This window comes from Jaculus jaculus, chromosome 8 (genome assembly GCF_020740685.1).
Source record: "Jaculus jaculus isolate mJacJac1 chromosome 8, mJacJac1.mat.Y.cur, whole genome shotgun sequence".
NCBI classification, from domain to species: domain Eukaryota; kingdom Metazoa; phylum Chordata; class Mammalia; order Rodentia; family Dipodidae; genus Jaculus; species Jaculus jaculus.
Window position 1 is genome coordinate 126,186,522 of NC_059109.1, and position 243,590 is coordinate 126,430,111.

Sequence of the window (243,590 nt, forward strand, 5' to 3'; positions counted from 1 at the left end):
GGACTGGCCCTCCCGCAGCCAAAGGAGGCGTAGACTGTGCCTCAACCTCTACAGTCACCTGTTCTGTCCCTGTGCCACCATGGCCACCTGCGCCCATGCACTTGTGCAACGTCTGTGGAGCTGTGGACGTGTTCCTTGCCTGCTTTTGCTTACCGTCATAGATACTATTGATTTTGTGACCTTTCAAAAAGTATTTTAATAATTTTATTTTTTAGAGAGAGAGAGAGAGAGAGAGAGAGAGAGAGAGAGAATGGGCGTGTCTGGGCCTTCAGCCACCACAAGTGAACTCCAGATGCATGTGTCCCCTTCTGCAGCTAGCTGGCTAACGTGGATCCTGGAGAATCCAACCGGGCTCCTTTGGCTTTGCTGGCAAACGCCTTAACCGCTAAGCCATCTCTCCAGCCCGGTTTTGTGACCTTCTTGAAGTCTCCTTTCTTGGGATGATGTGACACCCCTTCTGTCTCTCCTCGGTTTTCCACCTTCTTCCTGCTTCTTCGTGGCTCTTCGGAGGCTTGGCATTGGTTTCTCTCTCTAATCACGTTGCCTGCCTTCCCTGGGTCGTCTGATACATACGCTTGGCCCCATCTCTCCTGGATCCCAAGATGGTCATGTCCAACTGCTGAGTGGTCATTTCTGTGTGGTCACTCACTGACAACTCCAGCTCTCTGTGCAGCATGCAGAATGGACCTACCTGGCCACTTCCCTCACCCAGAGCGAAAGAGGGGGGTGGCTGTGGGGCTGAACGTGCACACTGAGCGTTTGTACCCCTCCCTGGCCTGCACCTCTGACCCCACCACCTGCTCTGAGTGTCTTGCGAGCGCACCTCCTTGCTGGCTCCAGAGCGGTCACCTTAGTCTAGGCTTGGTCGCTTTGTCTCCTCATTGGCTCCCTGCCTCTAGTGTCCCGCCTCCCCCACCTCCGCTGGCTCTGCATCCTCTTTTGCCAGCCTGAGTTTCCATGGCTCCTTTTTTAAATATTAATTTTTAATTAACTAATTAATTAATTTTTTCCGAGGTAGGGTCTCACTCTAGCCCAGGCTGACCTGGATGTCACTATGTAGTCTCAGGGTGGCCTTGAACTCACAGCGATCGTCCTACCTCTGCCTTCCGAGTGCTGGGATTAAAGGTGTGTGCCACCAAGCCCGGCTTAATTTTTATTTTATATTACTTAAAACAGGTTATTCTCTTTTATCCCCTTGCCCCAGCTCCCATGACCCTGGAGACTCTTCTCAGTGGGGTTATGGTATTCTCTGTAGAGTCATGAAGACTTCAGTCAGTCCCTGTGGGGTAGCGGGGAACCGTGCCTCAGCATATTCCTACCCACTCTGTGGCTCTTACAATCTTTCCGCCCCCTCTTCTGCAATGTTCTCTGAGCCACAGCAGGTCTCTTGGCAGTCTAATTTAGTGTTGAGTTTTCTCTAGCCTGTGGGTTTCTGTTTTTTTTTTTTTAATTTATTTATTTTTTATTTATTTATTTGAGAGCGACAGACACAGAGAGAAAGACAGGTAGAGGGAGAGAGAGAGAATGGGTGCGCCAGGGCCTCCAGCCTCTGCAAACGAACTCCAGATGCGTGCGCCCCCTTGTGCATCTGGCTAATGTGGGACCTGGGGAACCGAGCCTCGAACCAGGGTCCTTAGGCTTCACAGGCAAGCGCTTAACCGCTAAGCCATCTCTCCAGCCCGGGTTTCTGTTTTTGATTGATCACCGTGTTTGTCGCCATCATCTGGGGCTGGTTGTCAGGCTAGCAGTAAGAGCAGTGTTCATGTCGTCACGTCCCCTGCAGGTTTTCCTGGGCCTCTGTGGTTCCTTTCTGACCATGTCACTTTGTGGTTCTCTGTGGCCTCCAGGAGAAAATGCAGATTCCTTGGCATGGTGTTTGGCCTCCCAGCTGCACCTCCCCATGTTTTCCCCTGCATCCTGTCTTTGCAGCCCTCAGAACACTTCATTTTCTCATTTCAAATTCTACCTGGAACCCTTCAACACCTGGCTCTTTAAGTTTTTTGTTGCTGTTTTTTTTTGAGGTAGGGTCTGTAGCCCAGGCTGACCTGGAATTCACTATGTAATCTCAGGGTAGCCGCAAACTCACAGTGATCCCCCTACCTCTGCCTCCTGAGTGCTGGGATTAAAGGCATGAGCCACCACGCTTGGCAATTTGTTTTTTGATTTTTTTTGTGGTTTATTTATTTTTTAAAATTTATTTGAGAGTGACAGATAGACAGAGAAAGAGGGAGAGAGAGAGCGAGAGCGAGAGAGAATGGGTGCACCAGGGCCTTTAGTCACTGCAAATGAACTCCAGATGCATGCACCACCTTGTACATCTGGCTTACATGGGTCGTGGGGAATTGACCCTCAAACCAGAGTCCTTAGGCTTCACAGGCAAGCACTTAACCACTAAGCCATCTTTCCAGCCCCCTGGCTATTTTTTTTTACACTTAATTTAAAACAAATGGGCAAACCTCCTGGGCCTCAGTCTCCCAGTTTCCTCACTGTTTCTTGCCTTCCTTTCCAGAGGTTTTTTTGGGGTGTGTGTGGGAGGTTGGGGGTGTGCTGGTGTGGAGGCCAGAGGAGGGCCTCAGGTGTTCTCTGCTGCTCTTCTATTCCCTTGAGACAGGGCCTATCCCTGACCCTGGAGCTCACCATTTTTCAGTTAGACTGGCTAACCAGTGAGCCTCAGAGATCCTCCTGTTTGCACCCCACATGGTGCTGGGGTTACAGGTGTGTACAATCATCCTTCGCTTTTGAAAATTATTTATTTTTTAGAGAAAGAGAGAGAGACAGAGACAGACGGAGAGTGAGAGAATTGGCATGACAGGGTCCCAGCCACTGCAATCAAACTCCAGACCTAGTGGGCACGTGTGATCTTGCACTTTGCCTCACCTTTGTGTGTCTGGCTAACGTGGGACCTGGAGAGTGAAACATGGGTTCTTAGGTTTTGTTGGCAAGCCCCTTAACCACTGAGCCATCTCTCCAGCCCACTGGCTTTTTTTTTGAAAAAAGATTTTGTTTATTAAAGATAGAGGGAGTGAGAGAGTGAGAATGGGCACACCAGGGCCTCTAGCCATTGCAAACGAACTCCACATGCATGTGCCACCATGTGCATCTGGCTTACATGGGACCTAGAGAATTGAACTGGGGTCCTTAGGCTTTGCAGGCATGTGCCTTAACCGCTATAGCTTTTTTTTTTTTTAATGTGGGTGCTGGGAATTGAACTTGGGTCCTCATGCTTGCATGGCAAACACACCCGCTGAGCCATCTCCCCAACCTGCTTCCAGAGATCTTATGTTTAAACAAATAAGCACCACTAACATCCATATTCTTAATTGTGTGTGTTTCGAGGCAGGGTCTCACTCTAGCCTAGGCTAACCTGGAATTAACTATGCAGTCTCAGGGTGGCCTCGATCTCATGGCGATCCTTCTACCTCTGCCTCCTGAGTGCTGGGGTTAAAGGTGGCGTGTGCAGAACACCCACTGGTACCAAGGTTGAGAAGCCCCCTCCTTGAGCTGAACGCGTCACCTGCCCTCTTCCGTCCTGCGGGTCCTGTCTCTAACAGTGCCTGCTTCATTTTCACCTGTATTTCAAGGCTTGATGGGCGGTCTCCATCCTCCTATGTGTTACTCCTTCAAGATGGGCAGTAACCTTTTTTTTCACTGGCTAGTTCCTGTCTTTTCCATAATAACCAGTGTGGGATGCCTCCCTGTAAGTAACAAATACCCTGGTGAACTTGGACTGGCTGGCTTGTTGCCTGTTGTGTGTGTGTGTGTGTGTGTGCGCGCACACACACACACACACACACACACATATGTGTTTTCGCACAGCTGTGAGGCCAAAGACCTGGTGGTACTGCAAGAAGGAACCAACCGGACTGATGTTGTGTGTGGTGAGTCCGGGAGAATGGGTCCTGGCAGGCGTCTACTACGGTGGGAATGGGAGAGGGAAGACTGAGGCACCCATAAACACCTGCGGTGGAGAAGAGGAAGCTGGGAGGTAGAAGAAGTTAAGGGTGTGGTTTCCCCAGTTCTGCCACTTGTCTTAGGAGCCTAGGCACGTCACTTCTTTCTCGGCCTCAGTTTGTTCGACTGTAAAATGGGATGGTAGAAGTACCTCCCTGAGGAGTGCAAATGACTGGCATAGGTCCTTGCAGTGACCCATGCAGTCTGTCAGTCCTCCACAAACACTATTCTCCTACTCCATATTTCAGGTACTGGTGCACTTGGTTTTGATGTTAGCATGAGAAAGTTGGTCTACAGCACAGATTACAAACTCAGAAAGCTACAGGGACTTGGTGGGTCATTTAATGAGTAAAAAATGTCAGGCACACACACACAAAAAAGTCTATAATCCTGGCTGGAGAGATGGCTCAGCAGTTAAGGCACTTGCCTGTGAAGCCTGAGGACCCAGGTTTGATTCCCCAGTACCCAACGTAAGCCAGATGCACAAAGTGGCACATGCTGGCATGCCCATTCTCTTCCTCTCTCTTTGTCTCCAGCCCAGTATCCAGGTTTTAAATGTAACACCTACAATTTAGGAAAGTTAGCAAATATCTCAAGGCATTAAAGAAAAGTGCTAGTCCCCTTACGTACGTTTGCCAGCCACCTGCTTGAAAGCTGTGCTGCCAGGGAGCTGAGCCACTGGAGTATGGAGCGGCTTTGGGCATGGGCTTCGAGTACCCGTGGGTGGGACTTGCTCGAGTCTCCATTTCTCCAGGCTTACAGCATCGGATGCGAGACCTGGTGGCAATCCCCATCGTGATGGGGCTCTTGATCGCCATCGCCGTCTTGTTGTCTGTCTACATCAGTGAGTGCTCAGATGGGGAGGGGGGAGAAGGAGGGAGAAGGAGGAAGAGGAAGAGGAGGAGGGCCTGCAGAACCAGCCATTCTGATGACCTTCTTGTGCCCCTCTAGGAAAAGTGAGCAAGAAGTCAAAGGACAAGGTATGTCACCTGTGACGTCCGACACTTTCGGCAAGCTGGAAGAGTTCAGCTGTCTCTAGGCCAGGCAGTAGAGCAGGCTGTTCTCCCCCTCTCCCAGTCCTTGCTCCTTCTGCCCACTCGACCTCTTTCAGGGCTGTCCTTGGCACCACTGCAGAGTGACACTGGCTGTGCGTCCCTCCTTCCTTGGCAACCAGTGTGGGGGGAAACCTCAACTTTGGGCCTCCCATGCTGGGGCCAGTGTGTGGAGCCCAGAGGAGCAGCTCCTCCATTCTCTGGATTCCCACTCCGGAAGTTTCCTGTCACCTCCTGTGTGGCCAGCAGGGGGCAGGAGGCACCCAAGAAATCGAAGCCTTTTGGGGAAAAAGGGAAGGGGGCTTGTGGATGGTGGGGGAAGGAGATCTGCTCCCTAGGGACAGGCTGCTGGAGGCACAGTGGGCCCTGCAGTGGAGGGCTGACCTCGTACCCTGGCTCCCCAGGTCCTCCAGCTTGAGGTTATGCGGCACCACCCCGTGGAGGTGGATTTTCCCGGCCACAACCCTGCTGCTCCCGTGCAGGAGACCCTGCAAGGCTGCCAACCCGTCACCCAGGAGGATGGCAAAGAGAGCCGCATCTCAGTGCAGGAGAGACTGTGAGACGGGGCTGGCCTGGGACAAGGTGGTCCAAGAGGCTGGAGCTGCTCTGGTGGAGACAGCAAAGGGGTTGGGGGGGGCTGTACTGACACGGATGGGGTGCAACCCCGCTGAGTGTCGAGGAGCAAAGACACCAAACACAGTTCACCGTTGAGAACTCTCATGCCTCAAGCAGCCACCCAGTCTCTCCGCTTGCTTTTCAAGATGGAGGAGAATCCTTGATAACCCAAGCCCGACAATTCAGGACTCAGAGATGAACATAGTGGCTTCCATGTGCCCGGGGACACACGGACATGGGTGTCCATTGCTGCTTTGCTTGTGATGCTGGAAGGCACATTATTGCGTGCCAGCAGGGTACTGGCTAAATAAAACTGTAATATATTTATACAACAGGATCTCAGGAACACTGGCAAATCGGGGTGCAGGGGGTGGGAGAGGCAGGTGGTAGAAGGACAGAATGGTAGAAATAGCACACACCCTGAACTGGGTGTGGTGGCTTACCTCTGTCTGCACTGGGGAGGTGATGGCAGGAGGGTCACGAGTTCAAGACTAGCCTAGGCTACATGGGATTCTGTCACAACCTCCCTCACCAAGTACACCCCAAATAATCACACACACACACACACACACACACACATATACACTACACACACTATTACAGTATGTGTGTAGTGTATGTTATTGTACATAATACATTGTATGTACATACCCACTATATATTATGTAGATATAGGAGGATATCTATAGATGGCTATAAATAAAATATACATTACATGTGTAGGTAAAGCAAGGATTCTGGAGGCATGCACTGAAAACTCAGATTTGAAGAGTGGTGATGTCAGGGTGGGGAAGACTTGGCTTTCCCATAATGCTTCATGATCTTTTTTTCTTTTTTCCAAAAGGAGAGTGGATTTACAAAATGCTTATGTAATTAAAAAATCATCAAGCATGCACAAAGAAAACCGGGGGTGGACATGCTGGTTGACAAGAGCTGCTTCATTTGCTGTCAGGCTCACAGAATTAGGGCATTTTGTGAGGATAAGTAAGAGCGTCCCCAGGCTGCTGTCCCTCCAGGGCACCTTCCCTGCGTCCTCGCGTCCGGCAGCAGGTTTGTAAAGAGTCTACTCTATTTGCTTCATGCTTCACACCATCAGCCTTCCAGGGCGCGCGAGGTCTTCGTCCCTCCCTCGTTACACAGAGGCTCAGAGAGGCCAAGTGACTTGCCAGTGGCCACACAGCAGTGTGCAGTGAAGCTGTGCTTAGCGCTCCCACTCTTTTTGTAAAAATAATTTTATTGAGCCGGGCATGATGGCACATGCCTTTAATTCCAGCACTTGAGAGGCGGAGGTAGGAGGATCGCTGTGAGTTCGAGGCCCCCTGAGACGACATAGTGAATTCCAGGTCAGCCCGGGCCAGAGTGAGACCCTACCTCAAAAAAACAAAACAAAACAAGATTATTTATTTGAAGCAGACAGAGAGAATGGTGGGGGGAGGGAGGGGGGAGTGGAATGGGCACATCAGGGCCTCTGCAAACGAACTCCAGATGCTGTGCCACTTTGTGCATGTGGCTTTACATGGGTCCTGGGCAATTGAACCTGGGGCTGTCAGGCTTTGCAAGCAAGCGCCTTTAACCACTGAACCACCTCCTCAGTCCAGAGCTCCCACTCTTAATTCCAAACTGCTCCAAGCTCTGTTTTCCAGCTCACCAGCATCTATGTCTGTGGCTCCTTCTAGGGAGGTTCTCGGTGCCCCCTCACCCTGCTTTCTGACTTCACTGTTCCCCGGGGCTGGTCCTTCTTGGTCAGATGGTGCCCCCTCCAACTCTCCCCCCACAGCATCTAAGGATAAAAATAGACCGTCCTGTTCTTTTCCTGCTGTGCCAACCGAGGGGGAGCCTAGCCAGGAGGAGTGGCAGATGGATCCGGAGTAGAGGGGAGGGAGGAAGGCTGGAGCACAAGGAGGAGAAGCAGAAGCGAGGGGCTTGCTGGGGTTTAACCCCCAGGGGGGGTCTCCACCTGCTCCAGAGTCCCCTGGGGGTCCTGTTGTCTGGAGAGTGGGAGTGGAGGGGGCTGCTGGTGATGGAGGTTGGGAGGGCATCTGGAAGCCAAGAGAGGGGCACCTGGCTTTGGCAGACTTCCCAGAAGAGCTTCAAGAGCCATTTGGAGGCACCAGGTGGAGTCTTTTGCTTAGAAAGCGGAGCAAAGTGGCAGAGGGAGGGGCGGGGAACCCCGGGACCTAGTCCTCAGTCCCTGCCGAAGTGCTTGATTACTTGCGGGGACTCACTTCCACGAGGGGGCCACAGTGGAAAGAGGCAAGACTCACTTCTGCCACCCATCATCCATGTGACCTTGGGCAAGCGACTGTCACCTTTTTGCCTCTCAGTGTCATTACCTGGTCAATGGCAGCAGTCCTTGTCGCAGAGGCTACAGTGTTACTCCTGTGTTCTCTCCTAGAGGAAGGCTGAGACTTGACCATGCACCAGAACCACCTATGAGGCTTGCTAAGGGACAGATTGCTGGCCCTACCTCCAAGGTTTCTGGCTCAGGCCTAGGACAAAGATTAAGAATTTGCATTTCTAGGGCTGGAGAGATGGCTTAGCGGTTAAGCGCTTGCCTGTGAAGCCTAAGGACCCCGGTTCGAGGCTTGGTTCCCCAGGTCCCACGTTAGCCAGATGCACAAGGGGGCGCACGTGTCTGGAGTTCGTTTGCAGAGGCTGGAGGCCCTGGCGCGCCCATTCTCTCTCTCTCCCTCTATCTGTCTTTCTCTCTGTGTCTGTCGCTCTCAAATAAATAAAAAAAAAAAAAAAGAATTTGCATTTCTAGGGCTGGAGAGATGGCTTAGTGGTTAAGGCGCTTGCCTGCACAACCTGAGGACTTATGTTCGGCTTTCCAGGTCCCGTGTAAGCCAGACACACAGTGACACAAGCACACAAGGTCACACATGTGCACGGGGTGGGGGCACGCACATCTGGAGGTCAATTGCAGTGGCTGGAGGTCCTGGCATGCCAGTTCTCTCGATCTCTCACTCTCTCTTTCTCTCTCACTCTTGCATAAAAAAAAAAGGCAGTCTGGGATTGGAGAGATGGCTTAGTGGTTAAGGCATTTGCCTGCAAATCCAAAGGATCCTGGTTCGATTCTCCAGGTAAGCCAGATGCACAAGGGGGCTCATGCGTCTGGAGTTTGTTTGCGGTGGCTAGAGGCCCTGGCGTGCCCATTCTCTCTTCCTCTCTCTCCTTCTTTCCCTGTCTCTCAAATAAATAAATAAAATATATTTTTAGAAAAGGCAGTCTGTTGGGCTTGCCTCAAAAAAAAAAAAAAACAACAACAACAAAAAAAGAATTTGTATTTCTAGCAAGTTCTCAAGGTGGTACCAATGCTGACAGTCCAAGGATCACACCTTGAGAAGCCCTTGGTTTTCCCACTGCTGAATTAGCAGTGGGCCTTCTTATTGCTGGCCTCTGGTGTGGCTGAAGGCCAGGCCCAGTACAGCTGACAGCTAGCACACGTACTCCCAACCAGCCAGAGTGCAAAGGTGGAGATAAAAAACTTTAACATCCTTGCCCTTGTGAGAAACAATTCTGAGTGTGTTCTAAAGGGTTTCTTTTTTTTTTTAAGTTTTATAAAAAATATTTTGTTTATTCAGTTATTTTTAGAGAGAGAGAATGAATGGGTGCTCCAGGGCTCTAGCTACTGTAAACAGACTCCAGACACATGCGCCACCTTGTGCATCATCTGGCTTTCAGGGGTACTGGGGAATGGAACCTGTGTCTTTAGGCTTTGCAGACAAGCACCTTAACCGCTGAGGCATCTCTCCAGTCCCTACACTGTTTCCTGGTCTCTCTGTTTTGTTTTGTTTTTTTTTTTCTTTTGTGGTAGGGTCCCACACTAGCCCAGGCTGACCTGGAATTCACTGTGTAGTCTCAGGGTGGCCTCGAACTCATGGTGATCCTCCTACATCTAGCTCTCAAGTGCTGGGATTAAAGGCAGGCGCCACCAGCCCCGGCTCTGTTTCCTGGTTTCTAGAGTGACGAGGCCCCATGTGCCCAAAGCTAGTGTTCTGTCCTGTTTTCTCTCCGTTCCTAACATTGCTTCCTGGGTCACACACACTGCTTGCCTCCATTTCTGTCTCAGTTCTGCTTCTGGAAGTTTCCCCTGAATCAGCAGAGCCACAAGAAGGTGAAAATTTCTCTTTAGCATCCCTGCCAGAGGGAAGGGTGGGTATTCCTGGCATCCTCAAACGAGCTTTCTGTGGCTTCTAGCAAGTTATCCTCTGGCTTGGACTTCTGTCTTAGTAGATACCACATGAAGGGTTGTTGGTTCCTTAAAGGTCCTGTCAGGGTCTGAAACTAGAGAGGACCAGCGTCTTCGCTGAGTAGTGGGGTCCACCCTGGTGGCAGATGGACTGGTGGCTGTGAGGCACACAGCAGCCAGGAGGTGGCACCAAAGTGACATGTGTCTGGCGGCGGCTTTGGCAACCTTGAGCCAGGTTGGTTTTGCTGAGCTGGCTCTGCGCAGGGCCCACTCTGGGGCTGAGGCCCGTCTGCCCTTGGAGGAACCTCCTGCAGGCTGTCCTCTGAGGCTCAACCATTCTCCAGATCTTGTGCCACCCATGAATCGCTTTCCCTAACAAACGTGGGCTGTGTCCCCAAGGTGCCCTTCACCTAGGCTGTGCGGTGACAGGACAAAGAGCTCGCGCCGGTAAAGCACTCACTATGTGCTAGGCACAGCGCCGAGAACTTTCCACGTGGTCTAGTCCTCGTCTTCCTCAGCAGGACAACTCCACCACTGGCGCGGTCGCATGCAGCGGTCAAATGACCCCTGAAGACAGCAGTCGGACCCGAGGTCTGGACTGAACAAGTTCACCCAGAGGTCCGTGCGGAGGGAACCAGGTTCCAGCCGACTGGTCTATAAGGCCGTGGTTGCCCGGGGTGGAGGGGACGCCTAAGCCGAGCAGCCAGCCTGCCGCTGGCAGGGGCTGGAGATGGGCAGACCACGGCTCTCCCTGGGCAGCATCTGTCGCCTCCTTCCCACGCTGCCCAGAGGGCACGATGGTTGTATGTTGCTCGGAGCTCAGTCTCACATGAACTCGCCCAACATTTCAAGGCTACTAATTCCACAATTAAAAGATGCGCCGTACTTCCAGAGCTCATGGTCGGATTAACCTTTACATGAGCTCTCTGTGCCACATTGAGATGGTCCTCGCTGAAAAGGCACAGATTGTTCCAGAAGAGGAGGTTACACAGAAGAAAAAGATATCCCGGTGGGGGTGGGGGGGGAGAACCAGAAGGAACAAAAACTTATGCCACAGGAGTAAATTCAGCATAAAAATAAATGGAAATAAAAGTTGTTAAAGAAAAAAAAGCTCTTGGTGAGTGTTCAAGAAAGCATGATACAGGGCTGGAGAGATGGCTTAGCGGTTAAGCGCTTGCCTGTGAAGCCTAAGGACCCCGGTTCAAGGCTCGATTCTCCAGGACCCACGTTAGCCAGATGCACAAGGGGGCGCATGCGTCTGGAGTTCGTTTGCAGTGGCTGGAAGCCCTGGAACACCCATATTCTCTCTCTCTATCTATCTGCCTCTTTCTGTCTCTGTCACTCTCAAATAAATAAAAATGAACAACAACAAAAAAATTAAAAAAAAAAAGAAAGCATGATACAGAGAGTTGGGAGAGATGGCTCAGAGGTTAAAGGCACTTGCTTGTAAAGACCTGATGGCCTAGGTTTGATTCCCCAGTACTCATGTAAAATCACTTGTGTTTGGAGTTTATTTGCACTGGCAGAAAGCCCCGGTGTACCCATACTCTCATAAATAAATATAAATCGATATTATTATTATTACTTTGTCTTAAAAAATCTATTTTATTTATTTATTTGAGACACACAGAGAGAGATAGAGACAGAGAGAGAATGGGTGCTCCAGTGTCTCCAGCCACTGCAAACGAACTCCAGACACATGTGCCACCATGTGCATCTGGCTTACGTGGGATCTGGGAATCGAACCTGGGTCCTTAGGCTTTGCAGGCATATGCCTTAACCTCTATGCTATCTCTCTCTCCAGCCCCCTCTTTTTTTGTTTGTGTTTTCGAGATAGGGTCTCACTCTAGCTCAGGCTGGCCTGGAATTAACTCTGTATTTTCAGGGTGGCCTCAAACACACAGCAATCCTCCTACCTCTACCTCTGCCTCCCAAGTGTTGGGATTAAAGGCATGAGCCAGCCCTTGTTTTTTTTTTTTTGAGGTAGGATCTCACTGTAGCCCAGGCTGACCCTCTAAGTAATCTCAGGATGGCCTTGAACTCATGGTGATTCTCCTACCTCTGCATCCCCAGTGCTGGGATTAAAGGTGTGAGCCACCACACCTGGCTGGCTATAAATAAACAATTTTTAAAGTCTTGGAGTCTCACTGAGTCCACTGAGGTCCTGAGAGGACCCTGAGCCAGATCAAGCCACCTTCTGTCGCGATCCAGGAGTCTGGATGGAGCCCATGGCGGCTTAGGTTGTGCCATGTGGGGTGACCAGGACCCAGGGACATTGAAGCTCAGGGCGGAAGGACTCACTCTGGAAGGAGCTAAGTTGGGCACACGTGTACCTCGAGGCGGACGTGGCCCAGGTGAGCATGGGCATACATTTTCTTGCAACCTTGGGGCCCTGCGGTGGATTCTTTGGGCAGCAGAAGTTATTGAAGACTCTGCCCCCAAGGATTCCTCTTCCTCAGGATGAATCTGGCATAGAAAATTACAAACCTACCTGCAGGGATGAGGAGATGCAGTTTTAATTTTAAAGCAAGAAAGAGAAAAAAAAAATTAGGCTGTGATTGGGATCGTGAGACGGCTTCGGGCCCTAGGGGCAGGGTGTGGGGTACGCTCTCTCTTCCTATGCCTTCCTCCCTGCCCCCCCCCCACCTCCCTCTCCGTGGACTGGCACATCCTGCTGGCTCTTGGCACTCAGCTACTTCCCAGCCTCCTCCTCACCCCAGGCCTTCCTCCCACCCTACCTATCTGCTGCCTGGTCCTCCACTCCCTTCCTCCCACCTCCTGCCTTGCTCTCTGCCCACCGCCTTTCTGTCTGCAGCTCCTCCACTCCACCCTGGTTCTCTTCCGAACAAGTGTTATTGTTTTGGCTAATTATAAAAAGTCCTACTCCTGTGTTAACCCTGACCCAAGCAATAAGCAAGGACAGGAAAATAAGACCACTTGTAAGCCTCCCCCCACCGCTGCCGCCAATCATAAGGTACGGTCCTCTTGGACTTGATTCCTTTGCCAAAAGCATTTTTTTTTAAAAAAAACTTGGGATATTATGAAATGTACTGTTTTGTAAGCAGCCTTCTTTGCTTAGCAGCGTAGAGCAGACATCTCTTCATACCAATAACTAGAGATCAACAACATGGTTTTTAATCGCTGCTCCTAATTCATGGAAGCAGTCTTATGCTGATGAGCTTCCAGCAGTTTCCTTCGCTCCGAGTCTCCTTCTGGAGTCTCTCGGGCACGTCCTCTCTCCTCCTCTCTCATCTTTTGTTTTCTCTTCATCTCTTTTACCCTGTTCTCTCTACTCCTCGCTCTTGCCCCCATCACCATTGTGCCCTTCCCTGTTTCTCCTCTTCCTGCCAATCTCTCTGGAGGATAGGGCATCTCTGGCCCTCCCCCTTGTTCTACAAGTTCTCCCTGCCCATCCTGCCAAGGGGTTGTGGTCGGCAGTGTTTAACACTGGCTACCCTGTGTCAGACATGCGCTGTCTCATTAGCTAGGCTGTCCCCCCAAGTGAGGCAGGCAAGAGCCGCTGTAGCAGCGAGAGGCCTAATTGAATGTAACTAATTATTCACTCCCTTAAATGGGCCTGGGAGGGACAGAATTACTCACTCTGAACTGGGGAGACAGGGAACTGGCCGGCTGGCAAACAAAATCCCGGGGCCTGTGGAGAGGGCTCTCCTCGGAATACTAATTAGGACAGAAGTGATGGGCTCCAGACAGGCAGGGGCGCCTTTTCCCTGGCTCTGCCTTATGTAGGATTTGGGGTGTGTGGAGGAGAAGCAATACTACTGTTGAGGACCTCGGGGAAGGGTGAGGGGCAAGGGGAGGTGAAATGGGGGGGCTGAGGAGGGAATGAGTAAACTGGAGGTGCTGGCTCCTAGAGTAGGAGACCCAGCTGACTCCGAGAAGGACTTCCCTCTAGTACCCACTGGGCTGGGGAACCCCTTTATTCCAGGCAGGGAAGATGAGGCACAGAGGGACAAACACCTCATTTGTCCAGGATCAGCAGTTCTGATTACCTGACAAGCTTCAGCTCATGGCCCAGTCTCTATGGATTATGACTCCTTCACACTATCCGAGTCTTTGCTCTAAAGTCACCTGGTTTATGGGGTCCATTCTTCTCATCCACCTCACTCCAAAGGACCTCAGATTCAGGCCTGACCTGGAACTGTGAGGAGCAGCCTGAGGGAGGAGAACTGGGGGAAGATTCAGACAGGAAGATGGGGCCTCACTCGGGGTGGGGCTAAGTGACTCTGGGCTGCATGCCTTGGGCAGCTCCTGGAGGTCAGAGTTGTGGGTTATTGGGGACTGTAGAAATATGGAAGAGGGCTGGAGAGATGGCTTAGTGGTTAAGGTGCTTGCCTGCAACGCCTAAGGACCCATGTTCAACTCTCTAGGTCCCATGTAAGCTAGACACACAAGTGCATAAGGGACACATGTGCACAAAGGTGGCACACACATCTGGAGTTGGTTGCAGAGGTTGCAGGCCCTGGCACGCCAATTCTCTCTCTCTCATAAGAAAGAAGACAAGGGGGCTGGAGAGATGGCTTAGTGGTTAACACACTTGTCTGCAAAGCCAAAGGACCAAAGTCCGATTCCCCAGGACCCACATAAGCCAGATGCACAAGGGGGCGCACACATCTGGAGTTCATTTGCAGTGGCTGGAAGCCCTGGGGCACCCATTCTCTCTCTCTATCACTCTGTCTGCCTCTTTCTCTCTCTCAAATAAATAAATATATATATATAGAAGACATGGAAGAGAGATAAATCAGATTGGAGGGACCCCGAGAGTGGAGAGATCGGTGGTGGTGGGGGTTTGGCAGGTATAGTAACTATGATTCTAGATGGGCATTTCTGTGCCAGGAGCTTCTCCCACATCATCTCATTCAATCTTAACAGAGATCCTTTGAGGGCGTCCTGGCCTGGCCTCTGGGTAAAGTCAGCTCAGAAATGTTGAGGAAGCGGCCCACAGCCATACCGCACAGCTTGAGTCCCCTCGAAGCTGGGACCTGTGCCGCCTCCTGCCCCCCACCCGTGGCCGCCTTGCGCCTGTGATCGCGCCTGTGTTCTCTTCGCTGGCAAGCGATGATGTGGGCATGCTGGTCAGATGAGTGCCTGCTTGTGGCGTGCGTGCCCGTGTGCTTTCTTGAAAGGAGAAAGCTGTCTACCAGTTCCCCTACTCTGGCCCAGAGCTATGCTTCCTGCTGACCAACCAGAGTATTGGGGTGGGGCTGCCTCTGCCCCCCCCAAGTCAGTTCCAGTGACCACTCAGCTGGTGGCTCCCTGTTCCGGTGTGGTTGGGAGCCTGAGAGGCAGAAAGGTGTGTCCTTCTGTCAGCTAAGTGACAAGCAGCCTCAATCAATAACAACTAGGTGATAACCCTCTGAGGTCCAGCGCAGAGCACAGAAACCCCCTTCCAGGGTTTCCAGCTGCCTCCTGTCCCTAGTGAAGGTGGCAGGGACAGATGGATTGTTACCCCCCCCCCCCGCCCCGTCACCCCACTCACTAAATGCAGGGGCATCGCGGGAGTTTCGTGGAGGGGTAGCAAATTTATGAGCCCAACACTGATTCCCAATCATTTCGCCGGCCAATCCATCTTTCTGGAGCCAGGGATGAAATGAAATTATTGCAAAATAAATCCGTGCGGATGATGGAGGGGCTGACAGGTCGGGCAGCAGGGGTTGGAGCAGCCGAGGAAGCTAGAGTTCAGGCGGGAACCCACTGCCTCTCCCCTGGGTTAATGTCTAGAGAAGGGACTTGGCACCCTCTAGGTCTAGGGTAGGACATAGCTCTGTCCGGGCTCTCAGCTCTCTCAATATGACCCAACAGGATTGTCGTCTCAAAAGCTGGATGCAGGATCCTTGGGCTTTTAAAAATAAATTTATTGGGCTGGAGAGATGGCTTAGCGGTTAAGCGATTGCCTGAGAAGCCTAATGACTCCCGTTCGAGGCTCGATTCCCCAGGACCCACGTTAGCCAGATGCACAAGGGGGTGCACGCATCTGGAGTTTGTTTGCAGTGGCTGGAGGCCCTGGCACGCCCGTTCTCTCTCTCTCTCTCTCTCCCTCTTTCTCTCTCTGTCTGTCGCTCTCAAATAAATAAAAATATAAAAATAAATTTATTTATTTATTTGGAGAGAGAGAGAGAGAGAATGGGCATGCCAGGGCCCCCACCCACTGCATACAAATTCCAGATGCCTGTGCCACCATGTGCATCTGGCTTATGTGGGTTCTGGGGAATTGAACCTGGGTCCTTGGGCTTCGCAGACAAGTGCCTTAACCACTAAGTCATCTCTCCAGCCTGATATTTCACTATTTTTTTTTTTGTTTGTTTTTTTAAGGTAGGGTCTTGCCCTAGCCCAGGCTGACCTGGAATTCACTACGTAGTCTCAGGGTCCACCTGCATTCATGGCCCACAGCCGAGGCCCAGTGTTAACTCTTCAATTTCAGGGAAGAGCGAGGAGAAGGACTTAGCATGTGGCCGCTCAGAGAGCATAGGAACCACATCTGTGTTTGAAGAGATTCCAGAAGGACAGGTATACCGTGGCTGAGTGCCAGTCTTGGAGCAGCAGACCCCAACAGCCTTAGTCCCTGAAGATTTAGTTTTAGGCTGCTGAGTCAAGGACTGGGTTCAGAGCCCAGAGTGCCCTCAGTCCCCAGGCCCAGAGCGCCCAGCTCACTCGCCATCGCCTCCCGCCCCGGCAGCTCCCAGGGGACTCCCCCCTCTGCCAGGGCACTGAGTTGGAAGAGGATGCAGCCAGCCGGCTAGGATGTGATCATTCAGCCTTCTGAGCAAGGCCAGTCCTAGCCACAGGACAGCAACGAGGCTATGCAGAGGTCACTGGACAGGACCAGCCCTCCGTAGCCCTCGCTGGTCCAAGTTGCTTCCTCCCTATAAAGGACACCATGGCTTTGGGGACTGATGACAATGAGCTAGATCATTAGCTCCTACTGCCATTGCAGACTGGGTGGGGAGGTGTCCGAGTTCGGCCCCGGGCTCGCTGGGTGAGTGGGGCTGGGAGCCAGGCATGATTCTCGGGAAATGAGATCTGTCTTGTTATCTGTGCTCGCCCGGGCTGAGGGCCTTTAGGCATTAACCAAGCCATCCACGGAGTCGAGACTGGCAGAAGATGGTGGGGGAGGGCTCTGTGCTGAAGCCCAGGCTGGTGTGATGTGGCACCTGCTGAAGTGTGCGTGCGTGCACGTGTGTGTGTCCCTGGGTGGTGTGTGCAGTTTTGTCTCCAATAGTGCCTGTGTGAATTCCTGGTGAGTGTGCCTATCCTTTATAAGCACGGGTGTGGAAGTGACTCTCTTTAATGTGTGCGTGCGTGTGTGTGTTGTTGGAATTGTTTGAGCATTTTAATCTTTGTGTGTATCCATTCTGTGTGTGTGTGTTCCTGTGTATGAGTGCGGATGTGTGTGCCACAGTACGTGTGTGGAGGTCAGAGGACAACCTGTGGGCGTATGTCCTTCTACCTTGTTTGAGGCGCACACAAGGCCTGCTGGGGACCTCCGGGATTCTCCTACCTCCACCTCCCATCTTGCCAGTAGACATGCATGCTAGGATTACAGACATGTGCTACCACGTCCAGTTTTACGTGAGCTCTGGGGATTGGAACTCAGGCTGTCACATTTGTGCAACAAGTGATTTTGCCTTCTGAGCCATCTCCCCAGCCATGTGTGTGTTTCTTTGATGCACATGTGTGTGCACGCCCCTAAGTTCCTTACGGTTTTGAATATACATGTCCGGCTAGTGCCCCATTTACCTAGAGGCCCGTGGGCTCAGCCATGCCTGCTGGACAGAGTCAGGAAGGGAGGATAGGCAGGCTTGGCAGCTTCCAGCGTCATTGGACTGGCAGGGAACAAAGGGGTAATTAGTTGAGAGGCCATGAGAGCTGTTGATTGAGGAAGAGGAATTAGTGGGTGCCTGTAGGGGACTGGGCCATGGGGGGGGGGGCTGGCATTTTGATTAGGAAACATCAGGTGCAGAAAGGCTTACCTGAGCTGCAGGAGGTTGGGGGGGGGGGCACAGGCAGCTCTTAGCTGTAGGGGGCAGAGTGGGAAGCCCCAGGAGGGACCAGGGACAAATTGGATCAAAGCCAGAGGGAGAGGAAAGGGGCTCCCTGGGAAAGGGGGTGGCGGTACACAGAGGTTCTCTCAAGCTGTCCTCAGTGAGTGCTCCCGCCCACTGCCGGGAGCCTGCCACATAGTCCTTCCCGTAGCATGGAGGCTGGCCCTGTCACAGGCCAGTCTCCCAAGTGAGGAAACGATGCCCAGACAGAGGTGGCAATTTATTCAAGGTCACACAGCTGTAGGTCTAGGTTTGCTTGACTTAGCATCTTTGCTTTACCCTTCATGCCACCCTGCCACTCCCCAGGTCTCTGGCATCACCAGTGGGGAGAAGCTAGAAGGCATTCCTGGCAGAGAAAAACAGAAATTGGCGCCGGGGGGCTGGGGAGACAGCTGAGTAGATAAAGCACTTGCCATGCAACCCTGAGTACCCAAGTTCAAGATCACCATATGAAATGTGGAAGCCTTGGCAGGATTCTGTAATCCCAGTGCACCTACTGTGAGCAGAGACAGGAGAATATTCTGGAAGCTCAGGAATGGAGTGGTAAATAAGAAACCCTGCCTCAAATAAGGTGGAACGTAAGGATCCGCCAGAAAGCTGTCCTCTGACCTCCATGTGTGTGCTGTGACATTTTGGTGCCTGGATTCATCATACACAGGAACACACAAACATACACACACACAAGTAAACTTCAAGAATTAAGAAGAAAGGGTTGTAGAGATGGCTTAGTGGCTAAGCGCTTGCCTGTGAAGCCTAAGGACCCCGGTTCGAGGCCCAATTCCCCAGGACCCACGTAAGCCAGATGCAGAAGGTGGCGTTGCATTTGGAGTTCATTTGCAGTGGCTGGAGGCCCTGGTAGGCCCATTCTCTCTGTCTTTCTGTCTGTCTCTCTCAAATAAATAAATAAAAATAAAATTAAAAAATCTTTAAAAAAATTAAGAAGAAAGAGAAACAAGAATTTGCAAACCCACAAACTTGACCAACAAATCTGAGGAGTCAAGTGTCACTGCAGATGGGTTAAGAAGCAACTCAGAATGAAGGTGTTCCTTGCCCGCTACGTGGTTGGAGTCTATTCTCTCCATCCTTGGGATGTGGACTTGGGTCAGAGTCCCTGGGTTTGAATTCCAGCTCTACTATTTATCTGCTGGGTGATCTTGAGCCACCTGCTGGACCTTTCTTGCTTCTGGTTTGTCATGTGTGAGATGGAGAGGGTAAGAGGATCACGTGGGTAGTGCATGGGAGGAGTCAGGATGGTGCCCTGGCACGTAGTTAAGTCCTTCAGCCCTTGGCTTGAATGTTGAGGGAGCAGCGCGGGCCTGGCTGGGGCTGCGGAGGGTCAGAGAGCTGTGGGACTCGGGCTGAAGAAGAAGCGGTAGTTGGTCTCTGGCATCAGGGTCGAAGGGATGGAGTGGGGCTTTGGACATGCCCAGACTTCCCATCTCTCATGAGAACCACCACTCCAGTCTCCTTCTTTCTAAAAAATATTTTATTTATTTTATTAATTAATTTTTTTATTAACAACTTCCATGATTGTAAACAATATCTCATGGTAATGCCCTCCCTCCCTCCTCCCACTTTCCCCTTTGAAACGCCATCATATCCCCTCCCCATCTCAATCAGTCTCTTTTTTATTTTGATGTCATGATCTTTTCCTCCTATCATGATGGTCTTGTATAGGTAATGTCAGGCACTGTGAGGTCATGGATATCCAGGCCATTTTGTGTCTGGAGGAGCACATTGTAAGGAGTCCTACCCTTCCTTTGGCTCTTACATTCTTTCCGCCACCTCTTCCACAATGGGCCCTGAGCCTTGGAAGGTGTGACAGAGATATTGCAGTGCTGAGCGCTCCTCTGTCACTTCTTCCCAGCATCCAGCCTCCTTCTTGCTCCTCCTGCTCTCCAGCCCATTCTCTTCCCATTTATTTATTTGGTTCTGGAGAATTGAACTTGTGAGCCCTTTGGCGTGGCAGGCAAGCACCTTAACTGCTAAGCTATCTTTCCAGCCATATATATATATATATATATATATATATATATATATATATATATATTATGTAGAGTTGGCCTTGAATTCACTGCCATCCTCTTTTAGCCTTCTGAGTGCCAGGAATAAAGGTGTGAGACACCATGCCTGACTTGTTGCTTTCATTGAACCACTCCTCATGCGTAGCCTTTAATGGCTCCCCTTGGCCTGTGGAGATGGTCCTCAGTGCATGTCCAGAGAACTCGCTGGAGGCCAAGGGAACCTCAATTGGCACATCTGGGTCCAGTGGGGACTTGAGGACATCCCAGGTGGAGCTGGTTAGTCTTTTACATCTCTTGTGAAGGGAGTCAGGCCAGGCTCAGTGACATTGGGCAAACAACCGTGGACTCCACACTTTAAAAAAAAATATATCTCCCACAGTGTCCTCCTGCTGCCCACCTCTTGGTGCCATGTGGGGCGACTCCTCAGTCTCCTGTCAGTGTTCTCCTCCCCAGACAGGTGTGGGATTGGGCTCTGCTTCCAGTCCTATCCCTGGGGCTCCACCTTGTCCCCAGCCTTGAATATATGACCTTCAAAACCATCTCTCCAGACTGACAGCATTCTGTTTGATACAGGGTCTGGCTATGCAGCCTTGGCTGGCCTCGAACTCCTTATCCTCCTGCCTCGTTGACCTTCCAAGTGCCGGTTTCTACCGCACCCAGCTCCAGCATCTTTCTGGACATTTCCATGCAGACATCCAGCAGGAATCTAAGAGTTAAACCTTCTGATGGAGTCCTGTGTTTCCCCAGCCCTGCACTTTCTCGTCACCCTGGTTCTCTTCCTTGCTTGCCCTCCCCATAGATTGATCCATCAGCCTCTGGTCCAGCTTCTGTTCTCTAAAATGGCCTCTTCCTTTTTTTTTTTTTTTTGTCCTTTCCTTTAAAAAAATATTTCATTTGGGCTGGAGAGATGGCTTAGCGGTTAAGCGCTTGCCTGTGAAGCCTAAGGACCCCGGTTCGAGGCTCGGTTCCCCAGGTCCCACGTTAGCCAGATGCACAAGGGGGCGCACGCGTCTGGAGTTCGTTTGCAGAGGCTGGAAGCCCTGGCGCGCCCATTCTCTCTCTCTCCCTCTATCTGTCTTTCTCTTTGTGTCTGTCACTCTCAAATAAATAAATAAAAATTAAAAAAACATATTTCATTTAAGCAGGGTGTGGTGGTGCACACTTTTAATCTCAGTACTTGGGAGGCAGAGGTAGGACTGCTGTGAGTTCGAGGCTACCCTGAAACTACACAGTGAATTCCAGGTTAGCCAGGGATAGAGTGAGACCCTACCTTGAAAAACCAAAAAAATAAAAAAAATTAAAAAAAATAAAATAAATCCCATTTATTTATTTGCGAGAGAGAGAGAAGGTGGGGGGACAGGGAGAATGGGCATGTCAAGGCCTCTAGCCCCTGCAAATGAACTCCAGAAGCATGCTTCAACTTGTGCATCTAGCTTAGGTGGGTCCTGGGGAAATCAAACCTGGGTCCTTAGGCTTTGTAGGCAAGCGCCTTCAATGCTGAGCCATCTTACAGCCCCCTCTATTTCCTCATGACAAGTTCAGTATAGCTTTCCTACACCTGAGCATAGCTTCTGGCTCCTGCCTCCTTCTTGCTCTCTCTAGCCACCGCGGGGACTTTTAAAACCATTAATCAGATTATGTCACTCCACCGCTTAAGACTCTCAAAGGGCATTCCCCAGCGCTTACAAGTCTGAGCCCTTTGCTCTGAAGCTCAAGGCCCTGGGTGACTGGTGTTTGCCTCTAACCCTCCTGAGGCTCTTCCCATTGTTCACTGTGCTCCAGTCACAGCCCCTTGTCTCTGAGCAGACAGAGCTCAGCTCCATTTTGCTCCTCCTGCCCAGAACTCCTTACTGTCCATCTTAGTGCTAACGGCACCTTCTCTTCTTCCAGCTGTCTGCTTGACATTCATCACCCCGGAGAAGTCCTTCTCAACCCCCGAACAATGTGGTCTCCCTGTAGAGTGAGTCCTTTTCATTCTTTGTTTTTCCCATGATTATACATGCCATGTAGTAGGAGTGTCACCTGTCCTGACTCCCCAGTGCCAAAGATGGTGCCTGGGTCAGAGGGGATCCTTCTCAAGGACTTGTGGATCGAGTGGACTGGTTGCGTTTATGTTGACATTCCTCTCGCATGACTGGTGTCAGCTTCGAAGAAGAGGGTGGGCTGGGGGTGGTGGAGAAGCCTGTAGTCCTAGCACTTGGGAGGGGGAGGCAGGAGGTTTGGGGGTTTTAGGTCAGCCTGAGCTACATAGCAAGACTCAGTCACTCCTCTCTGCCTAGAAGAAATAAAGAAAGAGGGCTGGAGAGGTGGTTCAGCAGTTAAGGCACTTGCCTGCAAAGCCTAATGACCTGGGTTCAATTCCCCAGTACCCACGTTAAGCAAGATGCATGAAGTGGTGAATGCATCTGGAGTTTGTTTGCAGTGGCTGGAAGTTCTGGTGTGCCCATTATCTCTCTCTCTCTCTCTGCTTGCAAATAAGCAAAGAAAATATTTTTTAAAAGAAGTAAAAAAAAAAAAAAAAGAGTAAGAAAATAAAGAAGGAAGGGAGGGAGGGATGAAGGAAGGAAGGAAAAAGGATCCAATAAGTGACTTGTATCCAGAATTTATATATATGGATTTTCAAGGTAGGGTCTCACTCTAGCCCAGACTGACCTGGAATTCACTCTCTAGTCTCAGGGTGGCCTTGAACTCACAGAGATCCTCCTACCTCTGCCTCCCGAGTGCTGGGATTAAAAATGTGCAGCACCACACCTGGCTGTATCCAGAATATAAAAGTAGCTCTTATAACAATAATTAAGAAAATAGGCAAAGGATTCGAATAGATATCTCTCTCTCTCTGTCTCTTTTTGAGGTGAGATTTATCCAGGCTGACCTGGAATTCACTATGTTGTTTCAGGGTGACCTTGAATTCATGGTGATCCTCCTACCTCTGCCTTCCACATCGTGGGATTAAAGGTGAGCGTCGCCATGCCTGGTGAATAGAAGACAGACAAGATAGTTCAATTGTTAAAGATTCTAGGTGAAGCTTGCCAGTGGGCTGCAGAGATGGCTTGGTGGTTAAGGTGCTTGCCTGCGAAGTCTAAGGACTCATGTTCAACTCTCCAGGTCACACGTTAGCCAGCTGCAATGACGCAAGCGTGCAAGGTTGCACATCCACACAAGGGGGCGCCAGCGTCTGGAGTTTGAGTGCAGTGGTTGGGATGCCCTGGCCCGCCAATTCTTTCTTTGTCTCTATCTCTCTCGCATAAAAAAACGGCCAGTCTGTTGGGTTTGCCAAAAAAAAAATTAAATAAATAAAAATAAAAAAAATTGCCAGCGAGGGCTCAAGTCTGCAGCACCCACATAAAGCTGAATCCAAGCTCATGGGCCAGCTAGTCTGATTTGTTTGTAGTCTAGCAGTTTGTGTGCAGTGGCAAGATACCCTGTCTCAAAGAAGGTAGAAGTGGGGTCTCACTCTGGTCCATTCTGACCTGGAATTCACTATGTAGTCTCAGGCTGGCCTCAAACTTACTGTGATCCTACCTACCTCTGCCTCCTGAGTGTTGGAATTAAAGACATGTGCCACCACACCGGGCAGTAAATAACTTTTTTTTTTTTTTTTGAAAGAAGTCATGAGGTATCCAATAAGCACATGAAGAGATGGGCAAATCATTAGTCTCCAGGGAAATGCAAATCAAACCCAGGAGGCACCACTTCAAACCACAGATGCATTATCACTTTACTCAAGTGGCTAAAAAAATAAAAACCAGACAATAACAAGTGTTGACCTTTATGGGGAGACACTGAAATACTCCTGTATTGCTGGTTGCTGGTGGGATTATAAAATAATGCAGCCATTTTGGAAGTGGTTTGGCAGGTCCTCAGGTAAACATGGGGTTACCATGTGATCCCACAATTCTCTCCTAGGTGTGTCCCCAAGAGAAATGAAAACCACACAAGAATGTTATTTGAAAAAAGTGTAAGATGTTGACTTTTTTCTTTATCCACGGTACAGGGACATGTGGGTCTCCGGTGGGGTCCTGGACGAGGTCAGGATGACTGAAACCAGATTCCTGGCACTTGCCCTCTTCGATGATCCAGGTTTTACACTTGAACCCCAACTTCCTGTCCTGCCCTTTTGAACACCAGCCAGTCATGGCCGCTGCTCCCTCTCTCCTTACCACCCTTGGGATCTCCCCCGCTGCCTGGGCTCTGCAGTTTGAGCCTTTGCCGGGGCCTCCCTTTCCCAGTGGACGCAGGTGGGCTCCACAGGGGAGGCGGCCGAGGTCAGGCACTGTGCTTGGTGTTGGTGATTGACAGCCTTGGCGGGCTTGCAGGCAGGCAGAGCGAGGGTGGCTGGAAGGAACGGTGAAGCTCCAAGCTGGGAGATGTGCTCTGGGCTGAGAGAATGCAGCAGGAGACCAGGCAGGAAAGTATCCTCAGGACGGGGAGTCAGGCAAAGAGCAGAAGGAGAGCCCAGCCTGATGGCCGGGGTTCAATCCCCCAGCACCCTCATAAAACCACATGTACAAAGTGACGCATGTGTCTGGAGTTCGTTTGCAGCGACAAAGAGACCCTGGTGTGCCCATTCTCTCACTAGCTTGCTTGCTCTCTTGCTGTCTCTCTCTCTCCCCACTTGCAAATAAATAAAGTATTTATTCATGTATTTTTACTTAATTTCATTTTTTGTTTTTTCAAGGTAGGGTTTCACTCTAGCCCAGGTTGACCTGGAATCCACTATGCAGTATCAGGGTGGCCTCAAACTCATAGTGATCCACCTACCTCTGCCTCTCGAGTGCTGGGATTAAACGTGTGCACCACAATGCCTGGCTTAAAGTATTTTTTTTTTATATTTATTTATTTGTCTTTTTTTTTTTTGGTTTTTCCAGGTAGGGTCTCATTCTAGTCCAGGCTGACCTGGAGCTCACTATTTAGTTTCAGAGTGGCCTCGAGCTCACAGTGATCAACCTACCTCTGCCTCCCACGTGCTGGAATTAAAGGTGTGTGCCACCACGCCCGGCTCAAAATTTTTATTAACAACTTCCATGCTTATAAACAATATCCCATGGTAATACCCTCCTGCCTCCCACTTTCCCCTTTGAAACTCCATTCTCCATCATATCCCCTCCCTCTCTCAATCAGTCTCTCTTTTATTTTGATGTCATGATCTTTTCCTCCTATTATGATGGTCTTGTGTAGGTAGTGTCAGGCACTGTGAGGCCATGGATACCCAGGACGTTTTGTGTCGGGGGGAGCATATATATATAATTAAAAAGAAGGAAGAGGAGTAAGAAGAGAGCCCGGTCTTGGCACAGGGTGGAGGAGTCATTAGCCTTGATCGTGGCCCAGGAAATGGAGAGCAGAGGGATGATCGTGGAACCCCTGAGCCTGGATCTCGGGGCTCTGGAAGGTTATGCTGAAGAACCAGGTGTTTCCAGCGGTGTGAGTTTCTGTACTATGCCACGGTGCCCTGTTCCTACAGTCTCTGGTTGTGCTTGCTTCACACATCCAGCTGCTTCTGTCCCCCCGCCGCCACCAGAAAAGATGTGGCCTTTGTGTGATTCACAACCATGTCCCCGACAGCCAGAACAGTGCCCGGCTTGAGCAGACGCTCGATAAATACTCATTGAACGCATGGATTTACCTGCCTGTCTCTTCCACTTAACTGAGTTATTTAAAGTCAGAGGTCTGGTGGCTTCATCCCTTTGTCCCTTAGGCCTAGTACAAGCCGCTCATGCATGTGCTGCTTAGTAAATATTTAAAGAATGAGGTAGCCAGGCGCGGAGGCCCATGCCTTCAATCTAGCACTAGGGAGGCCGAGGGAGGAGGATGGCTGTGAGTTTGAGGCCAGCCTGAGGCTACATAGTGAATTTCAGCCTAGGCTAGAGCAAGACCTTGCCTCAAATAAAGGGTAGGGGGACTGGAAAGATGGCTCAGCAGTTAAGGCTCTTGCCTGCAAAGCCTAATGACCTGGGTTCAATTCCCCAGTACTCACATAAAGCCAGATGCACAAACTGGTGCATGCACCTGGAGTTTGTTTGCAGCAGCTGGAGGCCCTGGCATGCCCGTTCTCTCTTCTATCTCTCTTTGCTTGCAAATAAATAAATAAACACTAAAAGGGAATGAGGGAATCAAGGAATGAGCATCTCTCCCAATCTGTTAAGAATACCCAAAGGGCAAGAACATCTCCACTCAGGATTCACATCCCTGGTGGCTAACGAGTTGCTTGGCAGGGACCTAACACTCCCACGGTCTGCTGAAGCTAAGGAGAGTCAACAGGGTGGCCTTGCATGTCCGCAGTGTGAACTAAGGCAGGCTCTACCCACCGTTCCTCGGCCAGCAGGAAGAGGATATGCCTGGCTGGCAAAGGTCCTAGGGACCCTGGAGTCACAGGCGGGGTTGTGTGGATTGGGACAGTCTGGATGGGAAATGGGCAGGGAGTCCAGGAGATCCTTTTTGGGAGCCAAGGACCTGTTCCTGGTCTTCAGCCTCCTGACCCCGCCTTCCCCTAGCAACTGGCAGGCAGTTCCACCAATGAGGTGTGGGTACAGCTTGGGGGGTGGTGGTGGGATGGCACAGATGGTGGGAGACAGGGAAACCCCCATGTTCTCCTCCATCTGTTACATTTAATTGACTTCCTGCAGAAAGAAAAAAAAAATAAACCAGTTGCAAGGATGAAATTGCTAATTAAAAGGCCCTCTGATTAGATAGACAAATATTTACCAATTATGCCTGACCCTGTCTGTCCCTCTTATGTCTTAAAATTCTTCCATCAGCAACATGGCCGCATCATATCCAGCTGGTGGCTCTTCTACCAATCGCTCTCCTGGGGCCCAGACTGGCTGTGGGTGAAACAGAGCAGGAGAGAGGCAGACACTGGCAAGTACGCATTCAACAAGTCCTCAGGGTGCCTGCTCTCCCTTGGTGCTCATTGCTGGGCCCCGAGACACCTGAGTGGCATCTCCATGGACAGAGGCGCACCTTCTGAGGAGTGGGAGTCCTAGTTGGCAATCTGGGATTGCTGGTGCCAATGGAGGCACTTTTTCTTTTCTTTGCACGGTGAGGCATTAGCTAGGCAAGCCATATCCATTGGTTTCACATACTCAAGAGGGCGTGCCTTTTTAAATTTCTTTTTCTTTTTGGGCAAGCCCGGCAGACTGGCTTTTCTTTTTTTGGGGGAGGGGGTGTTTTGAGGTAGGGTCTCACTCTGGCCCAGGCTGACCTGGAATTCACTCTGTCGTCTCAGGGTGGCCTCGAACTCACAGCGATCCTCCTACCTCTGCCTCCTGAGTGCTGGGATTAAAGGTGTGCGCCACCACGCCTGGCAGCTTTTTTTTTTTTTTAATGTGAGAAAGTGAGGATGTGTGTGTGTGTGTGTGTGAGAGAGAGAGAGAGAGAGAAAGAGAGAGAGAGAGAGAGAGAGAGAGAGAGAGAGTGTTGGTGCACCAGGGCTTCCAGCCACTGCAATTGAACTCCAGACGTGTGCACCACCTTGTACACATGTGCAACCTTGCACGCTTGCATCATGTTGTGCATCTGGCTTATGTGGGACCTGGAGAGTCGAACATGAGTCCTTAGGTTTCACAGGCAAGTGCCTTAACTGCTAAGTCATCTCTCCAGCCCAACGGGTGCCCTTTTTAAAAGTCATGCCCAAATATGCACCATGGTAGCTCCGTGGAGGGGGGGGAACTGTAGTTCAGTGCCTTATTCTCAAGGGCTCTTGGGATGGCAGGGGAGAAAAAGCATGAAGAAACACTTATTTAACAGCATTTACCGAGCACCCAGTGTCTGTCAAGCACTGTGGTAGGGGCTGGGGGAGAGGGATGAGTATCACGCATGTTCTGCTCCCCAGGATCCTGGTCTAGCTGGAGGAGATGGCTAGGCAGCCTGGTTCAACCCTTCATTTTGTGCCTTCCTTCCTTTACTCCAAATAGTCTTTGGAACTATGGGAGAGAAAGGGTCACAGCTCTGAGCACATGCCACCTACATTCAAGTCCTGATTGTTACCCAGACTATCCGTGTGTCCTTGGGCCGGTTACCTCGCCTCTGTGTGTGTCAGGTTCCCTATCTAATTTCTAACTAATAATGGTAACAGCAAGGCTGGGGAGATGGCTCGGCGGTTAAAGGCACTTGTTCCACAAGCCTGCCAGCCACAGTCCCGATCCCCAGCACCCATGTAAAATTGGACCTAGAAGTGACACACACATGTCCAAAATCGCCATATGCCTATGGCAATGGGGGGAGGGAGGCAGAGTCAGGAGAATACCAAGGCTTGAGGGATCAGCTAGTATGGTCTCCCCAGCAGCAAAAACAAGGGAGACCGTGTCACACACAAGGTGGAAGGAGAGGACGGACATCCTAACCTCCACACACACACCGCGGCATACACACATCCACGATACACATCACTATGCACACACATACACACGCACAATTTTTTATAACTGGCAACAGCATCCCAGGGTTATTCTAATGACTAAATGAGGTAATGCATGGGACTCATGTCTGACCACAGTAAGAGCTTCATGAAGACTAGCAAGTATGTTTCAGTACTATTGCATGCCAGGCCCTGTGGTGGTTGAATCGGGTGTCTCCCAGATGTCATGTGTTTTGAATGCTTGCTACCTACACGGTGGTGATTTGGAAAGCGGAGCCTTGCTGGAGGAGGTGTGTTGTTGGAGGGTGGGCTTTGGGGCTGTGATAAACAGCTCCCCCGCTGCCGGGGAGATCAGCTTACTCTCTCCTTGTTGTTTTCTACCTGCCGTGCCAGAGTGATGTCCAGCCTCTGCTCTCCCATTGTTTCCCTGGAGGTTTGGGGCTAAGTCCAGGCTAGGGAAATGGAATGGGTTCCTGGTGAGGAAGGGAGCGCTCCAGCTCTGGAGGTGTGCAAGCTGAGGTGTGGGTGGCTGCAGGGAGGATCTTGGTTGGGGCAGAAAGGTGGTCACGTATACGAGCCAGACGCTACTTTTTAGAGCTGTCCTGCCCATGAAGAGAATGGACCTGATCCCATCGGTGTCCAGCTCCTGTGACCTCTGTTCCACCTCCATGTGACAGGTGACATGTGGAGTCCTCACAGCACACCAAGCTCAGGTCTGAGCCCAAGGTCGTGGCATTTCAGTTAAGCCTCCCAATAGTGTGGGGTTTCAGGCACGGTTATGTCATGCTGCCTTTACAGGAGGGGAAACTGAGGCCGTCAGAAGTGAAGTATGCACAGAAATGACAGCGCTTGGGCTCTAGCCTGGGCCTGGATGGCCTTGACCCCTAGAGACCAGTCACCTCGCCACCGTGCCAGCCAGAGGGACACTCTGGGATGCCCCTCCACCCCTGCCACATGTCCATGAACACTCTGCCACTCCCTGTCCCCTCCTGGGCTCATACCTCAGTAGCCCCACACAGAGCTTTCTACTTTAGAGGGATATATATTATCTAAATTTGATAAGACAACTTAATTTCACTCCGTGTCTGTTACCGGCGATAAAACCAGGAGACTTTTATGACCCAGCGTCCTCAGCAAGATTGTCAGGAACTTATTATCCGAGGTCTAACTGGATTTCTCTGTGCAGATGGCGGGGAGCCGCGGGCTGGAACGGGATGTGGCTGCACATGGGGGAAGAAATGCAAACCGCTTGTTCCTCGGGCTGAGATAAGGCACAGACCCGGGGCTCCCCAGAATCTAGAGTTGGACCTCGCTTTCCTGGTCCCTACAGGGTGATCTGGGGAGTATCTACCCTGTTGGGGGAAGAAAGGGAGGCAGACTCACGGCTGGATCACCTGTGCTCCAAGGAAGGAATGTGGAAGTGCCTGAGACTTGGGGTTCAGTAAAGCAGCTTCTAGAGTTAGTAATGCAGAGAAGCGGTGGCGGGGAGGGGAGCTGGGCATGTGAGGAGGTGTGCCGGGAGAGTTGCAGGTAAGAATGAGAGGACAGAGGAATGGGGGTGTTCACCGCTGCCCAAAGTCCCCTGAGATTCATTTCTTGTTTCCCCAGGAGCCCAGATCCATCTCAACACCCTGTCCCCAGGGTAGTGAGGACCTCAGAGCAGGGCTCCCACATGTACCCCATTCCTGGTGGTGGGGTTCATATCCAGACTGAGATGTCTAGGATCACAGATATCTCAATATTAGAGTTTCTCTCAAATTCTGATATTTCCCAGTTTTGGGGCTCCCCAACAGGCTTGGGGGGGGGCTCATTTTTTTTGTTTTTTTGAAGTAGGATCTTGCTCTAGCCTAGGCTGACCTGGAATTCACTATGTCATCTCAGGCTGGCCTCAAACTCATGGTGATCCTCCTACCTCTGCCTCCCGAGTGCTGGGATTAAAAGCATGTGTCACCATGCCCGGCTAGATTTTTTTTTTTTTTTTTGAGGTAGGGTTTCACTTTAGTCCAAGCTGACCTGGAATTCACTATACAGTCTCAGGCTGGCCTCTAACTCATGACAATCCTTGTACCTTGGCCTCCTGAGTGCTGGGATTAAAGACGGGTGCCACCACGTCCGGCTGACTTTTTTTAAATTTTTTTTTTTTCCCATGGGTGCCGGGGATTGAAGTTAGTCTCTCATGCTTGTGCCACAGTGCTCTCACCTGATGAACCACTTGCTGGCCTCAGGGATATTTTTGAGACAAGGTCTTACAGCCCAGGCTCACAGGGAACTCGTCATCCTCCTGCTTCAGCCTCCCGGATGCTGGGATTCCAGGCAGCGGTGGGATGTGGGGTATAGAGGACCCGTAGCCGGCTTCAGGGTCTAGCTTGGACAGGCGTGCCCCAGTGTGGGCGTCAACGGGCCTCGGTACAACCCTGGATTCAGATGTCTCCCCAAAGCAAGCCTTTGCCTGGCTTGGTCCCCTCAGCACTGGCTGCCACCTAGTTGGAACCAGAGGCCCCATTCCAGCGCAGCGCACAAATAGGGCTTTGGCTTCCTTGTCTCTGTCACTGGCTAGGAGGTCAGGCCTCCCAGCTTGCCCATAGACCCATGGCTCTGGTCTCTTCACTGGGCCAGAGAGGCAGTGGAGACACAGCCAGGTGCCATTCAGCCGTGGTGACATGTTCTGAGAATGTCTTTAGGAGACTTTGGGGCTGTGTGAACCCCATACAGTGAGTGCACTTACACAAACCAACATGCCACATGGCCAGACCATATCATTTTATGGTCACCATGGAAAGTCCGCCTGTCATCTGCCAGAATGTCACTATGCAGTGTATGACTGTATTGTCTCTGTTGGTCACCTGGAGCCCTAATGCTCCTGCAAGCTGCTTTCGCTGGACTCTGCTCTCTCAGGCTTCTCTTCCCTCATTTGGATCCATCTAGGCCCCTCCCATAGCATCTGGAGAGAAGATGGCACACACTGGATACCCTCTCAATGCCAGGGCCTGGCGTATCCGTGGTCTCATCAAACCCTCTCCTAAACCTTTCAAGCTAGAATTCCGTTATTAGACCCATTCTTCAGATGACACAGTGGAGGTGCAGAGGCTAAGCCACTCATCCAAAGACAAGCAGGCCAGAAGGGGAGCTCTTCTCTTGCCCTGTTGGGAGCCGGGGCTGGAGAGAGCCGCCTGCATCTGGGAGAGGAGATGTGGGCATTGTTGCTGAGTGGAAAGTCTGCAGTTTCTACACGGGCAAAGCAGGTCTCCAGTAGACTGGAGGACAGGGGCGGGGCCCAGACGCAGACGCTTCGGTGAGATCAAGGGCACCGGCTGCCAAGGCCAGTCACTGGGGGCTGGAGACAGGAGCTGGCCTTTACCAAGAGACAGTGATGGATGGGCCAGGCCCCAGCTTTGGGCAGTGAAGGGCAAACTGATTCGAGGCTCCTGTGTTACTCTGGGTGAGTTGTGTGTGTGTAGGTGGGTGTGGGGGGGTGTCAGAAGTTCCCCCCCCCCCCTGCAGGGAAGCCAGGGCGGAATTCCCACCTTGGGCGATGCTGGGAAGTCTGCAGGGATCCGACTACTAATGACCTATATTGGTTTCCCTGTTCTGCAGGACACACACAGCCTCTGCCCCCTGGTCACCTACTCTTCAGGTCCCTGAAGGGCTCTCATGAAGGTCATGGAGTGCAGATGGGGCCTAGACCAAGGCCAGGGCATGAATCTTCAGACCTTGTGATGCGGTGGGAGAGCCCACAAATGTCGGACCCAGACTTTACTCTCTCTTAGCCATGTGACCTTTGCTAAACCACTTTGCCTCTTTAGGCCTCCGCAATGTATGTAATCCCGCTGATCTGTCAGGCTGTGGGGACTGCGGTAAATGCTGACCCAGGAAATGATGTGTCCCGTCATACAGGACCATACCTGCTCCCCAACTGGAAGGTCCTGAGTATCACTTCTAAGAGAAGAGACCAAAAGCCTCCCAAGTCCCCAGCTGAGAGTGATTTTATTTTATTTGTTGTTTTGAGATATGGTCTTATTCTAGCCCAGGCTGACTTGGAATTCACTGTGTAGGCTCAGGGTGGCCTCAAACTCACAGCCATCCTCCTACCTCTGCTTCCTGAATGCTGGGATTAAAGGTGTGTGCCACCACTCCCGGCTCCTATTATTTGTTTTTTTGAGGTAGGGTCTCACTCTAGTATAGGCTGGCCTGGAATTCACTGTGGAATTCAGGATGGCCTTGAATTCATGGTGATCCCCCTACCTCTGCCTTCTGAGTGCTGAGATTAAAGGCATGCACCACTACACCCGACTGTTTTCTTTTTAATTAAAAAAGCTTTATTTGTTTATCTGCAAGTGTGTGTATGGATGTGCCAGGGCCTCTTGTCGCTGTAAATGAGTGCCAGACATTTGTGACCCTTTTTTGTTTGCATCTGGTTTATGTGGGTGGCTTTGGAATTGAACTCAGGCTGGCAGGCTTTGCAAGCAAGCACCTTTACCCGCTGACCAACCCTCCCAGCCCCTTGAATCTATTTTTTAAAGAGAAACAAGTCATATAACCCTCAAAGGATTTTCCCTCTTGGCTCTTTAAAAAAAAAAAAAAAAACTAACATCTTCATTTCCATCCCCCCCCTTTAAGCTAATTTGTGGGAAATTAAAATGGGGAACTCGCTGCGGCTGGCATTTTAATTGGCTCATGTCTGGCTTCTCTCTCTGATCCCCTGATTAGCTGTAGCTGTTTCCATTTAAACCCTCCATGCTCCCTTTAGCTTAGCTTCTTTGCCCTCCACGGGCCTGGGACTGCAGAGCCGCACAGGGCCAGGTGACTCTACTCGGCCCCAGAGCTCCCCGAGGTGTATGGTCCCGGGGTCCCAAGATAGCTTCTGACCCGTGGCTGCGGAGGGCACCTCCTTCCCATCTGGACACAGGGTTCGCTTACACTCGGGACATGATCAATGTCCTGTTTCCTCCTCCATCCACCTCCTTGCCTGGGACACCCCACAGGGTGTGATGAAGGGTACCCCCAACTTTGTTGGGCTGAGGTTCTTTCTGTCTTCACCAGCCATCCAGTCTCTGCTTAGAAAGCCAGTTGGCAGGGAGAGGGTGGTGGAGAGCTATCTTAGTGGCTAAAGGCACTTGCTTGCAAAGCCTGGTGGCCCAGGTTTGATTCCCCAGTACCCACGTAAAGCCAGATGCAGAAAGTGGCACATGCATCTGGAATTTGTTTGCAGTGTCTGGAGGTCCTGGTGCGCCCATACTCACTCTGTCTGTCTGCCTCTCCCTTTGCCTCTTTCTCTCTCTTAAATAGATAAATAAAAACAAAGTAAAAAGCCAGTTAGGGGCTTTCCTCATGTTCAGGGAGCTGTATAGCCATAGCAGAACTTCCTGTATGCCTACTTCCTGTCAGATGTTACCTGTGTTCTGATTTTGTTCTCCTTAAAACCCAGGGAAAAAAGACGATTGTCTTCCCATTTTATGGATGAAGAAACAGACGCACAGAAGCTAAGTGACCAGCTGAAGGCCACATAACTTGTTTTTCTTCTAGAGTCTGAATTAGAATTCAGGTTGCCTGGTCTCCAAACTCCCCTCAGTTTAGCCTGTTTTCTTGGTTTTAGATTAAAGCATGTTTCCTCTGATCCTAGATTCCTGTTGTGTTTCCCCTGGGGGCTCAGACAAGGCACCCCTATCCCTCTATCTCTGGCATCCCCCCTCATCCCAGTCCTGCAGGTGAGTGTGGAAGTGGGTGAGAGAGACCAATCACCCAGCCTCAGCCCCCAGAGGCAGGGTTCCCTCTCTCCCCCGCAGGTGGGGGGGCTCAATCAGAACTAATCAGCCACTGCTAATTATCCTACCCGTGGGGAGGTGAGCGCTGTGCAAGGAGGGAGCAGCGGTGGAGGGGCCACCCCGTGGGGACCATGTTTCTTCCTGTTCCAGCCCTGGCTGGGCGCTGCGGGATGCTGGTGTGACATTCTCCCTTTCTTTGCCTCTGTTCTCCCAGACACAGGCATCTGTGAGAACAGATGAGGCTTCTACCTGTGACATGCGTGGGACAGAGCCGTGCGAGCCCTCCAAAAGCCAGGATGTTTGCGTGGCTTCTGAGTGGAGATGCGGGCTTAGCTGGGCCTCCTTTCCTATCTGGTTGCTGGGGTAACTAATGCAGTTGGTCACCTCTCACTTTTCTCAACTCTCTCTCTCTCTGTTCTGTGTGTATGTGTTTGTGTGTGTGCGTAGGTTTGGAGGCCAGAGGGTGATATTGGTTATCTGCCTCAATCAGTCCCTACATCATTATTTTTTTTTTTAAATTTTTATTTTTTTATTTATTTGAGAGCAACAGACACAGAGAGAAAGACAGATAGAGGGAGAGAGAGAATGGGCGTGCCAGGGCTTCCAGCCTCTGCAAACGAACTCCAGACGCATGCGCCCCCTTGTGCATCTGGCTAACGTGGGACCTGGGGAACCGAGCCTCGAACCGGGGTCCTTAGGCTTCACAGGCGAGCGCTTAACCACTAAGCCATCTCTTCAGCCCCTACATTATTTTTTGGGACAGTCTTTCCCTGAACTTGGAGCTAACCGATTCACTTAGAGCAGCCGGCCAGCTCCAGTCTCCCGTCTCTGTCTCACCAGCACTGGGAGTTCAGGTGTGTAGTACCGCACCTGCTTTTATGTGGGTTTTAGGGACCTGAACTCAGGAGGGAGTAGTGGCATCTACTAAAAAATAGTCATGAAGAGCTGGGCATGGCAGCACACGCCTTTAATCCCAGCACTTGGGAGGCAGAGGTAGGAGGATCGCCGTGAGTTCGAGGCCACCCTGAGACTACATAGTGAATTCCAAGTCAGCCTGAGCTAGAGTGAAACCCTACCTCGAAAAACCAAAATAAAATAAAATAAAATAAATAACAAGTCATGGAGAGTTTGAATATGTTGATAGGGCAAGTCCAGGGTTATAGGACGTAACTGCTCAATAAATGGCGGGCTATGGATGGGGAGGAGCACTGGGTTCACACCATCTTATTTAATTGACAATTGGTTTCATCACTTTTTTTCTTTTTGGTTTTTCGAGGTAGGCTCTCACTCTGGTCCAGGCTGACCTGGAATTAACTCTGTAGTCTCAGGGTGGCCTTGAACTCATGACGATCCTCCTACCTCCTCCTACCTCTGCCTCCCAGGTGCTGGGATTAAAGGCGTGCGCCACCATGCCCGGCTACTTTTTTTTTGAGGTAGGGCTTCACTTTAGCTCAGGCTGACCTGGAATTCACTATGTAGTATCAGGGTAACCTTGAACTCAAGGCCATCCTCCTGCCTCTGCCTCTTGAGTGCTGGGATTAAAGGTGTGCACCACCGCACCTGCTTGTTAGTTGACAGTTGGCTCAGGGAGGCACTGTGACAAGTGAGGACACTGAGGCTGAGAGGAGCTAGCCTCGTTCATCCCCAGACTCATCTCGTCTCTCCTGATCATTTTCTGACGCTTAGCTTTCTCCAGGTCATTGCCGAACACAGACTCCATGTTCTCTTGGGGTTCAAGCACAGGTGATTAAAATTCCCACCCTCAGGGCTCCTTTTGGGGAACTGGGGAGGGTAAACTGATCCTTCCACTCATGGAAATTCTTGGGGTTTGGTGCCTAATGACCCCCTTCTCATAACCAATGAATGTTAATTTCTTCCATAATTACATCGAAAGCTATCAAACTATCTAATTTAATTTCCTTGTGAAAATAAATGGCTAAAGTGGCCCTAGGTACCGACGTAAATTCCTCAGGCAGAACGGGCCAAGAGTGTGGCATGGGCAGGCCCGACTGGCTACCATCCACACTTAATAAGTACATATTTATTGGGTCCTCCCCCTCCCCCAAGAGGCAGAGTTCTGCTGACTCAACCAGAAGGGAGGAGAGGAAAGTGATTGAGGCCACTGTGCTAATGTGCGGAGGAGGGACGGGGCCTAGGGAGATGTGCTGGCAGTTAATTAACCAGCTTTGCACACCCATAACGTTTTATTCAACACGTATGCAAATACCGCCCCGTGACTCTGCTGGCCCGCTCCCTCGGCCTCCTGGATGACTGTTACCCTGAGGCTCAGCAGGCCTTGGCTGTGCAGCACTGGCCCAGCTTCTGTCTTTCTCGTTGCTGCGGCTCTTCTCCGCTTCCTTCGGCCAGCAGCATTACTCTTGTTATGCCCAGTTCTCGGCACCTCCAGTGACCACCAAGGAGAACCAAAGACGTATGCAAACGCAAAAAGCTTTATTTCGGGCTTAAGCTCGGTCTCTTGACTTCACCACCGCAGTGGATCCATACAAGAACCCTGAGTAGCGGGAGGGTAGGGTTTTTATAGGGATTTGAACATAGAAGAAAGGGATGGGTACCTGATTGGTTGATTTAAACACTGTACTCTTCTGGTTGGCTTAGGATTTTGGCGGCCAAAGTTGGCGGGCTGGGGCTAGGGGAATTGAACTTATCTATGACTACAGGAATGTATGGCGTAATCAGTTTCCAGTAACTGTTAAACCCACCCTTACCAGAAAAATAAAAACTTAGAGCTTGCCGGGAAACAGAAACTTAGGCCTACTGAAGACTCTGAAGCCTGTCATGGCGTCCATCTGGTTCCTGAGTCCTTCACTCTGACCTGCTTGCCCAGGGCCGGGGTGTCACCTTCTCAACCCTGGACCGCAGCATCCCCGTTGCTCCTCTTCCCTGCTGCCAGGACTTGGCGTCAGGCTCTCCAAACTTGCTGTGGGTCTAGCTGCGCCTCTTGTTTCTTGTCCCTTTCTCCTCTGCCTTGTATGTTTCAGCCACAGTGGCCTCCAACCAAGCTCCCTGTACCTCAGGACCTTTGAACCAGTACCGGGGGACAGGAATGCAAGCCATACAGCCCCTTAAGAACCTACCAGACTTGTCTGGTCTGGACTAGAGATGCAGTCAGTGCTCTGAGCTGGTGTGGAGTCAGGCTGACATCAAACAAGAGATGGAAGAGATGGTGTGGAGCTCTGTGATGCCATCCAATAAGCTGCCCAGACTCCTTGTGGCATCACTCTCTGTTTGATTTTTTTTTCTTTCTCAAAGCAGGGTCTCACTCTAGTCCAGGCCGACCTGGAATTCACTATGTAGTCTCAGGGTGGCCTCGAACTCACGGCAATTCTACCTCTGCCTCACATGTTCTGGGATTAAAGGCATGCGCCACCATACCTGGCTTCTGTTTGATTTTTTTTTTTAAATAGTCTTGTTTACTTGCAAGCAGGGAGAGACAGAGAGAGACAGACATAGAGAATAGGTACATTAGGGCTTCCAGCCATTACAAATGAACTCCAGATGTGGGTACCATTTTGGGCATCTGGCTTTACATGGACACTGGAGAATCGAACCTGACTCATTAGGATTTGCAGGCAAGTGCCTTCACTGCTATGCCATCTCTCCAGCCCTCTTTTTGACTTTGTTTTTTTGAGACATGTTCTCTCACTCTGTAGCCTGTGGTGGCCTAGAACTCACTATGTAACCACACTGGCTTCAAACTCAAGGCCACTCCGCTGTCTTAGCCTCCCAAGCGCTGGGGTTGCAAATGTGAGCCACCATGGCCAGCCTTTTCCTTGTCTGCAAGTTTAAGGTCAATGTCATTGCCACCACCATGCTGGAAGTGCCCCTTCTGCTTTTACAGCTACCTTGCCTTGCTATTTTCTTTGCACCACATACGTTACTCTGCTCATCTTTTTATTCATTGGTTTGCAGGTTTATTTTCTCTCCCTCTAGAATGTAGCTTCACAGGGAGAACAGTCTTATGCTATTTACTGTGGCCTCTCCAGGTCCAGGAGAAGTACCCAGGGCAGGTAAATGCTAGTTCGTCTGACTGGAGGGAAAATCTTGTCGCCCTCATTCATGCCCTGCACCCCCTCTTCTTCAGGATAGCCTTTCTTGTCTTTATTTTTATTTATTTATTTTTTTGACAGAGAAAAAGGGAGGGAGGGAGAGAGAGAGAGAATGGATGCACCAGGGCCTCCAGCCACTGCAAACAAACTTTAGACAACATGCGCTCCCTTGTTCATCTGACTGAACGTGGGTCCTGGGGAACCCAACCAGGGTCCTTCGGCACTGCAGGCAAATGCCTTCACCGTTAAGCCATCTCTCCAGCCCCAGGATAGTCTTCCAAGATACAGCTCCTACTGTGCACACACCCCCATGGCTCTCTGGTTCTTCGGAATAATAACACCTAAGTCCCCTCACCTGGGCTTTTGCCACCCAGACTGTTGACTTCCATGGCCATTCTCTGTCATCCTTGCTCCTTTGTGCTCCACGTACGTTGGCCTCCACATAAGTATCATGTGAGTCTTGCATAGATTGTTCTAGTTGCCATGTTCAGTTTGCTTGGCCAGCTTCATGTTTACCTTGCCTTCTGCACCTCCATCAGGCCTCACCCACTCCTGGAACCCTTCCTACATAACCTACGCCCTCCTCTGCCATGGTTCTCTTGGGCTTGCTCCTTGACTTCCTAGGTACGGAGGTCGTCATGGGCCCGGGGTTAGGTCATATGCTGGACCAATAGTGTGGATGCTGGGGTCATCTCCCTGCACCCCTGCCCCAGCTCAGCTGCTCCCGGGCTGCAGATGTCTGCAGAGGTGGTCTCAGCTGGGTGGTGGCATATTGGACTCACCTGTGTGAAGACTGCTTCTGAACGCCATAAGATGCCTGGTAACCTGTAATGAATAAAGACAACACACCAAGAGCACCTGAGAGTCGGTGGTAAACAGGTTTTGGCCTTGGTGCTAGAGAGATGGCTCGGTGGTTCAAGGCGCTGGCTTGCAAAGCCTGAAGGCTCAGGTTCGATTCCCCAGTATGCATATAAAGCCCAATTGCACAAAGTGGTGCATGTGTCTGGAGTTTGTTTGCAATGGCAGGAGGCCCCTGGAGTGCCCATTCTCTTTCTCTCTCAAATAAATTTTAGAATGCTGTGGCTTTTACAGGGCACCTGTTACTCCTTCTCTGTGAAGACAGCGGTGACCTGTGGTGACCTCCCACATAGAGAGAACCGCAGGAGAGTGAGGAACAGACGGAGAGTGACCCAGGCACCCAGAGCTACTTGCCTTTGTGACCTACAGAAACTGCAGGGTACTATGCTTATTGTTTGAGTTGCTAAATTTGGGATTTCATTTATTATGCTGGGTGACCATGGGCAGGTTACTTGTCCTTTGTGCCTGGGTCTCTGTGACTGTGAAGGCCCCTCGGGGCTACTGCAAGGTCTCAGTGGGTCACTGTGGGCACAGCCCTGAGTGCAGTCAGCTCTGATAAGTGGCTGCCATTACACTGTCAGCACTGAGGAGGTGGAGAGCCAAAGCTGGCCTGCCAAGGATAACAGTGGCTGTTCATTGCTGTCTTGGTTTGAGGGCCCAGCCTCTTTATGATCCCATAACTCCTCCAGCTTTGTGGCTGCCCACTATGTTCAGCTCATCCCTACAACCTCCCTTCAAGGTAGGAGCTGTTTCATTACGAATATATATATTTTTTAATTTATTTGAGAGTGACAGACACAGAGAGAAGGACAGATAGAGGGGGAGAGAGAGAATGGGCGCGCCAGGGCTTCCAGCCTCTGCAAACGAACTCCAGACGCATGCGCCCCCTTGTGCATCTGGCTAACGTGGGACCTGGGGAACCGAGCCTCGAACCGGGGTCCTTAGGCTTCACAGGCAAGCGCTTAACCGCTAAGCCATCTCTCCAGCCCTCATTACGAATATTTTATTTATTTATTTATTTGTTATTTTCCTTGGTTTTTCAAGGTAGAGCCTCACTCTAGCCCAGGCTGACCTGGAATTCACTATGTAGTCTCAGGGTGACCTTGAACTCATGGTGATCCTCCTACCTCTGCCCCCGAGTGCTGGGATTAAAGGCATGCACCATCACGCCTGGCTATTTTATTTATTTGAGACTGAGAGAGAGGCAGATAGAGAGAGAAGGGGGCACACCAGGGCAAATGAATACCAGATGCATGCACCACTTTGTGTATCTGGCTTTACATGGGTACTGGGGAATTGAACCTGGGTCCTTAGGCTTTGCCGGCAAGTGCCTTAACTGCTAAGCCATCTCTCGGGCCCTGGGAGTTCGTTCAATAAATGACGAGATTTACATTCAGAGAGGTTAAGGTACTTTCCCAAAGTCCCGCAGGCAGAAGCTGAATCCAGGAACAGCTGGCTTTGGTTTCAATTGTTCTGCACTCCCTCAGCACCTCCCACAGGCCGGGGGCACAGTGTAGAAAGCAGTACTGGTCCTGGCCACTGCTTGTCTGCCTACCTGGTGAACACTTCCCCAGGTGAGAAAGCAAATGACAGTCACCCCACCAAGAGACTCTGGAGGCCACTGTTTCATCCTGAAGGCTTAGACGGTGCTGCTGGTGGGGGCCGGAGATGGCCGTCCACTGACCCTCTCTCCTCTCTGCGGCCTGCCTTAATGGAGGGGGCGGGAACAGCAGCTGGAGCCAGCAGGGAGCGCTGCCCATTAGCCCTAATTAGCAGCCCGTCTGGAAAAGCGCTTGGGCTGAAATCAAGCTGTTGTCGGTGGGTCCCAGCTGGGTCGTAGCTGAGTGGCAGCTGCAGCTTTTCCAAGGTCTGAGCCCAACGCGCAGGCTGGGGAGGCCTCACTGCTCAGTCCACCTGCACCTAGCCGTACAGAGGGGCGGCTGGGCTCACGGCGATCACCAAGGCCTCCCCCACCCCGCGGCTACCTCCCATGCATGCAGAGCTCTGGCAAAGCTCTGAGCCTCCATCGTCCTGGAAGCTCCTCTTGCTATCCTGGAAGATGGGACTTACTGAACCAAAGACACTGGCCCGAAGAATTTTAAGGGTGTGCCTGAGACCTCCAATTAGGAAGTGGCAGAACTGGGGGACCCCATGAGCCACTGCTCTGAGCCCAAGGCTGGGGTGGAAAATAGGAGGAGACAGATCTGAACTACGGCTGGGGACTGGGGATGCGTCTCAGGAAGATAGAGGACAGGACCCTAGGACAATATCAGTTACTCCAGTCCTCTCTCCCATGCTGGGCAGGGCTCCCTTCCCTTGGCTTGGGGGAATAGACAAATTATGTGGCAGAGGAGGGGCTGGGCAGGAAGCGGGTGCAAGCTGGAGAGGAGAGGCAGGTGCCAGGAAGGACCCAGCCTGCCTTCCAAGCGCACTTCCTCTCTCAAAGCGCTAAGAATAAACTGGGATTTAAAATCGAAGTAAAAAAAAGTCACCAACCTCCTAAAGCTGCCTTCTGAGAAATCGATGGCAGTGATTTGTACAGCAGACATGCACATCGGGGAAGCCCCGCCAGTCTCGGCAGGCTGTGGGGCAGGAGGAGGGTAGGAGGGCCATCAGACCCCTGGCCGTCGATATTGTTGTCCGTAATGATAACGGGCGAGGCACAGAGAGCTTGAGCGGCGCTAGACTCTCGCTGCGTGCTTTGGAGAGATTAGCTCGTTAATCCTTGCAATTAACCTCGCTGGGGAGGGCGCGGATCCGTCCTTGTTCGGCAAGTGCAGAAGTGGATCCCGCCGTGAAGAGGCTGGTGGGGGGTGGGGTGAGATTTCAAGTCTCAACCTGTCAGTCTCCAGAGCCTGTGGGCCTTGTCACACCAGATGGAAATGAGGGATGCTGTCCGCTCGGAGTTCACCTGAAAGAATGACTCAGGTCTCATCCGGGAAGCTTTCAGAGCATGGGGGAGAGAGATGGGTGGATAATGGCTGTCTGGAAAGCTGTGGGGGAGGAAAGCCTCCTGGAAGGAGGCTGGGTAGTCATAGGGGGCCAATGCCACCCGTGACAGACCTGGAACTACAGGGAAGTTCCTCACCTGGGGCCTCCTCATCCTTCTCGACCCAAACCAGTTATGGGCAAAGTATCTCCCATGGGATGACCCTCACCTGTTCTACCAATAAAGCTTTATTGGAACACAGCCACACCCACTCATTTGTATGTCATCTGTGGCTGGTCCCACACAATGACACAGATGGTGGATACAGATACCTGACCCTCAAAGCCCAAATGTTTACTACCTGTCCCTGGGCAGAAAGGATATACTAGTCCCTATTCAAGACAGCTAAACAACATAATCATCTTCCTTTAGATCTCAGAACTGTAGAATACCAATGCTCAGTGCATCCATGGAGAAGATTCTAACCGAGACAGAGAAGGGAGGGACACATCCAAGCGACAGACTCAAGAGCAGAATACTGGCCAGGCGTGGTGGTGCACACCTTTAATCCCAGCACTTGGGAGGCAGAGGTAGGAAGATAGCTGTGAGTTTGAGGCTACCCTGAGACTACATAGTGAATTCCAGGTCAGCCTGGGCTAGAGCAAGACCCTATCTGGGTGGGGGTGGGGGAAGAAAGGCCTGGAGATATGTCTTAGTGGTTAAGGCATTTGGAGGCAAAGCCAAAGGACCAAGTTTCAATTCCCTAGTACCCACATAAGCCAGATGTACAAGGTAGAGCATGCATCTAGAGTTTGTTTGCAGGGGCTAGAAGCTCTGATGGGCCTATTCTCTCTATCTGCCTCTTTTTTTCTCTCTCTCTCTAATAAATAAGAAATATCAAAGCCAGATGTGGTGGTGTGTGCCTTTAATCCCAGCACACAAAAAGCTGAGGTAGGAGGATCACTGTGAGTTTGAGGCCACCCTGAGACTACAGAGTGAATTCCAGGTCAGCCTGAACTAGAGTGAGACTCTACCTCAAAAAATTAAATTAAAAAAAAATCAAAAACAAACAACCAAAAACAGCAGAATATTGCTCTCTTGTGTGGCTGGAGTGTGCTGGCCAGGTAAGTTCCCCCTGAGAAGCCTGGAATGCTGTCCTTGGTGCCAAGGCCTTCAGCGATGTGGCCTGCATGCTGGGACCATTCAGACAAAAGCCTTCAGTGGGCTGTGTTGTCAGGCCAGGCATCGACGCTATGGCTTTGCTTGAGAGTGCTGACTTTGATTGCACCACTGACATCTTATGTTACTAATTCCCCACTTATGTACTGCTGTAAGTTTTGCTTTCAAAATAAAATTAGATGTAAAAGGGGACTGTTGGAAGAAGAAAAACATTCAGTAAATAATAGCCCAAATGCGACTTGGAAATGGCAGAAATCGTAAATATGGTATTCAAATGGCTGAACCAGGGCAGATGTAGGTCGATTCTGCCATATTTCCAGCGCTGAAGTTTGGTATTGCTGGAATTTAGGGCCAGACAGGATGAGCATTCCCTAGGCTAAGAATGACCCTCTGGGGAGGGGCATAGTCAGGCAGCTCATCCGTGTGTGGGTAGGGGGTCCTTCCTGGGCCTGCACAGAGTCAAAGGGGCTGGGCAGATGTCCCAGACACTGCCAGGCTGTGTAGATGGCAGGAGCTGGCTCCCCCAGTTCTAGGCAATGGGCACATTGCATGTAATGAACTTCACTCCAAGATCTGGGGCCATTCTAGAACATTTTATTCAGGCTGAAGAGAAGGAGGAGAGGAAAGAGCATGGCTTTTTCTGCCTCTGCAACCTCCACTGGTCTCCGCCACAAAGGAGAGAAGAGAATGACTGAAACCATCAAGCTCACGTGGAGCCCAGAGTGCCAGGGAGGGTTGGCAGCAGGCGCCTCTCCCCTCTCAGAGTGACTTTATGTGGTCTGTGACTTTGGGGTTGAATCTTGGACATCACAGACATGGAGGACCTATACTGCTTTCTGTTGTTAATTCACCCTCTTTTTTTTTTTTTTTTTTGGTATGTGGGGTGTGCATATGTGTGTGTAAGCCAGAGATCAACATCAAGTATCTTCCTCAGTCGCTGTCCATCTTATTCTTTGAGATCAAGTCTCCGGCTGGGCTAGAGCTAGCTCACTGACTGGCCAGTGATCCCCCAAGGATTCCCTGTCTCCACCTCCCTAGAGCTGGGATTAAGGAAATGTGCCACCATGCCTGGCATTTTACGTGGATGTTGGAGACTCTGAATTTGGGTTTTTATCACTGTAGGCCCTAGGTGATGCTTTCTTCCCTGCATGAGTGAAAAGATCTGGCATCCATCTGCCACCCATGCACCCGGTCACACCCACCCACTGTCCATCTTCCACCCACACATTTGGTCACTCCCACACCCAACCATGCATCTTCCACCCACACACCCAGACACACACACACACACACACACACACACACACACACACACACACACACATGCTGTCCATCTCACACCCACACACCCGGCCACACACACATCCACTGTCCAGTGTTTATGGAAACTCCAAGGCCCCGAGGACCAGGCAGTGGACAGGGCACTGAAGAACTTCCTGTCCTTCCAAGGACACCTCTTTGCCCCTTGGTCCCCTCCACACATGCTCACTGAGCCTCACGGTGTGCGGTCACAGTGACGTTGGAGGCACGGTCATGGTCAAGGACAGCATCCATGTGTATGTGTGTGGTGGGTGGGGGAGGTTTGGAGGCCAACACGATGGCACTCTCAAGAACAAAGGGGGGTTGCTGGAGAGATGGCTTAGCAGTTAAGACACTTGCCTGCAAAGCCTGAGGACCCAGGTTTGATTCCCTAGGGCCCATGTAAGCCAGATAAACAAGGTGGCACATCTTTCTTTGTTTATAGTGATTAGAGGCCCTGGTGAGCCCATTCTCTCTCTCTCTCAAATAAATAAATAAAATATTTTTAAAAAGAGAGGAGGCCCTGGTACATCCATTCTTTCTCTCTCTCTCCCTCCCTTTCTCTCTTGCTCTGTCAAATGAATGAATGAATGAATGAATGAATTAATAAATAAATAAATAAATAAATAAACAAAATTTAAAAAACTCAGAAAATCCAAAGGGCTGGAGAGATGGCTTAGTGGTTAAGGCATTTGCCTGCAAAGCCAAAGGATCCTGGTTTGACTCTCTAGGACCCAGGTAAGCCAGATGCACAAGGGAGCACATGCATCTGGAGTTTGTTTACAATGGCTGGTGGCCCTGGCATGCCCAATCTCTCCCTCTCTCTCTGCCTCTTTCTCTCAAATAAGTAAACAAATCAAATATATACTTAAAAAAAAAAAGCCAGAGGCTGGGCGTGGTGGCGCACGCCCTTAATACCAGCACTCAGGAGGCAGAAGTAGGAGGATTGCCGTCAGTTCGAGGCCACCCTGAGACTCCGTAGTGAATTCCAGGTCAGCCTGAGCTAGAATGAGACCCTACCTAGAAAAACAAACAAACAAAAACAAAACAAAACAGAACAAAAATAAAGCCAGGCGTGGTGGCTCATGCTTTTAATCCCAGCACTTGGGAGGCAAGAGGTAGGATCACTGTGAGTTCGAGGCCACCCTGAGACTGCATAGTGAATTCCAGGTCAGCCTGAGCTAGACTGAGACCCTACCTTGAAAAACAAACAAACAAACAAAGAACACGGGATGGAGCACGGTGATTATCACTGATAGCGTCCTGGAAGTCATTCCTGGTGGTTTGCACTGGGACAGGGGTGATGGGTGTGATGGGAATAGGCACTGCCATGCTCCTGTGTGTTGGTGGTGCTCTGGTCACATCCATGGTGGGCACTGGGAGATTGGCCTCCCTTCTTCCTTCCTTCCTTCCTTTCATAAATTTTTGTCCATTTTTATTTATTTGAGAGCAACAGTCAGAGGAAGAAAGAGGCAGATAGAAAGAATGAGTGCACCAGGGCCTCCAGCCACTGCAAACCAACTCCAGATGCGTGCACCCCCTTGTGCATCTGATTAAAGTGGGTCCTGGGGAATTGAGCCTTGAACCAGGGTCCTTAGGCTTCATAGGCAAGTGCTTAACCGCTAAACCATCTCTCCACCCTCCTTTATTTCTGTAGCTTAAGCTCTTGTAGGCAGGCAGGCTTTGGGTGAGCCCATGGCCCACATGACATGAAGGCAGTAGCCCTGTGGCCTTTGTGCTGGCAGGGCTGGCTTCCCCATTGGGGACCGATTGATCCCCGTCCCTAGGGGTTTCACTCTGAAAGTGGAATGTCATTTTGCACCACAAAACCCTCTTTCTTGTAATTACCAAGGATTACTTATGAGGATCGTGCTCGTGTGCTGGTATTGATTGCCACCCTGAGAAGCTCAGGAATCATTTCAAGTAGATTAACCTAACTTTCTTTCGCCTTTTGGGAAGTTGGACTTGGAGTTATTTAAGGAGATTAATCAGCTCTTAAGAGATTCAGACAACCCGTCCTACCTCTTGAACTAGCTGGGGACACATCATCTTCCCCTGCCTTCAAATATCTCTTCCTGGAACCCTCCCACCCTGTCTGCGTTCCCACCACTGTCTCCTTGTCTTAAAGTCCACTTTTGCTGCTGTCTATTTTCCTGAGCAACCTGGATCCCATGCTGAGTACCCCTCAGAAAGGGCTGGGCCACCGTAAGCTACTTCCCTCCAAGCCCCAGTCCACTACAGCCGTCATATAGGAGGGCCTGGCCACCCATTCGCTCAGAGGCTGTGGTTTGCCTTCAGTGGGTTTGAACACATGGATTCTGTAGACGGCGACACCATTTCACCACCTTTCTGTGCTCCCTGATAGATGCAGGGCACCCCTCTGCCTGGGTCCTAGGAAGCCTTGGACTGCTCTGTCCTTCTGGGAGTGTTGGTCCTGCCTAGAGGCGGAGAGGAGAGGCAGAGGGAGGAGGTTGAAGCCAGAGAGAGGAAGCAAAGAGGAGGAAAGATAGAGAGAGCTCTCAGGAACACTTAGCATCCATCTGATCCCCGATCCTCCTCCAACCCATCTTAGAATGTTAAGAGGTCAGGTACTGGAACCAGAAAGACTTGAGTTCAAATCCTAGTTCTAGCCCTTCCTGGCTTGGTGTGTGTGTGTGTGTGGTGGTGGGGGGTTGGGCAAGTCGCTTCACCTTCCTGAGTTCTGAGGCCTTCATTATTTAAATGGGGGAAGCGCAGTCTGCCTCACAAGACTGCGGCCACTACCGGAGGATGCCACGTGTGTGACCTGCCTGGTTCTTAGCAGATGTGCCCCCCCCTCCACCGAGTCGGTAGAGATGGCCAGCCCCCTGATGGTGGGAACCCTGGCCCTCAGCAGATCCTGTGCAAGGAACGGCCATTGCCTTGTCTGATTTAGGTCTCTTGCTTCTCCCAGGTGAGGGCAGGAGGGGCAGCCAGGGCTCCTGGGGTTCTGGGATTCTCTATTCTTGGGGTCTGGAGATCCTGCAGAACATTATATGTCACTATTATTCCCGTTCTGCCATTTCTCTCCCCTTCCAAGAAAAAAAAAAGTTGGAAGTTGAATATGGGTCCCGAGGTGGAATATTTTCCAAATGTCAGTGCAATCTGGGCCACATTACTGCTAAACGCGATCATCTCCGCGCCCGCTCTGAATGTCAGTGTGGCGCCTGGACAGAGTGACAAACGGCAGCTGACAGGTGGGCCTCAGCCTCTCCCTCCTGGGAAAGCAGCATGGCAGGGCAGGAAACCAGGCCACCTCCGGGCCAGCAGGCAGGAACTATGGCCCAGGTGGGACCCACTGCAGGCCTCGGGTCCCCATGCATGCAGGTGGCACGTGTTCCGGCATCTCTGAGAACCTCTTCCTCATTCCCTCCTGCTCCCTGCTGTGTTCCAGGGCACACGTGGCTTAGACACTTCTGGAGGGGTTGCTCAGTTGATGTGTGGGTGTGTCTCCCATGTCAAGGTGCCACTGTGTACCTGGGAATTTACACACACTAGTGCACATTCTCACTAAGTCCTCTGGAAGGTCGAGGGGGTTCCTGGCATAGTTCTTTTGTGTGCACTGGTTTTCTTGTTGCCTATGAACATAGTCGTGTGTGGTTGCCTGTGTGTGTGACTGTGTGTGTACACACTCTCAAGATGTGTGTGTATGTGTGTATGTGTGTGTGTGTGTGTGTATACATTTCTTGGTTTGTAAATATCATCTCAGCAATCCAGGTAGAAGAGACTAGAGAGTGGAGGGAGCTCTGGCACACTGCCCTGGCCCCAAGGCGGATGGCTACTTGCTCTGTAGAGCTGGTGATTGGATGGGAGGGATGGAGATTAAATTGCCCCTGGCTGCAAGAGGCGACTGTGGGGAGGGGGAGCTGGGGATGTAGTTCAGTTGGTAGAGAGCTTGTTTAGCGTGCACAAGGCCCTGGGTTCAATCCCCAGCATTGCATAAACTGAACTTGGTAATGCACACCTGTAATCCCACCACTCAGGGCTGGAGAATCAGAAGTTCAAGGTCATTGTCAGTTACTTAGCAAGTTCCAGACTAGGCTGAGCTACACAAGACAGAGAAATGGGTGGGGGGGGGGAGGGAGGAAGAGAGGAAGGAAAGAGAATGATCTAATCTTTGGGGTTATAGGGATGGGGCTATGAATGACTGGAAGCCCTACTAAGGTACATTCCTGGCCCTGTGTGTACAAAGGGTTCACGTGTCTGTGTGGATGAGAGTGCCAAGGACCATATGTGTTGTCTCTCTGTGGGTTGATGTGACCATGAGAACATATGTGAGCCCAGACAGATTGTGTGTGTGATCCTGAGAACATAGATGTGCCCCCATGTCTGTTTCCACACCTGTCACTGTGCCCACTAGCAGCATGTGCCTGGTGATGTACATGAGTCGTGGTCTATACCAGTGAGTGTCCACGTTGGCAAGTGTGTCTCTGTGTTCACACTTCTGCATGTATGTAGCGTGAGAGTCTGAATAGCTATCTATGTTCATTTGTTGTTGTTTTTTCTTCCTGAGACAGGGTCTTAATATGTAGGCCAAGCTGGTCTTCAACTCAGGCTCTTCCTGTGTCAGCCTCCTGAGTGTTGACATGGCAGGCACGGATCATCCTACCTGGCCTGTATAGGTTATGTTATATGTGGCTGCATGTAACCACGGGTTTCTGTGGTTTGTGGTTTGTGCTAAGCAGTTTCTGCGGTGTGAGTGTGTGTGTGTGTTTAATGTGAATATGTGAATCGGTGACTGTGAGGGAAGAGGAGGGGATCATACTTCCTGACCCCACCCCAGCTGACACCACAAGCCCTGCAGCCTCCTCCCTCTGACTGTCTGTGAGCACAGGCTCTATCCTGCTTGTAAAAGGAGCTGAGCCTGGGACAGATGCTGGATGTCATGGGTTGAATGTGTCCCTTCCAAGACCCTGGTGTTGAAGTCCTAAACCAACCTGGCCTAGAACCTTCCCTTCTTTGGAAATAGGGTTGTTGCAGTCCGGTTCGCATTGCTGGTAGAAATCACCCAACCAAGAGCAGCTTCTGGGAAAAAGAGATTTATTTTGGCTTACAGGCTCGAGGGGAAGCTCCACGATGGCAGGGAAAAACGATGGCATGAGCAGAGGGTGGACATCACCCCCTGGCCAACATAAGATGGACCATAGCAACAGGAGGGTGTGCCAAACACTGGCATGGGGAAACTGGCTATAAAGCCCATAAGCCCACCCCCAACAATACACTCCCTCCAGGAGGCATTAATTCCCAAATCTCCATCAGCTGGGAACCTAGCATTCAGAACACCTAAGTTTATGGGGGACACCTGAATCAAACCACCACAAGGGTCGTTTCAGATGTTACTGGTGAAGATGCGGTCATACTCTCATGGATGGTCAGTCACCTAGTGAGACTATGTCCTTTATAGACATGGGAAGATGTGTGCCCACAGGCATGTATCCAGGGAAAAACAGGGACAAGGCCCATGGGGAAGGCCGGCTGCAAAGCAGGGAGAAGCCCTGGAATGGCCGCCGTCACTGCTCTCAGAGGAGCCAGCCCTGCGGTTCCTGGACTCCAGGACCCTAAGCCCCTGGGACTGTGAGACAAGATAAGGCATGTCTCTTGCTTCAGCCATCAGCTCATGGCGCTCAGTCACCACAGCCTAGCAAAAGCATCCAAGGGATGCAAAGAGCAGGCAAGCACCTCACTCCGGCTCCTTCTGCTCCCCAAAGACCCATTCTGCAGGTGCACTTGCTGCTGCACGTCTGGCAGCCTCCTCTAGCTCCGAGCTCCCCACCCCAGAGGCCTTTTGTGGTCTCCTCTGGGAGACTTTCAGGTAGCCCTGGCCCATCTAACCTCCAGGCTATGTCCCCATCTTACCTTCTGCCCAATGCAACTGGCGAGGCTGGGCTTCATCATTTCTTCCTAAGTAAGCGTGTCTTCCCTCCCCATCTTCCTCCTCTCCCTGTATGTCTAGGTACTGCAGGGACTGAGGGTCTCACCTAGGGTGAGGGGGTCTCAGCTTCTTTCTCTTTTGTTTCTTTTTCTTTTTTTTTTTTGATTAGGGTCTCACACTAGTCCAGGCAGACCTGGAACTCACTATGTAGTCTCAGGATGGCCTCGAACTCACAGCAATCATCCTACCTCTGCCTCTTGAGTGCTGGGATTAAATCAGCTTCTTTCTGAAAGAGGAGGACTAAACTCACCCACCCTTCCTCTCGTGCCAAGAGCCCTCACCTGCATCTTAACATCTGCTGTTCATTTTGCCCACACCCTATGCCAGGTCTGGTCTAGTGTGGATGTTCCTGTTCTAAACAAAAAGTGACAGGTCAACACTTTATTTGTCAAAGAGGAATGCATCTGACCTGAAGATTCTAGAATGCCAAGGCCAGAAGGAGCAGAAGGGATCAGTTTGGTTGCCTCTGTGAGCTCCCTCACTTTGCATCTGGAGAAACTGAGGTCTGAGCAGGCTCCTCTCACTCCACCTGACCTTGATGGTCCTCAGAGTTCAGCCTGGATCCTTCGACCCCAGCATCTTCCACTTTGCTATTTCATGTAGACACAGGGGCCAGCTCTTTTACTCTTTAGGACCTTCTTCTGAGCTTTCAAGTTTTGTGTCTGTGGCCAGTAGTCTCCCAAACTCAACAAGTCCAAACTAAAGACTGACTTTTCCTGACCCACATCTGGGCCCTATTCTGGGTTTTCTGGTTCATTGCCATGCACTCAAGCCGACCACTACCAGACATTCCTCACATCCAGTCACTGGCCAACATCTCCAGGTCTTCCAAATATTTCTCTAATGTACTCTTGCTGACTCAAGCTAAGCCTCAATATCTTGCTCCAAGATCACTGTACCAGCCTCCTGCGTCAGAGTTTTTCTTGGCTGCTTGGGACAAAAGACGAAAATAAGTGTCTTTAACAAGTTGGAAGTCGATTTCTTCTTTCATGTTAAACAGATCTGGAGATGGGAAGGTTTGACTTGAGGGTGAAACAACCCAGTCTTCCAGTTCACTGGCTGGGTAGCTATAGGATATAATCTTGGTCCTGATGGGTCAAGGTGGCTGCTTGAACGCCAGCAATCTCAACCGTTCAGGCTGGAAAAAGGAGGGAGGAGCCAGAAAAAGAGGCAAAAGGCACAGGTTCTTGGTCTTTTGTACAATGACTCAGAAATTGCTGCATGCTGGTGCTCAGTCCACGCAAAATATATCTGTGATGGAGGCTGGGAAATAATGATCATTGTCATAGGCGACCATGTGCTCAGTTAAAAATTTGGAGTTTTCTGATCAAAGAAGAAGGCAAGACTTAGCTCTTCCCAGTGTAATAAATGAGTTCCCATTCATCTTAAATTCAGATCTAACGAGGTGTACTATATTTATCTGTCAACCTCACACATACTTTTTATGGCTCCCCGTGGTTACAGGGAAAGGGCCAAGCTCTTTGGAGGGGCAAACTGATCTCTGCTGTCATGCGTGGCTCTTTACCACTTAAGCAAGTGCTTCCTGCTCCTAAGTCTCTGAGTCCCCCACCCAGGTCTTTGCCTCAGTACTTACAGCACCTGGAATGACCTCTGCCATCTGAGAAGCTCAGGTCGCTAGTGGGCCCATGGCACCTGAACTCCCATATTCCTGGGGATATGGTCGCTGAGTAACATGACCAGTCCAGGGCTGCACAGCAAATGAGGACACAGTGGAAGTGGCATCTGGGGCATGGGGACCCCCTCCATAGTGCTTTGTGCAGCCCGGACCTAGAATGTCTGTCTTTGCCATCCCACATTTGGACATGGCATCCCCAGCACTCAACGGGTTAAGCCAGCCGTGGAGTTGGGAGCTGGCGCCTGCGGAGTCCTTTCTGACAATAAAGCTAATGACTCTCTCCTTGCCGCTTTCTCTCGCACAATAACATTTAATCATCATTTGCACAGCAGATGAGGAGTTTGTGGCAGATGTGATTCTGCGTGAGTGGCGATTTCTGTGTGTGGGTACCATCCCCGCTGTCCCTGGCACACCTGACAGTCTGGGGTTGGGGTAGGCTGCACGCGGAAGGGGGCCTGCGGGCATCCACGTGTCGGGGATCTGTCTCCGTCCACGTGCGGGAGGCTGGCCTTGGAGGCACGTGCCCTGTCTGTAGCCATGTTTGCCTGGGGTGCTGAACATGTGGGGCGTGGCTGTGGGTGGAGCATGGTGAGTCTCCAAAGGTACACATGAGCAGGAGGGCGTGGGTGCCTGAGGACAAGGTGTGTAGGACTGCATGTGTGCATGCATGGTGTAGATCGTATAAGTAAGCGCCTATAGGCGGTCACATTCATAACAACCCTATACAGACACCTATGTGCTCACATGTGCCTACAGAGCTATGGGTACTGTGCACTCAAAGTTAAAGTTTGTGGGCTGGAAGAATGGCTTAGTGGTTAAGGCATTTGCCTGCAAAGACAAAAGGCCCAGGTTCGATTCCCCAGGACCCACATTAGCCAGATGCACAAGGAGGTGCACACGTCTGGAGTTCCTTTGCAGTGGCTGGAGGCCCTGGCACACTCATTCTCTCTCTCTCTTTCTCTGTCAAATGAATAAAAATAAATAAATAGTTTAAAAAGGTACAGTTTATAGCTACTTTATTTTTTGAAAATTATTTACTTATTTGAGAGAGAGAGAGGGAGAGGGAGAGAGAGACGCATGCACCACCTTGTGCATCTGGCTTTACATGGGGAATTGAACCTGGGTCATTTGGCTCTGCAGGCAAGTGTCTTAACCACTAAGCCATCTCCCCAGCCTGTAGCTGACCCCTTGAATCCTCACATGCTTTCTCGTGCACGTGTACAAATGTGCATATAGAGCTTATTCATGTGCCAAGTACATCTGAAATTATACACATATGTGTGCCATGCTTTGGAGTAGGAGCTTACACACAGCATGCATGTATGTGTGAGTGCATATCTGCATGAAAACATGTTTACAGTGACAAGAACCAGCAGACACACATGCACATGTGTGCGAGAGAATGCACACAAGGAAGGCATTACATGCTTTGTGTGCAAACGTGGTTACGCACGTGAGTTCTCGTCTCCAGTATATGCCTGGTGTGCAGGCATGTGAACACCTTTGTACACCTGCAGGGGGTTTGCCACGTCCATGTGGTGTGTATGCACACGCCTGCATTGCACACACAGGTGGGAGCATGTCTTTGGGGGGTGGAACGTGCATGCAGCCTGCTCTGCAGCCGTGGGCACGCAGTGGAGCGCGAGCTCTCGCTCCAGACCCGGGGCTGACAGGACTACATTTTCAAAACGCTTGGCGGCCAGTGACATAGCTGGCCTGAGCACGCTCGCTGGCAGGAGGTAAGTGGAGCTGCTGATTCGTGACCCGGGGGTGGGCGGTGATGACGGCTGGCTGACGGATGCGGGCGCTTAGCCTCCCCGCGTGACAGCAGCCGGCGGCCGGCTCTCTGAGCCGCCTGAGTCAGAAGGTGGGGGTCGGACCTTGACCTGTGGCGATGGAGCTGGCTTCCTGCCTCCCTGGTGCATGTCCACAGCCATGTGAAAACACAGGCTTGGGTCACACCAGGGGTGCAGAAGTGGGCTTAAACAGTGGCTAGCCACCTGGCCCCTCCTCCACTGTGCTCCCCAGCCCTGTCATCCATCAAGAGTGTCTCCACCCTCCCCAACTGCTCCGGTCTCCTACCTGTGCCCCAGGGCCTCTCCAGTGCAGGCCATGGCAGGGAGTTGGTGGGATGCATGTCACATGGTTCCAGGACCTTACAGGATTCGTGTTCTATTATTGTTATTTTTTTTTTTTTTCAGACAGGATCTTATGTATCTCAGGGCCTGAACTGTTATCTTGTTGAGGGTGACCTTGAACTCCTGATCCTTCTGAGCGCTGGGCTTACCTAGCACCTGGTTTATGTGGTGCTGGGGGTGGAAGCCAGGGTTCTGTGCATGCTAGGCAAGCGCTCTGCTCACTGAGCCACATCCACAGCCTGCGTTTAGTCCTCTTGTGCAACGAACTCCTCTTCTGTGAACTTGGGGTGCCTGTTCTCAGTCTCCTAAAATAGGACTCAAAAGGTACCCACTGAAAATGAAAGGGCATGCGCTCCAGGTAAAGGTCTGGATGCAGCGAGCAGAGCGTGTGCGCCTCATCCCCGGGTGATTGTGCATGGTGTTTAGTGCAGTGATGCCTGGTGTGTAGCAAGGGCCACCATGGTCGTGACCACTGTCATGGTCACTCACTTCCTTGCTCCAAAATTTGTGGCCGGGGGCTGGGAAGATGGCTCAATGGTTCAAGGCACTTGCTTGCAAAGCCTGCTGACCTGGGATCCAATCCCCCAGCCACCCATGTAAAGCTGGAGGTAAAATGTGATGTTAGGTGTCTGCCATTTGTTTGAAGCAGGAAGAGACCCTAGCATATCCGTACACAGACAAACAAACAAGTGCAAATAAATAAATGGCAATGAAATTCATGGCCAATTACACGTAAGTTCTTGTTCAAGCCGTCTTATCCCACGATAATGACTGTGACCTCGGTGACAGCAAGAAAAGGTAGATTTTGGTTTTCTTTTAATTTCCAAGTGGCCGTATGCAGAGATAGACACAGTGAACAGAAGGCCTTGTCCTCTGAGCTCGCTGGCCGAACTGAGCATGCCTGTTTGATACCTGAAGCTATAGTCCCTTAGTCTCTGTCTAACACGGGCAGAGGGTTTGGGAGACCTGGGGACCTGGTGGCCCTCAACAAGGCAGAGGGCCAAAGGCTGTGCATCCCACCAGACCTTTCCTAGTCATCTCAAATCCTTAGAGATGCTTGCATGTTCCTTGTGGGACCTGGGGAGCAGCTGGGGGAATAAGGGACCCAGGATGTTACCTTCCCTTCCATCTCTGACCTCAGAACCAGCAGAAACCACTGGAGCCTAGAAGACTTATACAGGCCATAGAAAGTGGTGTTAAGTACAGGAATGAATGTGCCCAGAGCAGAGAAGCGCTTTCCACATACTATGCCAAGGTGTGTTCAGAGCTGTGTGCCCTACCTCGTGGGCTGCTGACAGGGAGTGCTGGCAATGGTGCACCCCGCTTTAACTCTGAGCACCTCAACCACTTGTTTGATTTGGGCCAGGCTATGGCATCTTGTTGTGCCTCAGTTTCCTCCTATATAAACCAGGGTTACCCCATTGGGTTGTGATAGGGTTAATGATGAAGTATTTGGTGACCTCTACCTAGATTGCCTTGTAACCTCACCACCACCCTGTGGAATTGCTGTTGAGAGCCTGTGCAGCTTATGGATAGGAAAACAGGTACGGAGAGGGTTAAAAAAAAAAAAAGGTGTTCAAAGCCACACAGCAAGTAAACAGCACAGCCTATGGCTCAGAAGAACTCTGGATGAATAAGGTTCTTTATGTCTGATTCCATGTGATTTTGGTAAAACATTCCCCATGGGTGCCCCACTGAACGGGTAACCTGTCTGTAACCCCCCTTTTTTTTTTGGCAGGATCAGGATCTGTTAAGGCAACTGGTGTGTATGGAAGGAACAGCCTTGGAGTCAGGGACTTATTCTGCCCCAGTTCTGCCACCAGCCAGGTGATGACTGGGAGCCAGTCACCTGCTCCTCCAAGTCACAGCTTCCCCCTCCGCAATGGACGTGGCAGCCACCGGCCTCAGGTCTGCTGCGGGCTCTGCCCACAAGTCCATGAGAGCTACGCAGAGGTGAGACATGACTGCACATCACCCCTGGTCCCCAAGTCACCACATTCATTTTTCATTGGGAACCACAGAAGCCAGTTCCCCGCTGGGGCCTCCACACTTACCCACATCTGTTGCCAGCCACCACGGTGGACATCGGTATACAGGTTCATTAATCACACATGAGCCTGGTCTTCAAGGTTTCTCCTGATCTGACCTTCAACCAGCTTTTCCCGTCTCAGCCCCACGCCTCCACCCTGCAACCCAACCCCTGGGACCATTTGCCCTTCACCCTGGGTCCTTGACCTGGCTTTCAAGGTTTTTTTCCACGGCTCATCTTCAACCAGCCTTCCCTGTCTCAGCCTCACTCCTCTACTCCACACTATACCCCCTGGGTCCCTACGCCCTCCACCCTCCCAAAGGCTGCTGCACGCTCATGCCCACTTCACCTTGGCCTTTGCAGATGGTCATCTTCTGGCTTGGAATGTTTCTGCTTTCCTGACACATCTACATCTCATGCTTCAAGACCCACCTGTAGTCCTCTCTTCTGGAAAGCCCTCGAGTCATTACTGTCTTTGTTTAGTATTCCCAGGACTGCATTCTGTTCATTTTGCTGCATCTAAGGCCATTTTCTGTCTTTCCCTGCTAGGTCTTGAGTTACTGGAAGGCAAGAATTACTTACTGTCCTTGTAACTGGGTCAGCTGGCCACCGTCAGCCTCAGTTTCCTAGTCTGTGGACTGAGGCTGGCAGGACGTAACTGGTGGTACTCAGATTGTGCCACAGTCTCTGGATCTACCATTGTGGACCTCTGCAAACACGGAGGGAAGGAGTGAAAGCTTCCCGGGAGGATCACAAGATAAGATGAAACTGTTTACTAAACACCAGCCACGTGTCAGCAAGACCTGAGATGGGAACCTACCACTCAGTACCTCCTGACTGTCTTCCTGGAGAGGGACTGTCACCCCTACTTTGCAGGAAAAGGGACCTAGAGTCTGGCGGTGGAGGACGTTGATGCAGGATCCAGCTGGTACTCACATGGGGTCCATGTGCAATCACTAAGTCGGGGGAGAGGGTGGCTGGAAAAGACAGGCAACCCACCTCATCAGCCTGACCCCTATAGTCACAGCATCAGAGCTGGGAAGTTCTAGACAGCCGAGGATCCTTTTTGTTGTTTTCTTGAGTAACAAGGTTTGCTATGTAGCCCTGGCTCTCGTGGAGTTCACTATGTAACCCAGGCTGGCTCCCAACTCATGGCACTCCTGCAGCCTTTCAAGTGCTGAGATTACAGGCATGTGCTATCACACCTGACCAAGGAGTTCTTAAGTTAAGGTCCACTGAGGGAGAGGTTTAGGTTCCCACAGCTGACAGACAAGGTCCCCACTATGCCCAACCTTTCTTCCTCACCCAGCCTGGAGGCCCCATCTTGTCTATTATCCCTCTCCCTTCTCTCTCTCTCCCTCTTCTTCTTCTTCTTTTTTTTTTTTTTGGTTTTTCAAGGTAGAGGCATTCACTGTGTCCTCTCAGGCTGACCTCAACCTTGAATTCAGTGATCCTCCCACCTCTGCCTCCCAAGTGCTGGGATTAAAGGCGTGTGCCACCATGCCTGGCTCCATCTTGTCTCTCTTGACACCCTTGCCAAGGGCCTTATTTTGACATAACCAGAGGCTCAGCTGGGGACATCCTTGTCTCCCTTTAGGGCACGGTCAGAAGCTGACAGTTGGGATAGGTTCAGTCCCTCCTTCCTGGGAGATGATGACATGAGGCAGAAAGGCCATTGAGGGTCAGGGAGAGAGCTCAGGCCTGAGGTGGGGAAGGGTGCAGGAGGGGGAGGGGCAGACATTCTGGGCCTCTAATAATGACAAGAGATGAGACTAGTAACAAAGGCTAGCATTTATTGAACACCTACTCTGTGCCAGGCACTGCCCCAACCCCTTGACACACGAACCCTTTTTATCCTCACAACTCTTTCGAGGTAGGTTCTGTTATTAACCTCATTTGACAGATGAGGAAACTGAGGCCCAGAGAAATGAGATGACTTGCCCGAGGCCAGGCAACTAGTCAGCGCCACCCCTCATTCTCTTAAGTGTCCCTAGACAGGTCACAACACTTCTCTGGGGTGGGGGTGGGGGGCTTTCCCATCTGTCCCCTGAAGGACCCCCTCCCCTCCTTTCCCTCCATCTCATGGTCTTTCTGGACACCTCAACCTGCTCTCAGCGTCCCAGCACACAGTAGCCGCTTCGTAAATGAACTGCCCTTCTTTTCCTCTTTAACTTTGATGCGGGGTGTGCGTGTGTGTACGTGGCGGGGGCAGCACCTTCCTCCACCCAGGTTCTCCTCGGGGTGGGGGTGGGGCTCCATGCCCATGCCTGGAGGGGCTGCGGGGGCGGGGCAGGGGCGCGGTGCCACCTCCATCTCCCCCGATCGGCCCCGAGGGGGGTGGGGTGGGGTGGCGTGGGGGGGGTGTGTGTGTGCCGCAGTGCCGGGCCTTCCTCGCTCTCAGCGTCGCTGGTCCCGATCCCGCAGCCCTCGAGGGTGCTGGAGATGACGTCGGAGCGCGAACCCCCTCCGAGTCCCCTGCCGTCGTCGTCGTCGTCGTCGACGTCGAGCCGCGCGCTTGGGAGGATGGCGAGACTGGGGATGGGGGCGAAGGGGCGGGCGCGCGCACGCACGCACGCACGCGCACGCACGCGCGCGCGCGCACGCACGCACGCGGGGCTAGGAGGCGGGCGGCTCGTCGTCGCCGCGGTGGCCGGCGTAGAGCGCGGCCAGGGGTCGGAAGCGAGGTCCCCAGCTGCTGAGATAAGCGAAGTCCTGCTCGGAGCCCGACGAGGCGCTGTGCAGCGAGCTGAGCGAGGCGGCGGGCGAGGCGGCGCCCTCGAAGGCGTACGTCTGGAAGGCGTCGTAGGGCGGCACCGACAGGTCCCCGTCCGCCAGCGCCACCTTGCGGCCGATGAAGTCCCTGAACATGGAGAAGTCCGGCTCGGGGCTGGGGGGCCCCTGCGGCAGCGAGTGGCGCTCCGAGGAGGGCAGGTGGCCGCGCGGGGGGCTGCCCGCGTCCCCGCCCGGAGCCCCGCCGCCAACGCCGCCCGTGTCGCCGCCGCCCTTGAGCTCGCCGAAGTCGTAGAGACTCCGCAGCGCCGACATGTCGTAGGCCTCCGTGTCCTGCTCGCCGCCGCCCTCGTCGTTGTACTTGATGACGTTGTCCCGCATGTCCTCGTCCTCGTCCGAGCTCAGCTGGCTCTTGTGATGGCGTCGGAGGGTCAGGATCAGCAGGACGAGCACTGCCCGGGGTGGGGTGGCGGACACAGCGAGAGGGGACAGTGAGAGCTCAGCCTGGGGCCTAGCAACCCCTCACCTCTACATTTTACAGTCCTGCTAGTTTCGTAGGTATGGTTCTGTGCAAATAAGTCATTCATCTATCTATCTATCTATATCTATCTATCTATCTATCTATCATCTAATCTATTATCTATCCATCATCTATCAACCGTCCACCATCTATCTATCTATCTATATCTATCTATCTATCTATCTATCTATCTATCTATCAATCAATCATCTAATCTATTATCTATCCATCATCTATCAACCATCCACCATCTATCTATCAATCATCAGTCATCTAATCTATTATCTATCCAACATCTATCAACCGTCCATCATCTATCTATCATCTATCAATCATCTAATCTATTATCTATCCATCATCTATCAATCATCCATCATCTATCTATCTATCATCTATCAATCATCTAATCTATTGTCTCTCCATCATCTATCAACCGTCCATCATTTATCTATCTATCTATCTATCTATCTATCTATCTTTCATCTATCAATCATCTAATCTATTATCTATCCATCATCTATCAATCATCCATCATCTATCTATCTATCATCCATCTATCTATCTAATCTTTCTGGGCTGGAGAGATGGCTTAGTGGTCAGCATGCTTTCCTGTGAACCGTAAGACCCAGGCTAGATTCTCCAGGACCCACATAAACCAGATACATCTGGGGGCGCATGCATCTGGGGTTCATTTTCAGTGGCTAAGGCCCTGGCACACCAATTTTCTCCCTTTCTCTCTCAAATAAATAATAAAATATCTAAATATATATACATATATGTATGTATGTATGTATATGTGTGTGTGTATATATATATATATATTTCCACCAGGCATGGTGGCACACACCTATAATCCCAGCACTTGTGAGGTAGAGGTAGGAGAACTGCCTTGAGTTCGAGGCCACCCTGAGACTACATAGTGAATTCCAGGTCAGCCTGGACTACAGTGAGACCCTACCTTGAAAAACCAATATATATATTTTTCTTACAGTCACAAGAACTGAACTGACTGGTGTGGTGTTGAGCTGCCATCTCTGGAGGTGTGCAAGGCCAGTGGGTTTGGGGGTGGTAAGTGCTAAATGTTTTCATTTGAGAGCTGGAGACAACCTCTGTGGTCTCCATCTTCAACCCTTAAGAGATCCACTCGCCCAGGACTCTGCAGGGTTGAAGGTGGCAGCTGAAAGAACACTGGCCCCTCTGTCCCCTCTGGAAGTTTCCCACCCCAGCTTCGTGTTTCAGGTCGGGTCCTGAGAGTGCCAGCCAGGTCTGGCAACCTAACTCCAGGCTCCCTGGGCTCCTCTCTGTCTCACCAGCTCTCAAGGAATGGCCCTTTCACACATTGTTGCTCCTGGGGTGGGCCCTAATGGGCTACAGTGGTGGGGGTGGGGCACACAGGAGTCTGATTTCCCAAGGCCTCTGGGTAATGAAGAATTATCTTAGCCTGGCGTGGTGGAACATGCCTTTAATTCTAGCACCTGGGAGGCTGAGATAGGAGGGTCACTGTGAGTTGGAGGATAGCCTGAGACTAATTCTAAGTCAACTTGAGCTAGAGCAAGACCTTACCTAGAAAAACCAAAACCAAACCAAATCAAAACAAAAAAAAAAAAAAAAAGAGAGAGAGAGAGAGAGAGAGATGGGGCTGGAGAGATGGCTTAGCAGTTAAGCACTTGCCTGTGAAGCCTAAGGACCCCGGTTCGAGGCTCGGTTCCCCAGGTCCCACGTTAGCCAGATGCACAAGGGGGCGCATGCGTCTGGAGTTTGTTTGCAGTGGCTGGAAGCCCTGGCACGCCCATTCTCTATCTCTCTCTCTCTAACTGGCTCTTTCTCTCTGTCTCTTGCTCTCAAATAAATAAATAAACATTAAAAAAAAAAAAAAAGGAGAGAGCATTAGCTTAACTTGAGAGTCAAAGCTCTACCTCTGGCCAGATCCTGGCAAGTTAACCCCAGAATACAGGCCCTAAGCCACCCTCCAGGATCTTGGTCATGTTTTCCTAGCTTGGTGTCTGATGTAGAGTGAACATCTGATGAGTGCCTGTGAATGAATAAATGATGAATGAGGAGCTGGCTCAAGACCTGAATGAAAGGGCAAGTGAATAAATGAATGACCTGTCCCTCTTGTCTTTGTTCATCTGGCTTCTTGGAAAACACATTTGTCACCTCCTCAGCTTCCTTCTCTCCACCAGCTAATTTCTAGTCTTCTAAGCAGACGTTCCTCTAACTCCTTAGCAACTGCCCAGGATGTCACACCCACGCCTTCACCCACAGTCACTCTCTTGGGATGCTCCTCCAGGCCAGTGGTTTTAACTTCCATTTGAAGCTGGAGACTCTGACATTTAGATTTATATCAAAGAGGACTCAACATGTCCTCTTTGTTGACCAAGAGAACCCCCCCTTTTTTTTAGTTGTTTGAGGTAGGGTCTCACTCTATCTCAGGCTGACCTGGAACTTAGGTTGTCTCAGAGTGGTCTTGAACTCACGGCAATCCTCCTACCTCTGCCTCCCGAGTGCTGGGACTGAAGGTGTGCGCCACCATGCCTGGCTTCCAAGAGAATCTTATACTCCTTATATCCAAAGTAAAAATATTCATTTTTCCTACCATCTCACTTTTAGTCTCCCCTAGAGCTTCAGTTGGTTTTCCCACATCACTTTTGCTCATCAGTGAACCACAATGCCTGGAATATTCTAGCTATGCAGATGGGTCCAACTTTTTGGCATTGTAACACAAGGTTGTCATCTACAAGGTTTATACTAAGAACCATCCTACTGAGTTTCACAAAACAAATCACAACAAATCTTAGAATGTTTTAAAGTGAGTTTGTGATTCTCTGTTGGGTTCCCCATTCTTAGCTCCCCTGGGCAGCATATGGCCTGCAGGCTGTGGGGTGAGCATGCCTGGATACCTAGGAGGGACTCAGTGGATGGACAGATGGACAGACTGGGACAGGACTTCCGGGTACTGTGCCAGGAATGAGACTTGTTGCTCAAAACAGTTCCAGCCATGCCAGTAGCCAGAGCCGGCACAGGTTACAAGCTCACCACCTAACAAGGTAGCTTACAACAGGGCTTTGAATGCTCGGGCTAGGCCTAGAGGGAGGGCCGGGGGAAGGAAGGTGTCAAGAGAGAAGTAGGAAAGATGGATGGACTGCTTTCAGAGCTGGAGGCCCGGAGCTGTGGAGGGGGATGCCCGCGAGAGCAGATGGTGGGGATTGCGGGCGGCGGGCGACAGATGTGCCAGGCCTGATCAGTGATTCTGCCCGTCACCTTTAGAGCACTGATGTGCACTTTCTTCGTTTGTGGGCAATTAGGCAGAAATTTGTTTGCACTGCCTCGGAAAATGAAACCGCTGTAAAGTGCACCCTCTGGAAAAAGGGCTCTGAGCTGTGGACTGGAGTGGGGAGAGAGGGGGCTGCCTAGGTAGGGCCTTCCCAGGGCCTCTGTAGGGGCCTGGCTGCATGCTCTGGGTTCTTGGAGGGTGCATGGTGCAGCGAGGAGGCAGCTGCCATCTCCCCAAGGACTGAACAAAGCTGGTGTCTGTGGTCTGAGCAGCTCGGCTCTGGCCACACTATCACTCTAGTGGCAGAACTGGGGTCAGCGCCCAGAACCTGTTTGAACTTGGGTGGTGTGTGAGTTAATCTTTAGTTGTCAGTTTAGCATCACCATGGAAACAAATTTGTCTCTCTGTGAGATTCTTTTTTTTGTGGTTTTTCGAGGTTGGGTCTCACTGTAGCCCAGGCAGACCTGGAATTCACTATGGAGTCTCAAGGTGGCTCCAAACTCACGGCGATCCTCCTACTTCTGCCTCCCGAGTGCTGGGATTAAAGGTGTGCGCCACTACGCCCGGCTTTGTGAGATTCTTCTAAATTAGGTTACTTGAGGTAGGTGGACCCACCTTAAATGTGGGTGACACCAATCCCATGGGGCTGGGGTCCTGGGACTGTGTGTAAAGAAGTTGCCTTGTGGCTGGAGAGACAGGTCAGTCAGTGTTTAGGGCACTTGCTGGCAAAGCCTAAGGACCCGAGTTTGATTCTCCAGTACGTATGTAACATCTGATAAACCAGGTGGTGCATGTGCCTGGAGTTCATTCGCATTGTCTGAAGACCCTGGTGCACCTCTTCTCTCTCTTCCTATCTGCCTGTTTCTGTCTTTCAAATAAATAAATAAAATATTAAAAAGGGGAGAGCTGCCTGAGCACCAGCATCCGTCACTTTCTGCTTCTTCAGTGTGGACTGAATGTGAGCAGCTGTTTCAAGCTGCTGCCGCCAGGCCTTCCGTGATGGACGGTGACCTCAGACAGTAAGCCTTTCCTCCCTTGAGTTGCTTCTGACCAAGAACGTGGTTACAGTGATGAGAAAGTAACTCACACGGGGGTTGTGGCTATGACAGGAGCCAAGGCCACTTATATCCTCTTTAGCTCCGGAAACTTGTTCACTGGGGACAATGTAGGTGCCCCCCCCCATACCTTAAGATATTGTCCCAGGTACCCTAAGGTTTTGCCCCCAGTTTTAATTCACAGCCACTGGCATTGTTAGAGGAATGGGGGACACAGTGGGAGGAGACTAAGTTCAAGTCAGAAGGACTACCTGTGTTTCCTTATAGGAGCCACTTGACCTTTCTGAGCTTAGGTTTCCTCATCTGAAAAATGGGTTGATATATCTGGCCATGCAGTCATGCATTCATTCTCTTTTTAAAATATTTTTATTTATTTATTTGTAAGGAGAGAGAGTGATAGATAGAGAGAAACAATATGGGCACACCAGGGCCTCCAGCCACTGCAAATGAATTCTACATGCATGTGGTCTGGGAAATCGATCCTGGGTCCTTTGGCTTTGCTGACAAGTGTCTTAACCACTAAGCCATCTCTCCAGCCTGCATTCTCTCTAAGAAGAATTAAAAGGACAACAGCTAAATGGCACATCTCCATCACACCCTCCAAGGCGTAGGGGACATTGTAGGCCAGGGGGTGGGCAGGAGTATTTTGATGTACTGTCCTCCAGACATGAACTTTCTGGTGCATTCATGACCTCACGGTGGTGGTTGCTGCCCCACCCCCACCAAGGGCTGCACAGTTCTGAGTTCATCAACATTTTGACATGGAGGACAGAGGAAGACAAAAGGAATGAGATACCAAAACAGAGGAAGGGGGCTGGAGAGATGGCTTAGCAGTTAAGGTGTTTGCCTGCAAAACTAAGGACCCAGGTTCAATTCCCGAGCACCCACGTAAGCCAGATGCACAAGGTTGCACATATGTCTGGAGTTCATTTGCAGTGGATGGAGGCCCTGGCATGCCCATTCTCTCTCTCTCTCTGTCCCTCTTTTCCTCTCTTTCTCTAATAAATCAATAAAATAAAATATTTTTAAAAACAGAGGAAGGACTACTTGGAAATGGGAATGGATGCAGGGGAGGAGGAAGACAAGAGGATAATGGGATGGGAATATGATCAAATAACAGTATGTTTATGTATTAAAGTTCTCAATAAATGTTAATATTTAATTATCTCAATAAATCTCAATATCTGTTTGAAAAGGACAATAAATATAAGAAAATTTCAAACACATGCTTGGGATTTGTTTGTTTGTTTTGAGGCAGGGTCTCACTCTATAGTCCAGCCTGGCCTAGAACTCACAATGTAACCCAAACTGCCCTCTAACCTGTAGCAATTCTCCTGCCTCATCCTTCCAAGTTCTGGGTTTACAGGCGTGAACCACCAGACTGAGCAATGTGTTTGGTTTTACATACTGGCTTGAGCTGCCTGGACGAACTCTGTCCAAGTAGGGCCACCGTCTATAGCTGATGTTTCTCGAAGATGGTTTGGGCCGGCCCACACTTCCATGGGGGAAACTGAGGCACAAGGGGTGTCTATCTTGGGGGGAAGGAAATTCAGGTTCTAGAATGGAGCCACTCAGGCCAGGTGAGTAGCCCTTGGACTCACCGACCAGGATGAGGACACAGACCAGGAGAGCGATGAGCGCACCGGGGCTGAGGGAGGCGGCCATGACAAAGGCGGTGGTATTGCAGGACTGGATGGCGCCGGAGCTGTCGCAGCCGCAGACCCGGATGGTGAGGGTGCCCGTGCTGCTCAGGGTGGGCGGTCCACTGTCCACCACCAGAATGGGCAGAAGGAACACGTCCTGCTCCTGCCGGTTGAAGCCCACGTGCTGTGTGTGCACCGCAGCCGTGTTGTCTGCACAGAAGAAATGGGTCGCATGTGACTCAGGGCCTGCGTCCACCTGCTGTCCCAGCTCCTCTTCATTGTGCGGGAGACTTGCCTGTCCATGAGCCAAACTGCTATCTCCCCACGGAGCCGCGGGTCTGTCCCTCCCATCTCCCCCATTCGGTCTTGGCTGTGAAGATAACGTCCTACCCACACAGACCATAATGGTCCTTGGCTGTGCCGGGATTCTGTCTCAAGAGCGTTTTCAGCACTTCTGAGATGTTGCCACCAGTTGTGCCAAGGTACTGTCCCCAGCTATTCCAAGATTCTGTCCCCAGCCGGGCTGAGGTCCTGGCCTTGACTATGTCAATTTTTTCCATCGGTCTCGGTGCTTCTCCCCCGCCCCCAAGACTGTACTGTGGTTGCTCAGTGTATTTTAGCACCAAGAATCCTGTGGTCTTTGGGTTGAGGTTTACTGGAGCCTGACAAGTCCAGGGTCGTAAGAGAGGGATGACAGTACTGTCTGACATATGTCTGTGGCTGAAGGACTTTTCTGTCCTTGCTGCCAATCCCAAATCCTAGATCTGGCTCAGGAGTTCCTTATCAAGAGGCTGATTGTTCAGGGTGGGGGCACACTTAATGTAGGCTGATGAAGGGACCTTGGAGCATCAAGGTCTCCTTATTTGTGGCTTTTCCTTTTATACAGGTAGCCAGGAGGGTGTTAAGCTACGCCAGCTGCTGTGGACAAGGTGGGACTCAGGAAGGAGGAGCTGGTCTTGGAGCTCAGGCTGGGTGACACATGGCACCCACTACCTCTGTCCTTCTTACTTCCTCTACATCTGTCCCACATGAGTTGGACCAGCTGGAACCTTTATCACTGATAGAGCCTCTTGGTTCTACACAGTGGTGGTGGTGGGGGGGGTAGAGAGGTGCTGAAGAGCCCAAAACCCCACTGGCTGCTGCCTGCCTGACCCCTGCAGCTGATTCAACTCCTTGCCTGGTGGTCCCCTTCATCTTCAGCGTGGGCTCTGAGCTGAGACTTCGGCAGGTCAGATTCCTTGCCCACCTTTGGGGGTCCCAAGTAGTTCAGGGCAACCTACATTTGTGTGTGAGGGAAGCTGAGGCCTACAGGGGCTGTTTGGGAAGGAAAGACGGGGCCCAGAATGGAGTAGGCCCCAGTAGCCCTTTCCTCAGCAGCTTCCTTGCCCCAATTCAGTGTCTCGGACCTGGCCTTCCTCATCTTGAAAACAAGGTGGGAAGCAGAGCCATTGGAAAGGACACATGTAGGAGGTAGGATGGAGGTCCACATGAGACAAAATGGCCCAAGAGGTGATGGGCACATGAGGTTCAGCATACTATTTTTCCTAGATTTTTTAAAAAAATATTTTTACTTATTTATTTGCAGAGAGAGAGAGAGAGAGAAAGAGAGAAGAAACACAGAGAGAATGGGTGCACCAGGGCTTCCAGTTACTGCAAAGAAACTTCAGATGCTTGTACCACTGTGCATCTGGCTTAGATGGGTGCTGAGGAGTTGAACCCAGGTTGTTAGGCTTTACAGACAAGCACCCATACCATTGAGCCATCTCTCCAGCCCTTGTTCATACCTTTTCATACATTTGAACATTTCCACACGAATGTCAATAATACTGAGAATGTGGCTAGAGAGACGGCTTGGTGGGTGAAGTGCTTACCATATAAGCACGAGGACCTGAGTTCTGATCCCCAGCACTCACATAAAATGCCAGCGTGGTGGTACACATCTAGAGCTCCAGCCCTGGGCACGTGGAGCCAGGGGATCCTCGGGCATTGCTGGCCAGGGAGTCTAGCTGAATCGGTGAGCTCCAGGTTCAGTGGGGGATCCTGTCTCCAAGAATAAGGCAGAGAGCAATTGAGGATAATATCTGATGTAGAACTCTGGCCTCCACACACATGTGTACACATACCTACACACACATGAACATGCATACACACACATACACATGTAAAAGAATAAAATAGGGCTGGAGGGATGGCTTAGTGGTTAAGGCATTTGCCTGCAAAGCCAAAGGACCCAGGTTTGATTCCCCAGGACCCACGTAAGCCTGATGCACAAGGTGGTGCATGCATCTGGAGTTCGTTTGCCAGTGGCTGGAGGCCCTGGCGCACCCATTCTCTCTGTCTGTCTGTCTGTCTTTCTCCTCTCTCTGTCTCTGACTCTCCTTTTTCTTTTTTCTCTCTTTCTTTCTTTTTGAGATAAGGTTTCACTCTAGCCCAGGCTGACCTGGATTTCACTATGTAGTCTCAGAGTGGCCTTGAACTCATGGAGATCCACCTATCCCTGCCTCCTAAGTGCTGGGATTAAAGGCCTGCACCACCATGCCTGGCTTCTCTCTGACTCTCAAATAAATAAATAAACTTAAAAAAATAGTACGGGTAGCTCAATTTACTTCTTTGGATCTCAGTTTCCTCATTAGCAAACAGAAACAGGGTCTCGCCTAGGGGTGAGGATGAAACAAAACAGTCCCCAAAACATGGAAATTCTCCATAAATTCTGCTTAATATATAGATTTTTTTCTATGCGCTGCATCCTCTACTTGCTCCTTGTCTGAGTGTCCCTGCTATCTGGGACACCCTCTCTGCCTTCTTACCCAGGCAAATTCCTCATCTGTCATGCTCCAACTAAATGTCACCTCCTTTCTGAATCTTCCTTCCTCTGCTTTCCCGGGAAGGAGGGACTTATAGCCCCTCTCCCTTCTCTGACGACGAAGGCGTCACACGCAGTTCAGTGGCACATTGTCACCTTGTGTAGAGCCAGTGCGTGCCCGTCTCTGCACAGCTGGGTCCCGGCTGTGTGCCAGGCTCAAGCAGTGCTAGAAGAGCCACGACTTTTGGGCTACGTGGTGACTACGTGGTGGCTTAGCGCCTCCAGCTCTTCTTGGCTGGGCCTGTGGCTCTCCCATCAACAGGCAAGGCAGCCCAGCGCAGAAAGCATTCCCTTCTGCCAGGGGAGAAAGGAGCCCGAGGGCAGAGGAGAGAGGAGGCAGTGGGTGGGTCATGGCAGGCTTCCTAGGTGTCAGATGGCGCGGGCACTTGATGTACACGGCTACATTTAATCCCACGATCACGAGCTCAGCAGGAGCTCCCTGGATGTATGTGGAAACTGAGGCTTAGTGAGAGGGGACTAGTTAGTTCATCATCCATTTGTCCTTTCAGCTATCACAGACCCATCCAACCTCCCTCCATCCATTCTTCTATCATCCATTCATAGCCTATGCTTCTGTCCATCCATCCTCCATCCATCCATCTACTCATCCATCCATCCATTTTCTTTCTTCCTTCTTTCCTTTTTTTTTTTGAGGTAGTGTCTTGCTCCAGCCCAGGCTGAACCTGGAATTCACTATGTAGTCTCCGGGTGGCCTTGAACTCGTGGCAATCCTCCTACCTCAGCCTGCTGAGTGCTGGGATTAAAGGCGTGCGTCACACATCCATTTTGTATCCATAAATTTACCCTGCGTCATCCATCCATCCATCTTCCACCAAACATCTATCCATTCATCCTCCTTACCTGCCCATTTATTTACCCATCTTCTTTCCTTCCCTTCCTCCTTTCCTTCCAACAGCTCTATTAACCGCCGCGTGCTAGGCATCGCGAAAACAATGGAAGGAGGCTAAATCAACTCTTTTTGGATGCGATCTCAAATTCCAACGTGAGAGACAAATCCTCACCGAACAAACCCACAGTTTCATCAATGATGACAAACCGTGGGCAGTGCTTGGGAGAACAAGTACAGGAAAAACGTGACGCTGCCTGGGAGGCCAGGGCGGTCTCCACATTTACCCTGGTGGGTGTGTTTTGGGAAGAGCAGCTGATGCGAAGCTCCTCCGAGGTGGAGGACAGCTCTGTGGCTGAGGGAGGAGGATGTAGCTAGAATACGTCCAGTGCAGACTGGAGGGTGGTGAGAGCCTGTCATGGAATGTTCAGCAGTCTGACTTTAGTGAGGAACTTGGATTATTATTATTATTATTATTGTTTTTTCGAGGTAGGGTCTCTAGCTCAGGCTGATCTAGAATTCACTATTTAGTCTCAGGGTAGCCTCGAACTCATGGTGATCGTCCTGCCTCTGCCTCCCAAGTGCTGGGATTAAATGTGTGCGCCACAAGCAACAGGAGGTCATGGGTTCATGGGTTTTAAGTCAAGGAAGTGACCTACTGACACACCATTCATCCATTCCACGGAAGTCTGAAGTGAGCACTCTGCCTATATGTCAGAATTATCCTAGCCCCTGGGGACATGGCTCTGAATACGGCAGACAGGGCTCCTCGCCTGGCCGAGCCTTCTAACCAAGGAAGCTTGTAACCGAAAATGTTATGAATTGCCATGGAAGACAGGTAGGAGGTGTCTGTGTGTGTTGTGTGAAACAATAGCAGTAGTGGCAGCAGAGAGAAGCAGGCAGATTTGAGGAATGAGTGCCTGGCCCTGGCCCAGCCTCCAATTGCCAGGCAAGATGGAGATGCTGTCTCAGGGTTGCCGTCTTTGACTGTGTGACCAGATGTTCCCGGCACTTCTTCACCTGTGGAAGGGGATTTCCTGGACATCATCCCTGAACCCATCTAGCTGCCTTCCACTGGGACATGGCTGGTCACCCCGGACTACCCACCCTCACCCGCCACCCCAAACCCTTCTAACATGGGACCTGCGCCCAGTGCTGCATCCATCCATCTGGCCTGACATCCATCAGCGTCAATCCCTGGCTGCAAAAGCAATATTTATAAATTACGTTTCCAAACTGGCTACACATTTGTACAAAGAAACAGATGGGTTAGGGTAGCCGTTTGTCACCTAGGATATTTATACAGTGAGGAGGTGGGGGCTTGGCACACTGTGTGAAGGGGCTGGGGGACTGGAGGAGACCCTCCATGGCTGCTGCGACTTCAGCAGGCTGAGGCTACCCTGTCCCCAGACTGCTGGGAATACAATTGGGTCAGGCATCAGAGGGCCTCAGGGTTCTCCCTTTGGGGGTGCGGGGTATAAAAAGCTTTGAGGGTGATCCAGATCTATGCCAAGCCCTCAGTGCCTCTTGGCTCGATCTCCTTCCCAGTCCTGTATCCCGCCTGGTGTAAGCACGAAGCTCTGTTCTTTCAGCTCTGTTCCTACCTCAGGGCCTTTGCACTTGCAGTTCCCTCCACCACACGGCTCTTGGTCCATTGATTTGCATAGCGTCCCCCCACGTGACTGTCTTTAGATTCCTCCTCATTGTGGGTCGCCTCAGAGAGGCCGTCTTGACCACCTGCTGTACTTTCCACTTTCATGCAACATCTTTGTGTGTGTATGTGTGTGCATATTTGTATGCATGTTTGTGCCTATTGCGTGTCCTCATGTGTGTGTGTGTGTGTGTGTGTGTGTGTGCAGGCCAGAGGTCAACATCAGGTATCTTCCTCAATTACTCTCCATCTCATTATTTTTTTTTTATTTTCGAGGTAGGATCTCACTCTGGCCCAGGCTGACCTGGAATTCACTATGTAGTCTCAGACTGGCCTCAAACTCACTGCAGTCTTCCTACCTCTGCCTCCTGAGTGCTTGGATTAAAGGCATGCACACCTGGCTCAACCTTATTATTTATTTATTTTTGTTTTTCGAGATAGGGTCTTGCTCTAGTCCAGGCTGATATGGAATTCACTATGTAGTCTCAGGGTGGCCTCAAACTCATGGAGATCCTCCTACCTCTGCTTCCTGAGTCCTGGGATTAAAGGTGTGCACTGCCACACCTGTCTCTTATTTTTTTTTAAGATTTATTTTTATTTATTTATGTGTTAGAGACAGAAGGAAATTGGGAGAATGGGCGCACCAGGGCCTCTAGTCGCTACAAATGAACTCCACACACATGCCACCATGTGCATCTGGCTTATGTGGGACCTGGGAAATTGAACCTGGGTCCTTAGGCTTCGCAGGCATGCCATTTCTCCAGCCCTTATTTTTATTTATTTATGAGAGGAGAGAGAGAGAGAGAGAGAGAGAGAGAGAGAGAGAGAGAGAGAGAGAAAGAAAGACAGACAGAAAGACAGACAGAAAGAAAGAAAGAATGAAAGGAAGGAAGGAGGGGTAGGGCATACCAGGACCTCCAGCTACTGCAAACAAGCTCCAAATGCATGCACCACCTTGTGTATCTGACTTATGTGGGTCCTGGAGAATTGAACCTAGATTCTTTGGCTTTGCAGGAAATTTCCTTCTGCTAAGCCATCTCTCCAGCCCTCTGCCTTATTTTTTGAGGCAGGGTCTGTCACTGAACCCGGAGCTCACTGATTTGGCTAGACTAGCTGGCCATCAAGTCCTCAGGATCCTCCTGTATCCACCTCCTCAGCCAGCTCTGGGATTGCCAGTGTGTGCCCGTGGTCCTGGCTTTTCCACATGGGTTCTGGGGAACTCAAAGTTAGGTCCTCATGCTTGTGCGACAAGAGCTTTCCTGACTGAGCCATCTCTCAGCACCCCTCCCCCCGCCCCATACAGCACATTTAATTGCACACCTACAATGTGTCAAGATTGTTCTTAGGTACCCAGGGCTCTGCAACAAAGCAAGGTTCTGACTCTCCTGGAGATGACATTACTCCTGGTCACTCTTCCCCAACACAGTATCGATTTGCTTAGTTTCTGTCTTGAATGTAAACTCCAGGAAGCTGGGGATTCTGTTCTACCTGTCATTGCATGTCCAGGGCCCGGTGCAGAGTTTGTCACATAGAACCATGTCTCAGGGATGCTCAATGAACCACTGCTGCATGTAGGAAGTGACGCGTTCAAGGTTTGTTCACGTGTCCTGGTAGCCCCCATCTGCCCCATTTACAGGTGAGGCTTGGAGAGGGACAGACACTTGCCAGGGCTGCATGGCGAATCCCCAGCCGAGCCTGGGCTGGCACTCCTACCCCCTTGTGCCTTGACACCTGCCTTCCCTAGGTCTAATCCTTAACTGTTCCAATGTCAGTTTCACAAGGAATGGGGCGGGTGTGCATCTCACAAAGGACTCAGCTCAGGTCAGGAGGCAGTTTGCTTCCATAGTGGGGAGCTGAGGCCAGGAGCCACTGTACCAGGGACAGATGTGGGTGTGATCCCCCCACCGCAAGTGTGGGCGTGAACCCCTGCAGGTGTGGACATGAAGCCTGGTCATCTCTGAGTCCCTGCAGGACTCTGAGAAGAGCCCTTTCCTCCTAGTAGAGTCTGTTTTCCCACCTGAAGGGGGTGGTTGGGAAAAACCACCTTCCATCATGGGGATGACTTGAGCAATGTGATGGGGTTGTGGGGGAGGAGACATGTGAACCGCAGGTGGAAATGAGCAGTCACACTTCCTTCCTCTTTCACTTGGCATAGAGGCTCTTCTCCGACACTCACCCAAACACTCCTTGGGACACTGTCTCGGAATCTTTCCATCTGCCACTTCCTACCCTTAGTGTGCCTCCCACTCTTCTAACCTACACCTTGGTCATCTTGGTTCTTCAGAGTTGACCAGTTGCTGGCAAATAGTCCCCCAGCCTGGCTCAGGATCTCTGACCTTAGAGCCAGTCCTGGTCCTGTGGAGAACCCAGTTCCTCCACAAAGAATGAGGGAGGAGGACAAGGAGACAGGTCCCTACCTCACATGCCACGGGATTTGGTGGCTCACAGGTAGCTTACCCTGGATGTCCAGCAGAGAGAAATGAGGGTTGCTAGGTGCTTCGGGCACCAGGCGGAAGTAGAAGCGGTGGCCTCCTTGGGGTTCATCTCTGTCCACAACACTGATGGTCTGGATAAGCTTTAGGGCAGGGAGGGGCAAGAGTACAGTGAGGCAGGGAAGAAGGAGCCTTAGCCAGGCCTGGCAGCAGCTGGGTCCCCAGCCCTCAGGGTACCTGGCCAGGCTTGGCATCTTCACATATAGCTGCTTCATTGGGTGTGGCCAGCTCTGGAGGATTGTCATTCACATCCAGGATTCGGATCCTTAGGGAGGCCCGCGATAGCTGAGCATGATTGTCTGTAACAGGAACATATGAGGAACTGCATATGGTGGTGCGTGCCTTTAATCCCATCCCTCAGGAGGCTGAAGTAGGAGGACTGCTATGAGTTTGAGGCCAACCTGAGGCTACAGAGTGAGTTCAAGGTCAGCCTGGGCTAGAGCGACATCCTGAGTAAAAACAAAACAAAGCAAAACAAAACATAGAAGGAAGATGAGAAGCATCAGGGTGGCAGTTCCACCAGTAGACGCTCACCTTCTTCACCACTGATTTCCCATCTCCTCTATCAGCATCCCTCAAATACCATCTCCACCATTATCACCCTCAGCTCCATCCTTGCCATCTCCATCTCCACCATGACTCCATCTCTGACATCCCCAGATCCACCATCATCACCCCTGACATCATCATCCCCAGCTCCACCATCATCACTCCAAGCTCCATCATTACTGTTGTGGTCAGCTTTGTGTTGCTGGCAGAAATCACCCAACCAAGAACAGCTTGTGGGGAAAAAAAAGGTTTATTTTGGGTTGCAGACAAGAGGAGAAGCTCCACAATGACAGGGAAGATGACAACATGAGCAGAGAGTTGACATCACCCCTGGCCAACACCGGGTGGACAACAGCAATAGGGGAGTGTGGCAAACACTGGCAAGGGAAAACTGGCTATAATACCCATAAGCCTGCCCCCAGCAATACACTACCTCCAGGAGGCGTTAATTCCTAAATCTCCATCAGCGGGGAACCTAGCATTTGGAATACTTAAGTTTATGGGGGACACCTGAATCAAGCCACCACAATTGCCATCTCCATCTCCACCATGATCTCCATCCTTGCCATCCCCACCTCTACCATCACCATCTCCATAATAAACTCCATCATCACTACCCAAATTCCACCATCACCATCATCATCTCCACCATCATCAATCCTAATTGCACCATCCCATCCATAACTTCACCATCAACACCCCAGCTCTACCATAACCATCCTCATCTCCACCATCACCATCCCTAACCCCACCATCACCATCCTCATCTCCACCATCACCACCCCTAACTCCATCATCACTATCATCATCTCCACCATCACCATCCCTAACTCCACCATCACCATCCTCATTTCCACCAACCATCATCACCCCTAACTCCACCATCACCATCCTCATCTCCACCATCATCACCCCTAACTCTATCATCACTATCATCATCTCCACCATCATCACCCCCTAACTCCATCATCACCATCCTCATTTCCACCATCATCAGCCCTAACTCCACCATCACCATCAACATCATCTCCACCATCATCACCCCTAACTACACCATCACCATCAACATCATCTCCACCATCATCACCCCTAACTCCACCATCACCATCAACATCATCTCCACCATCATCACCCCTAACTACACCATCACCATCCTCATCTCCATCATCACCACCCCTAACTCCACCATCACCATCATCATCATCTCCACCATCATCACCCCTAACTACACCATCACCATCCTCATCTCCATCATCACCACCCCTAACTCCACCATCACCATCATCATCATCTCTATCATCATCACCCCAAAGTCCATCATTACTATCATGATCTCCACCATTGTCACCCCTAACTCCACCATCACCATCCTCATCTCCACCATCATCACCCCAACTCTACCATCACCATCATCATCTCCACCATCATCATCCCAAACTCCATCATTACCATTATCATCTCCACTATCACCATCCCTAACTCCACCATCACCATCCTCATCTCCACCATCATCACCTCTAAGTCCACCATCACCACCATCATCTCCACCATCATCACCTCTAAGTCCACCATCACCACCATCATCTCCACCATCATCACCTCTAAGTCCACCATCACCACCATCATCTCCACCATCATCACCTCTAAGTCCACCATCACCACCATCATCTCCACCATCATCACCTCTAAGTCCACCATCACCACCATCATCTCCACCATCATCACCTCTAAGTCCACCATCACCACCATCATCTCCACCATCATCAGCCCTAACTCCACCATCACCATACTCATCACCATCACCACCCCTCACTCCACCATCACCATCACCATCTCCACCATCATCACCCCTAACTCTGTCATCACCGTCATCATCTCCACCATCATCACCCCTAACTCCACCATCACCATCAACATCATCTCTACCATCATCACCATCATCATCTTCATCATCACCCCTAACTACACCATCACCATCATCATCTCCACTATCACCATCCCTAGCTCCATCATCTCCACCATCATCACCCCAAACTCCATCATCACCATCTCCACCTCCTCCACCATCATCATGTCATCACCATCCCTAACTCCACCATCACCATCCCCACCTCCACATTACCATCACCAGCTCTACCATTGTCAATTCATCGCCAACATCTCCATCTCCATCCTCATCCTTTCCTTTGCCATCTCTAACCCCATCTCCATCATTACTGTATCATCAGCACCACCTCTATGGCCATGGACAGCAGCACCACCCACCACGATGTCCAACACCATCAGCTCTGCCATCATCTCCCTGATTACTGCCTCTACCACCTCCACCATTACTACAGCATCACTGCCATTAAGCTGTTACCAGGACAGCTACCATCAACTGTCGCCACTGCCTCTAGCAGGTAACTCAGTGCCCTCACCACTGTTGCCATCACCCTGGTAAATCACCATTGCCACAACTAAACTCAACACTGTCACTATATCCATTAGCTCCACGCTTACCATCCCTCCACCATCCCAAGTACTAAGACCATCACTATGACGGCCTGCATGACCTCTGTTACCACCACCAATGTCCCATACACCATCATCCGTCACAACCATGACCAGCCCCGTTACTGCTGCTGTCATCCCCTCCATCATCACTAATAACACCACTGCACTGGCCCCCAGGCCACCACTACTGCCCTTGCCATCTCTACCTCGACACCAGGAGAGCACTGGATGAAGCCAGAGCATCTGCACCTGTTATTTGGGTATCCTTGCAGAAATCCTGTGGTCTGGTATAATTTGTGGCCCCACTTTCCAGAGGAGAAACTGAAACATGGGAACGTTTAGAGAATGAGTCAGTTGACAACTGACTCCCCAAACTGCTGCTCAGAGCACACTTGACCCTGAAAGCGCCACATGAGTCCAAGGAACAAATCCTGAAAGGATGGAGACGAAGAGGCTGGATCCAGCATTTGAGTTTGGGGAAGACCCCGCCCTCCGTGACATGAGGTTCTCATCTGGAAAGTGGACAAGGCATGGTGATTAAGAGCAGGACTTGAGGGGCTGGAGAGATGGCTTAGCAGTAAAGGTGCTTGACTGCAAAGCCTAAGGACTTGGATTTGACTCCCTGGAGCCCACATAAGCCAGATGCACATGGTGGCACATACATTTGGAGTTCAGTTGCAGTGATTAGAGATCCTGATGTGCCCATTCTCTCTCTTATAAATAAATAAAATATTAGAAAAGAAAAAGAGCAGGACTCGAGCTATGATCCTGAGCCCATCTTTGCTATTCAGTAGCTGTGTGACCTGAACCAGGTCATTTGACTTCTCTGTGCCTCAGTTTCCTCTACCTGCAGAACAGGTTGGTTAAGAGACACATTGAATTAATACCTCTGAAGTACTTACAACAAACACAATACTTACCGTATGTGCGTGTATGCAGTGCGGAACAATGGTAGACAGGTGTTTGTTAAATAAACAGACATGAGAAAACAAGCAGCCCAGCCTGGCCTCTCTGAGAAGCGCCCTGAATGTTGGCTCCCTGGCTCAGGCCTCTCAGGCCTCGGTACCCTCTGGGAGAGGAAATTAGACCCTGTTTCCAGGTAGGGTCTTAGGTGACAGGGATCTGCTGCTGGGCTGGCAAGAAGCCATCTGGGGGCCAGCTAGGAACCCTGTGAGCTTTGGGGGTGCATTCTAGTATCCTGCCTCCTCTGAACTCAGGGGCCCTTTGGGTGTTGACTGTAGGAGCTTGCTTATTGATAGAATTGGACATGGAAGCCAGGTGGGATACCTCTTGGGGGGCTGGGAAAGGAAAGAGAGCCTTTCATTAGCTCAGACCCAGCTTCTCTGTGGAGTCCCCCATAGCCGGGGGCACCTTATCTCCTCAGCTCACCCAGATCTGCCGCCTCAGCGATTAGAGGGGCTCTTTGAGGGCGAGAGATGGGAGTCGTGACTGGGAATACCGGGTGAGGCGTTATTTTTAAGAGCGTGCTGCCAGAGAACCTCCACAGACAGATGGGGGTGCCTTCAGGAGGCTGGGTGGGGGTAGGAGGTGGCCCACAGCCAGGATCTGACGGGGTGTGTGTCTTCCAGCAGAGGCGGGGTAGGGCTGGCTGGGACTCTGATGTCCTTCCTGGCTGCCAGGCTCTACAGTGTGGGTGCTGGGCTACAAGAAGAGATGGAATGGGAGACCTTGGGAGGGGTAGCTTGCTCAGTGGACAGTCACCCTCTGAGAGTATGGCTCCCATCGCTGGGAGCTAGGCCCTTGTTATCCCACCACTGCAGAAGCCTGGGCCTCCTGGACTTCTTCTTTCAGCATGTCATACACAGGTCACCTCTTGGGAGAGCCCTGAGTCCTTTACCCTGAGTGAGGGCCTCAGATCTAAGGCGGGCAGCTAAGGGCACTTACTGAGGTGTGCCTCCACGTTGCCCAGGCTGTCAGCTGTTGGGCTTGTCCTGAGGAATGGAGGTGGCACCAGTGCCCTGGACACTGGTCAGTAGTTCTCTTCCCCAGCCTTTAAAAAATGCTGGAGAGATTGCCGAGTGGTTAAAGCGCTTGTCTGCAAAACCTAACAACCCGAGTTCAATTCCCCAGTACACAAAGTTGTGCCCCAGATGCACAAAATGACACATGTACCTGGAGTTCATTTGTAGAAGCTGGAGGCCTTGGTACACCCATTCTCTCTCTGCTTGCAAACAAATAAAATTTAGTTTTATTTTATTTATTTGAGGGGGGGGAGGGAGAGAGAGAGAGAGAGAGAGGGAATGGGTGTACCAGGGCGTTTAGCCACTGCAAATGAACTACAGATGCGTGAATCACCTTGTGTATCTGGCTTATGTGGGTCCCGGGGAATCGAACCTGAGTCCTTTGGCTTAGCAGGCAAGCACCTTAACAACTAAGCCATCACTCCAGCCTTAAAATTTTTTTTTAAGCCAATGCTTCCGGGAATGGTGGTGCATGCCTTTAATCCCAGCACTTGGGAGGCCAAGGTAGAAAGATCACTATGACTTCAAGGCCAGCCTGAGACTACATAGTGAATTCCAGGTCAGCCTGGGTTAGAGGGAGACCCTACCTCAAAAACAACAACAATAACAACAAAAAAGCAAGCAAACAAAAATTGCCAATGCTGATTTTTTTTTTGTACCCAGGCTTGCACAACCTGTCCTTGAGTGAGTGGCAGGTGAGGGAGTCGTCCAACCTGCTTCTCGCTTCTGATTGGTTCCCAACATCACAGTTGGCATTATTCATTATCACGGATAATAGCAAATTCTGTATTAGTACTTTACACATTTCTGTCACCAAACAAAGAATCCATTCATGTTTAACCTTGACCTCTGTTCAGGATTTCCCAATTTACAACACTTTTTCTTATCTAGATCCCCTGCTATGGGGGACTCCACAGAGTGAGCCCCCAAACATTCCAGAAGGAGGTGTTGTTAAACCGGTTCTATAACCAGGAAAACTGAGGCCCACCAGGTGAAGAACTGGACCATTGTCAAAGCCAGGGTTTGGGTTTTCTTTTCTTTATAAAATATTTTTATTATTTATTTATTTATTTTTATGTGTGTGTGTGTAAGAGAGACAGAGAGAAGGAGGGAGGCAGGGAAGGAAAGAATGGGCACATGAGGGCCTTCAGCCACTGTAAATGAACTCTAGATGCATGTGCCACCATGTACATTTGGCTTACGTGGGTTCTGGGGAATTGAACCTGGGTCCTTAGGTTTCACAGGCAAGTGTCTTAACTGCTAAGCCATTTCTCCAGCCCAGGGCTATGGTTTTCTTGAACCTCCTGATCTAAATGTGTGGTCCAGATAGTGTGAAGGGAGTAATCCCGATTCTTAGGTCTTTTTCTGGCCAGTGGCAGCTGCTCAGGCCTTGGCACATAGGCCTCATCCAGTGCCCAGTGGTAGGTGTCCCCTTCAGAGGCCAGGTCCGCCTGCGGCCCCCCCCCCCACCCACTTGGCATCTCAGTTCATCTGACTGACATGCAAATTAGTTTAATTATTTCTTCTTCTAAAATAAATTATATTTTGCAGTAGCTGCAATATGTTGTGTCAGGCAAAATTACATTCAATATTTTTAAACTAATTGATGCAGCCTTGAGGAAGGTTGATTGACAGCCCAGAGCTGAGCAGGCCTATAGCCTTAACCGATTTCTAAATTAAAATTAAACGTGCTTCGGCCCGCTGCTTCCTTCGTGAGCTGGCTCTCTAGGCTTCTAGGGAAGTGGCAGGTGGAGCCCTGAAGGCCTCAGGGGTCTGAGGAGGTTGGGCTGGAAGGGCCGGGATCTCAGGAAGAGACCAGGATTGGGACAGGAGGGCCACTGGGCTGCCGCACACTCGTTTCTTACATTCTCAGAGCCTCGAGGTTCCCTGTGCGGAACGGATGGGGGTTGGATTGGACACTTTGGAACTGAGACGTGTGGTTTTTGCTGACAACGACAGAACGGGGAGCCTCCTTTGTACCAAGGGCACAGTAAGAGCAAGAACAACACGGTCTTTTGGGTCTGGAGGCAGAGACAGAGTGTACTGACTGTGGCAAGAGTCTAAAGAAAACCAGCTCGGGGGCCGGGAGCACGTAGCCGCGTGACTTGTCCCAGTTGGGTGCACGGGGATGTTTTCTCCAGGAGCAAGTGAATTTTCTGCTCAGATCTGGCTAGAAAGTAACCCGGGGAAAAGAGGATGAGAGCGCAAAGATTGCCCCCGGGGAGTGGGATCAGTATGTGCAAAGGCCCTGGGGTGGGATGAGAGGCCATAGACACAACAAGGAAGACCCCAGTCTCTGGCAGAGTCACTTGCCTGGCATCTGGACCAAATGGAGCAGAAACGGGGGATGGCTGGGGCCAGTGGCAAGGGACAAGGACACAGGGCCTGGCTCAGTGACTGAAAGGAATGCGCTTCTTCCTCAAGGGAGGGCAGCAGGCACACGTTGAGTCCCTGCCATGGAACAGGATCTGTCCTATTCTGTCAACCTTGGTGACAGTCCAGTGGCTCTCCTGCCCCAACCCTCTCACCAAGAGGGAGGGCCAGGTGTCACTGTTTTATGATGAGGAAATGGGCTCAGAGAAGTGAGGCTGCTTCCTTAGTGTCTCCCTGAAAATGGGACTTGGACACTGGCCTGGTTCCAAATGGGGAGTTTCTAGCCAACAGAGGGTCTCTTAACACCTTCAGTTGCTAGAATCCTGTAAGGACCCAAAGGCCTTGCTTTCTCCACACAGCTCTCCTTGACTGCTCTCAGCCTTGGGCAGATGACAAGCCCAAGTCTGCACTCCCAGAAAGTCCTGTGTGTCAACTGGATGGCCAACACCTCTGTGACCTTGACCCTCCTCCTGCCCCTCCCCCCTCCTCTCTGTTCGAATCTGCCCTTCTCCTTCCCACATCTTACTCCTCATCTGAGCCTTCCTCTTTCCATTCCACACACACTGCTGACCCTGTCTTCAGTATCCTGTGTTTTATTAATTTTTAATATTTTGTTCTTATTTATTGAAAGAGAGAGAGAGAGAGAGAGAGAGAGGAGAGAATGGGTGCACCAGGGCCTCCAGCCACTGCCAACGAATTCCAGATGCATGCACCACCATGTGCATCTGGTTTACGTGGGTTCTGGGGAATCGAACCTAGGTCCTTAGGCTTTGCAGACAGGTGCCTTAACCACTGAGCCATCTGTTCAGCCCCCATTCCTGTGTTTTTGTTGGGCTCATGCACCCCCTCAGTAAGTAGAAGTTTTGTCTGTTTTGTTTGCCAAAATAATAGGTGCTCAATAAAGTTCTGCTCGACGAATGTCTGTGGCATCCCTGATTGTAGCCTGTACTTTCAGGAGGGATGCTGGAGGGGACAAAGAGACCATGAGGCTGCACCCTCCAGGACCCATCTAAGGAGCAGGGGAGTGCCGTGACAGCGACAGCTTCCTGTCTCTTGGGGACTGACGGAGGTTGACTCCGTAGTTCTTCTCAGCCGTCACAGAGACATAGGAGCCTCGAGAAGAGAAGTGAGGCTTAGGGAGTGGATGGTAGGGAGAGGGTTAGAGCTGCTGAGAGGATCCTGTTTCCTGTGTGGCTGAGGGACTTCTCCTCCATGATCTCCAGCCCCGCCCCTTCTCCCCGGAGGGAATTAGATTGTATCGGAACCCCAGACTCTGATGAGAGCTGACCAGCTGGGCTGGAAGATTGATCATCCCAATTACCCACAGTCAGGGAGGCAGGCAGTGGGAGAAGGAGGAGGGGCTGGGAACAGGTGGGTGCTCCAGTAAAGGGGGTGTGGGGACAGCCGGGATTGGCCTCCTGGCACGGGCATGCTCTGCCCTGTCCCCACCTCCCTCCTTGGAAGCAGGACTCTGGCCATCTCCTTGTCTCCCAAGAGCAAGGGGCAGGCTTTGACCTTGTTGAGGAAGAGACTCTTTCAAGGCTGGCGGGACTGTGGGTGAAGTAGGGGCTCAGAAAACATAGTACCTCTGGCATTGGGGGTGGTATTGGGAGATGTTTCCTTCCCCTGGGGCTGAGTGGGCTCCTGATGTTTTGGTTGTCCCACAGAGACTCCGTGGACATCACGGAATCTCTATTCCCGTTAGTGTCTACTGGATGCTCAGGTGGCAGAGGATCCCAGGTATGGTCCGGTCCAAGGGGGGCCCAGGTCTAATTTACACTCGCCTGGCGACAGGAAGTTCAGTGCCTCTCAAAGCAGCTGTTCCCATGCAGGACTGCCTCCCTGAAACTCTTTCCTGGGCCTGCTTTGGCTTCGCTGGACTCCCTGCCACCGTCACCACCCTGTCTTGGCACCCTGCGTGGGGATAAGCTCGAGTCCTCCCGCCTGTTCTGTTCCTTCTAGCCCAACCTTATCCAGGGCCCCAGGGAACCATGACGACCTCACATCTGATCGTGGCGCTCTTCTTCTCAAAGACCTGTGTTGGTTCCCCTATCATCTCCACAGGCCTGACTCCTCAGAGGACATCTAGACCCTTTCTAGACAGGCCAGTGAGCCCCTGTCCCTTTTCCCCAGCCCCCCTGCTCCAGCCACACCTGTCCCTCTGCTCACAGTGAGGCCGACAAGCTGCCCAGCTTTGGCCCACAGAATTCTGCAGGAAGACATAAGTCCCAGCTGTGGGGGAAAAAAAAAAAAAGCTGTCCTTGGCTTCTGAGACCCAGTGTGGAGTCCCTGCTTCTCAGGTCTCCCCTGAACCCCTGGGAACCCAACAAAGCCATAAGTTCATTCAACACCACATCCCTGCACCAGCCCAGGCTGCCTGGGGCTATGACAAAAGAGGCCTTGGAAAACACAGGTTTGGGTGGACACGGGGGAGCATTCTGCTGTCAGACCCCCCGTGGAGACTCCCACTCCCCAGCCTGCTCCAAGTAGACAGCGCCGAGCCTCAGAAAACCCCACCAGTTGTTCCTTCCTCGGCCTCAGCTGTGAAATGGCTGGACCTTCTGTGACCTCTCCCTGCCTCACGTTTCTCATCTTACTGTCCTTCACATCTGCTAGGTCCCGGACACCTTGCTGGCCCCGGGCGGCTGTGGCTCCTAGACCCAAGGGGGTTTGTGTTTGCACAGAGTTGTGCACACGGTGCTCTGCAGTCAGTAGAAGTGGCTGCTGACCGCACTTACTATCCCAGTTTACAGCCTATGGAGGAGGAAGCCAATCTGTGACCTGCCAGCGGCCCTCACAGCAGGGGTACCCTGCCAGTGGAACCTTTTCTCCATTCTGAAGCCCCACTCGCCTAATCGCTTGTGGAAACCCATTCTTTCTGCTCCTCAGTTAAGCATATACCCACGGAGTATCAGGCCGTAGGATGCAGGCCAGAGGCTGCCCTCCATGAGGGGACAGTCTGCTGGGCAGAGGGAGACACTAGATCTGCACACAAATGCATCTGTATTGAGGAAAACGCATGGCGTGGCTTGGTCCTGAGTAGCCCCCATGGAGAAGCTTCCAGAGACTCAAGTCTAGTCAGCTCTTTCTTTGCTGTCCTGGTCAGCCACTGCCCAGCAGCTGGCCTGGAGGAGGCGTCTGGGTGTGGACCCTTCCTACCTCCAACACCTCCCCCCCCGCCGAGATTTGACTTTTCAAGTCCCCCACACTCTGTCTTTTTGAAGACTGTCCCTTTACAACTGCCCTTTCCACCGAAGGATTCCGACACAAATTGTACTTTAAATTCAATATCGGTCATTAATATTTCATGATTACAAAACGTTAAAGATAATGTCAGTGGAAGGCGCGTCTGCATGGGCAGAATGGATGACTCAGAGGTTCGGAGAGAGGGGAGCCAGCATACTAAGTGGGCCTGGTGCCTTTGAGGTAATCCAGTGTGACAGGCGGCTGCTCCCGGCTGAGGGCAACATCCTCCGAGGGGCTCACGGAGCACTGCCGTGGTGTATAAATATTTCCCCTCTGATTCTTGTCACCTCTTGTTTGTTACGCCTGGGAGCAGGCGGGGGCCACCGTGACCCCCTGCGTGTCCCTTCTGTTTCCGAGGAGGCCGCGTGAGGAGGAGGACATGAGGCTAGGCAGGCAAACTGGGTGACATCACACCAGGGACTCAGGATCGCTGCTGGCGGTTGGGGGTGGGGGAGGTCTAGTGTACTGTGGGCACTACGTGGCCTTGCTCTGTGATCTTAGGCTTCTGTCGCCTCATTTGTTAAAAAAATATATATATATGGGGATAATAACCGTGCCTGTCTTTCCTAGAGATGGCAGGAAGGTGGAGTGAGTGGTCATTTGCTACAAATCCAGACTTTGTGCTGGGCTGAGGGACCATGACTGGGGGAGGGGGGGGGCAAGGTGCAGGAGACTGGAACTGGAGTGGGGCACAAGTCTGTTTCCTCATCTCCGCACTGGGACGGGCACAGTGGGACTGATACATCTTAGGTCCGAATATCTGTGATCTTGTTGCCGTCAAGGGCCTGGCCCCGAATGGAAGCTTAAGCCGAGCTGAGGGTTGGCGTGACATCGGAGAAGCATTAAATGAAGACTTGCTGAGTCCCAACCACAGAGTGAGCTCTTCCCATACATTTTCCTATCTGCCCCACCCCTTGCTTGTGAGGACATGAAAGTGTCTCCTCTCCTATGGGTTAACATCAGAGTGAGGCTCAGAGGGGCATCTGGAGCCCAGCATGGAAGCCTCCATTCTCCTGCCAGAGACTCATTTTCTTCACAGCCAGTTACTAGGAACTTGGGGGTGAGATGCTATGGACTGCCTAGTGCAGAGTGTCAGGAATAAGGAGTGAAAGGGAACTCAGCCAGCTACTGCATGCCTCCAAATCTCTAACTCCCTGAGCCTCAATGGTCCCATCTGTAAAGTGGGTATCATGTCATTGATGAGGATTTTGCCAAAGTGCATGCTGGGAAGGATGGAGCCAGAGGTGTTCAGTGCAGATTGTCAAGTACTTAAGGCTGCCTCTATCGTTCCTCCCTTGAAAGAGGCTAGCACACGGGCTTTCACGACAGGAAGGGGAACCATGGCGTGGGAGCTCTATGCTTAATCCAAGAAGGCGCTTACTAGTGATGGGATGCCAGGCAGGGAGACCGTCTAGGTGGGTTGAGGCAGGAAGTGCCTATGCAGGGCAGGTAGCCCGTCATCCCCAGGGCTCTGTCTGCAGCCTGGAGCCTCAATCACTATCCTAGCTGGCTTGAGAGGTGGGGGAGCTCTCCTCCCCAAGTCCAGCACCACTTCCTCTCCAGCCACCTTTGTTCTGTCTTCGAGTGGATTCAAAGGCTCTCAGAAGCTGCTGAGGCCCGAGCCGCCTTTGCGTTTTCCTTTAAACCACAGTTGAAAGAGACAAAGGGAACTTCAGCCTAGGGACTTCCTCGGCCCTGCCACAGGCCAGTGGGGCCTGGGAGGTGGAAGGAGGAGGAGGTGGTGGGTACAGAGAGGAGGCGGGCCGGGGGGGAGGGGAGGTGGCAGGGAGGCCAGCAGGGGGCCTTCTGGGCCTGGGGCCCTGGGTTTGAGCTGCCCGTAGCCTGCGGCTCAGAGATCAACTGGGTTTCTCCAGTCACAATTGCTTCCTGGCAGCTTGCTGACTCCCAAGGTGGTGGAAGTGACTTGTGGGTGCCCATGGAGAGCAGATGGAGGTAGAGGGGGACTGATGGGCACTTAGCTCTGTCCTTTCCTGGTGCCCCCCGAATCCCCGTGTCCTCCGCTCCTCATCTCCTGATTTTGCTTATCTGGATCTATGTCTTAAGACACTCCCTTTTCTCTCCCAGCTGACACTAGAGATGCCAAACACACAGGCACCCCCCCCAATCCAGAAACTTCTCCCCATTTGAGCCAAGTGCCTGTGGCCATTCAAAACCATATGCTGGCAAGTCCCTGACCCTGGTTCCTCTCATGTGGGGTCTCCAACGCTGCATTTCCAACGCCAGCCTCTTTCCCCGATGCTGGTGCCCCAGCCCTATTGCTTCTGGCCAAGCCCCAGAGGAAAGCAGTCTCAGTTCAGCAGCCAGAGGCACTTGCCAGACGGCATCCCTCCTCTACTTAAACCTCTCCTGAGGGGTAAAAGTCCAAAGACCCTCCGAAATGGTTGGCCACTCTGTCCCTCCCAGCCACATTGGTCTTTTGCAGTTCCTCCGCTGTGCTGGGCAGCGACCATCCCAGGACCTTTGCAGAGCCTCTTCCCTCTGCCTGGACTGCTGTCCCCCACATGTGCCATGACACCTTGATCTTCAGGATGTCTCACTGAAGTCTAGTACATTCTTCACCTTCGAGAAAAGACGCCCTCCTTCCTTCCAATGTCCTTTCCCTGCTTTCGCCCCCCGCATGCTTTGGAAGCACTCACATCTAACCACACCTTCTCTCTCAGTTTGCAGCTGGCCTAGGTCGCTCCTGCGAGGTTAGACATTTTTCTGTCTAGGTCGATAAATGACGGGAGAAAGCTGGCATTCGAACTGGCCTTATTTTGTTGGCTTGGGGGTCTTTTGTACAAGTTTACTCCTTGGGATCAGTTTCTACCTTCACCTCCACCCTGTGGGATCAGCTCAGGTTAAAAATTTTTTTTTTTTTTTTTTTTGTTATGGTTTTTCAAGGTAGGGTCTCACTCTAACCCAGGCTGACCTGGTATTCACTATGGAGTCTCAGGGTGGCCTCGAACTCACGGCGATCCTCCTACCTCTGCCTCCCGAGTGCTGGGATTAAAGGCGTGCGCCACCACGCCCGGCTCTAATAAAATTTTTTTATTGACAACTTCCATAATTATAGACAATAAACCATGATAATTTCCCTCTCACTTTCCCCTTTGCAACTCCACTCTCCATCATAGCCCCTCCCCCTCTCAATTAGTCTCTCTCTTTTATTTTGATGCCATCATCTTTTCCTCCTATTATGAGGGTCTTATAGGTAGTACCAGGCACTGTGAGGTCATGGGTATCCAGGTCATTTTGTGTCTAGAAGACTTCATTGTAAGCAGTCCTACCCTCCTTTGGCTCTTACATTCTTTCGCCACCTCTTCCACAATGGATTCTGTCTGTCCAGTTTTTTATTCCTTGTCCTGCCTCAACCATTGGCTCCTCCCCCACGGACCTTGATTGACAGCTCAGCCTTCACGCTGCCCCAGCCGTTGGCACTTGGCCCTCCACTTTTGCTCTTCTGCCCATGTCACCCGACTCACCTGCTTCCATGGCCAGTACTGTGATGTTGTGCCAGCCTGCCGTCTCGCGGTCCAGCCCCTTGCCAGTCACGATGGCACCTGTGTCTGCGTCGATATCGAAGATCTGCTCCAAATCTGAGTCGCGGTCAATGGCGTACCTGAAAGGGAGAAAGTGGGGCTGATGGAAGGTGTCCTGTGCCCGTGACCCTCACCCCACCCGGAAAGGGTCCACCTGCCTGGGATGCACAAGACGGGCTGAGCTTGGTGCTCCCTGGTGCCTTTGGGCTGTCAGGGGCTGAGACAACCTTCCTGAGCCTTAGTTCCCTCAGCATGACAGTGTGGCTAAGAACTTGCACCACGTGGTTGTGGAGAGGGTCCCGAGCCTGGCTCAGAGTCACAGATGTCTCCACCTTAGCTTTTCAAAATAGGATATCCTAGGATTGGGCTTGACCCCAAGGAAGGAATGGGGACAGCACTGTGGGCAGAAGGACAGAAGAGAGCTATTCAGGAACCAGGGATGCAGGAAGCGTTAAGCTGGAGGCTGGAGAGTTAAAAGCAAGAGCTGGGGGAGTCCTGGGAGGCACAGGGGGCATTAGGAGTGAGGGGCAGTGGGGTGGCGGGGGGGGGGGGCGGTTCTTAGGTCAGATAGAAGTCCCCATGCAGGGATCCGGCCCAGGGGACCTGGCCACGGCCCGGCTTCCAGCTCCCCCTGCCTGGGCAGCACGTTGCCTCTCTCTCGCACACGCGAGGGCTAATCTGCCGCTTTTCAGTTGCCGCGTGAAAAAGCCCTTTGTTCCGGCTTCTTCCCCGGCCTTTGTGCGATGTCTCCAGGCCTGAAAGGCCCGTGTCCAACACATGTCTCGGGTGGCGGCGGCCCAGAGAGGCCCCCGCCAGCACCAGCCCCGCTTTCCGTGCTGATAACGGAGGCGGCGGCGGCGCGCTGACTGCCCAACACAAAGGCCTGAACGTGCAGCAAAGGCGCATTGTGCAGCTGGTGCAAAGCGGCCTGGTGGGGCGGGCTGCCTGCACCGGGAAGGGCCCCTTCCCCCCAGGCTGAGAAAGGGAAACTGAGGGACAATGCCTGCCAGGGCCCAGAGCCTGGAGGTGGCCGCTGGGTGAAACCTTGGCTGCATGGCTCTATCTCTCGGCCTCAGTTTCCCCATCTCTTCCACGGGGATCATAACTCTGTGACTCTGAGCAGTCAAAGCTGGATCTGAATTTCCTGCCACTTGTTCTTTCTATGACCTTGACCCCCTGCCGCCCCCTGTTCCTGACCTATCTATGTGCATATCTGGTTCATAGCTACCAGACACCCTGGTGCAGGCTTGGGGTCAGGCAGCTGCATGCAGATGTTTTCCTATATACATTGTGATGTGGAGTCAAGTGCGCCAGAAAACTCCCAAGGGCTGTGCAAAAAAAATTTGCAATTCCCTGGATTCCCAGGTATCGTTCCTTCCTACCCTGAACTGCTGGACACATGCTGCTCCTGACCAGCTGGGACCACTGATGAGGACATTCAGACCCAAGCTGATGAGCCACCCTAACACAGACATCCCCCCCCCCCCACTTTACAGTTTGTAGACTGAATCTCCCCAGCCCTCCCCTGCTCTGCCCCTCTTGGCCCGAACCTCAAGCAAGCCGCTCCTCTGTGCCCTGCCGCTCTGTGGAGACCTTGGGGAGGATTCAGTGATGCCCTGCTTGGTATCCTATGTAGACGAAGACCCAAGGTGCTCAGAGGAAACTTAGGGGCGCAGGCAAGCCGATGGTTGTGCACAAGGCACCAGGCGGAAGGGGGCGCTGGGCTGCGGTTCTGCTTGCCAGGCGCATACCTTCTCAAGGAGGGGGTTGGGGCTGCCTTTCTTTGACTTACAGAGGTGTCCTATAGACTAGCCACGGCATCTCCCTGCCAGGAACGAGTTCACTACCTTACCCCAGCACTGGAATCTGCACCTACTTTGACACTCTGTGACCGGAATTCTTGCTAGCTTGTTTGAACTAGCCGGAAGCCTCTGCACATTGAACCTCTCTGCTCCCTTTTTGCCTCAGCCTGCCCTGCTAGAGATGGAAAGAAGTGTCCCTTGGCAAGAAGGAGCCTTAGAGAGCCCTGCTCGTTCTATAGGTGGTGGGGGGGGGGCAAAGATGGGGCTGGGGGGAGGTCAGCTATCTTCTCACCTCCTCTCCTCTTCTCTTCCCCATCCTCCCCTTCTCCTCTCCCCCCTGCTCTATCCAGTCCTCCTCATGTTCCCTCTCCTCTTCCCGTTCTCCCCCTCTTCCTCCTACTGTTTCTCTCCCCTCTTCTCCCAGTATCCCTCCTGTTGCTCCTCTTCTTCCCCCTCCTCCTAGTTTTAAAAAAATTTATTTATTCATTTGTAAGCAGAGGGGGTGGGGGAGACAGACACAGAGAGCATGGGCACGCCAGGGCCTCTCTCCACTGCTAACAAACTCCAGATGCATGCAGCCCCTTATGCATCTGGCTTACGTGGGTACTGGGGAATTGAACCTTAGTCCTTTGGCTTTGCAGGCAAGCACCTTAACCACTAAGCCATCTCTCCAGCCCTCCTCCTAGTTGTTTTTTTCTTTTGTTCCCTCTTAGAGGGAGTAGCAGGGCCAGGGCCAGGGCCTAAGTAGAAATAGCTGTTCCCAAGGCCATGGGGTGTGGGCTGCAGCTTAGACTTGGACTACAGGGTTATGGGGCCAGCTGGCTGAACCCAGGTGCTTCGTTCCACCTCTGGGAGGCAGCCAGTGAATGGAGGGATGGGATGAGGGCTCCTTGTAAGAGGAGGCCATGTCCTGGCACGTACAGGGCAGGGAAGCTTGACCACGTCACATGCACACACATACAAGGGGTCATGCGTCTGGTCTGTGCTGTGTGTGTGTGTGTGGGGGTGATGACTGTGAGTGGGGTGTTTGGGGGTGACAGCATGCTGCAAGTGGAACAGTGAAGACTCAAGTACCCAGGGCTCCACAGCCTCCACACAGGTCCCTTTAGCCTCTGAACCACCAAGCAGTGAGGCATATTAGAATACTGTCATTCTAATTGCAGCTCAGAGATGTCTGGCTGGGAGGACGCAGGAGCCCTCCACACAGCATAGCCTTCGGGCTACCATGTGTGGGCATGGGAGAATTGTCAGTGGTCTGAGCTGGCTGGAGGTACCATGGGTCTAGAAGGTTCTATTTGGATTTTGCCCTCCTAGTTCTCATTGGATCAGGCAGACCTGCAGGAGAGCAGAGGGAACAAGAGTGGGCGTGGGTGGAAGGGACAGTGAGTGAAGGTGGGTAGTAGTCACTGTGTGTGTGTGCAAGCGTACACAAGTACGGTAGGGGCGGAAGTGTTCCCACTTGTAATGTTCTAATGGGGTTCAGGCTGGGCTCAGGGGTAGCCTGTCTTGGAGACTGTCTGGTCCAGAGTTTGGAGCCCTCTCCTTCCTCCCTCTGGAGCCTTCCAAGGCTTCCTGTAGCCTGTAGGATAAAGTCCCACTGCTTCAGCTGACCTTTGAAGTCCCTCACAGCCTGTCCCCAAGGACTCCTGTGCCCTCCTCTCCCTCTAGTTGATTCGCAGAGCTCTCTGTCCCTGAGCTTAACTCCTGGCTCCATGTTCACCACACTACCTGCCCCTCACCATTACTCCAGCGTGGAACACGACCCATTTCAAACCCTATCCCCTCTGGCTTCCCTTAGGGCTCTCCTGGGGGAAACCTGGGCTCCCTGCTCACTCTGGTGCAGATTCCTCACCCCTCCTTGGAGCTTAAGCTCCAGCTCCAGCCCCAGCCTACTGAGACCAGGGCTGTTTCTGGATTCATTCACTGGAGGTGCAGCCTTCCCTTAGGCCATGTCTGGTGCACACCTGTGATCTGTGCCCAGGAGCGCCCACTGCACAAACACAGGAACAGGGGTAACCACAGAGAGTTACAGAGAGCAGCGAGAGAGGCAGAAGGCTGGCTCCAGGAAGCAGTCTGTCATGGCTTAGATCCCCTCTCTCCCCTGCAGAACTGGTGGCCCCGGCAAGCCCCTTTCCATCTCTGACCCTCCGTGCAAGGAATATGCTTCCCAAAGGGTGAAGGCACCTTCTGTCCTTCCAGTGCAAGGGCTCAGGAAAGTCACTGCGGTCGGCCAGTCCCATTTTGGAAGTCCTTGGGCGCCTACTGCTCCCTGCGCATGCCCAGTTCATTGCAGGAACACGTTGACTCCCTGCCTGCGTGCCTCAGGACCGACCATTGCATTCACGGTTCCTGCTGCTTTCCCCCCATCTTTGTGTGCCTATTCATGCCATTCTGCCCTCCGCTTATTTCTCACGCTTGACCACTCCATGCAAATTGTGCCCCCCCTCCGCCTGTGACCCCAATCCCCATACCCTCTTCCTCTAGATTCTTCATAGCCCTTATCAGCATTGAACCATCTGTCGATGTGGATGTGGGCAGATCTTCCCATATCTGTTTTCCATGGCATACAACAGTGATCCTTAGAACTCGGAGCCGAGATGTGGGCCGTGGACTGGGCAGCACAGGGGGCCTGGGGACCCTTCTCTGTCACACACAAGCCCCGCTCTAGTCTCTGTTCCCCAAGTCTCTGCCTCCCAGACCGGGAGCTCCACCCTACTCTGCCCTTGGCTGAGTCATCTTGTGTCCCCGGGCCTGGCTCTGGGCCTCGTGCAGGGGAAGCTGGGCGAATGTTTGCAGTGCTAAATTGGACCTGTCTCAAGCTCACCGGCGGGCAGGCGGGCAGGCGCCTCCACATCTAAAGAGCCCCAGGGAAGGGGCTGGCGAAGGGAGATGAAGGAGGGGGAACCGCTTCTTTCAAAGTTAGTCCCTTTTGCACAGATGAAAGTGGGAAGGGAGGCAGGGGAGGGGCGGAGAGCAAGACAGAGAGAAGGAAGCTGCCCAGCCTGACTGCCCACCCCCCACCAACCTGCCTCCCTGTGACACCTGGACAAGACACTCTGCTCTGGGCTCCAGCTTCCTGACCAACAGGGGTGACAGAGCCCCTCCTTGCAGAGGTCCGGTGGGTATTGCAAGGCTGTGCCTTGCGGGAGGGAGGCAGGGTTGTTCTGTCTCCCTGGATTTCTGGATGAAGGATGAACTCCTAGCTTGCCCCTCAAAGCCCTCTTCAGGGGAACCACAGCACCTCACCTCTTTCCATCCACTGTGGCCCCTGTCTGCTCTCAGGTGGGCACCTGTGTCCTGACATCTGTACACGTTCCTCCACCTGGAACGACCTTCTCCCGACCAGACTCAGAGGCCCCAGTCTTCCCAGGTCCCTGAGCCCCTCTCAGTCTGATAGCCTATGAGCAACAGTTAAGCAAGGTGGCATCCGGGTGTCTCATCACCATGGGCACTGCCTCCTCTCTGCTTCCTGGGTCCCCTCCACCCCTCTGCCCACACTCGGTTAGGATGATGGTACATGGTGGGAGAGCAGGCAGCAGGCGTGGCCCCGGGCGGGGGTCTCACCGGACGGGCCGGTTGGCGGCGTCGGGGTCCCGCGCCGTCACCACGCCGACCAGGGAGCCCACCTGCGCGTCCTCCTGTACCTCCAGGAGGCCGGAGGGCGGCCGGAACTCGGGGGGCTCGTCCACGTCGGTCACGGCCACGCGCACAATCGCCTGGTCGCGGAACGTGCCCAGGTCGGCGAAGCGGGGATCCACGAATTTGTTTAGGGCCTCCAGCACCACCGTGTGCACCTGTTGGGACTCGAAGTCCAGGCGCTGGGGGAGGAGAGAGGGCTGGTTAGTGGCCAGGGGCTGGTGGACAATGCCACTGCTGAAGTCCCAGGATGGCTCAGCCCACCACAGAGTGGAGAAATTGTTGCTCTCAGTTGGCAGCTGTTGCCCAGGAACACACCGTGGTGGCTCTACAGGTGTCAAATACTCAGACATTTTGCTGCTTGCTCAGGATATGGGACATCAGGGCTTCCGTTGAACACAAAATGCTCACTGTGTGCCTGTACTTCCAACACAGTCCCTCCATTTAACAGCTACCTCTGAGGCTAGCACGATCGCAATCTCGCATGACACACCAGGAAATTGGGGTCCGAAAGGGCTCAGCGACTTGCTCAGCACAGCTGGTCTCTAAGCACAGCCCAGATTTAAAGCCAGGCCAGAGTGACTCCCAAGCCTGAGAGAGACAAGAGAGAGCCGGAGATCTGTGGCCTCCCAGCCCTGGCTGTCTGAGGCTGGCCAGCTGTGATGATTTGCCCGTGGCCTCTCTGGCCTCAGGAGAGGGAGAGGCACCTGGCTGAGCTTAGCTCAGTCTTCTAGAGATGGTGCCTGAGAGCAAAGATAGGCCACGGAAGAGCCGAGGCCACCTTGGAAATGTGGCGAGGGAACTTCAGATTGGCTGGTGGGCCTTCCTTCCTGGCAGACCCATGGGACGGCGGGGGGCTTCCCCTGTGTACGGGATCACTACTTTTTCAGGGGCACAGATGACTGATCCATTTTAGTGCCTAGGAAACGAAGACACGTAGGGGCAGGTGCTGGCCTGGTCTGGCCTGGGAGTGAGTGGTGGCTCCTAGAGTGGGGTACCGGTCAAGCCTGGGGTTCTGCAGCCAGTGCCAACTCCATACACACTGCAGGTGCCTGCTGGGGCTGGTGGAGCTGGCAGAGAGTGGGGATGGGGCTGCCCTGAGGATGGCAGCAAACTGGCCCTGCTGGAGAACCAAGGCCAGACTGAGGCTGGTTCTGTGGCTCTGGGTGCTGAGCTGCTCTGGGCCTCCAGCTGTCCATCAATGACATGGGTTCATCTCCCAGTCAGGACTCACGGGGACCAAAACACTGAAAGCTACACAGTGCTGAGAAAGGTAGATTCTAGAACTAGATCTTCGGGCCGTGCATCACCTACTGCGCTGTCCCAACCGTGGGACCTTGGGCAAGGAACTGGACTTCTTAGCACACACAAAGGCCTGTAACAACATGTGCAAGGTGGGCGGGGATCCAGGCCTCCCGCACTGGGGTGGGTGTGAATGTCTACCTAGTTTTCAGGCTCTGTGAGCTGCCCCCATGGGCAAGTCCTGGAAGAGGAGTTCTTGCCTTGTTAGGGTCCCTCCACCCCCTTCCTCTACAGGGAGCTGAGCTGCCACTGGGCTGCCAGGAGCCAAGGAAGGCTGTCAGATACAGGAAGGAAAGAGTCTTGCAGACACCAGGCCTGGGTTCAAATCTCAACTCTTTCCCAGATGTGATTTGAGCAAGCCCTTTTACCTTTCTTGCTTGCCAAGATGGGGGTCACCAGGACCTCTCCTTTACAGGGAAACATGGGATTAATTACCTGTGAGGGTCAGGGGAGCACTGAAGGAGCCCACATAGTGTTCTAAAAGCATGGATTGACAGTGGCTGTGCAAGCTTGAGTTAGTCACTTAACCTGTCCGGGCCTCATTTTCTCATTTGTGAAACGGGAATGCTATCGTCCAGGGTTTTCCTCTAGAGAGAACCCTCAATCTGGAGTGGAGGGAGGTGGGAGCCAGTGACGGCTCAGAGACCTCACTGATGCCCCCGGGTCTGCCTCCTGCCCCTCCCAAGACAGCTGCACCTTCTGCAGTACGATGATGGCCTCCTGAGTGTCGCCGTCCGTGGTGACCTTGAACGCGTCTCCGCCACTGCCGCTCTCTTGCTTCAGGTGGTAAGTCATGTCAGTGTTCTCGCCCACGTCCGAGTCCTCGGCCTTCACTCGGCCCACGGCGGTGCCCACAGGTGCCGACTCCTGGATACTGAACTGGTACATCTCTGTGGGGAACACACCATGAGCCCCCATGAGCCTGACCCGGTCTCTACCAGCACTGGGGGAACAGCTTAAGGGGTTGAGGTGTGCCTGGGGGGCAGAAATCAGCAAAGGCTTTTTTTTGGTTAATATTTTTTCTCAAAAATTTTTAAACTTTATTTTTATTTATTTATGAGAGAGAGAGAGAGAGATTGGGAATGGCATGCCAGGGCCTCCAGCCACAGCAAACTAACTCCAGACGCATGCGCCCCATTGTGCATCTGGCTTACGTGGGTCCTGGGGAATTGAACCTGGGTCCTTTGGCTTTGTAGGCAAACACGTTAACTGCTAAGTCATCTCTCCAGCCCCAGCAAGGGCTCTCTAGCCAGGCAGTGGCTGGGACAAGCCTGTCTTCCAGTGAGGGTGTTACAACCAGGAGGCTCTCCCTGTACCCCTGGTCTTCCTTGCTGAGGGTATAAAGAAATGCCTGCTAGACTTAGAGCCTCAGTTTCTCCACCTGCCCAGTGAGGGGAGCAAAGGAACACAAGGACAAAGGCTGAGACTCTGGGGGAGCCAGTCCTGGCCTGCAGCCCTGAGCCTCAGGTTCCTTATCTGTGGAATGGGAAGAAGGGCACCTTCTTAACAGCAATGTTGCTATGACAACCAAGAAGCTGCTGCCTGTGACATGCGCAGTTCAGCACTGTGCCATCGAGGGCCAGACTGCACAAAAGTGACTGGCTTGCACTGTTCTCATGTCGATGGCATGCTATTTCATTTTAATATCTGTGTGGAGCACCTCTGATGCCCCAGACAACATAAATGAAATGAAACTAAGAACTGTCACGGGGACGGTGACATTTTCACGTTGGGAGGAGAGAGGGAATAGGCGAAGAGAAGCAGATAATTTTGGAAAGAGCCTTCTAGACCCAGGAGACAGCAGGTGCAAAGGCCTTGAGATGGGTGCACTGCCTGGCACGTCTGCAGACTGGCAGGTTGGCCCTTGTGATTGGAGGGGAGGAGCTAAGGGGAAACAGGAGTGAGGTCACTCATCTTTGTGACCAGAGCCAAGGTCAAGGTGAGAGTGGTTTCTTGGGTGATGGGCCGGCTTGGCGGAAGCAGGGTTTGTGGGCGGTGGGTATGTGCCTCCTGGAGCTGTCACATTTCTGGGAACCCTTGCCTTCCTCTGATTTACGTTTCCCCAGTAACCATGAGGGCTCTTTCTAAAACTCAAGTGGAACGTTCTAGTCCCTCACTCTAATACCCCACAGCTCCCCACTGCCCTTGGAATGGATTGGGAAGCCCCTTAGTTGCTCACAACACCCAGGAGGCTGGCCCATGGTCCACTCCCCTTCTGGCTGTAGCCTGTCGCATGGTCCCATCATTCCACAGCAAGACTCACATGCTCAGCTGTGGGCAGACCCTCCCTCCAACTGCTTTCCCTCCCTATGTCCTTCTCCAGAGACCCTCCTTACATCCCCAGCTGCTCCTGTGCTCCAGGGGCCCCAAGTTCTTCCCACCAGGCCTCACTGCCCTGGGCTCTCACTTTTTTCCTCCATCCTCCCTGCTGGGCTGTGCCCCCCCCCCCAGTTCCTACTTGCCAGGCATCCTCAGAGCTGAGCCTGGGGGTCTGTGTGAAGGACGGTGAGTGCCTCAAAAAAAAAAAAAAAAAGCCAGCAGTAATTACAAGTAGGCACTGACTAGAAAAGCACAAACGAGAGGCTCTGCCAACACCCAGTCCTTCTGGGGACGTGATATCCTTTCTTCATGGGGGGAACACTCTGGTTTCACTTAATAAGGCAAGCCAGGTATATCCCATGACTAAGCAATCTCACTCTTCCATAGAGGCACAAGGGAGACGTGTGCAATCATGTTGAAAGTTCATGAGGGCCTCATCCAGAGGTCTAGCAGAGCGGCAGGGCAGATAAATGATGGAATACTATACCACAAGGAACACGAACACAGCTGCAAGCAACAGCCTGAGTGCGTGAACATAATTTTGAAAGACGGAAAGCAAGGCACCAGAGAGTTTGTGTGGTATGACTCCACTGATGTCAGGTTCACACATGGATAGAATTAGACTCCAATGCTTGGCCGTGCATGGAGAGGCCAGCAGGCCCTAAAGCAAAGCAGGGAAGGGGCTGGAGAGATGGCTTAGCTGTTAAGGCGCTTGCCTGAGAAGCCAAAGGACCCAGGTTGGATTCCCCGGGACCCATGTAAGCCAGATGCACAAGAGGGCGCATGTGTCTGGAGTTTGTTCTCAGTGGCTGGAGGCCCTGGTGCATATATTCTTCCTCTGTCTGTCTTCTCTCTCTCTCTCTGCTTGCAAATAAATAAAATGAAATAAATTAGAAAAGAAAGAAAGAAAAGCGGGGAAATCTTGCTGAGGGTGAAGTGAGTGGTGTGGCCATTGTGCTGCAGGAAGCGGGGGAGGGGCGATGCCGTGGCTGGGAAAGGCATGCCGGGACTTCCAGGTGCTAGTGGTACGTACTGAGCTGGTTCTGGACTTTTCTTCTGTGTTATGCTCTTCTGCTTTGGTGCTCTATTCACAAAGGAAATGAGGGAGGGAAGGCACGGAGCAGCCTTCCTGGGCCAGGCCGCTTCCTCTCTGCAGTGCCCACCTATCTCCTCTCAAAGCCAGCCCAGCCGGGCATAGTGGCCAGCCTGAGACCACATAATGGATTCCAGGGCAGCCTGGGCTAGAGTGAGACAGGCCATCAGAGCCGTCGGGCCGAGGCTGCGCAGTGCTGGATGCCTCCCCGCTAAGGGCAGGAGCACCGGTGCTTGGGGCCTCTGTGCTGGGTCCCCCGTGCTATGGGGCCGCCTGGATGAGGTGCCAGGCTGCAGTCACGCTGCTCCCTCGGCTCAGGGATTGCTTTCGCTTATCTCGTGGGGGTCAGTCCCCTGCGGCGGGGCCTAATGTGAGAGCAGCAGACCTCGAGTAATGACTCGCCCGATAGGAATCAGCCGGTTCACAGTGGCATTTAGTCTCTGCCGGTTGCGGCGCCTTCCTAGGCGACAAAGGCTGGGCCTGAGCCTGGGCCGGAGAGGCCAGCAGGGCTGACAGATGGGAGGGGTACTGGGCTACAGAAGCCTTAACTGTCCGCCGTGCTGGGAGAGGCATAACTCCCAATTCAGCAGCACAGACCCCGCCCCCTGCCCTTCCAGGCTCCAGGAGAAGGGGGACCCCATCTTCAGACTCAGCATCTCCAGGCTCAACTGTGGGCATTTCTCTGCCTGGGTACAGTGACTGTCACTTCTGTGCATATCCCAAAGGCCCTCAACACCTTACATTTTTAAGTTTGGGACAGGGGTCATCAAGGCTGGGAGCCTTTCAAGGGCCACCAAGGGGATGGGTATATGGACAGAGGACTCCTCTGCAGAAAGCAAAGTGAGGGGCTATGGGAAGCAGGGTTGGGGGTTGGAGTGTGTGAGACCCCTGGACAGACTAGGGTATGGTGGCTTGAATGAAATGCCCCCCCCATAGCCTCTTGTTGTTGTTTTTTTTTAATATTTTATTGTATTTATTTGCAAGCAGAGACAGACAGTAGACAGAGACAATAGGCACGCCAGAGCCTCCAGCCATTGCAACGGACCCCAGATCAGATGCACGCGCCACCTTGTGCATCTGGCTTTCATGGGTCCTGGGGAATTGAACGTGGGTCATTAGGCTGTGCAGGTAAGCGACTTAACAAGTGAGTCATCTCTCCAGCCTGCCTCTTGTGTTTTGAGCACTTGGTCTCCAGCTGGTGGCAACTTGGGAGGCGGAGTCTTGCTGGAGGAAGCGTGTTGCTGGTAGTGGGCCTTGGAGTTTTGCAGCCCGCTCTCCAGCCTCTGCTCTGCCATCCTTTCCTGCTGTCATGAAGCTTCCCCTTGAGACTGGCAGCCAAAATAAACCCTTGCCTCCCATGACTTGGTTGTTTGTTTTGCCTGAGAAGTGAGAAGCTAAGGACAACAGAAGGGAAGCTTCAATGGAAGGGGGCCAGGAGGGTCTCAGGTGGGCAAACAGACAGACACACAGGTGCGGTCTTGTCACTTACTCTGTGGGAAACGAGGCGGGTTGTCATTGACATCGGTGACCACGATGGTGACGGTGGTGGAGCCGGAGAGGCCGCCCAGCTGGCCCGCCATGTCTGTGGCCTGGATCACTACTTCGTAGCGCTCCTGACTTTCACGGTCCAGGTCAGGCACAGCAGTCCGGATCACGCCTGCGGGTGAGCGAGGGGGAGACGGGGCGGTAGACTCTGGCGGGCTGAGGCGGGACTCACTCAGCCCTTGGGAAGAGCGGTTGATATAGAAGACACTGATGTGGCCACAGGGTCCTTCAGGGCTCACCAGCCAATGCACACTTGCACACACACTCACTTGCACACACACATTGGTGCATACTCACAGACACTTATACACTGCACACCCTAGTACACACACTTGTTCACACAAACAACCCCACATCTTCTCTCACAGTACACATTCACACTGCTGACTATCACATACAGATACACATGTATTTGAGTGCACTTTCTCCTACACACAAATACTTTACACACCAATGAATTAACACCCACTATCACACGCACATGCATGTTCATCCACTCTCATGCAGACACATGCTTCTCTCACACACAGCATGAAGGTAGACAATGGACTGGCTTACAAAAGGCAGGCTTGTGAAACAGTGTGCCCCAGGACAGCCAATCCCACTCCAGGCCTCAGTTTCCCTCCTGGATATGCTGTGTGAGCCAGGCCTGGCCCTGACTCGTCTCTGTCGGTGACCCACAGAGCTGGGCACTGAGCAGCTCCAGGGTGTGAAACGTGGAGACTGGATTCATGTCCATTCTCACACCCACTCCCTGTGCTGCCACACTCCCCGTGAACGAACACGTGTCCGAGCACACACACTTATAGACCAAAATACACACTCCTGTTCACGTGCGTCCCTCCCCATCCCTCCTCACACCAAGGCCCGTGTTGTCTGTCCAGGTAGCTGCTAACTGCTGAGCAGATCATCCTCTGGACTGTCCCCGGGGTGCAAGCAGAAGCAGGGCTTCCTCAGAGGTTAATTCAGCAGAGGAGAAGGTCAGGCTTCATTTCTCTGCCAATGGAGGGGGAGCGGACGACACATTCGGAGCCTCTCCTGATGCCCCTCCAACCTGCCGAGCACAGGTGGTGACAGGTGGCGCCCCAGGGCCCTGAGCACCAGGTGGAGTCATGCACCATCAGCCCCAAGATGTGTCCCATAAAATCTGTGCTCCAACTCCTGATGTCCCCAAGTCTCCAGATTCCGGTAAAGGCAATGGGGCAGGAGGAGAGGCTGTGGTGTGTGTGTGTGTGTGTGTGTGTGTGTGCGTGCGCGTGCCTGTTTGTGATCTGGGCAGGGTGTGCGGTCGGGAGAGGGTACCTGGACTGTCCTGCTTCTGTGGGGTCACAGGAGAGTTGGAGAGCACACTCGGTCTAACCAAGGGTCATGCAGACCCCTCCCCCCAACTGGTGGCCTTTGTGGCTCCAAAAGCACGTACTTCTGGGATAAATACAAGCTCTGTCTTTTGGGGCCAATCCCTTCAGCTTTCTGAATCCATTTTCTTCCCTGTAAGCAACTACAACTTCCACCTAAAGAGCCAGACTTTCTCACATTTGACAGTGACATCTGGAGAAGGTTCATGCTTTGTCGTGTGCACGTGTGTGGGCGAGCGCGTAAGTGTACTGGCGTTGTACGAGGGCCTCACGCCGCAGTACTTTTGGAAGCCTCCCTGGCCTTGATTTACTGCGTCCAAGTTGCATCAGCGGTTTCACTCTAGCTCCCCAAAGCCTCCAGACATTAGCAGCTAGACCCGGGCAAAGCCAGGTGACAGCCACAGGGGAGAATTGTGTTTAATGGCCACAATAAAGAACACTTTATGTGCATTTTCTGTGTGTGTGGCATTGCTGGAAGTGAGTCTCTCAGCGTCCATACGAGGACGCACTGATTCTACTTGTCTTACAGGTGAGGAGTCGGAGGCACAGAGAAGCTCGGCGCTTTGCCCAAGGTCACACCGCAGAAAGCATCCATGCAGGGTTCAAAGGCACTCTGGGACACAAGTCCATGTGCTTGGAAGGGCTAGCCTGCCTCATATACCCCCGCCCAGGGGCCAGGGCAGAGGCCATGCAGCTGATAGAGGGTGTCTTTCTGGTATCTCATCAGTGACTATCACTGTTCTTCCTGGTGCTGGCCAGGCAAGCTTGAAGGAAGCCTCCCTCAGCTTGCCCCGGGGGCTCTGCCAGAGCTGCAGGCTGGGGCTGCCCTCTGAGCCTCCGTAGGTCTCTGGCCCGGGGTTTGCTGCTTTGGACAACAGGGCCACGGGGGAAGGTGGGACCCGCTGCCTTGGGGTGGGAGGAGATGAAGAAAAGAAGGAAAGAGCATAAGGAGGAGATAGGGGAAAGGAGGAAGAGAGAAAGAAGTGAGAGAGCAAGAGCGTGTGCGCGCAAGAGAGAGAGAGAAATATAAAGGACATAGGGAGAGAGAGACCAAGTGAGAGACAAGGTGGATAAGACATCAAGGGAGGAGAGCAGAGAGACAGCTTCAGGGAAGAGGAAAGGAGACAGAAAGGTGAAAGAGAGGGAAGAGAACGGGGACACTTCTAGTGGAGATTTGGGCACCCACCATAGCCTCGTACAAGCCTGATTGAGCCTCATACTTAACCCCCAGCTGGTGGAGCCTTGCTGGAGGAGGTGTGTCACCAGGGAGTGGGCCTTGGGATGTCACCACCCAGCCCTGCTTGTTGCACTTAACTCACTAACCATACTTTCTCCCTACTGCCGTGGAGGCGTGACTCTTACAGCGCTGTCTCTGCCGTGAGGAGGCCTTCCCCTTGAAACTGTAAGCTAAAAATCAGCCCCTTCCTTCCATCAACTGGTTCTGGTCAAGTGTTTGAGAAGGTAACTGCTACACCTCTCGAGACAAAAAGAAAGAGAGAAGGGAAGGGGTGGGGCAGGGGTAGACTCAGAGAAGTGTAAGAAAGAAAGCAAGAATGAAAGAAGAGAAGAAACATGGGCGAGCTCATCAGAGGCATGACGAGTGACTTACATGAACACAGGGAGGGAAAGAGGGAGAAGACAGCAGGTGACAGACTGGTTTGGTGGCCATCAGGCCAGAGATTAAGTTCCCAGGTGGGAAGGCAGGAAAGAGAGCTGACTTCAAGTGTTTTTATTTTTCTGGATGTGGTAGAGCGTGTCTTTGATCCCAGCATTTGGGAGGCTGAGGTAGGAGGATCGCTGTGAGTTCTAGGCCAGCCTGAGATGAATTCCAGATCAGCCTGGGCTAGAGCAATACCTACCTTTAAAAATAAAACAAAACAAAACCCCAAACCAAACAAACAAAATAACCCTTTATTTTACTTTAGTTTATTTCTATCTTGGGCAGGGTCTCATGTAACTTAGGTTGGCCTCAAACTTGATGTGTAGTCAAGGATGACCTTGAACTCCTGGTCCTGCTTCTAACCTCCTACATGCTGGGATTACAGATGTATACCAGTATGCCTGAATGTGGTGATCTTGGGTCAGGATTTGGGGCCACTGTGAATGGAAAAGTTCAACATCCACAATACTGAGGAAAGATTGGAGGAGAGGTCTGGCTCCCTCCTGGCAAGGAGAACAGCCCCATGGTGGCTGGCCTGTCTGCTGTTCTGGTCACTTTCTGATCTAGAGAGACTCTAGATCAGAAAGTGGAAACTCTCCTCTCTTGGAAACTGGCCACGGTGTCTTATGCAGTGTGGGGGTCAGAGCTCTCTGGGCGTATCTGGAGTGGGCACCAGGGCTGCCTCTGGATCCTGTCCTGAGTCACACAGCATGCAAGGTTGCTATGGTGATAGCTTTCAGCGCTCACAACCTTGGATCAGCCCCTCCCACCCTGAGCCTTGCCTTGGGCATGTGACCTGCTCTGGCTTAGAGGACATCAGCAGGTGTGACAAAGCTGAGGCCTGATGAGCCCTGGTGTGTCAGGATGTGTTCTCTTGGAGTTCTGAGGCCTCGTGCTTTGAAGATGCTCAGGGTGGAAGGTCATAAAGGCGGAAGCCCAGTGTGCCACATGTCCCCAGCCGAGTCAGCTTCCAGGGACATCACAGCTGCGAGTGACCTCCATGAAAGGACGGTCCAACCACAGAGCTATGACACAGAACGTATCTTCTGGATTAAGCTACTAAGTTTGGGGCAGAAATCTGGTGAGCAGGGCCGTTCTGGGCTGTCTTGGTCTGGGCTCACTCATACAGTTTTTTTTTTTCGGGGGGGGGGAGGTGGGTTCTGAGGTAGGGTCTTGTTCTAGCTCAGAGCTGACTTGGAATTCACTATGTAGTCTTAGGGTGGCCTCGAACTCATGGCGATCCTCCCACTTCTGCCTCCCAAGTGCTGGGACTAACGTTGTGCGCCACCACGCCCGGCTTCATACAGTTTTTGTTTAGCTAGGCTCAGTGGTCTCGCTCACACCTCCAAGCTGTCAGCTGGGACAGGTGGACTCTGTCGTGCTCGAGCTGGCTGGCTTCCTGACATGAGGTCTCAGGATTACGTTCTAGGAGAGCACAAGTGAAAATTGCAAGGTCCCTTAAGGTCTAATCTCAGAATTTGCATAACATCCTTCTGTCACATCCTATTGGCCAAAGCAAACCACGGGTCAGCTCAGATTCAAAGGACGGGAATGGCAAAACCAGGGCTCTCTGCAGCTGCGGGTTTTGTATGTGCAGTTCAAGCCAAATGCAGATCAGAAATGTTCAGGGGGAAAAAAAAAATTATGTCTGTACCAACACGTATAGACATTTTTGTGTGTCATTATTCCCTGAACAATAGAGTTTGACAACTATTTCCCAACATTTGCTTTGTATGGGTATTGTCGGTAGGTGAGATGACGTAAGTAAGGAGGATGTGTGCGGGTTCCAGGCAAGTAGCAGGCCGGGGCACGCAAGGCACCGCAGCATCCTTTCTGTGCCTGCAGGGGTCTCGGGATCAATCCCCCTCAGAGACCAAGGGACAGTTACACCAAGCGGCAGTGCACAGGGCTAGGAGCCATTGGTGCTGTCTTGTCCAAACTATCCTGTGCTTTCTCTACCTCCAGATGCGGGGAGAAGTGTATGAGAGACTGTTAAACTGCTGGAGGGCGGGGGGTTGGCAGGGGGAGATCCAGGGATACAGACATCTCAAATCAGTCCACAAAGCCGTTCTTGAGGGGCTGGATAGATGGCTTAGCCGTCAAGGTGCTTGCCTGTGAACCTTAAGGACCTGAGTTTGTTTCCCCAGTACCCACATAAGCCAGATGCACAAGGTGGCACGTGTGTCTGGAGTTCGTTTGCAGTGGCTAGAGGCCTGGTGTGCTCATTTTCTCTCTCTCTCTCTATCTATATATACATACACATATATAAATATATATGCCTCTTTCTGTATTTCAAATAAATAAGTAAAATATATATATTAAAAAGTTGTTCTTCAAACTTTCTGGCTCTACAAGTTCACTCATTCGACACTTGCCAGGGACACACAGAGTGGGCTGTGATCAGGATGAAAAGGGTAACTCTGGTCAAACAGACATGGGCTCCTGCTGTCAGTCCACCATTTACATGCCCATCTGACCTTGGGCGTGTCCTTGAGGCCATCTGAGCCTGTTTCCCATACTGTGAACGTGGATGCCTGCTCGTAGGCTGCCGAGGCTTAGCGGAGAGATGACGCTTCCAGCAGCCGCTGCCAGATGTCTGTGCTCCGGCCCTGTGCTGGGCCTCCCCGCGAACAAGCCCCACAGAGACAGATCCAGGCTGGCCTTTTCATCAACACATCTAAAGAGCTGGGCACAAAATGCCCAGATGGCACTTGGACTCACTGTATGGCTGCATGTGCCCTCTGCCTCCCTCAGCCTGGGGCAGAGGCCCGTTTGCTTCCAGCCTCTCTGTTACAATGACAACTCCATGAGGGCACAAGCAGAGTCTGGTTCACCACCCTGACCCCCGGACCTGGCATACAACAGGTGCTCAGTAATGGTAGTCTCATCCCCTCCTGGTTCAATGACCCAGGTAAGAATCTTCAGCAGACATCTTTCATGTGTGTGTGTGTGTGTGTCTGTCTGTCTGTCTGCAGGGAGGCTAGATGACAACTTTGGGTGTTGCGTTGTTCACCTCTTTTTGTGACAGCATCTCTCCTTGGCCCGGGGCTCACCCACTACACTAGATTGGTTAGCTAGCAATGCAGGGATTACAGTCGCGTGCCACCATGCCCAGTGTTTTATACAGGTTCTGCGGGATCAAACGCAGCTCCTGCTTGTGGGAAAAGCACCTTACTGCCTGAGCCACCTCCTCAGACCTCAGCCACGGTCCTCTGTTTTGTTTCTCTGTGTTTGAGACAGGGGTGGCCTGCTGGGAATTACAGGCAGGAAGCACCACGCCTGGCTAGAGCAGAGTCCTTAACATCTTCTGAGGTAGTCTGTCAATTCCTGCTGGGGTGGTGGTGGGCTGCCAATTATATCCTGTGTCTTCACCCCTTGTCCCTAGCTCCAGATGTTGTCCTCATCACCCATGCTGTCCCCTCCAGATGTCACACAAGGGGCCCTGGAGCCTGCATGATGCCTCATTAGCCTGCAAATGCCATCCCTGTCATCCTTGTTGGGGCAGGGGGTGTTGATGGCAGGGCTGGCCTTTAAAACACACAAGTTAATTCCTCCTCTGGCACTTAGGCCTCATGGTGCCCTGCCTCACACCTTCCTTCCTCACCGGCCCCGTTCCGGCTCTGCTCCCTGGGATCTGCACAGCCAGAACAGACTGTACCTCAGAGCGGTGGCTAAATATAGACCCGCAGCAGCGGAATATATTCCTGGCTGAAGTCATGGAGCCGGGGCGGGAAATGGTACCAGGGTGTCTCTGGCAGGGATGCTTGGGGGGTATGGAGGGAAGATCGGGCACATTTTGGGGGGAGTGTCAGGGATGACCTTTTTAGGCCCAGAAGCTGAGGACCGTAACCATAGGGATCCCCACTTGCACTCCTCCACCCACTTGCATGGTGGTCTCTTTCTGGATTCTTGGGGACTGTCTTGGCTCTCCCTGGGAATCTCGAACCTTCCACTTGCCACCACCCTAACTTCTGCAGTGGGGGATGCACCTCAGAAAACAAGTTCAAGGGCCTGACCTTTCTTTCATCTGTCCATCTCTGATACCTCCCAAGACTTATCTCTGACCCTTCTCATATATCTTCTCTCTCTCATGCGTGTGCGTGTCTGTGTTTGTCATGGTCTTTATAGCTCAGGCTGGCCTATAACTCACTGTGTCGCTTGAGCTCCGTCAAACTCCTGACAGCCCATCCTCCGGCTCAACATTCCGTGTGCTGGGCTCCTAGACACGAGCCTATCACCGGACTTCTCTCTTTCTCTTCCTCTCCTCCTGAAAGCACATCCACTCTAAGGCTCCCACCTCACCGGCTACGCGGATGACGGTGTCATCGCTACCATCCTCTTCTACCAAGGGCTGAGCTGAGCATGTCAAACACATTCTGTCCCCTTGGCCTTGGTTTTTGTGCCCAGGAATCCTTGTGTCCCGCCCCCCCCCCCCAACTTCATCTATGTTTCCACTCCAAGGTTACCTTTCCAAAATCTTGCCCTAATTTCATTTAACTCCTCTCCCCTTATCCTGCTTCTCGTTCCTGGCTCGCACTCCCTGCTGCTGGGCATTATGCATGGGCTCACCATGAGCACATCTTCTCTGTTCCTTTCTTCTATCAAAGCTCCAGGAGCACAATCTTGGATATGCTCACTGCCGTCCTCCTCATGTGTGGAACGCAGCCACGCACACAGTAGCCACTCAATGGGCAGCTGAATGGAGTGAAAGCTAGCATGGACCTCCACAGAGTCATATGTGGCGATCACTGCCATTCTTCCTGAGCACAGGGAAAGCAAAGCTCAAAGAGCCCAGCCATTCTCTGAACTCCATGTCCCTATTTCAGGTGAACTGCTGGAAGTTCTAGAAGTTTCTTTTCCCTTTATCATAAAACCAGCCAACACGACTAATGCTAGACCCTATAGCACACTGGTTAATTCTGCTGCTGGGTAGCTTCCTCCTTCCTCCTGTTTCTGGGGGAGGGGTAGCAAGAGAAGAAATAGGAACTCATCACTTGGGGGTTTGGGTCTGGCCAAGGGATCTCAATGCATCCCCGTTCTTTGTCCTTAGCACGTCAACACGCCCTCCTTCCCAATCCATCAACTTGGACCTCCTAACTAACCAGGTGACTCAAGGTGTCTAAGCGGGTGTCGGGGAAGAGTTCAGGCTTGTGGCTTCTGTCCTCGGAGGCTCTACACTGGGCACCTGGGCTCTGAGGCCTCTCTGCCTCCAAGTCTTGCCGCTGAGCCAAATTCTATAGCAGCTGCCCAAGGGATCTTGTTAAAATGAAAACCTGAGCATGTCACTTCCCTGCTTAGAAGTCATCAATGAACACATAGTGTTGGTGAGGAGGAGGGGAACTGGGCACTGTGATTCTTGGGCACAGGAGTGTAATCTGGTACCTTTCGCCATTATCTGTCGCAATTCCAAATGCACGCGCTCTCCCAGCTCTTCCGCTTCCTGTAAACGACCCTGAAGATAACGCTCATGTGAGCAGAGTGATGTATGTACCAGGTTATTCACTGTAGCAGTGTTCGCTGCTGCGGATGACTGGGAAGTCCGTAAGTGTCCATCAAGAGGGCACGAGTGAAATGAATTTTAGTGTATCCATAACAAGCATTAAATAAAAGAATGAGGAAGCTCTTTATGGACTGATACGGAATAATCTTCAAGATGTATTATTAAGCAAAACCAGCAAGCTATGTGTACAGTGTGTGTTTATAGCTACCATCCCTGTAAAAAGACAAGACAAATACAGGTGCTTATTTTCTCCTACATGCATAGAATACAAAGATTCACAAGAAAATTACATTGGTTGCCTTGGGGACTCAGACAAGGTGGCTTGAGGACTGAATAGGGTGAAGAATTGCCACTAAATACTCATTTGAACTTCCTGCATTTTGAACTTTGAGGTGTACTATCTGTTTTCAAAACGACTTAATACTCTTGAAGTGAACGAGTCCAAGGTCTCCCGGGCTGGAGGCACAGAGTGGCTCCCTTGGAGGTCGCAGTGACTGGGGACAGGGAGGGGGATGTACTTTCTTTGTAACATTTCCTTAATGTTTGAATGTTTTCTGAAGTGTATTACTTTTGCAGGGAGGGAAGAATAATGAGGATATTATGTGCAAGAGAACACAATCATAACTGGGTTCATAGATTGGAGTCCTCCCCTTCCCCCCTCAAACAACCAAACAAACACATGAGCAAAAATCAGAAGCAAATCCGTCACCTCTCCCCTCCCTCAGCCCTCCCAAACACCATTCTCAGAAAAAGGTTGGAGTTTCGCAGCCCAGCCAGCCAGGGCCACGTCGTCTGCCACAGGTGTTTCTCTATGCCCAACTTCTGCCTGCCCCGTACGCTTTGCCTGAGGTGTCTTCCATGATCGCCCCATCTAATCCTCTGATGATGACTGCTGTTGCCACCGGGAAGCTTTCAATCCTAAATGGCCCCACCCTTGCAGGCCTGTGAGCCCCACAATGGCCCTGAGGTGTCTGATGTCTCACCTTCCCCCTGTTCCAGGGACAGAGAGAGCACCCCATGAGAAGCCACAGGTCTCGCAGCTCTGTGATCTTGGGTGAGCCACCTCATCCCCTGGGCCCCAGCCCTTGTGTTCTGTCTTCCCCAGCTCTCTCCCAAGGGCTCAGCTCAGAGTGAATAAAGTTGGAGTTGGGATTGGGGACTGTGGGTGCTGCACCATTGCTTGGTGGTGTGTGGGTATGAGCGCATGTGTGAGGAGAGTAGGCAAACAAAAACCACCCTTCCAAGCTGGCACTCCAGTGTCCCTCATCTTTCCATGAGATCTTCTACAACCATCTTGCCAACAGAGCTTGCACAGATAAAAGGCCTTTCTTCCCAAACACATTTGTGACCCATAAGGGCTACAGACACGCCCTCCTCAGTCTCTAGTTCCAAGGACAAACGGGTGCTTGGTTCAGACCTCTGAGGTCCTCATAGGGTGCTGACAGCCTCCTGCCTAGTCTTGCAGGAGCTTCCTTTCTGGAAGTTTCTGATGGCCCCTCCACCTGCCTCCTCCCCCACTGGTCCAGCCTCACCTTCCAAGCCATACTTTGACTAAATTGAATGCGATGTCAAATTAGAGCCATCTCTGGGGCAGGCTGGGAGAGGCTCCCACCCCCACTTTTTTCTGTTCTGCACTCCTTCTTCCTGCCCGGCCGCCCACTCTCCTGCCACCCTGGAGTTGTTTAGCACTCAGGACAGCTGCCCGTGTGCATGCTCCGAGATGCCTCAGTGCTGCTGGGTCAGCTAGCTTAGTGGTCTGGGGATGTCCATCTGCTCTCCCTTCACCCCCTCCACCGCCGACTTCGCTCCTCTGGCTCCACCCCATGACCCAGCCCCGCCTCTCACCGGTCTTGGGGTCCACGGTGAAGTGATGCTCGCCGTCCAGCACACTGTACACCAGTCGGGCGCTGCTGCCATACGTGGGGTCATCCGCATCCGAGGCCATCACCTGCATCACGGACGTGCCTGGACCCAGGGGACCAAGCGACACAGTGGTCATGTGGAGCTACTGTGCACCGTTCCCTCCCCACCCCAGAAAACTAAAAGAGGAGATCCTCTGGGGACCCAGGGAACTATCAACCAGCCACCCAGCCCTCTTCCTGACCCAGGGCCTTCCTAGGGGCACAGATGGCCACAGAATCACGTCTGGGTTTAAATCTCCCTTGCGTCCCAGCTGAACGTTGCCAAGAGAATCTTAGTTTTCCCTCCAGAAAAATGGACCAGATTTCAGTCTTTGGTCAGCAAGGTGAATGAGAGGGTAGATTTGAAACTCCCAGCATAGCCTGGCTTCGTGTTGTCCCTAGAGGTGGTAGGGGAAGGAGGACACTAATTATCACCCAGTTAAGGGGTACAGTCAGAGCTGGGACTGACTAGAAAGCAAACCTCTGGGGGATCTTACCCACTTCAGCCCCTCTGGACTCCTTATAGACTCTGCCTCCCTGGCCCTCCCCAGCACAGCAGTAGGGGAGAGCGAAGGGGGTGACTAAGTTCACAGGGGTCCTGCAGCCCCTGGGCAGGAGAACAGCTGTGACTTATTTGCCTTGGGAAGGCAGTTAGCTGTGGGCCCCGTGCCCCATTGCCCTTCCCGCTAGTGCTCATACATTACCGCCCCCCCGACACACACACACACACACACACACACACACGCACACACACGCACGCACACTTCTCATGCTCCGCACGTAGGCTACTGGGGAGAGTATAAATTGGATAAAAGTCCATCAAACAGCGGCAATTAAGTTATTGATTTTCGACGCTGCCTCATTAAACTGGGAGCTTCTCCCGGCCTGTCCCAGAGATGGCTCTAATTTGACATCATGTTCAATTTGACGAAAGCAGGGCTTGGGACGTGAGGCTGGACCAGCGGGGGAGGAGGCAGACGGGAGGACCATCAGAAATTTCCAGAAAGGAAAGGGAGAAGCTCAAGATCTAAGGGGACTTTGGGCGGGGGGGGGGGGCTCAGGACCTGATCCAAAGGGGAGTAGACTGAGACCCCATTTTCAGGAGATGCCTCTAATTGGGGCCCCTGAGGGTGTTGGGTGGGGCGCTTGTGGGCTTGGGCTGGGCTCTCTGGGCCAGCAGATGGCATGCTGGGAGGTGAGGCCAGTTCACTGCTTGGCTAATGAGTGAGTCTGGAAGTGCCACTGCAGCAATTCTGCTAAGCCCAGCCTGCTGCCCGCCTCTCCCGCCTCCAGCCCGGGGCCCTCGATCATTCCAGACAGACACATGTATTTATTTTTCACTCCTTTGCATTTCTCATTTCCCTCTCTGGGTCCTCCTCCCAGCCAGAGCCTCCCAAGCTGGGCCTGCAATGCGCCTCTTTTGGCAGCTCCAGCTCCATGCCCGAGTTGCCCTGAGAAGCAGCACAGGGAGGGCAAGCCCCCTCTGTGACTCCAGTGCCCACGGGTCTCCTAGTCAGGACCAACGACAAGGTCCCTGTTGCAGAGGAAGGACAGGAAAGAACTCCTATTTTATTTATTTTAAAAGAGTCTTAAAATTTTTTTGTTTTATTTCATTTGTTTATTTGAGAGAGAGAGAGAGAGAGAGAGAGAGAGAGAGAGAGAGAGAGAGAGACAATAGGCTCACCCAGGGCCTCCACTTCAGCCTCTGCAAATGAACTCCAGATGCAGACGCATGCACTACCTTGTGTATCTCTGGCTTATGTGGGTACTGGGGAATTGAACCTGGGTTCTTAGGCTTCACAGGCAAATGCCTTAACCACTAAGTCATCTCTCCAGCCCTTTTTGTTTGTTTGTTTGTTTGTTTGAGGTAGGGTTTCACTCTAGCCCAGGCTGACCTGGAATTCACTATGTAGTCTCAGGATGGCCTTGAACCCATGGCAATCCTCCTACCTCTGCCTCCCAAGTGCTGGAATTAAAGGCATGTGCCACCACACCTGACTCCTTTTTAATTTTTTAAAAAAATATTTATTTTTTTCTATTTTTAAAATATATTTTTTGTATCTGAGAAAGAGCGAGAGGTAGAGAGAGAGAATGGGTACACCAGAGCCTCCAGCCACTGCAAACAAACTCCAGATGCATGCGCCACCTTGTGCATCTGGCCTACGTGGGTCCTGGGGAATCGACCCAGATCCTTTGGCTTTGCGGGCAAATGCCTTAACCTCTAAGCCATCTCTCCAGCCACCTTTTTTATTTTTAAAAAATATTTTATTTATTTATTTGTGTGTGTGTGTGTTTGTGTGTGAGAGAGAGAGACAGAGACAGAGAAAGAGGGAGAGAGAGAGAAAGAGAATAGGCATGCCAGGGCTTCTAGCCACTGCAAATGAACTCCAGGCGCATGCACTACCTTGTGCATCTGGCTTGTGTGGGTCCTGGGGAATCAAATCTGGGTCCTTAGGCTCCCACCCAAGAGCTCCTACTGATCAGCCATTACACATCTGGCATGGTCAGCCTCTTAAACCTATCATCTAGAATTCTTGTATCATCTTAGAGGTGCACAGTGGGCCTCTAGACATGGGCCAGATGCAATACACCTGACTGAGGGTGCAGGCAGAGGACATGGTGGGATTTGGACACAGGACTGCAGTGTTAAAGTCCTTCTGGGTACCAGTGTTCACTCAAACACAGTGACTTTGGGGACAGTGGCCTGGTATGCTGACCCACAATCATTGATGGCACTGCACTTATCAGAACTTTGACCTTAGACAGGTCATAAACTCCTCTGTGCCTCAACATCCTCATTTGAGTGACAGCATTGCCAAGCTCCCAAGAGCATGCTGAGAATTCAAATCGGTTTTGGTTCAGCAGCACCAAGGACAGCACCCAGCTCAGCGCAAGCCCAATAAACGCAGGTGGCTGTTCCCAGGAGGCCCCGCATACTGTATACAGCTGCGCAGGCCAGGCTCCCGGCTGAAAGGCGAGAAGATGCACAAGGCACCAGGCTCGTGCTGCTGGGTGCTCGATAAATGGTGGCTGTTGTCACTGTCATGAGGCAGAGTCTCTCCCCTGCCTGCTCCCTCCACCCCACGGGCAACCACAATGACGAGCTGAGTGACTCCCCAGGGGCGTGGCTGAGCTCGCTCCCTCTCTCCCTGGCTGCAGCCCAGGGACTCCCTCGGGGATGCTGGAATCATTTCCCCAATCCAGGATTCTTTATTGCAGCCATTACAGTTAATGCCGACACGTGGGGATGGTGAAGGGTCAGTGATTCACCAGGGCTCCTCCAAGTCTTGAAAAAAAATACACTTTTCTCAGGCCACACACCCCTTTTCTACTGGTCAGAAGCATCCCAGGTCTGGCAGGTGACAAGGTGCTAGGCTCAAGGTCACCGTGAGACCGTGCGGGGTCATCCTCCTGAGTCAACTCGCACAGCCTTGGCAGGATGCATCTCAGAGCATCATGCCACCATGCCCATTCTGACCTCTTCACCCAGATCAAGGGGGAAAGACACCTGCTGGGCAGCATTTGTATAAACACTTCCCTGTGGCTCAGTATCAAGCCATCAACATGATGTCAACTGGCCCACAAAACTTCTGAAAAATCCATGCGTGGTTCTCATGAGCTGAAATCCATGATTATATATTATTTTTCAATAGCAATGATAACATATTCCACTTATTGAGTACCTACTTCCTGCTAGACAATGAAACTATGAAGTCCTTCACATATATTACCTCATGGAATTTACACCACAAAGCCTTGTAATCAGATCTGTGATTTCCAGAGCCAGACAGGGTGGCTTACACCTACAATCCCAGTGCCTAGCAGACTGACACAGCAGGACTGCCATGGGTTCGAGGCCAGCCTGCATAGTGAGTTCCAGGCCCACCCAGGCTACAGAGTGAGATCTTGCCTCAACAAACAACAAAGCCAGGCACGATGGCTCATGCCTTTTATCCTAGCACCTAAGAGGCTGAAATAGGACTGAGCTGAGTTCCAAGCTAGTCTGGGCTACAGAGTGAGAATCTGCCTCAAAAATAAAACAAGGCAGGGCTGGAGAGATGGCTTAGTGGTTAAGCGCTTGCCTGTGAAGCCTAAGGACCCCGGTTCGAGGCTCGGTTCCCCAGGTCCCACGTTAGCCAGATGCACAAGGGGGCACACGCGTCTGGAGTTCGTTTGCAGAGGCTGGAAGCCCTGGCGCGCCCATTCTCTCTCTCTCCCTCTATCTGTCTTTCTCTCTGTGTCTGTCGCTCTCAAATAAATAAATAAATAATTAAAAAAATATATTTAAAAAAAAAAAACAAAGCAGTGCTGGAGAGATGGCTTAGCAGTTGAGGTGCTTGCCTAGGAAGACTATGGATCCAGATTCAATTCCCCAGGACCCATATAAGCCATACGCAGAGGGGGCATATGCATCTGGAGTTTGTTTGCAGTGGCTGGAGGTCCTGACATTCTTTCTCTCTCTCTCCCTGCCTGTTTCTGTATCTGTCTCTCAAATAAGTAAATAAAAATATTAAAAAAATAAAATAAAACAAAGCCAGATGTGGTGGCACATGCCTTTAATCCCAGCACTGGGGAGGCAGAGGTAGGAGGATCACTGTGCGTTTGAGGCAAGTCTGAGACTACATAGTGAATTCTGGGTCAGCCTGGGCTAGAGTGGGACCCTACCTCGAAAAACCAAACAACAAACAAAAAACAAAACAAAAGCTAGCTGGGTGTAGTGGCGCACGCCTTTAATCCCAGCACTCGGGAGGCAGAGGTAGGAGGATTGCCATGAATTTGAGGTCACCCTGAGATTACAGAGTGAATTCCAGGTCAAGCTGGGCTAGAGTGAGATCCTACCTTGAAAACAGCAACAGCAACAGCAACAACAACTGAGGGCCAGAGAGATGGCTCAGCAGTTAAGGTGTGTGCTTGAAAAGCCCAAGGTACCAGGTTCGATTCCCCGGTACCAACATAAAGCCAGATGCACAAAGTGGCACATGCATCTGGAGTCCATTTTCAGTGGCTAAATGCCCTGGTGCACCCATTCTCTCTGTCTCTCTCTGCTGGCAAATAATTAAATTAAATATGTAAAAAAAATCAACAAACCTCAGCAATGATGACAACATTTCCACTTTACAGCTGAAGAAACAGGCTGAGTGAAGTAACAAACCTCTTTATGCCTCAATTTCTCCATTGATGAAACAAGATTAAAAGTTGGACTTGTCATGAGATCACTGTTAGATTTCCGTGTTCAGCACAAAGGGCAGTACCTGGCTAAGCCCATTTAAACCCAGGTGGATCCGATGTCAGTGCCCACATATGTTCTGCCTTAGGGATAGAAGGAGGTTGACTGGAATCGAAGTAGATGGACTGGTGAAGGAGGTTAGACTCGGGGAAAGGAGAAAGGAGGGGAGATGAGAGGAAGGGCCGGAACCCAGGGCAGGTGCTCCAAGCCCAGCCTTGCAGATGTAGGGTTGAGAATGGTTGGTGGGAGGGATGCTGCCCAAGGTGCCCACTCCCGCCCGTCTGCCAAGTGCCGCCTAACAGCCTAACTCAGGGCTGGAGTGGGAAGGGCTGCCTAGCTGATTCTTGGGTAAACAGGATCTCAGGGCCCAGGGATCCATGCAGAATGTTAAATATGGAAAGGCTGGTCCCTGGAGAGCACAGAATCCATGGTGCTCAACCTGACTACACACTACAATCCTCCGGGAGCTTTAAAATAAAACTAATGCTCAGCCCTGTCCCCGACCAATTACACAGGGCTCTCGGGGTGGAGCCCAGGTAGTGACATTTTCACAAGCCCTCCAGAGACTCTAACATGCCTCCTGGGCTAGGAAGGGCGCAGCATGGACCTGGCCCCTTACTAAACTAATAAGGAAACAAAGTCATGGAGACTCATGTCTTTAGTGGGCAATAGGAAAAGATTCCAACCTAGGTCTCTGTCTACACAGCATGTCGTCCTCCTAGATGCACTGAGCAAGCCTGTCTTGTGCCTCCAGGCCACTGGAGCTCCCCCCCCAGTTTAGGTCAGCATGAAAAGTGGGACCACCAAAAGAGGTGACACCTTTCACTCTTCCAGGGAGACCAAGTAGGTTCCGGTGTCACAGACCTGGGATCAAATCCCAGTACATCCTCACCTCGCGCCCTTAGGCAAGTCTCCTCTGTCTGGTCCATTTCCCAAGATGCTATGAGGATTAGAGATTTAGAGATGATGGGAGCTCATCCCCTTCCTTCCTTTCTTTCTTTTTTTGGTTTTTCAAGGTAGGGTCTTGCTCTAGCTCAGGTTGACCTGGAATTCACTAGGTAGTCTTAGGTTGGCCTCAAACTCACAGAGATCCTCCTACCTTGGCCCACAGAGTGCTGGGGTAAAAAGGTGTGTGCCACTATGCCTGGCTCATTCCCCATTCTTTTCATGGCCAGCAGGCACTAGGGCTGTGAATCTTGATTCTGAGCAGGGACTGCTGGGCACCAGCAGCAGAGGGAGGGGGTTTGTTTGCCCCTCATCTGATTCATTCATCTGGAGCAGAACTGGAACATATGTTCTGGCCTGTCCCTTAGCTCTGGCTATCTGTGAAGTAAAACTGGAGCCCAGCAGGCTCCAGGAGGGGGTGATTCAGCACGCAGACTTAAATTCTCATTCTGGCCCTTTCCTGGGTCCTGTGTGTGGCTTCAGGACTGCCTCCCTGCCACACACACACAGCTGGGAGCTGGTCAGCCTCTCAGTTCTCCTTCTGTAAAGTACAGATAACACTTTATCCCTCATATACCCCGGGTGTAGGAGACCCCTTAATGAGACGAAAGAGATGAAGCACTTTGGAAAATAAGATTCCTCATCCTTGGTGACCAAGTCTCATTATTATGAAAATGTTTATAATTATTACCATCCGCCCTCTCCCCTCCCTTCTCTGCTACCCCGCCGGGCCCAGGGGTACCCTGGGCCCACATTTAGCTTCTCAAACATTTGTAAAAACTGAATCTCACTCCCTGCTGCTGCTAGCTCCTCGTGGAATACTTTCGATTAAAAATTAACAACCACTTGTCGAGTCTCTGGGAACACTCAGATTACGTACGAAACAAGCCCCTTCTCCAACTCTTCCCCCGCTCAACCGGTTCCCTCTCCCATCATCACTTACAATGTGGGCTCGCTAGACCTGACCTTGCTTCCGGCCGCCCAGCTAGGGCGGTCTAATATAGATGAATGACCCACAGGGGATGCGGGAGAAAGAGGCAACTCAGGAGTGGGGGGGCCTTAGGACAGGGGAGGAGGCAGGTCCAGAGATGAGCCACATGGGAGGTGACACAGAGAGAAGGGGCAAGAAAGTGGGTCGGGGTGGAGATGCGAGGGACAGAAAGTAGAGCAGAGAGTGAGACAAAAAAAAAAAAAAAAAAAAAGAGGTGAGGGCTGAAGAGATGGCTTAGCAGTTAAGCCCTTGCCTGTGAAGCCTAAGGACCTCGGTTCGAGGCTCTATTCTCCAGGACCCACGTTAGCCAGATGCACAAGGGGGCGCACACGTCTGGAGTCCAGTGGCTGGAGGCCCTGGAGCATCCATTCTCTCTCTCTCTCTCTATCTGCTTCTTTCTCTCTCTGTCTGTTGCTCTCAAATAAATAAATAAAAAGTAACAAAAATTTTTTTTTTTTTAAAAGAGGTGGAAATAGGAAAAGTAGGAAGCTAAACTCATGGAAACAGAGAAAACGGAACAGAGACAGCACACAGCAAGCAGGGTCAGTAGGAGAGACGAGGGGTGGAAAGGTGAAGTCTTCCTCCAAGAGGTGAGGGGCTGTTTCGCAGAGTATCTGAATAGCCTCCCCTCAATCTAACTTTCCTGTGGCTCCGAGCTACAGGATTGCCCATCCAGGCAACCCCTGAGTGTGTGTGTCGGGGCGTGGGGAAGAGATCTGACATGTCCCCTCAGAAAAAGGCTTTCTTTCCACCCCCACTGAAACCCACAAGCTCGTCTGTCCTTTTGACATTCACACAAGGCCCTCTGTTCTGTAGTCTGGTGACCTTGTTTGTTCGGGACAGCGACGTTGTCAGCAATAGCAATCTCCTGCCACTGGCAGAAAGCGTACTTTCTTACTTAAAATTCAGCTCCACTCACCCACTCAACAACTACAAGGCTCCTTCTAAGTCCAGACCCCTGAGGACAAGGTGGCGGTTTCATCACCTTTGCCCCCAGCACTACGTCCCTGGCGTAAAGACAGCACTTGCATTTGCTCATCAGCTTATTGATGGGGAAAGACAGAGTACGGGCATGTCCTGGCCCAGATTACCTGGGCCTCAGGGCCAGTTCTCCAGGACCCGGGCCTCTGCTCCTCTCTGCCACCACTCTCGGCTAGAAACCTCCTGTCCCGTCTCCCCGACCAGGGGAGTGAGAGCCAGTGCCGTTGCTAGGCAAGGAGATATTGCACGTATAGATCTTCCTGGACTTTAATTAAAAACATCTTTAGAAGTTGTCTCTGCAGAGGCCAGCAATTGATTCCTCGCTTGGGCCCAAGGGCTGCTGAGCCACACTCTCTCTGGCTGTGGATGGGACAATTGGAGGCTTCCAGCTTGCTGCCACACTCCGCAAATGAGACCTTTGGGGACCACCCTACTTCCTGCCTTCCTCCTTTCCTCTCTGCCACCACCCCCTCAAGCCCTGGATCTAGGAATCAGACAGTATGCTCTCCCACTTTCATTTCCCTTCTGGTCTTCAGCCTCAGTTTCCTCAGCTGTAAAGTGGGGATGTCAGCACTCGACCTGTCCGGAGAGTCCCTGGCTGGGTAAGATAAGATTGGAAATGTGAAAGTGGTTTCCAGGCTGCCGAGACCTGGGCAAGAGAAGGTGAAAACTATTCTCTCAAAGACAGACAGGAGTGCTGAGCCTAGCAGCTTGGGATCCAGCTCTAAGTCAGGGTCTACTTCTGGCCCCAGCCCTTCCTGCAGGACCACAGGCAAGTCACTTTATCTCTCATTGTATTTGTTTCCTCATTGGCAAAATGAGGACAGTAATACCAGTCCTGTTTATTCCCTGGGATTGCGAGGATAAAGGGAAATCACTCTTTGACAGCAGCGTGGCTTGATAGCTATTATTTAGTGAATGTCCCGAGAAGAGCAGGCTGCACTGCAAAACAAGCTTTCTCCAGCCATTAGAGATGCATTCACTGGGGAGTTGGAATACATGCGAACAGGGCTATGTCAGGGCCGTGTGCTTCCTTCCACAGTCCACCGAAACCCAATCCCATCATTCCCCCAATGCCATCACTATGGCTGTGCTGCTACCACGTTTCCCAGCCTTTGCTCACAGAAGACATCACTAATCCATCCTGGCATTCAATTCTGCTGAGCTTGATCGAGACGTTCTATTCCTCAGTCACTACCAATTGATCAGCTTCGGAGCAGGAGAAACTGACGCACTGTCCCTCTGAAGTCGGGGACCGAAGTGTCTGGTGTATCTCTGTGCCCCACATACCTAGCAACATGCAAGGCAGACACTAAGGCGGGGTGGGGGCGGGGAGATGGAACAGCGGATGATGCACTTGCTGTGCAAGCATGGGGGTTGGATTGCAAGCACCCACAAGAAATGCCAGCTGAGCATGGCAACCCGCCTGTTACCCCAGCACTTGGGAGAAGGAGACAGAGAATCCCGAGGGCAAGCTGGCTAGCTGAATTTGTGAGCTCGGGGTTCAAGTGGGAGATAGATTCTGCCTCAGCAAATGTAGTGGAGAGAGACTGAAGAAAACATGTCAACTTCTGGGCATCCCACATACTTGCACGCAAGTGCACACCTGCATATACATGCTCGCCACACACACATACACATGCAATAAAGAAATGAATAGGGGCTGGGGAGGTTGCTCAGTGGTTAAAGGCTCTTATTTGCGAAGCCTGCCTGCCTGGGTTCGATTCCTCAGTACCTACGCAAAGGCAGATGCACAGAGCGGGTGCATGGGTCTGGAGTTCATCTGCGGTGGCAAGAGGTCCTGGAACACCCATTCTCTCCTTCCCCTTTTTTCCCCCTTTCAAGTTAATTAGTTAATTAATTAATGAATGAATTAGGCACTACTTTATGGAGTCCAAAATAGCAACTTGTTTCTCTGTCTGTGGGTCTCAATATGAGTAGGTGCTGACAAAAGCTCACTACTTCCTTGAGTGACTCATCTTTGCTGGCCCACAGAGCCAAGGACACTGGCCGCCTTGCATACAATGGGCTCTAATAAACACTGGTAGATTCCACCCAGTTACTTATCTGCAGTGCCCAGAATAAAGCAGTGACTAATACATATGGATTGAATTGAGGCTCCAAGCACAGTGTCCTGAACATGGTTGCCTTAATAACCAGGAGAGTGGCCCGGGGAGGTTCTCAGGGGCTAAGAGCACTTGCTGCCCAAGCATGAGACCCTGAGCTCCAACCCTAGCCACACATTCTTGTAACCCCAGCACTGAAGGGAGTGGAGACAGGAGGATTGCTGCTCAGCTGATCTAACTAAAAAAAAAAAAAATGGGGAGCTGCATCATCAGTGACTGTCTCAGAAATTTGAAGGAAGAGTAAAAGATATCCAGCGTCCTCCTCTGGGCCCCACTCACATGAGCACCTGGTATACATACTAGCACACATATGACACACGTACACCACACACCAAAAAAGAAGAGGAAGAAGCAGAAGCAGGAGAAGAATTGAGAGAGTGAAGCCAGGCCCGGGAGCCCTGTGGAACCCTCACATCTCTGGGTCAGGTTGGGACACAAGGGGAGGCACAGGCCACCTATGTCAAAAGATCACCCAGGCCAGGGCTTCTCTGCCACAGCCCTTGCTGGTTTCACGTAGTGCCCAGCTTTAAGTCCCTCCCTCAGCTGATGTGTCCCCAGTCGCACCTCTCTGCGGGAATTTTCAGAGCCAGGTGACCCCTTGATACCAGTGTCCCCTGATAGCTCATTCGAACCTGCTGGAGAACAGGCTCCTCTTTCTGCAAGCTCGTTCCCCAGTGCCATGGCTGCTCCATCAACCCATTCCACCAGGGGTTCTGTTTCTCTCTCCCAACATCCTGTCCTAGGGGCTCTGCCTTTGGCACACATCTAGTACCCTTCTCTTCCCACTACCTCTGGTCTGAGACTCCTCCGTTCTCACCTCCCCTTTTCCCTCCTTCACCCCCATGGTCTATTGCCAACACAGATGCCCCATCATTCTTTAAACTATGCATGGGATCATGTGCCTCTGCTCTCTTCTCACTAGGGTTCTACTGAAAGCCTTCCATTGGCTGCCCAAGGCCTGTGTGAGGTACCCAGTATCCAGGCATTCCCTCGCTCCTTCCTTTTCCACCAATCTTCAAATGTGGCCTGGGGCCCTTGCATTCACCATTCCCTGTGCCTGGAATATTCTTTGAACATGGCGGTCCTCCAAGTGCAGTCCCCTATACCAGCAGCATCTCCAGGTAATTTGAGTACACAATGAAGTTTGGAGAACCTTGTTTCCTATAAGTCCTTGGTTCCCTTCCTTCCATGCATGATCCAACATTTGCATAAAAAAAGATTTGGACCTGGGGAGCCGGCTCAGCAGTTAAGACACTTGACCTGCAACGCCTAAGGACCAGAGTTTAATTTTCCAGTACCCATATAAAGCCAGATGTACAAAGTGGCGCATGGGTCTGAAGTTCATTTGCATTGACTAGAGGCCCTGGCAACCCATTCTCTCTCTCTCTCATTAATGAATAATTTTCTTTTGTTTGTCTTTCGAGGTAGGGTCTCACTCTGGTCCAGGCTGATTTGGAATTAACTATGTAGTCTCAGGGTGGTCTCAAACTCATGGCGATCCTCCTACCTCTGCCTCCCAAGTTCTGGGATTAAAGGCATGTGCCACCATGCCCAGCTTAAAATTTTTTTAAGGCCAGGTGTGGCCATGCATACCTGCAACGGCAGTGCTGAGGACAGCTCAGTGGTCAGACAGCATGACCAGACAAAAACAAAACAAAAACAGCATGGTGAGCTCCAGGTCCAAGGAAATAATAATGTGGAAGAGGGATACAGGAGCACACCTGAGGTTTTCCTACAGCCTCCGCACGGCTATGTACAGGACGTGTTCATACACATAAACTATACGTGTCTCTCTTTCTCTCTCTCTCTCTCTCACACACACACATACCAACTATACTACATGAGAGAGGATTTTCCCCAAATCCTGGCGGAGATAATACAACACCCCTAAAGTTACTTTCTAGCCCCTATTCTACACCACATCATAGCACTGGGTGTTACACGTTCGCTGCTTTCTTCTCTGTCCTCTCCCTGGTATGGTATGCAGGCCTCTGGAGGATCCAGTGATTACAACAGAGCCTAGCACATCGTAGGTATCAGTAAGTATTGCAGCACGAGGAAACCCTCTGAACGCACAACAGAAAACAGGGAGCCTGCGGGAGAACTGAGACTTGCCCAAGGTCATGTATGTGCCTGGCTGACCAGCTGTCAACTCAGGATGTCTCTCCGCATTAGGCTCTGCGTGGCTGGCGTGCCCCTCCTCAGAAGTGTGGCTCATCTGTGGCCCCGAGCACTTCCCTTCCCTTTTAAGCTCTGAGTGGTTTAATTTGCGAGCGCCGCAGCCTTTCATGTCCCAAGCTGCGTCCTGCTCCCTCTGATCTCCGAAGATGCCCGATCCTCCCTGCTTGTCGCCCCGCCCTGCGTAGCCTGGATCTGGAGGAGAAGTAATTGTGACTGATTTTCAAAAGCCGCCCAGAGTCTACGCCAGCACCCGGTGGTGTCGGGGCTCCTCTCCTTCAAAAAGTTGCTCAAATGAAATAAACTAATTGAATTTCTGCCTCTTCCCGCCCCCCCGCACGCCCCTCCTGGGTTTCCTGGGTTGTCCAAAGTGAGTCACCCGGCCTCCCTCTTTCAGAGTGCAGTGTGAGCTCTGGAAGAGGAATGGGAGGCCAGACTGGGACTTGGGTCAATTCCTCCTACACTGTGTGGGATCTGGGATGAGCCTTCGCCCCTCTCCCATCTGTGAAAGAACTCTGCCACTCCAGAGGCCTGGAATGCCAAGCCAGCAGTCAGCTCTATCTGACTTCCTGTGCGACCCTGGGGGCATCTTTTCTTCTCTCTAGCTCTTGATGTTCCCATCTGCTCAAAGGGATGCCGATGCTGGTCCTGACCCCAGAGTCAGGTGAGAGTGAGGTGGTGGGTGTGGGATGCCCCTCCCTTGAGCCCTGGGCCTAGCCATTCTTAGCACTGCAGTGGGCAGAGCTCTGTAAAGGTTTTGTCAGCTACCAGCTTCCAAAGTGGCCCTGGCTTTCTTCTTTGGCATTAGCTTTCTCCACCTTTCTGGCATCTTGTGGGCAAAAGTGCAAAGATCAGGAAGCAAGGGAGATATCTCAATGGGTAAAATGCTTGACATATAAGCATAAGGACTTGAGAGTGATCTTCAGTAGTCACATAAAAATTCTGGGTGAGGTGGGGTGCTCCTGCACACCCAGCCTGGAGAGGTGGAAACAGGGACTCCCTAGGCCTTGCTGGACAGCCAGTCTAGCATAATTGGTCAAGGCAAGGCCCTGTCACGAAAAGGCCCACTTGCAAAAGGATGGCATTTCTGTGGATAACATCTGAAGCTGTCTCCTGGCCTACACACACACATACATGTGCACCTAAACATATATGAGCACATGTGCACACATGCACATCTCTCACACAGAGACAAAGAGAGAGAGAGAAGCATGAATGCCAGTTTGGGGCAAAGGTGGACAGAACCATGTCTTCTTGGGCCAGAGCCAGGGCAGCTGGACGTGGGAAGTTAGAGACTCGGTCTGCCTCCGGCTTGCTGGCGACCTTGGACACATCACTGCATGTCTGAACTCTAGTTTCCCCATCTGCACAATTCATTTCTAAGTGCTTGGTGGCTCTGGAATTCCCTGGATCTGTGCCACTGATAACCTTCTGTCAATCCCTCTAGCCCAGAGCTTCCCCACCAAATTTATTTCAACTATTTAGATATCTCTGCCAAGTGAGCTTTTCCAACTTAGTATGCCTGAAACCAAACTCACAGTCTCCCTTCATCTCTCAGTTCTGCTCCTCCTGGCTCAGAATTTTTATACTTTCCTGTTTCATATTCCGTCTAGTTCAGCGCTCAGGTCGAAATCCCAACAGTCATCCTTGCATGGCTCCCTTCTCCAGTCCGTTATCAGGTGCCTTCAGCTCTGTCTTTCAAAACACATTCACTAGGGGCTGGCGAGATGGCTCCGCAGTTAAGGCATTTGCCTACAGAGTCTAACAACTGGGGTTCGATTCCCCAGTACCCACTTAAAGCAAGATGTACAAGGGGGCACATGTATATGGAGTTTATTTGCAGTGGCTGGAGGCCCTGGCAGGCCCATTCTCTCTTTTCCTTGTTCTCTCTTCCTTTCTCTCTGCTTGCAGATAAATGAAAATAACATAAATTTTAAAGAATACATCCACTAGCTGGAATTATTTCCATGCCCACCCCCCGCCCGGCCGGCACCATCTTGGGTGGCATCACCACTATGCTCTGGGGAGATGTGATAGCCTCCTTCAAGGAAACCAGCTCCTGCCGTTAACCTCCCTGGGCCTGTCTGTCCTTCATGGAATGGCACTGAGATCTTGTTAAAACTAAGCCAGATCCTCCCATTCCTCTGAATAGAGCTCCCCACCCCCCGCCCAGCTTGCTCAGCATAAGAGGCCAAGCCCGGGGCCTCTGTGTAGACAGCTGCAAGATCCAGTGCCCTCGGAGCAAGCCAACCCCAGCGCCTGGGCACAGTCTGCACCCTCTGCTCTTCCCACAAGGCGCATCTTCACTTTATTCTTTCACTCTCACTGGCTCAGAGAGACCTTACGGGGACAAGAATTTATTTATTACTGCCTGTCTTCCCTAGTCAGCCTAGTCAGAATATACTTTTTTTGGTTTTGATTTTGGTTTTGTTTTTTTCGAGGTAGGGTCTCACTCTAGCTCAGGCTCTCCTGGAATTTACTATGTAGTCTCAGGGTGGCCTCGAACTCACGGTGATCCTCCTACCTCTGCCTCCCAGGTGCTGGGATTAAAGGCGTGCACCACCACGCCCGGCTCTAGAATACATTCTTTATGAGAATATGGAGAACACATGGTGCCTCGTCACTGTGTCTCCAGGTACTCAATGAAGGTCTGTTAATGTTGAATGAATATACTCTAAAGACACTCACGATGTCACAGGAACGCCTTAAAATGCCCCTTTCCCCGGCACCCATGTGCCCATATGCATACAGGTGGGATGGATATGTACATTAGACACACATGTGCCCATGTGTGTGCGAGCAGTCCACACCCATATTCACCGTGTTCCTGTTTCCCCACTCTCCCACCACATTCCCCATTCTCTCTGGCCTGCCCTCCTCCTCCGCTCCCAGCTGTCTGTTGATATGCCAGGTCTAGTCCAACCTGGGGATACTAAGTCTGGCTGTGCTCTCCCCCAAGTACCCACACTCCCCTGGCTTCTGACGCACCATCCAAAGCAAGGCCACACCCAGCCTGCGCCGCGGGCAGTCAGTTGTGGAAAGTGATGAGGGGTGCTTCTCCTGCCTACCTGGTCCACAGGTAACTGTGGCCAGCATGGCTAACATGGTGAGGAAGGTGACAGCTTGCATCGCTCTCCTCGCGACTCAGTGTTCGCCCGAGCGCCAGGAGCCCTGGGCCAGGCGGAGCCTCGATGGTCACATGGCTGTTTGGGGGATCACGTGGCTGTCTGGATGAGCATGTGGAAGCCCCAGGCCTTTATCTGGGGTGCTGCTCTGTGTGATACATTCTGAGTAGGGCTGTGTGAGATGTCTCCAGGCAGCTATGAGTTCGGGAGTGTGTGTCTCTTGTTCTAAATGCACAGCTGGGTGTATACAGTGCCCTTGGGTGCTTATGGTCACAACAACAGGATTCTATGTTGGAGACCTCAGGGTCTCTGGGTCCCCAGGTGGCAGGGCTCGGGGTGAGCAGGGCATTCCTGTGTAAATGAACAAAGCTGTCTGGATGGTGATCCTTGGCTATGTCCAGGAAAGGGCAGGGTCCAGAACAGGGGCGTCTGCTGAGGGACATCTCCTGTGTCCACACTGGTGGCTAAGTTTGCCCAATAGAGCTCTGCTTGAGGGCTGTCTCCTGGACAGGTGGCTTTGTCTAGATGTGTCGTCCTGTCTGTGTGGGGCCGACTGGGTTTCAGCTGTGTCCCAGAATACTGTTACTGGTTCCTGGCCCGTTTGGTGGTACCCAGGTAGGATGACGGCTGTGTTGGGGTTGTGGCCCAGGGCTGGGCTGTCTGAGTGCAGCTGAACTTTCATGAAGGGCTGGTCTCTGTGTGTGATGATGTCACGTGATACTTGCATATGGGACTGTGTGCTGTGTGCATGTGCCCAGCTGAGCTCTCGTGTGCAGCTGAGTTTGGGTGCACGGTTGTCTCTGGGCATTCAGCTGTTTGTGTGTGTGATCATATCACCACCTCTGAATGTGTTACTGTGGTGGTTTGATTCAGGTGTCCCCCATAAACTTAGGTGTTGGTAATGCTAGGTTCCCAGCTGATGGAGATTTGGGGATCAATGCCTCCTGCAGGCAGTGTATTGTTGGGGGTGGGTTTATGGATGTTATAGCCGGTCTTCCCATGCCAGTGTTTGGCACACTCTCCTGTTGCTGTGGTCCACCTTATGTTGGCCAGGGGGTGATGTCCACGCCCTGCTCATGCCATCATTTTCCCCGGCCATCATGGAGCTTCCCCCTCAAATCTGTAAGCCAAAATAAACCTCTTTTTCTCACAAGCTGCTCTTGGTTGGGTGATTTCTACCAGCAATGTGAACCTGACTGCAACAGTAACCAAACCAGCATGAAGACCCGTGTCCTTATAGGGGCTGTGTGCACGGATGTGGCAGAGGATGTGAGTGTGTGTGTGCGTGCGTGCGTGCGTGCGTGTGTGTGTGTGTGTGTGTGTTTGCCCTGCTATGCAGCTGGGACTATGCCCAGCTCCATCCTTGGCTCCTATGGGTGGCCACCCGGGCTCCCATCTTGTCCCCTGCACCCATGGGTGGCTACACCATTGCTCCAACCCCTCCCGGCAGACTCTATTCAGACCTGCCATCTCCCCTTGGGAAACCTTCTGTTAGCGCGCTTTTCCTGGCCATCACCTGTCCCCAGCCCACCTGTGGGCGACAGCTCAGCCACGCTGCCAATGTAGGGGCCGTGCAGGAAGCGCGGCTCACTGTCGTTGATGTCCTGCACCTTGATGATGAATTCCGACTCAGGCTCCAGCAGGCGATTGGTGGCGCGATCCCGGGCCTGGGCCCGCAGCGTGTAGAAGGTTTTCTGCTCACGGTCTAGGCGCTCCATGGCATGGATGTCACCTGTCAGTTCATCGATCAGGAAGATGGTCCCAGCGCCCTCACCTGAGATGGTGTACTTGATGGTCCCATCGCCCTCATCGGAATCCGAGTGGATCTGGGGAGGTGAGAGAAAGGCACAGTGGTGGTGGTTGAGGGAGGCGGCTCCTCTCTGCCACCCCTCTCGAATCCCGTGGGGGTCTGTTCCTGAGCATGTCTCTCCTTCAACACAGTGAGTCTGAAACCACGCTCGTGTCCACACTACAGCCTGTGCTGGGTCTGGAGTGTTTCACATGTGACCCCATGATTCACTTGCCTCTAGGCCCCCAGAGCTGTCAGCCTCAAAGATGCTTCTAAACACTCCCTCCCCTGCTCCCATGGTCCCCCTTTTTTCCTGTATGAAGAAGTCCAGAGCTGATCCTGATGTAATGGCTCACATCTGTGTCCCTCTTTGGGCCTGTGGACTCCAGACCCCTCAACAGCAGAACAAGTGGCAGAGAACTCATCACGAGCAGAGAGGCTGAGGCAGGAGGATCATCATGTGTCTGATGGCAGCCTGGGCTTCAGAGTAAGTTTCAGAGCTGGATGTGGTGGCACAAGTTTTTCACCCCAGAACTCGGGAGGCAGAGGTAGGAGGATCTCTGTGAGTTCCAGGCCAGCCTGAGACTACAGAGTTCCAGGTCAGCCTGGGCTCAAATGAGACCATACCTCAAAAACAAACAAATAAACAACAACCTCAAAAACAGAGTAAATTTCAGGTCATCTTGGGCTAGAGTAAGACCTTGCCTTAAAAAAAAAAAAGCAAAAAAAAAAAAAATCTAAACACACACGCACTCACACAGAAATCTAGAACCATAGAACCACACTTCCTTGCCCCTCTGCCTTGCTCCTGCTTTGAGCACCCACCCTTATTTCTCTGCCTACTGACAACCCACTCTGCAAGGCTCCGTTTACATGGCACCTCTTTCAGGAAGCCTTTCTGGATTCCCCTCCATTCTCCTCCAGGATCGCCAAGTCCATCAAGCCATGGTGACATTGTTGGGGCTTGCAGGGGAGCTGGAGCTGAGCTCCTCAACCCTCAGCATGTATGCAAATCACCCAGGGGTCTGGTTAGTTCTGGGTAAGTCCCCGGAGACCTCACTCTTAGCTCTAGGTCCAGGGCCCCCTCCCCCTGGGCTTGGCACCCCAGGAGATAACTACTGCATCTTAAGTTCTATGAGGAGGAGCTGGAGACCTGAAGTGAAGGGAGAGAGAAGGAAGGAGGCAGGATTCCAAGTGGATCTGTTGCGTACCAGCATCGGGGGGGCGGGGGGCTTGTGGGTGAGGGGGACAAGTGAGTGCCTTTATTTAGATTAGGACTCTGGAAAACAAACCCTGTTTGAGCAAGCCTTACAGACTTTTTGCTTTTCATTTTCCTGTTAAGGATCACAAATGTGACGTTACCGACTTGGGGTCAGAGTATTGAGGGGCTGCCTGGCTCCCCTCCCTGCCCTCCCTCGTTCCATCCCAGAGCTTCTACCAAGGGGCCCAGAGGAAGGAAGAGGCCATGCACCCTAGCCAACTTGCCTGCAGCATTGCCCCTCAGGGCGCCTTTGCAAGGCATCTCTACTATCTGGGTCTGTCGCTTTATCTGTAACATGGCCATCGTAATAACCCATCCTTCCAGAGCAGCTGGGTTGACAGTCCCCTAAGGCCCTGAGCTGCCTGGTGCTGCTGACATTAAAAGACCCAACAGCCACAGAGCGAGCTAGCAGGGTGCTGCCCACAGTGGTCGAACAGGACCCCAGTGGTTGCTAGATCACCCAAGGGCCCAGGAGGCGGGGAGCTGGGAGAGGACAGAGAATATGATACATGGTATTTCACTATTTTAACAACCCATGCAATGAAACCTGTTGGCACTAGCTGAAAACCAGCCTTGCCTAAGAATAAATATCCACCTAATGTTAGCTATCACTATTATACTATTACTAAGGGTTCACTATATATAGCTGGGATTTCTGCCCGGTACTGCTAGGCACCAGACTCCAGGCTGTTCCCGCTGCACCAAATCTCTTCAAGGAGGAGCCAGCAAAAGTCTGTTTTCTCGTAAACAGACACATATAAGACTTCGCCCTCCAATGCCAAGTCTCCAAGCTTTCCTGAGCACAGGAAACCCACCCTGACGAAGCTGGCGGCCGTGTTCCCCTCTGAGCATCCCTGGAGACGGAGAGGGGACGATGAAGGCAATCTCTAACGCTTTTTGGCCTGGGGCCCCTCAGTTGAGAACGAGAGGCAGAGAACTCATCACGAACAGGGAGGACAGCCCACGCTTGCCACGCGAGAGGAGCTGGGGTGTAAATTCTGCGGGTGGAACTTTGCGTCTGAAAGGTGGATTATAGAAGTGCCATTTGGAAGATTGAACGGCCCATAAACATTTTCATATTTCATTAGCCGATTAATGGGCATCTCTCTCTTTTTGGCGACTCTGCTGATTCTCAGCAGAAATCACGGGAGTAAATGGAGGCGTGTGGTGGAACCTTTCCGGGTCCCTGTCCTGTTATAGATTGCCCCAATTAATGCCTGTCCTGGGCTCCGCCGAGAAGCCTTCTTCCTGTCCAGTTACTGTTAATAGATTTCTCATAAGTGGCTGGATTGTAAAAACCTCATAACTCAGTTTAATGCCCCCAATAAAATTATCTCAGGACGTCGGCCCTGAATCATCGGCAGTCGGGGATGAGGGGACTGGTCTCTCCCATTAGCTACTGACGCTCTTCTTCTACCTTTCCCCAAGGAGATCTGTGGGAGGAGGGATCTGAGCCCTCTTGGGGTGCCCCCACTCATTTCCCAATCAGACCTGCCGCCTGTGCATTCAATCAACACACTTCGGAGCAGTGCGGTACAACAGAGACCCTTAGAAGAGGGAAGTTGACAGCTGTCCCCTTACTGGCATTCCTCACTGCCCGGTGAAAGGTGACCATGGCCATTCCTCACATGAGAAACTCACACACACAGACAGGAAGTCATTTGCTCGGACACACAGCTCAGCATGGAAGTCACGTTCCTGACTCACGCACTGAGGTTGTGACCATGGGCACCTCAGCCTTGTTTTCCCACCTGAAGAGGCCAAGGTGCTCTAGCTAGTGCCAGTGAGGGTTAAATGATCAAATGTTGGCGACGGTCTCATCTCCTTGCCCACGAACACCTCCTTCCCTCTGTCTCCTGGGTATCCAAGAAGTCCCGGCAGCCCTCCACATTGCCATTCAGAGCTCGTGTGACGATCACTCGCTCTCTGTAAGGAGTGAGGAGGAGGGAGTGGAGCCCGGTGATGATGTCATTGGTGTTCTGTGAAGTGTGACACAGAGCTCATGCTGGAACCCAGCGGCTGCTCTTGGGGGTCCCTGGGGACTATGGGGTCAGACAGGGCCAACCAGCCCGGGGAGTGCAAAGCTCAGAGCTGTGAACCCGGGGTCGGTTGGGTCTTAGCTTTGAGTGGACAGGGGCGTGCCTGGCTTGACTCTAAGAAGATGTTTGTGAAGCCTTTCCGCTGGGGTGTGGAGGCTGGGGGACGGTGCTCACGTGTGCTGAGCACCAACTGTGTGTCAGACATGCGGCAGACTCTGTAAAGATCAAACTGGACTTTGTGGAGTTTCTGGTAAGAGGCTGAGGTGGGTCCAAGGCTGTTGGACTCCAAAGTGCCGGCCAGTCCTGCTGCAGCCTTAGGGAACCTGGCAGGTCACCTCAAGGTGCTCCTAGTAGAAGATGGGCTGGAGAGCAGCTAGTCCTGCCTCTAGCCTTTGTCACGCACCTAGCAGGCCGTCACCACTGGTCATCAGTGGCCTTTTCTCTCTGTGCCTCAGTTTTACTATTTGAAAAAAGGACCTCAAATCACAAATCAGAAAAGGATAATGGGTCTGAAGTCAGGAGTAGCTTGCGTGCCAGTCTCAACTGTGCCACTACGCTGCTGTGACCTGCCAAACCACGCCCTGGCTAATAGCTGGCCTTCTCTGAGCCTCAGTTTTCTCATCTGTAAATGGGACCATTATGTCTGCACGGATTCTGAAGATTCATAAGACAGTGTAAGAAAAATACCTGGCATGTAATAAGTGCTTCATGTAGATACTACCCTCCCCTTTTCTTCTTTGGACTGTGACGGGACTGGGGGGGTGTTCCTCCTAGTTTACTTTCTTCATCTATTCCCCCCCCCCCGACCTCTAAACACAAGGGCCAGAAACTCAGATCTACCCAGCAATGACTCATGGACTTCTCCCAACGTCTTCTGACCGTCAAACCTCTGCGAGTCTCCTGCTGTGTGGTGGCAGAGCATCACCTGCTCTATCCCTGCTCCCCGCCCGCGCCCTCCATGCCCCGACCCCTGTAGCAGCTAATTGGGGTTGTCACGTGGGTGCCCCCTGCCTTGTGGACCTCGGGGACTGAGTTTGAGTTGCTAGGTCTGAGTTCCCAGGATGTTCGCACACTAAAAGCCTGACAACGTCTGCAGAAAACAAACAAACAACAACAAAAACAACATTCCTGTCTCTCCAATTCCCAGCTCAGGGTCCAGTAGCAAGCATACAGAATGCTCGTCTAATGACATATTGCAACTATCACTAGAGTGCTCCAGCTGTCTTTTGGGATTTTGTGAGGACCCAGTCATGGCTCAGCCCCAAGTACACATGAGCTAGACAAAGGAGCACAGTTGTTGGATCCCTATGCTGCTTCAGCCACAGCACTTCATTTAGATCCCACATGAGAGATTATGGTCTATGCAATGGGCAGACCCATTATATGGATGGGCAAACTGAGGCCCAGAGAGGCTGCAAATCCCACCTAGAGCTACACAGCTCACGAAAGACAGCTCCGAGGCCAATGTAATACCCAGCCCTGTTCTAACTAATGGCATCCAGAGATGCCCGCCCCTTGAGAGGAGCCACCCCCTCCACCCCAACCCCAACCCTTCATCATACACAACAGAAAACATGAGAGTGATGGTTTTTCATCCCAGGGGGGCTGAAAAATGGGATTTAGGAGGCCATTAATTACTTCCTCCTAATTAAATCAAAATTAAATGCGAGCAGAGGTACGTTTTCCTTATTAAAGACAATTAAACGGACAGCGAGGCTACGCAAATAAAACGAGCCCAGGATTTAAACGGAAAGCAAATCAAATAAAAAGCCTCCCCCGGAATGTGAGGGGTCTGTTCATGTGGCGCTCCTCGTAAACCAGGAGTTCATCAATTTTCTTTAAATATTAGCAACTTAATTAAATCCACACTCCTCCCCACTCTAATCCTGCCGTATATCTAAAATAGATCTCACCACCCACAGGAGTTGGTCATAAGTGCTGACCCCATAATTCTATCGTTTTTTAAAAAAAAAATTAAAAATCCTACAAAATCCACACCCAGCTGACAGGAGCCTGGGGGAAATTACAGTTCAGGAAGGGGATTAGTCAAACTACCCAGACTTTATGGGAATGCTGGGAGGGGGTTTGGGGTGGGGTGTATGTGAGAAGGCGAAGAGAGGTGGCTGGGAAGGCCCGCTGGGCGGGGCAGCGGAGGGAGCTGTTGCTGGGGCCTTGGCGATAACCTGCCACCTGCATGCCCCTGAGGTTCCTGGCAGTGAGTGATGGAGGAGGAGGAGGCTGTGAACAGGTTACTGTTGGGCGCCCGGGGTTCACTGCCTGGCGCTGTTGCTAAGCTACCTTTGGAATTCGACAAGGACGAATGGTTGGATGCTTGGAGCAGCTCCCTGGAGTGGGGGGACCAGGAAGCAGCGAATTCACAGAAACCATGAAGTCCTTCCTCCAGAGCGAGGAGCGTGAGCCTACGTATGTACATACGTGCGCGGGCTCAGTTGGCAAGGAGGAGGTAGGTAGCTTTTAAAAGCCCCAAGCATGCATTCTCGGGGGTCAACTCCCCTCCAAGGAGTGTGGGAAGTGAGGATGCCTGGGTGCCCAGGAGGATTTTGGGACTGGGGACAGGGGTGCCCAAAATGTGAGTGTACCGGCCTAGCTCCAGTTGGTACTCTGGTCATACCTCAGGCTTCCTCCCTTGGTGAGAAAGTATACAGGGTCAATGTCTGTGAGGCTATGGAAACTTCTCGCTCCCTGCATGGAGTGCTCACCTGGAGCTGGCCTGGACAGCAAGGGCTCCAGGCAGAGGCGATCAAAGGAGGAGGTATCAAGCCAGGAGTGGCTTCATGAAAAGCAAGGACGGAGTGGATGTGTACAAGTCCTCTGTTCTCTATGGTCCCGGGCCCAGATCTCTAGCCAGGCTAGCCAACAGTCACTCAGTGTTTGTGAAGGCAGAAGCTGGTGAGGAAATGAGAGGCCTATACCACACAACACCTGGCACTTACCAGTTAGACTAGCCTGGCTGGCCAGGTAGAGCTGGGAATTTTCTGTCTCTGCCTCCCCAGAGCTGAGGTTACAGGTAAGCACTACCCTCTTGCCATTTTTTTTTTTTTTTTACACGGGCACTGGGATTGAGCTCACACCCCTGTGCTTGTGAAGAAAGCAAGCACTTTACCGACTGAGCCATCTCCTCGGCCCCAGTCAGACCTTCTTATAATGAAAGGGGTGATTAGGAACCCCCATCTGCCAACAGGCTGGTTCAAGGTGACATTGTGGGGCTCACGCTTGACACTGAGATCATAAAGACTGACCAGATGCTGCAGATACACGCTGCATCTTGAGTTTCTCTTTTTAGGACCTAGGTGGCTTTTGCAGAGCTCTGACTGCTGGGCCGCTGACCTCTGAGCCAACCACCTCCTCCTCCAGCCTTAGAAAGATGTTTCAGAGCCCTTCTGGAGACCCTGGACAGGCCATACCTTTGTCCAGGCATGGAGGTCTCTCAGGTCAGGACTCGGCACGAGGCTGGCCTCTTCTCCCTGTGACATCAGAAACTACAGCCCTCAGGGGTGCAAACACTGGCTCAGCCCGCTGCCTACTCCAGCTCTTCGCCCTCTCTGCCCTCAGTTTCCCCACTTACAAAAGAGAACGTTAATTTCCACCTTGCACTTAGAGAATTAAGCATTTTAGATGAGAATAATAAAAAAATAAACAGACAAGTCGTAGGCTGGACAGTTTATGGGCTATTTGTTATCTTAATCCTCAAGCTTCTCAGGAAACCCCATGTCCTCAGATAAAGACACGAGTCTTAGGAAGGTGAAGGAGTGTATTCAAGATCATGAGGAAAACAGGCTGGCAAGACAGGCCATTAGAACTTGCATTTCTTAGCTACTTGTCCATGAACACCTGCCCTCCTCCATCCTTCCTGCTTGCCTGGCCTATAGTCAGCTGGCCCTCCTGTGCCATGAGGACGCTGCATGATCTAGAACGAGGCCTGAGCCTGTGTGAGCTCATCTGTGCGATCTGGCTTTGTTCTGTCGTGGTGACTGACTTCAACCCCAAGTATAGAGGGACAGGAGCAGAGGAGCAGTGACTCCTGAGTCTAGACCACAGGAGAGCTGCGATTCCTACCAGCAGACTTTGGGTTTATATACCAGCTTTCATCTGGTCCCTGTCAGAGGCTGAGCTCTGTCCTCAGTGCCACTTACCTCCCAATCGTCAGGCCCATGTAGCAGATCATGCTGTTAGCCTAAACAAAAGCTAGAGTATTGTCCCTGGGTGCCACGTACTTTCAATCACCTTCTATTTCATTTCTACTCCCGACATCAGTGAATAAGCCAGGCTCCTTCAAGCCTCCAGGTCTTTGCACAGGCTCTAACTTCCTCCCCATCAACCTGAGCGAACATCTACTTATGGGCTAAGACCCAAACCCAGGTCAGGTGCTCCCCCCAACACACCCATGAAGCCAGCCAACTATTATACTATTGCACTATTTAAGGGCTGGGGAGATGGCTTAGTGGTTAAGGTGTTTGCCTGCAAGGCCAAAGGACCCAGGTTCGATTCTCCAGGACCCGTGTAAACAAGATGCATAAGGTGGCACATGAATCTGGAGTTCGTCTGCAGTAGCTAGAGGCCCTGGTGCTCCCATTCTCTCTTTCTCTCTCTTTTCCTTGTTCTCTCTGCCTCTTTCAAATAAATAAATAAAAATACTTTAAAAAATACTACTTTATGAGTACCGACTTGGTTCCAGGTACTGGTTTCTGAGGGTGTCTGTGATACTCTGGAGACCCCCAAGTCTCCAGAGGTTGGGTCATAATTTCATCCCCCTCACCCCCTTGCATCTTGACCCCTGGCCTCCATGAGGGGCAAGGAACAAATGGACGAATGCAAGCCCTCAGTTCTTTATAATCCTGGGCCTAGATCTTTAGCCAGGTTGACCAGCATTGACTCAGAATTGGAGAAGGCAGCATGCATTCATTCACTGGACAGTGTGGGAGCTTCTCTGGCACTGGGCACTGGGGATTTAATGGTGAGTGAAAGAAACACGGTCGGACGGAAGAGACAAGTGTTAATTGCATAACCAAACAAGCACTCATAATTAAAGCACATGAAGGAAAGATACAGGGACCTCAAGGGTATGTGGGGACGGAGTGTCCACTCATCTGTCCTGAGCTGTTGTGGTCAGGCAGAGGCTTCTCTGAGAAGCGGCATTTGAGCTGAGACCTGCAGCGAGTATAGGGAATGTGGTAGAAGGAACAGGTCAGAGCAGGGAGAGCAGGTAACCTGGGCAGAGGGGTGACAGGAGGGTGCCTAGGATATGGGACAACCTTTCTGGACATCAGTCTAGACCAGCTGTACGGCTGAAACAAGAGACAGAGAGGCAGGGGGGACCCTCCCCCGCCCGACTTTGCAGAGGGCAGGCGAGCCCCTAGGTGTGACCCTACGTGCACAGCAAGTATGGAAGCATTTTAGGCAGGAGGCCAGTGTACATGAGTGATGTGATCAGATTTGCAAACTTTCTGGCCTGTTCTACCTATATGTATGGGGGGGGGGGACTGGTTTGTCTCACTGGCTTTCTCTGTCTGGGATACCAGCAGCATGGGGTTGAGGAAGGCATGGGGGCAGAAGTGGGACCGGAGATCAGCTAGAAGAAAGTTCTGGAGACAGCAGCTAGCGTCTATGCCTACCGTGGGCGTCCCCAGAGTCCCGCTTTACCTTGCCCACGTACAGGGGCTCAGTGCCCGTGTACTCCTCCACCACGAAGAACTGATTCCACACCCAGCCTCTCTTCACCCGGCCTGTGCCCAGAATGCCGTCTTGAGACAATGAGGGTGATGAAGATGACGACGGTGCAGGTGTGCCCGCGGCCCACAGGTGGCCCGGCAGTGGTGCGGGTGGCGGCAGCAGCAGCAGCAGCAGCAGTGTGGGTGACAGGGCGGCTCCTGCCCGGAGCACCCCACCTTCCGGCCGGGGCCTCATGCTTGGCTGCATGGGTCGGCCCCAGGAGCATGGACCGGGGGGAGGCAGGGGAGCTTGGTCCCACGATGACTCAGCGCCAGGTCACATGGTGGCCTCAACAAGGCTGCCGGGCAGCCCGGCTGGACGGGGAGGGGGCGCTGGCCGAACCGGGGCATGGACAGCCCGGTCCCCGCCCGCGCCCCCCTTGCTGAAGTCCCTGGCCCAGTCACCAGGCAGCGTCACCACAGCTCCTGAGTTCGTTGCATGCCATGGTCCCTGCACCAAGACGACGTGGGTTGAGGCTGAGTAGACCTTGAGATCCTTGGAGGCCTAGGGCCTGTCCAGCTCCATTCCAAGCCTGCAGAATAGAAGAGGAAACATCTGAGGGCATTCTATCAGGCTGAATTTGTCTTTAGGCCAGTGGAAACTAATTAAATACCTACTACGTGCCTGGCCTTTTGTAAGGTGGCACATATATGATACTGACTTCGGTAACTCTCTCTTCCTGGGGGTCGCATAGGGTGGCAGGTGAGCCTCCCACACCCGCTTCTGCCCCTAACTTCGGCTCCCAAGATGTTTTCACCTTCCCACCTCTTTCCGAAGCACCTTGTCCCAGCCCTGGCTCCAAGGTCTCTCTCCTGCTCCCATGCTGACTCAGAGCTTGCTGGCCCTGCCCCTGGCTGACAATCTTTCTGGCCGGGGCTGCTCTATCCCCTGGAATCCCCAAAGCTGTAAAGTCTCTGGGACTTCCAGACCCACAAGTGCCAAGTGTGGCTCCTAGCCGCCACATTCCATCTTCTACGGGATCCAGACAGGGGCTCAGAGAAAGCCCTCTGGGAGTTGTCTCCTCCACATCCCTTACTGGAAGGGAGCCTTGGAGTCCCACGGGGCGTTGTTTGGACAGCTCTGAGTGTCTCTGAATAGCTATTAGCCCCTCTTGGTACCTCTATCCCCCCAAATTTTCCCCTTTCCTTGCCTGCCCCCAACCAGCCCAGGCCAGCCTGTCCACATCCATCCATCTCTCCTTCCCTCCTCCATCGGATCCCACTCCGAGCAAGAAAGGATCCGAGGGACTCACGCCTACTCGAGCCATGATGATGAATAATGGCTTGATGTGGGTGTTTACGGGACAGCCATGCTTTCGCAGAGGAATTTCAGGCACCGAGAAGCGCAGTGGAGGTAGGCGCTCACACCCCTCGCCCGCCCCCATGCCCCGATATGGCACTGCGCACCAACGCCCTGCTGTGAACTGAAGTTCCCAGATCCAAGCTGCTTCTAACAAGGTGGATTGGTTGCTGATTAGAACTTCAATGACTATGTGTGTGTGTGTGTGTGGGGGGGGGGTTGGAATGGCCCCTTAAGTAGCCATTTTTTGCCCATCTCTGTGTGTGACTCTAAATCCTTTGGAGTGTTGAAGTTGATCTCTTAATACCCATTAACCCAAAAGCTAGGAATGTCATCAGACAGCATCTGAGGCCCACACGCTCCGTTATAAGGCCCCTACCTGATGTTTCCACCAGTGCATTTGAAAAGTGCCTTGGTTTACTGTTGTTGTGACTGTAAAACCTTCATGAAACTGGAATAGGGAGTAGCTTAAGTCTCTGTGGTAGTTTGAAAGCAAAGGTCCCCCACAGCCTCCTATGTCTGTGATTAAACCTCATACTGAGACCCCAGCTGCTGCAGCCTTTGGGAGGTGGAGCCTTGCTGGAGGAGGCGTGTCCTTGGGGGCGGAGCTTGGACTTATTAGCTCTGCTCCAAACCCAGTACCTAGACTACCTCTGCCCAGATATGTGGCATGGTGTGAACTGACTTCCTGCTCATGCCACCGTGAGGAAAATTTCCCCTCTAAACTGTAAGCTCGAAGTAAACCCTTTTCTCCCATCAGCTGCTTCTAGTTGGGTGTTTTGCCCCAGTGGTGAGAGAGTGACTGGGACACTGTTTCAGGGCCACGGACACTCGTATTTGGCTCTAGAACATGTCTCTTCTTTGAAGAGAGAGCTATTTTTTCTTTTTAAAAAAATGTTTTTTTGTTTATTATTTATTTATTTGAGAGAAAGAGGCAGAGAGAGAGAGAGAGAGAATGGGCATGCCAGGGCCTCCAGCCACTGCAAACGAACTCCAGACACATGCACCCCCTTGTGCATCTGGCTTACATGGGTCCTGGGGAATTGAGCCTCAAACTGGGGTCCTTAGGCTTCACAGGCAAGTGCTTAACCGCTAAGCCATCTCTCCAGCCCAATTTTTTTCTTTTTCTTTTTCTTTTGTTTGTTTTTTAAGATAGGTTCTCACTCTAACCCAGGCTGACCTGGAATTCTCTATGTAATCTCAGGGTGGCCTTGAACTCACAGCAATCCACCTAGCTCTGCCTCCCAAGTGCTGGGATCAAAGGCGTGTGCCACGACGCCTGGCTAATTTTTTTCTGCTCTTCTCCCATAATACTGAACTGTGAGCTTATCTGCCTTGGTTCCTAGCGCCTAGGCTAAACCTGGGGCAGAGGTAAGGCCAGTGAATGTGTCAATGGCAGCGTGGGGGTGTGCGGCTGGGCAGAAGCTAGGTGTGAGGCGGACCTGGCTGGAGTTAGACCCTTGGACAAAGAAGTTCTCTGAATATCTGGGGTGGAAATGTGGGACACCTCCTTTGACAAGCACCACAGTGGTGGTCTCATGCCATCTTGTCACGTGAGTTCCGTGTACCCAGGTGGCAGATGCCAACCCTCCAGGGTTTTTTTTTTTTTTTTTCACAGCACCAGTTCTTATGTGTGTGCCAGGGACTTGATGGTAGGTCAAATCATTGAAGGTGATGGCCATGGGCCAATAGCAACAGTACTCAGAGGAAACAGAAAGGGCAGTCCTGGACATGGTGTCCCCTCATCCCTCTGGGCCCTAGCCTGACCTAACCTAACCGGGGCCAGAAGAAACGTGATCTGCTTGTGAGCGCACAGCATCCTCCATGCCGCCCCCCTTGCCACTCGCTCTGTGGGCCCGGGTGTGACTCCCTGCTGAGCAGCTGCTTCTAGGGACTGTTCTGATTCCCCACACGATGGCCTGGCTGGCTGGTCGTAACGAGGCTGGAGTTACGGGTGAGGAGGAGGTACACTCCGAAGCCTTCATTTCCTGGAGCTTATGATTTCCCTTCGTGCTGCTGGGGAACTGTTCCCCTGGCTCGGTCAGGCGGCTCCAGGTCTGCACAGTGAAGCCGGGAAGCGCCGAGGAGGGGGCGGATCGAGAGGCTGAGCGTGCTGGGGGAGGGGGGGCAGCCGCTGATGTGCTCGGGCACCCACCTGTTGGCTGCCACTGCTCTTTCCGACTCTTCCCTCCCCCTTTCCCTTATTCCTTTGTTTATAACACCTTTTGCAAGCTGAGTGCCCCGGGATTCAATCACTCACCCGTTCATCAAATGCCCAGGACGGGAAACGGAAATGTACTGCATTCATTCACTCATGCATTCACTCGCTCATTCAGCAGATTTTTGAAAATTCTTTTTTTCTATGTGCAGCAGCAAGATGGGACCAGTTACCAGGAGAAAGATGTGTGTTTGCTGGCTTTTTTCCCTCTCCAGAAATATTTATTTAGCACTTCCGGGATGCCAGCCCCAGAGCCAGTCAGGGGACATAGCCATAAACTGAGTCCAGGCCCTCAGGGAACTGACCTTTGGGAGTATGGGGGGCAGGGGGTAAAGGAATGACTGTAACACGATCCCAGGGGGAGAATGAGGCGGGAGAGGCGGGGGCAGAGGGACAGACTGAATGGAGGGAGAGGAGGCTCTGGGGAGGGGGTCTCTCAGAGGATGTGGACTGGGCAGAGGTGCACCCAGATTTAAATCCCAAGAGATGTCTGGATATGCGGAATTTGGGGTGCCGGTAAGCCGCTGAGGCCAAAGACCTGGGTCCAAGCCCCAGTTCAGAGTAAGTGAAGACGGAGAGCGCCATCTGAAGTATACTGCTCACTCGGGGCTGGAGCAGAGCCTTGAACCGGGGACTTGGATCTCTCTTGTCGTAGGGCACCTCTGGGGATGGGAAAAAGTGCTACTCCGGTGAACAGGGCATGCAGCTCCTGCTGGTTACACTTGGCACCCACTTGTGCCCTCTCATCCTGAGTACCCTGTTTCCTATTATCCTGTTGCCTCCCCCACCTGGGTCTTGGTACCTTGGCTACCAGGGCCTCCCTCTGGTTGTTGGCCAGGCTTCCTGGCTGCCGGCCAGCTCTTTGCCACTCTGCACTGCCTGCCAGGGACGCCCCAGACTGCTTGCCCTTCTACCTTCCTCCCTCCTCTCCCAGGGGGTGCCCACCACAGAACCTGCCCCGGCATCCAGTCTGTCCAGGGCGGGTAGCAGTGGAGTCCTGGGATTGTGTCTGGCAACCCTGGGACTCTTGTGTGAGCCTTGGGGGCGTGTGCAGCCTTCTCTGAGCTTCAGGCCTCAACCTGCAGCACAAAGGTGTCTAGTCCCAAATGAGGTTAAGAACTGGGCCTGGCCAGGCTCAATTAATGTTGGCTTTTCCCTTTCCGCCCTTCAGCCTCGCTTCGGCGGTGTAGCCGTGTGCTTGGGCTCCCGTGCGGGTGGCAGACGCGTACGCCAGCTTGCACGTGCAGACCCAGCCTTTCTTTCCATCCGCCGCGATGAGCTTCCGCCACACATTGTGTTAGGCACAGCCAAGATACACGAGTCCTGGCCTTGCAAGGAGGGGACACAGTGAGCCAGTGACATGTCTGCTGTGGTTTAGATTTGCCTTGACCTTTCTGAAATTCATGTTAGGATCAGTTGCCCTGGGAGGCGTTGAAAAGTGGAGTCTTAAAACAGATATTGGGGGTTATCACAAAGAACTACGCAGATCTCTGAGGATTGGATGCAGGTCATCCTGGGCTAGAGTGAGACCCTGTCTCAAAAACAAAACAGGTTTGGGCGTGGGGGCGCACACCTTTAATCCCAGCGCTTGAGAGGCAGAGGTAGAAAGGGTCACTGTGAGTTCAAGGCCACCCTGGGCTGGAGTGAGACCCTACCTCGAAAATACCAAAAAGTGGGGTGGAGGGCTGGAGAGATAGCTTAGTAGTTAAGGTGCTTTCCTGGGAAGCCCACATAAGCCAGATGCATAGGGTGGCTTATGTGTCTGGAGTTTGTTTGCAGTGGCTGAAGGGCCTGGCATGCCCACTCTCTCTCTCTCTGTCTGACTCTCTCTCTTCCTAATAAATGATTTAAAAAAAAAAAAAGAGCAGAAATGTCGTATTTTTGACACATTCACAATGCCGCATCATTGTTCTTTAAAAACAAAAAAAAAGAACTGTGTTGTGAAGGGGTCAAGTTTGACCACAGTGAGGTCAAGAGATACTGGAAAACGGGGGCTGGGGGGATAGCTTAGCGATTAAGGTGTTTGCCTGCAAAGCGAAAGGATCCCAGTTCGATTCTCCAGGACCCACGTTGAGCCAGATGCACAAGGGGACGCATGCATCTGGAGTTCATCTGCAGTGGCTGGATGCCCTGGCATGCCCATTCTCTCTCTCTTAAGTAAGTAAATAAATAAATAAGAGATACTGGAAAGAGAAAGGGTGGCAATGGGGAGGCCGGTGTGGCATTCGTGAATTCACATTACCTGCTTCCCCATCAGCTCAGGAGGGATCATGAACCAGTGTCCAGGGAGTACCACTCATGCCCCTGCCAGCCCTATACACCGCTGAGCCCAGGGCCCCAACGAGGCTCTGGAACTTCACTGGGGACACACAGTGGGCAGGGGTGATGGGCAAGAAGTTAACCACGTGATGTGGCAGAGACCCACCACAGTGGTCGCTGGAGCCTGGGCTTTGGTGCCCTGCTGGGCCAGGGATGGGTCTTTGGGTGCCACAGCATGGGCAAGTCAAGGGACCCGCAGCGGGGACAGGATGGCCGGGACTGAGGGCAAGGTTGTTTTCCAACAGCCATGAAGCATTTCAGCCTACTGTGTGGAGAGCTGGTGACCAGCCAGAAGTAGTCAGAGGTGAGCCTTGGGCTAAGAAACATCTACCCTCTTTCCTCCCTTCCTCCTTCCCTCCTTCCTCCACCCACCCACCCATCCACTCCACTCCGGAACACTCCCTACCAAGCCAGATAAGGAGTTCCCAGTTCTGGAATGCAGACAACTTATCGACACATGCCCCTCCTCCAGGACCCCTCACCAGCTTTTACCACATGCTGGGGCAATGTACAGTTCCCATGCCTACCCAATAACACTCACTGAACCCTCACTGAGCCAGGCCCCATAGACAGACACACACGCCCCAGGATGAATAGGAGAGATTTTTTTTTTCTCTTTTTAAAACAACAACCACAAAAGCAACTTAACAAAGCACATGAAAGGGAAAGCACTGGAAGCTGGCATCTAACTGGGTAACCAGAACAGGCACCTGGAAGGGGCCCTGGAGCAGATCCTTGATTCAGGAGGAGGATATGGGCATGGGGAGGGAGATGAGGAGGCAGGAAGTGACGGGAAGAAAGAGCACAAGCCGAGGAGCCCTCAGGACAGGGGCAGGGGACGGTGGACAGACACAGCAGTCTGGCTGGATTGATGGTGTGTAAACAGAGTGATGAGAGGTACAGAAGGCACAGCTGACTGTGACGCGTCCTTTCTTGTTTCTGTGTCATTTCAATATCCACTGTTACTGGAGCCATGCTCAGCTTCTCCGTGAGCAGTGAGTGGTCTAAGCCAGAGAGAGCCATTTTCTCTCTGCCCACCAGTAATTGGTTTAGCGAGTACCCTGTAACACAATTCTAGTCAATGGAATATAAAGGGCTGTCTTCTGGGAAGCTTCTTGGAAAATATTTCTACTCCTAAAAAGAAAAGAAAAGAAAAGAAAAGAAAAGAAAAGAAAAGAAAAGAAAAGAAAAGAAAAGAAAAGAAAAGAAAAAGAAATGCCACGGGGAGACCCTTTTTGATTTTTGCACATGAGAGTAAGTAATGGCTGGAGCAACGGCAGCCGTTTTGGGGTGACACAGGGAGCTGTTCCAAAGGGCCAAGAAGACCTATAAAGGGAAGAGGGAACCATCTATGTCCCTCACGGCACTGCTGAACCCCTGAATAACTTGTCCAATTCCAGCACCTGTTTCCACCACATTCTTTTTCTCTCCCTGGGAGTATCTCAGATCCGTCTAGCTGAGTCTACCCCTGGGGCTTGCTGTGCCTGTGAGGACAGGCTCCGAACCACGCCTACCTTCCACAGCACAGCACGGCACTGGAGACTGGGAGGAACTCAGGGGAGACTTGCTCCAGACAGACTTCAGGGGCTGCCCAGGCAACGTGACGTTGCATGTCACCAGGGAGCCCCCGGCTCTGCGGCTCCGCCGTGACTCCCCCTATTCTCCTGGCGACATTGCCACACTATTTCTGTCCTTCTGCCATCAGAGGTGGTGGCCAGCATGTCCTGTCTGGATGTCTTCGTGCCTGGCACCACCACTGTAGAAAGCTGGGGTGCCAGCTCTCCTTCGTCATCTGGCTGTCTCCCTGGGGACAGAGGAAAGGCCAGATCCATCCAGCCAAGAGTGAGAAGAGGGGCCAACACAGTGACTTCCTGGCAGGACAGAGCCCAGGAGGGTTTGTGTGGAACAGACTGGGGCTGTTCACCTCGGGCCTCATCCCTAAAGCCCTGATTTCTGGGGCAGAATTGAACCTGTAGGGGACCTGAGACCACGAGGCCCAGTGTTGGAGCGGGGTCCTGGCTCTGTTGTTTGACAGTGTGTGTGAGGCCCGGGTCACTTGGTCCATTTGGTGTGTGGGGGAGACCTCAGTTTTTCTCATCTGAAAATGGGGATGGCAGCGCCGGCCTCCGAGGGCCAAGGTAAGGTCGGGAGACCATGCTCACGAGGAATAAGTAATGTCAGTGACTAGTGCCACCACGGTTTCTGGCCACTTGAACCCTGGACCCTTACTCCACATATCGAGTATGCTGGCTGGCACAGGGCTTTGGAACAATTAACCATGAGGTCACCGGTACACTCATGTGCTGTAAATACTGCTCAGGAGACCCATACGTCCTATGACGAGGAGGATAGAGGCAGCAGAAGGTAGCTGTAAGAACCTCACCAGGAGGATGGAGCCTGGGGGAGCGGAACCTGGAAGGTACACGTTTATCCCTTTTCTCATTCATTCCCTTGTTCTTTCTGCCTGGCTCTGTGTGAGCTCGCCCACGTACTCTCTCCGTGCCCGCCTGGCTCCTAGGGCTGCCAGTGGGCACTGTGCCTTGCAGGCTGGCTCCTGTCTGTCCCATCTGAGTCCCAAGGGCATGGTGCCCACTGGATCCTGGGACTGGAGCGCTCTGTGTCCAGCTGCAGCCTGCTCCCTGAGGGGACATTACTTCCACTCACTTAATGCTCTCCCCTGGGGAAAAAGGGTCCTGGCACTATACAAACTGCAGCGAGGGCTGGCGGGGTACTGGGCAGGATGCCCCATCCCTGTTGCCCTAACAGGATCTCAGGAGGAAGTCATGGTAGAGCCATAAACAAGGAGTCCTCAATATGCCCATGGCACATAAGCCATGTGTGTACCTGAGCGTGCGTGGCTCATGGCTGGCGAAGTGAGCAGCCTGTGCATCCTGTACGTGGCTGGGTGGGGCCTGCTCTGCATGGGCCAAGCCCATGGGATGTTACGGGGTCTGGGCGTGGGTTACATCTCTAGTGTTGGTGCGGGTGTGGGATTAAGGTCTACCAGAGCTTCGGGGCTTGGGAGCTGGATGCTACCAAGGAGAAAAGATGGGCACAAAGGACAGGAAAGAAAACAGCTGGCTGGCACTCCTCTCCAACACACCCTCATCCATGTGGAGGCTGCTCAGTGCCCCAGCCACCCCTGTCTATATTGAACCTAAGGCCAGGGCACCAACAGGGAGTTCAAGATCTCCCCAGTGCTGTCTCTGTACTCAGACTTGACTTATCTGTCTCCATGTAGAATCATGGAGGGAGGGTGGCATGCTTGGCAAGTCCACACAGCCTTGGGAGGTGGGCACTGTCACATGCCCACACAGCCTTGGGAGGTGGGCACTGTCACATGTCCACACAGCCTTGGGAGGTGGGCACTGTCATATGTCCACACAGCCTTGGGAGGTGGGCATTGTCACATGCCCACACAGCCTTGGGAGGTGGGCACTGTCACATGCCCACACATAATTGGGAGGTAGACACAGCCTCAGCAGCTGGCAGGAGGCAGCAAGAGTTAGCTGAGCTCTGGCAAGGGGGAGCTGGACTATAACAAAGTCTGCCCCCAGCAACACACCTCCTCCAGCAAGGCTCCACCTCCCAAATTGCCACCATCCGGGTCCCAGGCCTTCAAAACGCACGAACGTATGGGGGACATTCCGCGTTCCAACCAGCACAGTGGCCGAACTCTAAGAAACTCATGAGACATGCTCAGGAACAGGCTGGTAAACACCAGAGGCCAAGGTCAAGGGCTGAGAGGTCAGGGCCAGGTCGCACTCTACACTAATGGCTCTGAATGTGGAGGGGCTGCAGGGCTAAGAATTTGGGTCTGAGAGCCAGGGAGGGTGTGGAAGGGTCTTTAGCAGAGGGAGTGTGCTGCAAAGAAATTGCTGTGCCTGTCACTTAAGGAACAGGCTGGGAACTCGCAGGGCTGAAAGCAGGCGTGGGGAGGTGGCGGTTTCTAGGGGAGACTGTGGCCGGTAGCTCGGGCCAGGGAAGCCACTGTGGGATGAGACGAGGTGTCAGCTTTGAAATATCTCGAAAGCAAAATGGAACAGACTTGATGATGGATTGACCAGAGGGGCTGAGGGATGGACAGCGGGTCCACAGCGCGGCTTCCTGGGTTTTTTTTCTTTTTCACCGATACTCATAGATCACCTACTCAGAGCCAAGCACCGCCCCGCACTCTCCAGCACCGCCTTCACAGCAGACCCCTAAACACGGTTATCGTCGGCCCCCGGTGTCCCCGTCTCACTCCAGGAAGGGATCGTCCCAGGACCGAGTCCCCTGGGGATCATCGAAGCAGAGGACAACAAGCAAGCTGGCAGATGGCTACACACCAAGCTGTAAGAGTCAGCGAGGACCCGGCCAGCCCACACTCCCGGAGCCTTTTCTATCTGCCGGGGACAGTGGTGCTACCCAACTAGCCAGGAGCATAAGGCGACAGTCCCATGCGAGACACTACACCCACCGTGTGACCAGGTCCTCATAATCACACTTTTTCAAATTTCATTTTTCATTATTTTTTTGGGGGGAGGGGTTCGAGGAAGGGTCTCACTCTAGCTCAGGCTGACCTGGAATTCACTATGTAGTCTCAGGGTGGCCTCGAACTCATGGTGATCCTCCTCCCTCTGCCTCCCGAGTGCTGGGATGAAAGGCGTGCGCCGCCATGTCCAGCCTAAATTTTTTTTAATTTAAATTTAAAATTTTTTTTTTAATTTTATTTATTTGAGAAAGAAAGAGAGAGAGAATGGGCACGCCAGGGCCTCCAGCTGCTGCAAATGAACTCCAGATGCGTGTTCCACCTTGTGCATCTGGCTTATGTGGGTCCTGGGGAATTGAACCTGAGTCCTTTGGCTTTGCAGCCAAGTGTCTTAACCACTATGCCATCTCTCCAGCCCTCGAATTTCTTTTACACAAGAAAGGAAGGTCTGTGGCTCAGAAAGGTTGAGGGCCTTGCCCAAGAGCACACAGCTAGCGAGCGAGTATAGGTCTGAAACTCCAATATGCTGTGGCCAGGAAGGGGGGATGAGGACAGACAGGCAGGCAATGGCTGCCTGGAAGGACAGGCCAGCGTTTGCTTCTGATTGTCAGCCATGTCCTTCTCTGACCACAGCCTGGCATGACTTGCATCCTTACTTAAGGCCTGACCTTCCGTGCCAGTGTGGAGCACACACACACACACACACACGCACGCACGCACGCACGCACATACACACACATGCCCACCGTGGGGTTGGCCATTACTTGCCAGCCAGGGCCAGCCTGTGTGGCCCTCAATCCCAGGTGCCTGGGCTGCACCTGCCTCCTGCCCCGCCCCCAGCCTGCCCATGTGCCATGCCTCAGGCAGAGCCTCGCTGTACATCATTTTGACAGTAGAAATTACATCCCGGGCTGCTGTTTTACACCGCACCCTGTCAGAACTCACCGCAGCCCAGTGATCAGGACAAATTGAATACCATCCTGGCCGTGTCAATATTTATTCCGTTTCACAAACGCGGATGGATGGGGGGCAGGGACCTGCCGAGGTGCCAGCCAAGCGGAGCCCCAGGAGGCCCGTCCCCCTCTCGTGGCAGGTTACTTCCTCCCTTCCTCCACCTCCTAGATTTTCCAGAATCAGTTAAAATTGAATTTCAGCCTTGATACGGAAAACCGCAAAAATCATTAATACACAATGTAACTAATAATTACAAAATGAAAAAATGGATCCACCCTGGGATCAAAAGTACTGTCAATAGACCTCTTCTCAAAGCTCCATGGTCCATCCCCTTGTGACCTAGCTACTGGCTTCTACCATCCTGGCTTTATATGACCCAGTCTCTCGTTTTGCCTTCCTGGGTCTCACTTCACTGGGCATTCTGCCACGTTGTCGCTATTTTCTTGTCTCACTTGGCTTTTGGGCTTTGTGTGAACGGTCTTTTACTGTACACACGCCCTTGTATCTTGATCTTGCCTCTTTGCTCCACAGTGTGTATGATTCATATTTACTCTGGTGGGGGTTCCTGTTCCCTGCTGCATAGTATTCCACCACATGAACATGTCATTGTTCCTCTGTTCATTCCATCCATCTGCTTTTGTTCTCTTTTTCCCCCTTTTCTAGTTTTATTTCTTTTCTTTTCTTTTCTTTACTTTTCTTTTCTTTTCTCTCCTTCCTTCCTTCCTTTCTTTTTTTGGTTTTTCGAAGTAGGGTTTCACTCTGGCTCAGGCTGACCTGGATTTCCCTATGTAGTCTCAGGGTGGCCTCAAACTCATGGCGATCCTCCTGCCTCTGCCTCCCGAGTGCTGGGATTAAAGGCGTGCGCCACCACGCCCGGCTTTCTTCTTCCCCCTTTTCTTGCTCTTCCTTCTGGCCTTCCTCTTCCTTCCTGCCCATCTTCTCTCCCCTTGCCCGTCTCACTTCCCTGGCTGTCTCTAAGTGTTCTGTCTGTACTCCATGGCCACACATGCAGCCCCAGCTCTTCCATCTTACCAGAGTTCTGATGGTGCCTCTGGGGCATTCTCTTCCCTCCCCAGCTTCCGGAGCAAGGGAACTGCAGCCTGAGCAAGCTGGCAAGGCAAGCTGGGGATGTGGCACGGCAGGGTATCCTGCCCCACCTACCTGTCTTCTGCCATAGTGACCCTGGGGAGAAGCTTCCAGTCCTACGCTCACCCAGTGGTAAAACCTCCCCTCCTTGGGGCTGGAAAGATGGCTCAGTGGTTTAAGGTGTTTGCTTGCAAAGCTTGCCAGTCAGAGTTCAATTGCCAAGCCACCCCAAGCGTGTAAGACGAAAGTAAAATGTGGCACAAGTGTCCGCTGTTGGTTTGCAGTGGCAAGAAGCCCAGGTGCGCGTGCGCCTAAGTAAATAATTAAATAACTAATTAATAAACAAACAATTAAAGAAAGAACTCTTCAAGGCTACAGGCAAACAGAGAGCCCCTGCAGCCAACTTTGGGGTGTGCAGTGGTGGGGAGACACTGACATCTAGGTCCTGCCATCAGCTCTGTCACCCAAGGTCCCAAACAGCACCTAGCTGAGCCTGACCTGGGCTGTTACCATGCTATGGCAGGAGAGACCTATAGGTGTAGAGGGGGGTCTCCTGGGGGTGATGGAAGGATGGCTTCGACCCCCAGGAGCTGGCGTGGCACGTTTCACTCAGCCTCGCTAGTCTGGGAGCTGCACTGACGAGGCGTGTGCTCAGGGCAGTTAATTTTTATTGGAGCACAGGACAAAGTTCTCTAGGCTGAAAGACAAGTCAGATGGGGCTCGAGCTTGGCTTTGTTCCCGCCATGATGGGCGACCTTGGGCTGGCCCCTGGGCTTCTGTATAACAGACGTTCTATTGTGGCTCCCAGGACTCATCAAAGGAGAAAGGTCGCATACAAGGGGCTTATTGGGAAAACAGCTTCCCTGTCTCCAGAGCATCTGATGGAGCCACCATGACGGTGACATCACAGGCATTGGGTATGACCTGGAGCTTTCACTGTGCCAGGGGTCTGGGCATCTGAAGAGCTGAACGTAATGTCCTGTACGCACTGACCTCTGAGGTCAGTGTGCACTGACCTCCCGGCTTCCTGCATAACCATGCCCAGTCTAGCTGATTCTCACAGAGGTACTTTGGGTGAAGAAACTGGGGCACAGAGAGGTGAAGTCACTTGTCCAAGGTGAAAGCCAGCCAGAAAGTGGGGACGCCAGGACCTGAAGGAGGAAGTCTGGCTCCACAGCCTGTCCAGATCTGGAAAGGCTCCCTAGAAGCTTCTGGGACAGACCTACAAGCCCTGGGCAGGGGGTCAGGAAGCTGGAGCATCAAGCACCCACTGTGTGCCCAACCCTGAATCAAGGACACCTATTTCCTTAGGGATTTCCAGCAGGATGTGTGGAGACCTTGCCCCTATAACTAGGACAAGTGCTTACTGATCTTATTTACTCTATCAATGTATCTCTGCCATCTTTCTTTCTTTCTTTCTTTCTTTCTTTCTTTCTTTCTTTCTTTCTTTCTTTCTTTCTTTCTTTCTTTCTTTCTTTCTAGACAGGTCTCAGGTGGTAGCCCAGGCTGGCTTCAAAGCCACTATGTAGCTGAGGATGACCTTGAACTCCTGATCTTCTACTTCTGCTTTCCAAGAGCTGGCATTATAAATGTGTGCCGCCATGCCAAGCAGGTGTAGCCAGGACTGGCCTCAAACCAGTGATCCTCTTGCCTCGCCTGTGTCAGCCTTTGCATGAGAGCATGTGCCATGACAACCAGCTTATTTTCTTTTGTTATTTTTTATTTTATTTTACTAAAATATTTTTAATTATTTATAAGCCGAGAAAGAGGTAGAGAGAGGGAATGGGCATCCCAGGGCATGGTGTTAGTGCAAACAAATGCCAGATGCATGTGCCACTTTGGGCACCTGGCTTTATGTGGGTCCTGTGTAATCGAACCCAGATCCTTAGGCTTTGCAAGCAAGCACCTTAACTGTTGAGCCATCTTTCTAGCCTCTTTTTAACTTTGTTTTAATATTTTATTTATTTATTTGAGAAAGAGTGAGAGAGAGAGAAATTTGTCATGCCAGGGTCTCTGGCCACTGCAAACCAACTCCAGAGACATGTGCCATCTTGTGTATCTGGCTTTATGTGGGCATTGGGGAATCCAACTCAGGTCTTTAGGCTTTGCAGGCAAGTACATTAGCTGCTGAGCCATCTCTCCAGTCCTTTATTTTATTTTATTTCATTTTATTTGAGGTAGGGTCTTACTCTAGCCCAGGCTGACTTGGAATTCATTATATAGTCTCAGGGTGGCCTTGAACTCATGGCAATCCTCCTACCTCTGCCTCTCGAGTGCTGGGATTAAAGGTATGGGCCACCACGCCCGGCCCTTATTTTATTTTTTGACCAGGGTTCTCATGTAGCCCAGGCTATGTAGCCAAAGATGATTTTGAACTGCTGATCCTCCCACTTCTACCTCCTGAGTGCTTGAATTAATTACAGACCACTCTGCTTAGCTTACTGTTATTATCTTAGAAATCTGCACTCCTCCTGATTTTACATTCATCTCTCTAGTTGTTGCTGGGGGGAAGGGAAATAAAAAGCAGGCACTAGGAAGACAAGGGCTGTCACAACCAGGCTGCAAGGACCCAGCTCCCAAGCCAGTCCCCACACCAGTTGGCTCCTTCTATTCCCTCTCTGCCCAAGCCTGAACTGCATCCCTGACCCTCTGGGCCTCAGTCTCCCCGTCTGTGAAGTGGAGGAACCGGACAAATGAATTGGCAGTGAGCAATCCCAACTCCTGCCCTAGTATCACATGACCTTGGATGTTTCTTTCCCCTAGGCCTTAGTTTCCCCATTTGTCAGAGAAGCTTCTTCTGTCTTCCTACACTGTACCCCCAAGCTGGTGCTGGAAGGCCAGGGGCGAGGCTGCCTAGAAAGAGGCCCTGGAGCTAAGCTTGGCTCGCAGTGGCTGAGGGATTGGCCCTACTGAGACATCCGGAGGCCCAGTGCTCCGGGTGAGGCTGGACCCGGCTTCTGGATCTTCCACCTGCCAGACACTGATGTGAGTTCTCCACCCCTGGGACGTAGCCTGGAGGGAGAGGCTCTGCCACCAGCTATCATGGGCGTGCTGGGTGGCATGTGCCACTGTAACAGATCTGCTGCATACTCAGGGCCTGACCTCAGCTCTGGGGGGGGGCAGCAGGCAGGGCACAGCCTGAGCCCTGGCTTAGGCAGCCGGGCCCCGTTGGCGCAGAGGAGCCCAGCGCCTGGCCCGCTGCCTGCTGTGAGCGCAGCGGGATCAGCGCCCCAGATCTCCGCTCAGAGCCAGGCTACTGCCACCGGCTCGCGGCTCATCTCCCACAGCTCCCCGGAGGTCCCAGCGATTATGCCACTGAAAATTCTGCTTTCATCTTGTCAACCTCGCAGTAAATTACAGGCCCGGGGAGGCGTGGGCCTCCTCCTTAAACAAGATTCAATTCCACTTAGCTGCCCCCCCTTTCCTGCCCCCCACGCAGCTCCTCCCTCCCCCACCCTATTCAGGATTTATGGCCTCTCCTCGCATGCAGCTGGTAACCATGGCAGACTCCTCAGGGAGGCTGCGGGCTGGAGCCTCTGAGCCCGACTCCAGTGTGGCCACCGTCTGCCTGAGAGGAAGGGCCGAGAAAGCCTGGGCTTCCAGAGGCCAAGACTGTGATTATAGCAACCTTAGGCCCAGTGAGCACTTCCAGCTGGCACGTCCGGTGGTCCCCATGATGGCACGGATGTCATCATTGTCCCCCTTATACCAGCTTCTCAGATACCCTCACTGCCCTCACTGTATATGTGGGCACCCTGTGGCTGGAGTGTGAGGTCAACTGTCCAGGAATAAGTTCTCTCGAGCTAGAGCCTCAACATCAAGGCACACCAGCTTCTGTCCCCAGAAGTTGCTTTGGGAGAGTCTTAGGCCTGAATCACCCATTGGATGTCTGACTTGTCTCTTGGATCTCAGACCCCACTCACATTCCTCCAGTGACAGGAAGCTCATTCCTTCCTGGGACCTGTTATCTCTAATGGTTAGACACAGGTGTCTAATGATGGATCAAACTCGGCTGGCCCTCCAGAGAGAGTTATTTTAGCATTCAAGGCTCTCTGTCACCTGGCTACGAGCTGTCTTCTTCAACTGTTTTTTTTTTTAACTCTAATGCTGTTGGCCATCTTGGGGGTCTCGTTCCTCCCAATGACCAGCTCACCCCACCTTTTTAAAAAAGTTTTATTTTTATTTATTTATTTGAGAAAGAGAGAGAGAGAGATAAATAGACAGGCAGAGAGAAAAGAATGGGAGTGCCAGGAACTCCAGCCACTGAAAACAAACTCCAGATGTGTGCGCCCCCTTGTGCATCTGGCTTTGTGGGTCCTGGAAAATAGAACCTGGGTCATTTGGCTTTGCAGGCAAGCACCTTAACCGCTAAGCCATCTCTCCAGCCCTCTCCTCACTTTTTAAAAATATTTATTTATTTAAGAGAGAGAGAAAGAGGCAGATAGAGAGAGAGAGAGAGAGAGAGAGAGAGAGAGAGAATGGGTGTGCCAGGGCTTTTAGTCGCTGCAAATGCACTCCAGACTCATGTGTCACCTTGTGCAACTGGTTTACATGGGTCCTGAGGAACTGAACCTGGGTCCTTAGGCTTTGCAGGCAAGCATTTAACTACTAAGCCATATCTCCAGCCCTCTCCCCACCTTTTACAACTTCCCTTCCCTTCATCTTTATCCCAGAATGTCAGCGCTGGAAGCCATTACTGTCCTCACCTTCCTGATGGAGAGGGCCAGGGCAAGTAGGTGATGGGCTCATGCCATCTGTCAATGAGTTGATAGTACTACAAATGGCCCGCTATTCACTGCTCCCCAGCAGCCTGTCTGGGCATTGTCTCTGTGTGAGCCACTGCATTCTCGCCCAGCAATGAGGTGGCGCCTCCATACTTAGCTGGATGTGAGGCACAGAGAGGTCAGGTGACTTGCCAAAGCTTGCATAGTCTGACATCTGAGCCATACTTCTACCCAGGAGCTGCCCACTCCATGCCAACCCCTCTCCACCCCATGTGGCTGAGCAGAAAACAACGTGCCAGGGAGAAGTCAAGTGTGCTAGCTGTGCTGGGGAACCTGGCCTGGCCCTGTTCTCCTGGGGCCAGGGTCAGAGGTCATGGCCGGGGTCAGAGGTCAGTCAGCGTTTTCCTCACCCAGACCCTACACACTGGGGAATGTCACTTCCCCTTTCTTACCTACATCCCAAGGGACTTGTGGGCATGTGACTTTGCACAGTACAGTAGAACTTTGGGGACAGGGGTCAAGGTCCAGTTCATGTCTAACCCAGATGCTCCGTTGAGCTTTCCTGTATCTAATGAGTCCAGCAGGCTTCCAGGGGAGTAGCAGGGTAAGCAGGAGTGAGCCATGGAGAGGGGAACTGCAAGTATGTGCCATGTCTCAGAGGAAGAAATGTCGGAGGTCCTCAGGAAGGGGCGCGAGGGAGAGGGCAGCCTGGTGAGCACTGGTCTAGGCGCCATGTCTCAGCCTGGAGCTGGGAGCCCTTCACCCTGACCTGGTTGCACCCGAGCGGATGGATCAAGAGCACAGTGAGGGATAACATCTCTGGGGTCCCGTGAGCCCAGGTTGGATGTTTGGAGATGCAGGCTGCAATCCAGGTTGGCCCAGTCACACCCACCACCACCACCACCACCACAACCCGACAGACTGTATGCCAAGTCCCATCTGGGGCGACAGATACACAGCACCCTTGCCAGGCCTGAGGGACATTTGTCTCATTCCCCTCTCTTGACAAGCGATGGAGCTGGCAGATAAAGACTCTTCTTCCCTAATCTCCCAGCTCAGGCTGGAGCAAGAAAGCAAGTCGAGTCTGGCACCAAGTTCAAACCTTAATCCCCTCCTTCCTGCGTTTAAGCTATGGATGCTAGTCATGGATTTTCTGTTGCCATCTCCAAGGGGTGCGCTGACGACTGGAGCTCACAGACAGGGGTTCTCCGCTGTGAGGGTTGCCTGAGGCGGGGGGGTGGGTGTTGCTGAGACCCGAAATCTCTTCATCAGTTCAGAGAAGGCAGGAGCCCACAAGGGTGTCACACATGGCCTTGACTTCTATCTTTTCTGTCTCCAGCCCTGTGATCTTGGGAAAGTCACTTTTCCTCTCTGAGCCTCAGTGCTATGCTCCCTAAAATGGGAAAATGAATCCCCATAGTCTGATGCTTTTTAAAGCCCGAGTAGACAATGGATATAAAAGTAATTTTCTGGAAAGACTCAAATGCTGTAACCAAGTGAGATGTGATTATTATTTTCCATAAGTGAGACAGAGAGCTTGGAGTCAGGCAAACAAAAGATAAACCAGGTGGTTGCTGTGTGCGGAGCCTCCCTCCTGCTCTAACCTCCCACAGAGCCACCATGAATATCCACCCCTGGGTCCCTCCCACCACCATAGCCACCTGTTAAGATGAGGCACCCTCTGGGGCGTGGTGGCGCACGCCTTTAATCCCAGCACTCAGGAGACAGAGGTAGGAGGATCACCGTGAGCTTGAGGTCACCCTGAGATGACAAAGTGAATTCCAGGTCAGCCTGGGCTAGAGCGAGACCTTACCTTGACAACAATAACAACAACAAAAACAAGATGAAATGTCTATGCTCATCCTCTACTCTTGCTTTCTGCACTGGCAGAACTGGCTCTCCTCTTGTCTGAGGAAGGTACCCTGCCCTGGGGTCCAGACTGCACCCACACCTTCCTGGATCAAGGCTTCCACTAAGGTCTTTCTTTCCTCTCCTGTGTTTAACATGTACGCCCTCTCCAAAACTCACATGGATTCTTGGCCCTAAATATAAAATGTTAAGAAGTGAGACCAGGTGAGACATCTACGAGGTAGCTCGGGCTCTGCCCTCAGCCGGAATGAACTTAATCTGGGCTGGAGAGATGGCTTAGCAGTTAAGGCGTTTGCCTGCAAAACCAAAGGATCCTGGTTTGATTCCCCAGGACCCACGTAAGCCAGATGCCCAAGATGACACATGTGTCTAGAGTTCATTTGCAGTGGCTGGAGGCCCTGGGTGCCCATTCTCTCTGTCTGCCTCACTCTCTCAAATAAATAAATAAAATTTTTTAAAATATGAGATATTAAGAAGTGGGACCAACCAGGTGAAACATGAGGTAGTTTGGGTTCTGTCCTTAGAAATGACTTAATCCAAGTCGGGTGTGGTGTGCACACCTTTAATCCCAACATTCAGGAAGCAGAGGAAGGAGGATTGCTATGAGTTAGAGGACACCCTGAGACTACATAGTGAATTCCAGGTCAGCCTGGGCTAGAGTGAGACCCTATCTCAAAAAACAAAAAACAAACAAACAAACAAACAAAAAGGAAATAATTTAATCCACTTGTGTGTTTAACAGCTCAGTGGATGGGATGGGTTACCTCCATTGTTAACCTGACTAGATTTGGAATTACCAAAAAGACACCCCTCCGGGGATGTGTGGGATAGTGTTTCCCGAGAGATCTAACTGAAGAGAGAAGAACCCACCCTGAATGTGAGTGTTGCCATTGCATGAGGTGGCATCCCAGGCTGACTAAGAAGGAGCAAGTTGGCTGAGCACCGGCGTTCATGACTTTCTGTCTCCTGATCTGTGGAGATGTGAGCAACAGCATGCTTCTGCCGCCACAAAGCACCTGCCACTACGCTTTCCCCCCTCCATTGTGGTGGACTGCAGCCCCTCAGACCAAGAGCCAAAAGAAACCTCTCCTTTGTGGAGTTGCTTCTTGTCATGTGTTTGGTCACAGCAATGAGAAAAATATGCTGATAGCTGAGCTAACAGGACGATGGGGATTCCAGACTGAGTCTGCCTTCCTTTGTCTAGATCTTGCATGGGCCCCTTTTCCCTCCATGATGGCCTGTGCCACCCTGGAATCTGCCAGCAATAAAAGCCATCGCTGGATGTGGTCCCTGACCTCAGGATAGACCACAAGCCCAAGAAACCTCTTTTTCTCTAGCTCCCTGCAAGCCTCCTGCTTCGCGTCTGCTTTTCTGTAATGGCTTCTGAATGTTAGCACTGGAGCAAGCTCTAGTGGATTCTATCATGTGTGTGTGTGCATGCACATGTGTTATGAGTGTGCACCTACGTGCGTATGTGTGCATGTGGAGGACAAAAGACAACCTTGGGTATCATTCCTTGGATGTCATCCGTCTTTTTTTAGAGATAGGTTCTCACTTGGCCTGGAACTCACCAATCAGGCTAGACGGCCTGGCCGAGGAGCCCGGAGATCCAGCACTGGGATTATTAAGTGTGCCACCATGCCTAGCTTTCTTTTTTCATATGGGCTCCAGGAATCAAACTCGGGCTCTCATCTTGCAAAGCAAGCATTTTAGCAACTGAGCCATCTCCCCAGCCTCCACCCAGTAGGTGCCAAAGAAGAAAAAGACCGGCACATGCCTCCCTTTATCTCCCGATCCTTCCCTGAGCAAGAGACCTTCTCAGCAGGCTGCTGAGCCCCGCCTCCCTGCCTCACACGCCTGTCTGCTCTCCAGCCCCTGGCTTCTGTCTCCACATGCAGTAAGGTGGCTTGCTGAGGCCCATGCAGGGTAACTCCTGGTCCCTAGCAAAAGGGGTGCTGTTTGAGAAGGTTGTGGACCTTTTAGAAGCTGGAGCCTTGCTGGAGGATGGGTCACTGGAGGTGGGCCTCAACGTTTGTTGGTACAGCCACCCCCAGCTGGTTGCTGTCTTCTCTGCTTCCTGACTGGTGAGATGTGGCCAGCCCTGCTCCTGATTCTGTGACCATGCCTTCCCTGCTAGGAAACTCCCCCTTGAAACTATAAGCCAAACTAAAGCCTTATCCTTCCCTAAATTGCTTTGGGCCTGCTATTCGTTCACAATAAACAGAAAGTAAGGGACATAGCTCCTGACCTGTCCCCTGACACCCCAAAGCAAGCATACATGCCCACCTCCACTTAGATATATCTCCACTGATGTTCAATCCCAACTTACTCAGAGCTTCCACCCCAGTGAGTGACCCCAATGTGTGTCCAGTGGTCCACCCCAGGACACTGTATGTCTTGTTTGATAGGATTGATCCCTTCTACCTCCCAAACAACCCTCGACACTGTACATCTCCATCCAGTTCCAATCAGAGATTCAGGGTGACTCTTGGGTTTCCGGCTTGGACGGGAGTCATGCTCAACATCACAGAAGGAATTAGGAGAAGTGGGGGGGGGGGGCTGCAGCTGTGAGAGGGTGGGTAAGTTTATGGCCAGCACAACTCTGAGACGTGTCTGTGAAGATGGCAGTTGAATGGAACAGTCTGGAACTCCGAGGACAGGTCCAGGCTAGAGATATAAATCAGAGTGTCCTTAGCCTACAGATGACATTTAATGCTAAGGGAATGAATGAGGTCGCCCAGGGACAGGCAGAACAGGCTCAGAAGAGGGCCCTGGGGCACTGCAACATGGACAAGGAAATAGAGGAGATGACCAAGCAACAGTGACAGGGAGCTGCTGGCGGGGATGTGGCATCCACGGGACTATGGTGTCATGGAAACCAAGAGTCGATGATGATGCCGAGAGGCAGGGGAAACTGAGGCAAGGCAGGGTTGGGAACACACTTGAGAGATACATGGTATGTTTCTTGGTGGGCTATATGTTCCCCAAGGCAGGGATGCCATGTGTTTTCTCACGTGGTGACCTCTATTCAGCTCGTTCTGCACATTCTCGGGCATGTCTGGCCATCTATGACTGTGTGGTGACTATTGTACTTGGAATTTTCTTTTCTTTCTTTTTAAAAATATTTTCTATTTTTTTTTTCAAGGTACGGTCTCATCTAGCCCAGGTTGACCTGAAACTCACTCTTGTGGTCCCAAGCTGGCCTCCCTCTGCCTTCCAAGTGCTGGGATTAAAGGCATGTGCCACCATGCCGGGCTTGGTATTTTAAGGAATTTGGAGCCTGAAATAAAGTTATCTGCATGTGTGTGAGCATGCATGGGGCACACATGTGCCATGACAACCTTGGGATGCCAGTCCTCACCTTCCACCTTGTTTGGGACAGGGTCTGTCTTACTGCTTTCCGCTGCAGACATCAAACCTGCTGGCCTGCGAGCTTTGGGATTCTCTTGACTGCACTTTTCATTGCTGTAAGTGTGTTGGGATTACAGACACGGCACCACTGTGTCAAGCATCATGTGGACTCTGGGGATCTGAACCCCAGTCACTGGGCTTGCATATCAAGTGCTTTTAACCACAGAGCCACACTCCATCCCCTGCTTGTTTGTTTTGTAAAGCACTTATATTTGCTTATGAATGAGACTTTATTTTTTTATTTTTTAGATTTATTTTTATTTATTTGACAGAGAAAGAGGGAGAGAGAGAGAGAGCCAGGGCCTCCAGCCACTGCAAATGAACTCCAGATGTGTGCACCCCCTTGTGCATCTGGCTAGCATGGGTCCTTGGGAATCGAACCTGGGTCCTTTGGCTTTGCAGGCAAGCACCTTAACTGTTATGCCATCCCTCCAGCCCTGAATGTGACTTTAAATAAAGTTAAGGCATAAGATGTCCTGGATGGCCATATTGTTTGCTTGAGTCCTGGCTGGCTGTTCCCCAAGGTCAGTACCTTTAATGGTCCCAGTTGATTTGGGGGATGATCTTCAGCTTGGTTTCCCACTTGGCTTAGAGCTTGGATTTCCAGTTCCCTTCGGCTGCACCATCATCAAAACGCAAATTCAAACTGCCTGGGCTCAGCAACGTCCTGAGGGCAAATGCAGCTCCGCCATGATCCTGCTTCCCCCGGCTGCTGTTTTCCCTTTAGTTTTGACCTAATAATGCCTGGTAATTCCTTACAAAAAGCTTACATGTCAGCTCTTTGATGCTTTAATAAGATGTGCTTGATATCCAGCACTCTTAGCTCCTTTTAGCCAGAGGGTTGGTTCCCAAAACCCAGCATCCCCTTTCCAAACACCGTGATGCGCCGGACCTCAGCACGTCCATGGCACATTTGAATGGCTCCATAAATATTTGTTGATTCCAGCATGAGCACCATGAACCTGGTTCTCTGGCATTCCTGCGGTTTGAATACTCGGGCCAAGATAGGAACAGAGCTGGTAAGCTGTGGGAGAGGCAGGACTGTGAGTTGAGGAAGGAAGAGTCAGGTGGGGAGGGGCGCAGGCAGAGGACAGTGGGAAGGACCAAGGGGGTGGGGGGCGACACACAGATGGAAGAGTGTCTTGGCAGGTAACCATTCCTTGGGCTAGAGGCTGTCACTGGAAATGGACAACGTAAGTCAAGGCCCGGCGGAGGCTGGTACATGGAAGGAACCCAGGAGCTAGGATGAGTGAGGGAGAAGCAAAGCAGAGTCCGGCCAGGAAAAGGGGCCCCTGTGAATGGAGGAGCAGAGCCCAGGCAGGGGCAGCTCCCCACAGCCACTGGTGGGGAGGAGGAGGAGGAGGAAACAGTCTTTGTTGAAATGCACACATGGTAATTGCTACAGATGATATTTTCCCTCGTTTCAAAAGCTTTCTCCCCCTGCATTTTCCTTGGTCCCAGTTTCAAAGGAATTTTAATTGCAAAGAAAATTTTGTCTTCTCCCTGGGGGGAGAGAGAGGGTTCCAGAGCTTCCAAGAGTTGTGCCTGATGCGATTCTTCTCCAAACTGGGGATTTTCACGCTATGGCTACGTGGAAGCTGTCTGGGGATTGGGCGAGCGTGGAGGAAGGGAGGGAGGCAGGGGATGAGGCAGGCCTCCCCTCTCTTTCCTGGGGCTGGGAAAGCTGGGTTTGCAGCCTACGCAGAGGTGGGAGGTGGCCTGGCCTGGGTCCTCCTCCACAGCCTTTGTAGCCAGCCTGAGTACCAGGGTACCTGTGCCAGGCCCACCTTGTCCTCGAGCCAGTGTGTTTGTTTGATTATGTACTGAGCCAGCCAGACTCTCAGCTTCCATCGCTCACTCTGGCGTATTCCCCCACATGGCAACTCACTTGGAAAACAGTTGGGCGATTTCTTAAAAAGTTAAATATAAATTTACCATCCCACCCAGCCGCTACGCTCAGACGGGTCCATCACGGTGTCACAGCACGTGATTTCAGCCACGGAGAGGAAGCAGACCTGTGGCCACCCATCTGGGGCTGGGTCAGCAAATGTGGTATATCTCCACAAAGGAACTCACTGTCACCGCACCCTAACAGGACAACACCTCAGATGCGCTAGGCTCCATGAGGAAAACAGATGCCAGGGACAGAACAAGGCAGCACGTTTTACAAGCCTCGCTTTCTAGAAAATGTCCAGAAAGGCAACCCTACAGAGACAGAAAGCAGATTCATGTTGCCTCGAACTGATGGTGGTGGTGAGGAGGGGAGTTGATGGCAATGGGCAAGAAGGGTTTTTTGAGTGGCGGGGGGGGGGGGTAGAAATATTCTAATGGATGGTGGTGCTGGGCGCCCAACTCTGTAACTCACTAGACCTCATTGTGTGTGTGCTCATGATGGGTGGATTTTATAGTATGTGAATTACACTCAGTAAAGCTGTCAGGAAAAAGTGTCCCCCCCCTTCTTTCAAAATAGGAGTCAAAGTCTACACAAGGCCCTATGTGATCTGCCCTTTGACCTCTCTAAACCACAACCCGGCCTCCTCTTTCCTCCCTTCCTCCACTCTGCCATCTAAGAAGCTCGGTACTGTTTCTCTTTCTTGCCTGGGTGCTCTTCCCCCAACATCTGCGGAACCCCATTTCCCTCCACTGCCATTTGAATATCCTTGTCCAAATATCACCACCTTCTCAGTGAAAAAAAGTCACCCAGCCACTCCTTGAAGAATCGCAGCTTCTCTCCCCCCCCCCCCCACCAAGACCCTTGCTCTCCTTGGTGTTTTCCATAACCTTCTGACCTAGCCTAGCATGCCCGGCTTTGCTGAGCTTGTTGTCTGCCACGCCCTCACCTGGCTGACACGTTCGTGTCCCGGGATAGGAAATCTTGTTGGTTTCTCTACCCAGGTGCACCCCTAGCACAAAGAAGAGCCTGGCTCAGAAAGATGCTGAACAAATATTTGTAGAGTGGCTGAATTAATAAGGGACTCGACATACGTCTGAAGTCTCTGTGCCAGCAGCCTAGCACGTGGAGCACAGGAGAGCTGAGACCCTCGCCCTACGCAAGGCTTGTCTGTTAGTAAGAAAGGAACCACGGGGTGGTAGGGGGGGAGCATGAACTTTAACCTAAGGATGGAGGCAAACGGCAAGCCCCTTCACCAAGGAATCAAGAGTGGGGTAAGGGCTGGAGAGATGGCTTAGCGGTTAAGCGCTTGCCTGTGAAGCCTAAGGACCCCAGTTCAAGGCTCGGTTCCCCAGGTCCCACGTTAGCCAGATGCACAAGGGGGCGCATGCGTCTGGAGTTCGTTTGCAGAGGCTGGAAGCCCTGGCGCGCCCATTCTCTCTCTCTCCCTCTATCTGCCTTTCTCTCTATGTCTGTCGCTCTCAAATAAATAAATAAAAAATGAACAAAAAAAAAATTAAAAAAAAAAGAGTGGGGTAAACTGGGCTGGAGGGATGGCTCAGTGGTTCAGGCCCAGAGAACAGCATTGCAAAGGCCCAGCCACAGGTGAGAGCAACTGTCAGCTTGTTTGAGGAAATGTAAAATGTTTGTTCTGGTCGGAATACACAAGATAGGGAAGAAACGTCGCTGGTGGGGTGGCTGGTGTGTGATGTAGAGGACCTTGGGCATATTAAAATATGTTATTGCCAGCTCCATAGGATGCCAGCCAGTCCACCAAGACCCTGGCTGCACTCAGCTGGGTGGCTCCCGCTAGACGTCTGCAGGTCCCTGAGCAAGGCAGGACCTGGGCTTCAGACACATGTGCTGTGATCCCTGGAGGGCCTCAACAGGGGTCTGACAGTGATTAGATTTCCCTTTAAAGAATAGCTCTGGCTGTCAGAGAAGAGCCCTTCCTAGGGGCTGGAGTTGATCCAGGGAGCCTGGGTGGGAGGCTGTTAAGCCAGCCAGCTTTGGAGAACTGACAGTTGGGGTGACGGATCGGATCGAGTGTCAGTGCTGGGGAAGGAATGAATTCTAGATAACTACATAGCCTCAGTTGGCACATGGTGAGTGTATGCCTGGGAGGGGCCCCCCTGGGCCCTTTGGGCAGGGGGATCTCCTCAACTCAGACGCCCAAGACATGCTAGGAGAAGGAGCGTCATTACCTCCTCTTTACAGATGAGGAAGCTGGAGCATGTGACCCCAGGAGTAAGCAGTGTCTTCAGGACACAATCTGATGACACAAACGGCTGGCAGGAGCGACAGAAAGCATCTCTTTCGGGACTCTGCGTTGGGCTAAGAGGACCGAGGAAGGGACCTGTGTTTGGTTTTCAGGGAAGAGGCAAGAGGTGCCTCATCTCAGTGGGGAGCTCACAGGAGCAGCAGGGTCTGAGAGGAAATCACAGAAGGCAAGAAGTGATCTGGGTCCTGTGCCCCCAAAGACACCATCCAACTGTGGCTGAGATGGCTTGGGGTGACCAGAATGGGGTCAAAGAGGCCAGGTCAGGCCTGAGAGTTAAAAGGGTGGCTGACATCAGAAACAGGCCTGTGGGGAAGCAGATCCCCAAAACAGGTGTGAGCAGAACCCTTTTCCAGAAGGTGTGGTGAGAGGTTTGTTAACAGGGGTCATTTCTGAGGAGCCACTGTTCAGCGGGGGATATGCGTAGCCGTCCTTGGTCCTTTCTTCCCATCCCGACAGCCCCATGAGCGGTGCCAAAGCACGTCAGAGCACTTTGAAACACGTGCCAGGAGGAAGTGGTTGGTGCAATTTAAAGTCATCACCGTTTGTTTTCTTCTATGTCCTTATTTGTGCATTTTTTAAATTAGTAAATGTGGGCTGGAGAGATGGCTTAGCGGTTAAGCGCTTGCCTGTGAAGCCTAAGGACCCCAGTTCGAGGCTCGGTTCCCCAGGTCCCACGTTAGCCAGATGCACAAGGGGGCGCACGCGTCTGGAGTTTGTTTGCGGTGGCTGGAGGCCCTGGCGCGCCTATTCTCTCTCTCTTTCCCTTCCCCTTTCTCTCTCTATCTGTTGCTCTTAAATAAAAATACATAAATAAATAAATAATAGAATATGAAGAGAGAGGAGTGGACAGAGAGGCAGGAGGGAAGCAGGAGGGAGTGGGGTCAGAGGTCAGAGGAAAGTGAGGTCCTAGGTGTCCTGAGAGCTGAGGGAAGAAGGGGTCTGAGGTGAGGGTGGGCACGGAGTTGTCTTCAGGACAGCATAGGGGTGGCTGGTGACCTTGTGACAGTTAGTAATGGAAAGGGGGCGGACAGCAGATGGCAGTGGGCTCAGCCGTGAGTGGGAGGAAGACGGGAGACAACTTGCGAAGTCAGGCTTTGAGGGAGAGAGGAAGAGGGCGGAGTGTAGCTGGAACGAACTGTGAGGCCCAAGGGACACTTCATCAAAGAGGGAGAGGCGGGCTTGGAGAGATGGCTCCGTGGTTAAGGCGCTTGCCTGCAAAGCCTACGGGGTTTGACTTCCCCAGGACCCACGTAAAGCCAGATGCACAGAGGTGCAGGCATCTGGAGTTCATTTGCAGCAGCGGGAGGCCCTGGCACACCCATTTCTCTCTATCTTCTATCTCTCTCCTGCTTGCAAATAAATAAAAAAATTAAAGGAAAATATTCTTTTTGCAAAAGAGGGAGAGACGTGTACTGGGATAGGCCAAAGGTACCAAGGAGGAAGAAGGGAAAATTGATGAGGGTTCAGGATGCTGGGAACAGGAGCGCAGCCAGCCACACTCCCTGGTCCAGTGGACTGATTGCCCCTCCAGCTCTTTCCTGCTAGGAGTGGCTTTCTAGGGAGAGTGCCTGGCTTTGCTCATCTGAGTGACTGCCAACTCAGGCCCAGGTTTCCAGGACCTTCATTCAACTGCTTAGGGGTGGCTGCCTGGCACTGTGTGTCCACTGGCTCAATGTGGCCTTCAGCATATCTTCCCCATGTCTGCCCATCCCTCACCCTGCTCCTGCCTCAGCCTCTCTTCAGAGATGCACCAATGCCAGGAACCAGTGCCAGGACGCCAAGACTCCATGGTCAGCTCTTTCCTCTTTGCCTCCACCGCCCCACACTCTGATGTCTGGATTATGGAAAACCCATGTGGGAGGCAAGGTGGTCCCCCACATTCATGATGGAGCTGCTGGCCCAGACACTTCCATAACCCCAGGAGAGACCCGCCACTTGGAATTCAGCGGGTTCTTGGCTAAGAATGGCCCACTTTGCTTTTCCAGAGGTTCTTGTCCCAAACCCTCGTGCATGGAGAGGAGTGGCCAGTGCTGGGGTAGGGGCCGCACTAGGCTCAGGATGGCCAAGAGCTGAGCCAGATCCTGGCCCAACCCTCTATGCAGAGGGAAGTCAATTGTACATCTCTTCGGACTTCTGCGTTCCTCCTGGCTGAAACCTGGAGAAGGTCACTGTCCCACTCTTCAAGGGCACCACAAGGCGATGCATGCTCCACTACTAGAACGCAGCTAAGGCTCAGGATGAGACGACAGCCAACGTTTTTTTTTTTTTTTAACAAGCTCACTGTAGGCTATTAAAATGAAAAATGGGGACCGGGCATGTAGCTCACTCAGTAGAGTATTGGCCTAGCATGCACAAAGCCATGGGTTCCATCCCCAGCACCATGTAGTCTGATAGCACAAGCCTATAATCCTAACAGTCGGGGGCGGGGAGCGAGCGGTGAAAGCAGGAACATCAGGGGTTCAAGATCATCCTTGGCTATCCGGTGAGTTTAAGACCAGCCTGGGATACATGAGACCCTTATCGCAAAACAGGTAGGGGAGGGGTGTGAGGAGATAGCTCAGTAAATAAAGCACTTGCTGCAAAGTATGAATATCTGACTTTGGATTTCCAGAACCCCTGAAAGGACTCTAGGGTCTATCATCCCAGAATGCTTACAGCGAGAGAGGAGGCTGAGATGGGAGGTCCCCGGATGACAACCAGCCTCGGGGCTACAGCTGCAAAGGATGGCAGAGTCTGCTTAAGCAAGGTGGAAGGCGAGGACCGACACCCAAGGCTGCCTTCTGATTTTCTTATTTATTCATTTTTATTTGTTTATTTGAGAGAGAGAGAGGCAGATAGAGATGGAGAAAGAATGGATGCACCAGGACCTCCAACCGCTGCAAACGAACTCCAGATGCACACGCCCCCTTGTGCATCTGTCTTATGTGAATACTGGGGAATTAAACCTCGAATTGAGGTCCTTAGGCTTCATGAGCAAGTGCTTAACCGCTAAATCATCTCTCCAGCCCCTCCCCTCTGATTTTCACATGCAATCCATGGCATGCATTTGCCTACACACACACACACACACACACACACATGCACGTGTGCATGCAATAAAAAATGCACAAATCCTGACCCTGAGTTCCTGCTAAAGAAAGGGGGTCGCATGTACGCAGCAGACTTGCACCCAGACAATGAGGAACAGTCAGCGGGTCCCCACAGCAATGCCGGGTAAGATAAGACAAGAGAAGCCATCTCACCTGCAGCTGGGTGAGGCAGTGGACAAAGAGGATGGCACACACGCATTGCATGCAATGCAGCGATGCAAGGGCTAAATATACCAGCACTGATAGCTTTCAAAACATGGTTGGAAGGGAAAAAGCAAATTGCACGGTGATACATCCAGGATGAATCCATTTACATTAAAAATACAAAACAATGCTGTGTGGGTCCACGGAATGTATGCTGAAGTATAAAAATGGTGTGTGATGACACATTTGAATTCGTCACAGCCTCAGCCCAGAGGAAGTGGGTGCAAGGGTGGGTTAGGAGATGATGGGGAGGGAAACTGAGCTTCTTCCAGAACCCCATTTCTTTTCTTTTCTTTCTTTCTTTTTTGGCTTTTTGAGGTAGGCTTTCTCTCTAGCGCAGGCTGACCTGGAATTCACTATATAGTCTCAGGGGGCCTTGAACTCACAGCAATCCTCCTACCTCAGCCAGGGATTAAAGGCATGTGCCACCACGACCAGCCCAGCTCCTCATTTCGTTTTCTTTTCTTTTTTTTTTTTTTTTTTTTTTGGTTTTTCAAAGTAGGGTCTCGCTCTAGCTCAGGCTGACCTGGAATTCTCTATGCAGTCTCAGGGTGGCCTCAAACTCACAGTGATCCTTCTACCTCTGCCCCCCGAGTACTGGGATTAAAGGCGTGTGCCACCACGCCCGGCTCAGATCCTCATTTCTTCTTTTCTTTTATTTCAGGGAGGGAGATGGGGAGTACTTTTGAGGCAGGGTCTTGTTATGTAACTCAGGCTGGTCTTGAACTCACAGTGATCCTTCTGCCTCAGCCTTCCAAGTGCTGTGGCTATAGGTGTGCCACCATGCCTGGTCAGATTTATGTTTCTTTTTCTCCTTTTTTCTTTCTTATCTATTTATTTTTGGTTTGTCAAAGTAAGGTCTCATTGTAGCCCAGGTTATTCTGGAACTCACTGTGGCCCTGGGCTGGCCTCGAACTCATGGTGATCCTCCTATCTCTGCCTTCCATGTGATGGGATCAAAGGCATGTAGTACCACGATGGCCTCTATATTTGTGTTTCTTATACAGTTTTTTTTTTTTTCATTTTGGTTTTTCGAGGTAGGGTCTCACTCTGGTCCAGGCTGACCTGGAATTCACTATGTAGTCTCAGGGTGGCCTGGAACTCATGGTGATCCTCTTAACTCTGCCTCCCAAGTGCTGGGATTAAAGGCGTGCGTCACCACACCCAGCTTTATACAATTAATTTATTAAAAATATGTTATTTCTTTGTGAGAGAGAAATAAGCAGGTAGAGAGAAGGAATGGGTGCACCAGGGCCTCCAGCCATTGCAAACGAACTCCAGATGTGTGCGCCCTCTTGTGTATCTGGCTTACATGGGTCCTGAGGAATCTAACCTGGCTTCTTTGGCTTTGCAGGCAAATGCCTTAACTGCTAAGCCATCTCTCCAGCCCTACAGTTAATTTTTAAAAAGAAATTAACAAGTTTAAAAATATCCTGGCCCTGTTTCATTTCACTCAATTGGAAGATCAAATTATATATCCATAGCATATGTGTAACTCATTTTCTGGTGAGGAACGTTTTACCCACGTGGTCTGACTCCAGTCCTCTTGACTTTGAGATACGGACTATCATTTCTATGACTGAAACCAGAAAGGAAACCTGAGAGATAAGCGGGCTGGGCAGCTCACACATCGTCATGGGGACAGAGCCAGACTTGCGCCTGGGGCTGTCTGTTTCCATGGCCTGAGCCTTTCTTTCTACTGCCCAGGCTCTAGGAGGAAATGCTCTTCTAACTGTCTGGTAGGGTCCTCCTTTTGTCCTTGGAGTAATGGTGGCAGGGGAGCCATCCTCTGAGGCTACCTCAGGGTAATTGCAGTCTCTAGGTACATGGCCCTCTTGAGCTGGCTCCAAACATCTCAGCCGCATGGGCTAGGGGCTGCCTTTTTTCTCTTGAGGCCCTCAGCCCCTATTTTCTGAGGCAGATGATGCTGAGGTTAGACCTTGGAGGTTGGAATCAGACAGACCTGCACTTGAGTCCCAGATCTGTCAAGTTATGAGCAGGTGACCTTGAGCAAGATGCTCCAGGCACAGTAATGGCCAGTTTTGCAGGTTGCCATGGGCCAGGGGCCATGTGGTAAGGGGCCTTCAGAGCTGGGCATGGTTTCCTGACCACTTCTGTTCCCAAGATTCCCCCAGCCCTGAGTTTGAACCCTGTGCTGTCCAAGGCAAACACGACTCACCCTGACCTTGAGCTGACCACAGCACTCAAGAGGGCAGGGCTCAGGCAAGTCTGTGACTGGGCTTCTGGACACTGTGGGACTCAGTGATGACAGAAGTGACCACAGTCCAACTAGGTCAGCAGATTCACCCAGAAGCAAGAGTTTGCCCACTCTCAGCTGGAGGCTGGGGTCAGCTCTCTAGGGCCTTCCCCCGACCCCCGCACCCCTTCCTTCTTCTCCTCCTCATCTCTCCTCTTAGTTTTTAGAGACATGCTCTGGCTAACAGCCATGGCTGGTCTAGAACACTCTATGTAACTCGACCTGGCTTGACTCAAATGTGTGACTATCCTCCAGTTTCTACCCCCAAAATGCTGGGATTACAGCTGTGCAACACCATGCCTGGCTCCTAGGACCATCTTGAACTTGAACTTGAAGGAGTGAGGAGTCATTGCAAATTCCATCAAGGAAATGACGTGGGATGGCAAACTTCAGGGAAAAAAAAAAATCATTGAGTTGATTTTGTGTGGCTACAGCTCCAAAGCAAGGAGAGCTATGAGAAGGCAATGGTGACAAATAGGAGTGGAGAATACCAAGGGACACTGGGAAAACTAGATGAAGGTATACTTTTTTCCCCATAAATTTTGGAGCTAGGGTCTTGCTATGTAATCCAGGCTGGCCTCAAACTCATTGTCATCCTCCTACTTCAACCTCCTTAGTGGTTGGCATGATGGGTGTGTGTCACCACATCTGTAGGCGTAGTCATTAGGATTTTGTACACCACTGGGAAAAATATGGATATGAGAAGGTGGTTTTTCGTAAGCAAGATAATGGCTTCTGCCTGGTCCAATACTCCACGATCACCGCGTCACTGTCACGGCCTTTGTTGGGTTGCAACACGCAGGACCTTTGTATTCAGACTGCATTGACACAGGTCTGGAGTGAATTCCCAGCTCACCAGAGCCACTTGGCAGAAACAAGTTTTTATGTCAACTCACAAACCGACCTGTGTAAGACCTCCTACGAACACGAGCTATCGCGAAGGCAGGTAGCCAACAAGGGACACGGCCAGCTTTGCTTTCCTCGCTTATCACTGACACTCGGCGTTTGGGATCATATTGCGCGTGCCTGGAACTTCCCTCTCGAGGGAGAAGTGAGAAAGGAAGGTGGACGATGGTCAGGGCAAGAGTGAAAATGACCGATGACTCTTGAAAGAGCAGCTAGTGTCTTCCTCGTGCTGCCCGTGTGCTGGGCACGGGTCACTGGCTCACATGCCCATCTCCAATGTGGGTGTGTATCATGGGTGTCTTACCCCCAAAGGGACAGAACCACCTTGCAAGTTGCTAAAATCTACACAGGGTCCATTGGTAGCTCCCCCCCCCCACCTTGGACTTGACAATACATCCCTCCTGTTCCCAAAGACACCCAAACTGATGATCTAATGATACTACTTCATTTACTCATCGCCCCCCACACACACTCCAAATAATTATTGAGTACCTACTCTGTGCCTGGCAAAGAGGGCTGGGCACAGAATTGGGTACAGTGCTGAAAGCCGGCTTGTTGTGAGGTTCCCTAGGTTAGCCTGCTGGGCGGGAAGCTGCGCTGGGGACAAAGGGGTCTATAAGCAGTGGGCGGAGATGGGGGTGGGGCGGGAGTGTATAGAGCATGCAGGGAAGGAGTCTCGCTTTCTTATTTATTACCTCTGGGCTCTCCAATGCATGACTACCAGGCAGAAGTGACAAAATAAAAAGGGAAAGGGAAAAAATGCCAGCTACAGCCCGAATAAAATCAGGGCAAATAGAATAAAACCTGACAGCCAAGTATAAATAAATATTCGTAAAAGAGTTAAAGGACAGATTAAAATAAAAACACCAAATGCAATTCTTACCCCTTGACAAATGCAGTGCGAATTGGGTTCTTTTAATCAAATGTTTGGCAGGTGTATGAATTATTTATAATTCAATATCGGGTGGTTAAATGGAAAATGGAAGATGTTCCCGTGGTCTTCCCGGAGCTTATCCGCCTCCCCCAGCGAGTTCGCCTCCACTGGGGAAGGGGGGGGGCGCGAGTGGGAGACTGCCCCTCCCCCATGCCAGGTGCCAGGCTGGACGCTGAGCCTGGAGTCCCTGCCTACTTCTGGGCGTCACGATTCCGCCAGCTCACTCCCTTGTCACAGCCTCCTTGTAGCTCAGGGCCTGTTGGGGGGTGGGAGGCCCTTGTGTGTGGCAGACAGGAGCGGGAAGAGCAGGCCCGAGATGCCAGGTCTGTTTCCCATGCAGTGCGACCGACTGCCGCCCTTCACTCTTCCAAGTCACATCCCACTTAGAGTGCGATGCAACGTGCGGCCCTCAGCACGAAGCGGTCACCTCTCCACTTCACAGAAGAGGAAACTGAGGCTCCAGGAGCCCTGGGTCGGAAGGAGGTCTGGAGTCCGGGCAGAGGAATCAGACATGTGGGTTCTGAGTCTAGCTCTCCACCCATCCCTGTGGGACCTGGGCTGGTTTCCTAGCCCCGCTGATCCTCCCGCTGTTCACTATGCTAATGATATTACTGCCTTAGGGACTGCTATGCTGATCCTTGGGGTGGAGTCACTGGGTGTACCGGAGCCTGCCCTCCAAGGCAGTCAGATACCCTGTTATTCCTGTGGCGACAAGAAATTCCACTCTTTGACAACAGGGGAGATGTTTCACTGAATAAAGTGCTTGCCAAGCAGGCGTGAGAACCCGAGTTTGGATCCCCGGAATCCAAGTAAAAATGCCAGGCATGGTGGTATAATCCCAGTGCTGGGGAGACAGATTTAGGAAGATCCCAAGGGCTCATTGACTAGCTAGTGTAGCTTAATCAGTGAGCTCCAAGGTCAATGAGATAGCCTGTCTCAAAAAATAAGGTGGAGGGCTGGAGAGATGGCTTAGTGGTAAAGGTGTTTGCCTGCGAAGCCTAAAGACTCAGGTTCAATTCCGCAGTACCCACATAAAGCCAGATGCACAAGGTGGTATATGTGTCTGGAGTTTATTTGCAGTAGCTAGAGGCCCTGGTGTGCCCATTCTCTTTATCTACCTCTTTCTCTTTCTCTCTATATAAATAAATAATTAAAAAATTTTTAAATTAAATTTATTTATTTGCAAGCAGAGAGAGAGATAGAGAGAAGAGAGGCGGAGAATGGGCATGCCAGGACCTCTAGCCACTGCAAACAAACTCAAGACACATGTGCCCCTCGTACATCTAGGTTTCGTGGGTCCTGGAGGATCAAACCTGGGTCCTTTGGCTTTGCAGGCAAATGCTTTAACTGCTAAGACATCTCTCCAGCCCTAAATAAATAATTTTAAAAAAAAACATGGTGTACAGTGATTGAAGAAGACATCAGATGTCAACCTCTGGTCTCCACATACTTGCCAAAAAGGAGAAAAATTGCACTCATTCAACAGATGAGGAGATTGAGACAGAAGGACTTCCCCACAGCAGCTCAGAGTGAAGAGCAGGGAAGCCAGGCCTCCAGAAACCTGCCAGGCCCAGTGCTGTTGACTCCTGTCCATGCCTGATTCTCACCTGGGCGCTCCACACCGAGAGCCCCAAGGCATCATTTCGTGGAGTCATAGAACATTCTGCCCTCACCTCTGGTTCCCCTCCGGGTCTCCCAGCCTCTCATACACACATGGCCGTGCACACGGACCCACGCAAGCACGTGTGAGCAAGAGCAGGCGCTGAAGATCCCCGGCAGGCCAGTGTTGACTGACTCCCCGGAGCAGCAGATGAATGAGCGCTCGCAACGCACAAACGGCTGTTGGAAAGGTGGGAGAATGAAGGCAATTAGCCCCCTTAATGCCGATTTCAGACTAATCTTTCACACTTAGGGAAATTGTTCCAATGATTTTCTTATTTTCAGGGGAGCTCGTTAAGTAAGAATTAGAAAAATAGATATGGTAGGAGAGATAAGGAAATGGATCTTATAAAACATGCCATGAACGGGCTGGCTGGGCCAGGATGGAGTGACAGATCCAGGTCTACCTGGGAGGGTGTCGGTCACTGTTCCAGGGCCCCTGGACAGGGGGAAGATCCAGGGACCGGAGTTGCAGGGCTCAGAGCCTCAAAGGGGGCCTCTGTAGAGTGAGCACCGCATGCGCACTGATGGCAGGTGGCATATTTTGCACCCAGAGCACCTCTTCAGTCCTTGTGTTACCTGAGTGCCACCAGCAGGAGAGGTTCACTAAATGACTTCACTCAACATATGCGGTGGAGTTCTTGCTAGGATCTGGCCTGCTGCAGGGAATCCATACCTCAGCACCTTCGGGGTCCTCTGGGGGAAGGTGAGGAACCTTTATTGAATGTCTGATATGCACAGCCTGCTGTGCTGGGAGCTCTATGTTCATTTCACCCAGTGATCATGCAGATAGGGGTGTGTGTGTGTGTGTGTGTGTGTGTGCGCACGTGTGCGCGCGTGTGTGTGGTTGTGGTAGAGATACAGGCTCAGAGCAAGGTCCATGTTCAGCCAGCTTTGTTCTCACTGGTAAATGCATCTTCTGGGGCAGGTGTTAAATGTTTTGGATGTCACCCTTGGTCATGTGACTTCAATTGGAACCCATGGTGCCTGATACCAGTACACTGCAGCATTTCTGTCTCTCCAGGCCACTTCTGTGTAATGAGTCCCACGGGATGCCGTTCACAGAGGATGGCTGGGGACCAGAGCAAGCCGTGTCTCCTGCAGAAACAGTGGTTCCACCAGGTAGGAAAATGGGGAAGAAACCTGGGCATGGTGGTGCATGCCTTTAATCCCAACACTCGGGAGGCAGAGGTAGGAGGATCGCCATGAGCTCGAGGCCACCCTGAGACTACATAGTGAATTCCAGGTCAGCCTGGGCTAGAGTGAGACCCTACCTTGAAAAATAAAAAACATAAAAAGGGTGGGTGGCGGGGGAGAAGTCCTAATGGAGAAGTGGCTTACTAGCCTGTTGCAAGCAATTTTCCCTGTTTCCTAACTGTCCCCAACTCCTGTCTTCCCATCTTTGCTTAGACAGCGCTCCCCTCCATCCATCTCACAACTCTAGCCAGCTGTGATCGTTTCTGCACCTCAGATTTCTCCTTCACCTCGGAACCTAGGAGGAACCCAGGGTCTTTGTGTGCCTCTGCAGTGCATTCTGGGAAGTTTATCTTTGCTGTGCCATGATCCCTGCATCTGTAGACTAGGTCAGTACTGTTAGTAGAAATACCTGGTGACTGGCTCTGGCAAAGAGGAAGTGCCCTCAGAGGCCAAAGGGGAGATGTGACTTTGTGAGAATGGCACTGTGACATTTCTGCTTTGGATCCTGGCCAGGTGATATATTCAGGTCTTGCCTGCCACAGCCCCAACTACAATGTAAACCTCTGCTGGGCCTAATTTATAGCTCATTTGCAGAAAACTTTGACCCCAATGGTCCTCAGCCAGGACTACCTTAGAACATGCTTTGCTGGGCACATCTGAAGAGATGCTGTTGTCTACGGGTGGCGGCCAGGGTTGCTGCTTAACACGTCCCCAAAAAGGACTGTTCAATCTAAGATGTCAGCAGGGACAAGGTTGAGAAGTCCTGCCCTGGAGTATTCTAATCCAGTGTCCCCCTTAAGTCCTTGAAACTGAGTCTCCTGGGAATAACCTGGGATTAAAGGACCAATGATGAATTGCGCCTCTGAGCCAAAGAACCAGGGTGTTTCTTCTGTCTATAAACACGCATTGCTCTCCTGCTCCATGCCTGACACTGCATACAGTTGGGTATTCAATGGAGGTCAACACACACACCATTCCTGCCCAGGTGGGCCTTGCAATGGGCTGAGTGGCCTGAGGCATATCTCGGAGCCTCAGTTTTCTGATCTCTAATGGGAGCATGGCACCATTTCTCTCCCAGGCTCACTGTAGGCCTTCCTTCATCTCAATGTCAAATACAATGGTGGGGCTGGAGAGATGGCTTAGCGGTTAAGCACTTGCCTGTGAAGCCTAAGGACCCCAGTTTGAGGCTCCATTCCCCAGGACCCATGTTAGCCAGATGCACAAGGGGGGCGCATGCGTCTGGAGTTCGTTTGCAGTGGCTGGAGGCCCTGGCGCGCCCATTCTCTCGCTCTCTCTGCCTCTCTCTCTGTCTGTCTGTCGCTCTCAAATAAATAAAAGTAAACAAAATAAAAAAATACAACGGTGGATCCTCGGTGAACATTAGACATGGGTTCAGCGATTCTCCTTCTAGGAGAGGGCTGGGCAGGTGGCAGGGACAGTTGCTTTACTAGATGAAGAGAGCGAGAGAGAAACTAAGCTTTATTAAGCGCTTACTGTATTCTTCTTGCAGACTCATCCTGCCAAACCTGCAATGCTTACCCAAAGTGCAATTGGGGAAACTGAGGCTTAGAGAAGAATAACAGGGTTCTTCACAGGCAGGATTCAAACCCAGCTCCCCTGACTCTCCTCTTTTATCACCTCTGGGCCTGGGGTGAGATACTGCCGGGAGGTAGGCCTGGTTCCCCAGCAAAGCATTCCCTGGGGTCTCGGTTGCACCCCATTAGCGCTACTTTAAAAAGTGCGGGCCGACCGGGGCGCATTATTGCCCACATAAATCAGGCGGCTCCGAGTACGGAACACCTTTAAACAAACAGCTGATGGGAGTGAAGTTCCGGGATCATTATTAATAGCTTTTCATTTCGGTGACCGCTGTGCTGTGACATGCCTTCCCAGCAGAAGCCCTGCGCAGCCAGCCCCCCGATCGGCTGATCCCCCGAGTCCGCCAGTCAGAATGAATGACTGTACCTTTGTGTTAATTGTGGAGCCCAGCCACACGGAGAATGCTAATGGAGCCAAGTGGGAGGGGCGGGTGCCAGTCCTGCCTGGTTGCTGGGCAGGGAAGGACCTCACCTCCGGGGCCTCCTCCACAGCAGACAGCAGCGGGGTCTTTCCAAAATACGTCCACGAGCTCCGCCCCCCTCGGCTCCAGAAACCCCATGGCCCTCATGGCCCTGAGCCAAGTCTCCTCTCATCTGTCGGCGCTCCGGGGCCCTGCGTGTCTCATTCTGTCTGTAACTCCAGCCTGCTTGGGGCATTCCCACGCCACGCCACGCCACACCACGCCACGAGCCCTGTGCGGCTCAAGCTCCTATTCAGATGCTCATTCATTCACTCAATCATTCATTCATTCTCCGAGCATCGACTAAGCCCTCTGAGGGATGCTAGGAGAAAATAGTGTGCAAGACCTATTTGCTCTTTTCACGGAGTCTAACACTGAGCAGGATGTCTGAATCCAGACCCCAGGGTAGCTCTTTGTTAATTGTGTGACCTTGAACTAATGACCCTTCTGGTCCTCAGTTTTCTCCCATGTAGAATGGAAACCCTTAGGGCAGTGGGAGGCATGAACAAACTGAGAGTATATGGAAAAAAAAAAATAGTGCTGGAGAGATGGCTCAGTGGTTAAAGGCACTTGCTTGCAAAGCCTGCCAACTGGGGTTTGAGTCTCCAACAACCATGTAAAGCCAGATGGCATGCATCTGGAGTTCATTTGCAATGGCATGAGACAGTCATGCCCATACACACACACCCACCCCCCCACACAGACGTGCAAATAAATAAATGAATAAAATTTTAAAACGACAAGCACTTAACACACTTTCATTTACTACTGAGCACGAAGCACTCAATAACTGTCAGCTGTTACTGTTATTAACTCACGACTTGGTTAAAATGTGTGCGTGAGGTTGTGACTACAGAAGAGATGAACGAGGAGGAAATCAACTGAGACAGGCTAGTCTGGGGTTCTGGGAAGGGCTCTCTGAGGGAGGGGGGTGTTTTCTCAGACTGGGGACTAGGGGGTGGGAGGTAGAGGGCAGATAAGCAGAGGGGACAGTTATGTGCAAAGGCCCTCGATCAAGGTGGCTATAGGAAACCAGGCTGAAGGAGCCAAGAGTACCACGGAGGCTGGCATATGCGCTGGGGAGGAAGGAGAAGTTGAAGTAAGAGAAGCAGAGGAGAAGAGGGGCACGCCACGCAGGGTCTTGTGGGCCTGGTTAAATTTTCAAGTTCATCTTAAGAGCAATGGAATGGGAGGTTGGCGGAAGCTTCGGGACAGGGGGGCTGGCATGAGTCTACTTGTGTTCCCACACTCAGCCAGGCCGCCAGGAGCACGAGGTGCAGGCTGTCCCTCCTCTGCCCGCTAGGGTCCTTACAGGTAGCTCAGAATGAAACAGCAAGGTCATAGGGGGCTGTTGTCCAAGTGGATGCTAACAGGACCTGGACCAGGTGGGATGGTGAGGATGCAGAGAAGGGAGCTCTATCTGAGACACAAAGAAGGCCAAATCGTCAGGACAGACAGTGCTGTGAGCAGTGATGAGGGAGACCTGTCACGGAGGACTCTAAGGTGGCCCCTTCGCTGATTTGGGAGACAGAAGGAGAAGCTGCGGGAGACTGTGTACCATGCCCTCAGTTTGCCGTGTGCTGATGGCTGTAGGCCTCTGAGGTTTCTTTTTTAAATTTTTAATTTATTTATACATATGAGAGAGAGAGGATGATAGTGGGAAAAAGAATGGGTGCATCGGGGCCTCCAGCCACTGCAAATGAACTCCAGACATATGTACCACCTTGTGCAGCTGGCTGACGTGGATACTGGGGAATCGAACCTAGGTCCTTAGGCTTAGCAGGCAAGCACTTTAACTGCTAAGCTATCATCTCTCCAGCCCCCTCTGAGATTTTCCATGTGCTCTTCCTTCTCTCTAGAATGACTTTCCCTGATCCAGTGTAAAGGGGGATTTTTATGACTCACTCAAAGCCAGGCTCCAAAGTCCCCTCCAGTATATGAAGGCCTTCTGGCTACCCCAGACTGGCCTCTCCCTCCTCTCCACACACCCTCCCCGGCGCCCTCTGCCTTGTGCACTTTCTGGCTCCTTCCCAGCTTCCTTTGCTCCTTTCCCATCACCTGCAACACTTATCCTTGAGCCGCTCTCTTTCCCATCTGCACCTGTTCCCTAGGCGACCACGTGCAATCTCAGGCCTTGAGAGCCCAGAGGTTCACCGCTGCATGCAAATACCTGTGCCCACATCACATCCCTTCCCCAAAGCCCCAGATCGCAGAGCCACCTGCCCGTCTACCGCAGGGGTCTAAAATGATCTCCAAACTGGCCATGTCGCAATGCCGCCAACACACAAATAGCACCGAAAGAAAATAAACGTTAAAGCTGTTCCTCTTCCAGGTCTCCCTCCAGTAACTGGCAACTCCATTATTCCAGCTGCTTCTGCCAAAGACCTTGGAGTCATTCTTGCCTTCGCTCTATCTCACACCCTACATCCGAACCTGCTGGCGCAAGCCTTAAAATAGATCACGAAACCTGACCACTTTCACCTCCTCAGTCGTCAGCAGCCTTGGCCACGTGGCCGTCATCTCTCACCTGGATTTTTGCATCAGGCTCCTGCTGGGACTCCCAGCTCTGGCCTCACCCCCCCCACCCCCACCGCCTGCTCCCAGCCAGGGTGTTAAAAACAAGAATCAGACCACAGTGCGCCTCTCAAACTTCCTCTTGCTCAGAGTAAAATGGCTCGTAAGACCAAACACGATGTGGCCTCTTGGACTTTCTTGGAGCTTTTCCTATATCCCTTTCCTTCCATGGCGGCCACACCAGGCTCTGGCTACAGTCTGAATGAACCAGGTCCTTCGTACTTTCTGGCCTTTACACCTCGTGTCTGTCTGGTTTCTGCACTCCCTTCCTGTCGGAGGTTGCTTCAATAGCTGAGCCCAAACTCTCCCTAGCCACCCGAGGTGACCAAGTTAGCCCCCCAGGTTCTCCTTATCCTATGTTCCCTTGCAGGGTATTGACCCCCTCCACCCACCCAATAGAACATATCAAATCTGATATGAGCATTCTGGCTCCTGCCTCTCACACACGCTCTGTGTGTCTCTTTCTGGGCGCTGGCCCCTGCATGCACAGAGCAGTGCTGGACCTAACATGAGCTCCGTGGCCAGCTCTTCATTGTTGCTTTCTTTTTCTTCTCTATTTTTCCCTGCTAGGGCCTAACACCTCCCTAGCCAGAGGCTTTTGACTTAGGTTTTCAGTTTCCTCCCATGGGGACAGGCCTCAAATCCGATCAGACAGCAGCTGTTACCCCCATGACAGTCATGACCCTACTGTACCAGTGGCGTAACTTGCCTGGCTGGTTCATTGGGCAGCACACAGGGTCCAGCGCTGGGTAAGATGACTGATGACTTTTACACCCCAGCAAGCTGCGAAGTGCCTTCTGGAACTATGAGAGTTAAGAAGCTAGTTCTTCATGACTGGAGAATCTTTGGCTTTAATGACCTGCTTGTCCCCATACACAGAGGGTTCACTCTCTACTGCTATTGTGGCATCCAGCATAAGCTGTTATATATATATATAATGTTTGCAAGCATAGAGAGAGAGAAAGAATGGGAACACCAGGGTCTCTTGCCGCTGCAAATGAACTCCAGACACATGCGCCACTTTGTGCATCTGGCTGTACATGGGAAATGGGGAATCGAACCCAGGTATCAGGCTTTGCAAGGAAGTACCTTTACCCCACCTGAGCTATCCTGAGCCATCTTTCCAGTCCCACCTTATCAGTTGCTTTCTTGTTTCTGGGACAAAATGCCAGACCAGAAGCAGTGTAGGGAAGGAAAGGCCCCCACAAGTGACGCACCTCACCTAGCAAGGTTCCACCCCTGAAAGGTTCCACAAGCTTCCCAAATAGTGCCACCAACTGGGAATCAAGCATTCAAACACATGAGACGCAGAAAGAGAGCGAGGGAGGTCCTACAGTGGGCTTTAGCAGGGTCTCTGGGGCATAAGCTTGTGGACATGGAGAGCTGCAGAGAGAAGCTCTCTGGGGACCAGTGGCCAGGGCAGCCTTGGCCCTGGCGAGTGCTACTCAAGACAGGAGTCACACCTATGGAGCCACAGTAGCTAGAACTGCACGGAGCCTGCTCTGTACCACTCCCAGTGCTTTCAACCCTTCACTCATTCGTGTGTGCGTGCGCATGCATGTGCATGTTTGTACATTTGTGGGTGCACATGTGTGAGCACGAGTGAGTGCCCACATGTGTGCTTGTGCATGCAGAAGCCAGAGGACAACATTGGACGTGTCATACTGTGCAGCATCTTTGGAGACAGAATCTTTTATTGGCCTGGACTGCACTGATGAAGCCAGACCAGCTAACCAGCAAGGCTCAGGGAGCCTCCCGTCGCTGCCTTCCCAGAGCTGGGAGTACAGGTACATGCCACCAGGCCTGGTACTTCTTATGTGGGTTCTGGGGATCAAACTCAGGTCCTTAGGCTTACAAGACAGGCACCTTACTGACTGAGCTATCTCCCCAGGCCATTTTAACTCATTTATTTTCATTTTTAGTTTTATTTATTTATGTACATGTGTGTGTGTGTGTGTGTGTGTGTGTGTGCATGTATGTGTGTGTGCACACCAGGGTCTCATGCCACTACAAATGAATCCCACTTGGCTTTATGTGGTGGCAGGAGAATTGAACCTAGGCCAGCAGACTTTGCAAGCAAGCACCTTTAACCGCTGAGCCCTCATCTCCAGCCCTACTTGTTTCTGAGATGGGGTCTCATGTAGCTTGAGCTGGCTCTGAGTTTACTATGTACCTGAGGATGACCTTGAACTCCCGATCCCCTTGCCTTCACCCCCCCCAAGTTCTGGGATTTAGGCATGTGCCATCATACCTAACAACACCCTTTACCTCATTTTGAATTGTGCCATCAAGCCCAGGTAGTGAGCACTGTGATAATTCCCACCTTCCTGAGGAGCCATGAAGACACAGCAATGACAAGCAAGTTACCAAAGGTCCCACAGCTCAGGGTGGTAGGCTGGCTCCAGGCTTAGGTATCAGGCCATGGGCTCACAGTGGGGGAGGGTCCCTGACTTTCTCAGCTACTGGCTCCCCAGCCATCTGCACGTGTAGTCTCAGCCAGCCACTCGAAGTCCCCTCGATAGGTGCTATGATTACCATCCTGATGAAGCAGCCACAGCCCAGAGAGGTCAAGTGCCTCTCCACATCACCAGGTCTGCCCAACATCAAGGCCACTCGTGCTTCTCTGTGTGACAGCTGGGGTGTGTGGACACGGTCCCCGGCGCCCACTCTCAAGGCTGCATCTGATTTTCACAAACAGTCACAGACCAGTCTCTTCCCCTCAGCCAGCTGATGTTTGCCTGGGCTTGCTCTTGGCTGTGGGGCCATCCTGGACCCCGGAGGTGGCATAGCAGCCTCCCTGACCTTTTTGGCAAGCCCTACCCAAGCTTTGCCCAGACATTGCCAAAGGTGGGGGAAATCACTTAAGTGAGAATGACAGTCTCACAGCCAAGCCAAAGGCTTCGACCCGGATGATACGCGTGATCACAGAAACCACAGTCTGGGATGTGGTACTTTCCCCAAGGTCATGCAGTGACACAGCCCATGCAATCCTCTCGGACTTAGAGAAATGTCTTGCTGCTGCCCTGGGGCCTCTTCCAGAACCATGCTCCTCCAAGGTGGTGCTCCTCCAATATGCCTGTCAGCAGACAAGATGTCCCTCCAGTCCAGCTGAGCCGAGGTGGGCTCACCCCACTCCCAGCTGGGGTGCCGGGGAAAGAGCTCAGGTAGAACAGATTTCAGTCCCGCCACACCGCACCCTCTCAGTGGTACGCTGGCAGTTTCCTTATCTGGGAAATGGAATCTTTGGGCTCGAGCAGCTCAGAGACCCGATGGCGCTGACCTTCTGTTTTTCTCAACAAGTGAGGCATCACTCAGTCCTGGCTGAAGCCCCAGATCCAGGGTCTCTAGCACCCGGTCTCCTCCTCAGTCTGCCATGAACTGTCAGACAGCCAACCCATCAGTCACATAAACGTCTCACTGTCCTCTAAGCTATGGACGCTTCCCCGCCTTTATTTATGTAGTCCCCTGTGAAATATTCTTCAAGCTGTCAGCCACCCAGAGAACTCCTACGCAACCTTCAAGATGAAACCCAGGTCATTTCCTCCAGTCACTTTCTTTTTTTTTAATTTTTTTTTTTAATTTATTTGAGAGCGACAGACACAGAGAGAAAGACAGATAGAGGGAGAGAAAGAATGGGCACGCCAGGGCTTCCAGCCTCTGCAAACGAACTCCAGGCGCGTGTGCCCCCTTGTGCATCTGGCTAACGTGGGACCTGGGGAACCGAGCCTCGAACCGGGGTCCTTAGGCTTCACAGGCAAGCACTTAACCGCTAAGCCATCTCTCCAGCCCCTCCAGTCACTTTCTTATTCCTGAAGGCAGACCACTCCCTTTTCTGTGCTCCCTGGTCACCACCGTGTGGAAGAGCACTGGCATCTCTCTCTCTCTCTCTCTCTCTCTCTCTCTCTCTCTCTCTCTCTCTCTCTCTCTCTCTCTGTGTGTGTGTGTGTGTGTGTGTGTGTCCTGCTAGACTGAAAAGTCTCCCTAATCCTGATATCCTGGGCTTCACCTGGTACCTGGCTACCGAGTACTCAGCCAGTAACTGTTGAGTAAGAATAAAAGTCTTGAAGAAGTAGAAGAATGTTGACACTCTTGGCAGGTGCCACCCTCCAAACCCCATGGAGGGAAGCCAGCCCTTCACTGTCCCCCAGTCCCACACTCAGAGGACGCCCCACCCCCGATACCAGCCACTGCCAGCCGCCCCAGCCACCCACACATCCTGCAGACTCCGAGTACCTTGGACAGCGACCAGACACTTTTTAAACCTGCTTTTATCCTCAGTGAAACTGCCACTACAGGGAGCTAGCTGTCTGCGGGGATGCGTTCCTCTGTGTGCGGAGACACTTCCCATTCTGCAATCCATCCCAGAACCTTCTGGGCATCATACAGGGTCTTTGGATCCTGTGTTTGTCACATTTGTGTGGGGAAGCAGGGCAGTGGGCTGTGGGGGGAGGCTTGTCCACAGCACTTCAGAATTCCCTCCCTCTCCAGTTCTTTGAAGAATTCCTGATTCCCTTCCTCTGAGCCACATGTCCCCAAATAACCCTCAGTCCCTTCCTCCAGGTCTTCTTCCTAAGGCACCAGGTCTCAGTTCCTGGTTTTGGGAACATCGGGAGAGAGATAGCCTGCGTCCTTTTGATGTGTTTTAGGACCAAGGTAACTTTCTTTGACAGGTAGTCAGCTAGGGACACGGGTCCCAAAAGAACATGGTTGCCACCCTGCCTGGGTGAGGCTAGAACTTGGGTCTGAGCCATTTTGATGCAAGCGGGTGATACACGGAGCACGTTAGTGGGCCCTGAGTCAGCGCTAGTCTCCTAGGCCTACCGACCAATAAAGATCCTTCGTATATGCACCTGATCTGGGCAGCGAGGTTCATCCCTATAGGAGGCCGAATTTAAAAAAGACTTGTTCCAAATTACCATGTGCATTTCACCGTCTTGCCCTCTCAGGACCCCTGCCATCTGGAAGTGGGGTTAGGAACTTTCCTTCTCTCTTATTCTATCTTAAAAAACTCTTTCATAGCCAGGTGTGGTGGCGCATGTCTTTAATCCCAGCACTCAGGAGGCAGAGGTAGAAGGATCACCGTGAGTTTGAGGCCAGCCTGAGACTCCATAGTCAGTTCCAGATCAGCCTGGGCCAGAACAAGACCCTACCTAAACAAAAAAGAGAGAGAGAGAGAGAGAGAGAGAGATAGAGAGAGATAGAGAAAGAAACAGAGAGAGAACAAAATGAAAATAAATCTTTCAGAACTCACCCTTTTCCATGTTCGCGTTTTTTAAACCTTTGCCAATCACAGATGACAAGAACTTGAAACCTGAGAGCCACTGGCTTGGGGAGTTCTAAGCCCACCCAGAGCCCAGTCTCTCTGTTGCTACACTTTCAGATCCATTCATTCAAAAGGCACTTGCTGAAGTTATATAAACACCTGTATTAAGTGTAGCTCCCCAGGCCTGCTTATTCACCTACAAAATAGATAGAAGGGATGCATACAAGACCAAGCCCTTGCAGGAGAGTACTTCTGTGGTTTACTATTATTTTTTGGACAGGGGTGAATATTCTTTTACTTTTTTCCCCCCTTTTTGTGAGGTAAGGTTTCACCCTAGCCCAGGTTGACCTGGACTTCACTATGTAGTCTCAGGCTGGCCTTGAGCTCACAGAGATTCTCCCACCTCTACCCCCCCCCCCACCGCCGCGAGTGCTGGGATTAAAAGCATGCGCCACCATGCACAGCAAGAGTGCGTGTTCTTATCTGGGTGTGTCTGCATAGGTGCTTATGGGTGCACATGCATGCGTATGAATGTGCCCAAGGAGGCCAGAGGTAAGCCTCGGGTGCAGTTCATCAGATACGCGGTTCATCTCTTTTCCAGACAGGGTCTTTTGTTGGTCTGGGGTTCAACAATCAGGCTAGAGTGGCTGAGCAATGGCCTCAGGGGTCGGTCGACCTGTCTCCACATCCCCAGTGCTGGGATTACAGACATGCACCATTACATAGGGCATTTGACATGAACCCAAATCCTCATGCTTCAGCCCTTGAATTCGGCTTGAGTCATCTCCTCAGCCCTGGCTTGGTGGTTTGATATTGACCCACCACATGATATTGTCACCTCCACCTTTCACCAAACCCCAGAGCTGTGTGCCCTCCGTCTGCCTCTCCCCCGTGAGGCCCTGGTCGGTTTCTTTCCTTCCTTTGGACCTCCAGTAGCAAAAGGAGGGAGCGGCTCATCTCCAAGTTCTAGTCTTGAGCACATAGGGTTCCATAGTGATGGAGGGAGGCCATGCTGCCTCCTCCTTCTACCTCCAACCCCTGGGCCACCCTGGAGCGTCTGGAGGGACCGAGACTTCTGGGTGGGAAGGAGGGGGTCGAGGGAGGAGGAACTGTCCTAGCCTGAGTGTGAGAGACGAGTTAACAGCTCAATTGTTATTTCAATTACACGGATTATTTGAAAACAATGTTATGAGTTTCATCACTGACAACCCCAGGAAATGGCTGCTATGGCAACCAGGGAAAAGAATGGTCCTGGCCAGCCAATCAGAAGTTCCAACCATCGGCCTACTTTGGACCAACTCTCGGCGCTGGGCCTCTCCCAGCCTTGACTTGAGGAGAGGCTCAAGGTGGAAGAAAGGAAGAGAGGCCAGTGTAAAGACTTTGCAGAAGGGGAAACTGAGGCATGGCGAGAGAGGGAAGTAAATTCCCTCGGGGAACTGGCTGTTTGTTCAGCCCAAATTCTTCAGGGCTAGGATGTGTGTACCCTCCAGGTGCCTGTCCCAGGCCTGGCTCATTAGCAGAGAGTCGCCAGGGATAGCTTCAGAGGCCATGAGACTGACAGCGGGTGGGGGGGGGGGACGCATCTGACACTCCCTCCTCACGGTCTGCAGGAGAGCGCCCCGAGGTCCCCTCCATGAATAGGACGCAGCAGCCCATCTCCTCTCTCACTGCCAGGGGGCCAGCAGAAGAGGAGGGAGGTTCCAAAGGGTCTCTGAGCAACCTGGATCTCTTTCCTGCTATGTTCTCAGAGCTACCCTTGCAGATTCCTTTCCTGACCCACTCTTCTCCAAACAGGCTCCTAGTGGCCCCCAGAGAACCACCTGATTTGATATATCACCTTTGCTCTCCTATCAGAAAGAGATCACATGACAGATATCCCCCACAATCTAAAAGTCCATTTCTTTTTTTAAATTATTCATTTGTTTTAGAGAGAGAGATAGAGGCAGATAGATAGAGAGAGGGAGAGGGAGAGAATGGGTGCGCCAGGGCTTTCAGCCAACTGCAAACAAACTCCAGATGCATGCGCCCCCTTGTATATCTGGTTTACGTGGGTCCTGAGGAATCAAACCTGAGTCCTCTGGCTTTTCAGGCAAGCGACTTAACTACTAAGCCATCTCTCTAGCCCTGAAAGGGGATTTTTGACCTTGCTAAAGCTCTGAGCTCCTGTGTCTATTCAATGTCCCTGACCTTAGCCATTTTATCAGCCAACCCTTACAGAGGCTTGGGGGGCATCACAAACATTAGCTCATAGAATCCCACTGTGACCCTGGGAACAGGGACCGATTATCACCCATCTTACAGATAGGGAAACTGAGGCAGCCAGGTGATCTGTACAGTGACTGGCAACCAGAAGAGGCAACAGGGGACTTCTAAACCAGGCAGGGTGGCTCCAGAACCCCAGGTCTTGGCTGACATCCTAATTCCTGCTGACAGGAAGGCAAGGCGGCCTTGGCATGAGCTGTGCCTGATGAACAAATGAGTCATAAAATTCAACATTTACTGCCTCCGCCTTTCTCTCTAGCAGGAACCCTGATTGCTTGCCTTGAAGCCCAGGTACCCTCTCTTTATCCTCTGCTCATTAGGGGACAGCTGGGCAGATGTGAACACAGCGGGTAGCTAAGTACATTCAGAGATGATTGCTGGCCTTCGCAGTCCAGGAGAGCTCTGCTGTTGAAGGCCCCGGAAAGCCACTGAGAACGTCTTTGTTTAAGGTGCCACCTACTGCAAGCCAGGCACTATGTATGTATGGCCTCGCTCATCCCAAGTCACACCAGCAGCCCCATACTGCAGATGAGGAAACTGAGGCTCACAGAGTTAGGGAGAGTTGCCCATGAGCAGCCAGCCCACATATATCCCGTGAGGACTGCTGCCCACATCTGCCTGCGCCCGGCTATCATTAGTGTGGGACATGGCTCCTGTCCTCAAGGGACCAGTTAAAAGAGCCAATCCAAGTAGCATGAGGGCAGGAAGGATGGCAAAGGGGTGTTCGGGTTGAGTGGAACCAGGGGCTCAGTAAAGACATTAGGTGGGAAGTGATCTCGGAGCAACACCGGGATAGGACAGGGGCACCCCTCCCCGCCTCAGCAGGTGGGATGCTATGTCAGTAACAAGACAGGGCCTTGAGCACCAAGCAGATGGTCTGGAGCTGAGAGTGAAGCCATCGAGAGGCACTGCTGGCTTAGGAGCTTCCCTCTTGCCTGCCTGCCCTCCCTCGGCAGCCTCCCTGTCGCGCAATGGAGCAATTTCCCAAAACATTTTCTCTAATTTGTGATTGTTTTCCTAACCCAGAAGCAGCGAGTCTCCAGCTTCTCCCGGCCCATGCGCCAAGCCCAGCCAGGCTGCCAGTGCTGCTGGTATCTGCTCTCCGTGCTGCCCACACGGCCCGCCATCCCCCACCCCGCCGCCCGCCGCTGCGGCAGCAGGCAGGTGGCTTGGAGGGTCTCCTGGGCTCAAATTCAGGGGCTTCTTTACAGGGCAGAATGGACACAAAGACCCTGGGGTGACTGGAGCTGCTGCCTCCACTTGCTGACCGTCACACCCGAAAGACATCAAGTGTTGGGGATAGAGGGTGTCACCAAGCTCCAGGAGGGCCCAGGGCCAACTAAGAGGACATGGCTCCATGGAAGTGAGCTCTCTGAGGGATTGGACTCTGAGAATTGATGAGGGGGTGGGGGGCAGAAACCCACTACTGGAAAACAGTTGCTCTGGGTGGGTGGAGCAGCTAAGTGCCCAGTGATGGTCAGCGCCATGATCTGGTGACGGGGGCTCGGGAAGAGGCTCTGGGGTGCAACAAGGCATGGAGGCTTATTGAGGACCCACACTTTTATAAAAGGAGCCATAGCTCTGCTGGGGCCTGTGGGGAGATAGAACTTCCTCCAGCAGCCGGAGCTCTTCAAGACAGTGGCCACTCTGGCCAGGGGCACAGACGAGGGCCTGGGGTCCATGAGTAGAATGGAGGCTCTTAAGGGGACGGATGATGTCAAGGGGTCTACAGGAAAGGGGCAGGGGGTATAGGAAGGGCGAGCGCTTGGGGAGAAATGTTGGCGTGATGGAATATGGCAGAAGGAGAACAGTCCTCGCTCTGAGCTGTTCTGAGAATTAATGCACCTGTCGGCTCCCTGCCCTAATTCCCAGGTGCTCCATCTGGCCCAGCCCCGTCTCACCATGGAGCCTGTCTCCTTGGCCCACAGTCCCTTCCTCTCCACTCACCCCATCCACCTTTCCCCAAGGTCAGACCTCCTCCACTAGCCCCTTCATAAATGCCCCAGTCTGCACTCCTCTCTGCTAAGCCATCCCTACAGACCAGGCGATCCCCCTGCAGGCATGGTGGAGATCCTAAGACTGACCCCCCTCAAGTTAGACTCCATCTCTCCATCTGGAAGGTTGGTCAGTTTCCTTTGTCATGTCCTGGGAACCTGCCCTCGCCTTTCAACCACCCAGGTCCAATGAGCCATTTTATCAAGATGCATTTATGGGGCTGGGGAGATGGCTCAACTATTAAAGGCACTTGCTTGTAAGCCTGCCAACCCAAGTTTAATTCCCCAACATGCAAGAAAATCTGGACGCTGACTGGCTCACATGTCTGTAATCCCAATGCACCTGCAGCAATGGGAGGCAGAACCAGGAGAATGCACTAAGCTCATAGGCCGACCCAGCGGCAAAACGGGAGACACTCGGTCTCAAAAGAAGGTGTAGGCAGGCGTGGTGGCGCACACCTTTAATCCCAGCACTCAGGAGGCAGAGGTAGGAGGGTCGCTGTGAGTTTGAGGCCACCCTGAGACTACATAGTGAATTCCAGGCTAGCCTGGGCTAGAGTGAGACCCTACCTCAAAGACCAAAGCAATACAATGAAGAAGGAGGAGAAGGAGGAGGAAGAGGAGAAGAAGAAGGTATAAAGGAGAGGAATGGCATACTGAGGTTGCCCTTTGACCACCACACACATGCTGGGACACACAGTCCCCCCATATATAGATACGCACACATATATGTATATCTATACACACACAGAGAGAAATACCCAACATTTTAAAGATGGATTTATGGAGCATATGCCTACTTGGCTAAGGGGACACTCCTGAGAGGAGGTAGAGGATCCAGGATGAGAAAGATGCAACCTTTGGCTTCAAGAAGACACAGCCTGCTGGTGAGGATGAGTGTGGGAGAATGCGGGCCCACATGAACAGAGTTCAAAGGGAACACAAAGGGCAAAGGAGTCCAGGATTAGCAGCTACCACTCCCAGAACCAAGGTGATCTGTTGCGACCACCCACCGGAGACCCTTCTTGGCAGTGAGGACATGATGTCTCCTTTTCGGTTTCTGTCTTCCAGCTAAAAGGACTCCTTTCCACTGGCTTTGCTAGTCACTATGCTTCCATCAACACCTCCAAATGTTTATGTCCAGATTCCATCCAATGGGGTCAGAGAGATGGCTCAACAGTTAAAGGCGCTTGCTTGCAAAACCTGCCAGCCTGGGTTCAATTCCCCAGCCACTCACATAAAACAGACCATAAAAGTGGCACAAGTGTCTGGCAATTGTTTATATGAGCAAGAGGTACACACACACACACACACACACACACACACACACACACACACGCACGCACACACACGGATAGAGAGAGAGAGAGGCTAGGCACATAGTAGGCTCCCAAGGTATTTGTCCTGGATAAATGAGTAAGGTGCTGAATTTGTGGATGGGGGCACATAGGCAGATGGTCCATGAGAAAATGACATGCAAGACCATGGTATGTATGGGGGTTGAGGCACCGGGTGGGTAGACGGATGGAGGTGGCGGGTAGACAGTGGACAGAAGGATGCTTGAAAGAAGTGAGGTGGGAAAAACCGGGCGTGGTGGCGCATGCCTTTAATCCCAGCACTCGGGAGGCAGAGGTAGGAGGATCGCCGTGAGTTCCAGGCCACCCTGAGACTCCATAGTGAATTCCAGGTCAGCCTGAGCCAGAGTGAGACCCTACCTCGAAAAACCAAAAAAAAAAAAAAAAAAAAAAAAAAGAAGTGAGGTGGGGGGTCAGGTGGATGAGGGGTTGGGCAAATGGATGGGGGAATAGACGGCTTGGGTAGGGCGCTGGCTGGTTGCATAACGATGTCCACGGCATCTCAGCTTTTCCCAGGCATAGACTCCCCAGATTTGACCAATGGACACCAGTTCCCCAGCCCCAGACACCCAGGTTTGCTACTTGGTTAGATTTTGCTCCTCTCTCCAGTATGCCTCCATAACCAAGCTGCTCCTGGCCCTGGGGATCCCATGTCCTTGGCACTTTTCCCTCTGACCCCTGCTCTCCACAGTCATTTTCTGGATGGTTCCAGCTTCCCTCGACCCCCGCGTCCTTTTTCCTTCAAGCCCATCCCGAAAGCCTGCCAGCGGCGTGCTCTTTCTGCAGCTTAACCCTAGCCAGCAAACTTCAACAGCTCCCACTGCCCACATTCCTCAGTCCCACAGTGCTGAATTCAGAAGACTCTTCCCTCTGCTCTTGTCTCATTCTTCCCCTTCATGGCTTGCATTCCCAGGTCAGCTGGGCCACTTGCTGTCAACCAGATAGTCACCAAGTCACCTCTGCTTTTTTCCTTGCCCTGAAAGTCCTCCCCGTCCCTCCACCTGCAGCAATGCTACCCTAGCTTCTGACACACAGCTCAGCCAGCTGGGCCCAGTGAGCTTCTTAATGGAGAGGCATTTACGGAGCACTTACTGTGTGCCCACCTGGCCCATAGGGCCCCATGGAGGAGGTATAGGATACAGGATGAGAAAGATACCACCTTTGTCTCCCAAGGGATTCAGCCCACTGTCCTCTGTGCAGGCACATGTGTGTGTGTGTGTGTGTGTGTGTGTGTGAGAGAGAGAGAGAGAGAGAGAGAGAGAATGAATGAATGAATGAATGCATGTGCAAACTCATATACAGAGTCCACGGGAAGAACAAGGGTAAAACTGTGGTCAAGGATCCCATTGTGTCCACAATGGACCAGGGTGCTTTCAGAGCATCCATGAATGAATCCAGTTCATCTCCATGAACCTTGAGGTAGGGACAAATGAAGGACGCCAAGGCCTTGTGACAGGTCTCAGGCCCTTCTCTGCGTCAGTGGCGGAGCTCGGATGAAGTCCTGGAGGTCTTGCTCCTGCACCCTTAACAGGACCCCTTGGTTATGTACAATAGTGTCACCAGACTGGGGTGGGCTCCTCCCCTAACCTCTCCTGCTATGCTGCGTGCTGCCTGCTGACCCTGAGTCCCCTTCCCTTCAAGCCCAGAAGCCCAGTTGAATAACCACCTATGAATCTAGATGTGAGTTGATTCAGAGCCACTGCAGGCCCTGGGGCAAGTTTCCACCTCTCCTGATTCCTCTGTCCCCCATCTGCACAACGAGCTGGGACGACTGGCCCCCAAGGCCTTTAATTCCAAGAGTATAAACCTAGATGCAACTGCAGGCATGACAGAATATGCAAGTGGAGAGACCGCCGGTCCCCGGGACCTGGCTGCATCTCCCCACAGCGCCTCTCCCCGCCCGCCAGCCAGCCGTCTCCAGCTGTTGCAAGTCTAGGAGGTCCTGTTCCGAGGCCACAGTCCTCTGTCTGGGTACCTGACTCTACCCTGCTTGTCAGCTGTCTATCATCTTGTCTGCTTGCTGACCTGGATCCACCTGTCTCTGCTATCCATCCATCAGCCTGCCTGGGCCTGTCCACCTTGTGTCCTTGCCTGCCTGGTGTCTGTCACTCTGTCCATCAAACACACAGTCCACCTCCCACCTCTAGTTCCCTGTTCTGCAAGCACCACAGTGACAACAAAGACAGGGTGGGGACTTGGGGATTGGCCATTATCTGAGCTTCAGGATCGGCCTTCAGGAGCCCAAACAGTTTGTAGCCAGCGTCCTCCTCTTCTCCTCCCCCCAACAGGCCCCCAGGCCCTTCCTCCTTACGTCCAGGGTCCTCTATTTTTAAAAATTCTCTTTTGTAAAAATAGTTTTAATTAATTAATTAATTAATTATTTGATAGAGACAGGTGGAGAGAGAAATGGGCATGCCAGGACCTCCAGCCGCTGTAAACAAATTCCAGATGTATGCACCACCTTGTCATCTGGCTTACGTGGGTACTGGGGAATCGAACCTGGGTCCTTTGGCTTTGTAGGCAAGCACCTTAACTGCTAAGCCATCTTTCCAGCCCTATTTTTTTTAATTCTTTATTTAAGTGTGTGTATGTTTGTGTGGATATGTAGGATGTTGAGGGGGGCACATATGCCACAGCCCATGTGCTACAGCACCCATGTGGAGGTCTAAGGACAACCTAAGGGTATTTGTTCTTGTCTTCCACCTTTATAAAAATACTTATTTATGTATTAGAGAGAAAGAGGAATATATATATATATATGTATATATATATATATACACATACATATAAAAATAGAGAGAGAGCGTGGGAGAGAGAGAGAGAGAATAGGCACGCCAGGGCCTCTAGCTACTGCAAATGAATTCCAGACACATGCACCACCTGCGTATCTGACTTTATATGTGTACTGGATAACTGAACCTAGGTCCTGTGTGTCTTAACCACTAAGCCATCTCTCAAGCCCCTTCCATCATTTTACTGAGATGGGATAGCTCTTGTCCTGTGGCTGCCTGCACCAGTGTAGCTGGGCCGTGAGCTTCGGCATTCTCCTGGTTCTTCCTCCCACTGCCATGGACATGTTGCGACCACAGATGCATCCACCACTTTGCATCAGGCTTCACACGGGTGCTGGGGAATCTGCACTCAGGCCGGCAGGCTTGCTTTAACGGCTGAGCCATCTCCTTAGCCCTCCCAGGAGCTTCTGCTTGAGAAAGCTGGTCAAGGCCATATTCCTCCTGCCAAAAATGTCCAAGCTATCCCTAAGGAAATCGCTGGACATGGGCGTGAAGATGTGTGTACAAGGATGTTCGTAGCAGAATTGTTTGTAGCAGCAAAGCATTGGAAACAACCCAAGTATCCAACCGTGGGGGCTGGCTGAATGAATTATGGGCCAGCCACACAATGGTGAGCCATGCAGCTCTTAAAAAATGATGATGTAGATGTCTATTTATCGAAATGGCAAGATGCTTGCAATATATTACACGGGGAAAAGCAGGTTACAGAGGCCCATGTGCAAAGTAGGATGCCATTTTTATTTTTCAAAAACCTATCTAAGTCAACAAGGACACCTATGGAAACAATAGCCAAAGTGGTAGTGGGATTACGGATTACAGCTAATTAAACATGATTACACGGGGCTGGGGAATGGCACTGTGTATAAAGCACTTTCATGCAAGCATGAAGACTAGAGTTGGGGCCCCATACCCCCCCACATAAGTGGTAGATGGGTATGGTGATCTAGGTGTAATCCAGTGCTTGACAGGCAGCAGTAGGAAACCCTGGGGCAAGCTGGTTAGCTGGATTAGCAGAATCAGTGAGCTCTGGGTTAAAGTGAGAGACCGCCTTTTTAAATTTTATTTATTTGTTTATTTATTTGAGAGAGAGAAAGAGAGGGAGAGAATGGGTATGTCGGGGTTTCCAGCCACTGCAAACAAACTCCAGATGCATGTGCCACCTTGTGCATCTGGCTTACGTGGCTCCTGGGGGATTGGACCTAGGTTCTTTGGCTTTGCAGGCAAATGCCTTCTTCGCTAAGCCATCTCTGTAGCCTGAGATTGTCTTACTAAATAAGACAGAGCACGATCATGGGAGGTCACTGAAGTTAATTCCTGGCCTCCACATGCACACCCACCTCACACACATCTGCCCACACGCATATGAACATTCGCACATGCATGAACACCACACACATAAATATGCCAAAAAAGAGGCTTCCATCGGTGAAAATAATGCACGCATATACACATGCATGAATTTACACCCACGCTCATTGATGAGCGCTTCCTGTGAGCACAGCCGCTCGTTCTGCCCCGTGACTGCTCCCCCCCCCCCATCCTCTCAAGTGGCCGGCTGTTTAGAGACATTATCTTGAGGAGGACACAGAGGCTTCGCTAGCTGACCAGTGGCACAGCAGGACATCGGGCTCAGCACTGACCTGCTCCTGAGGTACGCTCTTAGCAGTTGCCATGTTTCTTGTTTTATCCATAATTTGTCTGTTCCTTAAAAAAAAAACACTAGAGCTGGAACCTAGCTCAGTCAGTAGAGTGTTTGCCCAGCATACGCAAAGCCCTGGGTTGGATCCCTAGCACCACATAAACCGAGCACGGTGGCGCACATCCCACGTGCACTCCCAGCATTTGGGAAATGGAAGCAGGAAGATAGGAGTTCAAGGTCATCCTCCGCCAACCTGGACTGCAGGAGACACTGCCTCAAAAAATAGAAAATACCACTGGGCACGGTGGTGCATATCTTTAATCCCAGCACCTGGGAGGCACAGTTAAGAGAATTGTTGCGAGTTCGAGGCCAGCCTGACATTACATAGTGAATTCCAGATCAGCCTGTGCTAGAGTGAAACTCCGCCTCGAGAAACCAAAAGAAAGAAAGCATATTTAAAAATCTGTCCGTCTGGGTCATGTAGAAGTGAAGGAAGCTATCAGGACAAGGAAAGAAGGCCGCTGGGGAACTACAGCCGCATGGTGTGCCTTCAGCCTCTGAGCTCAGGCTGCTTTCTCCCGGTGCCTGGTGAGGTGAGCATCCGGGTTCCCATGCTTCACGGCCCGAGGCCCTCCTCAAACCCATGGTTAATGCAGGGGAGGCAACACTGGCTGTGTGCCAGCTGCCAGAATGCGCATCAGAGAGAGTCCACGTGAGCCTCAATGGTCTCCCCCAGGGCTGGGCTCTGAGCCTCTGTTCTGACCATTTGGGCTGCAGAATTCGTAGATATGGTTGGAGGGAGAGGGGTCCTGTGTACCATAAGATGTTTCGTGTTTAGTCTGTACCCATTGAATGCCAGGTTGCATCTTTAACCCACTTGAGACAACTAGAAACCTTTGTAGACACTGCCAAGGGGTCCTTAAGGGGCAAAACTGGCCCCAGTTAAGAAACACTGAGCTAATGTGTTGCAGACGACAAGGAGGCAGAGAGGAAAAATGTAAACTCAGTGCTCCGTGGGGTTGGAGGTAGATGGGTGCTTCTCTGCTGGATGATGGGACAAGGATCCAGGTCTGAAATTTTGGGGGTGCCTCAAGGCCTCTTCATGGCTCAGATTGGTTCTGGGTGTTGAGGCCTTTTGTTTTCAGGACCCCACAATCGGTCCAGCCTAGCCCCTCAGGTGGGCATCTTGGCACACTTTCTTGCCCGTCATTGAGTGCCACCATCAGGTCCCACTGTCTTCTCACAGGCACCTGTCTCCCCATTGAGGCCCACTGACTGAAGCCTTTCTTTTTTATTTTCACATTCGCCATCTCTGCAACGAGAAATAGGGACCCTTCTGTTCCTCATGTTCACCTAACCCCCTCAACAGCTACATGATGCCCACATGACAACCACACTGGCGCCCAGGCTCCACAACTCCATCCACTTGCCTCCCAGCTGGGGTGAGGCCTCTCGGGGCAGCTCTGCTGCTGACAACCAGTTAGGGACCCTGTTTCTCAAGGATCCTGATTCCGACAGCTCTCCGGCCCTGCAGGATTCTTCCCTGATATTCCACCTCTCCCCTCAACCCTTGCCCTCCACGCATTCACTTCAGCCACTGGGGCCTGTGCCTGCAGATCGCCAGAATTCTCCCTCCCATCAGGGACCTGACGCACTCAGCCCTGGGGCCCGAACTAGCTTTCCCATCAGTTCCTCCCTCCCCTTCATCCCTTAGACAATTGCTACTCAACCTGCAGTACCCTGCTTTAACCGCACTCCTTCTGGAACCCTCTGCTGCACATGTATGGCTCTTATCATAGGCATGATAATTGCTTAATTGTCTGTCTCCTGCCCTGGACCACAGGCCTTGTGCTGCCTGGGATTGGTCTGCTGGCCCCCCAATGGGCCAGTGTCTCCGGGGCTCAGCACCGGGATTAGCACATGGTTTAGTATACACGTGGCAGTGTATTTTTTTTTTCCAACTGGCTGATAGATGGATGGATGGATGGACGGTCAGATAGACAGGCGAAGGGGTGGATGCTGGGGTTGGGTCTTGAGTGTTTTGGAAGGCCTTCGGCAATGAGGTGGGAGAAAGGGCAGGTCAGGCTGCGTGCAGGAGTGTCAAGTTGAAGGCACAGTGGGAGATAAAGGAGGATACAGACGGATTACAAGGACCTTGAATGTCAGTGTGCAAAGTCTACACTTAATTCAGTAGGCGATGGGGAGCCATGGAAGGGTTTTAATCAAGCAAGTGACAGGATCCCACCTGCAATGGAGAAAGATCACTGTGGCTGCGGGAGGGACGGCCGTGGGAGGGGTTTGGAGGCTGCCACTGCAGGTTAGGCAGAAGCGAGCTACCAAGGTCTGAGCGGGAGAGGGATCGTGGGATGGGCAGGAGGAGAGAGCCAGAGAATAGGATAAAATAAATCTGAAAGAGTCTAGAATGTTCCTAGCTATGTGGCTTGGCAGTTTTCACTTCCCTGGAGGCAAAGGAAGAGCCTGAGGTCAGAGAGATCCTGGTACTTCCCAGGTAGCCAAGCTGGTGTGCAAAACCGGGGAGAAGCCACTGCCTTCAGTTACATAAAAACTGATGGTTGGGCTGGAGAGATGGCTTAGCGGTTAAGCGCTTACCTGTGAAGCCTAAGGACCCTGGTTCAAGGCTCTATTCCCCAGGACCCACGTTAACCAGATGCACAAGGGGGCGCACGCATCTGGAGTTCATATGCAGTGGCTGGAGGCTCAGGTGCACCCATTCTCTCTCTCTCTCTCTGCCTCTTTCTCTCTGTTACTCTCAAATAAATAAATACAAATAAACAAAAATAAAATAAAACTGATGGTTATAAACATAGTGATATTAACAATAGTATGGTTTGTTTTTTGTTTTTGTTTTTTTTTTTTTGAGGTAGGGGCTCACTCTAGCCCAGGCTGACCTGGAATTCACTCTGTAGTCTCAGGCTGGCCTCAAACTCATGGCCATCCTACTTCCTGTGCCTCCTGAGTGCTGGGATTAAAGGCGTGCACCACCTCACCCAGCCAACGTGCTTTGTAGAGTGTCCTATGGTCAGGTCACTGTGCTGAATGCCACACAGACAAGCCTGTCTCGTTTTCACCCCCATTCAGTGAGATGGGGCTCGCTAGTTCCTCTATTTCACAGAAAAACACACCGAAGCTCAGAGAAGGGAGCTAATTTGACAAAGTCACAAACCCAGGCTGCCCTGACTCTCTGCCACAAAGGACGGTGATGACAGCAAAACAGCGGCCGGAGGCCCATGAACTCCATGAGGAAGATCAGCAGAGTCTTAACACAGCAGCAAGAAAGCGAGATGTGGGAGCAAGACGCAGGAAGGGGCCAGAGAGATGGCTTAGTGGTTAAAGCACTTGCCTGCGAAGCTTATGGACCCAGGTTTGATTCCCCAATGCCTGCGGAAGCCAGATGCACAAGGGGGCACATGCATCTGGAGTTCATTTGCAGTGACTAGAGGCCTTGGTGTGCTCTCTCTCTCTCTCAAATAAATAAATAAACAATTTTTAAAAAAAAAAATTTAAAGAGCAAGACATAGGAAGGAGTGCCACCCAGCTGACCTCATGTGTGCAGACTCACACATGTAGAAAAGCATGTCTTCCCCATCCCCAAAAGAGTCAGGCTAAAGAATGAACAGTGTATATATCCTTAACCCCCAGGTGGCTACCTTGGTGGCAATTAAGAAAACCGACTCCTCTGGAGACCTGGGGACAAGTGGCTCCCCAGGCCCATGGCCCATGAGCCCGCCCGAGAAGCCTTTTTGCAAATTAGAGAAGCCTGTTTCTTCCTCCAGGCAAATTCAGTCCGCCTTTAGGGCATCTGACTTGTTGAGTGGAGCTTAAAATAGATCTCAGTTCCTGCTCTCCGCCTGCAAAGAGAGCCCTTCCACAGTCAACAACCTGCCCAACTGTACCAGCCAGCCACGCCTTCAACGTCCCTGTTCTGTACCTCTGTTCCCCAGTAGCTACTCTGCATACCTCATCTTCAGTGACAAGAAGGCCCACCACCGCAAGGTACACAGGACTCAAGCCACTCCACAGTTTTAACTTTCTTATTAGTCTTTGCCTCTGCCACGTGAAGCAAGACTGTCTTACAATGCCACGTGGCCTTGATGAAACAGTTGAGATCAGGGCTGGAGGGATGGCTTAGCAGTTAAGGCGCATGCCTGAGAAGCCTAAGGACCCAGGTTCAATTCTCCAGGTCCCACGTGAGCCAGATGCACATGGTGGCACATACATCTGGAGTTCGTTTACAGCGGCTAGAGGCCCTAGAGCGCCCATTCTATGTCCCCCCCCTCTTTCTATCTCCCCCCCCATGCCTCTAATAAATAAATAAACTATAAATCTTTTTTTTTTTAAGTTGAGGTCAAAGCCTCTCTTGAGCTTCGTTGGGGGTGTGCATGGGAGGGGGGGGATTTAGCCAGGGGGAGAGAGAATCTAAACTTCCTGTAGAGAGGTCAGAATTGAAACCCAAAGTTCAGGGTTCAGAGGCCTCCAGCCAAGAGTTCCATCTTGAGGGTGCACTGAGGAGCCTGGGATTAGGGGAGCCAGGGGTTATGCCCACCCATAGCATGGGGCGTGGGGCTGCTGTTCACGAGCCTGGACGGGCCTGAGCTTCCTCCCAAAGCCAGCAAGCACTGTCCCTGGCCCAGATGCGGGGAGGGTTAGGGAACTTGCCTAGCTGGGGTTCTACCCAGCCCTTCATCTTCAACGCCACCCTTCCTTCCTGACCACACAGCATGGCTGCTGCCTGAGTTATATAAACAGGAATCACGTTCTCTCTCTCTCTCTCTCTCTCTCTCTCTCTCTCTCTCTCTCTCGTTCAGAATACCTGAGGCTGCATTTCCGAATGGAGCTTCCGGATGCAAGGAAAACGGGGGAAACCCAGAAAGTAGAGGAGATATCATTGGCTGGCCTCTTACCGGTAGTAAATAACCCAGCTGCTCCAAACTTTACCAAGTCAGAAAAGACATGCCTCCTGGGGTCCCTGCCCCAGACCAGCCCCTTGGGGGGAGGGTTTCAGAGTGCAGGCGAGGGGCAGGAAGCTGGCCCAGACTTATTGTTGCAGACTGCCCAAGAAACACACACACACACACACACACACACACAGTTTGCAAACATGTACCCAGGGTCAAAACACATTTTAGGCGCCAGGCTTTGATCTCAGTTTGGTTTCTCTGTCGACGACATTTAAGTATTTTTCCCCTAGAAAACACAGGGAGCTAACTTAAACACCTGTGCTGCATCTGAGCGGGGACCCTTCTTGCTCTGTTGTCTAAGAAAATAAAAGGCTCCACTGCCACCCCCTCCCCACCCTGGCGACTTACCCAAGGGAGAGCTGGTGAGGCCTGGAAAACAGGACACCCTGAGTGCCCATTCTGGTTCTTCCATAGAGCTTGAGTTTGTGACCTGAGGCCGGCTTTCAGCATTTTCGGATGGGAAGGAAGGTAGCCTAGGGGCGTCTCCAATGGACTCATGGTCAAGAATAGGAGCAGACAGGGCCGCACATGAAGTCCAGGTGCCCTCAGCTGGGAGAGGCCTGGCATTGGCATTGGTGGTCCACAATGGCAGACCCTTATAGGGAGGGATGAAAGAGGAGAGTCCCAGGCCCTGGAGGAGGAAACACGCACAGTGTGGCGTGGGGAAGCTGGGCTGCATGGCGGGAGAGTAGGGGCCGCCTGACAGAGAAACTGAGGTAGACAGGATGGAAGACGGCGAAGTGATCATACATGAGCCAAGACTATAGGAGATCGCTATGGGAGCAGCGGCCACATCCCCAAATGGGCTGTAAAACAGTGAGTAATTAAGACGATCAGAGTAGGCACGGGTGGGCAAGATGGGTACGAGTCAGACACCGCCTCCATTAGGATTTCAGTGCGGTGGCCTGAACAGAAGAAGAGGGTGCGAGAAGGCACCTGGCTCCGGAGGGCCCAGCAGGGAACTGGCAGTAGTCAGAGCCCGGGAATAAGCTGCTGTCCCGACTGGACACTTTGGCTGGACACCCTGGACCTGGGGAGCGCTAGAATCGGACCCAGGGAAAGCGGCGCCAGCCTGCGCGTCCTCTGGAGCTACAGACCCCGGGCGGTGGGAGAGGAGGCGCGAGGGTTCCCAGAAGCGCTAGACGTGGTGGTGGGGAGGGGCGGGGGGAGCTTAAGCCCGCTTCTGGCGGCACCCGGGTGCCCGCCACCAGGGGGTGCCCCTGCGGTTCGGGGAGGCCTCGGGGGACTCTCCGACTTCGCTTCTCTCTCCTCGGGCTGCGGGGAGTCTGGTGGTTACCCCCCAGCCCGCAGCGCCCCAGCTGGGCCGGGACCAGACGGGGACCCTCAAAAGGAGTGTGGGGGGGTCAAGTCTCCAGGCATGCGACACCGATCGGGACTGTATCCACCGAGACGCTCGCCTCGCACGGTCGGTCCACGCCTCCCCTGTTTCCACGGCCCCGAGCTCTCGAGGGTCAGTCCCGAGTGGCGCTCCGTTTGGACGTGAGGCGGCGGAGCCCGGTCCTCCTTAGGTGGCAGGGACGGAGTCCCCAGAGTCCCGTGCTAAGGAAAAGGGGCAGTGATGCCCCACTCTCCCCGCCTGTCTGCCCGACGGCCCCGGGGAGGTCGCAGGGGACCCATGGCCTGGCTGGCTCTCCCACCCTAGGGTGACCGCGGCCGTGCGTGTCACGGCGGCCGGAGTCAGGGAGCCCCCGCCCCGGGGCGCGGCACGCACCCCCGCGCGCACTCGCTCCCGCTGCGCGGATGCCCCCGGCCCGCCTCTGGGAGGGACCGGGAGCCGAGGCTGGGTGGTGCGGGATAGGCGACCGGGACGCCGGGGTCCCGGCCCCGCGTCGAGACTGACAGCAGCTCCTCGGGCCCCCTCAGGCGCGCGGGCCCGGTCCCCGGTGCGGCCACCCCCGGCCTGCGTGGGGAGGTGGCCGGGGGTGGGGGGTGGTCCCGAAGATCAGGGCGCGCGAGGCGGGCGCCGGGGCCGCGGCTCCGGGACCGAGAGGCGTCCGGGATCGGCTCGGCGCCGGGGAAAGTTTGGACGTGGGAAACTCCCTCCCGCCGCCCCGCCGAGGGAGGATGCGCCGAGCCGCCGGCGAGGGTGGCCGGTTCCCCGGGACAACACCTTCCCCCCCACCCCGTCTCCATCTCGGTGCCACCTCTCGCCTCTCCCCCGGCTGCGGGGCTCCCCACCCGGCCAGCAGCCTCCTCCCTGTGCGGCGATCGGGCCAACCCTCCCGGGTCCCCCGTGCGCTCTTACCTCGGGGAGCGGCCCGGGGCTCCCCCACCCCGGTCCCTGCGCCTCGGGACGCTGCGTGCGGCGAGAGCCCGGCGCGGGCGAGTGGAGACCACGGCGGCCGCCCGGAGGAGCCGAGGGAGAGCGGGAGCGAGAGGGGGAGCCGCGGCGGCGAGTGCGCGCGTGTGTGTAGGAGCGAGGGAGTGTGCGTGTCTGACTAGGGGGGAAGTGTGCAGGGGACGACGGATCCCTTCCTTCCTCCTCCCGCAGCCTCTGGTGGAGACTCGGAGAATGCAGCGCCCGCCGCCGGCCAGGAGCGCCGCGCCGTGCCCAGCCGCAGGCGGCCACCGCCGAGCCGGACCTCCGCATCCCAGCCGGGAAGCCCCAGCCCCCGCCCCCAGATCGTGTCCCTCCCTCCCTCTCCCGCCCGCCCGCCCGAGGGGCCCAGGCTCCATCTCCCCGCTGCCCGGTCCCCCCCCCCCACGGGAAACCCCCCGGGGGCGTGCCCCTCCCGCCTCCAAGCCCACATCATCCGCGCGTAGGGAGCGCCCCCAGGAGGGGAGCCGGCTCCCCTCCCGGCCTGGCGGCTCAGCTGCCCCGGAGGCAAGGGTGGTCACACCATCCTATCCCCCCCCACCACTCCCACATGCTTTACTGCGTTTAGTCCCTGCCGAGACACACACACACACACACACACACACACACACACTATGAAAGCCTAGCTTCAAAAGAAAGGGAGTGTGTGTGTGAAGTGAGGGCTTCTCAAGTGACCACCCCTGGCTGCCTGACCAGAAAGGCCCCTTTGCACACAAGGCTCCAGAAACCATCACTCACATTGAGGTGTTCGGAGCTGGACGCCTGCCCGCCGGTGGGAGGTCAGGTGTCCTGGGAACCCAGCCATGCGGGCCTTCTGGAGGGACATCCTGCTGCCAATTAAAATAAAATAAAATAAAATAAATAAAAATAAAGCGCTCAGGTACACAAGAGAGCCCCTTCTAAACTTAGTGTCAGTCTCCCAACAAAATTCTTCCCCTGCCCAGAAATGCCTCAAAGGCCAGCTTTTTCCATTCACATAGCCCTCTGCCTGGTGTCTTTCCTGCCTGGACTGTTTCTCTTTCTCTTTTTCTTTTTCTTTTTTTTTTTTCTCTCCTGTCTGCCAAATAGGAGAGTGAAGGATAGCAAGGCCAAGGCAGCTATATACCTCTGTCCTTACCCCGTCTGTCACTGACCAGAAATCATCATCTGCAAGTGGCTACTGAAGTTCAAGGCAAAGACCCTGACCCCTGAGGACCCTCAAGGACCCACCCACCACCTTACACAGCTCTGCTCCATCCCTAACTTCTTCCTGGTGACTGGAGTGTTCCCCTCCTTCCCCTTCTCTCTCTGGCTGCCCCATCCCGCTAAGCTCCATCACTCTTATTTATTTTGAGATTTATTCGCCATTGCACCAGCCCGTTCCTTCGCCCCCCCCCCCCCGTTCAATCCCTTCATTGATCTCACTGGCCTTGCCATTGTGTCTCCCCTTCCCCTCCATCTCTCTTCTTCGTGTCTACTGCTTCATGCATGTAGCGGCCAGAGGCCCGCCCTTCCACATGCTGCGCTCTTCCCTCTCTTAGACTCCTTTTGCAGCCGGGCTCTGGCTGTTCTCCCTCCCTCCAGGCCCTGGCGTGTGCTGTGCTCCCTTGAACCAGACTGTGTTCAGAGTCCTCAGGTTGATTCCAGGCCTGGGATACTGTAGACCTCACACCTACCTGCACACAGTAGGTGCGCGCTCTCTCTCTCTTCCCTAGAAGTGTTTATTGAACCCCCTCCCCAAAGCTTTTTTCTAGTCTCTCCTTTTCAGGCCTTTTTACGGTGACCTGTTTTTCTGTCCCAAACCTTCTGGGAGCACCCATTGGTGTCAGGCATTGTGCTGGGTTCTGAGAACACTTGGGGATCACTGTCAGTCATGACCCTCACGATTTTGCTTTCAAGGCCTCAGAGCCCATATATACATATATCTATATATATATATCAAGCCCATTTTACAGATCAGGAATCCAAGGCACTGCAGGTTGGACTATGACTATCAAGAGCACACAGTTGCCAAGTGGTAAGAGCAGGTTAGTGCAGCCGGCCGGCTCTGCTCCTGCACTCTAGTCTGAGAGAAGATAAACAGGCCCTCCTGATCTCTTTAAATATTTTTTATTTATTTACTTGAGAGAGAGAGAGGCAGAGAGAGAGAGAGAGAAGGAGGGAGGGAGATGATGGGCATGCCAGGGCCTTCAACTACTGCAAATGAACTCCAGACGCATGTGCCACCTTGTGCATCTGGCTTACGTGGGTCCTGGAGAATCGAACCCATGTCTTTTGGCTTTGCAGACAAGCGCCTTAACGGCTAAGCCATCTCTCCAGCCCCCTGATATCTATTGTATGTGGCAGGGGCAGTAAGAGGCAGTTTGGTGTGACAGGAGAACTGTCACGTGGCTATGGGACGCCTTAGGCCCCTTTCCCCCAGTGTTGCACTGCAGAGCGAATGAGATGATTGTAACAGTAGCTGTTAGCAAGCCCAGGTTCGTTACCTGGATTATGCCGTTTGATTTTTCATAGCAACCAACATAGCTTTATAGATGGGGAAACTGAGGCACGGGGAAACTAAGAAACTTGCTGAAGATCATATAACCTGTGCTTGAACTTGGCTTCCAACCCGGTGGCTGGGGCCAGAGCTTACATGCTACACTGGTGTGCGATGCCACTTCAAGGAAAGCAGCAGGGGCAGTTTACACTACAGCACGGTGCGTGTGCTCACAAAGGGGGTGAGGTGGGATGAGAAAAGACTCGGAGAAGGCGCATGGCTAGGGACTGGTTCTAGAAGGAGCTTGTGGTATTCCACCTTCCACTTCCTTCAGAAGATGTCCAGCTGGGTTGACCCACCCAGCACGGTCTCCCTTGGAGACCAGCCGCCTGGGTCCATTGCTTTTGTACTCACCCCATGAGTCTAGGCTCCCTCACCTCCACCCTGTGACATTTGGGGGCCAGAGTTCTTTGTCATGGGGACTGTCCTGTACATGGCGGCGTATCTAGCAGCTGTCCTAACATCTGCCCACTAAATCCTGTGACGCCCTCCCCAACACTTGTGACAACTAAAAGCCTGTTCTGAAAGGGGGCGTGTGTGTTGTGAGGTTCAGCCTCTGCTCCTCTCTCTCTCTCTCTCTCTCTTTCTCTCGTTCCTCTCTGCTTACCCACACTTGTTCACAATGTGGCCAGACCACCACAAGACCCCAACTCATTAGTCCCCCTCCCCACACACACTGCCTCATTAGGCCTTTCTGTCACTCTGTTCACGTCTGTCTAGTGTCTTCTCACACCTTGTAAGTCTGTCTGCCTTTCTCAGACTCAGCCAACCTGGCCGCGTCTTCTACGCTGTGGCAGTGTTTTTTTTTGGGGGGGGGACGGGCTCTCTAATGTTCTCTGATTATATCCTTACTTGTCCTTTCTTCCTGTCTCCACATTCCTTTCTCTCCCCTTCCCTGTGTCAGACTGTCAGCGACTCCTCAGCTGTGTCTGTCTTTCTTTCCCTCCCCAACTGCCTTCTCTGTCTGTCCCATTTTCCCCAAGTGTGTCTCTGCTGCTTTTTTTAAAGTTTTTTTTTTTTTTTTAATCTAGCACCTGATAGTGACACCTTTCTGTCTCTACACCCTCTCCCAGTCTCCTTGGTCTCCCTTGTGTCTTCCTCAGCTGTCCCCACTTTTCCTTCTCACCCCCCTCTTATCTTCTTCTCAGCACTTCCTTACCTCTTCCCTTCCTTTCTTCCTTCCCTGCTTCCCATCTTTCCTCTTCTCCCCTCCCTTCTCCCCTCCTTCCTTCCCTCCCCTAGCTTCATCTCCCCCTCCTGCTCTGTCCGTGGGAGCTGAAAGTTAAAAGCTTTTCCGAACTTGCTCTGCAGTCGCTGTTCCCGGCGCCTTTCATCTCGCCAGCACATTTGTAAAACTGCGCAGACTGAAGGGCCGTGACATGAACAACCAAAGAAATGTCAGCGCGGGGATGGGGCTGCCAGCCTGGCATGGGGGGCGGGGCAGGGGCGTGGGGGGGGGGCGGGAGGCAACCAGTCCTTCTTAGGAAGGGACCAGGATCAGGTCAGGTGAGCTCCCAAGGACAACAGGCTCCAGCGCCTTTGTGCCTCTGCAGAGCCTGGCTTTCTCTGTCAGGATCAGGAGCACAGGGTGGTGGGGGCCAGCAAGACAGACCAGGGAGGTGAGACCAGGCTGGCAGTCCACATGAATGAGCATGGGGGGGGGGGGTGAGGGCAGGGCATCAAGGTTGGGGAACTGAACACCTGGTGCTAGCTGCCTGCTGACACCATCGTGTTCATCCTGGCGGGCCTGGAGCCAGTGTGTGGGTTCAAATCCCACCGTCACCACTCCCCTGCTGTGTCACCCTGGGCAAGTGGCTTAACCTTCATATATCTCCCAGTTTCTCAGAGGAAAAGCGAGGATGGTGGTAATGGTGCCTACCTCGGAGTGCTGGGTGAAGATTGAACGAATCCATGGACGATGCTTATGATAAGTAAGTGCTGTGAGATCCACAGTAAAAACAGCAAAAGCAGGGGCTGGGTGGGGTCATGGGTCCCATGCTACAGACAGGGACACCAAGGGTCAGAGGGGGACAGTGACCTGCAGAGGACTCAGCAGGGAGGGGAACAGCTATTATAATCTCAGCTCCCTCCCTCTCTTTCTCCCTGAGGGTGGAACTTAAACTCTGGCAGATTAAGCAAGGAGTCTGTCTTGTTCTCTGGTGTGGAGAATGCTCATAGTAGATGCTCAGTAAACAATAGTTGAAGGGAGGCGTGAACGCATGGATGAAAATGTAGGAAAGGTGTCAAGGCGGGAAAATCTAAGGGCACTTTGTTTACGGCTGTGTGTGTTTGTGGGGGAGGTGGTCCAGTCGGAAAGGACAGAACCTGGGCCTTGGCAATTTTCAGGCCTGGATGGTGTTCAAATCTAGGAGTCCCCTGGGGCCTAAGCGGAGGCAGTACCGTGGACAGCAGACGGGGTCTCAGAGAGTCTCCTCCTTCCATCCCACCCCCCAGGAGCTGTCCAGCGAGCTTCAGGATGGGGCTAGGCTCCAGGCTTGTGCCTTTCATGCATATCCCATTCTTCCCTCTCTCTCCATCTGGACCCAGCTCCAAAGCCCCAGAGGCTTGGTGGGAAAAGTATACCTTCATTCTGGCTGCACATTCCTTAGCCCTAGACAGTCTCCACAGCCCTGAGGCTGACACTGTAGGTGGCTGGGTAGAGATGGGAGAAGGAGTCCTCAGGGCTTTCCTGAAAGGCCCTGTGGATACTGCAGAGCACAGCAAGGCCTGGGCACCCAGAGAGTCCCTCCCGTCCCCCCATCCCTGCCGTGGTAAGACAATCCTGCCACCCACCTTCCCCAACACACACTTCAAACACTCCACTCTCCCTGAATAATTCACCTGCCTCTCCCCAGGGCTTCTGCAGAACGCCCAGCCCAGGTGTTAAGGAGCAGGAAGGCCCATTAAATTTAAACACCACTGAGGATTGTCAGACATGAAGTTCTATTCCTGGCTTGGGAAAAAAAAAAAAAAAAACATCCAGCAATGGGGTAGGGTAGGGATTCAAAAGGGGATGGTGGGGAGGGACCATCATGGGGTGGACGACTTGCTGAGCACCGGAACGGTGAATCAGGTGAGATGTCAGAGAGCCGGGCCTTCATTTGCAAGGAGCATTGCTTGTGTAATGCCTCCTCCCTTACCTGGTTCTGGTAAAGCCCGAGCACCCATCTAAAAATAGCCTCCCTGCAGTTCCCCGAAAGCCAACCATTTCCAATCCAGCATGGAACAAGCATCGCTCCTGCAGTGGCCTCTCTTGCTGCTAGTTTACCTTCTTGCAACTTACATCCTGGGGATGTCAGCCTATTTCAGGTTGTTACCATGCTAGGAGCTCTTCGAGCGCTGCTCCTGCCACTTGGGTGTCTGTCTGGACTTGGACTTGTAGAAAAACTGTTTCTCCAGCTCCAGCACATGTTATGGAGCTGGTATACCTCTTCACGCTATTGGCCCAGAACATCAGGTGCTGGCTGCTTTCCGCGTGGGCTTCCACACCACAGAACACAGAGCCTTTGACTGTGGGGCCCCAGATGGCCATCGCAGACCATCACCTCTTCCTGCATGGCTTTCCACACCACAGGAAACAGAGCCCTTGTGCAGTGGCTTGATGAAGGTGTCCCCCATAAACTGAGGTGTTCTGAATGCTAGGTTCCCAGCTGATGGAGATGTGGGAACTAACACCTCCAGGATGCAGTGTTATTATTGGGGGCGGGCTTATGGGTATTATAGCCAGGGTCCCTTTGCCAGTGTTTGGCACACTCTCCTGTTCCTGTTGTCCACCTACGTGGGCCATAGGCTGATATCCACCCTCTGCTCATGCCGCCCTTTTCCCCTGCCATTGTGGAGCTTCCCCTCAAGCCTGTGAGCCAAAATAAACCTCTTTTTTTTCCCACAAGCTGCTCTTGGTTATGTGATTTCTACCAGCAATGTGAACCTAATTGCAACACCTTGACTATCGGGCCCCAGGCGGCCATCGCAGACCATGACCCCTTGAGAACAGGTCATTAGAAGCTGCTAGAGGTGGAAGTGACATTGGGGAGCTGAAGTTCTCTTTCCCATCCTGGCCTTGGCCCTGGCTCACTGTGTTCTGGGCAAGTCTCTGGCTTGCTGTTGGCCTTGGTTCTTTACCGTGTAAAATGAAAGAGCATGGCAGGAGATGAAGCGCCAGGTCAGGTGGTCATTTCAGGATGAACACAGGCTTCCCAGCTACCCAAGCTCAGGAATCACTGCTCACGTGCACTTTTTGTTTTGTTTCATTTAAGGCAGGGTCTCACTCTGTAGCCCAGGCTGGCCTCAAACTCACAGCGACCCACCTATTTCAGTCTCCCAGGTACTGGGACAAAAGGCCTAGGCCACCATGTCCAGCTCTATACTTTTTTGTACAGAGGAGTGTGGTGTGTGTGCATGTGGGAATGCATGTTTGCATACATGTGTTGGGGTGAGCACGCACATATGGACTCCTGCTTGTGGAAGCCGCAGGACAACCTTGGCTGTTGTCTTCGGAAAAGCTGTCCACTTTTTCTTTTTCTTTCTTTTTTTTTTTTTTTGAGGTAGGGTCTCACTGTAGCCCAGGCTGGCCTCAAACTCACTGTGATCCTCCAACCTCAACTTCTCCAGTGCTGGGATTCAAGACATGTGTCACTACACCTGGCTTGTCTGCTCTTTGGAAACAGGGTCTCTTATTGGTTTGAAGCCCAACAACTAGGCTAAGCTGAACCCCTGGGGTCCTCCTGTCTCTGTCTCCCCAGCTCTGAGATTATGGACACATCACCACGCCCGGCATTTACATGAGCACCAAGGATGAAACTCTGGTCTGGACTGACTTTCCTGACTAGCGTATCTTTCCAGCCCCGTATAGACGTTTTCGAGCCATTTCTATACAGATGCTGTCTCAGCCGTCCCTTGTGACACTGGAAGCTGCTGATTTTGTACTGGCTTATTGAAGCCAATTGTTTGATTTTTTTTTTTTTCCTGGGAATTTTGCAAGTCCGTTTTGTAAGCTCTTGAAAATGGCCCCGTTGAGAATATCTATTCCTCTAATGCTGACAGGTACCGACCAGGGCTTGCCCCAGTTGTCCCCAAGTCAGTACCTCTGCCCGAACCTTCCAGCCCCAGTCTCTGTGGGCTGTGCTTTAGAGACGCCCCCTCCTTGCTTCCCCATACACTGGCCCTCACTGCGCAGGACACTTCTGCGACTATGCCACGGTTCAGCTGTGGACACCAAGGCGAGGGGACATCGGGGCCTGCTCTATCCTCACAGGGTGTCTCCTGCCTCCGGCGGGCTTTCTGCTTCATGGTGGGAAGGACTTCCCTCGGCACCCAAAATAAAATGGCACCCCCATCTCCTCTTCCACATGACTGCCACCCTCACTTTCTTTTCCCTCTGAGCTCGCGTCTCACTTCCCAACACTTACATTTCTCTGTCAGCTAAACCCGTGCCCATTGCCCTCTCTAGGCTGGGCATTCTATGAGGGCAGAGATCTTTCCTGTCTTGTCCACAGTCCCAGCCTCACCTCCTACAGCGCTGCCTGGCCCAGAGGAGGTACTGCACCATCCCACTGAGCAAACAGCAGCTGTGTGACCTTGAACAAGTCATATTCCTTTCTGAGCTTCTTTCCTCAAGTAGCCCACCCCGAAGAGTCACTGTGGGCTGGGCATTCCTGCTCTGAGCTGCCTTGAAGAAAAGCCTGGTCCTGCCACTAACTCACTGTGGCACCTTAGGGAGGTTATCAGCCATCCCTACCCCTGCCTTCATTTTTGCCTACCTCTCAGGGCGTCAGGGTAAAATGACACAACGTCTCAATCTTTGTGCGACAGTCGTCTGTCATTCCTGTCCTAGACCCCTCCTCATTCCTTCATTCCTTCACCCAAGTATTTCTGGAGCTTTGGGGTGCTAGACTTAAGAGGACTGGCATTCCAGTTGGGGAGGGCAGGGAACGAGATTGGCAAAATAAACAGTAGGTCAGAGAAATTCAAGACAGGGAAGAGGACCCTTGGGTGCGTTGAAGAACGGTGGCAGCTTCAGGAAACAGGGTGGTCAAGCACCTCTCAGCAAGAGGTGAATTAGGCAGAGAGACGTAAAGGAGGTAGCTGTCTTGGGAAAGAGCCTTCCAGGCAGAGGAAATAGCGAATGCGGAAACCGGAAGCTGGGGCAGCTTGGGGAGTGTGGTGCCCAGTGGGCCAGCGAGCCTGCCTGCAGGGGAAGTCAGGCGACCGGCTCTGAAACTCCCTCCTTGTCTCTCCTTCTTCGTAGGAAGCCTGTCCCCAACGTTGGTGACATAAGAGTCAGGAAACGGGGGACGGGGCTCCCCTGCACCACCCTCCCTACCTCCACCCTCCTGCGTGGGGAGCCCAGCCTCTCAGCGCTGCGGGTGCCCACAGCATTGGATCCGTAATTTATCTCCTGATGCCAGGAGTTTCCTGGAGCTGGGCATTTCCTCCCCGCTCAGCCCTGCTCCCCTGAGCGACAAAGACAGGTGTGAGGAATTAGCTGTGGGGACTAATGCCGTGACAGGAACCAGCACAAAAGAAGGGGACAGAGTGTAATGTTTATTACGTTTGAAGCAAAGCAAACACGCGGCCTATTTATGTATCTATAGAGAATTAATTGGCGAGCGGCAGCGAGAAGCAGATTATAAATTAGAATCATTTTCGCCAACTGAAACCCATTCATCTTGCTTCAGAATGGGCCTGTCACCTCCTCTTGACTAATTCCTTTTAAATTCTGTGCTTTTTGCCTCATGCCCCTCGCCCCCACAGTTCTCACCTTGAGACCTGAACCCCAGGGGTTGGGAAAGTCTTGGTGAAGCTCTGCATTTTTCCAAGGCCCCATTCTTACCACCATCTAGATTGGCTTCCCTATGAGCTGTCCCACTGCTGAGCCCCTGGCACCCTTGTCTCGTTTGTTGTCCGTTTTCCAAATGGCCATAGCCTCCCCTAGCCCCCCTGCTTGTCCCTGAGAATCTGGCAGGAAGTCCCCCTCCCCACAAACACACAGGCAGAGTCTTTTGGCCAGGCAGGTGGAGGGGGCAGCGTAAGACCGCCATCAGGGAGACCCCGAGGGCACTGGTGGCTGCTAGCTGCCTTTGATTCTGGGCTCAGAGCAAGCAGACTCAACGGGAATCAAAGGGAAGCCACGTGGCTGGGGTCCTGGAGGGGCCTGCCTTTGGCTCCCCTCACCTGGAACCTGTGAAGATAAAAGACCCAGACCACTGCCAGCCTCTGCTGGGTTCAAAAGGGGGTGTGTGCCTGTCCTGGGCTGGGACCTAATTAACCCTTCCCTTGCTTGCTGCTTGAGTTGCGCCAGGCCTTTGGGTCTGAAGGTGGCAGCACCAAGGAGAGCTGTCTAAGGTTATTGGGGGCTGAGACGGGGAGAGAGCAGACAGAAGGTGGAGGGGGGCAGGCCTCCAGGTAAGGACAGCAAAGCTAAACCATGGGAGCCTTATGATGAATGAGTTCTTCCCTGAAGTGAGCCTGGAACAGGTCTGAATTCAAGGAGCACCTGAGGACTTCAGGTGTCTTCCCTGTGCACCTCGTTTTCTCCGACGCAGAGTGAGGATGCCGATGTAGGACTCAAGCCCGAAATGATGATTGTTAGGCTTGTTAAAATACCACTGCCCGGGGCTGGAGGGATGGCTTAGTGGTTAGGGCACTTGCCTGCGAAGCCTAAGGACCCACGTTCGATTCTCCAGGGCCCCCATAAGCCAGATGCACAAGGTGATGCAAGCTCGCAAAGTCGCACATGTGCACAAGGTAGTGTCCGCATCTGGAGTTTGATTACAGCAGTTGGAGGCCCTGGAGCCCCAATTCTCTCTCTCTCTCTCTCTTGCTGTCGCTTTCTCACATGAGAAAAGGCCAGTTTGTTGGGCTTCTGTAAAAGAAAAAAAAAAGAAAAATAACAAGACATCCATACTCTTCCCTGCTGCTTCCCTAGGGACACCTTGGGACAGTTTTCTCCTCATGGTCCAAAAACTAAAGGTCAACTGGTCAGGGGCCTCAGGGACGAGCTGCCACATCCGCGGTGACAGCTCTGATTGATCCACATGCCCTGTACTGAGTGTCAATATTTTGTGTATCTTCTCTACCTGCATCCCACAGTAGCCTGAAGACTGAATAAAGTGACAGGGGTATGCTGCTTCACATCCAATAGGGACATCAGCCAGGCATGGTGGCGCACTCCTTTAATCCCAGCACTCGGGAGGCAGAGGTAGGAGGATCGCTGTGAGTTCGAGGCCAGCCTGAGACTACATAGTGAATTCCAGGTCAGCCTGGGCTAGGGAGAGACCCTACCTCAAAAAGAACAAACAACAACAACAACAAAAAACCACCAATAGGTACATCATAGGTGTAGACATTACTAGCTGACATTTATTTGGACTAGGGCTCTGAGCATGGAATCCTGGCATTCAAGTCTTCTCTCTTCCTTACTCCACCTAGTCTTTTTTTTTTTGGGGGGGGGAACCCAGGAATCTCCAACCTCCCCAGACATGTCCTAACCCACTCCCCAGCTGCTGACTCAGGATGTTCTGTTTGCAGTCTCTTGGAGCTGGGTACTGGAGAATCTTCTCCCAGCATGGAGACCCTTGGGAATATGGACTCCCCGGACCTTGGTGGGCTGGTTGATCTGATCCCTGCTCCCCAGATCCGCCGCAGACTGGGGCCCGCCTGAGAAACTGAGAGATTTGGACCCCATAACAGCAGGATCCCACATGCCTTGCAGAACCCTCAGGTGGCTGTCGGTGGGGTGGGGGTGGGGGCAGCAGAAAAAGTTAAGATGGGTAGTGGTTCGGATGTAAAATGCCCCCTGTAGCTTCAAAGTGTGTTTGTGATTGAGCCTCATACTGAGTCCCCAGCTGGAGGAGCCTTGCGTGAGGAGGTGGCCTTGAGATTTAGAGCCCAGCCCCACGGGTGTTCAGAGCTAGCACTCTTATGCTGCTCCCTCCCTGCTGCTGTGACAAGATGTCACATCTGCCATACTTTCTCCACCACGACGTAACTTCCTCTCAAAACAGTAAGCTGAAAGATACCCTTTCCTCGCATGAGTTGCTTCTGGTGGGGCGTTTTGACCCAGCAACCAGAAGATAACTGTTACAGCATGAAAGGAAGAAAAACGAAAAGACTAGCTACAAAACGCAAAAGGGAAACTGCAAGATTGAAATTAATGAATGCTTAATGAAATGTCTACAAAACCTAGGGTTGTGCCAACTAGTGAACAGCAACACAGCTCTCCTCCAAGCTCACCCTTGGAAATGTCTGGGGCTGGGGTAGGCATATCTGACTGCAAGGGGGTTGCAGAGTGTGGGAACCCCCAAAGCAGGAGTGCTTCAGAGTTTGGCCCTGCTCCCGACTCACGGTGTGATGTTGGCCTGGTCATTTTTTAGTCCCTGGATCTTGATTCTTCACCCACCACATGAGACGAGCCACTTTCTTGCCACCAGGGTGGCTGTGAGGAGGATGCCAGCCTGTTCCAGGAAGGCCCGGCACGATCTGAGGTGCATCCATCGTCACAGCTGATCCGGAAATTGAGGCAGAAGAAGCACGAGTTCAAGGCCAGCCTGAACTGCTTGATGAGACCCCAGGTCAGCAAATGAATGAAGTGCTCATGGCGTGCTGTGGGAATCTACTACGGGAGGAGCTTGTGTTTCCTAGAGGAGGGGGACTTGAACCTAAACCCCGAGAGCCCCTTCCCCTGCACAGGGTCAGGAATCAGGACCCTGCAAGTAGGCATTACAGGCCTGGTGGGGCCACTGTAAAACTTTACTCACAGGACACCAACCAGGAAGAGACAGGGTGGGCGGGGTCTTGAGGCTTACTAGCCCCTGGAGTGGTGGTTGAGGCCTCGGGTGGCCAAGATAGGGAAGCAACTGCTTGTATAACAGAGCGAGCATGGATGTTACCAGAGTTAGGGTCACAGCCTGCGCCCTGGGCAGCCCTAATATTACCAGACTCTGCCATATGTTCTCAGTAAGCCAATTAAAAGAGCCAAATTAGGGCTGGAGAGATGGCTTAGCAGTTAAGGCACTTGCCTGCAAAAACAAGGATCCCGGTTCAATTCCCCAGCACCCATGTAAGCCAGATGCACATGGTGCCAGCATCTGGAGTTCGTGTGCAGTGGCTTGATGCACTGCCCTGCCCATTCTCTTTCTCTCAAATAAATAAATAAATAAGTATTAAAAAACTGAAAGAGCCAAATTAATATTGAAACTCATAAAAAGGAGATTTCTTCACGCTGGACACATTGGGAAGACAGAGGTCTAGGGATCCCCCTCTCCCAAGCCCATCTCCAAGGTCCTGACATGACATGTAGGTTTAAATAGAGGGCCAGAGGTATGCATAGCTACTGACCAGGTTTGGTCCTCACTCATCACTGCCTGCACGTCTCTCCCTTCTGCAAGGTGGTCTGACAAGTTGCCCTGTCAGGGGAGACAAGATTTCCCCCTGACTGGCACCAGGCTAGGACTTTTCCTTTTTCAATTTTTATTTTTAAGATTTTATTTTTATTTGTTTATTTATTAAGACAGAGAGAGGGGTGGGAGGGAAAGAGAGAGAGCGAGAGAGTGAGAATAGGGGCGCCAGGGCCTCTAGCCACTGCGAATGAACTCCAGACGCATGCACCACCTTGTGCATCTGGCTTACGTGGGTCCTGGAGAATCGAACCTGGGTCCTTAGGCTTCACAGGCAAGTGCCATAACTTCTATATCATTTCTCTAGCCCTGGCTAGAACTTTTCTTTCTCCTGGCATGAGATTTCTGGGGGAAATTCCAGTTTCTTGGGGTTCATTGTGTCAACAGTCTGATAACCAAAGGGAATGTCACGAGTGTCCCTGCAGAATATTTGCTGCCAGGCTGGTCACATGGACAGATGCCCCCCACTGAGCACCTGGCACAACCCTACAAGTGAGTTCCAGCTCTTTTGAACCTGTTAGGAGTCATTTTTTTTTTTTTTATTTGAGAGCAACAGACACAGAGAGAAAGACAGATAGAGGGAGAGAGAGAATGGGCGCGACAGGGCTTCCAGCCTCTGCAAACGAACTCCAGACGCGTGCGCCCCCTTGTGCATCTGGCTAACGTGGGAGCTGGGGAACCGAGCCTTGAACCGGGGTCTTTAGGCTTCACAGGCAAGCGCTTAACTGCTAAGCCATCTCTCCAGCCCAGGAGTCATTTTTAAGATGGGTGGGCCACCTTCGTGGGTGATGGAGGATTTAGAGATGATTGCCCACTGGCTTTAGAATGCAGAATTCTGCTTAAAATCTCAATGAACTGAAAATCTCAGTAAATGTCTCTTTTTCCTTTTCTTTCTTTCAATATTTTATTTCTTTATTTGCAAGCAGAGAGAGACAGGGAGAAGAGAGACAGAGAGTGAGAGAGAGAGAGAAAGAGAGAATGGGGGTGCTAGGGCCTCTAGCTGCTGTAAATGAACTCAGATGCTTGCGCCACTTTGTGCATCTGACTTTACGTGGGTACTGGGGAATCGAACCCAGGTCATTCAGCTTTGCAAGGAAGTACTTTAACCATTCAATGAGCCATCTCTTCAGCTTCCTTCCTTCCTTCCTCTCTCCCTCCCTTCCTTCTTTCCTTCTTGCTTGCTTTTATGGTGGTACTGAGGATTGAACCCCTTCTAGGCAAATACCCTAGCACTAACTATATCCCCAGACCTCTCAGTAAAGTTCCCAGCGTGATTTATGCTAAGAGGAGGTGGAAGCCACTGAATGAGCTTGTGAGAGACAAGTGGGGAAGGCGGGGGGGGGGGGGGCGGTAACACTGTGGAGGTCCTGGTAGCTCTTAGAACAATAGACACTGCACAGCCAGAGCCAGGAGATCTTCGAAGCATAGAGTACAAGGAGTGTCAACTGGTGGGTTTCCACAGTACAATACCACGGATGTAGGTTGAGAGTGTGGGTCAGAAGGTGGTGGCAGGAAGTTGGAGGGGAGGTTCAAGTTTATAATGCTGAGTACACCCGAAAAGTCAAGGTTACTGCATGATCATCAGAATAGAATAAATAAGAGACCACCTTCAGGGGGATCAAAGCTTAGAAGGGAAGGTGTGCACTTACCTAAGGTGCGCACACCGTGCTGGTTTGCAAGAGCACATGGGATGCATGGGACACCTGTGACCTTGCCCTCCCAGAGCTCTCAGGGTCACTCAGAAGACAGACTGAAAAACTCTCCCTCCAGGCTTATTGGGGATGTGACAGAAGCCAGGCGCTCTGGAACCACAGAGGAGAAAACAGTTTATCTGTCTGGAGAAACCCCAGAAAACTATCCCTAAAACATGAAGAGATGCAATTTGAGCCTTTAGCACTATGAAAGGTTCAAAGCATCCTTTAAGCCGAAGGAATGCAGCTGGGATGGTGGGATTTTAGATGCCAGGGGGGCGTTCAGGCTTGGACACTTCTTGCTTTATCAGGTCCTGGCAGTTGGGACCCCTGTAGCCTGGGCTGGAATGGAACTAGTGAGTTTGGTCCCCACTCTTCGGAGGCATGACTGATGTTCTGAACTGGGAATGGGGCAGCCTCCTCCTCTCTCTCATCCCACAGGCTCCTCCTTCAAGCCACTGCTGGGCCAGCTCAGTTGGCCTCCCAACTGCTGACAGGTTTGCCTCTTTCTCTCCTATCCTAGCCACACCTGCCTGAGCCCAGCATCTGCTGAACCTTTACCTGGCCTGCCACCATTTTTTTTAAATTAATTTATTTTTTATTAACAACTTCCATGATTGTAAGCAATATCCCATGGTAATGCCCTCCCTCCCCCACTTTCCCCTTTGAAACTCCGCTCTCCATCATATCCCCTCCTCCTCTCAATCAGTCTCTCTTTTATTTTGATGTCATGATCTCTTCCTCCTATTATGATGGTCTTGTGCAGGTAGTGTCAGGCACTGTGAGGTCATGGATATCCAGGCCATTTTGTGTCTGGGGGGAGCACGTTGTAAGGAGTCCTACCCTCCCTTTGGCTCTTACGTTCTTTCCGCCACCTCTTCCGCAATGGACCCTGAGCCTTGGAAGGTGCCTGCCACTATTTCTATTTGCTTGTTTGTTTATTATTTATTAGCAGAGAGAAAGAAGACAGACAGAGAATGGGCACTCCAGAGCCTCCAGCTGTTGCAAACAAACTCCAAATGCATGCCCCCCTCTGTGCATCTGGCTAGACATGGATATGGGGGGAATCGAACCCAGGTCACTAGGCTTTGTAGGCAAGTGCTTTCACCGCTGAGCCATCCCTCCAGCCCTGGCCTGCAACCATTTCCTGCCCCCCCCCAACCCTTCTGCTTTTCCCAATCCTCTGCATCCTGTGTCAAGGGAGCCCCTAGGCTTGAATCTCCTGCTCTTCTTACAAGGCTCCTCGCGGCCCTCCCCCAAGTCTCTAGCTCCTCCTTCAGGCCCCCTGGCTCTACATCCAGTGGTCCCCACCTCCACTCCTTACTCCAACATCCACACTGCCTGAGTGCTGCAATTGGAATTTCTTTCCATGACCCCCACGACTCCCCTAGCTAATGCCTCAGATGTCACCTCCTCTTGGAAGCCTGCACTGACCACCGGAGGCTGTGTGATGTACCTCCTCTACATAGTGAGACGCGGCCTAAAGAAAAAAACTGAGGATTTAGCCGGGCGTGGTGGCGCACGCCTTTAATCCCAGCACTAGGGAGGCAGAGGTAGGAGGATCGCTGTGAGTTCGAGGCCACCCTGAGACTCCATAGTGAATACCAGGTCAGCCTGGGCCAGAGTGAGACCCTACCTCGGAAAAAAAAAAAAAAAGAAGAAGAAAAAAGAAGCCGAGGACTGGGGCATAGCTCACCAGCTATTACCATTCATCTTCTTCCCCAATGGGCTCTCAGAATCAGAACTGAGTCTTACAACTGATCCCTGCTCTTGACTGGGGTCTAGAAGTTTCTATGGTGGTGACACAGAAGCCTAATGTCTTCCTAGCCTCTACTCACCTGCCACCGGTCTGGTCTAAGTCCCTAACCCAAGCCATCAACTCTGAGTGACCCAGTAGCAAGCAGCCCCCCACCCCACCCCACAGTAGGAGCTATCTTGGCCAGACTGCCCTGGATACAGCTGGTTGGCCCTCCTTGGCACCAGGCCACACACAGACCCCACCTGTGCAGCTGCAGCCTCTCCTCCCTTGCCCCAGCCAGGCTGTCCTTCCTGGGTGGTCCTGGCCTTCCTTACCAAGGGATTTTTCCTCGGCAACGTTACTAATTAGCAGCAAAAGATGATTAGTGTCATTAATAGATTCGAAAACGTTTGTATTAGGAGCTCCTTGCTGGCTTGGGGTGCCCTGGACTGAGGAAGGGGTGGGGAGCCCTGGGGGAGGCAGACTTGAGAGGGAATTGGTGGGCAGGCAGGAGGGAGGGAGCTGGCGAGAAGGAGCGAAATTTAAAGCAGATGAATTATTTACTGCAGCAAACAATCGCGGACTCACTTACTCTCACTCGGAACATCCCAAACTGTAATCTACGGCATTTTTCACACCTCCCTGGTGAGCTGAGTGATTTTCTTTTACGGTTGGATCCAGAGGCCAGGGTAATCTTGTAGGAGATTGGCTTAGTATTGATCATATAAAAGTCCTCCCTGGGCTCCAGGCTGCCCCCTACCCAGACTGTTATGTCCCCAGTTTGGACCACCACCATTCCCCCATCCCACGCTGGCCGAGACTGGGTTCGGCCCAAGGTCACGAGTGGTGAATATGGGAGCCGCCAGGATGCATCCTCCGCCCTCAGAGTCACCATGGTCGTTGTCAGTGTGGGCCCAGGGTGGCTCCTAAATGAGACCCTGCTATTTTCTACTCACTTCAGAGGCATTATGTCATTATCCTTTCCAAGCGGCCCAAGGTAGGTGTTATTAATCCCATTTTTCAGATAGCTACAGTGGCCACTCCTTGCCCGCTCCTCTTTCCATCCCGGGCCTGTGGTAATGTCTTTCATTCATCATCTCATTGTCCCCTCACAACAACGCCGGTGCTGAGAGGCAAGGAGGTGATGGGGGATGGCCTGGAGTCCCACAGTGAGTGGCAGAATTCATCCCCGCCCCCACCCCCAAAAAGCTGTTCTCCCGCTGCTGGGCCCAATGGAAGAGAATCTGAAGATAAAGTCTATGAAGTATGGGAAGTGTCCTGTGCCAACGAGGGCTACTACTGGCGACCGCTGGCACGGCCACGCTTCACCCAGCTGGAGGGGACACATCAGACCGAGAGGCTGTCAGAGTAGAGCTGAGGTCCCCCTACCGCCACCCCCCCCAACACCTCCCCTCCCCCCACCCCCCCCCCCCCCCCCGCTAAGGTTTCTGGCCCAAGGAGGAAAGGCTGAAGCCCTGGAGGGGAAGCTTAGGGAAGAGCCAACAGAGAGGCGGAGGCGGAGCAGGCTTCCCGGGGGGTCCCCCCACCCCAGCTGAGTCGGTCTCAGGCCTCTGCTTCTCCTCCAGGGAAGAAGAGGAGGAGACAACATCTTGGGTTCTAGTCCCATTGAGCTGGGGGCTTCCCAGAAGCCCTGCTCCTCTCTGAGTGGTGACTTTGCGTCTGCTAAGTGACGCCATTGTCTCGGGTCCGTCTCTGGCTCCAGTCCCAGTCAGTGGACTCAGCCTGGGAATAGAGTGTGGACTGGGAAGGCTGTGGGTGACAGATCTCTCACCACCGACGCCCCCCACCCCGCCCGGCCCAGCATGTTAGCTTCTCAGAGTTGGAACGACCTTGCACGCATGGGGTCATCCTACACATTTTGCGGATGGGAACACTGAGCGCTTATGACGGTACAAAGGCCACCAGCCAACCAGCCAGGGCAGGCCCAGACCTTCTGACTCCCCTATTGGCTGCATTCAGGCTGCAGGGACAACTGGGCTCTGAAGTCACGTGGCCTGGGACTGGGGGTCCACAGCGCAGGGCTGGGGGAGGGGACAGGAAGAGGTTGTCACATTAGGTCTGTGGCTGTGGCTTCTGGCAGACTTTCTCTGTGATTGTAACTGTAAATAAGGCTTCTGGAGGACTCCCAGCATTTTAAAGCATTTAACAAGCAGCAATGTTTGACCCATACTATAAATGGAACTTTTAATAATGAATAAGCACTTATTTAGCAAGTAATAACAGTTTTAGGGCCCTCAGAACCCTCAGAAATCCACAGCTCTGCCATTGGCTTCTTAGACTGGCATCTTTTGCTCATGTATTTTTGTTTTAAATACGCTTTATTTTTATTTATTTGAGAGAGAAAGAGGCAGAGAGAGGAGAGAGGAGAGAGAGAGAGAGAGAGAGAATAAGTGTATCAGGGCCTCCAGCCACTGCAAACAAACTCCAGATATATGTACCCCCTTGTATATCTGGCTTATGTGGGTCCTGAGGAATCGAACCTAGGTCCTAGGGCTTTGCAGGCAAGTGCCTTAACAGCTAAGCCATCTGTCCAGCCCTTATCTCTTATTTTTAAATTGTCTGTCTGTGGTTGGCTGGTGAAAGCTCTGCATATTAAGGATACTAACTCTTTATTTTGATTATTGTCTAAATCTATGCATTTATTTTTTATTAGACTTTATAGGAGCTTAAATATTTTATGTAGTAAAACTTTTTAAAAATTTTGGGTCTTTTTTGTCTTTTTAAACTTTTTATTCAACAAGCTTAAGTATATACAAAACGTTTTTTGATAACAGACCCTCACTTCCCCACCTCCCCCACACTCCTTCCTCCAACTGGCCCCTCCACTCGATTTTTATTGATTATGAATTTTATGATATGAACCTACTGGGCATTGGTCATATTCCCATCAGGTTATTTAATTGGTGTCCATACAAAGTTTCTACTTAATAAAAATAAGTAGAAAATAGTAGTCTTTTTTTTTTTTTTTTTTGAAATCTTGAGTTTTAGGGATTGCTTATGATTGCGAGGGACTCTTCGGCTATCTTCGGAAGCTTCTGGATAGTCCAAGACACAGACTTGAGACATGAACACGGGGTGAGCCGTGCTCAGCAGGGTTCAGACACAACCTTTGACTAGCGTCCGTGTCTCGGGGTCTCGGTTGCCCTATGGTGTAGCGACATGTGAGCGGAATGTCTAAGAGGACCTTGGAGGAAGTGGCTGCAATGCGCTCTGGGGTTTATGCACACACGGACAAATGCGCACGCATGTAAAGCAAATAATCGCCCCGCCCCCTTGCTGGCCGGAGTGATAGAACCTTCAGCTCCTAGCTGATGGCTGCCTGGAAGGACTCCCCCAGGAGAAACCCACCCAGCTGAATTGTTGCTCACACCTGGCGGTGGTCCTGGCTTCCTGCGCGCCCGGGTCCAGAGGCGTAATGGAGCGGAAGAGACAAGTTACTACCTGCGTTTGGCTGTCCCCTCTTGTTGCTGGCTGTGGGACTTTGAGCAAATCATTTCGCCCCTCTAAACGTCTCTTTCCCCATCTTCAAGTCTGGAATCACCTTCTCAGTCCTGCAGCTTGAATGAAACTTGACCTTGGAGTGAGAAAGGCACGGTGCATGGCACACAGTGGGCATTCCTTAAATGTCACCCTCTTGATGTGTCTCTTGCGTGCTCTGTAAGTGCTCTACCTATGAACTACGTCACCAGTCATCTTTTCTTTTCTTTTCTTTTCTTTTTTTGGTTTTTCAAGGTAGGATCTCACTCTGGCCCAGACTGACCTGTAATTCACTATGTAGTCTCAGGCTGGCCTCGAACTCACGGCAGTTCTCCTACCTCTGCCTCCCGAGTGCTGGGATTAAAGGCGTGCGCCGCCACGCCCGGCTGTTTTTTTTTTTTTTTAGAGCAAGAGGGAGACAGAGTCAGAGAGGGTGGAGAGGGAGGGAGAGACAGAGAGAATCGGCACGCCAGGGCCTCAGCCAATGCAACTGAACTCCAGACACTTGTGCCACCCAGTGGGCATGTGCAACCTTGTGTTTGCCGCACCTTTGAGCGTCTGGCTTACGTGGGATCTGGAGAGTTGAACGTGGGTCCTTAGGCTTTGCAGGCAAGTGCCTTAACCGCTAAGCCATCTCTCCAACCCCATCAGCCATTCTTGTTGTCTCTCCATTGCTGACCAAGACAGTACTAGAGCCTGAGGGTCTCACAAGCCCGCAGGAGACCCTGGGGGCAGGTCTGAAGACGAGCAGTTTGCTAAGAAACAACAGCAGAAGGCGGAAGCATCCAGCAGAGGAAGCTGGAGCTTTCACTACTGTGGGGGTGTACTGAACTTGCAAGGGATTCTGGGAGGCCCTGTTGCCCTCACAGTCCTCCACACCAGTCTTACCCAAAGGTTCAAAGGCCCAGGGTCCAGGCACTTACACTCCTGCTCCAAAGTCATTACTCATAAGATGGACACCGGTTCTTGGTTTCTCCCACCTGCCACCTAGACAGCCAAGTGACAGAAAGTCTCGAGCGCTGGCCACTGGAAGCCAGCCAGGTAGGTGTGCTCTGAAGTACTAAGGGCACTTCAGATGGGTTGTGCCACCTTGGAAAGGTGAGAGACTTAAGGGCAGGTTTGGGTGTGCACAGCGCTGGCTGGCCCTTTGCTGCTCTCCAGCCGAAATTGATAGCTGGCACTAAAGGGCAGGAATGTCACCTCTCAATAAGATGAAATCTATGTCTGGGGCGGATGGAGACGACAGGAAGATTTATCAAGACCCAGGCAAAATTAACATTTGGGCAGGGGACGCGCAGCAAGAGCGGCCTCCAGAGGGGGTCTCTTTGCATTGATTCCAGACGGTTCCTGCCAGCCGTGGATGACAACGGGCTGCCGGGTCAGCTGGCCAGCTGGACTCGGAGGGGAGGGATTCCCAGACAGACAGGTGCGGACACCTAGGACAAAAGAAGACTGGAAGGAGGACAGCCACCTGGCTGAAGAAGGGAGGCCAAAGAAGACACGGGCCTCAGTCCTGATCCTGTCACTCGAAACTCTCAGCTCTGGGCCTCAGTTTCCCCATCTCAAAGACAAAGGCATTTCCCTAAATACTTTCACTCTTACTATCTCTGAGGCCATGAAGCAGAGCAAATCTCAGCCCCAGAGCAATTCCAGCAGTCTTGGGAGGCTGGCGGGACGCTGCTCAGAGAAACGATGGCACCTACTATGTGTCAGGGACTTTTACGGCTCTATTCACAGCTCCCACCACGCAGGAGCCCCAGAAGGTGAGCACTATGCCGATCTCCATTTGCCCTTGAACTCAGAGAAACAAAATCACTCCCCCCAAATTTAAAGTCAGGCCCACTGGCTCCTGGTGTGAAGTGGCCTTCATGAGCCGGGGCTGCCGGCTCCAGTACCACAGCTGCAGTTTTCACATCCCTCCTGCATGGCATAAAGAACTATGAGGAGCTCAGGGTCGGGACTGGGGAGATGGCTCAGTGAGTAAAGTGTTTGACATTAAAGCATGAGGTCATGAGTTCAGATCCCCAGAGTGTATGCAAAGTGCTGGGCCGGGTGCCTGCTCGCAGTTCCAGGGCTGGGGGGACAGAGGCAGAGAATCCCTAGGACTCGCTGGCCAGCGAGTCTAACTGAGTCAGCGAGCTGAAGGTTCTATGAGAGACCTTGTCTCAAAGAATAAGATGAGGGGCTGGAGAGATGGCTTAGTGGTTAAGGCATTTGCCGGCAAAGCCACAGGACCCAGGTTTGATTCCCCGATACTCTCATAAAGCCGGATGCGCAAGGCGGAGCACACAACTGGAGTTTGTTTGCAGTGGCTGGAGGCCCTGGCATGCCCCATTCTATCACTTTCTCTACCTGCCTCTCTCTCTCTCTCTCTACCTCTCTCTCATAATATGCCAAGTATGGTGGGGTACGCCTTAATCCCAGCAATTGAGATGCATAGGTAGGAGGATTGCTGTGAGTTTGAGGAGAGCCTGGAACGACAAAGTGAGTGCCAGGTCAGCCGGGGCTAGAGCGAGAGCTTACCTCAGAAAAATTTTAACAAAAATGAATAAGAATGAGAGCATCCGAGCAAGACCTGGATGTTGACCTCTGACCTCCACACGTACATCACATATATACACCTGCGTCAAAAAGAACTCAGAGCGTGGTGGCATGCACCTTTAGCCCCAGCACTTGGGAGGCACAGGTAGGAGAATTGCCATGAGTTTGAGGCCACCTTGAGACTCCATAGTAAATTAATTCCATGTCAGCCTGGACTAGAGTGAAACTCTACCTCAAAACAACAATAACAAAACTCAGGTTCTAGGGCCTTGGAGAGAGGTTGACTCAGTGGCAGAAAGCTTGCCCAGTAAGCCCTGGGTTTACCCCAAGCACAAAACAAGCAAGTGCTCAATTCAGCATCCAGACACTTGGCTGGCATCTTTTTAAATTTATTTTTTTTTTTTTTTAGTTTTTCAAGGTAGAGTTTCACTCTAGCTCAGGTTGACCAGGAATTCACTATGTAGTCTCAGGATGGCCTCAAACTCACGGTGATCCTCCTACCTCTGCGTCCCAAGTGCTGGGATTAAAGAAAGGCGTGCACCACCACACCCAGCTTCCGGCTGGCATCTTGATTCAGTTTCATTCCCCATCCCCAACACAAGGCCTTCCCAGGAGCCCATGTTTCTCGTGTATGAATGGGTCTATGAGCAGTCCCAACCCGATCATGAAGGTGACGTGAGGACCCTAGCTGAAGGATCCGGTTCACACCATGAGCCTATGGAGTCAGGCCCATCCCTTCCCCTTCCTCCACAGTGGGCCTAAGAGGACCCTGGGAATAACTGCAGTGCACTTCGGGATTTACACACACATGCTCACAGGAATTCATGAATGTGCATGTCTGGGAATAGGTATGTGCTGTAGAGGGGAGGCACCCTTCCCTGGAGTGACCCACCCCTGGCAGGCTCAGAGGGTGAGATTCAGAGGCCTCAGCTACGGGAGGAGAGGAGCAGGCGGGGGCAGGAAAGGCAGGCGGGATAGAATGCAGGGTCCCTGTCCTGCCCCGCTTACCTACCTATCCCAATGCACCTTCTGAAAACCCAAGCCGGGACACTGGTTGGTAGGGGGGCTTTCAGCGGGAGGGTCAGAATCCTAAAGCTAATTTAAAAAGAAGCTCTACGGTTAAGCGGTTAAGCACTTGCCTGTGAAGCCCCGTTCAAGGCTCCATTTTCCAAGACCCACGTTAGCCAGATGCACAAGGGCGCGCACGCATTGGGAGTTCCTTTGCAGTGGCTGGAGGCCCTGATGCGCCCATTCTTTCTCTCTCTCTCTGCCCCTCTCTCTCATTGTTGCTCTCAAATAAGTAGATAAAAATAAACAAAAAAATTAAAAGACAAAAAGTAGCTCTAAGCCGGGTGTGGCTGTGCACGCCTTTAATCCCAGCACTCGGGAGGCAGAGGTAGGAGGATCACCGTGAGTTCGAGGCCGCCCTGAGACTACATAGTGAATTCCAGGTCAGCCTGGGCCAGAGTGAAACCCTACCTGGAAAAACAAAAACAAAAGTACACAACCCAAAAAAAGCAGCTCTAGAGCAGTCCTTTATTCCCCCATCTGCAAAATGAGTGCAAGGGATGCCATTCTGTACCTCAGGACTGCACGGGTTCAACTGGACTTTTTGAGCTGAGGCTCCAGGTACCCGACAAACCTGAGATGGTCACTGCGGGTGCTTTCTTGACTCTGTGCCTCAGTGTACTTAACCGCAGTCACTCCCCCCGCCCCCAGGCTGTTAGCATCCACAGATTAAGGAGTAGGGGGCCAGGTCCTATACAGCACCTACAGTGTCTGGTCCTTAAAAAACACAAATGCAAGGAAGGCCTTGCTGCTTCCACCATCAAGCCAGGAAATGTGAGGTCCAAGACCAGGCAGAGGCTTGGGCAAGGCCACCGGCAGAGAAGTCTGTCACCCTAGTCTGGTCCAATCCTTGTCCAGGTCCCAGCGCCTCCCTTCCCCCAGCAGCTGCCCCTCCCTTGCCCAGGAGTGAGAAAGAAGGCCCAAATCCAATTAGCCTGGGAGCCGACTGCAGAGCGTCGCCCCTTTAATATTGCTGGAGAAGCTGCAGAGATAAATGGGAAATTAGAATTCTGCTGGGGTCCCTAGACCCGCCTGCCAGCCTGCCCCGAGCTGAGGCTGCGGCAATTCTCCTCGGGACCAGTGGGGCTGTCTGAAGCCCTAATGGAGGGGTCGCCCCTTAGAGGTCTGCTGCTACCTGGGCCAGCCTCTTCTACGACCCCCCTCCCTGCCTCTAGCTACTCCCCACTGCTCAAGAAACCTCTGCCCTCGCTCTGAAGGCTCCCTCTACCCCTTTCCACAATTTCCCCTCCAGATCTGAGGGGCGGGGAGGGGAAGCCAGGGTCTGAGGCTTGTGTCTGCTCCACCCTTCGCTCTCTTTACCCGCTTCTCCTCGGCCCTTGCCAAACCCAGGACCTCTCCTCATCCTAGCATGGCCCCCAAAGGGCCAGGACTCAGGCTAGGGCCAACTCTGGGGCTGAGCAAGTCCTGGAACATCTCTTGACCCTTTCCAGAAGGGCTGCTTCTGAAGCCCTGGGGTAGTTGTGCAAACAAACCTCCTCCGAGGAGGTTGCCACTGGGTGGTTGGTGGGGGAGATGGATTTTACTGAGAGGCCCTGGTCACCCCGTGGTCTTTCTGCTGCGTTCTTTTGCTCCCTGCTCGGCTCTGATCTCTTTTACCTATCATTGTACTGAGAAAGGGCTCCATGAGGCCTAGATACCCAAGGTGTGGCCCCAGGCAGCAGGCTATTCCCCCTACTGCCCCCTGGCCCTGCCCATCTTCCCCAACTCCCTCCCTCCCTCCCTCCCTCAGGGACGAGGTGCTGCTGGGAAAGTTAATCCATTACAGTTTAAAGGCTCTGCTCCTCGTTGGCAGTAAATCACCTGCTTTGCATTTTGCAGCAACAACTTAACGGTATTAATTTATTGTGCTCTGTCTTTAACAAACATCATTATCATATTGCCAGCCAGGATTATGCAAATGGGAGGGACAAGGGAAAAAAAAAAAAAAAGGCCGATTCTTGTCCCCAAAGTCACCTTGATTTATTAACTTTGGGGCCCTGCAATCGTCCAGGTCTAGGAGGCCGAGGTGGGCAGGAGGTCAGAAAACACCCAAGAGTTGGACGGGAGTTTGAGGTCAGGGGGTCCTCAGATGAGAATCTCCACGATGGGGGAAAGAGTGGGAGGGGCACACCTCGTCGCGTGAATTTGAAATAGTCCTTCCCTCTCTGGGTCTCAACTCCCCCACCTGTTGTTTAGATGAAGACTCATTACTGGGGGATGTAGCACAGTTGGCAGACTGCTTGCCTAGCATTCAAGAAGCCCTGGGTTCCATCTCTAGCATGGCATAAACTGGGTGTGGTGGCACAGCACTGTGATCCCATCTCCCAAGAGGTGAAAGCGGAAGATGGGAAGTGCAAGGCCATCTTCAGCTGCATAGTGACTTTGAGGCCAGCCTGGAATACATGATCCCCTGTGTCAAAAAAAAAAAACAACAAAAAACAAAAAAGTGGCCACAGACCCTAGCATACCCATTCCCTCTCTCTCTCTCTCTCTCTCTCTCTCTCTTGCCTTCTCTCTTTCCCTCCCTCTCTCTCCTTGAAAATAAATAAATCAGAAATATTTTTTTAAATGTTGTTTGCAGTGGCCCTGATGTGACTAATTCTCTCTTTCTCTCTATCTGCCTCTTTCTCTCTCTCTCAAATAAATAAATAAATAAACTTTTTTAAAAAAGATCAAAGAATGGGCTGGAGAGATGGCTTAGCTGTTAAATCACTTGCCTGCAAAGCCAGAGGATCCAGGTTCGATTCCCCAGTGCTCATGTAAAGCCAGATGCACAAGGTGGCACATATGTCTGGAGTTTGTTTGCAGTGGCTGGAGGCCCTGGCGTGCCCATTCTCCCTCTCGCTCTATCAGCACCCCCTTCTCTCAAATAAAATAAATAAATAAATAAAGTATAAAAATATTTTTTTAAAAATCAAAGAGTTATCATATGTGAACTTGTGATTTGGAAATACGTTTGAGCTAGGTGTGGCGATGCACACTGGTCGTCACAGCACTCAGGAACCTGAGGCAGGAGGATTGCTTTGAGTTCAAGGCTAGCTCAAACTCTACAGTAAGACCACGTGTTAAAAACAAACAAAAAACTTCTTTTGAATGGTCACTAGGAGGATGTGTGTGTGTTTGCGTGTGTGTGTGTTCCTGCATGTACGTGTGTGTGTTGGGGCTGAGAAGGGACCCGTGTGATCCCGGGGCCAGGGTCACCAGTGCTGCTTTCTCTGGCTCCTGGGAGACTCCTAGTTGCAGACAGCCTAGTGAACGCACGTAGATGAGGTAGGAGACACTGGGGCTTGGGAGAAGGAGGCTCCGTGAAGAAGCTACTGTCTGGCTAAAGATCTGGCCCAGTGAATGAGAAGGTCTCAGAAGTTCAGAGGCTCTGGTTGGTAAGCGGGCGCCAGGCCAGGGGCTAGCACCTTCTGTGTGTCATCAGCATGGGGGGGCTTGGGCTAAGGGGGGCTCTGGAAGGCTCTACCCCGTGCTGCCCCCCTGTGCAGGCTTCTAGTCGGTCTGCTTGGGAGCACAGGCAGGAGAGCCAGGCCACCCCTGCATGCTTGCCTTCCCCCACCCTGGCCAGCTCCCGGCTCTCTCAGCTCAGCTCTCGTGGATGAGAGCTGGCCTTGATAACACAGCTGACTGCCCCTGGCCACCGAGCCCCGTTACCCACCACCTGCAGCCTGGCTCTGCCAGGAACTCACGGCGGCTGTTTCCAAGCACCCTTGGGCTCTGGCCCAGGGTTCGGCTCTGGCCATCAGGGTCTTACCCTGGGCCCTGAAGAGGCGCCAAGGTGGAGACTGGACAGATGCCAGCAGAGGAGGAGGTATAACCTGACACATGAAACTCTGGCCTGACGGGCACAGGACAGCGCCTGAGGATCCGTAGGATGGCAGTCCCCTACCGCCTGCTGGGTCCCCACGTTACTCTCTCATGTGTCTGCATCCTTACCTTGTCTCTACCCTCTGCTCTGCTGCTCCGACCTCCTGGACCCAGCCTCGGTCACCTTGGCATTTGCTTCTCCTGCCTCTGTCAGTGGGTCTCACTCAGCAGGCTGGTAGAGCCTGCGTTGTGGCCCTGGAGGGAACCTGGTGTGGAAGGAAGGGGCGGCAGAGGGACATGAGCGAGAGGAGGCAATTCAATTTCCAGCGTTGGTCCTGGCAATCCAGGTTGTGCCGTGATAAGAAAGCCATTTCCCGTGATAGGCTTCTAATCCATGCCGCCTTTGCCTGGGATACCGCCCCCACTGCCGCCCCTCACTGTCCTAGGAGGGGCCCCGTCTGCTCCCAGTGAACCTTGCTGAGGCGTTGCCACATGGCTGGGCAAAAGGCTCTGGGGGCCAAGGGCCAGAGGCCACAGCCCAGGAGAACCAAGGATTGTGGCTGATGGTTCCTTTGGACTGAGCTGTAATTCACATGGTGCAGGCAGTGATGATCTCATTTGAGCCACATACTGGCCTCTGAGATAAGTAGGAATTGGCCCATTTTGAAGATGGGCAAAAAGAGTCTGAAAAGAGGTTCATGGTTCTAAGGCCTCCCAGAACGCGCTTGTGCAGCTAAGTGCAAGCGAAAGGGTGTGGGTTGCAGCAGGAAGGCAGGTGGAAGTGTTGGTCGGCTGGGGTGTGAGGAAGCTGGGAGGAGAAGCAGGAGACCAGTAGGAAATGGAGAGGGAACGCTGGCCCTCACGGGAGCCTGCTCCTCCTTCCAGGTGAGGATTGGAGAGGATGGCATTCCTCCTTCCTTCACAGGGCTCCTTCCCAGCCCGGTGGATCCGCCTGGGAGGTAAGAGGGAAGCTGGCGCTCACACAGCTCAGCCTGCACACCGCCACGTGGCCCCCAGAGCCTCACTGCTGTCAGGGCAAGCCGCCTGTCGGGCACTGGGTACAGAATTGGGGGACACGGGGCTGGAGAGATGGCTTAGCTGTTAAGGTGCTAAGGACCCAAGTTCAATTCCCCAGAACCCACATAAGCCAGATGCACATGGTGGCACATGAATCTGGAGTATGTTTGCAGTGGCTAGAAGCCATGGCATGCCCATTCTCATTCTCTATTTCTCCCCCCCTCCATCTCTCACTTTAAATAAATAAATAATTAATTTAATTAATTAATTAAAACAGAATTAGGGGAGATGGGTCAAAACATGTGTTTGGACTATGGCCACTCCAGTGAGTGGACACCCTCACCCAGGGATGGGGGGAGGGGAGGGCTATGCCATGGGACATAGGGATCAATCCCCAGGTGAGACATTCCCACCCAGGGCCTGGCATCAAGGGGTCTCATGCCTGGCTTCCCAAAACTTCCTTCTTAATGGTCTCCATCACAGACCCCAGGCTGCACTGGGGCTGAGGATCCTTGCTGGAACCTTCTTTCCTCTGGTTCCCTTTTACTGGTAGGGGAAATGCAGGGGGTGTGGCAGGCTGTTCCCACAGTCTATAGGAGCAGAGGTGGAGGGAGGGAAGCTTCTCCACCCATCCTGGATATTATAGAAGAAATATGGTCTGGTTACCCCAAATTCTACTCATTTTTCTCTGCGCCCTATCTCTGACTCCTGAGGTCTGGGGCGGTTATGACAGGATCCAAGGCTGGCAGGACCCTTCAGCCTCCTTCCCCCTGCCCCTCACCAGCCCCCAATAAGAACGGGGTATGCAGTCGCAGCGCTGTGGAAGGCTCACGACAGCTGGTGGCTGTGGAGGGCCGTGGGTGGTGGTGACTCGAGACCCGCGTTAGCAGGCAAACTAATCTCATTTGGTTGCTGCAGCCTGCGCAACCGGGGCTGCATGCTAAGTGGCCAGGGACAGCAGCAGGCCGTGGAAAGAGATTGGGGCCATGAGCACAGTATCCACAGTCCCTGGCCAGCTCAGACTCAGGGAACATACTGGGCAGCAAAGGGGGCCTGAACGAGGCCCCATCCAGTGGGACAGCTGCAGGGAGACAGAGCGCCAAGTCACTGCTCCTCTCAGCCCTGCCCTCTCCCCCAGACCTCCTCCGTGGGACCCCGAATCGGGTTTGCAGAGCCTGTGGAGAACGTCTCTGCGCGGCAGATCTCTGGAGAGCGAGCCTGCAGAACTGGGAAGAGGGGACTACCGGCCCAACTGTGGCAGAGGAAAGGGAGCTGATGGGGAAGGTATGGGGCTGAGCCCTGGGGACCCCTGGTCTGGAAGCCCCTCTCCATCATCCTGCTTCTCAGAGTCTTTGGTCGTGAGATGGCCCTAGTCATGAAAAATTATCAAGTTTGGAAGACTTGTGAAAGTATAACGGGGTGCCAGGTGAGGAGCCGGTTCTCCTCGGCTTCCCAGCGCACCCATGTTCCCCAGCCACGCCTCTAGCTTAGAGCTGTTCAGCCAGAATCGTAGAGTCACACAGAGCCTTTGGACAAAGACCCGTGCCTCCTGGATGGCCTGAACGTGGTCTTCCTCATGGCCAGCACTGGTGTTGAAGCCAGAACCTGCTGGGGACTGCAGATGCCACTCTTGTCAATCGGCTCTCAGTGCTGTCTGCCAGGCCCTGGTGGCAGCTGGGTTTGCTGTGCTGTGAGAAGCTCTTCACTCTAGTGGCGACAAGATGGAAGTCTATCCCTTCTGGAGAACTGGGGCACCAGTCACTGAGCTGTCTTGTGACTTGGTTTCCCCATCTCTTCCCAAGTGTCTGGCCTACTTCCCTGCAAAGAAAGTCCCATTTTCCATGTTGCAGTGCTCTGAAGGTGCCCCAAACACTTGGCATCCTATAGCATTCCACCATTATAGTTTGATGTGACTATGGGCAAATAGATTTTCCTCTCTGAATCGCAGGTTCCTCATCTGTAGAGTGAGACTAAGAATATTTTACTAAGGGCTGGGAACATAGCTCAGTAGGTAGAGTGTTTGCCTAGCAGGCACAAAGCCCTGGGTTCAATTCTCAGGGCAGCATAAACCAGGCATGATGGTATATGCCTTGTATTCACAACACTCAGGAGGTGGAGGCCAGAGAATCTGCAGTTCCAGGTCATCCTTGGATACACAGGGAGTTTGAGGTCAACCCAAGCTACGTAAGATTCTCTCTCTCTTTCCCTCCCTCCCTCCCTCTCTCTCTTTCTGTCTCTCTCTCTCTTCTCTCTCACATAGACACCACACAAGAATGCCGTGAAGACCTAAGTAAGAGTGTGAACATGCATGGATAGGAACCCATGCATATACCGGACAGGATCAAGTATGCAGTAGGTGCTCAGGCTGTGCACCATGTGAGCTTTCAGGGGGACATGCTGAAGCTCGGTGAGGGGCAAAGGACGCCCAGGCCAGGGCTGAGGCAGAGCCTCCAGAGATGCCTCGGGGAACCAGAGAGCAAGTCTCTGGCTCCTGTCACATATTGCTGGAAGGGCCCGGGCCGGCAGAGCTGTAGGATCACTTTTTAAAAATATTTTTATTTTATTTATTTACTTACTTACTTACTTTTGTGTGTGTGTGTGAGAGAGAGAGAGAGAGAGAATGAGAAAGAGACAGGGGGAGGGAGGGAGGGATAGAGAGTGAGAATGGTGTATCAGTCTCCAGGCGCCGCAAATGAACTCCAGAAACATGCCCCACCTTGTGCATCTGGCTCACATATGTACTAGGGCATTGAACCTGGGTCTTTAGGCTTCACAAGTAAGCACCTTAACTGCTAAGCCATCTCTCCAGCTCATAGAATTATTATTTTTTTTCCCCCTGACCTACCCGACCACACCTCTCTCTCTCGTAGGACCATTGAGACCACAGAGGGAAGGAAGGCCTCCGAGCTACGCATCCAGTGTGGAAAGCCCCAATGAGATCATCTTATGCAAGAGCCCGGCCCCCTCACCTGCACCCACCCATGCAGACCCTCCTCATCCTGCCTGGCTCATGGTTGGCTCGGACCCTGGTGAGGAGTGAGTGGATGCGTGAGGAACAGCGCTTTCTGCCCTAGACCAGCTGGAGCTTGGGCCTGGGATGCCAGTTCTCTGGCAGTTAAAGTCCCCCTGGTTGTCTAATTTAATCACAGCTGTGTGCACGGTGACTCTATAAATAATTTTTAGTGCGACATAACCATTATTTCACTAATTGCTTCACACGCACCCCTGGCCTGTGAGATAAATTAAAGTTTGCTGAGTCAGCACCTTTTGGCCGCTGCAACTTTGGGGCCTAACAAGTGGGCTGTCCTCAAGCCAGCATCATTAGCCCACCTGAGGGCATGGTTCCCTCGTGTGCAGGGGCCGAGGGTGGAAGGAGGGAGAAGCAGTGAGGAAAAAGGTGTTAGCAAGGGTCACTGGGTACAGTTGTTAACAGGTTGTATCCTGCACCAGGGTACTTGGCCGAGGGTCGAATGAAGGCTGAAATCATGCCACATGCCCTGATGTGGGGTTTCACTGGCCCAGGGGTGTGGCACCTTTTCGTCATTTGCACACAGTATGGATGGGCTAGTAACCCCAGAATGAGACCCTAACAGGCCACCTTGTTGTCAGGTCCCTCCTTGATGGGGTACCAGGGTGCTCGGTCACTTCCCCCCCTTTTAAGAATAAGTTTATTTATTTATCTGTGAAGGGAGAAAGAGAGTGAGAGAATGGGTATGCCTGGATCTCTTGCTGCCAATCTCCAGATGCAGGCACCACGTTGTGCGTCTGGCTTTCTGTGGGTACTGGGGGCTCGAACCCGGGCTGTCAGGTTTTACAAACACGCTCCTCTAAGTGCTACGTCACCTCCTCGGCCCCCACTTTCCCCGTTTTCCAGCTACACTGTCTCCACCATTTACTATGTCACACTGGGGATGTGTCTTGAGTCCTCTAGGCTGAGGGAAGCCCCTGCCCACCCGCTTCATGCCACCTGTCTGCAGCTCAGCTCGGGGCCTGCCTGTCTTCACCGGGAGTATATGTTCCGGGAAGAGAGCTGGGACGCGTGGCTCGTGCCCTGGCCGAGTGAGCTCTGACTGGCCACTCCTGCAAGCCGCCTGAGTTTGTCTCCCCCGTCCCCACCACCCCGTGTCAAGGCCCACCGCAGCGCTGGCAGGGTGCTGGGATGCAGGGAGAAGTGCTTTCCAAGAGTGAGACACTTGACCAAGTGACAGGTGGTTTCTGTTACCTGTGTCCTTGGCTCCCCGCCCAGGGCTGGCGGTGGGATAAGGCAGTCATAACCACCTCACAAGCCCCCACTGACTGCATGTTTACGGCAGGTCAGGTCCTGTCCCCAGGGACCTCTCACATAACTCCTGCCCCATAGTGTTCAAAGCACGGCATGGAAAAGGTATTGTCCCAGTTTGATGAGTGAAAACAGTGAGGTACACAGAGGTGTTGTGTGCTCACCCCAAAGCACACAGCTATAAGCTGCAGAGCTGAGATTTTAACCCAGGTCTGTCTGGCCCTAACACTCGGCTTCTCTCTCTACTCCTGACTTACTAGCCTCATGTTAACAGCTTCTTCTCCACCCTCCTTTTCTGGACAAGGTGACAGACAGGCAGTAGAAGGCCTGTGGGTTACGTCATCAAGTCATTGCTGTACCGTTAACAGTGACAAGGGCACTAGTTTATTGAGTGTCTACCACACCCCTGACATCGGGTTTGGAGCACCTCACCCCATCTGCCACGTAGAAAGTACTTCTTTAGCTCACAGAGTGAGACTGGGGGGCAGAGCTGGGATGTGACCTGATTGTCACATGCAAAGAAGTAGGTGGCTAAGTGGATCCCACCCCAGGAGGGAGGGACTCATTTCAGAAGGTGGCGATTTCCCTGGTTCTCAGGTGGCCTTGAATAGCCAGTCCCAGTCTCAGGGAGCCGAGATGGCTTCTCTTTGGCTCCTGGGCTTATGCACAGCATACATCCGCAAGGGCTGCCATTGGGATGTCCCCAAGGCACGTCCTGAGCCTCCGACCTCTCCTTCCCTCTGTCCCTGGCACATTATTGTCTGGGAAATGCTGAACAATGATGACAGCACTTTGGGCCCAGCTTCTTCAAGGTCTCCGTTTAACATCCAGGAAGGCCAGAGGGAGGACCGGGGGGAGCCAGGCGAGAAGAGGCTGCTGACATCCACAATTGATGCATGGGACCCGTTACACAGTGCCTCCCTCGGTAGTCTGCCCACCCCCCAGGTCACTCCACCCTGTCCGCCTGGCTGGTTATGTGGACCAGGACCTCCTTCACACCGACCATCCCTTCCAGGGTGAGTCCATCCTCAGTAGCCATTGCATGGCATTCAAAGCCTCTCACCTCAGACCATACCTCCCTGTCTTTCAAGTCTCATCTCTTTGCTTGTTTATTAAAAAAAAAAAAAAACAACTTTGCTAGGCTGGAGAGATAGCTTAGTTGTTAATGTGCTTGTCTGCAAAGCCAAGACTCATGTTCAATTCCCCAGGACCCACATAAGCCAGATGTACAAGGGAGCTCACGCATTTAGAGTTCATTTGCAGTGGCTGGAGGCCTGGGTGCCCATTCTCTCCCTCTCTCTCTCTCTCTCTCTCTCTCTCTCTCTCTCTCTGCCTAGTTCTCTTTCTCTCAAATAAATAAATAAAAATAAAAAATAAATTTAAAAAATAAAAACCTTTGCTGACCACCCATGTGTCTGATCATGTCCCAGAAACAGCAGAGCACAGGACCCTCTCTGCTGTCCTGGGAGGACGTGACAGCGAGCACGTGAGCAAGTTCATGATGAGAAGGACTTAAAAGAAGAAGAAGAAACTAGCAGCGCCCTCACCCAAGTGGAGCAGATTTTAAGGGGTCAGTGAAGGGAGATGGAAAAGCGAATCCATTTTCATTTCACTAATCTCTCACTGAGCTAGAGCATTTCTTTCAATTATACACATTGGGGACGCAATGCGCAGTATTAACCAGAGCCCGTGACTTTGTCACCAACAGAAATCAGATATTCCCTATCACATGATAGTTGCCGCGGACATTTCGAGATATCATTGACACTTATCACCGCTTCGAAATTGTGCTTGTTAATGGAACTGCCGTGCCATCGTCTTGTTTGATGCATTAATAAGAGGGTGTATGTGGTACCCAACCCTCGTTCATTTGCCAAATATTTTGGAAACTGTATTTCAGTAGAATTGACTGCCCTTGGTGTGTTGTTGCTTTTTAAATATTTTATTTATTTATTTGAGAGGGTGGGGGAGAGAAATAGGCAGGTAGATAGAAAGAGAATGGGAGCGCCAGGGCCTCCAACCACTGCAAACGAACTCCAGATGCGTGCGCCTCCTTGTGCATCTAGCTTACATGGGTCGTGGGGAATCGAACTTAGATCCTTTGGCTTTGCAGGCAAGCACCTTAACCACTCTCCAGCCCTATTTATTTATTTATTATTAGAGAAAGACACACACACAGAGAATGGGCATACCAGGACCTCTTGTCACTGCAAATGAATTCCAGATACATGCACCACTTTGTGCACCTGGCTTTACACAGGTACTAGGGGAATCAAAACCCAGTCCTTGGGCTTTGCAGGCAAGTGCCTTAACCGCTGAGCAATCTCTCCAGCTCAATTGGTATGTTTTCTTCTATTCACTTACAAAGGTTACACTGAGAAAGGAAGGGGTCATGGGCTTTACTGGGTGCCAAGGGATCCTGGCCCCAATGGGTTATCTCTCGTTCAGGAGATAAGGTACCCTCTAAGGGAAAGGTATTCCATCTTCCATCAAAAAACCGAGGAAAGCAAAGGAACCTCCACAATGTGACTTCACAATCAAGTTCACTGTGGGCCTAGAGAACTGTGAGGCTAAGGGTTCCAAGCTAGGGAGGAGCTGAGAGGCCAGGTGGCTGATGCAGTGTGACTATGGGGGAGAGGGTGTATGGCTGGAGGACTCACATTGTGAGTGAAGTGATACACAGCGCTGGGCAAGGTCCTGCCTTCAGATCTGCGGATTAGAAAATTTGCTTTGGATGCCAGGCAGAGGATGGAAGGAAGGCTGGGTGTGGATAACAGGAGGGAGATCAGTATCAAGTGGCCCACAGTCATGGAGTGAACTATGGTGTTGGCCTGTGTCATGTGGGAGTGAGGACAGCCATCTCATCCAGGAGGAGTTTGGAATCAGTCACCAGGACTCATGCAGGATGGAGAGAGCCCTGAATCCTGCCTTGGCTAGGCTTGTGCCTGGCCCCGGGCAGAACCGGCTACATGCTCAGCCCTTGGTGGGCTCGCTCTTTCTTCACTCCACGACACAAGCTGCTGGGTGCCTGCCTTGGGCCATGTCTCCCGGCCTTGGGATTAGTGCATCCTGAGACTGTCCAGGTGCCCAGTTTAGAGGCCACATCTCCCTGCCTCCTTTGCAGTTAGGGGTTGCCATGGAGATCTAATTAGAAGCCATGGGGTGGGGCTTCCAGGAACAGGCTTTTTGTAGGAGGCTGACTCATTCTTTTACCCCTTTTCTTCCTCATTCTTCCTTCCTGGAAAAGGGGGCAGGATGTTGGGGCCTCGTCCTTCAAGAGTCTTTTTGGGGATCATGCAAGAGATGAACATCCTTGAGGGTTGGCCCTCCACCTGGACTTTCCATTGCAGGGAAGCCATGGCTCCAGCCATGGTAGTTGGGTTTTGTCATTAGTAGTAGAATAAAATTGCATGTGGCATGATCACAAATTCTGCATCTGTCGGGCTGCTCCAGCTGAGTGACAGGCCCCTCAGATGCAGCTGCCATCTTTCTCTCAAGGACTTCTTTTTAAAAAATATTTTATTTATTAATTTATGAGAGAGAAAGAGAGAGACAGAATGGGCACACCAGGGCCTCTAGCCACTGCATACAAACTCCAGACACATGTGCCCCCTTGTGCATCTGGCTTACATGGGTCCTGGAGAATCAAACCCAGGTCGTTAGGCTTCGCAAGCAAATACTGTAACCACTAAGCCATTTCCCCAGTCCCCTAGGACTTCTTTTTTTTTTTTAATTATTTATTTTCAAGGAGAGAGAGAGAGAGAGAGAGAGAGAATGAATGGGTATGCCAGGGTCTCCTGCCACTGCAAATGAACTCCAGATGCATGTGCCACGCTGTGCATCTGGTTTTATGTGGGTGCTGGGAAATCTATCTCCAGTCATTAAGCTTTGCAGGCAAGTGCCTTAACCGCTGAGCAATCTCTCCAGCCCTTTTAAGGACTTCTTACTGGGGAACCTGGGCATTGGGAGAAAGGGGAACTGGCAGTAAAAGGGTGGCACCTATCTACCAACATACCACTACCCACCCATCTACCTATTATCCACCCACCTATACATCCACCAACTCCATCTACCTACCCATCCATTCAACCCCGTATTTCCACCTGCCCACCCACCCATCTATCCATCCATCAACCCGCCTCTTCTTACCTGTCCATCATTCATCCATCCATGTTTTATCATTCATCCACACATCCATCTACCCATCCATCCTTCCATTCACTCACCCATCCACACCTGTACCCACTTGTCATCTACCCCCCCCATTCACCCACTCTTCTGCCGACCTGTCACCCATCTACCTATTCACTCACTTATCCACCCATCCATCCTTAACACACCCGTGCTGGGCGTTGTGGTAGACATCAGGGCCTGAGACAGAAGTAACACATCCTACTGGGTGCTCATCTGCGCCATTATGATGGAACATTGCTGGAAGGGTACCTTGAAAGGAGGAAACCACGACCGTCCCCCTGCAGGGAAACTGGGGACCAGAAGGCATGAGAGTCATCATTCCCTTTGAACTTTTTCGGTTCGGTATCATGTACTCATGATCTAAACGTTTTTTTAATTAAAAATATATGTACATCTCATTGAGATTTTCAGTTGTTTGCCTTGCTCCTGACAGGATTCGAGGCAGCTTATGAGAACAGGCATGGTAGACATGGCCGTGCTGTCAGGGAGCTGACAGCCTCGTGGGGAGAAAGCAATTCCAATGCAAGGCCGTGGAAGGGGCTGAGGGGGCACAGATGCCAGTCTGCCGTGCGGTTTCTCAAATGATCCCGGTAAGTGCACTCGGCCGTGACCTAGCACACACAGATTTGGGCCTCAGAACCAAGCTCCTCACTTCTGGAATGCCTAGGGTGTGGAGGAGGTCCCCCTCTCTGAGTTTCAGTACTTGTGTGGAGCGATTTCTAAAGTCACTGTCCTTGTCCCCAAGTGCCCAGATCACAGGACCATTGGCAAAAGCAGCCCAGCACAATTGGTGTGTTTACAACGGTGAGTCTCACTGGCCTGGGTCAAATGCCCATGGCAAGGCAGAGAAGCGGCCTCTGGCGCCTGATGTCCAGCCCAGCCCAGCCCTGACCCTTCCACAGCCTCAGGCTGCAGGAGCTGTCTGCACGGCTGGGCCATGGAGAAGAGCGGCCAGGCTGCTTAGAGAATGCAGTCTTTTCAGAGCAGACCTTTGAAATCGAGCAAGAATAACTTTAAACAATAAGATGCTTCTCTCCCCCCCTCGGCTGTTGCCCAGGCAACGCCAGAGTGCTCAACAACTGTTTAGTTTTTTAAGAACCCAAACCTCCCATCCTTTGGTCAGCTACCGCCAGGAAGATGAAGAGGCAGTGGAGGCGCCCCTCACGGCCCATTGTGTGGGAACCCGGGTCAGCCGCCCGCCGCAGTGACATTTAAATCTGACGCCACATATTATATACGAACCCCGAGCTGCATGCACTCCTCCGTGGCTTGTGCTCCCAAACTGGGGCAGCTTCAAGCTCCCACCTAGAATCTGTGCCTGCCTGTGGCTCTGTCAGATTGGGGGTCATGGCCAGAGACCAACCTCTACCTGACAAAGCTGGCGTCGGTGTGGAAGGGTCATCTATTACCCAGACTGTCACGTCACCTGATCCAGGAAAGCTCTGGCTAGACTAGAGGACCGCCTCATGGGCTTTTCAATCCCAGATGCTCAGCCTTTAAGAGGACTCTGGACCAGGGGCCTGGCGGCTCCAAGGTTGTCCCTGCTGAGGAGGTTGGTTGTCCCATTCTCTGTGGGGCCTCCACCTGCCTGGGAGGGAGGATTTGTGATTCCTACGTGGTATGTAGAGAGAGAAACCAGAGTTAGGAAGTTCTGAAAGAAGGCTTCTAGATGCCAGGCTCTTCCAGTGGTGACCATATAGGCAGGGATGGGTCACCATGAGTCCCTCCCCTTCAAAAATATTTATTTATTTATTTTTGGGGGGGGGGGAGAGAGAGAAAATGGACACACCAGGGCCTCTAGCTGCTGCAAACGAACTCATGCCCCACATTGTTCATCGGGCTTACGTGGGTACTGAGGAATTGAACCCAGCTTCTTAGACTTTGCAGCCAAGCGTCTTAACCGCTAAGCCATCTCTCCAGCCCATGAGCCCCTTTTGACAGCTGTGGAAACTGGAAAATCAACTGATGGCTGGTGGGTGTGGTAGAATTGGACCTGGACCTGGACCAGCCCACCGGCACAGTGGAGGGGCTCCTGAGCTCTTATCCCAGATGGTCCCGGGGGAGGTTCTATGACATATGTGCACGTCTTTCCTAGATCTGGGACTTGGGCACTGTGCTGTCCTGGAAGACTTCCTCTCCATTTGGCCTCCACAGAAGGGAAACAATGAGCTATAGCCATAGGAAGTTCTGGGCGGTGTGTCTATAGTTGAGTCAAAGGACATATATAAAAGCTTGCTTTGCTTATCTGGAACATGGGGACAATATCTGATGGTGGTGAGGAGGGTAATAATGATAATGGTCACTTAAAGCCAGGCTCAAGCCTGTAATTCCAACAGAAAGGCTGAGACAGGAGGATTGCTGAGAGTTCAAGCCAGCCCAAGACCCCTAAAATAAACAAAGGAGTACAGACACAATGCTGCCACTTGGAATTTGTGTGTTTTAAGTGGCGTTTTAAGTAAGTTCAGCATTGTGGCAACCTCAGACACAGGTATTAACCGCTAACCTCCATTTTCAGGTGTGTGTGGGGAAGCAAGACCATGGTTGGAATTGACACAAACCTTGGGGACAGGCCTAAACACACAGCATGGTCAGAGCTTGCCTTGGCCAACTTCTCCTTTGGGAGACACAAAGGGGCTTCTGTCTCCCCAGAAACAAACAACAACAACAAAAAGAACATGGGAGAGGGTTAAATTTAGAAAAGCAGAGCCAGGTTAGAAACAGGCCCTTATCCAGGCTGGCAGCAGACTCAGGCTGGGAAATTGGCTTCAGTCACAACAAAAACCTGGAAGAGGAAGTCTTGACACCCGGGAGAGGGGAAGGTGGGATGGGGAGGGAAGGCGGAAGGAAGCACTTTGATGGGACGCAGTGTTCTTGGCGGACAGTGACAGGGGTGTGGGCAGCAGCGAGGACAGATCCAGGCCTGCATGTTGGGAGTCCCTCGTTTGACACAGGTGGCCTCGCCCTGTCTGGGAATCCCTGGAGGCTGTGCCCAAGTCCCCAGGAGTGACAGGAACACAGGCGGATGACAAGCTGTCACTGTGCAAAATAACATTTTCTAGCTGACACTTCTGCCCCTCTCCTCCTCTGGCCTTTTCTCTCACCAGGAAGCTCATCCTCCAGTGCCATCTCCCCTGCAGAAGAAGGTCCCTCACCCCCTCACCCAGCCCCCCCGATTAGCACCACTAAATGGCCAGCCCAGAGGTGCAGCGAGGGAAGGGGCCCGGGGTAATGAACTCCCATTGGCTTCCTTCACGAGATCACTGCCTTAATTTACAAGGCCTGAGTGAGTCTCATTTCCCCAGTGCGCGTTGAGTAATTAACTATTAATAAAAGCATTACTGAGTTAACCACGGGGGCATGTTTAATTCATGGGGCAGCCTGCAACAGGACAGAGGCAGGGCTCTGTGGGGGGGGGGGATTCCTCCCAGGGCCAAATGGTAGCCCTGGTAGACCACAGCCTCCTATAGAGGCCCATGACCTCCATCCCTAGACAGGGTCTGAATCCCAGGAGGGTAGATGCCATGTCTAACAGACCTGAGGACCAGGTAGGCAGAGTTGAGGAGAGAAAAGGTTGGGCCCCAAGAACAATGGGCTTCCTGCTCAGTGGCTGAGGTGGGCGTCCTTGGGCAAGTGGCTTAGCCTCCTTCCCCCAGGTTCTCATTTGGAAAGTGCGGCTGTCAGTCACTTCCGGGTGGAAAGAGAAAATAAAAGAATGCAGCGTTGGGAGAGGGGATAACAAAAGCTCCTTGTTTGCGTAGAATTCTCTTTAGGGTCGCTTCTCCCACTTCCGAACCTGTGGGCATTTGTTGAGTAATGGTGGGGGGGGATATCTACTGCTTCAAGAGAACCTGGCCAAACAATCTCTATCAGGATGCTCCTGAGGGAACTGAGGCAGGGCAGCTATCCTTCTCCCCCTGAACCCATCAGCCATGAACTTTGGTCATGCATGTGGGTGTGTTCAGCCTTGTGTGTGCTGGGAAGATGACTAAGTTCAAGGGATGGCTCTTTCTGGAAGTACCGGCTCTCCTCCCGACCCAAATGGATCCAGGAAGAAATAGTTACTCCTTTTTCTACCTCTCCTAGACGTTCTTCTGTTGTGTATTCATCCCCTCTTCCATCTGTCCATCCATTCCTATTCACTCACTCACTCACCCACCCACCCACCCATCCATCCAATTTGCTCATCCGTTCTTATTTGCTGAACATTTACAGTGTGCATCTGAGCCCTGTGACATTTTGGCTGTCTCCTGGTCACATTAGAGCAAGGAGACTTGCTCAGAAAAATACACATGTGTATGCATGCATGGTGGGTGTAGCTTTCTTCTTCATGGGTGTCCGGTGGTACCTGGAGCTGGCCTGAGGCCCGGAAGATGGTGACGCTGTGATCAGCTTGAGAGGGACTGTCTTGAAGACAACCACCTCACACAGAGCTACACGTCCTTCCAGGGACACGTCCACTGCCAGCGCCAGGGCAACACCAGCTGTGCAGGTCCCCCTCTTATAGCTTTTGAGGGTGTCTCAGCTCCAGTGTCTGGGGGCCTTGGGACGACCTTGATCTCCTCTGCCCAGTCTCGTTCTTCTCCCTCCCCAGGGCCACTTGCTGGTAGACATACAGCGCTCCTCTCAGTTTCCCAGTCAACCTCCCAGGGAAGGCGCTGGTTCAAAGTCCCGCAGAGTTCCTTGAGTACCAGTACTGTGTTTTAACGACTTCCATTGTCTCCCACCGGCTGGCACTGGGCAGGCAGGGTACAGGTGCTCCACAAACATGTATTGAATGCATTCAAATGCATTTCCTTCTGGTCCTCTGTTCTGTCTCTCTTTTGTCCCCAGCAGGAGAGTTCTCATCAGACATCAGGAGAAAAGGATGGTCCTACCAGCAGATGCTGGGGCCTGGGGGTTGCGGGCCTGCTTCGGGGGGGAAATGTACTAGTTGCCAACGAAACTGTAAATAACCATGGGAACAGAAGTCAAGCTCATTGGCTCCTTGGAAGCTGGGGGAAGGGGCTTGACTGATGTCAGGGGTTGTGTGGCGAGGGGTAGGCAGGGAGGCTGAGGGCTAGCAGGCATGGCTTTCCGGTGGGCGGGGGTGCAAAGTGCCTCGTCTTGCTGAGCAAATCATCTCAAAGTTACAACCAGCACCCCCTCCGCCCTGTCGCGCACGCACAGGTGCGCACACCCACGTGCACACACACACACTTTACTTTCTACCGCTGGAAATTCCTTTGCAAAATAGGCTCCTGAGTGTCAGCCTTCACAGCAAGGATGGTGACCTCAGAAGGCTGGTGCTGTGGTGCTGGGGGCTGCTCTTCTCCATTGCTTTGTCACCTGGGCAGGTTATGTGACATCCTCCTGCCTGATACTGAGAGCTGACGACTGTGTACAACCCCCCCACACACACACACACACCGTGCAAAGGGATTTCCACACATCCTTTTGTCCTCACAGCCGCTCAGATGTACATGATGATTGCTTGCTTACAGACAAGGAAACGGGCTCAGAGGGCATTGGCAACGCGCCCAAGGTCCCCCAGCAGCTCCTGGGGCAGAGAAAAGCAGATTGGTCTGGTGGTTTCTGAGGCTAGGTTCTTGGTCACGATTATGCTTAGCCTCTGAGCTTTTTCCACAGCCACCCAAGTAGTTGGCAAATTGCTGCCGCACTGAGCTGCTTAAGATTATATAAGCCATGCGATGAGCCAGAGGGCACCCAAGGAGTGGTCCTCCGCCCTGACCTCCCTGCCACCACTGCCTGCCTCTCTCTTCCTTGGACTGGGAGGACAAAAGACTCTGTCCTGGAGTCCAGCAGTGCTGCAAGGTGGCCGGCACGCCCTTGGATGCTGTCACCCTAACAGGATGCTCTGGAATCTCCCACTCCCGGTTCTAGTTCAGATGCAGAAGCTGTGCCAAGTACCACCGAGTGAATTCTCCTGGTGCCACCCAAACGACTCGCCGGCCTCTGGGGTTTTCATAGCAGCAGGCAGCCGGTGGAGACGACGCCCTGAGCCCCCGAGGGGGTCGCGGGTATCAGGATAAAGATGCGGGTATGCAGATGCCTGTCTGCTGGGCTGTCAGCAAACTCCCGCTGCTCCTTCTTGTCTGCGCAGCATCGACTGCAGGCATCCCAGTATACTGGGGGCCTTCACCTTCCTCCTGCCATGGGCTCTTGGGAGAGGGGGTGGCCGTGTAAACACTTAACACTCAGACCTGCAGGTCAGCCCAAACCCCTGCTGCATCAGCCACAGAGCTGGGGACACCACAGCCTCGGAGACCAGTCACACCCTCAGCTTCTTTCCACCTGGGCAAATGCTGAGTTGCCATGGTGACGCTGCAGCTGTGTGATGCAGTGGCTGCAGACAGCATGGGTGGTTGGAGGGCTCAGAACGGAGGGTGGACACTGTCTGGCCCAGGAGGCCAGGCAACTATGGGCGGGCTGGCTGGGGGAGGAGGAGAAGGAGCCCTCTTCTAGGTCCAGCTGGTAATTGCTGCTAAGTGAGGGGCTGTCATTGAACCCAACATGTGAGTGGTGAGGGCCCGGGTGCCTGCACCCTGTAATTACTGCACCAGACAGCAACCAGCTCTGTGTCCTGGAGAGCGGGCGGTGGGAGCAGACAAAGCCCCCATCCACCTGAGCCTGCGGGGTGCTCACCACACAGGAAGCCTCCTCAGGCCCCTCATGGCTGGCTCTCCAGTCATCTGTCATCCAGCTGGAATGCCAGCACGTAAGCTTTCTGTAATCTTGGCCCCAGAGCCTGCAGAACCCAAGGAGAGCAGAGGTGTAGCGGCAGATAAGGTACCGTCTGGAGCTGGAGGTGGGCAGGGCTATCTGAACTGGAGGCTGGTGTGGTTCTAAGTCCTCCTGGGCCTGGGGCTGTGAGGGCCTCTGCTTCTCCTGAGCCTTGGTGTCTCAAGATATGAAACTGGGAGCTGGACTCTTAAAGATCCTTTCACAGCAGG

The 243,590-nt window shown here is 52.2% G+C and overlaps 2 protein-coding genes across 2 annotated transcripts in view; one reads left to right on the forward strand and one right to left on the reverse strand.

Moving 5' to 3' along the window:
- Cd40 (CD40 molecule) overlaps positions 1-5,773 on the forward strand; it is a 12,108-nt gene extending 6,335 nt beyond the window's left edge. The window contains exons 6-9 of the mRNA XM_045156940.1: positions 3,817-3,878; positions 4,706-4,795; positions 4,903-4,931; positions 5,408-5,773. Of these exons, the coding sequence (XP_045012875.1) occupies positions 3,817-3,878; positions 4,706-4,795; positions 4,903-4,931; positions 5,408-5,563 (337 nt within the window). The 3' untranslated portion in view covers positions 5,564-5,773. The remainder of the gene's footprint in view (positions 1-3,816; positions 3,879-4,705; positions 4,796-4,902; positions 4,932-5,407) is intronic.
- A 52,940-nt stretch (positions 5,774-58,713) lies between these two features.
- On the reverse strand, positions 58,714-199,909 carry Cdh22 (cadherin 22). Its single transcript, XM_004663892.2, has 12 exons — positions 199,818-199,909; positions 135,797-136,397; positions 126,578-126,872; positions 109,418-109,537; positions 99,002-99,169; positions 94,797-94,990; positions 92,727-92,980; positions 87,304-87,440; positions 73,350-73,471; positions 73,138-73,255; positions 65,278-65,529; positions 58,714-59,279 (listed from the first exon to the last, which is right to left on the reverse strand). The coding sequence occupies exons 2-12, from the start codon at positions 136,070-136,072 to the stop codon at positions 58,714-58,716; spliced, it is 2,502 nt and encodes an 833-aa protein (XP_004663949.2). The 5' UTR covers positions 136,073-136,397; positions 199,818-199,909.
- Between the last annotated feature and the right edge of the window lie 43,681 nt (positions 199,910-243,590).

Coding starts and splice junctions, on each gene's coding strand:
- Cdh22 (XM_004663892.2), bottom strand. CDS start 136,072: ATGCAGCCAAGCATGAGGCCCCGGCCGGAAGGTGGGGTGCTCCGGGCA. Junction 87,441..92,726: donor GCCGCCAACCGGCCCGTCCG/GTGAGACCCCCG, acceptor TCTCCCTTTCAG/GTACGCCATTGACCGCGACT. Junction 59,280..65,277: donor CTGTGTCCTCATCCTGGTCG/GTGAGTCCAAGG, acceptor CACCCCGGGCAG/TGCTCGTCCTGCTGATCCTG.